General features: G+C 37.3%; 2 protein-coding genes and 1 long non-coding RNA gene across 9 annotated transcripts in view; 2 read left to right on the forward strand and 1 right to left on the reverse strand.

The window, feature by feature from the left end:
- Positions 1–40,607, forward strand: part of PREX2 (phosphatidylinositol-3,4,5-trisphosphate dependent Rac exchange factor 2) — a 173,764-nt gene extending 133,157 nt beyond the window's left edge. For both annotated transcript variants that reach the window (XM_042036246.1, XM_042036247.1), the window contains exons 37-41: positions 11,449–11,515; positions 13,539–13,729; positions 25,492–25,594; positions 32,307–32,374; positions 35,194–40,607. In XM_042036246.1, the coding sequence (XP_041892180.1) occupies positions 11,449–11,515; positions 13,539–13,729; positions 25,492–25,594; positions 32,307–32,374; positions 35,194–35,239 (475 nt within the window). In that variant the 3' untranslated portion in view covers positions 35,240–40,607. The remainder of the gene's footprint in view (positions 1–11,448; positions 11,516–13,538; positions 13,730–25,491; positions 25,595–32,306; positions 32,375–35,193) is intronic.
- On the reverse strand, positions 13,867–35,197 carry LOC121668424. 2 transcript variants are annotated; one of them, XR_006017368.1, is made up of 3 exons: positions 35,085–35,197; positions 25,474–25,722; positions 13,867–23,869 (listed from the first exon to the last, which is right to left on the reverse strand). It is a non-coding gene; the product is annotated as an uncharacterized LOC121668424 (long non-coding RNA). The 2 variants fall into 2 exon arrangements; XR_006017369.1 differs by lacking the exon at positions 25,474–25,722.
- Positions 40,608–68,818: 28,211 nt separating the features above from the next.
- CUNH8orf34 (chromosome unknown C8orf34 homolog) lies at positions 68,819–230,195 on the forward strand. Of its 5 annotated transcripts, XM_042036249.1 has the most exons (14): positions 68,820–69,351; positions 92,883–93,030; positions 93,974–94,105; positions 102,740–102,868; positions 119,276–119,304; positions 125,481–125,650; positions 129,466–129,632; positions 170,580–170,715; positions 188,485–188,570; positions 193,512–193,585; positions 202,392–202,512; positions 207,869–208,362; positions 213,496–213,589; positions 222,334–230,195. In XM_042036249.1, exons 1-14 carry the CDS (start codon positions 69,283–69,285, stop codon positions 222,339–222,341), a joined length of 1,857 nt encoding a protein of 618 aa, XP_041892183.1. In that variant the 5' UTR covers positions 68,820–69,282; the 3' UTR covers positions 222,342–230,195. The 5 variants fall into 5 exon arrangements, with proteins under 5 accessions (XP_041892184.1, XP_041892186.1, XP_041892183.1 ...); XM_042036250.1 differs by having other exon boundaries at positions 68,819–69,351; positions 207,869–208,308; positions 213,496–230,195; XM_042036248.1 differs by having other exon boundaries at positions 213,496–230,195.
- Positions 230,196–288,358: the final 58,163 nt, after the last annotated feature.

Consider the following 288,358-nt stretch of genomic DNA (forward strand, 5'->3'; position numbering starts at 1 on the left):
TGAGACTGATTTCAGCATCATAAGATCTTCTGTCATTCATGGTTCTTGCTTTGGGGCTTTTGCAAATACTATCTCAGCTATGAAATAGTCATTGATAAAATTATCATTTTTATGAGAATGCATGAAAGTTGAAAATTGGTTATAGAATTTCATGCTTATGTGGAATGGAGGAAATGTCCCTCCATCCTCTGTAATGGACTTAACCCTAGCTATTTGAATCTTATTAGTAATGTAAGGGAACTTTTATTCTAAGATCAGCTCAAGTTGAGTTCTACAATTCCTGAGGCAACATCATTTACAACAGCAGTATGTAGGAAGTGAATTATTGAAATAAAGATGTTATTTAAAGAAAACCAACAAAAAAACCAATACGTAGTTTATGAAATTTCTGAATCTGCTGAGAAATTTTCAGCATCTAACCCACAAATATTCTTAATCATGCTGGATTTTTTTTTGAATTGCACTTACATTTATAGTTCACCAATTCTGTTTCTGTGATGCTGATAAGGAAAATAAAGTTATGTTCAAATTCTGTTTGAGAACTGAGCTGGTGCTAGTAGTTGCTAGCAATGTAAATTGAACCTGATCAAATTGTTTGCTAATGAGAAACATTCAGTACATCCAAGTGAAAGTAATTAGGTCAGCAGAGATTTTCAAAATCTTTATTACTATGTGTTTGATAGCTCAGCAGTTGTCTTCTAATTTAGAAGTGGACTAAAAAGAACCTATGTATTTGACCTCTATGGAGGTTAGTGTTAAGTGAGCCCTTTCTGCATTCTCATTCCTCCTCCCACTTGTCCTTATCTTCCTCCTTTGGTACTCCTTGACTTTCAACCAGGCTTTTTTCATCCTGAACCAGTGCTTTTGCTGTTACAGATACCAGACATTATTTTGTTTCAACAGTGCAGGGCACAATGGTGTTCAAATCCATAACTACTACAAATGATGATAGTAATAACAAAATCTCACAAATGCCCTGTATTTACTCAGACTGCTTGGGTGATTTAAGTACTATCTTCAAAGTCTTGAGTCATGTAATTGTAAAAACATGAGGGTAAACTTAAAGCAGTAATGCTTGGAAATTGCAATTTAAGAATTGTTTATTTAAAATACATTCTGTCCTTTGAATATGGTCTTTATAGGTGGTAAAGGTCTATTTCCTGCAGTAAGGTTCAATATGCTAGCTATTACTCTATTGCATAGAAATAAATCTTATGGTCCTTGCTGTGATGGTCAGATTGGTTGTGATGCAAGCCTGCTGGAAGCTGGGACAGACCCTGACAGACAGGTTAGCTGCATGGCCACAACTCAGCCAATCTTTGGACTGAACAGTGACTTCAAAGTAAAATATTTAGTTGGATACAAGAACAGTTTTTATCCTTACAGAAGTAGGGTTCGGGGTTAGCTTCCTGCAAAAAGTAAGCCATTCTTAAAAATGGGCTTTTAGCGTAGGAATGAAAATTTCTGTAATGTTTGTCCAAGTCATCAGAGGTTTGGACTTGCTGGCCCAGGATGGGACTTGGAGTGTGCAATAGGAAGCTTTCTCTTTCAGGCTTCCTGTTATTTAACACTTTATCAGATTAACTTTTTTTTTTTTTCTTTTTTTTTTCTTTTTTTTTTTTTTTCCCGGTGCTGGTGGGGGTGTTTTTTTTTTTTTGTAGTGTGAATTCTCGTTCTGGGTAAAAGCTGTGTCCCTCCTATGACATTCTGTTAAAATGCAGTTTTCTACAGGTGCTTCTGGGTAGCTGCTTAATCAGAAAAGTTCAGGCACATCTGTGCTTTAAGAGGTTTTTTCCTGGATGTGTCTGGGCATATAAGGGATGTATCACAAAGGCAGAGAGGATGTTCAGGGCACAGGTCATTCAGCAGGGTGCAGGGCTGCGGCTGTACCAAGCCTGCTTCCAGCTTCTGTGTCTCTGCAGTGTGCTTTGCTTTCATTGTTGACTGCAAGAGCAAACTGTGGTGGTCTATAGGTGCTGAAAACTGCACATCAATATATGTGCTTGGATTCCAAAACTGTCTGAGCAGATAATATTTAGCTAATAAGAAATTAGAGAAATCAATGGCTTTTAGATACGTGAGCATTTTTAATGCTTCTGCAGGAAGCTGTGCTTGCATTTAGACATCTAAACACCTTTAAAATTTGTTTTCTGATGTTATGGTGTCTAGGACTGGGAATGTACAGAGGAAATGAGAAAAATAATAGATGAAGATGAGGTCAGGAGAGCTCTGCTTTTCCATTAATTTTCTCTTATCCTCAGCATGGCACTTTCTTGTGACACCCCTGATTACGTGATGACCCAGTTCTTTCCTCCAAAGATAGGATCATGCTGTGGGAAAGACAGCTGAGGGTTGCTGTACGTCCCCATAACTGGTGTGGGTGCTAATTACCACTGTGTAGTAATTAACTTGCCTGTACATCAATAGAGAATGAAAGTCTGGAAAAAATGTTCCTTCCTTCCTGCCTACCATTCTGTGTGATTTGGAACTATTCTTTGAAGTCAGCTGTGTCCAGGGTTATTGGCAGCTACTTCTGTAGCCTGTTGTACAGCTATAATAGAAGAAAAATTAAAGCAAGCAGTAAAGGGGGAAAAAATTGTGGATTTTTTTGAGTTTTCTTGGGTTTTTGTTGGGTTTTTCTCCCTATGTTGTTGCTTTCTTGGATATCATTTTAGGAGGTAAATGCAAGTCTGTTATGCTAAGGAAGCAATTACAATCAGTGAATCTAATGACAAATGATTTAGCTAACTACCCTCATTATATTGAACATCTGATTACACTGAACGTAATATTTGTCATTTTAAAGAGTTTCATTTACAATGTAACTTCAAACAATTTCTCTGTCTGAAGCCTCCTGTATTTATTTTATGTCATAAGTAGTTCTCCACAGAGCAATGGCATATTTAATTAAATTCTTTATTCAGGGATGTTACAATTCATGAGGTTTTCGTGTTGTTGGGTTTTCTTGTTTCTTTTAATTTTCAGAAAGATAAGAAAACTATTTCTGCCCCTAGAACATGCAAACATGTAAGAAAATCTGTCTGAGGAATGTAACATCTTTTTTATTTATACACGCACATATACACGCACAACAGCCTCTCAAGCTGCAGGCTTCTTGGCAGGATGAGGTTTGCTGTATCCTGTATAATTTAGTCAAGGCAGAAAATAGATGTGATGGCACTCATGGCTTCAGGCTGAACTAAAATTCTCTTATAGTTACTTTGCTATAAATGAGTTACAATGACATAAAGGACCTATCCACTTAAAGGTAGTTAATTACTATGAAAGAAAGAACTGGTTTGTCTCGGAAACAACATGATAAAGCCTCAAGGCAATACCTGCATTAGCAAAAAGACCAGGTTGTATATCAATTCCTGTAGTAAATACATTAAAATCCACCTTAAATCTGACAGATTCCTTGCCCCACTGTTTCCAGTGGAAAGCTTTTCCAAAGCAAATGCTCATGTGGTCAAGAAGTTTATTTTGTTTGTCCATGTGCCACTCTTGTCCTGTGATGAGTCTTTCCTTCATGTCTGCTCACTTCAGTGAGCATTAATGAGCAACTAACAGTTTTTGTCATTGCCATCAAATTCAGAAAAGTGATGTGAGGAGAGTTATGGGTTTCAGGGAGTGATTCTGTGATAAGATTTTCTTATTGTTACAGTGAGATATTTCTAAATCAGGTGGAAAAACTGTTCTCCTGTATTCGGTACTGCCTATTTGATACACAGCTTTGTGTTCAAAACAGCAGCACTAAAGCTGGACTGCAATACTACATAGACAGATTTATCATGTATTTTGTATGACTATAAACATTGGAAACCTAATGACTCTTAGATTTTTAAGATGTGGTTCCAAATGTCTAGAAATTTGTGGCATAACTCTCTCTAAATGCAGAGCTTTTATGAAGGAGAAATTGAAAATCAGGCATTCACTCTGAAGGATATCACAAGGAAATAATAGCTAAGTTTTTTTCCTGATGAACTTAGTGAAAATTATTTTAGATAGAACAGAAATTAAGATTCATTGCATCTAAGTGAAGCAAGACCAGAGAGAGAATAGAGAGATCCTGGGAAAGGTAAATTAAATTTGTCTGGTTGGTCTAAAAGATATTACCAGATGGCTGAAATTTAGCTTTGGGATTTTTTTCCTTTTTCAGTGCTGCACTCATTCTGCAAATGTAAATTAATTGTTTCTTTAGACTTGTTGACAGAGTGTGATCAGTATTTGTTATCGGTAGTGTTCTGTAATTTAAAATCATGTGTCTTGGTAGATTATATGTACTGACTCTTTGCTCACTGAGGTGGACATCAGGTCCATCCTGCTTTCTTTATCCTCTGCAAGCACAGAGAATGTGTATCTGCAGTTATCAAAGGTGGAGCCTTTTCTTTCACTCCTGGTCCCTGATAGGAATCCAGCCCAAGCCTGCAGTAGTCAAAAGCCTAACCACATGATTAGTATTTGGCATGTTGTCCCTTTCAAAGTGTATTCCATGTCTGGAATATCAGGAGCTAAAAAGGAGACATCCACTGTATGAAAGAGAAATGTAGAAGAGATGACATAGCATCATTTGGTTCAGTATGGATTTGGCTGTTTGGATAATGATGGAAGAAGCAGAAGGGGCTGCTGTAACTGGTCTGCGGTCAAAGAACTTCCTTTTCACATCACAAATAGGATGGTTTCAAGCACTCTTGGACATAGGTAGAGATGCTAGAGACTAAATTCTGGATAACAGGTTGCATGTGAAAAGTGGGCAGTGTTACATAGAGCAAATTGGATCTTTTTTTCCTGTTTTTTTTTGTCATCCATGACATTCTGTCTTCACATTTCTATTCTCACATTTATTTAATCCCCTCCTTTGATGTTTATAAAGGTTTAGGAGTAGGGCTGTGAAAGGCCTGCTTTGATAGCAGGACTGTTGCTTTGCAAGCATCCTCCTCTGCACCTCAGATACTTGTACTCATTCTAGTGCCAATTGCTCAGCATATCTCTGTAGGCTGAAGAGACTTTAAATTGATGGGAGACCAGTAATTTAGCCAGATGCTGCAGTCTTGCAAGAAAATGAGGAGCAGTATGAAGACTTCTCCCCTTAGTTCAAGAGTCTAGTTTCTTGGGGATTTGGTTTTCAAGAGCTGAAAATCTGTGTCCCTGCTATACTTCGTCTACTCCACTAAAGCAGGCAGTTGCCAAGGAAGTCCTTAAGTTTCATTTCTTGAAGTTTTCTTAACACCACTCCCCACTTGTAAGTATTTAAAAGCATTATTAAACCTGATAATTTTTCTCTCTACGTATTTTTCTTGTCTCACCATATAGTCACATCCTCTTTACCAAAAGGGGCACTATTTCCCATAGTAGAGGGGAATAATAGTTGTCCTGGTTCTGGCCAGGACATGATTAATTTTTGCAGTAGCCAGGAGGGACATGGCTCATAGAAGGAGATTATTCTATACCACCTCACATCATTACTGGGGGCAGGGGAAAGGAATCTCTTCCAAGGAGAAGTGGTGGAGTAAATGTGGTGCTGGTCCTGAGCCAGAGGGAGCAGTCAGGGGGCATGGCTGCAGTCAGATTGTGGACTCCACAGAGAGCATTTTTGTGTGGGAATCACTTTCTCTTTTGTACACTTTTACCATTAATATTGTTGCTCTTACTGTTTGTTTTCTTGTCCCATTGCTGTTTCTAGTAAATTGTTCTTATTTCAACCTGTGATCTTTACCTTTTGTGCCTCCAATTCTCCTCTCCAGCCTGCTGCAGGGGAAGGGGGAGCAAGCAATGGTACATAGCTTGGACTGGTTTCAGAGGGAAGACTAAATTGGAGAATACCATTCCTAAACCATAACTTCAGTAGAGACTGACAAAAGCTGGTTTGTCACTTTGTGCTGTGGGTAAGCCAGGAGTCATATGATTATTTAGGTTTGGAAAAGACCTCTAAGATTGAGTTCAACTGTTAACCCAGCACTGCCAAGTCCACCACTAAATCATGCCCTGAGTCCCATATCTACACATGACCTGAATACCTCAGGGATAGTGACTCAACCATATCTCTGGGCAACCTTTTGCAGTGCTTGACAACCCTTTCAGTACAGCAGCTTCTCCTAATAGCCAGTCTAATCCTCTCCTGGCACAGCTTGAGGCCATCTCCTCTTGTTCTTTCATTTGTTACGTGGGAGAAGAGGCCAACCCCCACCTCATTACAACAACAAGAATGATAAGGTCTCCCCTGAGCCTCCTTTTCTTAAGGCTAAGCACCCCAGCTCCCTCAGCTGCTCCTTCTAAGACTTGTGCTCTAGGCCTTTCTCCATCTTCATTGCCCTTCTCTGGACACACTGCAGCACCTCAGGGTCTTCCTTGTAGTGAGGGGCCCAAAACTGAGCATAGGATTTGAGGTGTGGCCTCATGAGTGCTGAGTACAAGGGTGTTAAGACAAAGGGTAGGGCTTACTGAGTTGCTTAGACATGAAATGTAAGTTACACATGAGTAGAGTCACATGGTATTAAAGTTTTCCATTCTCCATTTCAGTTTGCATAATAGTTGTGAAAGGTGAAAATATTACTGAATGTGCTCTTTGAGAATTTAAAATCATGGTACTGTCAGGAAGCTTTTCAGTTGTTATAATTAAACGTTTCTGTAACTACTAAGGATGCTGGTGACACTGTACACAGGATGGTATTACTGACAGATGCTAGGAGACATGATTGAAAATTGCTGAGTCTCAGCATGGGTTGAGAAGGTAATTATACTTGGTGATTTATCATTTATTGAGGTTTGCCATTTAGCAGAAAGAATGCATGAAACAATTTGTTATAACAGAAAATGGATACATTTACTACAGAAAAAATTGAATTTTTACATATGTTATGTGTACATAAATGCATTTACAAATGTATGTGTATAAATATATATACACACACATATGTGTAACAAGAATGTTATACACACTCTGACCTGTATAGTTAAAAACTAGAGGGCAGAACACAGAATTGTTATTAAAGAAATACAAAAATATGCATGCACATAGATGCAAAACCAGAGAGATACTGTTTATCTGTGTCATAAATATGTACCGTTTGGTTAGAGCTGAAGAAAATAATTAGGGACTCCAACACCTCCCTACTCCACTCCTCTGTTCTGATGTGAACAGGTTCTCAGGTTGCTGACTGTACTTTTCTACAAGGTCATGAATATCTTGTAACTGAGGGATAAAAAATCTACTAGAATTAAGATCCATTTCCATCCTTCTGTTGAGGACAGTATGAATTAATTTATGTTTGCCACAGTGATGTGGAAATAAAATACTAAATTCTTCTGTTCTACAACACTAAAGCAAAACCTTTATAGAGAAGAACCATCAACTTGGTGGTATTTAATGCCACAACCCAGTTACCTCCGCCTCTTCAATTATTTCTTTACTACCCTTGTATTTTGAAGAAAAGATTCACACTACCTAGGATAACCCTACGTGCTTACTGGCACAAGAAATTGAGAATAAGACTAAACATTTGGATTTGCTTGAATCATCTATCTCTTCAAAGTTACTCAGGAATGTGTGTCTGAAACCTTCTTAGGGCTCTATTTACAAAATTTCAACTTTTCAGGACTTTATACATGTCTGTGTCAGTTTTGGAGGGTACCCTGTAAAATGCTTCACTAAGAAAACATAAGTACTTCTGCATATCTTTTGGACTTAAGTTCTGGGAAGACATCTTGGGAAAGCATTTATCCTGTGAGAGACTTTTCTTTTTGAACTCTTAAGATGTTTGTTACCTTATCCCAGCATTAGTTTTCCCTGAGATACTTGTCCCCATTATTTGGCATTGCTGCATAGGGGATATCTTACAAAAGTCGAACACAGCAATAATCCCCAGTAGATTCATTGTGTATTGGATTATCTACCTTTTTTTTTCTTTTAAAGAAAGGCTTTTCTGCTAGATCTTAGAGAAATTGCAAAGCTTTAAAAGCTAAACTAACATCACATTTGGAGACAAAGAACTATGATTTCATTTCTGGTTCATTTCAAATGGATTAGAAATTTTTTTCCAAATTGGGCACCATGCCAAGATTGCCATTAACTTTTCCCATAAAATATGATTAAGGACCTTAACAAGCATTTAGTAATTAAGTGAAGTGCTTTGGAAATTTATATGCTGTCCACAGGTTGTCATGTACTGTAAAACACTGAAGACAGTTTTTATGAAAAGCAATAAAAATAAAGCACTTGAGAAACATCTGGGAGTGTTATCTGATGGGGAAGGAATAGTTTCACTTGTAACAGGATATTTTGATACTTAAAACGAATGTTATATATAGTTGATTTTCTGTTTGTTTTTTTTAGGTTAATGAATAATTGGCTGAATTGATGGAGTAATTTGTATAATCGTATATCCCATTGTAGTGTCCATATTGCTTCATTTTATACCCTGAGTTAATTATTTTCCATGTACTCCATTAATTAGTGTACTGTTCTATATTTGGATTCTGGTTTCATTTAATGCATCTGAATTTTCTGGAATAACAGTCCAAAGAGATGGGATTGCTGAACAGTCTCTGAATGAAGGAGATTTTCCTATTGTATGGCAGGAAAAAGCAGTATAGGCTTTCAGTCTGATAATGTTCAGTGGAAAGCAGGGTGAGGCTGTTTTTTAGCTTTGCTAACAAAGAGAAAAGGTTGGTCTGTTGCTGCTGAGGTAGCTTTTATGTGCTGTGGCCACTCAAAGTGATTTATGAGTAATTTTCTCTACAAACCTCTTTTCCTTTCAATAGTGTCCAGCTTCCTTTGACACAGAGTACAATGTGGATCATGCAACAGGTTTAATGGAATAACAGAACTAGATTAACTTTGCTGTGCTTTCTGAGGGAGTTAATTCAAACCTTAAATTTGGAAGTTGTTTTTCAAAACTACAAACTACTGGAAGCAAAGTCTACTAGCATAAAAGGTGGATGGATTTTTTAATCAACTCAATTATTCCAGATTATTGAAGAGTAACAGGTATTCAGATCTGCAGTCTGCACTCCTGTCCACCAAATGTACAACAATGTAACTTCTCTCCTAGATAAAACCATAAAATAAGAGGGGGAGTGATTTTTAACCTTGTGTGCTACATGAATCAGTGCCTTAATGACTGGAGGATCCAGCTGATCCTCTTGTTTGAGAGTTAGGATGCAAGGATGCAATTTTTTTGAGTGTTTTTTTTTTTTCCATATTTTAAAGCAACTGAAATTTGGTTACCAAACTCCATAGTTCCAGCCTGAGTTGTGGCTCAGTTTTGACCTTTAGTCAGGTCTATGCCTTGAGCACACACAGTGGAGCTAGATCACAGTGATACCTTGAGGTTGTCACTGGTGAATCTCTCTCTTTTTCCTATATATGTTCCATAATTCAGTGGGGTTTCTCTTGTTTTGTTTCATTTAAATGTTGCCCAGAGTTGCTGCCGTGGTAGCTGTTGCCTGGTTCTGACTGGTAGGTAGGGAGGCCTGTCAAATGTTTCTATTTTCAGCTGCCACAGGAAGTTTTAGGAGCTTTACAACCAGCAGAATGAGTTTTGTGATCAGAGAAATATGGAATGGTTTGGGTTAGACAGGACCTTTACAGATCATCTGGTCCAACTTCACTGCTGTGGGCCGGGACAGGCTTCTTTAAAGTGTTGCTGCAGAGGCAATAAAACCTGTGATCTTATCACAAAGATATATGTAGGATATTTCCTCTGCCTATGAGATGTTTATGCTCCTCTGCAGTGAGCAGTTAAGTTACTTATAAGTTGAAAAGTTAAAACAAAAATTCCTCTAGGGTTCCTGAGTTGAAGAGGACAGGAGAGAAGAGCCCCATGCTTCCTGTGTGCTCTTTGCTGAAGCTCTTCCTTTTTTGGTGTAGAGGAAGTAGAAGGGTGTTTTGTTATAGGGTAGAAAAATATCAGCCTCCTTCGTGCCACACAGAAATTCATCAACTTTGCATTTGAAGACAGCATATGTTGCACTTGTCCATTTTATATAAACTTTTTCTGGGACTGTTCATTGTTAAGTGAAAGGTTGTAGCAGGAACTGTGAGAATATGGGTTGATACACAGTAGATAAACCTCATACAGTTAAGTATGCTTTCTCCATCACTTTTGTGTTCTGCAGGTAAATGAGTTTTCTTTGGTTTTTCCTTTCATGCGCTAATTCATTTTCAAAGTATCTTGGGGTGACCTTATGATGTGTATCCCATATCGCTGCCTATGCCCAGAAATTAATTTTTGTGCCTTTCTATGCCTCTAAACTGAGCCTGAGAGGGGGAAGGAAAAAACTGAGCAAAACTTTTTCAAAGCAGTTTGCAGCTTGTTCAAGGTCACACAGAGATAGCAACTTTTTTTTTTTCCATCTGCAGCAGGGGAGGGAGGAGGCACCCGGCTTGCTGGGTTTTTTTCAGTCAGCTTTTGGCCAGTAGTTCTGTTTCTTTTTCTCCAGAGAGAGACTGAGAGTTGAATTTTTTTCTTCCCTGGAATTTCGGATTTTCTCCTTTTTCCACTGGACTGCTACAATATTAGAACACATCAGGAGGACTTTCCACCAGGCACAGAGGGCCTGGCCCTGGGCCAAGCCCCAGCTCCGAGGAGACCAAAGGGAGGGCTCTGACATTTTCCCAGGTTTTTTCTCCACAGCGAGAGATTTTATTATTCAGCTTTATTTTCCTTTTCCCGTGTGTTTGTTAAATAAATAGTTTTATCTCCTTAACTTTCCTTCGAGGAAAATTTATTTTTTCCCAAACCTGGTGGGGGAGGGGTGCCTTCCCTCAGAGGATATATTTCTAAATTTGGCCAAACCAGAACACAAAGAAGTATGGAAATTGGAAAGAAAGGCAGGGGTTTTTTTATTTGTACATGTGTGCATGTCTGCACACATTGCAAGTGCCATTTTGCTGGTATGATGTATATGTGTCCCTTGTAAGGTTTTTGGTTTTTTGTTTCTTTTTATATTGTGAACATGTACATGTTTCCTCTTTCAGTACTGTGTTTCATGTTGAGGATTGTGTTCTTATGTTACTGCACTTCTATACAGCAAATATAAAAAAACTTGCAGTGTGTGAAGCTCAGGCACTGTTTGTGCCAGTTTTCCCAAAGTCATTCTTAAAATCTATACAGTTGCCACAGATGTTTTCATGGGTATCTTTGCTGAAAATCACTTTCAGATCCCATTTTTTTCTGATAACTAGACTTTCAAATTTTGCACTGGGGCAAAATTTTGTCAAAGGGCAGAGGGACAGTTTTTGTCTCCAGAACAAAAAATTTTCCCTATTACTTTAAAAGAAGGAGTGACAGTGCCTGTTTATTATTGTATTACTCCTTGACCCTCTCTTACCATAAGGTAAAGAAAACTCCAACCTTCAGATGGTGTCTAAGAATAGTCACTTGTAGAAATTTTTTTCAGGAGTTGAAACAATTAGTTTTTGCCTTACTTATCTGTTTGTTCTTTCAGGGCATTCTACCTGGACAAGTCAAACTTGCCTCCAAATTCAACATCTAAAGCAGCTTATATAGATAAGGTAAATAAAAATGTTAAGTGCCTAATTAAATTCTGCGTGTTACACACTGTGTTACTGAGCCTTTCTTTATTCTATCAAAAATTGAATTATTTAAATCCAGGGGGTGAGGGGCAGGAAAAGGAGAAGCTCTCTTGCAGCATTTTGTCCTGCCTGTGTTTTTGGGGTAGGTGGTGCCATGTGGTTCTGTATTAAAAGGTGTGGCAGGAGGGTATCTGTGTTTGAGAAGAGGAATCATTACTTTCCTTTTTCAGTGTACTTTCAGAGCAATGCAACTGCTCTAGGAGCATGTGGGGTAGGATGGGGGAGGACAGGTGCAGGCAGAAATTCTTTGTTCTGAAAGCTGGAAGCGCTTTTCCAAATTAAATACTCCTTCAGCATCCTGCTCAGAAGGCTTTCTTCTGAATCTTCTCATTTAGCCTTTCTTCAAATGCTTTCATCTGTCTTTAAACCTCTGTGGCTGAAAGATCCCAGGGGCTATGAAAATTCATTTAATGCTCTCTTCTCCTGTTGGAGAGTTAATTCCTATATTGCAGCCTAGTAGGGGGAATAAAGAAGTTCCTGGGGTCTTGCCTACAAAAGTGATTGAGCTACTGTGGCTTGAGAAATAACAGTGCTCATCAGCTGAGCCCAATGACAGACTAAAATTTTACATCAGTATCATCCAGCACTGGTGTTAACAGACTGATTAGTTCCTGTTTCTTGGATCCATGCAGGACTGCACAGGAAGGAAGAAGGACGTTTGCCACTCCTTCCCTAGGGTGTCAGCAACCTGCCTAGCAGTCACAGGTGCAGCAGGGGATGTTTAGCTGTGAGGGAAGTGCTTGTTATCCCTAAACCTGTTCTCTATTTATTTAAGCAAAAAGTTCAAGGGCAAGAGAAAAGCATCTCCTAATCCACATCTGACCAAGGGATGCTAGGTTAAGCCAATGCATTTATTTTGCAACTGGAGCAAGCCAAGAGTGAGTGCATCATCCATTTTTGGCTGCACCTTTCACTTTATTGTCCATAGCTCTGCATTAGTAGATGACACCAGCTAAAATCAATTTAGACGGATGCAAGTTAAACCAGTAGGACTTAAACCAAGTTAAATCTGTTTGTACCCCAGTTTAGATATGCTGGTTTTTATAGCTGATTTACTTGATCTCTATGCTTTTCAAGTGAAGTAACTATCACAGGAACAAGTGAGGCTGCTATTTCTCTAACTAGTTAAAATTGTCTTTAGGGAATTAATCTGTCTTTCAAAAGATTAATTCTTTGAGTAGCATGGGGGTTTGTTGGAATCTTTAAGTGTTTCTGGAATAAAGAGAAGTGGGAATTCGGAGTTATGTGATCTGCAAGTTTGGATTGTGAACACCTCATTTACGCAAAGCACCCTGATATACTGGTTTTCATTGCTAGACCACTTTTGAAGGCTCCTCTTCTGACTCAAGCTTTGCACTTGAAAGCTGCCTTCTTTACTTCATTCATTCTTAGTACAGTAATGCTGGGGTTCTTTTAAGTCTTGCTACAAAGTTAACTGTTCTTGCTTTGTAGTATGGTTTTGTCATATCTGTTAATTTTTATTTTTTGATGTTGTTAGTGAGTATTAGGAACTAGACATTTGCTAAATAAAGGACAGTGTTGTCATAACTGTAAGCTGATTTTCTCAGCAAGTCAATTAATGAGTCTTGGTATCTTCCTGTATATGTGTACGGTTGTAGGTTGCCTATTTATGGCTTCCCTTCTTTTCCCAGTCCATTAACGGATACAGCACTCATGGGTCAATCGAGTCTATTGAAGTGAAAAACACTGCTGTAGGCAGGACTGGGAATGGAACCGTCAGTGATGGGAGGAACTGAAAAGCAATGTGGTCATAGGTTGTGTAACAGAAGACTCCGTGTTTTGTATTTATGTCATGGAGTTTGGCTTTGGCTTTCTCAGCTAGACCCAGTGTTCTACCTGTATCTGTGATGACCTTCTCTGTTAGAGTATCTCATGTGCTTTCAGGAGCAAATATTTAAATCTCTCTCTCCCTCTTTTGCAGCTGATGAGGCCTCTCAATTGCTTGGATGAACTTTACCGACTCATAGGGTCCTTTATCCGATCCAAGCGCACGGCTGCCTGTGCGTACACCGCATGCAGCGCTTCCGGAGTGGGATTGCTCTCGGTGTCATCTGAACTCTGTAGCAGGCTTGGAGCTTGTCACATCATTATGTGCAACAGCGGAGTTCACCGGTAGGACCATTTTTTTTCCTCCTTTTGTTGCAGTCAGTCATTCCATCATTGCAGGTTGGAGACTGCCGCTCTTTTAGAGATGGAGCTTATACTAAATATCTAATATCTTACACAAAATAGCAAACACACTTAGAAGATTTGTGAAATTCTAGAATTGTATTTGCAGCGACTGACAGAAATGAGCAGTACAATTTTTTTGGTTTGTGCAGTTGTAGTGAGATTGTTCCTCATTCAGGTCAGTCAGTAAAAGGCAGAAATCTTAATTGCTAAAGTAGAAAGAGGAATGTTACCTAGATGAATAATACGTACTATATTGAACTCTTAACACAGGCAAGAAATGCTGAAATTTGTATTTGCTTTGTATGGTACGGGGAGTAATAGTAGAGCTTGTTTCAAGGAAAAAAGATGAAACATAGGACATATGCATTTTTGCAGGTATACTTTATCATAATGAGAGGTTCAGCCTGTAGAGCAGTTGATGTGTTTAATACAATACCAAAATATAGACTGACCTATAGTGAACTGAACTTGATCATCAACCCTAAGAGATTTTAATAGACAAACATATTTATGACAATAGCGCCATCACAGAGCTTTCTAGCACTTAATATATTTGTCACAGGCAGCAATACATTTATGCTCCAACTGGGCAGATTACAATTTTTTGGTACATTGTATCAAAAAAGCAAAGACTACAATTGGAGAGGGGGAAAAACCCTGACAAACAAAAGAACTAACATAACAAATAGTCTGAGCTAAAAATATGCTCTTTTCATAAGAATTCCAAGCTGTAGATCAGGGGTAGCAGTATGTTAAAAATGCTGCTTAGTTTCTGATCTGTGCAAGTCCTTACTTTGGCAGACTTTGTTACCAATACCTTGTGTTAGAATGAACATTACTTTCTCCTCCTTTTAAGTAATATGCTTTCTTCAAAGGAGCTTTGAGGAGAGGAGAAGAAAAAAGGCCATTGCAGTACAAGCTGCAACACAGATTATCAGGCATGAAAAAAGGAAAAGCTTCATATACAGCCAAAACAATTCAGTTGTGTAGAGACAGTGTATGCCATTTGAGAGTTGGCAACAGACTATTTGTATTACTCTCTGTCAATGATAGAAGTGTGTATAACATACTGTGTACTGTACTTAACTTTAGGGAAAAGTAGGAAAAAGCTTTGTTATGTAACACTAGTCAATATATCAGATGAAGATGGAAATACTGTATAGCATGGGCTGTCATGACACTGTTGTTTCAGAAGACCATGAATCTAGACAGCTTTTCTCTTTGTCTTGCTTTCAGTTTCATGTCTTACGTGATCAGAAGAGACTTCGGACATAATTCTGACAGGTTTTTTTTAAGCTGAAAAAGACTGCCTCTGGGTTTCATCACCATTTCATGAATTTGTCAGTACATTTGTGCCAGAAATTCTGATTGTTTAAGACTATAGTCAGAATAACTTTAACAGCCCAAATAAATTACTACCCTCCGGTGTGTGGGTCACAAATTATTCAGAATAATTTGGTGACTGAGTAAGATATGGTTTGCTTAAATCTGAGCATAAGTTTTTCTAAGATAAAAATAAATTAGTCATCAAATTTCTGCTCAAAACTGGGGCTAATTCAAAGGTATAAACTCTTAAATGTCTATTTAAGTGTATTTTAAACACACAAAAAATTAGAAAACCAATATATTGGTTTTAAAGACTATATTATGAGCATGAGAATGGGATTTAAAAGTGTTATGTGTGGGTTTCCTTCTGGATGTTAAAGGATTCATCATCATCTATTTACATAAAGTAAAGGTGCAAGATGCTTTTCTCTAAAGCATGAGTAGTTCTACTTTACAGTGAGTCCATTTGAGTTTTGGTACAAGATACTGCTACTTCATTTGTGCATTAATACTGCCTTTGTGACTACCATCTGTTCAGAGAAAAAAACATCAACTCTTGGCATTATCAGAGATATTCCAAGATAGGCCCTCCAGGAAAAGGAATGGACTAGTTAAAAATTTTATAGGTACTCAGGGGTTTGTACCTGGAAGTTCAGAAGAAAACTCATGTATTTAGAGACTAGAAGGGAATAATTTGCTCTTCTAAGGGAAAATAAGTCCCTTTAAGTGGTAAAAGCTGAGAAAGTTTTATAATAACAGTTTCCTGAAATTACTGTTGCACATGCAAACTGGATGGATGAAGAAGCTTTTCCTTAGCATTTGGAGTCATATAAAGTCACTTCATGTACTGTTTTCTCTTTCTGGTCTCCCTAGGCCAAATCTCTACAGTCCAGTACTACGTGAGCTTTGCTTTGTGGCATTCTGAAATTGCCTTTGCCCAGACAGAAAGCTTGCTTTGTTTCCAGCTAGTAGGTTTGCTCAATGATTTTTGTGCCCAGGATTTCTAGTGGTAAATTCTGCAGTGTTTTTGTGAACCTACTCCCCTTGTTGCTCTCAAGAGTGAAACAGTCTTGCAGCAACATGAAATCCTGTGAGGAGGACAGAAGAGGAAAGAATAAGATGCTGGATATGATCAAGTCCCATAGACCCAGAAGATTTTGCTTTATGCCTGCAATCTTGAAGGCTAAATTTTTCTGTTTGTTGGAGTAGTATTTAATCAGGGCAGATCATTTTGCAAAATAGTGCTTCTTAGCTTGTAAGGTAGTTCTTTAGAGTTCAAGCTACTAATTTTCAGTTAGAGGGGATATTTATCTCTGGTTGTATTCAGCAGTGTATCTGGCTTTCTGTGTTCTTAGAAGCAAAACACTGTGAAGTCCGTGATTGCAATCAGTTGCAGAACTTCACATTTTGTAGGCCAAAATCAGTGGCTCATGACTGGTTTTTAAAACTAGGCCATGGATAATAAATGAGTTGAAAACTGGTATTATCTACAGATGCTACTAGATAAAGATGTGAATTGTTCTTGCATATTAAATTTTGAAAATCTACTCATTTGTCAGTCTTTACAGCTTAAAAATGAAGCTCAACTTGGAGCAAGAGTCCCCCATACTTTCTTTTTAAAAGCCTTCATTTTAGCCCAGTTTCTATGATTGGTCTTTAAGGGAGCAAATGTCTGAGAGTCTGTGGAAGAGTACAGGGTGCTCTATTCATAAATGTCTTTTGTTAATGGGGAGTGGGAGCTGAGCAAGGCATTAATCTGTCAAAAGTTTAAATATATTTAATAGATTTTAAAATATAGATATATACATAAATATATATACACATACATATACACATATATGTATATATATACCTTCCCTCACTCAATTTATCCATCTCTTACTGAACTGACTGGAGAGCCCTTTCTGTGTTCTCTCACTTTTGGTGTCATGGGTTGACAGGGGGCAGGGGGAGGTTCTGCCACCGCTCCAACTCACCAGAAGCAAGTCCCAGATAGCTTGTGAGGGAGGCCCTGGGTGACAGTCCAATGCAGAAGAGGCCAAGAACTAGGAAACAGCAGCTTTGTCTGCTTTGACAGTGATTGCTGATCTCTGGATCAGCAGTGTCTTGGTTTCTGACTTCTCTGTGATCCATGTTAAATTGCTTTTTACGCTGCACTAGGCTAAAACAGCTTGACAGAGTTCATACTTTCATCCCTGTATCCAAGATAATGCTGGGGATTTTGAGTTGCTGGTGATTGCTTTGCTTTGATTTTTATTACGACAATATGTTTACCAATTTACATTACAGCCTGCAATCCTATATCTATTTCAGACAGCAGTTCTTTTCAAATACATTTTGAGCACCAGAAAACCAAGGACAGGGTAAAATAAGTCTCTTTAACCTTCACTGTCCTAAGTGATGTGTGAGTGCTACAAACCCCTCTTGGATTATCATAAGCGAACATGCCTTGTTGATCAACAAGAGGAGCAGAGATCCAAATTAGTTCAAGAAATCAATAGTTTGCATTTTTATTTTACCTTTTTTAACATTCATAATTATATTTCTGCCTGCCAGCCAGCTGTCACCCTGTAAACAACGCTCTGCTTTCTTTACTTTTGTTCATTCTGTTTGAAGTTGAAATCAATCGGTACAAATGCAGGTGATGAAAGGCACTTTTAAATTTTATTGAATCATGATTCTAGTTCCTGCTTGAGGGAGAAGAGCAAGACTGCACTGCACAGACAGGTCCTAGCCTCTGTTTGCCAAAACGAAATTAGGTGCAGTAGCTGCAGAAATCTGTTCAGGGACCATAGGTCTTACAGGCTCAAAGGAATCATTTAAAGCATCCAAATGAAACAAATCCCAAGTTTATTTAAATTTTGCATTTCCTGGAGGAGCAAGAGAAAAATCTTCTATAATCTTGATCAACCCCAGAAAAATCACTGTCTTATTTTCTTTTCTGAATTTTAATTTCCCCTCCAGAAATACTCTCCTTAGTGTTACCATCCTTCAAGCAGTGGGGTTCTGGCTGGCAGACACTTGGCTGAACGATGAGGCAGGTTTTGCCAAGGGTTGATTATGCTGTCTCCTGTAGCTGGCAGTGGTCCTGCAATCCAGCTAAACCTGCTTCATCTTCCACATTGCAAAGCAGAGTAGCACCATAAGCTGTCCATCATGGCCAGCTGCCTTTCTGTGAATCAAATGAAACAAGGTGAAAAATAGGTGTTCTGGATTTGTATTTTTGACATTCTATGATAAGAATCCTTCCTTTTAGATTCAGAAGTTTTCCTGTAAGAATTTAGTTCTGAGCTCAGTGAGTGCATGCTACAAGGAAAATCCTTGGAGTTTTGCAGCTGTATTTAGGCTATCAACTCCACAGTAAGAAAGCTTTCGGAGATCGATGGGACTACTTTCAGGAGACAGGTTAGCACAGACTGAAAAACTAATCCATACCCTTCTCCAGCCATCTGGCCTCAGCTCGGCTTTTAGTCCTGCTACCTTCCCATTTAGTCAAGATGCTCTTCTATTTTTTAAATGTTATGTCTATGTTATGTAGTTCTGTTATGTCTGCCTACAATTAGTGTATTTTTATGATACCATACCCACTGAGCCATAAACAAACTTCTTTGTGTAAAATTATTTAGGATAATAGAGTATTACATTCTGCACTGGTTACTACCTAAAAACAGTTAAATAATTTTTAAATATGTGAGAATTTGTCTTAAAACAAATAGTGTCTTAGCACAAATAGTACTATACTGTTTCTACAGTAGTAATTGTTTTAATTTTGATCTATATTTGCCTTTCATGGGCAAGCTGGTACATTTTTGCTTTGTCATCTTTATAATATCTAATACATATACTGGATGGATTATAGTCTTACTGTTCTCATGCATGTTTTAAATTCTGAGACACTGTCTTGTTTAAAATGCAATCTGAAAATGAAGAGAAGTGCATAAAATGCAGTAAGATAAGATGGATAGAAGTCATTACTAGTATGGATTTCAAGGTGTGCTTTTTCTTGACTTGGTCTTCTTTTAACATTATGGATGTTTAGTAGCAGGGCTGCCACACAACACTATTACTGTGCTCTGTAGAACCATCCTTCTACGCTTCAGTTCCTGCACTATTGCCTAATTGGCAGTCCAGGTCTTTGAAACTGGTGTTTTTCTGCAAAGTCTTCCATGTTACAATAAAAGTAAAACAGGACCTCTTGAACAATCGGAAATTAAAAAATTTAACCAGGTCTTCTTTAATTTTGGCATGAAGAGAGGTAAGTGAATAGCTTGAATTATTACAAGACAGGAAGTAAATTGCAATTTCCTACCAGATTTACTTGCCTGTTTACAGAGGAAGAAACCTTTAATGGAAAGACTTGCTGCACAGAATGAGAGACAATGGCCAAAGCTGGGGTTTCAGATGCCTTTAGATTTTGTTCATTTTTGCAAGTATAACTGAAAATGAGTAAATAAAAGGCATGGAATACTTCTAATTTTTGGAAATGCTGTTCGTTCATCAAGCAAAGAGTATTTAGTAGTGAAAATGCTTCCTTGCAACATTTCCAGCTGATTAGAGGTGGTAAGATCTTACAGGAAAAATGATTGTGAAAAGATGCTCCCTGCTGTTTTTTAACACTGACAGATGATGTGTAGTGAAAAGAAGTGCCGTTTTTTACTTCTTAATTTTTCTTTGAAAATCTCTCTGTTTTAAAGAGTTAGAATAGTTACATTTATTTCTGGAAATAGATTGGATGACAATAATCGTTCAATCTACAGGAAAAAAATCAACATTACCTCCTTCATGTTTCATACTTCATTATTAAAAATTACTAATATTGAACCAAATACTCCTGATAAAAATATGTTTGTAACCTACAAAGGAATTCATTAACCAAGGTTAAGTCTGATATATGACTAATAGATACTTACCTCCCAAGACTGATTGTCTGTCTTGATAAATTTATGCCATCTACTTCAGCAAGTCAGAAATCTGTTGGTAGTTTGTGTCTTAAGAAAGGTGGTAGAGCTGGGTTTGATTATCCTGTCACAGGATGGTGGATGTATGCCTGATAAAGTGAGTTGGGATACCTTTATTCTGAGGTTCGCACAACTATGTAATCACAATGGTGCCTTTTGTGAACGAAACCCCTGCATGCTGATGCTTAATGGATAAAAGGCAGAAAATCCCTTTAACATGGACTGCACATGCCCATTCTGTTCGGTGATGATGTATGTTCCACAGTTACTTTTGAAGTGTTGTTTTTGATTCAGTGTGGAATAAATACACTTGATGGGCATAATAATGATGGCTTTCTGTATGTTGGACTAGTCTTCAGTGGATGGGTTCCGTCCAACACTGATTTTAAAGTGGTGGCCTTTCCACACTGGCAACATCTCAGCTTCACAAAGATGCATAAAAGGACTAAACCTAACTAGTTAGGTAACCTAGGACTAACCTAGTCCTGAACTCCAGCAGAGTTCACTGTAATTGTGAAATACAGGATTGTAGTTTAGTAATGTATGAACTTCATGCTCATTTTCTCTCTAATACTTAATGGCTGGCCAAATTTACCTCTACTGAAAAGAAATTCTGTTCAGCAAAGTTTCAGGGTATGGGCACAGAGAATGCAAGCTTCAGCTTTACTTGCATGAAGACATTCTCACAAGGAGAACAGCTTAGAACTTATGGGAGAATCTTGAAGTAGGCCTGCCTATACTTCGTATGCCTATTTCTTATAGTCCAGAAAAACATTTGTCCTCCTTTTTAGTTTTATTGTGTCTATTTTCTTCCTTGGGTTGCCCATCAGAATCAGTGCATATTACCCAACCATCGCTATTAATTATAGACAAATGTCCCGAAAAATGTTTACCCCAAAGTGATTTACTTTAACACTAAGTTTTTAATTGCTGCATGCCTTGACTTAAATAATATTTGGTCTATACACATTAATTTAAATGACAGCAGAAAATAAAAAGAATTCTTACCGTGTAATTGGTCTAAAAGGTGGTCAAACCATACCATCATAGATATGATTAGCTTATGATGTACAGGAAGAAAAGTAATTAAGATAATAATAATGGCATTAAATTACATGTTGAATATAAGCCTTAGATTTTGATTAGACTAAGCATACATACACCCTTTTAGTATTTTTTCCTATTCACGTAGTTGGAACATAATTCATTTTGACATCTCTGATTGTAGTAACTACTAAACCAATTTGTTTCACCTCATCTTTTCTACTCAGGGCATTTTTCTAAGGGATGCTTTGGTGCATTTTTGGATGTAGAATGGCTGAAAGCCTAATTGAGACCTGAGAATGAATTGTATGGTTTAGATTCTTTTTACTCTGGTAACATTGATACACACTTTGCTGCGTGGCACGTCTGTTGGTAGTGAACATAAACTCAAATTGTTTTTCCTTTCAAGTGACATTAGACAAGCTGTTGTGAAATAATCAGTTTCCCAGAAAATTTCAGTCTGTATTCATATTTTACAACTCCATTTTTCAGTACAGATGTGCATCTGTCCAGCTGATTTGCAGCCCTTAAGTGAAAATCACATCCAGTCAGAAACAAATGGACTATTGGTGATAGAAAATTATTACTTTTTCAGTCATATTCAGAATGGTTTGATCCAGAAGTTGTTTGAAAGTTTGTGTTTAATCTTCACATCAATACTGTCATGACTGATGGGAGACTGGGGATAGCAGGCAGGAGCTGGGAGCAGCTGCAGCCCCTTCTGTTTCTTGGAAACCAAATGGATGAAATGAGGAATTCTCAGCCCAGTTGTCCTGGGAAATCCAAATGTCTCTGCCTTGCTGTTGTAATCTGTCAAGGCAGGGAATTTATCATTCTAACTGACATAAATTCTGAGATGATGAATTTGGGTCTTTTGTTTTTCTTGCATAAAAAAAAGGGGTGAGAGGAAAAGAGAGGGAGTCAGAACAGATTTTGATTTGTTTACACTTTATAATCTATGGACTTGGGCTTTATGCTTCCCATAACAGAATGTTATGAGGGTTTTTCCCCAAATAATTTCCTTGTTTGGCTTGTCTGGGCTGATTGCATCCAAATGACCAGATACTTTCAGAGGTCAGAACTGCTTCCAAATTGCTTTGTAAACTTTAATACCATCTGTTTATCAGATCTCAAAATGCGAGAGAAAACTGGATTATTACACACTGCACACATTTGCTAACAGTCCTTGATATTGAACTTTGCTCAGGCCACCAGAAGAATCTTACAAGATGGAGAATAACCAGATTTCATATTGTTTAATAAAATTTTAGAAGTTACATTGGTTTAAATTTGCATTTGCTTGATCTCTCCATGCTTGGCAGCCCTATTGCTGAGGTACTTCCAGTTATGACTTTTCCATGTTACCATGTGATGTTTTGTGTGTGCATTTTTTTCTTTCACAGCTGGTGTCCAGGGCAGTTTGATATGTGAAAAGGGATATGTACTAATTAAAAAACTATTTGAAGAGCTGGGAGAAAGCCCCAGTATGTAGATAAGTGTGAGTCACTTCAGTATAGTCTCATGGAAGGTTAATATGATCAGCTTTATTAGAAGATTCTATCTCACTGGTCTGGTGTTCAGCTAAACTGACACTTTTTGAGTGTTGTTGTTGGGTTTTTTTAATTTAGAAAATAGTAACCTTATTTCATAATCACAGGACAAAAGCCATAATCTATAATTTATATTTAACTCTGCCATTCATCAGACCTTTTATGCCACATGAAAGGTCTGATGAATGGCAGAGTAAAATACAAACTATATACATTTATATTAAAAAAAAAATATATATATATAAATAAATATAAATAGGAGGAACACGAATGCTGGTGATACTAAATTGCACCTCAGTGAAACAGTATATGCAAATGCAATCATGTCTCTGATGCTATTTTAACAATTTTTAACATCTGTTAATGAATAAGGTTTTTTAAAAGAGAAAACAGATGTATCTAACAAGCATTACTCTAGGACTACACCTCAAACATAAAATGTTCTATTGAAGAGGTTTTATAATAATTAACCTCATCACTGCTGTCATCATAAGTGTCTTTGCTACTAATTTCATAGGATATGTTAAAAATCTTACCCATAGAATCACTATTCTTACTTGCCATGAAGTGAGATCTTTAATTTTACTGTATGTGTTTCAGAATTGTACTGTAGTTGTTGCCTACCTCCAAAGCAGCCTCTTGAAGTAATCTTTATTATGCTGTTTTGCTCTGTCTCTGCTTTTCCCACTCTGGTTGTCTTTATCTACACACTTGGCAGCCTTATTTCTGAATCATGGTTGGTATTGTCCAAATGGAGAGGCCTCATAATATCCATGATCGCCAAGCATTTCATCAGGTTTTGGATAGGGAGCAGCCTGGCAGTCTTTTTCAATCACAAAATTGCACTTAATTCTTCAAGATGACCTTCATTTAGAAGGTTCTTTTGTTAGTTTTGATTCATGTGTGCAGAATCTAATTTTTTGGTCACTCTTAAGGGTTCCAGAAGATGGGATTTATGGGAAACTTGGCTCAGGAATTGCTTGCTTGAGAGCTGTGCGTTGAGCCCATATGACACCTACTGAGAAACTTTTTGCTGTTTTTGTTTGGTTTAGATTATACCTGTCAAAGACATTTCAGATACTTTTGCTTGTCTCCATTGTCAGTAGAACAAAGACTCCTTTGCAGTCTGCTCTTGAAGGTTGCATGTTTAAATTTTGGTGCTGGCAAATATTATGAGCATGTACTTTGTACAGTATTTCACTCTGGAAAGACAAGAAAAAAACACATTTAGACTCATGTTTAGAATTTCTAATCTAATATTTAGCTATCTTACACCTTAATCAAACACATAATAGAAAAGATCAATACACTCTTGCCTCAAGTTAATTCTGAGGTCAGTGTATACAAGAAACTGAATGAAAACTATCTCATTACCAAGGAAAATCACTTAGCTTGTAAATTTTTAATGAAAGGCCATTAATAAAGCTACAGATCAAATTTAGTATCTTCTACACTCACTTCTGTGAAACTTTTTGCTGTCCAGAAATTAACTTAAGCAGTATTTAAAATGTGTCGGGGTTTTGGATTTTTTCAGTACGAAAATAAGTAGACACATTTTTCCTCCTACAGATCTTCTGCTCAGCAAGATGAGTGTTTGATTGAAACATATTGTCTGTTCCGCGTGCATATTATAAACTATGCAGAATACTTTGGTCAGGATTTTGCCAAAAGCATGCTCAAAATTATATATTAATACTGTGTCTTAGTTTTATTATTTGAACTTGAAAATTATAGCTTTTGTCAGGTTCTGCTGAGGTTGAAGCCTTTTCTGTACAACCTGTCTTTCTGGTTGAAGAGATTTGATGATTGCAGTACTTTGATTGTGAAGAGAAAATCATCAAGCAGGTTTCTGGTGCAGAATAGAGCCACTCTCACCTCTTGGGTGATAGCAGCCCTCAAACATGTTCTTTCTAAAAAGTACCTGTTTTACTCAGGTTTTTTATTTTTATCCATGAGTTTTCTATGGCTTTGGTCTTGGTTTCATGAGAAGCCAAGCATTTGTTCTTGTCCTCACCATGACAAGGAAAATCAAATGGCATGTCCAAAATGACTTTCCCTACTACTTCTTGCCTGGTGTGCTGGCAGGTTGTCTGTCCTACAACACGATCTTCAGCTCTGAAACTTTTCTGGTTGCTCTGACACAACAGTGACAGCCTTTCTATTAGATGAGCTATCACAATCAGTTTTTGTCCTCAAGTGTTTATTTGAAAAAGATTGGCAAAGTGGCACAGGACAGTTCATTTGAAGGAATGCAGTTTTCATCTATTTTCTTTTTTGAAAAGGGTAAATGTCTCTTAATTTTGCACTGCACTGATGTGCCAAGGGAAAAACCAAGCTAAATTAATTGTAAGAGATTGGGATCCTGGTACCAAAGCCTTGGTCAGCTTTAAGAGGGGAGGGTGAGATGTAACATGCAGAAACCACCTAAAAAGGGATTTATTCAATTACAAAAAATTTTTTTCTTGGGTTGTTACTCTCCAAGTTGTGCACTTGCCAAGCCATAGTTTTTAGTGTGGGGTTTGTGTGTTGGTTTTGGGTTTTTTTGGTAGGTTGGGCTTGGTTGTTCGGGGCTTTTTTCTTAACAACAAAACAAGACAAATGCATTTGATTGTAAGTCAGCAGGAACACTTGTTACACTCAAAATCTTAAAAACGTTATACTGTTCAGGCTAATGCCTGCACGGGTGAGGGAGGCATACAGGGCAGGTTTACTATGTAATCTTTTTATTTTATTTATAACTTTTTTTTAAGGATAATTGATTTAAAAACAGTTATTTTAAGGAGATCTCCTCTAGCAGATAGCTGACCTCTGTCCCCCATTGCAGCTGCACTCTGAGTGTCACCCTGGAGCAGGCGATCACGCTGGCCCGGAGCCATGGGCTGCCCCCTCGCTACATCATGCAAGCGACGGACGTCATGCGCAAACAGGTGAGGTGCTCACTGCGGGGACGAGCTGCACGCTTCCAAACAAGACGTGCAGTCATCAAACAGGAATGACTTGACCAAGCGTTTTTTAGCCTCCATCCTGCCTTGGTTTCACCTTACATCAGAATAGCCTGTTGAGTAAGACAATCTTTATTTTAATACATATGATCCACAAAAACAACTTCAGATTATTAACTGTTGTCAATAGAAAGTGACTCATGCTGAATTAAGGGGATGTGTGGAAGGGAAGGAGAGAAAGAAATACTATTGTTTTTAATTTTCCAGGCAAGATTCCTGAGGACAATGTCCTTATGACAAAATAGTGTTTTTCACTCTTTGGTCATAATAGGATATTAGAATTTTGAGGCTAGATTTAGATATTAGGATTTAGAGGCTGTTTTGTTGATAGATTACCACCTCAACATGAACTCTTGGTGCTAAGGTATGCCAAAAATACTAGATTAAAAAGTAATATCAACTGAAAATGGGGGATACACGTTACTGTATTGGCACAACATTTTCTAGAATATCTTGTTATCAGAAAATACTTTCAAAAGGATGTATCTTGGAAGGAATTCAGAGGAGGAACATGAATGGTCCAGTGGTTGTTAGACAAAGCTTACAAACTGAAGATTAAAGAGCTCAGCCTGTTCAGTTGATGAAAGAGAGGTTGAGGGGGGACTTAATCATTCTGCGTGCGTATGGAACATATATCCCAGCCTGTGGTAGCTTTCAACCCCACAACAAAATCATAAGCAAGATACAGGATACACTCAATCTTGAAGTGAAAAAAACCCATAATTAAGTATTGTAACAATTAATCACAGATAAGACAAGGTTCATATTTTCTGCGTTTTAGATGACATCTAATTTATTATTTTCATTAATTTTGCTACATATTTTGTGCAACAATCACAGTTATCAGAATGATTAAGCAGCTGTGCTTTATTTCTAACTTGCTATAGAGAAAAATATGCATATGCTAGGTGTGACCTTTAGTCTGTTAAAGCAGTTTTGTGGATAGTCTCAAACCACAGATTCGCATCAGTTGTATGTAAGTGTTGCTGCTGAGCATGGGTACGTCAGAGTATTTAGTTTCATTCCTTTTTATATTGGGCTTTCACTTCTTTTGGTGCATAAATTAAGTTTCTGTGATGAATAAACACCCTTGAGGTTCTTGAATCAGGTCATGTACATCTGCTCAGGAATTACAGCTTTAAGTTGACTTGAAAGCTACTGCTTTATATGGATAAACTTGCATGTATAGGTTGGTATGTCTGCTCCTGAAGTTCTAGACAAAAGACAGATCTGCATATTTTGCAATCAAAAAACATGGTTGTAGGGGTTTGCATAAATCTACTTGTAGGATGCGTTCTGTCAAAGTGTACATTTTCAAAATACAGGTCCAGGCCATTTTAAAAAAATGCTGATTCATTTTTGGATCTTCTGCAGTTTATTTAATGAAAATGAAAGACAAAATGAAAGAACCTCACATGGTTTTCAGCAGTTGTAGCTGTACTCGCTCAAATACAGATGTAAAAAAAGGCCTTTCGGTTAGGCCACATTCTTTGAAGTAAAACAGCAGGTCATCAATAGCTGTTAAAGATGCCAAAATCTCAATACCACACACAGACACCGCAGAAAAGTGTGCTAGTCTATCTAGACTTTTTTCACACATTCTTTCTCTTGCAGGAAACCACTATGGCATTTAATGGAGTAATAATCTTTTGTTGTAATTTTAAATTAGTCTTGGAGTTGTGTAGTAGAAATATAACCCTCCATTAAATTCTAAATGCTTTGGAGTAATTTCGACAATACACTATGGCATTTTCTAGAAACCTGTTCGGATTTAATGTTTAAATTATCTGTAGGATTTAACTGTCAGAATCATAATGCAGGCCATAAAACTTGGAAGAAAAAAGAATAAAAAGTCTTCTCGGGGCTTAATGCAGATCATTTAGTTAAGGGCAATACATGTGCCTTTTTCACATCAAACAAACAAACAAATTTGTTATCCCATTTACACACTAAACCTTTTGTGGAATAAAGATATTAGCCACAGGGAGGTGCAAGTCAAAGGACATCTATTCCATCTGTTCCTCAGCAGCATTAACTCCTATCAGTATCAGCTTTCCACAAGAGGAAATTATCTCTATTCAAAGCTGATATGTTTTCTAACTTGGTGCATCAGTACTGAATAACTGGCGCACCTGATTGAATGGATGACATCAGGAATAATTTTTGTTTTCTTAATTGAATGAGGTCAGGATCATGTTGAACAAGACTAATAATAGCTCCAACTGTATTGTTGGAACAATGTTCAAAGTAATTGTCCTGTCAGTTATAATAAGAGAACAAGCACCTGGTCTGTGAGAACTGAAGAAGAGAGACCAACTTGTGAGGATGGGTATGACCTTGGGTCTGTGGGATGGCTTTAGTTAAGTGGTTTTGATTTATTTATAAAATAAAAAATTAGTCAAAACATCCCAACTATCTTTTGGTAACTTCTTATCTTGTGTATATACTCCTGTAAGCATCTGCACAGATAAAATACTGTGTAAAGCATCCTGACAGTGTGACTTAGGGATGCAGCAAGGAGTGGAGAGGACAGAGGCCTAGGAAAGGAGCTGCAGGAGGGCAAAGAGGTCTGAGGAAAAAATATGACTAAAAGGCTGATAAATAGAAAAGGCCAGAAGAGAATTTATGTTGTCTTTTAAGTGAGTAATCATGTTTTCATGCCTTTTTAAAAGTAAAATAACAGCACAATATTTTGAATAATTCTTATAAGTACTGTACTGATTTAGAGCTTTTTGAACAGGTCATAAAGAGAATCTGTGTTTTTTATGTGACTGGGTCTTGCTATCCTTAAATTAATGTGTAGCTTGAAATCAAACCTATAATTTTTAAACGTGGCAATGAGAATACTAATTCATATAGAAGAGTGCAGATTGATGGTGTTTAAACCTGCCATCATCTTTCACCATTGTTCTGGCAGTACTGGTATGCAGAGGGTAGCAGTCTAGAGTCATGTAGCACAGCTCTCCCTTATGAGACAAACCCATGAGACAAACAGTGATAATTAAGAATAGAGTTGAAGAAGTATAAATCAGCAGTATATTGAAAGAGAAATGGTATAATGATGCTCAATGGTGACAAGCAAGTTGCTAGTAATTCTTGGAGGCTTTTCCTTAAAAGAAATAAGAATGTGGTTGTTTCAAGTAAGGTTTAATTTGTGCCCCAACTAAACAATAAATTACATGATTATATAAAGCTAGACTCCTTTTTAAATCAATGCATTTGATTTATTATGTGAGCAAGATACTAAAATTAGTTTGTCTAGCGAGTGATGCAAGTAAAAATAGGCTTGTTTTGTTCTCAGAGGTAGTCACAGCACTGACGTCCAGGATCAGCCTGTGATTAATTTAGATAGTTTTTGCAAGTATATGTATATTCTGGCTCTCACTGCTGTTAATCGTGTGCCAGTCTCAGAAGTCTGTCATGGTGAGATTTCTTTATTATGATAAAATTTTAGAAAATGGCACCAAGAAAAGGCCACTGGAGGTGCTGAAGGTCTGGACTCAACGTGTCTGAGTGTAACCAACAGCTATCCCTATGTCATTCCTGGCAGACATTTGCTGTATCTGTTCTTAAACCTCCAGTAGTGGGGACTCCTGCGCAGTGCTTCCCATGTGGTCTGTTCCATAATTTTCTAAACCTTTTCATTGGGATGCTTTACTTTGTGCCTCATTTAAGTGGCTTTTTTCTTCTATTTTTTTCCACTACAATTCCCATTTTCTGTCCAATATACCATAGACTTAGTGACCGGATTTTCTTCCCTATTTAGCAGTAGACTTTTAGCATTTCAATTGTTTCCAGAAATGGGGCATCTGGCATACTATGGCCAACCTGTTCCTGTGTTACCACCCTCATCATAAAATATTTCTTCCTTATATCTATTCTGAATCTACCTTCATTTAGTTTAAAACCATTACCCCTTGTCCTATTGCTACAGCTCCTGCTAAAAAGTCTGTCCCAAACTTGATTATCATTTCCCCGATAAGCCATCACTTGTGTACATGGAAGAAATCAGTTCATCTCATCTGTCATTTTTCTGTTGTGTTTCCTCAACTAATCATTCTCCCTATTCTCCACTGAACTCTTTTCAATTATTTTATTAAAGATGAGAAGTAACTCTGAAGAATTACAAATAATCTTGCAGGAGTTTGTGATTGAGCAATAACATACTAGATGAAAATCAATGTAAATTACTCTTAAGTGAAGGACACTGGGGAAAAAACAAACCCTAAATTCACATTCAAAATAATTGACTGTGAGCTTGCCATTCCATTTCATGTTCAAGACCTCAGGATACGAGGAGAAAACATCAGCTCAATTTGCAGTAGTTATCAGTAAAGCAGAAGTTATAATGGTTTAGGCAGGGATAGATGCCAAAGTAGAAATCATGCTGTCATGACCCTGAATTTTGAATTATCTGATGTTCTTATCCCTTCCATAAGGATATAGCATAATGGAAAAGATTCAGAGAAGGTCAGAAAAAAACTTAGCAATGGTTGGGAAAGCTTTATAGACAGAACAGACAGAAAGACAAAATAATGTAGGACTGTTAAGCTTCATGAAGGGGGAAACAGACTTTTAAAGAACATGTGTCACAGGTAGGGACTGACCATTGTTCTCACCAGTGAAGGACTAGAGGCATCAAATGAAATTGTCAGATTAAAACAAAATTAAAAGAGCGGAAAGCTGTAGAGGGACTTTTTACATAGGCAAGGGGTAATGGCTTTAAAATGAGAGTGGGCTTAGACTGATTCTTCATTTTAGAATAAATTTTAGACATTAGGTTTAGAAAAAAGCCTTTACTGTGAGGGTGGTAAGGCACTGGAACAGGTTGCCCAGAGAAACTGTAGATGCCCCATCCCTGGAAATATTTGGGGACAGGATTAATGGGGCTTTGAGCAGCCTGGTCTAGTGCAAGGTGTCCTTGCCTATGGTGGGAGGTTGAAACTAGATGATCTCTGAGATTTTAGGAACCCAAACCATTCTCTGATTCTTGATGTAACAAGCCAAGATTGTACCAAAGATGTGGATCTTTGACAAGAAGGTTAGTGATGTGAATTTATTACTGGGTACAAGATGAGATGGGAAAGAAAAGAGAATCACTAAAGTTGATTAAATACATACTTGTTGAAGAAGAGAGGAAGTATTCAATGACTAATGACTGAATTCTGGAGGAGTTTCTGGAGAAAGATGTATGTTTGTCATGGTTGGTAGTTATGTGCCTTTGCAATTTTTGGAGACAATCTTCCTGAGATAGACGCAGCTCTAGTAAAATAACTTTATATTCTGCCTTAAGTTTTATAGGTACTCTAGTTATTTTTTCTATCTTTATCACCATTTTTTTTTTTTCCTTAAAGAAATGTAAAGACACAGTATTTTTTTGTGGCGCATGTTGATTTACATACAATCTGAGAGCCTATCTGAGTGTAAACAGCCAGCCTTTTTCATATTTTGTTTGAGCCCATGACAGTGAATTAATACCTTCTCAATTACCTGTGCACCTGATTTCAGTCAAATGAAAGATCTAGTCTTCCTCAGTCTTGAAACAATTATTATACCTCCTTTACATCATGTGCATCTGGCACTGCAGCTCTGTTAGAAATGTAAATTATCTTTAATGCTTCACATCAACCTAAATTACACTGTAAGAATTCTGAGGTTATACAGAATTCTGTTATTTTGTCCTGAATTTAGGTAGCACAGAAGGAGAAACAAGAGTCAGTTTATTTATTATTGACAGAACAAGTAGTTTCCATCTCCTTTAAAACGATAGAAAACCTAGTAAGTCTAATGGATATTTCTTTATTATGACTACTTTACATCAATAAAACTGCACTTTAAAAGCCAGACCTCATATTTCAAAAACTTTACTAAGTTCTTTGGTATGTGTAAGCTGGTATGTTTGCAGAAGAGGGTGTTTTTCACAACAGTTCATGGTATATGAACATTGTGCATGTTTTATCCACTTCCTACTTACTGGATGAGTCAGTGAGACAAAAGTACTTTCATTATTGTTTTTGAAAGGATCAACTGAAGTAGAGAGAGACCAACTTTTCTTTTGACCCTGCTTTAAGCAGGGATGTTAGACTAAACAATCTCAGGAGGTTCTTGCCTATTTGTTTTGGGGTTTTTTGTGATTCTGTGATTATAAAGGAAGTTCAGGACCTCCATTTGTCTAATCCTTATTTATTTCCTCAATTTAGGCCATTTTTGTAGTTTTATTAGTATTTTCATGGGAAATTACCTGTAATATTTGTTTGTTCAAAAGTTCATAGGAAATAGGTGACATTTCAGAAACCAGCTTTATCCATGACTTCTACGCGGAATGGTGACAAAAATCAAACAAATTGAAATGAGATGTGTTTGGATTGTTTTAAACCTTAAATGTTAATATTTTAATGAATCTCTTTTATATTAGCAAGATGTATACGTATGCATTTATTTAGTGACAAAGTGGCAAGATTTTTGTTCCTTTATTTCTTTAACTTGTTCCTCACCTTAGAAGACAGTAGTTGTTTTGGGAGATTAAACATATGTGTTAATTAATTATAATCAATAGTTATGTTCATCTACAAAGCTCAGAAAATTTCCTAATTTGTTGTGGGATAAATGAAGCAAAATTGTTGTATTTCTTCCACAGGGTGCGAGAGTACAAAACACCGCCAAGAATTTAGGAGTGAGGGATCGAACACCACAGTCTGTGCCACGGTAACTTGATTCTTTGTGTCCTAGACCATGATTTTTTCTACTTTGTGCCAAATTCAGTCCCAGCTGCTCAAAAGCTAACAGTAACCACTGACTATATTATGCTCTAGTTGGTAAGATTTGGCTCTTAATGTACATAAAATCAGTTGCATTCGTAGCCATACAGTTTTACTTCAAGTGATTAGTTGCAGAAGTCCAGGCTATGTAGCACTTCAAAACATGCCCATTTTTGAAAAATGAAACCTAGTTCATGTTAATTATGAAAACACTGGGGTAAGTACTTAATCACTTGTACTATTTAGTGGGTTTAACTAGATCCATAACCCCATTTTAATGAAATATCGTACCGCAGTATCTCAGCAAAATCATGTTCTAGTTGTGTTTGGGGATGATGTAGTCTTTCTTTGTCTCTTTCTGAAACATGCATTACAATGAAAAATGACTTGTTCTATATTTATCCAGCTTTTTAATGTTGTGATGGATTTCAGGTACCTGAAATGTTTCTTTAAAAGCACAATACTTATAAATAAAAATAACCAAACAACCATGTTCTTAATATGATCTTAAAATGGTTTTAGTAATCCAGAACTAATTTAAACTGGGTTTTACCAATTTAAACGTAATGTTTTTGTTGACAAATGAGAACACATTGAATGAGCTAGACACATAAGTGAAACACGTAACATATCCACTGTGGTGTTTAAATTTCAGTAAGGAAACATAGAATTAGTAAAACCTGATAGAGATGACCATGTGAATGTGATTAGCTTAGGCAGTCCGGGACCAAAGATCCCTGATCAGCTGTCTTGCCTTGTGGGAGCCCATGGCAATAAAGTAGCATTTTGTTACATTAAAAGCAATTAAAGCATTACTGGGAGAAGAATTTTCATATTTTGAACAGTATGATTTGTGCCTTAAATGAACTCCTTCATGACATAATTCTGGAGACAGCCAAAGAATTCTTGCAACCCAAACTTTTCCCATTCCAACATGACAGCGCATTTATCTAGATTCAGAGCTTTTGTGATAAAGGAAAAATCTAAGTTCTCAAAAATAGAAACTTAGCAATGAGATTTTTTGGCTTTGCATATGTGGAAAAAAGACTGCCTCTTTCCAGATGAAACTCCTACAATGTAGCACTGAAAAGCTGAAGAAGAATTATGAGAACATAGAATAGGCAGATGTACCCAGTATGCTTGCCAGTCAGCATCAATAGCAATATCCCAGAATATCCCAGACCTCAGTGGTCGAGGCATTAGATGCCCAAGTCAGAATAGTAATCAGCAGGATACTTTTGATGTATAGCTAAACAATACTATGGGTTCTCAGTTCTCTACTTTGAAAACAATTTTATATTTGGTTTCATTTAACATCACTTGACAGGGTTCTCTTGTTCTCTGCAGCTGCCACTATCTCTGTGTTTTCTTAGCTGATCTGTTTGTACCAACTCAAATAGTTGCTCCATATATATTGACCCAGAACAGGCTATTTCTGCTCTATAGCATCTTCATCAACTTTAGATCCTTAGGGGTTTGTGCAGCCTTATTATTAGTTTGCTTCAGAATTCCTTTATACCACTTGCTCTGAAGACAATCTTACTGATTACTGCTTTAACCTGAAGAATACACAGACCTTGGTACTTGGGGCTGAGGTTTTCTGCACTTTGCTCCACAGAAATTAGACATTGCTAAAACATCATCAAGTATTAACCCCACTGCAATTGTTTGGATGAGATTTAATGAGATGTAATTTTATCTGTCTTTCAGCTTCGAATATTACTGCTTTATTATGCCAGCAGAATCAAATAATTTAACCCGTTTATTCTTCTCTGCCTCCTTGTCTGTATAAAGATCAGACCTTCTATTGCCTTATATATGGCTCCTAAGAGATGTTTTGGTGTCTGCACAATGTGATCTTAAAAGACTGTGTTTCTGAATCTGCCATATGACTGTGTTGAAGAGCCCAGTGATCTTCAGAACACATTATGGTGGAGATTTCTCTTTGCTATTCCTTCAGTGATACATTTTCCCAGAGAAGTATGTGTAATCTCCAAATGAGATCATGTCTTGCTAGTTCTAATTTCTGTGGTTTCAGAGGAAATACCGTATGCTGGACAGGAATACAGAACAAGGGGTGTGAGGTCAGAATGATTGCCTTTTATTTTCAGTATTTCTATCACTAGGCTAAAGTTTCAAACACCTGTTAATGACCAAGTCCCTGCAAAAGGGGTTAATCGAAGTCCAAAAGCCTTAATAAAAGCAGTGGCTATTTCAGTCTGTACTGAGGTAGTCATTTGAACCGAATCTTACTGCTGTTGACTTCATCCATGAAGAAACAGAGGGGAGAGAGTTTAAAATCTGCATGCTATTGTCACTTATCTGACACCTGTCTTAGGTGCTTCAAACAGCATCTGTTTTTCAGGGAGCTGTTTTTAGAGTGAGGTTTGACTTGGCCAAGACAAAACAGAATTGGAGGCAATGACGTTCACCAAGCAGCTTTTCCAACTGAGAAATCCAGGGCAACAACTGATAATTGGATTAATGAAGGGATCTTCAGTGCAGAAAAATGAAATATTTTCTATATTGAAATGTGTTTGTAAGACTGCTTATATCTATCTATGTGTTTTAATGATTCCACTTTCAATGTAAACAATAATGTTCACAAAGAAGATTTTATTAATTTTACTTTGATAGTATTAAACTGAATTCAGTACCTTTTGTTTTGCAGTGCAGAAAGATGTAGATTTAGTTTGTGTTCCTTAAATTTACTCATCATAGTAATAACCAAGCTCTCAGAATAATTGCTTTGTTTGTCATTGTCAGATTGTACAAGCTGTGCCAGCCACCACCACCTGTTGGAGAAGAATGAGGAGAACTGCTTCAGAAAACAATCCAGTAATGGCCTTTAGGATACTGGGACTGTATGACGAAAATCCTACTGCACTATAGCAATATGTCCCTGCAGCTTTGATAAATAAGAAAAAAAAAAAATCTTTTGCTCAGGACAAAGAAAGAAATATCCTAAATATTACCTACTGGCATTGAAAAATGTCTTCCCAAAAGCATTTCTGAAATCTGTGCACTCCAGCCTTACACTTCCTTGGGAATTTTACACTGGAATCAGATTAATTTGTTGTGTCTTGTTCAGCCACATGATAGGTATAGCCAGCAGCTTGAAAACAAATGTCTTGTTCAGAGGCAATGTCTTCACTTGTACACTATGCAGAATGTGTTCTTGTGGAAGCCTAGATAAACTTGGCTTGATAATTAACATGCACTTCATATGGGGCCCTTTGCATTTGATAAAGCTTTTTTTCCTGTCACCATCATAATTTCTCAGAATTTTGACATTACTGTTTCAAGGATATAATGTAAGTGAGGTTTAAAGATGGAAAACTCATCTCAGAATTGTGTTTAATGGCTGCAGGCAGGTGCTTTGAACAGTGTGTTTATAATCGGTAAACTCAGACATGTCTGAAGCAGTGCTTGTCACACTGCTTTGGAAGGAGGACCTACCTGGCATTAGGAGTACCTAATGGTGTGGCATAGAAGGTGAAGTTTTGCCCTTTTGCAGCTGCCATTATAACGAAGGAGAAGGATGAGTCTGATCTTCATCCACTGGTCTGCTGAATTTCAGACTCCAGTGGATGTTTTACATTATTCCATCTCCGCATTTCAGAGTTTTCCAGAGCGGTGTATATTCATCTATAGCACTACACTAACAAATCTACATAAGGCAGAGATGAGTCAGTATTGTTAAACTGGAAATGACTGGTTTGAGTTAAAGCATAGTTTGGGGTTTTGATGTTTTATGCTACCATTTTCCACATTTTGTCAGAATTGTTTTGTATAGCATCTCAGTTCTTTGAAATGGTAATTGTTATAGATTTATGTTGAAATTGTACTAACTATTTAGAGAGCCCAGGGAGAATTTATCTGCATTTGGCTGTTCTTTTGGCCAAAGAATTTTCAGAGAAAATGCCCCCAAATGAGGATTTATATATGAACCCATTAAAACAAAAACTGTATTCTGAAATAGTACTACTTGTAGCAGTAGCGATGTATTCCATTAGGGCAAGACACATACTGTTTGAATAAAATTTATTTTTTTGTACAACAGCGGCCTGTAGTTATGCTGTAGCAATCAAACCTCACAACATAATTTTTGCAATGATCTCAGTATTTATGAGTCTATCAATCTACAGTGAAATAAGTGAGAATTCGAAAGGATCTATACTCTTGAAGAGAGTGGGGGTTTTTTTTATAGAGGATATTTAGGGAACTTGTTACTTTTCTCCAAAGGAGGAATTAGAGCTCCTACCTTTTTCAGTATTCTAAATGTTTTTACACAGACTTTAACTTTGCTAAGAAAATAAATATTTTTATATATCCACAGATACATATGTCTGTGCATATACGTACATTTCAATACGTGTATATTTATGTTGTCATATCAATTACTGGTCCTACCATAAAAAAAGAATGTTTGCCTTAAACTATGACAAGACATGTGGTAATGAATCCAGTAACAACTTAACCTTTGTGCTTTTAAGTTTACTCTCTTTTGTAGTTACTGGAAGCTATTGAACTATGCTATTTTTGATTAAAAAAACTTAATACCCAAAACCAAAATCCAAATCAGAAAAGAAAATTTTACTTTTAAAGACTTTTGTCTAGCATGACCTAATGCTTATACGTAAGAAAGAGTTATGTTTTCTATAATTGCTGTTCTAGTCAGGATCTCATACTTTCAGACGTGTTTCATTCGGAGCAGCAGAATTGGCTACAGTAATTCCTGCTCCAGGCAAAAGCACCAGTATTTTCAGTTTCTGCTTGTTCAGACACCCGAAGTACAGAGAAGCCATAAGCACCTCAAGCCAAGGGCGTGCCGGTGTCAGCCCGGCTCTGAGCTCACATCTTCCTGTGAGGTTTCTCCACATGAGGTTTGATTTACTATGAGGGAAGTCAGCTGTTGGCTGCATGGAGCTGCTGAGCCTGTATACAATAAAATAACATAGAGGAAAATGTCTGTTGCATGCACATGCATTATTGTAACTAGTCATTGCTTTTTTTATATAGCATGGAAAATGGTAGGAGTGCAAATACTCCAAAATAGTCTCCCTGTATAGTAAGATAATTTCCTGTTTCATTTTGTTGTTGAAAGCATGGGATAATAGACATTGTAAGAGACAATAGTTATATGCCAGTCACTGGACAAAATTCTTTAGCTATTGTTTTATGAATGTGCATCAGAAATCTTTACCTCTTCTTTTGGTATCTAACTTCTGGTTCTGTATTCCTTTTTGCCCCCTCTTTGAGACAGTTTTCAAAAACCTATTCAGCAATATGAGCTTATTGGTGTCCCATACTGCAAAGTGTCTATTCAGCCTGGTGTCAAAGGAGCTGAGAAACTTAAGATCTGGTTTTCTGGGTTTACAGATAGAGCATAAAAATAGGATTCCACAGTAACACACAGAATCACAGAATCAATTAGGTTGGAAAAGATCTCTGAGATTGTTGACTCCAACTTATAGATCATCGAGTCCAACCTATTTTCAGAGGAAATTGGGCAAAAATGTCCCACTCACTCTCTTTTAAAAGGGGGGGACTTGATTTCTCAAAATGTTCTTCAAAGCCTGGAACACTGTGTCATTTTCACACTGCTTTTCTTGTCCCTCTGCTTTCAGAGCACACTGCACATTCTAACACATTGACTTCTAATAACACTAGATGGACCTTTAATAAGTCCATTCTTAAAATATAAATTTACATAGGTTCATTATTAAAGCTGTTTATCTTGTTCAGTATATATATAGCATGTATTTATTCCTTATACAAGGTGCACTTGCAGCGTAAAAAAAAATCCATTCTCATCACAGTATGTTTATCCTCTTATAAATTTTTAAACTCACAGGTGAGAAGAAGAGATGACCAAGAGTGATGATTTATAAGAATTGTATCACCTATAGCTTCTTAAATCTTTGCTTTGACAGAAACAGGTTATGTAGCCTTTTTTTTAACAACAGTGTGTTGTACTGGTTTAGGGAAAGCATTTTGTATGTAATTTTTACTTTTTCACCCAAGACAAGTATAATTCTTCTGGGAATAAATTCAAGGATCTAGAGGCATACATTACCAAATACTACCATGATTCAATGCTAGTCTGTGGGTGATATATAGGGGATTTAACAACTGGGAAGGGAGGGTTACAGGCCAAGGAACAGCTGAGTTGCCATGAGTTGCCATAGCATTCATGCTTGGAGAAAACATAGATTTAAGTAGAGCTGAGGATATTTGGCCTATCTTTGTAACCATTATCTATGAATAATAGGATGTTAAACAGTCCTTAGTCTATTAAATGGCCATTAATTCAGTCTAGTTCCCCAAATTAGCTATTTTTTAATACCTATATTCCTTGTAGATTGTAAATGTAAATTAATATAAAAATGTATATAGTTCAGTTTTTCAATGTCAAACTTTGTGTTTAGAGATCCATTTTAAAGTAAATATTCCTGCTGTCAGATGAAGAAACCAACCAATTTCATGTCCACTGAGAGAGTTGGAATCTTTAGTAGCTTTTTGGGTAGATTTCACTGGGTTTTAGCAAATCATCAGGCTTTTGGATTGGTTTGCATCTGTTTATTTTAATGCAGTCAGTAGTGGTCAGAACTGCTCTTCTACTGGTTTAGAGCCAAAAAAATTAAACTTCAGTCAACAATGATTTATGGTAGTCATACTTAATTTCATTTGTTAGAATCCTTTAATGGAAAAAAATGAACCACTTTTATAGATCTGGTTTTAGCCAGAGAAATTCACTAGCAAACATGTTTTATTAATTCATTGTCAGATGTAGTGTATGTGTGTGTATATATATATATATATGTATGTATGTATGTATTTAAGACAATTGCCTGAATGTGAGTATACACATCATGGTTAAGCATGATGCTCAAAAAAGGAAAGTGTCTTTCATTTATTTTCATTTAAATGAGAAAATCAGTAAATGCAGTATATATCTACATACTGTTCCGTACTCTTTACTTTACAGCTCCTTCATGGATATGTCTGCCAGCATTTTATGCATATTTTGCACCATTTTTGTTTAACATTATGAAAAGAGCTAATGCATTGACTTATGTATTTTATCTCTGTACTTGTTGATAAATGCAGGTAGTGCTTTTCTAACTGTACTCCAATAGTACTCTGGTAGTGGTAAATTAGATGTGCAGTACATACCTGACTCAGGATATCTGGATTTTTCATCATTAGGTTTTGAAGTATAAAAATATACTGAACTCATATTTTTGTATGCTGACAATTGTGTAGGGATTTTTATATACTGTATATGTCAACCAAGTTTTCCTAAAGAAAATTTATTATTATGAACGTTTCCCTTTTCCTGCTAGAAGATGTGGGTTTATGTTTTATTGTTATGTATGTATAAATGAATATACAGCATGCACAGTCATGCAGATGTTAACACCGGTGAGAAATTTCAGATTGTCTAGAGGCTAATTGAGTTTTTCTTAATGTTCTTCTCTAAAAAGAGTATCTCCATACTAGAAACCTACTTTAGAAATAACTTCAGTTTGAAAGTCCAATAGTGTGTTCAAAGTAGTTGGGACATTTCTGCAAGTACTTAGATTTGGACTTTTGTGGGAATATCCATGACATCATCTGTGTGTGTATGTGTGTCCTATCTGCAGTACCATATGCCAGATTTAAAAGACTAAGCAGCCTTATTAACTTCTTTACACCCTGTACATAGTGTATGTATTTGGTTATACTTGTGTTACACTTTAAAAATGAACCTAATTTCTGCATTGAGTATTGCACACATTTTTCAAATTAAGAATATATTTTGTAACATCTCATTAAGCACAAGAGACCATTACTGCTTTGAAATATTATGTGTAAGTACAGCCATATACAGAATTTCTCAGTCAGCTTTTGTTTGAAAACGATCAAACTAGCAGTTCTGTAGGTAGTTGAGTTTATTGGAAGTAACCTTTGGAATTAAAGATCCTTGGAACATGGATTTAAATTACTTTTTCCTTTATTTTGTAAAGTGCCTCTGTAGCATACTTTGAATCAATTACTATATTGATTATGGGTAAAACTAATACTGTGTACTTTTAGATCTCTGGTTTATTTTTTTAGTTACATAGTAAAGACTGGAATCATAACAATGTATTACAAAATGTCACACAGCAATAAAACCATTCATAATATGGCCACTGCAAACCTCTTTATTTGTAAGCAAGAAATAAGTTGGGAGGGAGGGGGTTGGGGATCTTTAGCCCTTTCAGTGTGCCTGCCTAGGAATTCCACTGCAGGAGAACAGAAATTAAACTTCTAGAAATAAATGTTTACAGTAAGAATCTCTTCTGCAAACCCAGGCCCAACCTAGACTCATTGCTGGTAATTGAAATATATCTTTACCACCACTGGAAAACTGAGCCCTGCATAAGCAGTAGCCTCTGGCTTTCAGCAGCTGTACTTTGTGAAGGCTGGAAGAGACACACGCATGAAAATAACTTTCTGGCCCCATGGTGCCATCACTATTCCATGAAGCTCTGAAATATCCACCATTTCTGCACTTCTTTGTCTGAAGACTTTTTGCTTACTGCTGTGCACAAGGGTAAGCCGACAAGCATAGTGTGGAGTGTTGTACTCCTTGTACTAAAAAACCACCTATAAATGACTGATCCTTTAGAGGGATCTTTTGGGATGCCAGGGGGTTGAGGAATTGCACTGTTTCTTTTGTAGGACCAAAAGCTGATGAACTACTAGACCTTGCAGAGCATTTGTCTCTATATGAAGTAAATTCTGATTTCTACAAGGTTGTTGTGATCAACAGATGTTCAAGACTGAAAGGAACTGTGGAGACATGACCAAAAGCAACTACAATTACTTTGTAAAATCCCTTTTGTTTTCCATCTTATGTAATCAAGGAGGAGGATGTAAGTATTTCTGGATAACTAGACTTGAAAGATAGATTTATTTTTTTTCTTCTATCTATGTATTCCTCTCCCTAATTTTGTGAAGGAAGGCAACATGACATTTTAAAGTATTCAGCAGCAGAAGTGACCACAGTATTTCAAATATGATCTTGTTTTCTACCATTACAAGTGAGGTTTCTTTTTCACTGCTCCTCATTTCTGTGGGGAGCCATGAATACCTCAGAAATGAAGTCCAAAGAATTCTTTTCTTGATCAGTGTACACAATGGAAATAAATAGTGCTTTGAAACAACTGCTGAGAAAGACAATCAATTACACCATGGTAGCACTTGAGTGTTCAGTGATTTTGCATCTTTCATGAGAAAGTGTTGCTATCATCATGATTTGAAAGTCAAAAAGTCTGCAAAGGCACTTGATACACTTCCATGTCAAATGAGCACGGTGTGAGTCCATGATTCAAAAAAGATAATATATCTTTGCCTTCCATCAAAGTATGTGTCTGCTAAGTTTTGACAGTAAAGACACTTCCTTTTAAATGCTACTCATAGACTGACTTTTACTATGTATTTGATTGCTTTGGAGGTTTTTTTAATAGCTCATTATGTCATGCAGAAACAGGATAGATAAAGCTGATACTTAGCTTATACTAATGAAGTGGAATTGGTAACAGTTACTTCATTCTTGCTTGCAGAACCTTAATTCTCTGAAACTACTTTCCCAGACAGTACTTGATTCCCTACCCCCTCCCTCCCCTCCCCTTCATTATTTCCATATACATTTTGCTCTGTGGAGCTGACAGGGTTCTGAGGACACTAAAATGCCCTAATTGCCTGAAACAGCCTCATCCCCTCACCCACTGGCCATGGATTCAAGGTGGCATTTCAGCTCAGGCCCAGGCAGCTTCTGTCAGCAGCCTCACATCATGGGTGAACCTTGAAACCTGGAGTGTGGGTAGCTTTGGCCCTTGTCCCATCTTCTGTTTGTGATTGGAGTTTCTGGATGGACCCTGAACCAGCTTTGATATTTTGCCCTGACCATCCCTGGACTGTCAGCAGAGTCTTTTGTTCTCCTTGTCCTTTCAGGGGAAAGCCACTGAACTGTGTTCACCCACAAGTCCCAGCTTGTCCTCCTTCAGGGAGTGGACCTGCACTTGCTGCTTCCCAGGAGGAATATCCAGTGCTGGTACAGGTTTGTCCATGTGTAACATACTCCTGGCTTGTGTATTCTTGAAGTAGACCAGTGAGTTAGATTAATGGGGGAGGTTGGAGGGGAAGGGGGAAATGCCCACTTCCAGTCACAACATGGAAGAGGCTTCTTCCATTGATTTTAATCTTGGGACTAAGGGTAGCATACAAAAATGTCTACATCCCTAATTTGGCAAAAAGATGTGAAAATGGATCTCCAGAATGTAATCAAGTTTGGAGAGGGGGAAAAAGACACTGGGCAGTGAGGAGGAGTGTAAGATAAGGCAAGTGCTGAGCAGTGTAAACACAGCAATGGAATGTCCTGAAGATTTGGCTTCAGTTTTTCCAAGTATTTAACACAGTCGAGGTGTTATAAACAACTGCATCCTTTATAGAAGACTCAGTATAAATTGTTAGAATTTTAACATGTATCTAGAACTTTTTTTTAAGCTCTAGGTTTTATCTAGTCATTAGTTATTTATAGTTCTTTATCAGGGCAGGAGGGATTTTAACATCTGGAATCAGTGTCTTTCCTTGTGAAGTATAACAGCCTCTAAAACTAGGAAGAAATTGTACTGGATATATTCTGGGAGCATAATCAAATGAAAGGAACACCATTAGGTTTTGATTCTGCTTTCATTTAAATGAATAACCAAATTTTCATTGACTGCAGAGAATGAATCTATAATACTAGCACTATTATGCCAGATCCAGACTGGCTTGAATGGTTGTCAACATGTTTAGTTCACCTAATTAATGAAACTATTCATGTCTCAAGACAGAAAGCTTGACTGGAAATGAGAAGCAGACCACATGTAATCAATGAGGTTTTGTCATCAACCAACCATAGAGTAGGTCTAATCAAACCCATCCAGGACATGACTGCAAGCAAATGAACATCAGCACTGTATTATCTACAGCCAGTGCATCATCACAAAACTTAATGACAAAGTATCACCCAGATTAAGACGGAAATAATGTCTGATGCTAATCAGTGCCACTCATATTGTGATACATTTCAAAATATGTTGAGTGGCAGCTGAATTCAAAGTCAAGACAAAGTGAAGCTTGATTGAATGCTTAGCAGTATATTAGATGCTGTTCCAAAATAGGAAAATACATAAAGCTTTTATACATTAAGAAGTTGAGTAGGTGTTTGGAATTTTGATAGCACGCCCTGGAAAATTAGTAGTTTGGGAAACAGGGAAATAATTACAATCATGTGCCAATTTTAAAGGACATTTGTGGTCCTGATACAGACAGAACAGACAGTGGGCTTTCATTTCTGGACTAATTCCCATGACTTTGACAAAAGGCATTAATATTTGAAACTGTAGCATAGGACTAAATTACGTTACCTGGGTATTCAGCACACAGCAGTCATGAGGAGAAAGAGAATCTCATTTAGTCTTAGGCCTTATCTTTAAAGAAACACAAATCCGCTACCTAATCATAACTCCTATTTTTATTTCTAATGTGAGAAATAATCAATGTCTCTCTACTCTGTTCAGTAACAAAACAACATATTAAATGGGATTTTAAGAAATTTTCCTTCTTTTTTTTTTCATTTAATAAACTCATTTATTCTGCCAGGTGAGGTGCCTTTTAGAATATTAGCTTAGTAGAAGCTAATATTCCAGTCACACTGATCATATGGGCTTGTTGTGCCTTCAACACCTCTCTCGAAGGCCACAGTATGTTTGGAGCTCCCTGCATGAGAACTTTTCCTAGTGGTGAGCAGTCAGGCAAAGAGAGGACTCTGAAGATGGAGGCATGACTGAAGTGCTTCCTGTTGAGACTGTGGTAAAAATGCACTCCGTGCATATTAGTGTTTTAAGTTCTATGACCTAAATGACCTTATAACAAAAAACTCAGTTCAGTGTAGTGAAAGTAGAATATGAGCCTTCCTGATAGTCTTTCATATATCTGACTGCTAGAAGAACAGGAAACAGATATTCTGTACCAGCTAGAATACAAGTGGGACAACTCCTTATACTGTGTTTTAGAAATGAGAAGGGCAGAAAAAACAGTGGAAATTCCTACCTTCTCCCCAGGTATCTTCAACATTTATATTTGCCTTAGGCCACTTTTTATCAAAATAATGGGGACATACCCCTCATGATAATCAGGATTTCAGAATATTTCAAAGCAGTTCAAAATTTTCTCCAAAGAAGTAGAAAATCTGATATAAAATGGGGAAGTCCTTCTACTGTTCTTCTACTGAGTTCTATTTCCGTGTTTCAAAATGTTAATAATCCCTGTGAACCTTCATTAAAACAGACTCAGTGGGGAGGACAAAGAATAAACCAGCATGGAAAATGGACTCTGCTCATGTTCAAAGGAAAGAAAATCACAGATGCTGAGGGCTTTTCAAATATGCTGAACCACAACCATTCTCTGTTTCATTCAGAGTTGGTCTGAAGCATGTTACAGAGCAGGGCTGTCAGTGCAGGGCGGAAATACAAAGCTCTGCCAGGTTTTTTAAAGTTGTGATACATGAAAGCCAGGTCTGCTTTGAATAAGATGGGGTGAAATGGAAGAAATGTGCTTCCCTTTTACCCTTCTTGTGAAATTTGCTGTTTGCCTCCCATACAGGACTGTTTAACTATGCTTCTATGGGAAATGAGAATTTTTCTCAATCCAGATTTTAAGTCTGTCTGCTGAAAAATAATTTGCTTTCTGCATCCTGCAGTGACAGCTGTGTAGTGTTTCAGCTACTGCAGAGTAGCATGGAGGTGTGGTAGGACAGACCAGAGGAGATGCTGAGGTGGTTCTGCCTTGCATTCTTGTTAGTCCACTGCTGTAGATATGTATATATCCTGTATAGCTACAGCAGGAGAGATAAAGAATTGCTCCTTTTTCTAGAGCACCATCAGGCCACTGGGATGCAGTGATGGGATAACCACGTTCACAGGAGGGCCTGTTGTTTAGTTTGGACTATAAAATTTCAATTGCTAGGCCAGAAACTCTAAGAAGATTTTTATACCCTCATTTGTGTTAGATGTTACAAATGTATGTGCTTAGGATCAAGGCCTGTGTTTCAGATTCCACAAGCAATTCAGATGAGAGTTAGACTGCAATCTATTTGTCTATCAGCCCTAGGTGTACCTGGAGCAGAGCTACAGTCACTCACGATTTTTTTTTCAGTCAGAAGGGAGGCATCTGGAGATTTTAGGACAGACTCACAAGCCATTTTGAGCAATATTCACATTATGGTATAGGTACTGAATTTGTAGTTATCTAAAAGTAAAATCAGGAATTGTGTCATATTTTTCAGAGGTGACTCAGGCCTGGGTTATCAGAGTTTATACATATATATATATACATATATATTTAACTGGTGTTAAGATACGAATCAAAACTCTGGACTCGGATTCTAATTTGCAACCTGTCTTTTCCTCATTTAGGTATTGGTGTCAACAAATGCTAAGTGTCCAGATATATCAGGCACTATGAGAACAAAGCTAATACTCCTGTCCATTAGCCCACTCCAATAATTTTACAGTGAACACTGAAGTTCTTCTGATTTATTGCAAGAATAGTCTTAAATCCTTTTTATGAGGCCTTTGTATTTTGTTACGTAATCATAAACACAAACACTTGTTAAAATTTCTGAAGCCTATTCCAAAATATTTCCATGGTAATTAGGCATTAAAATGCTTTTAAAAAATCCTACCAGGCTATCTGTACCATTTCTAAAGAAGTAGCTTAAAGAACCTCATCTAGATGACTAAAAAATGTAAGATGAATGAGATAATATTCATGGTTCATTAACTACCTTCAGAATAGAAGTGAAATACCAGTTCTTATAAACAAGCTTGATCTTTTACTTATTGATCTTTCACTTACATTTTTTATGTATGCACATTTTTCATACTCACATGAAATTCCAGTATTTAATATTGTCAAAGCAACAGCCTTTCATTCGTCACTCCATTCACTATGTATTTGTCTAATTTGGCTTGAGTCATTGTTGAGAGACCTTTCCCCTTAGCTGCCAATCCCAGTGTAAGGCAAGTTATATTTAAATGCTTACTGGCAAAATCATCAGTTATTCAGAGATTCTGGTTTATATTCAGAGCTTCCTCTCTCTTTCTTTTAAAAATGTCCTTGAATACATAAATGTCTCAGCTAAACACCTAATGACAGGCTCTCTGACCAGCTCCCACTCACTGTGAACCTTATTATTCATGCTGCATTTGTACTACCACAGCTTTCCAGACTCATCAACTATCCAAAGATTTTTAAAAACTGTGCATAATCTGGAAGATCAGAACTCAAGTCAGTTATTTGCTGAAACATTAGAGCTAGAACAAATCCCCAATTAGTTTTCCTTGAGGATAATGAAATGCACCATAATAATCTGAAAGTATTGCTAGACGGTTGTCATATTTATGTTCTTCAGTCCTTTAAGTACCACATCATTCTTAGATCCACCTGAAAATACCACATATATTCTCCTTATCCTGTTGCAGGGTTGTACCTAAGTTAGGAAAGTAGTATAGTTCATTACTATAAAGGAATTAAGAGGCCTTTTTGGACCAGTTTCTAGTCACTAACATGCACTTAAGTATTTACTTAGGGTAAATCCCTAATCCATGGAATCTGTTCTGCTTCAACATCTGTAAAACATGAATAATACTATTCCTTTAACCTTTAAGGTTTTCTCTTTTTCTAAATAAAAGCATTCAAATGCAGCTTACAAGCATCTCTAGCCAAGTTTTTGATGCTCTTTATGCCAACCAACATTTGAATTAATGATATTTACACTAGTAAACTTCTGTAGTCAACTGCCTGCCTGCTTTGGGGCATGTCCAAGACTATGCAAGTCTCTACCATAATCTAGTGATCTATTTAACCTCTTTAAAAACACGAAGTAGACATTCTCCTGCATATTTCATTAGCAGGAGCTTTGTCAGAATACAAATGTCAGATCAGAGCTCACACACAACCTTGAGATTGAGGTAGTATAGCCAGATCCCTCCAGGGAATCCAGCCCACATGTGTGTGTTGATTTTACTAGAGTAAAGCACTATATACAGTTCCATGAAAGTGCAAGAGGAAGATCTCTGGACTTTCTGGAGAATCAATAACTTTTCAAAAGCACCAGCTGAGAGGGGGGATGCAGTAATGAATCACTCAGTTCTTTAGGCAGAGGAACTGGTTCTTTTTCTAGGAACAGCCGAGCCCCAATTATTTCACCACATAACTATAGATTATTCTTATAATAAGGGCTTTAATGAACCAGACCTGCCAAGTCAGGCATTTGTCAATACTCTTCAGGCTACTAGGTTAGTATTTATTGTGAAGCTATCAAAGGAGAAGCTATGCAATTTGCTGAGTCTATAATTCTGCTGGTGATAATTGGCTCTGCTTTGCCCTAAATGTTCTAACAAATGGGTCAGGTGCAAAAAAAGAAAATAATGTTCAGCAATATTTCTGTATTCTGTCTACATAGTGAGTAAGAGAAGTAAAGTTTTACATCATTGTACTAATTATTTAGCATGGTCTCATTCTCTAAGCATACAAAATCTTTATTTTTCTCAAGGACCTCCAAACTACCTAACTTGATAAGGAAGAAGAGAGCAGCTGAGGAGGAGGGGGGAGGGGAGAGGTAAGTAAGCTGGTAAGATGAGTAAGGTCTTTAGACAGAGGCCATGCTCAAAACTCAGCTCCAATGGCAAAACCTCTTTTGGCTTCTGGTGCCTCTAAATGAGCCTTCACTTGAATGAGAAGATGACAAATGAAACAAGAATGATCAGAATGGCAGTATAAAACATTTCCAAGTTGAGTTCTTACATTTCATGGGGGTTGGAGCCTGAGCAAGTACACAGAGCATTGCATATTCAGGAAAAAATTTATTCTAATAGGGTTTGGATTGCATTTAGGGTGATTTTTTCTTCAACAAATTTGTTCAGACAATAGCTTTGTATTATGACTTGGGCTGTGTAAATTTTATAAACTGTAGTTTTCTAATTCTGCAAACCCAACCAAAACTTAGATAGAAATTTCAGTATGGTCAGATTACAAATGCAAAAGCTAATGACGGAACAAAGAAATGTGAAGAAGAGGACGTTTTGTGTACTAAGTAAAACTTTAATTCGGGGGGGTGGGTCTGCTTTGCTTATGTGTTGGTTTTTTTCCCCAATAAATTTGTTTAACATCAAATAACTTTATCTGCTGGAAAAATAAATGCAACAACTTTTTTATTTTCCGTGATAAAGAAGATATTGAGAATCTCCTTATGAGACAAGGATTATTGACTACTGAAACATTTGAGTGACTAACTATCTGGGATTGAAATTACCAAAACTGTACATATGACTGGCATTGTTCATTTGAAGTGCATTCCTATATTTTTAGTGAAGCACTTAAAATATCAAGGGTCACCCCTTCTAGAAAAAAACATAAAGATACTTCTTCATTATTGCACAGTATTTTCAAAATTCTCAGACATGTCTTCTCCTACAGATTCTACTCCCTGAATGAAGTTTCCTGGCTCAAACCTCAAGCTTAAATGAAAAGAAACACATGAATAAAAATCTACTTCTTACCTTTGTTTTTATTTCAATAGTTGCAAAAGGAAGTAATACTAATGGAAGCAGCTGAGCTGTCACATCTTGTTATCCCTAGAGGAATTTGAAGGCATCTATATTCAAATAAGTGGTATTAGTTTAAGTTTCTTGCTACCTATCTCAGAAAAAAACTCAAGACTGACATCTTAGACACTGTGAACAGGTTGAAAAATCATTGTAACTTGTCATTTGAGCATACTTGCTAAGCATTTGAATAAAGCTGTATGATGGAAACTGCATCAATCATTTCAGTTTTTCAGACTCTATTCAGGAGTGACTCCTTGAGCTTAACACTGGCTAATGAATACCAGAGCTTTGTTCTTTAGAGACAGCTACACACATCTGAATTAGATTGCTGTTACTGCCTCTGGAAAGGAAAGAGCCTCAATAAACCAGGGAGTTTGCTGTCCCAGAGGTTCCAGAGGCATACACACCATCCTTCTATGGATTTGCCTTTTGTGCAGTGTAAGTGTTAGCAAGGCTATTTCTACTTGGCTGTATTGAAACACTGGAGGAAGGGGTAGTTAGTTTAAAGAGTAGGTGTGCTTGGCTCTGACTCATTAATGTCTCAAGTAACTCCAATTTTATTACACCTTGTTTAAATACTAGTCATGGCACTTATCCAGAATGTCAAGGTGTTTGTTTTGGATGGAATTTATAACAGAACTGAATCTGGATTTCAGTATGGTCCATGGCCTCTTACTGGATGCAGAAGTACTTTGCATATCTAAATGGAGCACTCAATCAAAAGCTGCTTAAGCCTTGGGTGAAAAGGAATAAGATTTAGGTCCCTGAATGCTTTTATTTCTGAAAACAGACCATATCAGCTGAGTTCGTGGGTCTCTGCAGGGCTGAGTTTTAAGGAGCCCAGAGTATTTTACCATAAGCTTTCATATTTAGGCCTATAGCAAAAAAGCTTCTTGAGGAAAGGCTTTTTGTAGCATCATGGCTGTGAACATAAAACCAAGCTACAACTATGTCTGCCAGGTTTTTCTGGTAAAATGAGTCACCGTCAATATCACATCTTGTATTTGTGTTCTGATATGCATAAAGTAACAACATTTTGAATGCTCTTACTGTAAAAGCTTTTTTGCAGACAGAAGGTAGCATTTTCTTTGATACTCTAGTATTTTTTTAGATTTGTCACATCGAGAAGAAGGAGGTTTATATTTTGTATTTGAGAAAAAGCTTCATTTTCTAGAAAATACACATAGTAATAGAACAGAAAAGTGCTTATGCAGGTTTTTTTATGGGTGATACTCTTTTATGGAGCAATTCCATATACTCCAGAAATCTTACATGACAGCAGCATATGCTCAGGATAAAATTTTGAGGAGTACTGATAAAGAGAATTTCCACTGATTTCATCAGTATCCCTACAGCAGACAGTTCCATCCTGGTGAAAAACTGAACATGAAGATATAAGGCATATAGAGACTTCCAAATTCAATTGGTACAAGAAATAATGTAATTAAACAGTTTAAAATGTAAAGAATTGCAACGGAAGAATAAACTCAAATAATAAAGTTTTTTATCAAGAAATAACAGAAATGCATCCTTTCCTCCAAAATAAGATTTTTCTAGAACAAGCCTCATTAGGTTGTTATTGTTTTGATTTCTGTAAAGGACAGTTCTATAGAGAACAGTGCATTGTGCAAAATATCAGCCCTAACATTTTTCTCTTATATATTGCGAAACTGAGTCCAAAGCCTTTCATGAAGAAAGGTGCCACCTTATACATTTGAAGTCAACAATGGGACAGAATCAAACTAGGATGAAAGTTGTCTCTGTCAAACTTTAAAACAATTAAAATACTTTTGTAATGTGTTTTGCTGTACTTGGGATTTTCTTTTTAAATATTTTAGCATTTTCAAGCTTTGCCTGACTTCAGATCATTGCTAAGTGATGGGAGTCAAGGCAAGTCTACAAACTGTAGAAAGTACAGCAGAGGAAGACAGGGCTGGAGCACATGGCAGACAAGGTGAGGCTGAAGGATGGGCACTTAGCCATGTGAGGAGGAGATTGCAGAAAAAAAGCCAGATTATTCTGCTAAGTTCAGAGTTGAAGCTAAAATATGGGAACAAGATAAAATACGGGAAACGCAGCATGAGTAGTGTTATGGGAAAAAACATGCATCACCTTAACCCCAGCACATTTTGCCCCATACAGGCTGTAAAAACCTGGAGATTCTCAACACTCAGCTGGAAAACCCTAAGCAATCTGATCTAACTTTGAAGGCAGCATGGCTTTTATGTCCCCTCTGACCTAAATTACTCTGGCTGCTGAATCAATTGCCACTAGATGAAGCCCTCAGCCACCAGCATGTTCCTTCCAGTCACACTGACCCCACACTGGTGTCCAGCTGATCAGTGTAAGCTGTGGCTTGTAGACTCCACAAGCTTCCTGCAGGTGCTGGATGTAGTGAGCCACAGTCTCAAATATGTCTGCCTCTGAAAACTCTTGCTAGGAGCATTGCACCAGGAGTATTCAACAATCCTCTGGATTCCAACTTCATCTTTGTAATGGGAAGCCTGGCTAGAATGGTGTCAGACTGTCCAGTGGTTGGATACCTGGGTTTGAAACACCAGTTCTTGCAGAAAGTTTACTGTCTACAAAGCAGTGGCTCATCCTCTGCAATGGTGGAGGCTCAGGAAAGCCAGATAGACTTCGAATGGCACAGACTCTTGAGCAGGAGGAGGAAGAGGGGCAGGAGCAGGCAGCAGTTCACTTTACTGCTGCACTTCAGCTGGCAGCTCTGGATACCTCTTGGCTGTGCTGATTACCGGATGCTTTACAGGTGTCACATGAGCGGCCTCTGTGCAGGTGTGAAGAGATGCAAGGTAAGGGGTGTGCCAAGCTGCACTGCAGCTGCTTGGCAGAGTGCATGAAGCCAGGGTGCTCAACAAAGATCTGGTCTTGAACTTGACCTCCCCGTAAGTAGTTGGGCTCTTTGCCCTTTTTTGCTTAGAGATAATGGAGACACATATTTATGGTTTTTTCCATGCCAAGAATGTGAATACATGCCACCTATCCAATTATTACTATTGACTTCAAATGTGTGGTGAATGTGTCAGCAATTTCATTTAACTGTCAGACGAAAGGCAAAAAAAAAAAAATATTAATATCATCATTTCTGGATAAAACTAGATTTTTCATTATTTATTACATGACAAATAAAGTAGAAAGGTGAATGTCATTTTGAAACAAATACCACATTTTCAGGCCTTCCCAAATATCCTTGACACCTACATGGGAGTTGACAGATTTCATTTTCTGTAGTACATGCACTTAGAAAAAGCATAAAAAAGAGCAAAAATAGGAGGAACAGGGCATTCCAGACTATTAACTATAGTCAAGGACCAACAAATAGTTCCCCACCTGAATGATGAATATAGCATGTTTTTTTGACTAAGAAGTCAGAAGATCTTTACTATAAAAAAAGTTTCAATCCAAGAACATACAAAGAAAAAGGCTGTAACAAATCTTCTAAGTTTTAGGTCTCAATAAGAGAGGGAGAACAGAATTCTAAAAAAGAGCTTTGAAACAAGATAAGGTATGCATATAAATATAAAAAGTATTTGAAAACTTTTTTTCTTTTTCTTTGCTACCAGTAAAAATAGTTAACAGGATTCCTCAAGGGAATCCAGAGATGGAAATCTGGCTAAAACATAGCCTTCTCATGAGGACTGGAAGATTCTGCTTCCTCCCTTTTTGGAAGGGTCTTTGTATTCTATTATTAATTTTTCAATAGGTGACTGAGATAGTGATGATAAAGTATACATGGTTTCATCCAAACAATATAGCAACCAGTGACAACACAATGATTCAATGAAACTTAGAGAGCCAAGAATAAGCATTGTTTTCTTAACTGTCTAAATATTCTAAAGAAAAAAGTACTTAAAAAAAAAAAAAAAGTTGGTTTACTCTACAATTTTCTGTTAAATCTTTTTTTCAACCACAAACCAAGTAACTTCTTTTTTGTTTGCTTGTTTGTTTGGGGTTTTTTTGGTGTGTGTTTTTAGGGGTTTTTTTTTGTGCAGCCTTTCACACTGCAAATCTTAAGGAATATATTTCATATGTTACAGATATGGCTGAGTTTGCCTTTGGACCACAGAATGGCTTAAAGGACGTCTCAAAACCCTTTTTAGCCCTAATTTTCAAAGTTTTTATGACATTCTAGCATGAACCTGAGCTTGCCCTGACCCACAGCCTAATGATGAAATACTGTCAATGTTAACGTTGTATCATTTGGAGGTTTGCACATCTGCTGGCATCAACAGAAAAGAAAAGCTCATTCTTTACTTTGAATGTTCAAAGTTCTATTTTGGAACTGACAGTATCTGGTCATTTAGAACAAACACAAAGTTACTTCAAAAGCAACCATTACCACAGAATGTTATTTTAGACTTGAGTGTAGTTATTTTGTTTCATTTTAGTGTGTCTTAAAGTTATGCAAAATACAAGTTAAGCATGAAGATAGAAACTTTTATCTGCTATATGTAAGAATGGTATTATCGGAATCAATTAAACCATTTCTGTCTGCTCCAAAATGTTCTCTCATCTTAAGCGCTTTGCTACACAATCATGTGTGCATTGCAGGAGTAAAAATTATCTGCCATGGCTTTTGGGAAGATTCTTGCTGTCTTGCCTACCAGGATTTTGCATAAATTGTGTAGTATATAAGGTCTAAATACAAACAAATATAGATTAGGGGGAAAAAAGGTATGGAAGGTTTACCTTGTATGAAAGCTGTAATTGGAAACAAAAGGAACCAGAAAGGTCTTACTCACACTCTCTTGTAAATATTAATAATAGTTGGCCTAGCCTGTGAAATATGGAGACTTCTCAAATTAACCGTGCTTTGCTGTTATTTATACTTATAATCAGACATGGAATCTTGTATTTTTTTTTTAATCTTCTTTTTCATTCCTCAGGCATCATAAAGACAGCCATATATATAGACACATATAGACATATTTGTACATATATACACACATGTACATAAATATATGTGTTTATATGTGTGTATGTATATATGCACATATTTAAATACGATCTTTTGTTTTGAATTTGGCTTTTTTTTCTTTTCCATTTGTCCTGTTTGTCTCTGTAGTCTGGCTTCACGTTTCTGGAGATGCAGACCACTCAGCTCCTGATGACTCTGTGCTCATGAAGCTGTAAGTTCTGTAAAGTTTAGCACATATATAAATACTTCCAAGGAACAAGGACTTGGTTGTCTCTAGGTACCTAAATGTAAACATCTGGATATTACTTCTATTTAATTTTCCAGTTTCTAGGACTTCTATTACTACAAGGCTAACCTAATTGCCTATGTGATCCTACTGGCCCTGGCTCCCTTATTAGATATTGGAAATACTATGCATTACATGTAATTTGATTGCCACTGAATTTTGGCAGGCAATTTCTATCTCTGTGCCTTGTGTGTCTTTATCTAGGAGCTTCTAACCATTCTGAATTATGCAGTGAATCTTTTCCTGACCACGAAAATTTGTTCCATTTGTCATCACTTTCTAATTGCTGAGTTTTCCTTCTCAGTTGTATAAATGTTTAGGATGTTTCATATATTATGTGATGTCAGATGGTTTTTTCCAAAGTATTACTTGTTCTCCAAACACAGAATTTGTTTGGGTTTGCTATATAACAGACAAAGCAAAATCTAACTGCCACTAAAAGCATTAGTTCTGTTGAAACATGATATATATGTACATTTATATGTCTTTAATAATGCGTTTTCCTTTCATAGTAAGCACTTGCCTTAAAAGATTTTAGAGATTTTTAAATTAACTTGTAGGCACATTAGAGGAAATGTATACATGACCAATGAAGTTGAAGGTATAAGTAGTTACAAATTTTGTCCATGTTATCTCTTGAAATAGTTACCCAGATGAGACACTGAAACTTCTTCATAGGTATTGTGCTAGAAGTTTTAATTCCACTTGACAGGAAAATCTTTTTTTTAAGATTTGTCTTATGATTCACCTTTCCAGTTCTGATCTTTTATCAATAATCTTCATAAAAACTCCATAAGCTAGTCACTGTTTTGCTGTTAGGTGTACACTGTATTCTCTGTCATACTCCTCAAATTCCTACCTTTATTCACCTCAGATAGCATCTTTGTCCACAGGAATCCTTAATATATGTGTGAGTGTAAATTTTTATTATATGTGTGAGTGATAATAATATTACTTAGATAAAACCCTTCTGAGGAAGGAAGCTGAATTTGGTCAGGTGCTGGAATCCACTCTTCACCTCACAAAGACTTTGTGCAGCAATCTAGTACCTTCTAGATGATTTGGCATTAAATCATGGCAGATTATTTCTTAAGATGCAAATCTTCTGAAGTCCCTTTAAGGATTTTGGATGAGCATCCAAACCTGGTGCAGCCTGATCTAAATTAGAGATGATGAGATTACAAAGCAATGAGAACTACGGTTCATTTCTGCCATCATGTAAAAAATACAGAGACTATATACAAAGGAAAGCCATAAGGACTTGCTAATTACATTAAATAATTAAATATTAACATATGCATAATACCATCTCAGTAGCTAAAAGTTGCAAAATGAAATACTTATTTGTAGTAGAAAACTATGATAGTAGATGTTCACTGTGAATCTGAAAGTTCATGCTGACAGCCAGAGGGAAGAAAGAGAAGAGGGAGACATAGGGTGGAGAAATTTTTTTTTTGCAGTGACAGTTACACCCGTGAAAGCCAAACACTTTCTTCCCTCCTGGCTAGCTTCTGCCACACTCTGGGGAATGAGAAGATAAATGCCCTCATGCATAGACAAGAAGAGTTATTGCTAAAGGTGCTGACTGAATACTCTTAGATTTTAGGTCTTCTTTAATTGAAACTTTAAGGGGTTTTGCATATTCCTATTGCAAATATAAATGTGTGTCTCCATCGCAGATCTGGGTAAGACAAGGCCAATCCAAGCAATCTGTATCTTTCCCAAGTCTACATAGTTGTTGTAGTTTTAGTAGTTGTTTACTCTATATTAACTTATAAAAAGGGATAAAACATTGGGGTGAGTGGAAAGTTCACAACACTCCTTTGTAATGTATTAAGCTGTACCACTCTACATTTTTGTTTCACAAAGATCTTTACTACCCCTCAACACATTGTAACTTATTGGAAGATTTCTACTTTGCACGTTAGAAATTCCTAACTGGAAAAGGTAATGCCTTTTTCCAATGCTGCTAGAAAGTAACACTTTTATACAGAAAAGTCAGGCCTGGCAGTCTTATGGCCTAGTCTAACACAGAACAGGAAAATTGTTCTTTCTAAAATCCTGACTCAAGAAATTTGAAATTTCTGAAAAACTGAAAAGCTCTCCTGTATTATCTAGGAGTGAAGTTCAGGTGAACATATGCAAAGTGCTGATAGAAAAAACAGCACCATAGAAATGTCTTTGTTACAAGTAGCAATTTTTTTTCAGCAGGATCACACTTTTGAAAGGTTTCACAAATGTTTTAAATGTGATTATGCTGTGGCTGTCACTTCGCCAAAGTGTTGGGTAGCATTTTAAGAATCTTTTGGGTGGCACATTAATATCAGACTGCAAATTATAATCACAGTTCATTGTATAGAATGTATATGAAACCTATTTGATTCCTAGTCTGCCACTAGAGAATTTTGTATCTATATGTCCCAATTTTTCATTTTTATTTTGTCCAAATTGACATTACTTTTGTCATTAGGATAGCTCAACCACTGCAATTTATATCTTCCCAAACCCCAGTTCCACTCCACTTATTAAAAGCATACTAGCTCTTCTTGCAGCATGCATTTTGCACACATTTAATATCTGACTTTATTGTAATCACTCATTTCTTAATGTTCCTTCAGCTCGTAATCTTTTTGCTCTGCTTGGCATGCACCTTGGACTATATCCAAAATAGTCTCTGATCTTATTTTCCAGTAGCTCATCTGAGAAAGCACAACTGATCTTATCCCTCAGCTCATTGCTACAATTGTATTCCACATAAGTTTTTTTAGTCATAATTTTTATTTCACTTACTCTACACATTTAATTTAAGTTCTGTAGGACTTATGAACTAATTCCTTTACAGGTCACTTTTATGTCCAAGCAATCTACAAGCACTGCTTCTCCTGCCCTCAGTGATCAGTGCTAATGGCAAATCTGATTTTCTGCAATTGTTGAGCACTAAGAAAAAACCCTTATTTTTCCATCTCCAAATCAGTTGGGAGATCATTTTGTCCATTGGGAACTTTATCCTCCAGTCTAGGCTGGACACTGAAGGCTGCATGCGTCCTCATACTCTTGACTTTCTTTCTGTGTGGGCATAGGGCAAGGCTAATTTCAAGCCTGTAAAAAGAAAGGGTGTGTTTTAGGGTCCAAGTAGTTTCTTCATCCCATGTTCTCCTGTCAATTCATTTTCAAATGATACTCTGATTCCTTCCTTGCACCCCTGCTGAGCACTGCTGGCAGTATGGCTTTCTTTAATGCTCTGTGGGGCTCTTAACTCTGTTACCACACTCTACCACTTTATCCTTTGCCTCAGAGACTGAGGGCAGAATTTCACATAAGAACATTATGTCTTAATCCAGTAATTTTGATGTATATAAGCTTCTCTTTCAACAGTCTTGTAATTATATTATGTTCTCATAAAATAAATTACAATTACAGTCAATTTCCTTATTTAGTTACTACACAGACCAATTGCATTATATTTGTCTTTAAACATATTGTATACATTTGCATTTTTGATACGTTGTTTTTCAAGCTTCTTGAATGTGAACTGAAATTAAATTACAGTCTGTTTTGTATTTGTAAGGAAAATGTCTTCTAGTATTTCCATTTCCTTCCTTTTCAATGCACTGCTTTCAGTGAACATTTAAAATTACTTTACAAATACTTCAAGATACATTAAAAATGTTTTAAAAAAAATTCCCAGGTGGCAGTTTCTCTCCTGCTCTCTTTAGATATTATCCTCACAGGAGGTAGAAGTGATTCCAATGTCTTTCAGGAATGGGAACCAGATAATTTTGAAACATTATGTTGTGGTTTTTTGTTTGTTTGTTTGTTTTGATATATTGAAAGAAAATCTGGAGAAGATGTCCATATGCTATCCAGCTTTTGACTGGAATGTATAAAATAGGGGTTATAGAGGAAAGGGGATATTTGAAACAGCAGTTTATTCAGATAGCAAGAAACATTAACTAGAAGGTTAATATTTCTTATTGCTAATTTACTTTTAAACTAAGAAGAAAATTTTGTTTACATGAGATTTAGTTTCGTCATGAAATGGATTGTAACTTGTTAACTCGTGCTGGTGTATGTAAGATTGGAATCCCTGTTAAAATGCACTGCAGTAGAAAACAACTCATCAATTTGGACCAATCAGTCATAACTCTATCAAGAAAATATATGTTTACATAATGTCATTATGGTCGTGCATAATGAAACAACTGGGCATTCATTTGTAAACTAAAAATAAGTAAACATTTTGTTGTGATGCTAGCAAATAAATGATTTGGAGAAATACCCCAAATATTAATATTCCAATAAATGAGGCAGAATATAAACTTTTCATCATTGCAGACTAGGGAACAGGTAAAAGAGGACACAAAGAGGGAATAAGTGCAATGACTGAGACTGAAAAGTTGTAGTCAAGAAGGGTGGAGAAAAGGACAGTTGAAGGATTTGAACATCAGTGCAACTTCAATATTAGTGCAGAAGTGAATGGAACTTCATGATGGAGGTGGACACTTAAAATACATTAATTCTTTCTATAGAGCTGCTATTGGACAAATAATTATTTTTCTGACTTAAGGACCTTAAGTAGAAAGGCAGAAATGGTGATTCCCTGAAACTTTACCAGTGGTGGAGACAGAAGACTAAATCCTGAGGAAATATCTCCTAATGTCATTGGAACAAAGTTGTACTGAAGTTCATTAACTTCTTTATAATTGAACTGAGAAATCACATTTGCAGAAAGTGCTAAACAGAACAGAAGTATCTTTAAAGATACTTCTTTAAAGATAGCAGAAGTATCTTTACTACAAATGTTTCAGCATAAAGCCGATGAGAAGGACATAACAAAAGCCTAAAGTAACTAAAACTGAGATTCCTATCCTTGGAACCCATGTTAGTGTATGAATTGAGAGTAATTAGGGTAGATCCTGGGATACAGAACTTTTTCAGTGGCAGGAATGCTTCATATATGCAAAAAAAAAAAAAGGGGGTAGAAGAGATAGTTGGTTATGTAAGAAGTCTTTACTGACTAGACAGAAAACTCAGTGGAAAGTAGGAAAAGAGCAAGAGATGCTGATTTTACTGTAGGAAAATGCATTGTCAGTGAACATCTGGATTGTTTTGTATGATGTGCTTAGGTTCCAAAAATGAGTGAGCTTTGTTTCTTTTTTGCCCCCACATTCAGATAGAATTTGAACAGCATCCTTACTAATAAACAATAAAGAAGTATATAATGCACACATCTACTCTGATAGAAAATGTACTCATCTATTCTGAGTAGCTCTTGATAGCAGCCATAAATTCTAAATAGGAAGTGAACAAGGGGAAAAGAAATACAAAAAACATAAGTAAGATGGGTACTGCATTCCTGAATGGGCTTGTGGATAAATTGTTTAGCAGAATGTTCACCACCACCTCCATCTCTGTAACAGTTCAGATAACTATCTGAATTGATTCTCCAAACCTTTTGAAATGTTCCAAATATCATTTTCTAAAGTTGAGTAATAGCAACTTGTGTACATGATCACAATATGTTGGTGATACTGACTATACTGTTTCTTTCTTACGTTTTCTCTGGTTTGAACAGACTGTTCATTCATGCCTTTTTTTATTTCCCCCCTCAAGTGCAGCATATTGCTACTTAAAAAAAAAGGCTGTGCAAACAAATCTGGCAGAAACATAACTTTAAAAATTCCTTTCGAAGCTTCATGTTTTCTGTTCTTTTTACCCTTTATCTTTACTGTGGACCTGACACTAGATTTAGATGCCTAGTCTCTGTCTTGCAGGTGTGATTCCAAATCTCTTGGAACGTTTTCTTCTCTTCTTAGGTACAAGTAGATAAATGTGTTGTTCACTTTGTCATTTTGACTAAACTGTCATTAACAGCATAGTACAACAAGCTTGACAGGTATCTTTTTCTAATGAACCATCATACCTGGTGTACAAACCTTTCCACATCCTCCAGCGAATTAATGTGGTAGAATGCATGATTCTAGTACTTTTCTCATGCACTCTGTTTATGGTAGTTCTGTAGATACTCACACAATTACTTCCCTTAGTGGTTTCCCTATCCATTAGTCTTTTTGCTTCTCTCTACGTCTTTTCGGCTTCCATGCCATCATTTAGACATCATCAAAAAGTCATTATGTAAATTCACAGTTGGGAGTATCCCTGTTTCTTTTTTAAAAATCCCTCCTCTACACAATTTGCTGAAAAGCCTTGAAAGCCAGAAAAATTGTGACAAATTTCTTACGCTTATCCTTGATAATGTATTGAAGTTCCTAAACTACAGTTTTGTAAATCATGTACAAATGCTTACCTAATAATTATGAAATAGTTTTTGTTGTAAAGAAAGCCACTATGCTAAATTTCTATAGCATATTATGAAAACCCCACATTAATTCTACATTGGTCAGTCGGCATGAATATTTGAAACAAAACATTCAAGACTGACTTCACAAATCCAACCAGAATAGAACTGTGGTCCAATTCATGTTAACCCTCTAGTAAGAAGATTTAAAGCAGATCTACCAATGATTACCAAAAAAATAAAATCTTGACTCACACTTAAAAAATACAGTTAATAGTTAATTGTAGCATTGCCTATAAGCATTGAATTAGTATCTCTATATGTGATCTATATTTCCATGCTTTATTCTTTCGAGGGAAAGTTGGTACCAACCCACATAGTATTTTTTATACATACAGTCTGGAATTTAAGTTGCCTGATAAGAACATGACTCAAGCTAAAATATTTCTGTGAAATAGAAAATACATCCCTCTATTTGCATGAAAAAAGTTTCCAGCAAAATAACTGTCTACAGATTTTCATAAAAAAGCTTAGGCACGTCAGTAATATAGTCTCCAAATGAGTCTTTCAATTTTGCTGCAGATAATCCTTTATTTCAAAAATGTTTAGGACAATGAAGCTTATGAAATTTAAATTGCTTAATCAAGTGCTGGAAAATTAATCCTAGATTAAAAATACATTTTAAAATGTTATTAGGGATGTCATGTTACTAATAACAAGCCAACCTTTTCCCTCTATTTTCAGACAGGAGACAAATTCAATTACATTTCTGCTAATTGTCTGATTTATGTTCTTATTGTAATGCATATTATTTCAAACGTTTCAAGTTCATAATTGCTCGTGGGAGACAGTTGTATTGCTAAGATTTCATGTATCAGGTGGAAATACAACTCATTATCAGGGCATCAGCCTGTGAAGACCTGTGCACAAACTGCTTTAGGAAAATCAGTTGAAACTTTCTGAGAGCAGTTAGATGCAAAAATGTTAAACACCAATTACTTTCACAGCAGAAATATCACTCTCTTTCCAATTAAGCAAATCAGCCATGATGAAGTAACCCCATGTCCAGTATTTTCCATGAGAAACAACCCAAGGGGATGGGTCCCAAGCCAAGAATTCTTCCACTTTAGAAAGAATCAGATGTGTGTGTGATGGTTGAAACACTGCCAAGGGCAAGCATTCAATGGCACATTCAGTCCAATGTCCTTGTCTTCCTCTCCAAGGACTGTAATGGGCATTGGCATTAATATTTCAAGGACTTCCTCTAATTTTACATCCCTCCAAGTATAAGGAGTAGTCACCTAAGGAGACATTATTACTAAATAGTTGCTAAGCTTCCTACTACAGGAAATTAAATGGGATCATTGCTAGCCTCCCTCTTACTAAAAAGCAATACATACATCTTTGCTTGGAGTTTTGTGCAAAGATAAGACTTTAGGTTAGCAAATTTTCCATTTTTAAGCCCTTGTCCCTGGATATTGTCTTCAAATCCAGCTCTATTAAACCTGGAAAAGAAGATACAGTGGCATTGCCAACTCATATATTTTTTACCACTGCTCTTTTTTGTGTTGTTTTTTTTTCTGACTCTACTTCCTGCAATCAAATGGCTACTGCAGAATCTTCTTTGTTATTAAAAAAAAGAGTTACTAGAGATCACAACTTTGTTTCAGGAGAGCAGGCAAGAGAGGAGGGGTGCTCAGAGGCCTTGAAACTGTGAAATTTAAAGGTTTAAAATACATTTCAAGGTATCTCTTGCTGATTTTGGATTAGAACTGCTTTTTTTTGGTTTGTTTTTAAATGTTGGAAGATGACATTACTGGTATGCTCATTTACCATAATCCTGTTCATTCTTAGGTAGGTTCTGGTAATAAAAACCAACCTGCAAAACAGCCTCCTGTACATTTTGGGGATTCCTGATGGGTAAGGAGAATCCTTGACTAGTCTTAACTTGCATTGTTAAGAGCAGAGAAGTCAAAGCTGTGTAAACAAAAGCTAACTCAACCATCTGAAAATCAATTGTCCTAAACTTCAACTATCTAGATTGGCTTGTGCACTGGTTCACTCACTCTTCAGCTGCTTTAGTACCATTACTTGCTTTTAGTAGCCTCCTAAATGAGGGTCTTACGGGCATCTAAGGCTTGACAGCCCTCCTAGGCTAGTTAGCTGCGACTGATCTCTGTTGGCCACACCTCCCTGCCCTTGAAAATGTCATCATCTGGCAAAACACTTTGGATATGTTTATCTTTAGCACCTGAAAAACCTAACTTGGATGTATGCTTTTAGCTAAAAAAACATGGTGAAATGCTTGGTGGTTCAGAGCCTACATAACTTTACCAGTGCAAGTAATTAGGATACAGGAAGCAGTACAAACATTTATAATAATTATGCAGTGAGTGTACAAACATATTATAGGTTTAAAGACCCTTAAGTAAACTTGCTGTCTGAATGCAAATGTAATGGCTGCAGCACGAAGCACCATTGCCAGCTGAGTCAGATACAGCACTTGTTCATGGCCGTGCTTGAGGCGTCCCTGCAAAGCAGTTCGCGATGCAGTAACCTATGTTAGAACAGTATGACTCTTTATTCCCCTCTAGCGGCTGGTCTGCGTAGTATTAGTGACTAGGCGAGGGCTAGAACTAGACCAGACTCTCGGGACAGCAGGACATGCCAAAGGTTTTGGTTCAGTCCCCGCTGCCATTCCCACTACCAGAATGCCAACAGTGCACAGAAAAATGGTCTGTGCTCTGGCAGTGATACTGAAGGAGGGGAAAGGAACAGTTTTTGAAGAGTTGAAGTTTTATGTTCTTAGTCACTACCAAGTAATTAATTTATTAGTTTTATCCCTCAGAAAGGAAGAGGAATGTAACTGTCACTTAGGGTTGCAAGTCTTTTATTTAATTACTTTAGTCCCTGGGTGTCAGTGAAGCTGAATATGAACCTGGCCGAACCACCTCCAGGAGCGTACTAAGAGTTCTGCTTTGCAGCTGGCTTCTGAATAAAGCCTGTCTGCAGTCTTCCATACTGCACATAAAAGCAGTAAATTCTAAGAGCGTATTTGTCATTGAAATGTATTTAATATATACAGCCAACTCTATTCCCAATGTTCTCGTAAGTACTGCTACTTTTACTAATGTACTATGTTAATGTGTAGCCAAACAGAAAGAAAACAACTATAAAAGTGCTAAAAATGGATATAAGCTGCACTAAAGTCTTGAAAGAGTAACGATTTCTATTAATGGTTGGATTGGTAATATGATATGAGCTAAGTTTTTCAAGTTCAGATGGAAATTTTTTTTTCTGAATAGGATGAGAGTATTCCCAAACAAATGACTGGAAGCAGGAAAGTGAACATGGTGCATGAAAACAAATTACAGAATACATCTGAGAATAAGAGGAGTCAAAGAGGTAGACACTCATCCTCCTTAAGCACAGTGGGGGTTTATGAATCTTGGATTTTCCAGTGATTTGTTCTTGTCCTTATTGAGAGCCTGAGGATAATGCAAGCTTTTAAGTTCCCAAGGGCTCCTGCCCTGCAGAGAATATGAAATTTTTTACCACAGAGGCTAAGTGTTTGTGGTCAAGATCACAATGTATAAAGGACAAAGCATCCAAAACACAGACTGAATTCTCAATGAAAATGAAGATGCAAAGAAATCCTTGCTCTTTAAAACAAGTTTCGGTCTAGTCCAGATTTTGAAGTTGCATGGCTCTTATCTTGGTGCGAATAGAAAACCATACAAAGGATATTTGAGGTTGCTTAAGCTAAAGCTTGTGGATATATTATCCTTTATTGAGTACATTTAAAAAAAACCCATCAAATAAAATTAAGTGTACTAAATCAGCCCTCCAGTGATGTTATTCTCAGTTCTGTCAGTTAACTTGATATGGGATAAAAGGTAAATTGGATATTTCAGTATAATACAGTAAGATGCTTCCATTTCTTTTGAGAACATGTCATCTGAACAGATCCATTTTTAGGAAAATACTAAATAAAAAGCAAGATGGCAGCTTTCTAGGTCATGAACTGCTAGACCTTCATTATTTTAAACAGCTTGGAGCACTGCAATATTTAGCCAGTGTGTGTGTGCATGTGTGCTTTTTTAGAAAATTTTACAACAGGGGTTTGTAATGTTCCAAGGCTGTGCTTTGGCAATAAAAAATAATGCCTCATTTGTAAAGTGCAGGAACTCAGGGATTTTGTTCTCCTGCATGTAACTTCAATTCCATTTTTTTTAAAGTACAAGCACACTTTAAGACTGTTGACTAATGGCTCTTAGCTCTTCATGAAATAGATAATGACTTTGCATAGAATATCAAACTCAACAAAAACATTCACAGTAATGGAAGAAGAATTCTTTGTTATAGAGTTATTACATTAAAGGAAACAGTGACAAAACTGAAAGCTTTGTAAGGAAAACATCACCAGGTTTTGATGAATTTTGATGTGCCTGCTAGTTTTTCTTTTTTCTGTAATTGTTTTAGAAAGGTTTGTTAAAGAATTTCTGATGATTTTTGATAGCTGAAATACAAAGCACTTAATGGGAGCTAGAAAGCCATTTAAAGGTCTGTAATAAATTCATATATATTGCTGCTGTATTTCTCTTCGATCGTAATGTCTCTTTTGTACTCCAGATGCCATCTCAAAAAATGAACTTCCTACAGAGCATATGGATCAAATTTCAGCCAGAAGGGAAAAGATTGTTGACTTGGCACTTAGTATTCGTGACCCACAGAATACCTTTACAGCCAGCCAAGTCATCAGTTTCCCTATCTGCTAGGCAGTGGCAGCTCTGACTCCTGAAGAACACTTTTGCATATGAAGCCTGGGTAACTTAACTCTGGCAATGATGAATGGGTACTGCAACTGACTGTAACTTCAAAAATTCAGTGCTCAGCACTGGAACTGCAGCTAACTTATTCCTGAAAAATGGATGACAGGACTGAAATGATGTAGAATACTATGGAATTATTTAATGGGTCCCTACTCTAGTGAAGCCCTTGAACTAAGTCAAACCATAAACAACCTATCAAAACATGCACACTGCTCTCTTGAAGAAAAGAGTGAAGGGTGTGAAACCCACCAACATACGATGGTAAGAAGCACAGAGCTCAGATATCGCAGGCACAGACACAAGATAAGAACTGAATTGAGTGTGGTCACAAGCATCTTAAAATTAGCTTTTGTTCTTTTGATTCATCCTCCTTGTTTTTTGGGAACCTTATTGTTTTGTGAGGTGAATATATCTTTAAATTGGGATACTTTTCATTTTTTTATGCCCGTGTGCAAATTCTTTCAGTCATTTCTGTTCTTGCAGTTCACTGCTGAGTGTTATGTAGATGCCCATGCTGTATACTACTCTTGAAAGAAAAATATCCGTGAAATGAAACCAGGACCATAGCAAAGAACAATACAGAGACCATCTTTTATTACTTAGGTTGTTAAGTAATTTAGTGTTCATTTGCTCATACAAAAAGAGTGCTGAAAGTAATAAAAATTCAGCCATGCCTAAACCAGTAATTTTAATCCAAGAGATTTTTTCCTTTGGTATTAAGATGAAAGTTAACTTTAACAGACTGTATTAATACTGGCTTAAAAACTTAGAATATATTAATTAAATTTTGAAAATGTTTTTCTCCTAACAACTAAGAGGACAGTAGGGACATGTCCAGTTTTCTGTGCTTATTTGCAAATCATATGTATTTATTGACTGCTATTTTGGTGTGGCTTGTTTTAGATCTAGCAACAGTTTTTGTGCTTTCCTGGAAAAAAAGAGAAAAGAGTGCTATCAATGAAGTTCCTTTCCTATTATACCATGCCACTCAGCCTATGCTCTCTGCGGGAGATACCTGAATTCCCATATTTTAGCACTCAGAAGGCTTTACTGTCAGGGAACTGCTGAAGACCTTCAACCAGGAAACTGTAGCAAAATCTCTTGGTAAGGAACTGTCTGTGTTCATGTCTCCCTAAAGTGCCTAATCCATATCAAAGATAACCTGTCACTTAAGTCTCATGGGAGCTGTGGGGGTTACAAGACATGTCTGTTCAGAAAGCTCATTCTGCATTTGGCCTTGGAAACTTTCCCAGCCACAGCAGGACTGCTACTGTGTCTCCCAAGCCAACAGTAAAACCTAGATTATATGTCTGGGTGAGAATTAAGACAAGGAAAAATTGTCTAGGGAAAAAGGAAGCAAAAACAACAATGGATACCAAAAAAATCCAGCATCCATGGTAGATTCTCAAAAGTTATCTGGACATAGTGCTGGGCAACGAGTTCTAAGTGAGTCTGCTGTATCAGGGGGCTTGGACCAGTCCCTTCCAACCTCAACCATTCTGCGATTCAGGGGGAGGAAAGAAAAACCAAACAAACCAAAGCACAAAACTCCTCAAAACTCTGAGGTTTTAACAGTGACATCTTGGGATCTAGCTATTTGCACAATATGCAACTGTAGACAGTTATGCTATCTTTAAAACCTCCTTTAATAAGTTCTCTTTTGTATTCGTATTGCTGATAGTCTTGTTTCTTTTCTTCAGTCCTCCTCCTGGTTTACATGGAGCAGTGGCAGTTTGCAGGTCCTAATGTGGTCAGGTCCCAGCAGGTCTGGAAGTGCTGCTAACTTTGAGAAGTCAGGCTGTGTAGGGCTATAGAAACATATGTTCTCATTTTTGCATCATGGGAGGTGGCATCATTTTACAAAGTGGGAAACTTTTATTTATTGGAGCAGTATGGGTTCTGGTGAGATTTACGAAATTTTACAAACATCCTCATCTGATGGGAATCATTAGAGCAACTGTAGAGAACCTGCATCACTGGCAATTACCCTTATGATTGTATGATCCTCATTAGGCTAATTAGCTTAGTACCTTATTATTTAAGTGGCACCAGACAGTACTTTGCTGAAGAAGATACGTTAAAATGCTGAGCTGATATGAATTTTAGAAGAGTACCAACACACTAAGAATCCAAATAAAAAAATGTGCCATTTTTAAGTGACTACTATGGAAACAAACACTGCCTCAGCAAGACTGGGATGAGCTCATTCCAGCAAAACCATTAAAGAATTCTAGAGGCTATTTCTTACACTACAGGGTGCACTGCAAGCTCTTTATAATACACTTACACCTGACCTCCTTCTAGGTAGAAGCTTGAGGTTTAGGTCAGTAAGGAGGACTTTTGAAGTCAAACAGTGAGTGGCTATGGGAGTGGAACTCTGGATCTCTTGACTCCTGACAAAATTCATCCTTTTCTTTAGTGGTTTCTGCATCAGGAGACGCTTGTACTCTTGCATTTGCAGAACACTGCTTGATTGGGAACAGGCAGCCTGATTCAGCAGATGTGCTGAATGTTCCCAATAGTCTTCAAAGCTGTTTTGTGTCTTTAAAAAAATTCTTATTAAAAGAAAAAAATTATTTTTTTAACCAAACAGGTTAATGTTAGTACAGCAGAATCAGTTATTGCGGAAGTGTCAAACCCCAAGAAGCATGTTTGGGTTTGTTCTTCTCTAAACAGAGAAAGAAAGAAAAAAAAAAAGAAGCTGGTTATGATCCTGCTTCCAGAAATGGTGAGATACTAATTACTTGAAGACAGAATAAATACTGATTCTTTAATGTACTCATTAACTCACTACTCTCTGAAGCCAGCTGAATATTTCTCATTTACTCCATCGCATTTTGGCCGAGCGCCCTTGGCTGCTTGCTGGAACTCAACCTGCGACCAGGATGCACCTGCATAGCTACTCCAATTATTCCATTAAAATGTTCATTGTCGCTAATAGGGAATTTCACTGGCATCATAAGAAACGTAGCATTTTAAGATTTAAAGATAATTTAAACAGAAATTAAGGAAAAGCGCTGGCTCTGGTCCTTACATTCCCCTTCCCTGCTGGCAGCGCGACTCTTTTAACTCCTCCGCGACCCTCCCCCAGCTGAAGTTTTCGCGTGCCGCTCAGGTGCCTCACGCCGGGCGGCCTGCGGCGCTCACTCCCGCCCGGGGGACCGGAGGCAGGCGGGAGGTCCGCAAACACCGGCGGGGAGGTGGTGTGGGGGGACCGCGGCTCCCCCGGGGGCAAGCCCGTCACCGGGCGGGCAGGGGAGCGGCGTAGGCAGAGCAGCCCCCGCCTCCCGCCTGCTCTCCTCCCCCTTCTCCCGCTCCCGCCTTTTGTGCGCCGAGCCCGGGCGTCAACGGGCGCCGGCGGCCGTGGAGCTGACAGGAGCCCGCGGCTATCGGCCTCGGCAGCGGCGCTGTGGCGAGCACGGCAGCGCCCGTCACCACGGCGCTGCCTGGCACAGAAACACAGACAGAGACGGACTGACAGACACACGCAGCGCGGAGCGGCGCGGGCTCGGGGGCCGCCTTTGCAGCTCCTCTCCTCCCTGCACCATGCTCCGCTCTAGGCAGCGCCCGCCCGCTGCTCCCTGAGGGCAGCCAGCCCCGCGCCCAGCTAAGCGGGCGACTGGCACCCGGCTCTCTCCCCCCCGCCCCCAGTTACCTGAGTTAGCTCCGTCCCGGGGACTTTCGCAGCGCCTCCGCCCTCTCCCGCTGTGGCAGCCCTTGTGCGGCGGGGGAGTGAGCCGCCCGCAGCCGGAGGGACTGCAGCCGCCGCCGGGGGAGACGAGCTCAAGCCCCCGCCCCCGGAGCTCTTCATGGCGTCTCACCAGCAGACAAGGATCCAAGCCTACCTGGAGAAGAATAAGATCGGTCCCCTCTTCGAGGTAAGGTGCGCTCTTGCCACCCGGCTCCTCCGCGGCGGGCAGCGGTGGGGGCGGGGGTGTCCCCACGATGGCCGCGGCCCCCCGCGCAGCCCAGGTGAACGCAGGGGCGAGGATGAGTTTGAGGCGCTGCTTTGGCAGTGCCGGCACCCCTCGCCCTGCCCTGCCGTCCCGTACCACGCGTGTGCCCTTGTGTCCCTCCTCCACGCCCCTCCGAGTGCTGGAGCTCCGCGCAGCCCTCTCTTCCCGGCTATCCCGAGGATATGCCCCGCTTCTTCGCCCCGCCACGGACGTGCCGCCCTCTGCTTCGCACGATCCCGCGCGGGTCGTCAAACAGGTGCCCCTCCGCCCTCCCGCCCGCGGCCCGAGTCCCCGGGGCCGCCCCCGCGGCGCTGCCGCCTCGCCCCGGCGGCCGCGGGACAGCGGCCCGGCCCCGCCGTCCGGCCCCGGGGAGCCGCGGACCGACCGCGCACCCGCCGCGGGCTGCGAGGGGAGGCGGCGCTTCCAAACCCCCCCGTCTCCAGGGCGGCAGCGCTGAGCACCGAGCAGCGGGCACCGGGCGCCGCACGGCTCGCGGCGAGCCCCGAGGCGCTGCCCCTCCGCGACCGGCCAGTGGTGAGGGACAGGTGGATGCCTCCCACCGGGAAACACACCCTCTGGACCGGGTACTCGGAAAGAAGTCTGTCCTGCTAAAAGTCCGTCTCGATGGTGTTTTCTGAAATTTTTATCTGCAGTCACACACCGTGTTTTTGCTTTAGATTTTCTGTTTTCTTACGACGACGCACTTGCAGGGATTTGTAGATGCACAGATGTGCATATTTTACTATTTCAGTACATAAGCTGTGAATACTTAGAATTTGAAAGGGTACTAGAGCAATCCTGGTCATTACCATTTTATCATCCTGTTTCTCATGCAGTTTTAAACATCTAAATGCACATATATTATGCACTGCACTCTGTATTATCACAAGGCACAAGTCTCCCTTTTTCAGTATTTAACTTGTTCTCAATCAAGCTTACTATGTATGAAATCGTTTTAATTCTGTAGTGGTGGATGCCTTGTCTTCAGTGTATCTTTTGGGTAGCATTTGCCACCCCCCATAAGAAAGGTTCAAATTTTGTTCGAAAATCGTTCACGAATGGTCTGTTTTTATATTTTTTGTGTGCTTAGGCTGTGCTGGTTCAGTGCTAGCGGTGTTAGATCTTTTTATTTTGCAATAAATAAAGCCTCATTTGATGGAACAGTAACTGGGTACTAGGGAACAGCAGGTGATTTTTCTAGTTAAGGAATTCATAAAAATGGAAACATTTGTGTGGTTCAATTCCTGAATAAAATTCTGTTCAATTGGCAGTGTTGCTAGGTCTATGTATGTAACTGACTCTTGTTTATTTCAATGGGAATTCAGTGCTTTGGGGTTGCTCAAGAGTTAGGCCCTTGACAGCTCTCATTTTCTTCTAAATTTCCTTAACCCACTGGTTTACACATTAAAATTCAAGCAAACTACTGGACATCACTGTTCTGAGTCACCGTGTTTTAACTTAGTTTCTCTGTAGTATAAGATGCTTGTCTCTATTGTTTGGATTCTTGTAGGGCGTTTTAGTTATCAATAGTGGAGAAAAAGATTAGGAAGTTGTATTTGTTTCAGCATTTCATATATCACTACATATTTCACTAATCATTGTAATGTAGGAATTTCATTGCGATAGAAAGAATCTGTGAAAGACTCTTTGCATAACCGTGCAGGCTGTCTACAGGTTCTTAGTGCACTCTTGTATACCAGGAAGACTTTTTGGTGTGAAATCCACTTACACTGAAATACTAGCAACTGGTTTTAAGATCTAGAGGTATAGCATTCCCGCAGCTGTTTACATTACACTGGGAGGAAGAAGATCATAATTCTTATCTCCTCTACTTCCTGATTAGCCATTTAAAATCTACTTGCATATTTAATTTTTTAATTTACTTTTTGTTCTCAACAGTTTATTGAAGATCTGCAACCTGTGCTTGATCTTGCCGTCCTTAGAAAAAGGAAGACATGTATTTGAAGTTGATGGGAATTGATCAGACTATGCATGGGATGAATCTTGTACTCTATGCTAGTATTCCTATAATATGTGCTTTGTGGTGTTTCAAGAATACCATGTGTTCACAGTCAGATATAGTCACTAACGTGTCAGTTTTTCATGTGTCTAAAAGTTCTGACACATTGCAAAAGGATACCTGTGCTTCATCTTTCATCCAGGAACAGCTAGCATTTTCTTATACCACCTCTGGTTTGGATGCTAATTAATCATCCCTTGTCATGGATGACAGCCATCTTTTTTTCACTGAGTACTAATTTTCTAATATCAATTCAGAACAGAGTGGACTTGGATTCAGTTTTCTCCAGTGTTATTTGCTGAGCAGGTTGTGACTGTAATTGCTCAATATATACTTCAAGTCAACATTTTAGGGAGTGCATAAAGTAATACTGGGTAACTGAGGTCAGTCACAGGAAAGAAGAACATGGAGAGAGGACCTGCAAGCTTTCTGACATGAAGTCAGGGATAGTGATGCATAAACAGATTGTATTTCATACTTGAGTAATGAATAGTCAGTGATCAGGAGGACTTTACACCATAGATTTTAGACAATTACACAAGCACAGAATGCTGATGGATGTAACAGTTGGAGGTGTACTGAAAGTGAAGTACAATTCCCCTGCATTACAGTTAGGAGCAGTATTTGCTGTTGCTAGTTGGTCATTGTGTTCCAGTTGCTTGCAGTTATCCTGGTCCTGTCTCTTTTCTCCGTTCTGTCCTGTATTTGTGGCCTTCTGTTACAGTGGTTAGGGATTTTTGTACTTCATTAACCAGCAGTATCTACTTAAGAACATCTTTGCTAAAGTTTTGTGTGGTTTGACACTTGAATTATCTTCGATTTAATTTGTGTGAAAGGGAAGCGTTTAAGAGAAGTACTGACACACGAGATGCAGGAAGACCTTAGGCTCTCCCTCGGTTAGAAAGTTGTTTCCTTCTCTATAAAGAAACATGAGGGGTAACCTCCTGGAGAAAGAATTAATGAGCTTAAGCTGACTGAGCAGGCAGTAGTCTTCTACCTACTACCAGTATCTGTTAATGCATAGTAGGAAGCCCTATCCACTCAGCTATGAATGCTTAGTCAGCACAGATTCACTTGCTCCCAAACGTTTTTACAAGGTAAATTCTTATTTATGGGTTAGAGGTGGGAAGGAAGGTGGGCAGGAATTACTTTGTACATCTGAGACTGTGTCAATTTTGAGACTTAAGACAGGTTGCAAACCAACTTTGATACTGCAGCCTTATTTTCCCTTTTGAATGTAGGTCCCCAAGTCATGGCTTTTCAAAACCGTTACTTCTCTGCCATTTCATCTTTCAGGTGCCCAGGATTTTTGCAGGTGAGATCCCTGTGAATCTATAAGTCAGCTTCTAAATGCCTCAGGGCATGCAGGTGGTGTTAGTGGTGACAGTAAGGTCTTAAGTTAACCCTTTATATCCTGTCACATTTCATAAGCATCCTTATCCTGTTCTGTGTAGGTTTTGTGTGTTGTGGTTTTCTTTTCTTTTGCTTTTGAAAGCTTAGACATCTTCCTGTAAGAGACTGTTGCTATCTGAGAATACTGTGGTTAGACAACGAGTTTAGATTTGAGGAATGCCCTTTAGAAATGCCTCTTTTCTGGGATTTTCGTGGTAACACATACCATGGCACTACCTGATTTTTTTAGATTCTTTCTTTTTCACATTAACTTGGAATGTAACAAGAAGTCTAAATATGAATTATTTCTGTGATGAAGCTTCACTGTTGGTTTTTTTTTTTCCATCTTTCTAAAATGTGAACAGGAGGTATGTGCCTAAAATTGGCTGGGACAGAATATTCAGAATCAGCTCCCACTCATTTCTGTCTGAGTGAAGTATTGACCCACTTTGCATTTCAAGCATCCAATCCAACAAGTTCTTTTTGTGTGCTAATAATCTCAATGAATAATCCTGCTGCCTGTGTCCATACGTCTATTCTTCTGTACGACTGTATCTCTTTAGCATCCAGTTGTGTTTTCATTTGGACAACCTGACAGTTAGTTTCTGTGAATTTGAAAGCTAGATCAGCACTCTTAAGAACAGATTGCAATAAATCTTCAAGAGCTCTGAGATAAATTTAGTGTTTTGGAATTTTTTTATTTCTAGAACTGCAGCTAAAAAGCACCCAGCAGGTACACTGTTGTTATGCAAACCCAAGAACTGTAATTTCTTTGAGTTATAAAAAGCCAAAATAACTCTTCTCAAAATAAACATGCCAAACCCCTGGTTACCTAAGATTTTTTTTCTACAAGTAATGTGGAGTTAGAACTGTAATTTGTATTTCAAACAACATAAAGGCTTCATAATACCACCCTTAGCTTTTTTTTTTTTTGTTTGTTTTTGTTTAGTAGACATAGTTACTGAAGCAAATACAATGGGAAACTTTATTTTTTTTTTTAATCTATGATAGTTTTTCTTTCCCTAAATGAAATAACATTATTGGTGTATATTAAGTAGTGATGTCCATTATTTAAATAAAATAACTGTGCTTTTTACTTAAACCGTAGGCTATTTGGTGATGAACACTATCTATAGTGCATCTTATGACTGACTTAGTCAAAGTTTGGGGATGAATTTTGGAGTTTGGAATGTCTTTTGAAGCAATGTTTACCCTTGGTTCTTAAATACACAAAGGTAGACACTGTCAACTTGAATGTCTAATTAACCAGTGTACCATTTCTCACAGTATAAAATTTTGTTTTAAGCTGCAACATCTGCAATTTGAACGATAGAGATGTCCTCAAAGAATTGTTTTCTTTTGAGGTTGCTCAGATAATATTTTATTTTATATTGCTATTGTACTTAATGGGTTAGATTCTTAGTGAAACATTTAATTTCAAGCAGCTAGATGGAGCCTTTGAAAAGCCGGGATTTTCAATACTTAGACATCACAAGGATCATTTTAGGCACCAACTGATTACCCAGTGACATCGTTTCAGCCTGGCAGTTCCTGTTGCAGGGGAGCCAGTATTTGCTGTTTTTCAAAGGATGTGTGGAAACCAGCAGTGATCAAGAAAGGCTGCAGTCTTACACAGTAGGGGGTTGAGAGTCATAGTTGAGTTCTAATTTTTATTTTTGTTGTTACAGTAGGACGTTATCGTAGCCTTAATGTGCACGCAAGTAAAGACCTATTTAAGGGGAATGTAAGTCAGAGGGAAAAATGGTGTAGAGATGTCCTTTGCTTTTTGGAGAGTTCATCATATATTCTCATAGTTGCCTTAGATAACTTTATCTTTAAGGGAAAACAATTGAAAGACCCTAATTAAAACTACAGACACACCCTTTTTCATTAACAAACAGTTCCATGAGCAGTGACTTTATCCTTATTACTTGGCTTTTGTGGTGACCAGCAAGATGCAACTGTCAGAAATTTCCTTGTAGTTGAGACGCTCATAATTCTACTCTCCTGTGTAATCTGAGATTAAGAAAAAATATGTTCCTGAGTGAGGAAAATCACATTGTCTTGCTACCTAGTTAATCTCTGAACATTTGAAAGGAGTTGCATTTTTCTGGTGTTTACTCCTCTGGGAATTTGTCTGAAGTTAGTCTAAGACTTTAAAAGCATATTGGAAAAAGACAGTGGAAGAGATCATAGATACAGGTATGCACTTGTGTGGTTACAAACATAGTAATCACATAAACCTTGTTTCCATAATAGCAAAAACATTAGTTGCTTGAAATGGAAATGTGGGCTCTCTTAATTGCTTTAAAAAAAAAAAAAAATCCGTGGCAAAAGACACAGAAATAAATACAAATCAAAGTAGTAGTTAAATTGGAAGAATTGCATCTAAAATACGGAATGATAAGGTGAAAGTATCATAATAAAATCCTTTTGTTACATGAACTTTTAATGTTTTTAAACTCTCAAAATGACAATTACTTTGTTTCTTGAGAGGGGGAGCAGAAGGCATAACTGTCTTGCATCAAAAAATACCTGGAAAAATGAAATGTGGTTCTCAATTGAGTTGCTCTCACCATCATGTACCAGCAAAGCCTGGCTGCTCAATGGTAAGGCATAAAGCTAACAGGTATGATACTAAATTTTTGTCTGGCAACCCCTCTTATAATTAATCAGTCTGGATCAAAATAAGCCCATTATTACTGGTCTTATTTCTTTGTCTTTTATCACATTATGAAGTATCTTCAAACTTTTGGATTATATTAACAGTGTTAATTATCTGAAGTAATTTCTTCAATTGCTTTGTTTGTTTTGATTAATCCCATCTTTTGGTACAACAGATCAATGTTAAGTGGCAAATATAAAGTAAAATACTTTGATAGTTTTAACTCAGCCTATAATTTTTTCTAACATGTTCTTTGCTGTTACTGATCTATGCTTTTCCAAGTGGGCTAGATACTATCCACACTCCAGAGTCAGCGCAGTTTCAGCCTTCTGTTTGTTTAGGAGTGTCTGGGAGGGAAGCAGCTAGTACCTTAACCAGCATTTCTGCCACATGTGATGTGCTATTTTACTGTTCTGGAACAAATGGGTTTCATAATTAGCTTCTTTATTGTTGTATTGACTAAAAAGTAACACCTAGACAGACACCTGTTATTAGTGTTCTTTCTTTTAAAAGTGTTACTTAGTAAATGAAAGCTAGAAACATAATATTTGAGTTAGAAACATAATATTTAAGAGCATTTTAACATCAGCTTCTTTTACAATTGGCCTCTAATTTTGAATATTCTTTTTTTCCCCAACGTCTTTTATTCTTTCCATTTGTCTTGATGCAAATGAAGATGTGGGGACTAATGATTTCTCATTTTCAATTGTCTAGTGATTATTTGGGATTTTTGGTACAGTGATTTTAATACATTTTTAAATATCTTGTGATATTTTATTTTTCTGGGAAAGCATATGTACTTTTGTATGAGTGAGGGGGGGGATGGAGATAGTTTTTAACCTCTGGACTATAAGATATGGCTTGAAGCATTTTTATGTTCACCAGCTTTTGGAACAAAGACTACCCAAACACTTTAATGTCTGTAATAACTCAGATAAAAATGAGGTGTTATTTCCTGTATTGGGTATTATCCCCCTTGCACGGATGCACACTTATTCTCTTAAGAAATGTCATACTAGCTGTGAAGGATGACAGAAGGATATGTTCTGTGTTAAGAATTTTCCGTGCATGAAGCCATAAGACATGGTTAAAAACCAGTGAAAGCAAGAACATTTTCAGACACAATTGTTAGGAAACCCTTGGCCTCCTGACTAAGGCAGTGGACTGTTTCACACATTGCTAAAGGCAATGAAAAGCAGCACACAGCTCGTAGGAGAAACAAGGATTACAGAGTTTAATCCTCAACACAGGTAAAGAGCATGATCACTTGAAATGCACCCCTATGCCATGGCTAAGACAACCCAACTTCTAAATCTGCACTTAGTATGGAGGTTAAGATCCTTTTAAAAGCTTGCAACAGACATGGTTTTGATGGCCTTAACTTTTATGTCAGGTCCCATATGCTGTGCTGCATCAATTCTCCTTTGGCTACTCAGTTTCACTGAATACGTATTTTCAGTTCCATCTATAAATATTCAGATAGAGTCGTTTGGCTGTAGTTATGATGCCCCTCTGGTTTTGCTCTTCTGTTGATTTGAGCAGTTTTTTCCCTTATTGACATAAACTTCAAGTACTATTTTTGCCTTAAACATGGCTTTTCCAGTGAAACGCCTCAGATTTTGGCATATGTATAGTATACGTAGCACTATGAGGAGATGTGTTACAGTTATGAGGAATGCCCATACAAAATGAAGAATGCATGTTCATTACCCTTGATAAGTAGAAGGCTATTTTACATTAGCCACCTCTTACACAATTTCTGTTCATACAGAGAGTGAAAACTGTTATTTGTGTATTTACGTGAAACACCCTTTCTCCTTCTTCATTTTCCAACTCCCTGCAATATTCAATAAATGAAATAATTCTATCCATAAACCATATTTCTCTATAGTGTCTGGTACAATATACTTACTATATAATAGCTCTTTTGTTGGCTTTTGGAGGAGCTGCTTTCAGGGGCAGGAATCATGAGAGTTTGGGTCTTTCAACTGTGTTGGAGCCTTTTGAATTGAATCTTTCCTCCTCTCATAGTTTATTTTACTCCAGACACTCTGATGGTTTAGTATTCGGGACTATGGGCTGTGAGGCTGATTTAATAGCCAGTTGCTGCAGGTCCTGTTCATCTTCATTTCTGGCTGCACATTCCTGCTGTCCTTGTTCCAGAACTGGTCTTTGTGTCATGTTACAGTTACCCAGTTTGGGAATATGAAATAGAAGAAAATGAAGTCTACAAAGAAGTGAAAATTGTTCAGTAGGCTGAGCTCAGTGTATCACCATGTAGTCTAATGAGGAATGTGGCATTAACTGGGAGAGAAAATGTAGCTGGCCTGAGGATGAAGGGAGCAACAGCTTTGCTCTAGTAGCAAGCTACTAGGTGGGCATAAGAGATCTGCAAGGCTTGTGTGCTTAAGTTAGCTTCATATGGATCTTACCTTTTAAAGGTCCAGTTCCCCATGTGTTGGGAGAATGTCGTGGAGCCCAGTTGATTCTGTGAAGGAGCAGAAGAGGGAATTGAATAATTCAGGAGGATGGCTGAATGAATTAGGAAGAAACAGACCATATGAATACACTGAGTGTGAAAGTGAGAAAGGATAGGAAATGGGAGGGGGTGAGATGACAAATATTAATGCTACATTGCCAGCATGTTCTTTTCCTTTTCTATTATTTTTTTTTTTATAATCTTAGTCCCTACAGTCAAATGGTTACCTGGAATCTTTTTTAAAGAAAGGTTCTAGTGCTGGTGGTTGCTAAGAGTATAACCAAAGAATGAGAAAGGGCAAATACAAGAAAATATAACTTATTATGTAAAGAGTATGTATGTTTTGCAGTGTCTTCTAGTACTTGATCTTGGATATATTACTTAGGCATGGATTTGCCAGAGAATTAAAGGTGTCCTTAGCACCACTATTAACACTGGCTGCTGTGCCATGAACTCCTTCATTAAGAAGGAGTTGCACTCCAATTTGACAGGCATTGTGCCCTTGCTGACATTTGTATGAGTGGAGAGGTAAACAGATTGTGAAATATTACTCTGTGAAATAATACTCAGGTATCTATATCAAAGAAAGGAATTCTGAATGATCATAAGTTCCATGTTTCTTTCGGTGCACTAGTGCAGAAAAGCTGCTTTTTATTGTTGATAACAGAATTCATCCTAGAAGCCTAAATAGGTGGAAGCGGTCTCTTCTGAAAACATGAGAGATGGCTCATAGAATTGAAGAGGAAGGGTAGCTTCAGCTGTAGGTGACCTTTGAAGAGAACCTGTGGAAGCAATTATGTATAGTGCAGTTAGGAAGAGAAAAGGTTTATGATGCAGATTCTGTGATAGTTTTGTCGAGATGGAATTGGGGGGTTTTGTGTGAATAAGGATATTGTTTCTTTTGAAGGAGAAGAAAAGAGAGATGGGATAATTTCCATGACTGGGGGTACTGGGATTTCTCAGACTGAAACATGTGAGTGTGCATGTGCATGTTCTATAAAATGCATACAGACGCTCTGAAACATTGGGACAGGCCTGAGACTCCCGTGTGTGCTGGACAGAGAACCCATATAAATGCGGCAGGTGTTGTGTGTTCCTGTTCAGACACATTGTATTAATTGCACGTGTCCATTGCAGTTGGGCATGACACGCTCAGTACACCCAATGTGACCTGGGTGTTCATCCTCCTAAGCATTCTGAAGAGTCTTGTCCTTCCTACATAATGAGGGATGAGATAAAGAAGAGATGTCCAGGGAAATGCAAGCTGAGAAGAAAACCGAGGTTTGCAGATGCAGAAATTCTTCTGCTGTGCCATATGAACCACCACCCATAATTGTGCTGAGGAAATACTTTTGCATGATGTAGAAACCCCAGTTAAAAAATTAAAAAAGATGTTTCAGAGCTACTCCTAAGTATGTCATGGTTCTGAATAATGCCATTAGATAGTAATACCTGTAGTCAACTAAAAAGTGTAAAACTGTGAAGCTATTTGGAGACAAAGGCTGGATGAAGACTTAGCAATAAGGAACAATGAAGAGATAAACAAAAAAAGAAGACTAAATTACTAGAGTAACAGATTTAATCTTGATTTCTTATTCCCTGGAGGAGGAATACCTGAAAGAGAAAGACAGCAGAGGAGAAAAAAATCTCAAGAAAATTAATTTTGTTCTCTGTTTCCCTGTGATAATAGAAAAAAGATTAGAAAAATATAGTTGGCCAAAATGAAGAGCCACTTAACATTTACTTAAACACTGAAAAAAAAGTTGACTAGTAAGGAGAGGAAATAAAATACGTAGTAGTTAGGATACTAAAATGATAGTCAGTTATCTGGCTACAGTTCCTACTTTGGCTGATGCTGTCCTGCTGCATTATCATGTATTATTCTGTGTTTGTGTTTTGCCCTCCTTTGTCTTGTTTGTCTGCATAGAGCCTGCAAACCCCTCTGGCTCCTATCGTCTTCACATGGTTTAGGAGTTTTCACAGCAAGGCCCGGAGCTCATTATGGGCCTTCTGCTTTCTCTTCTTTCTTTGTGTTGCTTCAGTGTCTGGTAGTGCTATTAATCCCATTAATTGGTGCCACACAATCAAAAAAAAATTGATTACTCCCTCCTTCTCCCCTGCTTAGTGTGGCGATTCAGAGGACTGACAAGTCTGAAGGCTGCAGTGTAGTCCATGTGAGCATGCTGTATTCCCACAGGGAGCCCTGCTGCAGCTGGTGAGACCCTGTTTACAAGAGGAAGGCCTTCATTCATAACCAATCAGATTTAGTCTAATATTAAATAAATAGCAATCAAATCATCAGGAAGCTTTAATTGGGCAATTGCTTTCAGGGTTGGGAAGTTACTTTGCAGTCTCAGAAACAAACAAAAACATACACCAGTGACTCACAGACATTGTTTTCTAAATAAAAAAGTGTTAGAATATCAGATTAATAATGCTTTGGCTGTTATTAAAAATAGCTCTACAGCCCCCAAACCCTATAATCTTGTAAAATAACCCAGATTTCAGCTTCTAGAAATAGTGTTTTTTAGTTGCTTAAGCCATTGCAGTCTTGATGGTAGAAGTGTCTGATGAAAAATGATGGGCCTAACTCCAGTTCTAGGTATAATTCAATTATCTGTCCTTATGAATTACTGTTGCTACCCATAGAAAGTCTTCAATTGTTGCTACAGCAGTATCTCTTTAAATATCCATTTAAGGCTCAAGCTTTCTTGTAGAATATAGATCTTTAGACCTTTGTTTGAAAACCTGAGCCAGAGGACAGCTCCTGGATGTTGCAGGTCATGTCCCTGGTAGGCTAGTGAGGACATGGTGACTAAATCCATAGTGATAGTTTATTTGGAGGAGATAGTCAAAGTGCAAATGACAGTTCCAAGAAACATACGAATTCTATGTATGTGTTAAAGTTACCTTCTTTGGACTCAAAAGTGATTTTAGTAAGTTGATCCATATGATATAATTATTAGTACTCATATTTTGGTGTCTTTATAATATTTTTTCTTTCTACTTTTTCTTTCAGGAAGAATGTATTCATTAGCTTGTACTTTTTGGTATGCAGAGACTGATAATTTTTTTTCTTATTTCATAATTATGCTTTGGTTTATATAAAAATGGCTTTAATATTGCCATCATATGTGTAGTTTAGCTAATCTATAATTTACAGAGTGGAAAGTGTATCCTGCTTATGTAAGCTAATATTTATTTAGCTGTCCCTGTTATCTCAGACCTACTTTATTTGTGGGCATGATAAAAGTGTCAGCCTTAAGCCTGTGCAACCAATGCACTTGGCCTCAGAGGTCAGACAGTGGTGCACAACATCCTCTCATTTCAGAGCCTTTTTTGCAGCTCTGTATTGACTCAGTTCTCCATTTTCAACTGCTCTTTAGGGCTTCTGTGAGTTCTTTCACATTACTTCCTTAGGTGAGGATTTTTTTAGGACTTGGGCATGCAAGTAAGTTGTAATGAAGCAAATAATGGCATTACACCATCTCTTCTGTTAAACATGTGCCTGGATGTAATCCATGATATATCTACTGTATGTGGTCCACAAAGTTCGGTAATCTTCCTCATACAGTTCAACAGACTCTCTGTTCACTTCTGCTCATCAGTTGTCTTTTGCTGAAGAATTGTTTTTTGGGCCTGATTATAGAACATCCGTCCTCTAAGGAGGAAGTGTCTTGTCTGAAGGAAATTTTCCAGTGACTCTTTCTGTGCAGAAGTTGTATGGGGGTGTGTTCATCCTCACGGTGCTTCTCGACATGCTAACTGTGGAAAGCAGAGAAGTAGAGTGAGAGGTTTTTGTCTCTTCTGATGGTGATCAGATCTCTCTCTTTGAGTTGTGTCATCTAAATGCACTTGTGCACTGGTTAAGACTAATTTTTTTTTTTTTTTTTTTTTTTTTTTTTTTTGCTCTGTGACTCTAGTAGCCAAACCTGGGTGTAAGCAAGAGCATTCAAGTAACAGTTCCACACAAGATGATGTAGTTGTGTCTAGGCACAGGGAATTGATTCTTGGTTGTGTAAATAAGTTAATGCAGGACCGATACAATCCTGATACAAGTGTTTAGATTGAATTTTTGACATTACATACTGCAGGATTAAAATAAAATATAGTATTTCTTAAATGAACAGAGCTAAATATTATTTTGGAATCTGTGCTCTTCTGAATATGACTACATGTTTGTATGCCTGACATTTTATGTCTTTCCATGCTTTCTGGGGAATACGGTTGTGTTGTTTTTTCAGGGTACGTTTGAAGATGTTCAAACAGAATGTAAAATATTGTCCTTCCTATATGTAGTTAAATCAATTGTCTGCTGCAAATCTCTATTATCTTCATATTATAATTTCATCTGCTGGCTGTAGCAAGGAAAAGGAGCCCTATTGTGGCAGAAATTGTCCAGGCATGTTGCAAAAGAGAGCTGCTTGATGAGTTTTGAGTCTTTATTCCAAGGCAGCACACAGCCAGTAAATGAGGTGAAGTAAGTCTGTGGAGAGGATGTTGGACCATGCATTTTCAGCGGGGTAATCTTGGAGCCCGCTTTGCAAGCACAGGTTGTCTGTCATAGGAGCAGCCAGCTGGGCAGTGTGGTGTTCATCTTCAGAAGGCAGTATCACCTGCTGGGCTCAGACCTCAAGGGCCTGCTTTTTGGGAGAATCCCAGATGGCAGCCTGGGAGTGCTTCCCCAAGCCACAGCCGTTTTTAGATGGAGACAGGCAGTGACTATAACTTCTCAGGGCTGAGAGCAATGAACCTGGTAGTGCCAGTGGGAAGCAGTTTGGGAACTCTGGAAAGTGGCTGGAGATATGTAGAACATGGGTACCTCTGCACTCAGTGGTAACATTTCCTTTCCCTTGTATTTTTGCCACTGTGTCTCTCCTACCTGATTCTTCACAGTTCGTATTGCATTCTAAACCTGAATACTTCAAGCCTGCTGCCCTGTTTAGACCAAAATGGACACCTGCATATCTTTTTCCCTATGTGTTTCTAATCTTCAATTTTTTTTTTTTTTTAAAGTCTGACTATGATGGGATCATCACTCTCAGAAGTTTTTTTGCCTTAAGCAGCAGAAATATCTATTTTAATTTGACTTGAAATAAGGAGATAATCCATGAAGGCAGAGAAAGCTAGAAATCTGCCAGAACTTTGCAAAAAATGTTAAGAGAAAAAAAAAATTAAAGCATTTTCTTTGTAATTTTGTTTGCTGATGAGGAAAATCATAGAAGTAATTTTGCCTTAACTGATGGATGATAAAAATCCATATAGAAGCTATCAGAGGTGGATTTTGCTTTCAATTGAACTGGAATTATTAAGGTGTCTTCCCAGTTGGGGCTGAAGATAGATTCAGGTACACTGTTATCTACTAGAAATAAAATAGTTGCCAGTATTATGTGGTAGTATTTAATAGATGATAGTACACAAAATGGAGGAAGATTTCTAGAGTATAAAAACAAATTAGTCAATATTTCTTTTTTATTAGTTAACATGGTTATTTAGATATTTCCTAGAATATTATTAATATAAATTAATATTATTCCTAGAATATCATTAATATTATTATAATCAAATTTTGTTATGTCTGTGGACTGATGGCTTCTGCATGGCAAAAGAATCCTGTGTTCTTGCGTTTAAAGAGACCAATTCTTCCTTTCAAATTTCATTGTGGGTTTTGCTTTTTTCTCAAACAGCAAAGTTCAAGTGTATGCCTAATTAAGCAAAAGCTGCATCTATACTTAAATGGACACAGGTTGAAATAGCTGTTAATATAAAAGTGTTACTTGTAATAGTAAAAAGATTTTTATCGTTTCCAGTTGCAATTAGGGAAGCACTGAGAATAAGCAGTGTTGAACAAAACTGAGCATGACTAAGTTTTCTCAAAAGTATTTGAGATCTTGCAGAGAGTCTGCAGTGGTGGTTATTCTGACAAGGTACTGCACATCTTGTGTTACCTGTGACAGGCAAATCAGTGTGACATGTCCTGTGGGGAAAATAGGATACAAGTAGCTTTAGGTCAATCAAGCAACTGCTTACATGTGAAATAACCTCTTTGTCTTCTTAAAATGCTATATAAAAACCACTTGTTAGTAATATTTAAGGAGTTCCAGGCACAATTGCAGTATATAAATTCTACAAATATAAAAAACCTCTTTGCATTTTGCTGTGGTAAAAATTAATTTTCAGATTTTTCTATGGCAATAAATTCTGACCTTTCCAGTTCAGAAATCTCTGTTGTATTGTTGCATATTAAACATTAGGTCTATTTAAAAAGCTGATTACAACATTGGTATGAAGTCTTATGAGACCAAGTCAATCTCTCACAGGTAAATAACAGGAAATTAAGATGTGTATCTGAATAGATATTAATATATTCAAAGTGTATGAATAAAACTTGTAATTAGACTGCATATTGCCCACAGTTGTTTAGTTGCTATACTAAAGGAACACTTCCAGATGACAGGATTTAAGTAAATTCTAATGATCAGGGAGCATATGTTAACTTCTTTGACATTTGTTCAGTGATCATTACTGGAGCAAACTTAGGGTTAATTTATGTAGGCAACTAAAGTCATGTGTTAGAACTTCCTCACCCTGGACTCTGGTAACTCACATTCTCCATTTTGTGTCACTGTAATTCCGGGTTATTATTTGAAGTTCCATGTGAACAGTTAAAAAATTATTGGTCAAGATTAAAAAATATGAAAGCAATTTTTATAATAATTTTAATGCATAGAACTTACACAGAATATTTAATAACTTTGGCTATACACACTTGGCAGTAGAATTTCTTAAAACATCATTTCTCATTTATCTTTCTGAGTAAAGTATAACTTGAGTAAATCTAATGGTGTAGTAATGCAAAATTACTTGGGGGAGTGTTTTGGGAGGAGAAAGAAAAACACCTAGAAAGTGTAATGGTTGCTGCACACATTTTTCACACTTAAAATGTGTATTCTTCAAGTTTTCCATGGGATGCAATTGAAATGATTTCCATCAATCTTCAAAACATTCGTTTACCTTTTCTTTTTCCTTTGGTAGGCTTCCAGAAAGAAGGAAGGAAGTGTTTGTAATTCTGCAGTCACAGGGCAGTGATCTAATTCATCAAGGCATTTTAAGCATGTCCATGGCTTTGTAATTATTTACGTCTCAGGCATAAAGGATATCTAAGCCTAAGTGCCTTGCTGAGTCAACTCCTTAATATACCAATTGTTTTTTTCATATATGGCCTTCTCCTGACCAGCACTCATAAACCCTTAATAACTATTTCTATAGTGGTACTGTACTGGGACTGGATTTTCTTCAGAGCAAGCCTGTATGTTGGTGTATTTCAAATTTGTCACTGAAACAGTGTTAGTACACCAGTCTTTTAGCTATTGCTGGGCAGTGATTGCACAGGCTCAAGGCTTTCTCTGTTCTTCTCTCTGTCTACCAGAAAGCAGGCCTGGGGTGGGGACGGCTGGGAGGGGACACAACTGGAACAACTGACCCAACCTGGGCAAAGAGGTATTCCTTGCCATATAATGTCATGCTCAGCAATTAAACCTGGGAAGTAAATTTTCTGAAGTAACTGTTGCTTGGGGACTGGCAAGGCAGTGGGAAATGGTGAGTGATTGCCTTGGTACTCGTTCTTTGATTTTGGTTGGGTTTTTTTCTCTCTTTCCTGTGGTTATTAAGCTGTCTTTATCTTGACCCATGAAGTTTTCTTGGTTTTGCTCTTTTGATTTTCTTCCCCATCCCACTCTGGGGGTGGAAATGAATAAGTGGCTGGTGTGTGCTTAGCTGCTGGTTGGGGTCAGCCTACCAGAGGTAGCCACAAAAATGCCTGCTACTTTAGTTCCTAGCGTTACCCTTCCTCAAAAAAAATCGTGTCAGACAGGTTGAAGCTAAGTCACTGAAGCTTAAACTGGAAATATGATGAGATTTTTTTTTAACAGTTGCAGTAATGAATCACTGCACATGGTGGAACAAGTGATTTCAACTTAGACCTTGAAATTGAAATAAGATTACTTCAGCTGATCAGAGAAAGATCAGCTGCAGCCTGTTGAGTTAGCTTTTAGGTAAGGCAGTGATGTGCAGTCAGTGTTGTTTTATGGCTGTAATTTAAGTCCAGGTTGTAATAGTCTTTCCTAGTCTTTATCTATGAGTATTCCTTTTGATGTAAATCCTACAGACCTTTCAGAAAACCAGCAGTTTTCATTTACTTTGGCTGAACTGTGAAGTGCATGCCTTGAGGGCAGAATTTCCAGGGGTTGATAGAATGGATGGAAACTGAGGAAGGCTTCTGAATTACGCTTCAGGGAAACCTTACAGTGTTTCTGCAATAGCACGAACTACCCTTATTTGATAAATACTTGGTGAGTTCAGATAGTGATATGGTAGGCATAATTCCACAAGTGTAAGTGTTGTGCAGAGATACAGGATTGCAGAAATTATATCATAGGAAATCTTTGTGATTTGAAAACTAACCTATGAGACAAAATTTGATAACTCTTCCCATGATTGGCATATCTGAGAGCATGTTAATCTTTTCTTCTTCTACTGAGAATTAGTGAATATTTTAGAGTAACCTAGTAGCAGTGACTTCTCTTTTGACAGCATTCTTGGAATGCTTGAATGGGAGAAAGGAAATATTTCAGTAAAGCCACAGATTAAAGGATTGAAGCTATTTTGTGAACTTGGGAGTGGTAAAATAGATTTGGGACAATGATATTTGAAATGCTAAGATTAAGAGAGGAAAAAACCTCAAAGGATTAATAAGTGAAAAAATGCAGCAAGAGGTTCAGATAGATATTGCATATAGATATGTGTGTAGTGGAGTTTGATAGAATGTCATGAACTTGCTAAGTGAAACTTTGGAATTGTCCACCAGACCCCATCCATTCCCAAATAAGATCAGTGATGCATATTTTATTAAGTATTATATACATGAGTTCGATTTCAGATAGGCCTAGTTCATCCGAGTCAGGAAACTGATATTATGATCTGCAACGGGTTTGTAGTGGGACGAGTCTGCTGTTTCCGTTCTGCTCTCCAGAGTCCCCCTAAAAAATGGTTAGTAACATAGCCCCCAAAATTGGTCTTCTCTTATTGAATTGGTACAGATGTTTAGTAGATGAACACTTAAAAGACAGCTATTCAATGATGTTTGTTTTCAGAATTCCTCCTGTTATTCTCGTTCTGTGAAATGTTACCTGTGCCACTAGTCCCATACCTTAGATTCCCCCGGCAGTGCCGCCTTTAGGGGAATTTTGTTTGCCCCAAAGCATCAGAGCTACCATATCAGCTTTGCATTTTCATTTTATTCCTACGTCCAAAGTAATTTCTCTGGGTTGTGTTCCCATGCTGTGTACTACAGTCATGTGATATTAGATTTAGCTGATCAGCTGTCTGAAATGGCATCAGTGAGGTTTTGAAGAAAAGAAAGTGTAGGTTGAAGATTTTTTAGTCAATTCCAGGTAAAAGTCTGAATATTTTGACAAGCAAGCTGAATAGGACTACTATTTGTTCTCAACTGTTACTCTACCATGGTTAGTTTAAAGCAAATAGTATGGTACAGGCATGTCGCTTGTATTTATGTGGAAATTTGCTTAGGGTTGAGTAATTTATTTTATAGGGAGATGTGGTGATCATATCATGAACATTTAAAATATGTTGAAGTCCATTTTGTTCATAGTTTATAATGTGATTTTACTACTTTCAATTAAAAATTGCTCAAGAATATTTAAATCCTGGCTATTTTCCAGAAGAGGGATGCTGGTATTTTTGGTAGAAGCAGTGATATTTACCTTTCTGCTCTCATTTAAGAATTACAGACTCTTAATTTAGGCAGTAAGAATAATGTTAAAATACACTTTAAAAAATTTATTTCTTTTTGTTTCCTTGCTTTGTTACTGCAGTAATCAGAAAGGAATTCTAACAGAAAAGTGTCAGTCATTAAAAAGTTTCTTAAACCTACTGTCCTTCCACAAGTCTATATCTTCTTTGTCCACTTACAGCCTGTATGAAGGGGTTAGCCAGTTTAAATTTAGATGTCTGTCTGTAAGTGTCCAGGCTTCATTGTAGTCAATGCATATATCTCCAATAAGTCAGTGGAGCCAGGAGAGCAATTCTTCTTATTTTAAGTGGGCATACTCTGGCTGCTCAGCTGTGAGACCTCTTGCCCCTCATGACTTCTTTATTGACAAAGTCACCACTGACATCACTGTGATGACTTGCTGTATTTAATTGTATTTAAACTTCTAATTTAAACCCTGGAAAAAAGAGTGTAACACAGCCAGAATCTGTGCACACTGTGCCATAGTCTATAAAAGTCTGTACAGTTAAAACGTGATTGTTGTGTAGTTACCATTACCAATTACAGGGCAAGATAGAATGTCTCTTAATTAACTTAATAACCTGATAGGTACATTTAGACAGGGCTAATTAGGACTTTCTTGTAATTGGGCCTATGATTAATAGACTGTGAAGACTGTTTCATTTGTATTAAATGCATGGACAGTTAGTTACAAGGAAATTAAAATTTGAGCCTTCACTGAATAACTAATAGAGGACCTCAGGATAGCACAGTAGTGAAAGAGATAAAGAGTTATTTATAAATTATTATTTATAGATTCTGTATATTCTTTATAAATAATTCATATATTAAACCACTCCTTTAAACCTGGTGTTTTTTCCCAAGATCTTTTGCAGCCTCATTAACATGTGCATGGATCTCTCTTGGAAATATCTGCAAATCAACTTTTACATGTTTTTTTTTTTAAACACTCTATGTAACATAGTTCAATAAAACTAGTGAATGTAGGAGCATATGAAGATACCTTTACAGAAGAAAGAAGAACTGGTTTGCACAGTGCAAGGTAAAATCCTTGAAGCAGTTAGCTGAAAGAGCTTGTATCACCTTGCTGTTCTTTCTCATTCTGCCTTCAGACAATGCAGAGCCTAATTTGGGGCAATATAATTGGGAAGCAGCAGAAACTGATGTATTCACTCGAGTGCTCTAGTCTGGAGTAACCATGGAAGTTTCCTTTGGCCCCTTTTCTGTGCTCCACTGTGTCTCGAGGGTGCACAGGGAATTCATAATTACTGACTTCTGAACAGCTTCTTCACTTGGTACACAGCTGGGAGGAAGAGACTGCGTGGAGTCCAGTGATAGAAAAGATAAAAGGATGTAGAGTGAAAGGAAGACATAACAGTGGAAAGAAGATAGGAGGAGAGAGATTATGGGTAGTGAACAGTTCATTTGGCAGCATGGAGACCCAATCTGCAATGGCTTTTTATTTGTTTTTATAAGGCACCTTGTGCACAGAACAACAAACTTTCCTTATTTGAATTGTAGAAAAATTAGAATTTTGAGCTAGAAATATGAAAAGTATAATTAATATTTTTAAGAGATTTGTTTTTAAGTGTCTTGCATTTCTGTTTTCCTGAAGAGTTGAAACTTATCTGATGATTTGTTAATGAAAAAATGAATCTCAGTTTCAGTGATCTTATGCCATTTTTGTTCTGCTGTTAATGCAGAGGCGTCTTCAGTGAGACTAGTTGGTCTTTTCCCTTTTCTTTTTCTTGTGAAACCTTGCCTACTTAGCACATTGTGAGTCAGATCAGACTGCTGCTAACCAAAAAGGAGTTTTATTTTTGTACCTTGTACACTTTAGTTTTTCTTATTTAATGCATTCACTTTTGTCATCTTTTTTTGAAACATTTCAAATGTGTGAAAGTTTATTTAGAGTGCCATGTAGTATGTTATTCCTACTAAGATGTCACCCGAGCAACAGATGAGATCATCAAATAAGCTTTCAATGATTTAATCAGAAGTTTGTTAGTTTTGCTAGAGAATGGTGCTAGAATGAGAATACCCTTTAGTTGACATTCCTAATCTGTAACATCTTTTCACCTTCAGAAAAATATAGGTTTTTACTTTAAAAATTAGGTGAGTGCTCACTATGTACAGTTAAGGTTGGCATGAAGCTTTTTGGTTTTTTTTTTTCATTGCGTGACTTGGGTTTGGCTTTATTTTTGTTTTTCTTGCCCCTCCAACCCTTCCACCTCATGGCATAGCCAAGCAACTGAATGCAGGCAGCTAACGTATTTCCATGTAATTGCCAATTTGCTGGGGATGACAAAACTCTCAAAGGAAATGTGAGCTTGAAGAGCACAGGTTGAGAGCTGAGCAGATGGAGTTGGGTCCCTTGATGAACTGGGTGGCAGAAACTGGTGGTAGAAGGGCAAAGGCAGTGAGGTTTATGGAGCTGTGATCCCATTTCTGGGATGTCTGACAGTGTGTAAGGCAGAAGGATATGGAAGAGAGATAACACCTCCAGTATGTGAGTGTGAATTTACCCATTGTCTGAAGCTATTGTTATTGGAGTGGAGGTGTTCTCTGCACATTGTCCGGAGTTCAGGAACTCCATGGAAAATGGTAAATTGGAAACTGCTTCCAAACCTTGCTTGAAGCAGCTTGAGAAGCAGATTCCTCAGAGTTTCTTTTCCCCCCTTTTGCAGTAGAATATTTGTAGTAAAGACCCATGTCTTCCTTAAATGGCAGATTTTGTAACCTGAGTTGTCTTTGTGTCTATTTTAAGTTGCATTTACTTTTAATACATTTTTGAGAGTGCTTGAGGCAAAGTAGTTTGAGGCTTATTACACAAATAAGTAGATTTATTCCTGAACTTCATACTCTTCAGTTTCTGAGGATTTCAGCAATGTTACATTTTTTTTCTTTTTTTTTTTACTTTAGGTGTACAGGATTGGTACAATGCATTTTTTATTCCAGATAAAAATAGCCTCTATCTACAGTTCTTTAAAATTTTCTAACTGCTGTCACTGAATAAAACTGATTATTCTCTGGGACAGCACAGATCTTTGTATCACTCTGGTTTTATCGGTATAACAGTAGGTACAAAAAGTGGTCCTTTTTAATGGGATCTAATTTCACATCACCTTGATCTTTAGGTTTTTGATACATCTCAAAAGAGATTAAGAATCCTTTAATCAGTTTTATTTTATTAGATGTGTTTCTGTTACCTAAAAACCATTCTTCCTGTTGCAAGCAAGTCAGTGATGGCAACAATCAAGTAACATTTGTCTTACATTGATATGTAGGCATTTTAAAATCTTTGATTTTCCTGTATTACCTTTTTTAATACTATGTTAATTTTGCAATGTATTATTAATCTAAGACAAAAATAATTTTCAAACCATGATTCTGAGAAATTATTTAAATTACAAGTCAGCTGTTACAGATTGGTGCTTTTCCTTTGGTAATAGAATCCTCTGCAGTGGAATTACTACAGCAATTGTGGTCCATTACAAGCACTAGATTACATCCTTCCATTGTCACTAATTCTGCATTTTGGCAGGGAAAAGAAGAAAGGTTTGCTGTTAGGGTTGCCAAGCAACTAAAATATGAATTACTCCAATTTCTGAATTTTTTCTTGTGTTGTGTATTGGAGGGTTTCTCCTACCTTGGTGAGAGGCAGTCTAGATGAAGTTACACTTCATAGCTTCAAAAATTCTAAGATTAGTAAGTAGATTAATTTCTCCCTGTGGATTTCCAGTTCAAAAGCAAAGACACCCGGGGTTTTTCGTTTCACTGTGGGTAAGTATCAAAAATCATATCACAGCAGATTGTGTATTCACAAGACATGAGATTGGGCATATTTTTTCCTTTGTGTGGACAAAGATAACCTGCTGTGCCTTAGTAATTCTGTGTGCAGTTATTAATGTTTACTGCTATTTGGTATACTTCCTCTGAAGTATCTTTTCCCAACACACTTTACTGATGGTAATGCTAAGTAACTACTGGCATTTGAAAAATTTTTTGTTAAATGAAAATGTGTGGAAAAGATGAAGAGCAGGTAGACTTAAGTGTGTGTAAGTTATGTTAATATTTATGCTTGGCTATAGGTGAAGAGAAAATATATGCTCTGAGTAACTTAGCTTAGTTGTTTTGGTTTTGTTTTTTGTGTGTGTATGTTTTTTGCTTGTTTGTTTTGGTTTTGTTCTCATTTTGTTGTACATTCCTGTAATTTTTTGCTTCTGTGGAGCTTTTTCATTTTGCAGCAGCAGCAGCCACAGATTTCTTGTAGAACTACATGGGTTTCAGGGTCACCTCACCTGCCCTGAGTCATTCATTTCCTCTCAGAGCACATGTGCAAAGCAGAGCCACAGCTTCTTTCTGGATTCCTAATGTGTTTTATGCTTAGGAAGCCAGGAAGAATCCCAGCAGCAATAATGGAGAGTGGTTTTTTTTCTGCAGTCCTGCACAGCCAAGGTGTAGAACAGCAGTTGGATAGTATCAATGCATGGCATAGAAGATGCTTTGCTGTTGACATTGGCTTTGTATCTGTGTCTCCAAAAGTGTAATAAAATATTTGCTTATTTCTATACTATAGTATTTTTGAGGACTTGGTTTAAAAACTGTCTACCTGTTTGATCAGACCTTGGAGTTCTCAGATATGAATGCATATTCTAACCAGACAATTGTTCCATGTCTGGATGAGATGAAAAAATTCACAAACTTTCCTGATACACCAGTTTCCAATGAGAAGAAACTTGGACGTATTGGTCAGAGAAGAGCTACTTGCCGCTCTGAAGACATGCTGGTTCTGAATGGTTAAATGGATAGTATTCTTATTGTTTGGGGTAAATTCAAACAGGTAGCACGGATTGGGTTTTTTAAGCTATGTTCCAGTGGATAAGAGACTGTATAGGCTGGGAACACTTCAGATACGAGCATTTAATGGGGCAAAGCTAGCAGTAGTTCGAGGATGTTCCAGCTGTTTTCTTCAAATTTGAAAACAGACCTTTCCTTTATAAATGCTCATTTAGTTTTGGTAAATACAAGATTAGTTTAGGTGCAATATCTCACTAATTTTATGTTTTGGTTTAATTTTCTAAAGGAGTTGATGACCAAGCTGATAACAGAGACACCTGACCAGCCAATCCCATTTCTAATTGATCATCTTCAGTCCAAGCAGGGGAACCGCAGTCAGCTTCAGAGAACATTGTCTGGCTCTGCTGCCCTGTGGGCAGAGAGTGAAACATCAGGTATGTTCTGTGTGCTGGAAAGGGCTGGTCTCCAGTATGATCTTCCCACACTTACGTCCATGATTTCCTGGATGCGCATGTACCTACTGAACAGGTACTGCTCTGTGGTTTTGAGCATGCAGAATATATCCTGTTTGTCCAGCAGATACTGAATTTAATATAGATTGCTGTCTGTCAGCTTGATCTATGTGCATATCATGTAAGTATGGAGCAGAGTTACAGAATGGAAACACTTCCAGTCTCAATGAGAGAGGTTCCCTTGCTGTCCTCTTTCTTTGTTTTCCTTTTCCCTCCCATGGTGTATTTGTGCCGGAGATTAACCTCTATTGAGGTATTCTCTTTAATAATACACATTTTTATATACTTATCATCCCAACCTTTAATAGGAGATGCTATGCTACTTCATGAATTCCAGTGTGAATAATTTATGATTGTAAATCTTCAGAAGCATTAAAATAATATTCTGAAATAGTATCTGCTCTGATTGTAAAGTAGAAGTCTTGGTTTTCATATTCTGGTACAAGCTGCTATTACAATATTAGTTTTGTGTTTAAAAGTTGACTAATGATCTGTCTCAGACTATAGTAGATCTTAAATAGTTGCTGACAGTCAAAATATTAATTTACTGACAAATCAACCATTTATATCAAATACTCAGTTTTAACATAGGCAGTAAAACATGTACATAACATTGGCATTAAAGACTTTTTCATAACAAAAAATAGACTTGTTTTTGATGAAAAACCTATTAATTTATAAGTTTTAATATTTAAGAAGTGGAATAAATATATTAAATATAAAAGAAATCAGAAATAGGAGAAAAAAAAGTGCTGTCTTCAATTTGGATTGATATACCTTGGGGTTTTTTTGATTAATTATTTGTTAAGTCTTTGAAAAATGACTCTACAAATGTTATAATTATCTAATTTGATTCTTTTAACAGAAAATAAAGGAACAAGAAGAGATTTTAGAAGTTATGATAAGCCTTGGCAGGTAAATGCAAAAAAGCCTAAAAAGTCAAAGAGCGACCTTGCTGTGTCCAACATTTCTCCACCATCACCGGAGTCCAAGTCATGTAAGAAAGCTTCACTACATTAATAATTTGTGCATGCTTTCCAACCTATAGCATGTTTTTCTTTTGAATTAGGTTTAAAATGGAAAGCAAACTGTGAGCAGATGAAATGCCTATATATATATATGTTAGAAGAGTTTGATTCTTGCCTTAATCTCACTTGAATTATGAGTATTTTATAATGCCCTATGTTGTCATCTGTAGATAGAAAAGAATTCTGGATAGATGGATTAAAAACCAGACTTATATCTGAGTGTCATGCACTGTTTTATGTTCGGATACTGATCATGGTTTGATGTGTTAGTTTGCATTGCCATTTTGTAAAATCTGTTCTGTTGATATTGGTCCTAATAGTTTTTTTTCTGTGGGTCAGGCAATGCAAAACTCTGAATTATGAACAGATACTGTTCCAGGTATGGGAGTAGTGTCAGAAGAACAGGTATACTGTTCTGAGAGTTGCTGAAGGAATCTAAATGTACACTGAAAGAAAAGGCAGAATAGAAACAGAGCAGCTGAAGAGAATATTGTCTGTAAAAAATTAGTGAAAATGGAGACAACAAGCCTTAATGAAATATAGTGCTTCCCGTGTACTGGCTATTGAAGAAATCTAATTTTTAAGATTGATTCTTAATGTTGGTTTTTTCCCAAATAAATATATCTACAATATGTATACATATAAAAATATAGTTACACACAGATTGGTTTGTACAAGATTTTTCTCCAAAATAAATTGAAAAACGATATTTTCTTCTGTTGACTCTTGTAGCTTTTTGAAATTTTTCTAATAGCCAAGTCTTTGTAATAACTCTGAGTGTACCAGATGAGAACAGAGATATAGTATGCTGCAATACAAAGTTTGTTTTCTTTCCTCTAAAAGCAAGATGGGAAAGCCTAGACTTCAAAGAAGTCAAAGGAAAATTACCCAGTGACCTCACTAAGTCAAAGTACCACACAGCAATGGGTAAAATAAATCATGATAAATTTATGCAATAGAAAAACTGTGCTTTTGGGTGATTAACAGTCTTGTGTGGTTATGAAACATTTTTTACTGAAAATAAATAACTGCAACAAAAATAGCTGTTACAGGTAGCTGTGTCCCATTGTACAGGATTTTCTCAGGATTTTTTTTTCTAGAAATGGAGCATTGGTCTCTGTTTCTTCTTCATGAATCACATTCCCTGCTTCAAAAAACCTGAAATTTTATCATCAATTCCACTGTACCTCTCAAAATGGCACATGAATTTTTAAGTCTGTTCAAAAGAAGCATGTGGATTTTAATTTCTTTTCAATAATAAATAGCAACATTCAAATAAATGCTTGTAGTCACCCATAATGTGTGTCTAATCGAACAGATTTGCTGGATAACAGGAATTTATGGAGATCCACTGTCAGAAACAGTGGCCAAAGGTATTGTGAGCTGTCCCTCTCATCATACTGTGTTCCTTTCTTCTGCCCTGTGCTTGCTCTTCATACTTGGTGGTATGCATCAAATAACTTTCATGCCATCTCTCAAAGATCTAGAGTTCTGTGTCGTTATCCCAGATAAGGGGGTGACATCACGTCACTCCCCTCACTTGTGTGCCTGCTACAAGTTTCGTGCTTGTTGGTCCTTAGCTTGTCCCATTAGAGGGACAAAGAGGAGGCTGGGCATTCGAAGCTACCAGGTCTCATGTCAAACAAGGAAATATTTTATACATCCATAGTAAGACTGGGGTCAAGGATCTGTCCTTGTAGACTGAAGGACACTTAATAATACTCTTCAGCTGGTAAGACTATTCTTAAGCTACCCAAGTTCCCAGGTCTAGAAGCAGTGTGTGGGAGTGCAGCTTTGCCTACAAAGGAGGTAGAATTAGGATATGCTTAATGCAACTGGACATTCATAAATACATGGCACTACATGGGATTGATTCTAAGTGTTCTAAAAGAGGAGACTAATATCATTGCAAGGCCATTCTGTCATCATTGAAAGGTCATAAGGATTGTGGGATGTTCCTGATGATTAGAAAAATGCAAATATCTCATTGATTTTGAGGAAGGGCAATCTGATCAGCCTAATCTCATCCTCTGCACAGACTATTGAGCAAACGTTCCTGGAAGGTGTTCCTAGTCACAAGGAGGAAAACGTGATTTGGAACATCAAACATGGATTTATGAGATCATATATGTCTGATCAGATCAACACAGTTGCCCTCTTAGGTGAAATAACTGGCTCTGTAACTAGAGAAACAACAATGAAGGTTTCATACCATGACTTCAGCAAAGATACCTTGCTCAGCTTCTCATAGTATCCTTATAACTGAGTTGATAAGATATGGACTGAATAAGTGGACAAGAAGATGTATGGAAAGTTAACTCAGCTGGTGGATTCAAGGGATTGTGACTAGCAATGCAAATCCAGTTGAAAAGTCTATCTTTAATGGCATGCTCAAGGGACTGGTACTGACATCAGTGCCGTTTAAAAGAATTTCCTAATGCCCTGGATGATGGGATAGAATTTCTCTTAGGTTTGTAGGTGAGACCAAATTGTGGGAAGTGGTTGGTATTCTGGGTAGCAGGACTGCTATTCAGAGGGAGAGGACCGAGAAATGGGCTGAGGAACCTCTTGAAGTTCAACACGGGCAAATTCAAAATCCTGCATCTTGGATGGAATAACCCTGAGCAATAGTGTAAACAGGGTGTCCCAGTTTTTTTTTTTTTCTCCCTTTCTCTTGGACCCAGCTTAAAGACACAGAAAGGCACAGGATTGATGTTTGGCATAGGCAGATGATAGGGAATACAGTATCATACAGTCATCCCAGGACAATGGGATATGTGTGTCTGGAAAGTAGCTTTGCAGAAAGAGATGTGAGATGCTGATGGACAAGGACTCGGAATATGAAGCAGCTGTGGCTGTGTGCTCATGTGGTGCTGAAGGGGACCTGCATACCAGGCTGCAGTAGCAAGAGTAGAGCCAGCAGTGTTTGTTTTTGAGATTGCATCTGGAGCACATCATGAGACATAGTGATGTACTGGAGCAAGTCCTGTGGAGGTCCACCAAGATGATGACAGGGTTGGAGCATGTGATGGACAAGGAAAAGCTGAAGGAAATTGGTTTGGTCATACTGAAGAAATGAAAGCTCAGGGGAGATTTCATTGTTACCATCAATAGTATGCTGGAGGATGGTAGAGAAGACATAGATTCTTCTCAAGAGTGTTTTGTGAAAGGGCAAGAGGAAACAAAAATGATACTGCAAGGGTAGTCAAACACTGGAACAGGTTGTCCATAGAGGCTGTGAAATTGCCATCATTGGGTATACACAAAACTGAACTGAATAGTCTGAGCAACCTGCCTTGAATGGACCAGTCTAGGGCAGCAGACTGGGCTAGAAGACTTCTAGAAGTCCTTTCTGGCCTAATTATCCTCTGCTCCCATGCTTTGCAGTTTATGCACTTCCATTTTTTTTTTCCATGACACTGATTTAAACCTTAATTAATCTTATTGTTTTCATTACGTACACCTGCAATTAGTTGTGTCTGCAACTTTTTGAAAATACTTTGTGTATTTGAACTACATTTTGTTTTAGTTACTATCACAGAGGTTGGTTTCAGACATGTGCCTTTTTGCCGTATCTTGCTTCCCTTATTTTCTGCCAAATAGATTAATATCAATGCTCTTTTGACATTTCTTTCTTTCTTGTTTATGGCAAAATCAGCAGGTACCATGTGCTCCTTCAGCTACACAGATCAGCAAGCAAGCATGTTTAAAGGCATTTATTATTCTATCCAAATGTGCACACCATATTCCATCTGTTTTGTGTCTTCAGCTTCTACGTCATTGTACTTTTTTTTTCCAAAGCATCTCCAAAGAGGTAGCAAGGACTCATCTGAGAAACAGAAAGTTTTGGACCTGCTGAGGCCTAAAGATTTATTCTCAGATTTGTGTTTAAAAGGAAAGAGCAAACCCACACCCAAGAATCTAAAAAGCTCCCTGCCCCCCGACTGCCAAAACAACCCAAAACTTAATGGAGTCTATCAGCTGTATGATCTGTTTCAGAGTTTTTGTCTTGTGACTGTCTTGTTCAAATGATCCTGAACTTGTCATTTCATAGGAATCTTTGGAAGTATGAGGGTATTCGATTTATTTAATTAGGGAATGTTTTTTTCCTTCAGTAGAGTGACGTTGACTACAGTGTGCATGTTATTCCTGCACAAATTTCTCTTCCTTAAGCTTTCAACTTTTTTACTGGAAAGATACCTCCACTCCCTTCTCCTTCCTGTTATGATCTCAGGTGCACCTGAAACACACAAACAAGAAGTGTTAATATCTAAGCCATCTAACCACCTGTTTGGTGTGTGCAAAACCAGAATTAAGCAGAAGCTGCTGCTGTTGTCTGGCAAGGAAGAAGCTTGGAGCCAGGGGTGGCTGTGTGTATGTAAATGAAATGTTTAAATGATCACATTCTGTATTTGAAGAAAAAAAAATTTGAAAGTTTCAAAATTGTTTGTAAAACAGACTTCTTGCTTCCCAGCTAGCTACTTCTAGGCAAAATAGGTTGATCTCTTCACCACCTCTATGTTAAACCAGATCACAGATTATCATTCCATGCTGCTTCAGTTCAGCATTCTCACCACATCCCATTTCCAAGTACGATGTTGTGTACTTCTAGCTACTCTCGGTCAGTCTTGGGCTGTAAGCCAACATTCTCTTAGCTTTTTAGTATCCAGATACTGTGTAATCCAGTTTGGATTTATTATGAAAGAACTTTAATCTGAATGCTATTACAAGATGTAAATGCATGAGTAATGTTATGCTCGATTAAATGATACATATTTTTGTTCTTTGATATGTAAGATGGTCATACAATGTATTAATGAAATGTAGGATTTAATGAGCAACTGGTCTGATTCTGTGTGTGGATCATGCATTGGGTAGATGAAACCAGTACTGATCTTGTACCATCATCCAGCAGAAAATAAAGGTGTGCTGATTTGTGGCAGAATTCATAACACAATTGTGAATTAATCTAATGGGCATTTGTGGCCAGAGCACACCACCAGCAAATCAGAAATACTGGCAAGTGTGTCTGTCCAGTCTCCTAAGATGAGATGGTGAAATCTCAGCTCCATAAAGAGTAACTACCTCTTTCCATACAAATGCTACAATGTAGATGTAATAAATCTTCTGAATTGTAGCCAAATAATATCAAGAGGAAGTGTTATATAAATCTCTCAAATAACAAAGATGAGGTTGAGGTAGGTAATGTGATGAGGGATTTGAAATTACTGATATGATTTTGTGGAATGAGTGAGTGTAATAAAGAAAGGTGAAGGTCAGAGTATAATGAAAGGATTTTGCTAAGTGTGTAGTGACACGTACACGTAAACGATTTATGAGACTTCATGCATACTGAGGAGGATCATGTATTTGAGGAGATTCTAAAGAAGGGTCATATGGTATTTGTACAGTTCTGAATGCTTCCAACAAAGCCATTCGTTTGAAAATTACCAGTGCTTATTGATCCTACAGCTGAGAAGATACAAGCTTATATTTTGAAAAAATCTGTAAGCGAGCAGAAAATGAACTTGAAAGGACAAACACATGGCACATGATGCAAGTAAATAGATGTTGTTTTAATATCCATTAATTGTTCGAAAGACTAGGTAAGCAGGAAGAGCTGTGTCTACTCTAGAAGTAGTAAAAATTTCAGTCAGTTCTAATTCTGTTTAACTTCCCCCTCTGTTTTGATTCCTCAGAATGAGCCAAATCATTGTTGAAACAATTTGTATTGAAACTTAGAAATATTTCATGACAGCATACCTATTTTGGTACCTTTTCACTGAAGTACAAAATGGTTCAGTAAAACACAGCTGATTGTACACTAGCATGCAAAGCAAATTTCCGCCATGGTTTTGACTGATTTCCCACTATCTATCTAGGGAGATGCAGTCTAAGATTCCTGTGTTTGTGAGACATTTCTCTGAAATTAGTAACCAGGTCACTGTCTTGAGCAAGTGTCCCTACTTTTCAAGAGCAAGAGTCTTGATACTCTTTTTTCCTGATGCGAGTTGTTCCACGTACTTGGCAGTTGCTGATCCTGGAAGCTCCACAGCTGTAAAGTAGAACTTACATTTATTTCATCCAGTTTCTCTCCCGTGACAAATTTTGCTTCAAAATCATTTGGTTTCTCAAAAATTCTGTTGTTTTTTATTTTGAAAAATGTGTTTTGTTTCAAACTGACATGGTATCAGATTATAGCTTGTGGAAATTTTCTGCAACCTGGAAGTTCCAAGGTTTGGTCCTCTTTTTATATGGTTTTACTATATTAAATTGTTGCCTGTTTTTATTTTGGTGGTACTTTGACTTTTTTTTTGGTATGGTAAGTTCAGTGTATGGAAAGAAAAAGTCTGTTGTACTGCTAGTGGGTGATGCTGTATAGTGTTGGCACATGGTAAGATGACTGCAGAAGACTCCCAAAGGAGCATGTGATCTCAATGTAAAACAAAGGTGGGTGAAAACAGAGAGAACTCTTTATAGAATTCTTTTTCTAGTTTATTAAAAATTTCTGTTTACAGTTAGTAAGAGTTTTGAAAAAATACTAAGTTTTCTGTAAATAAGAAAAAAAGGATTAGAAATGCTGAAGTTGTCCTGTTTAATTTGTATATGATAAGGTCTGTGAATAGAGTCAGTTTTTGTCACACAAGAATTTCTGTAACTTTTAATTGACTTAGCAGTTCTTAAGCCAGGGAATTCTAAAATAGTGATTGAAATTTATAACTATCAACAAAAATTACAAACGGCTCATCTGAGTAGAGACTACTCATACCCTAATACCTTAAAGCCTTTATGTATTTACTGGGAATCACTACAGCTCATTATTTCCATTGTCCTGAGAAGGAAATACGTTACTTGTCTTTTTTGAACACAGAGCAGAACAAGACTCTGACACTCCAACTTGCTCCTCTCTTCCCTTCTTCTTATTGAGGGTTCTTGTGTCCCTTTCCTTCTATTCTTACCTCTGTAGGTCTTTTTTAGTGTCTCTTTTGTCTTCTGTCTTTGCGAATGTCTGTAATTGCAGTATAATATATTAACGTCCCTAATAGCCAGGTTCCTAAGTGGGTGTTACAGATCAGGATATACTCTGGGTTGTCAGTTTCTTTGGATGTCTGTTTTGAAGATGACTTGGTTTATGTCTACAGAAGGTAGAATCATGTTCTTTGTGAAAGAAGGACTTCAACATAACTTTGTCCCATTTCTTTACCTGGAAAAGTGACTATTGACTTAACTCCACAAGGGAAAGTTGAAGTTGATCCAAAGTGGAGCAGATTCCATATTCACACAGAGTCAGCGATAAGGCAAATTTCAATACCAAGTTATTTAACACGTTTTGTAATAGCGACCAGACCTGATGTCTGAGCATAATTTCCCCATACCATCATAAAAGCACTCTGAAGTTCCAAATTACCATGAAACCTTTTTAGCACAATCTGTAGGAGTCTGTAAGTTGCCTTCGTAGCATGTAGTGAAAATGAAGTTTATAAGCATAAATTAGTTGGCAGCTGTCAAAATAGTAAACAAAAATTTTGAAGCTGGCCAGGATATATTGGACATTTTAGGCTTTTCTTTGGAATTATTTTTAAGTGAGTGGTCAGCAACTGGTAAATGACGGTTGGTAAAAGTGCAGCTGGTCCTTTCTGGTGGAAAGGTGGACTAGTCATCATCATCTTCACACCAGCATGTGCAGTTCTCAGCATGGTAATGCTGTGTTTGGAGACAACCTAACAATTGCATTTCATGGCAAAAGCAGCAGCTCGCTTCTGAACACTGGCAAAAAAACCATGTTAAACTGCAGTTTCAGAAACAGCATTGTTTTTGTTGTTATTTCTACAAATTGTTCAAGATGTTCACATTGTTCAACGAAGCTCTGTTCGTTGTGCGTCCTACATATCTCAGACACTCCTCTTTGTTGTAGGTAAACTTAGCTCAGCAGATGAGATTCTGTTCTTTTAAAATTAAAGGCTTTGGTAATAGATAATGAACATCAGACTATAAGCTCAGGTCTGTGCTTCCCAAAGGTTGAGTTTGTTTAAGTAGCAAAATGAAGATTAGGGGCTGTACAGCATGAATGATAGAGACTTACTTTGTTTCACTGTTTTTAATGACCTGTGTTATCTACACTTTATGATTTTTGAAAAAAAAAATTGTTTTAAAAGCTGTATCTAAAATATTTTTTTTCTTCTTTATAAAATAACTAGTAAAGCCAAAAGTACCAGTTACTCATTTTTGTTTTGACATATTTTCTTACTGACCCCTAGGCCACACAATTCTATTTTGTTGTAAGTGAAGTACCATCATGTGCAATAGTTTCAATATATTTTTTGTTGTTGCATTAGTTTTTTTATTATTTGCAATTATTAGTGTTATTTATCCTGTTTACCAATTAATTCAGTTGCAAGAATCATTTAGGTATGCATTTGTTCATAGATGTTTTTATTTCACATTGACCAAAAAAAATATTTCCAGCTGTTAAAATAAAAGGATAGTTAAGTAATTTCCACTCAAGATACTTGAGCTTGTAAACTCACTGTGCAGATTTTTTTCTACTGTAGGAGTCTGAAGTACCAAATCTAAACTTCATCTATATATCTGTGTATATTTAGTGCCAAGGTCAATAGAGCATCCTAAATGGGATTGGAAGACAAAACCGGAGAACCATGATTTTGATGAACTAAATCATATTCTTCAAGAGAGCAAAAAGCTTGGAAAAGCCCTTGAGAATCTGTCTCGCAGTAAGTTGATTGATTTTAGTTTTTTAATGTAACCATGCAGCCTGAATTGTAATTTGGAAGTATATAACAGGAAGGTGGTCTTCTATTAAATGAAGACCAAGGTCATTGACATCAGCAGTTACATTCCTGTTGATAAGGTTTACAGAATGTCTGAGATAATTCAGGAGCTCTCCTGGAGACTGAAACTACTACCCCTGCACCACGCTGGGTTTTTTCTTTAACATTAGTTTTCTACCAGCTTAGTGAGCTGGATTAACTCATAAAGTGTTACAGCGGGGATACTGCAACATGCGTATCAAACAACAAGGCCCGTGGAAAAGAAATATATATGGACTGATTCTTGATAGATGTTTCAGAGAGATGTTTATTTCTCCAGCCGCGTAGCCGGGGCTCTGCCGAGGAACTGAGGCAATCACGGGACCCGAGGGTCCTTCTGCCCGCGCAGGGAACACAAAACAACCGATGGGGAACGAGGCTGAGCAGGGGCAGGGAAACCCCGTGTGTCCCCTCAGGGCCCCTCTCCCAGGGCTACATGGCAGGGGGACGGCCCCAACATTTCACCAGTTTATTTTTAACAAATAGAGATTTAAAACTGAACATTGGAAACAACTGGATAAACATGAGATAACAAGGACAGTTTCAAAACAAAACAAGCCACCCTCCTGAGTCTTCAAATGTCTAAACAGATTCTCTGGAACATCTTAAGGCTGGCAGAAGGGAGACAGGACTCTCTGGGCATGCTTTGTGGGGAAATGGAGGCAGGAGAGGGTTTCTTCCATTTGTACCTGTTGGAACTCTAAACAACACTAGTTAATTTCTTCCCTCCCCCTCTTCATCCCCCACTCGGCACTGGAAAGGGATTTTTGGGGAAACAATTGGTAAAGGCATGGTTTTGTGAGGGAAACCATGGGGTGTAAAACTGATTAGGGATAAATTGGGGATGGGGTAAACTTAAGAAAGGGTTCATATTGCGTATAGGGTAAAAGGGGAAAGTAGGCTGTGGGTAGGGAAGCTGCTGAGATGGATATTGTTTATAACTTTTTGCATAACAGCTGCCTTTGACTGGAATACCCCCAGGCCCAGTAACATTTGCTGCTTGTAAACCCTTCTTTCCTTGCACTATATCAAATTGTACAACTTCCCCATCTCCTACACTTTGCAGGTGGTTTTTAGGGTTATTCTTTTTAATAGCAGTTCTGTGAACAAATATGTCTTCCTGGTTGTCACATCTTGTTATAAAATCATAATTTTGTTTAACATTATACCATTTTACTCTTCCTAAAACCTTAGTTACGATGATTTTTTCCTTTTTCCGAGTGGCTGCTGTTTTCTGTCTCACTGTTTTTGCTTTCGCTTTCGCTCGCTCCGACGTTGGAGCTGCCAGGGCTGCTGGGGCCGTCGGGGTTGCTTGTGCCTGTGCGCTCTTTGCAGGGTTGCATTCAGGGCAGTGCCGGCCGGGCCGGGCTGGGTTGTGCCGTTCCACTCCCTGCACGCTGCCGCCTCTGCTCTCAGCTGCACTGCTGCTGCCTGGGGCCGCACCCACGTCTTGGCCAGGCCCCTGCTCCAGGGTGTGTCTCGGCTAGGTGCGGCTCCGCTCCACCGCTGCGAGCTGCCGCCTGCGCGCCGCCCCTCTCAGTCGGGCGTTCACGGGGCTCGCTCCACCACGCACTGTGCAGGGCCGGGCAGGCTCCCGCTGCGCCTCGCTCCACTGCCAACACCGCAGCTCACGCCGCTCCACCCGCGTGTGGGAACTGCTTCGCTGCTGCTCGGAGAGCGCTCGGTCCACATGGCCTGGGTCGCACGGACTCTGAGGCAGGCTTCCCTCCACCAAGACACAGCTGACATTGCTCAACAGTCTAAGTAATTAAATAATATTCATGAAAATATTCTCCCATCGGCATATATTTTGACTCAGAAATTAACTGTGTCCAAACGGTCTTCCAAAAGTCTTTGGTAGGAATTAAATCCCAAGAAACGTAGAAAAAGTTCTTAAACAACCATGCCAGGAAGTGTTTCCGTTCCTTTTGAGCTTGAATTAAGTTAAAATTTACAAATCGTTGTTCAAGAATCTTTTCAAGTTTTAAGATAAATGTCCATATGCGGCTCTGAGAGCCAAGAGTCTTTCCATGGTTCCTCCATAATTTAGAGATGGAATAGCAAAACAAAAACAAGAGAAATCCAGAGTTTACTCACAAATCAGTTGCTGTCCTTAGGGATCGGGGATCGCTCTGCTCGCAATTCTCTACCATTTTTTACAGAACAGGGGGTACTGCAACACGCGTATCAGACAACAATGCCTGTGGAAAAGAAATATATATGGACCGATTCTTGATAGATGTTTCAGAGAGATGTTTATTTCCCCAGCCGCATGGCCGGGGCTCTGCCGAGGAACTGAGGCAGTCACGGGACCCGAGGGTCCCTGCCCGTGTAGGGGAACACAAAACAACCAATGGGAACGAGGCTGAGCAGGGGCAGGGAAACCCCGTGTGTCTCCCCCCCAGGGCCCCTCTCCCAGGACTACATGGCAGGGGGAGGGCCCCAACAATAAAGAGATCAACAGAGGAGGCTGGTTTAATGAAAATGGTGGAAACATGCAGCAGGGAGGTTTCTCCTTCGTGTGGTAGCAGTTAAACAGGATAAACCTTTGTGAAACCTTAACCTCATTGATGGAGTTCAGACCTGTTATTGAAAAATATTTAGGTATTTTGTATCCATCATTTCCTTGACCTCCTAGTTTTCAAAAAAAATTAAAATATTTTAAAGCATCTCAAATAAATACTCAGAAACATGAAATCCAGTTATTTCATAATAAACCTCATGTATTATCCCTTAAACACTCATGTAACGAGTAGCTCTGAGGTTTACTGGATATGATCAGAAATAGCTGCTCTGTTTTAGTTTTTTTTTTCCTTTTGCTGTCTTTCCTGTAGAAGAGAATTCTGAAATACATTTCTGGGAGCAAGTACTGCTAACAGTTTTTAAAGTATGAAATGATGACAAGTACTCTTTGCCGTGCTAGATGAAAACTAGGTGTGGCATGATCTGGGAGATATTTGTGTGAGAAATGCTTATTTCTTCTCTCTTAAAATTTTATACCTGGCAGTTCTTGATTTACTGGTGAATTTTAAGATAGGGGCATCAGAGACAGAGCTGAATGAGGAATGGAAGATTTGTTTTGTGAAGAATTTTGAGGTTCAGCATTTTTCCAAATTGCACCAAATACCCAAAACTAGTTTGCCCAAATCACACTCTCCCAAATGTTTTAGGTTGATCACCACAATTATATTCTGAGAAATTTTCCTACTTGTATTATAGTAGTATAGTTACAGAGCTTTTTTGAAATACTTTTCTAGTAAATTGATCTATCTGCATGTAAGGAGCTAAACCAACTCTGGTCAGAGTCTCTGATTTGCAGCCTTACTATTGCCTGACCGTGATGGATGTGAGTGTAGTTTTCAAGCTTTTCTCCTTTAGAGACTTGTAGCAAAGTTATGCACAGATACAATTGTTTTGAATTTCAGAAGGGGTTATTTATTCACTCTCTGGAGATATAAACCAATCAGATGTGAGAGTTCAATAATTAATGCCTAAATCCACTCTTCAAACCTACATCTTTGTCTTTCCTTCAGAATATTGTGAAGGTTCTACTTTTACCTAGATCTATAACTGTACATCCTTAAACCTAAAATAGATTTTGCAGCATTCTGTGCCTCTCTTTTCCTCACAGTTTTATAACTGGAGTGTAAAACTCTGCAGCTCTTCTGGGTCCTACACTTGGACTGGGTGAATGTACCTGGTCAGCATTGTTGGAGTCTGTTTTTCATAGTTATTTCACAAATGAAACATTCTTCACTGTTTCTTGCTAGTACTTGATGCTTTCTGGTCGTTTGTCAAGATAATACAGAATTTGAATCCCATCCCCCCAAGTGATTTAAATCACTTGCAGCCTGATAATAAGTTCACTTCCATGAATGTGCTCTCTATTTCTTCATCCAGATCATTAATGGAATTATTGTCAGACCTCTTCATGATCCCATTTCAGATCTGACAACCAGCTATTGAAAGCTACTCAGTAAGTCTGTTTTTTCCCACCAGATGTTTATCTTCCTTGCAGTGTTTTCACATAGATTGTAATTCACTAATTTTTTTTCACTGAAGTGTCATCTAGGACAGTAAACAGTCTTATAGCTGAAGTATTTTGCATCTGCTTCTTCCTCTTATCCACTAAGCAAGTTTCCCAGTTGAGAATACAATTAGACTAATTTGACGCGATTCATTCTTGATGAACTCGTGTCCGTTTGTTCTTACCGCCTTTCTATTCCATTAGATGTCGATACATTATTTATTTAGCAGTTTTGTGTATGATTCTTGATGTTGTCTGATTTAGGCTTGGTGGTTAGTAGTTCCCCCCATCTTCTCTTTTTCTTTTTCAAAGAAAGATACATATTTGCCCTTTTCTGTCCTCTCTATTCTTGAAAGACAGTTGCTAATGGATTAGAGGTTTCTTCAGTTAGTTAGTTAAATGCTCTGGAGTGAATTTCACAAGAGTCTGCCAACTTGACTGTATCTAAATCACCAGCATATCTTTCAGCTTCCCTTGTGTGTCTTGTAGTTTTTCCTCTTAAAACCACTACTGTTAAGCATCTGGCTGCAATTGATTTTTTTTTTGTAAAGACTGAAGTGGTGAAAGTATTTAACACTGGGAATTCTTTGTATCATCTCTTACTTGCTTTCCTTCTCTTTGAAGTAGTAGTTCTGTATTTTAATTTGTTCTCCTTTTCTAGTGTATTTATAGGATCTTTTCTTACGGCTTTTTATGTTCTTTTATAGTTGTTAGTTACTCTGCACTTTAACCTTTCTTTTTTTTTTTTTGTATCATTTAAACACTTGCATCAGATTAATTCTAAGTTATATGTCCTTGTTTCTATTCTAAGCTATATGTCCAAGGTTTTGTACTTCTGATATTCATTTAATTTCAAGGAATAAAAAAATTCTTTGCTATTATTTCTTACATGTCAGCATGATATAAAAAAATCAAAATGAAAAATGTGAAATTTTTCTAAAAATAGAAAAGGTATAATTTTGAAAATAAATGAGGGGTTTTTTTGTTCTCCCAGAGATAGAATGTAGATTGCACATAGGAAATAGGGGGCTTAAATGAATAGAAGGTCTAGGACTTTATAAGGTGCATGAAGCTCATTCTGTGCTGTAGCCAAATAAACATCCCATGTGGTGAATTTTAAGAAAGCCATCACAAGCTCCCATGTCTACCTCTGTGATGCTTGTTTTGGGCTGTCTAGTTAGTGCTTTTGGTTCTACAAGTGTGCCATTACTCTAATGCTGCATTTGATAATAATCTTATTTTGAAGTGTTGTGGGACAGACACTGGGCTCAACAGAGGGCTGAGTACACAAATGATCAAAATATATTATCAATGGCTTTATACAGCACTCTCTCTTTTGTTCTTCAGTATTTTAACAGGGAAGAGTGACACATGAAATGAAATGTTTGAAGTTAAATGAATTTTCCATCAAGTCCTGGATCCAATTTCTTTACATTTTAAAGATAAGCTTTGGATCTTTTAGTGAGTTTCCATGAGTTTTGAGTCTTGAGTTGCCTGTTAGGCAGTTGACACAGCCTGTGAATTAAATTCTAGTTTCTATTGCTTCATTTACTTTTCAGTCTAAATACCTGCTTTGAGACAAACTTGTGCACTTCATGCAAAATTCAAACTGCCTGTAAGCTTTGGAAGGTGAGACTTGGGCACTTAGATGTCTGGTCTCTTCTGTATTCAGTCCTAGTCATTAAAACTGAACTTGCTTATATTTGGAGCCTTTCTCCCAACTGCCATCAAGAGTGTGTGCGTCTGTGCTGCAGTAGGTCCGAGAAACTGATAGTGACTTCATACTCAGAGTTAAAAGTATCTTAGGAGTTTTGAGAGTCTGGAGAAGGTTACTGTTGTAATTATGGTCTAAGCGTGGTGGAGCTTGCTGATTTAAGTATACCGTTTTTCAGAGGCTTACCCACATGGGAGAGCTGGGTTTTGTTTGCTTCTTCAATCAGCTGTATGTCATGGAAGTGGATTTGGAACTATCAAATCATCTATTTAGGGAAGATTTTGGTTTATAAAGCAACTTACAGGAATATACTTCATTTCCCTTGTGCATGTTTAATTTTCTTTTATTGCAAGGTCTCTTACCTTTATTGCTGTCATTCTTCTTCCTCTGCTAATCATAAGGAAGAAAAGTTCCATCCTGTTTCAAATGTATGCTCTTGTATTTCACCTTCTGGCCTGTTTGCCTTTAAACAGAATTAAAATCTGTATAGCTAAGGATCTTGCTAATGAATATGACTTTGTCCTTCCCCCATTTTCTGAGGATGGAAAAATAGATAACAAGATATGGAAACCAGTGAATTATGAGAGTTTTGAGCAGGGGAAAATTGAGGACTAAATCAGTGAGATCTTGCTGCAATTAGGGGGGAACTCTGCATACTTAATGAAAACTTTGCATCTTTTATATGAATAGTTAAGGATTAGGGTGCATATTGAAAATGTGTGCATATTGAAGGTTTCAGTTTATACACGGTAACTGCATTTGATGAAAAAATGTCTTCTGCTGTGAGATAGGTACTCTTTCATAATCACACATAGCCTTTCAGTGAAAATAACTGACATTTCTTTAGTAGTGTTTGAATACTTGTTCAGGCCAGGTGTGCTCTTCAGATCAGAGGGGAAGAAACAAATTTATCATGCTTTGAATTCAATTGAAATTCTAAGGTAAAAAAATGGTAATTAGTTAACATTAACCAAAAGTATTTGATAATGAATCCAAGTCAGTTTCGGGGAATCCCAGAAAAAATGATATCTATGTACAACCAACAGGAGAAAAATCCTCTTTTGTTTCTTAATTTCAAAGGGGAGTAATCAATAAACAATCAGTAAATAAGGAAACCATGGGTTTCCATCTAGTAGGAAATATTGCTGGAAATCATAATGAATTATAGAATCACAGAATGGTTGAAGTTGGAAGGGACCTCTGGAAGGTGTCTGGTCCATCCCTGCTGCTCAAGCAGGCTCACCTAGAGCCACGTGTCAAGGCTCTTCAATACCTTCAAGAATAAAAGACCTCCAAGTCCCTCCAGAGTATCTCAAACAGTTATTTATCATAATGTTAGAATCAGTTTATGTTGTTTATGCTTATGTTAAGAAAGGCAAGCACGATCTTACCTCTTTAAGAAAAATATAAAATAGTAAAACGTAAAAGCATATGTTCTGTTTATCTTTTACAGGGAAGAAGATAAGCAACAAGAGTAAAAATCTCATAACTACAAGGGTAGAACTAGTTCTAAACAAAATCACAATATGTTAACAAACCGCTAAAATCATGTCCTCAGTTTTGTGGATGAACTTGCGGGTATGTGGGATGTGAGAAGCTTTATATATACATCATGAACTACTTGAATGTATTTAGCAGTCTGTGAAAAACACATTAGAATGGGGTTTCATTTAGAAGCTTCTACACTGTAGGAAACCATTAATGATTTACATTACAGTTATGGAAGATGAACTTGAGTTGAATGCCACTTACATTTATTGAAGCCAGACATTTCTGTTGGTGAAGATGATTTAACTGTAAAAGCACATCTTCAGGACACGTAACTAGACTTTTGTCAATTGCCTTATGAGGGGCATTGTTTTAAGACATAACATGTTAGTATTTTTTTTTCAATTGTATACAGTTGATCTGAAATGGACTTGAGTCTATAAAGATGACTTCCCTGTTATCAGTTGATCATCTAGTCTTAAATGTGTTCTGCTAACTGAACCACAGGACTAGTCATCATGTAGAGGATTTTTCCCTTCTTCTCTACAATCTGAACTTTAAAATTATGTTATTCTTGCATGAGATCAATGCTTGTGATTTATTTTGAGATCAACATTTTTAGATAAGCTCAATCAAACCTTTAGGGAAGATAAATTTATCTCAGTATGGCAGCTGTTATCTGATACTGCCTTTGCTCATAAAACCCACTTATTTTTAATATGATGTAGAAGTAATAATACAAAATAATGATATTTCTGAGATTGAAACAGGATGAATATGAGCATAATTATTCCTATTCAATTATAAACCGGGGCTTGTATGGTCAGGAAATCACTGCTACTTTAGTTTTAAGTATCTTTTTCCTACAGACGTTAAAATTTTAATCACCTTTGTGAAGGTATTTGCCATTCTGATCCAACCTACCCTAACTTTCAGGACTAGAGTCTTGTTTTGAGTAACCTTGCCCTTTTCTGGAACATTATTTGGCTTGCTAAAAGTTTCTCTAATACTATCGCAGAACTGGGGTTTGTGTGACTGTCATCTTGGATATGGAACTTTCTAGTTCTTAGTACAAGGGGCATTCGTGGGGCAGCAGAATGTGAGCTATGACTCTATCCTTGGCTACTGGATGCTGTGGGCTACCCATCTTAACCCACCTGCTGCAGTGTACACCTTCCCCTAAAGAGTTCTGTAGTTTTGATTATTCTCTTCTGAAATGACCTTGGCCTAGGAGAGTTTCTGGGATATAATATTTGTTGGGTTCTTTGCCTTTTATTTCTCTGTGTTTGCATAATTCATTAGTCACTAAACCTAATCCTGAAACCTGTATTCTTCATTGGAGCCACTCAGAAATTTGGATATAGAAATTCTGCAAGTCTAAAGCAGAGATTATTTTGCTAGGGATTAATTTTTTTTAATCTTTTTAAAAGCCAGTATGAGGAGGAGGGATTAAATCCATGTTTTCTAGATAGTAACTATAAGATGTATAGTGTGCTCCGGTGTTGATGTGTGGTGCCTTGTAGATGACAGTTTCTCTTGTTCTAATATGGCCAAGTGTTGGGAGGAATATTGTCCTCCTTCAAGATGAATACCACTACAAAAAGTTTAAAGTTGCTTAATAATACGCGGGCATACAACCCTCATTGGTAAAAACTCTGAGGTTTCATTTCACTATGCCTTCACAGAAAATCTCTGAGTTACTATTGGAGGAAATATGTCTAATGTTGAAAGTGGTAAAATGACTCACTGTAGGTAAAGGCTATTATGACAGTCAATGACAAATGTATTTTAAAGTTCCTACACAGAAATGAGTGAGATTTTTTGGGTTTTGTGTTCTTTTTCTGGGGGAGGAATGCTTTGTTTGGTGTAACCAGAGCAACCACTTTATGTCCTTTATAATCCAGGGATGGTGTGAAATAAATAATTTCAATTTTCCTTGTGTTCAATACACAGTTCAAACAGGTACAGCCACTAGAACATACAATGCTGCCTGCTGCAGTATGGCACAAGGTTTTGCCATGGGAAATGCAAGTATATTTAAGATGGCCTGTCCCACCAATAAGAAGAACGTAAACTTTCTGTGAGAATTTAGAATTGGAGAATGCATTGGGGCAGTGAACTGCTGGACAGTTGATACGTGATATGATATTCCTGTGTTTGTGCTCAAAGCTGCAGGATTAACAATGGTAGAATAAGAATGCTGTTTCTGTCCTGGAGTTTGTTGCAGAACCTGTGATATGCACTATGAGGTTGACAGTCCAACCATCCAGAAGTTCCCTGGCCTAGACTGATCCTGAGAATGAATTCTGTCAAGTTAGTCAGAGTTGCGTTGAGGTTGTCGTAGTATGTCTAAACTTTGTATGTCAAAACCCATGTGCCAAATCTAGAAAGCTTTGTTTGGCAGGTAGGAAAACTGGCTATTGGGAGCTCTGTGGCCATCTTCTGGATGTTTAGGAAAATGCATATATATTTCCTTGAATATTGAGTTAAGTAATGGTAGTCTGGCATACATTAAAGCAGTAGTATTTTATTTTCTTAAGACTGGGTGCACATTAGACTTCTCAGATGTACATTGTGCCTTTAGAAACATGTAAGTCTTTAAAAATCTCCTCCACAAATTTTTATTTTGTTTCATTTTGTTTTATTTCTTCCTGTAATTATTTAAGGACCACACATAAAAGCAAAAATGGTAGATATCCCTGAAGTTCCAAAACTTTCATTCTTACCAGAACACCAGGTGTATTTAGCATATGAAAGTATTGCTGAATTTTAAGCTACTGTAAAGCTGATCAGGAATAATGCAGCAGTTAGGCTTTTTATGACTTGCCATTTCATAAATTATGAATGGTTTGAATTGGAAGGGACCTTAAAGATCATCTAGTTCCAGCCCTTTCTGTGAGCTGGGGATCTAGTAACTAGATCTAGTTACTCCAGGCCCCACCTAACCTGGGAACACTTCCAGGCACGGGATATCCACAGTTTCTCTGGGCAACCTGTTCCAGTGTTTTGCCACCCTCACAGTAAAGAATTTCTTCCTAATATCTAATCTAAACATACCCTCTTTCAGTTTGAAGCCATTGTTCCTTGTTCTATCACTACATGCCCTTGTAAAAAGTCCCTCTACAGCTTTCTGTAGCCCGTTTTTAGGTACTGGAAGGTGCTATAAGGTCTCCCTGGAGTTGTCTCTTCTCCAGGCTGAACAACCCCAACTCTCTCAGTCTGTCTTTATAGGGGAGGTGCTCCAGCCCTCTGAGCAGCTTCATGACCCTCCTCTGGACTTGCTCCAGCAGGTCCATGCGCTTCTTTTTTTGGAGGCCCTAGAGCTGGACAAAAGTACTCCAGGTGGAGTCTCACAAAAGCAGAGCAGAGACAGAGATCACCTCCCTCAGCCGGCTTGCTACACTGTTTTTGATGCAGCCCAGGGTGAGGTTGGGCATTCTGGGCTGCAGGTGCACATTGCTGGGTAACATCAAGCTTCTCATCCACCAGCACTCAGAAGTCCTTCTACCCAGGACTGTGCTCAGTCCATTCTCTGCCCAGCCCATACTTGCGCTTGGGAGTGCTCCAGTGCAGGTGTAGGACCTTGCACTTGGCCTTGTTGAACTTCCATGAGGTTTGCACAGCCCCCCACCTCTCAAGCCTGTCAAGGTTCCACTGGATGGCATCCCTTCTCTCCAGAGTGTCAACTGCACCACACAGCTTGGTGTCATCAGCAGACTTGCTGAGGGTGCACTCGACCCCACTATCCATGTTACTAATAAAGACAGTAAACAGCACCCATCCCAATAACATCCCCCGAGGAATGCCATTCACCACTGGTTTCCACTTTGAGCCGTTGACCAAAGTTCTTTGAAGTGTAGCCATCCAGCAATTATCCACTGAATGATCCACCCATTAAATCTGTATCTCCCCAGATTAGAGACAAGGATGTCATACAGGACAGCGTCAAGTGCCCTGCACAAGTCCATGTAGATGATGTCAGTTGGTCTTTTTCAAAAAGACCTGAACTTGTGTGGTGCCTTTTGTTTCGAAAATTAATTTTATGCTGTTGAATTGAAAACATCAAAGTCTAAAAATCGTTTTTGAAAGAGAAATATTATCACTGAGTGTAGACACATTAGGTATTGGATAAATAAAAGTCTTCTGCTAAGAAGTGCGTATGCAAAAGATAGGCATTTTTAAGACTCATGGAATTGTTATTAACAATGTTCAGTTTTCTTTAAAACGAAAGTTCATTTCTTGGTAATCTAGAATTGAAGCTGAATGTCCTAAGCAGAAAGCCTGTATGTGGAAGATACTCGTTCTAGACTCAGAAGGGAATTTATTTTATTAAGATATGTTGCAAAGGTTTTGAGAGGTGGCTTTTACATCAAAGAAGATGCTGTAGTGCTGTATTGATCATCGTCTTTATTTCTCCATACTTACTATTGTGCTTCTGCAGATTGTCATAGGGATAGAAGACTGGGAAGAGAAATCTAAGATAGTCAGGAAAAGAATGGTTTTAATAATCCATGCTAATTTTAAAAGAGGCGTGACAAACTACTGATTTAGTATTTTAAATATAGAAATCTAAGTTAAATGGCTAATACAGCGTGAGATACACTTTTTAGGGAATCTGCTTAAATTAGACATGATAATAGTAATTAAAGTATAATAAGTACTAATAAATTACATTGTTTTTACATTGTTTGTTAGATATATTTCATTGAATCATAGCATGCCAAACCTTTCTTGCAATCAGACAGTACATTGTTCTTCCAGTCCTCTTCAAAAACCAAGCTAGTGAGAGAATGAGTGTTCCGGTAGAAAGAGGCTGTGCTAGCATCAACAGCCCCTCTCCAGATTTGTTGCTGATCAGAGATGGCAGTAGTTGTGGCTGTGGAGCATTTCTGAAGGACTGTGGAAGCATGTTCATGCCAATTATTTCGTTGTTCAGCACCCTTACAGCACAGAGGGTTGTTACATTCTAAAGTGGAAACAAGGAATTTGTCTTCCTAATTCACCAGACGACTGAGTGGGCTGGATATTTGTGATACCTGATCAAATTTTAGCACCTGTAATTACTTGTAAAAGGGAGGATTTTTTAAAGACATGAAATTGGCAGCTAGCTACCTAAATAATTACCACGATAAACCTTGTCCATGAGCCTTAGCTGATGGAAGCAAACTTCTCACCCCTTTAGTTGGAATGGTTAGTAAGAGTGGTTGGTCTGTTGTACAGTTGTCAATCGCATTATGATATAAAACTGTGGCAAACATTGTCTGTGAGAAACAGCTGCTATACGAGAGAAGGTAAAGCATACTCCTTTATTGCTAGAGGATTTACCTTTGACATCAGAAGACCTCTCCCAACAAAGGCAGGTGAGCAGTTCTAACCGTTCCCTTCTTTTCTGCTACTCAGTGTCTTGCAGCAGGGCAAGGATGATGCAGCTTTAGAACTTCCATTATCTATGTTCATCATCATGCGGAATCAGGCTTTAAATGCGCTAAGCTGAGGGAAGTCAAAAATAGTTGTTCATAGTAACTTTTATTCTGACAAAGCCATAGGATTTAAGGTTGAATAAACTAGATGTGTCAGTTTTTCTGGTGTTAGAGTTTTTTTGTGATTAGGATTAAGTTTTGATGGAAAAGGCTACCGTTTGAAGAAGCGACTAAATTGTCAGGTTAAAATTTTTTAGTGTATGGACATTTTGGCTATACCTCTGAATATTTTGCCTAAAACTGAAGCGTTGTTGCCATTTAGTAGTTTCATGGAATGGGCTTTCCCTTTGCCTCTAGTATTCTGTGATTTTATAATGCTGTTTTCCTATTTAGAAGATATAAAAAGTAAATGAAAATGATTACAGAAAATACAGAGAGCATAATCAATTACTTGCTGTCACCTATGCAAAGAAGTGAGAAAAGGGTTTTCTTTTTGAAAAATTCTGATGTCTGGATACTAGTAATTACATGAACTGGAGATAGCAACCATTGTTACCATTTCTTCACAGAAATTCAACTATTTTAAATTGTCAGTGTATTACTTGAAAATAAAGTAACTGAGTAACCTATTTGATTACTGAAAAGTCATGAATCTGCTAAGGGTGAAGAAATTAACAGAAATCCTAAATACTCCTGTACAATAACGGTGACTATCTCTAGTTGTGTTCTCAGGACTCGGGATTAAGGTTTCTTTGGTTGGGTTGTTTTTTTAATGTTATGGTAAATAGGCAAGAGTTTTAATTTTTTTGAGAAGTTGTTTTGTGAAAACCGGAGTCCATATTGCTCCACCTGACATCTGTGCCCAAAAATTGATGTTGCTGTTATGATTTTTTGTCTACTGCACACAGGGTGCAAATCCCCCTCCTCTCAAATTCAGCCAAGATATTCTGCGAGTTTGGCAACTGCAAAGAAAATTGTTAAGAGTTGGGCACACACTAACTATAGTGCAGTAGTGTCTTGGAAGGAAGTAAGTGTTTTTACAATCCAAGGTTTTTTGGGGTTATTTGTCCTAGCCTCTGCTAATGGAGTTGTGTTATCAGTAACTGAAAGAATGCTGTTAATATTAATGAGGCTCAAGACGTAACAAAAAGATCTGTGTGACTGACATGGTAAATACCACCTCCACAAGAATCACTGTGCTAAGATTGCTGTAACAAGCTCCTTATAAAGTTTCTTCCCCAGAATCCTTTTTCTTTTCTCTTGATGCCACATTAGAGAGAGAGAGAGCTAAAAAGAGTTTGCAGGTTTAATTCTATGATTGCAAAGATCAAAGATTTCTAAATTTGCAAAATTTTATTTTGGCAACATGTCCTCAGAAGCTGCTAATTCTCTACATGCTTGTCTAAAAAATACAGTTTGTTTTAGTGTCTTGATACTGTTTCCAATTTAGTAAAGAAGAAATCTGAGGCATTCTGGTCAATTCAATTATTCAGTTCAGTCTCTTCTCTAAATTCAGAGTAAGTTCTGGAGAGCAATAGGACTTAGACAAAGAATTTTACTAAAAGCACACTCATTTAGACTATAGATGTTTTAAAATTTTATGTCTTATGTAATTTAATCAGAGAAGTTAGTAAAGCTTTTTGAGTGAGGCATATAGTAGTATGTACTGCTTTTTCCATTTGCTACTTTGTACTTTTAGTACTGATCTTTGATAGGCAACGTAGGCGATTGGGTAGTAAAAATTATTTGGCATTTTTTTGGAACAGAGTTTTGGAAATGACAGGATTACCTTTTGCATTTTCTTTTACCATACTTGAAAATTTGTATTTTTGAGGGGTAAGTCAACACAAGATAAAATTGCCCTTCCATCCACTCCCAAGTTACAAAGACCTATTCATAGAGATATGTGAAAGCAGAAGAAAAGGGTACCAACCTTTAATATAAGGGAATCAACCTGTATCAGAACAAAATAAACTATATTAACATTATGGGAAATGGCTGAGAAAAAGTAGTTTGACTGGTTAGAGAGAGAGTATATGTGGTTTTAGAATGGATTGACCTTGGTTATGCAAAATGCATTCATGTGATGGTTGATGGTAATCAGGTTTTCAAAGATGAGGTGAAAAGAAGCTTGAATTAGGTTTTTACTACCTTCAAGAGTGCACTTATATTCTCTCTAGAAGATGTCCATTTGGAACTGGAGAAATTCATAGCACCTTATAGTCTGGTTGATGCAACCTGGTTATTATGCTCTTTGGGCATTAGTGTTGTGTCTGGGCTAAATAATAGTCTGAAGTTATTAAAAACTGGTTAATTGCAGTGAGGGATAGAAGGATCAGTCAAAACAGATCTTTTTCAATTTAATCTACTTTAGTACTATTGAATTACTGTGAATATTTTGTTAACTCATGCCATATTTCTTATATGTTGATGAGGTCTTTAAATTATAATTGCAGTTCTCGTAGCACTTTGTTCTTTTAAAAACAGAAATTGCTGTAAGGAATTCCTCTAAACTGAGAATTAGCCAAATCGAGTTAATCATGAAAAGCACAGTAAAAAACCCCAAAGAATTCATGTAGTTGTGCTATACCAAATCATATAGACTTATATATATGTATATGCTTATATATTAGCTTATACGGCTACACTCTTTAGTGTGATTTTAGAAAGAGTAACTATCTACTCAGTTGGTACTGCATATTTTGCAATGTCAACTCTTGCATTCCGTCAAAGAAGGTGTCTTGATAACATGATAAAAATTAGAAAATAATTTTCAAATGTGTGTTCTCCCTATTTATGGGTACTTCTCCACTTACTTTCTTCCACCAGGAGAAGCTTTTCTTTGGTTTTTGAAGTTCTAATCTGGAAATGTTTCTCATTAAACCTCATAAGAATCTAGGAGATGCTTGCTTCCAATGTATCAGAATTTTCAACATGGTAGCATTATATATATGATGACTTGATTACGCCTTGTGATATACTGATGTGTGTAAAAAATTAAAAATTCTGAGACCAACTCTGTGTACTTAATGTGCTACAAAATAGAAATAATTGAAACATGACATGATGGAAGCAGGCATAGGGAAGCCTTGGGCAGGCATCTGCAGAAAAGATGAACAAATACACAAGTTCTTTTTCAGAGCATTTAGAAAAAGTTTTGTATTCTATTGTGAAATTTTCTTTATTCTCTGAAGTTCCACCTATTTTTATAGGATCATTTCTACATTTCATTGTGAAGAAAGAGAGAAGAGAAATGTCCATATTGCCCTTAATTGCAGCATAATGTGTTATGCATGCTGGTCAGGGTGAGATTTGCATAATAATGTGTCCATTGGTAAATCTGATATTGCTGATTTAATTTTAGAAAGAAGATAGAAGTATGCTTAAATTTGTTGTCACTTTATTGGCACATCTGCTATTTTCATTTCCATAGTTTTTTGAAAAGTCATTTTGATAATATTGGAGCTGAGAAAAATGAAGAGTGTATTGTTTCCAGGCAATTTCACTAACGGAAAAAAATATGATACATTGTATGGTACAGCAGCATGCAGAGAACAGGATGTACAGTTTTCAGATTTAACCTTACTTTTACTTGCCGTAGTAAAAGACATTTATAGAAAGCGTTTTTCTAAATACTTTTTTATAATCTGCTTTGTTTTCAGGCATTGCTATTTCTGATGAACTTGATAAGGTAAGATTGATAAAAGATGCCTAATGAACAGTACAAACAGACACGATTGTGATAAGGCACATGCCACTCTCCTGGCATACACGCTTCAGTTCTGTTGGGCTCAGAGGAAGTTGGGGTATGGAAAGCTATATGGGTAAGTACGGTGTATGTGGATATACAAAGAGCTTGACCCAGGATGGGCTGTCTAGTATGGAAAAAAAACTCAGTGATTTTAAGAGACTCTTAATGAGACCGTGGAAATATGTTTGATCTTGACGCCATCTTTGCTTAATATAGTCTGTTGGATTACTTTGTGTACTTTTGGAAACATTTAGCCTTGAATACCTTTTATTCATGATATTGAATTCTGCGTTCCCAGATATGATTTGTGAGAATATTTAGAAATTATTTTTACTTCCCAGGTTTACTGAGGAATGCACAAGGCATAAAGATCAGTCTTTACCTCCTTGCTGAATGCAAAAATGGTCTCTTCTGTTCTGGCCATTTTTGATACTGTACACAGTTAACATGCATTTTAGTTCTAGCTGTAATAAATTCTACGTTGAAAGAGTAATCAAGCTAGGTTTTTTTAATTACTTAAGGAAACAGAACCAATTTTTCTTACCAATTCTCAGCAGTGAACAGCAGTGTGCTTCTAGTGCCAAGAAACTTGCATTGTGTTCTTGGTGTCAGAAACCATTGCTGTCAGGAAAATAAGATCAAAAGGTATATAAGACAGAGGAATAATGCTTAATACAGAACACTTCTGTTTTTAAATAACTTTTATTTCTGCTGGTAAAATGAGGACACAAATCTTTCTGACACAAGTGCATATAAAATACCTTCACTGCGTTCTCCAAGGAAGGCCGGTTAGGTAAGACTGATCAATGTTACCATGCAGTAGTGCACCTGTGGCTGCCATTTCCAAACTATGGCCTAAGTCTTCCTACTGTTTCCATAACTGGGCTCAGAAGTGATGTAAAACGCAATTAGAAAGTCCTTCCATTAGAACCCTCACCTTTAAGAATACTTATGAAGAACTCCATTTGTTTTTGGTTTTTTTGTTGAAAAAAACTCTGTAAGATACTGTTTGAGAGAGGAAAAAGACAATTTAGGCTAGATCCTGGTATCACATACTTTTAGCAAACAATTTCTGGTTGGTTTGGGTTTTTTTAAACTATGATCTCTTATTGTTCAAAAAAATTAATGTTTTTTGAATGTAATTATTTGGTGTGAAACTGAGACGGAGAACATAATTGGGGAATTTCCACAGGATCCAGCTTGAGTGAAGAGTTAGGGTTTTTTTGTTACTATCTACTCTATTTTTTATAATTTGAAATAGGAAGGTAGTAGGTTTTTTTTAAATAAAACTTGGAATTAAGTTATATACATTCGGTTCTTATATTGAATGTTCTTGAAGTCAAAAGCTGTTTGTACAATAAATAAAACCGCAAACAATTAAACTCTTTAGAGTACATCGTTTGTGCAGTATTTCTTAGCAGGCTTTAGCACAGATTTAGAGATGAAGAGTTGTGGGGTATGCCCCACAAAGAGTGATTTTTTTATCTCCATGGTGAGACTTTCTTAGTGAACTTAGTGAACTGTCTATTTCTTGTTTGACCCTTTAAGAATTTTAATGAATGTAAAGTCTAGTCTGTGTTAAGAATTTAAGCATGCCCAGGACTATTTCATGGAATCCTGCCTCCTAGGAATGATCTCTTACACAAGCTAATTCCTGAAATGTTCCTGTGTCTTGTTTCTACATGTATTATTTGTCTTGGGCCAAAAGCAGCCAAAGACTACCTGATAATAGTTGTTTTAACATTCAGAAGAGTTTGGTTCTATTTCATCTGAATGTGTTCACAGGTGATGTTTATTTTTCAGGTACAAATGTAGTCAAGTTGTAATTCTTTCTTCAGAAATACATGCTCTTACTAAAGCTTCCTTATCTAAACTGTGTCAGCCCTGAATAATTTTTGAAACCACGTTATCTTTGGTTTGGATTAACAGTTTAACTCATCAGATGCATGTCTTGGGTCTAGAACAGCATGGCCAAATTTGGCATTGGATTCTGTTAAAACATCGGCATCGCGTAGATGTTATGAGAGACATATAAAACTCTTCTGTATGCTCTTCCTTGCTTTATTTTCCTGATGATCATGAATATTTTGGGGAACTAAGACTATGACAGAGCCCATAATTATGCTCTTTTATCTGGGATTTAAATTATGAACCTTAAAAAACCAGAGAATGCATGTATATGTTTCTTTATTTTTGTTTCTGATTGTCTGTTTTTAAAAAATTATTTCTCTCTGGCTTCGGTAACCTCTAGTTTCCTTTGTCAGGGGAGTACTTAATCAGTATTGTTGGTTGATGCAACTCCTCTTCTAAGTAATCCAGTTAATAAGTTAGTTGCTTAGTTACTCGAGCATTTGGATTTGGAAAACCAGTTTTCTCTGAATCACTTTTGTGAAAGAGTGTTTCATTTAAATGGATTCTTGTCAAATATCTGCTCATATTAGCTTTTTGTCAGTACTTAGAGCTTTTTTGCAAGACAGGGATAGAGAAAATATGGCACACAAGATCGGTCTTTCAGTCAAAATTGAATCTTTCAGTTTGACCTATCTTCTAAAATTTCTGAGTTCACTGGTAGCCTTGCAAAAAAAGCAAAAAAAATTCCTAAAATTAATGCAATTAAAACAGATTTATTATAAGAGATTCCCTTCTTTTTCATTTACGTCAGGCTTGCAGAGCTTGGTGTTCTGTCTCTTGTGATGATTCAGCCTCCGTCTCTAGGCCACGGAAGCTATGTAAAGTCAGAAACTGGCACTGCAAGTACACTGTGTAAGGAAAGAAAATAAGGGATGCCTTGTCAGTCACATATTTTAAAACTAAAATGCAGAGTTAATATAATACAGATTTCTGAACTGACTCACCCTCCGTGCCACTGAACAGAAACTATTGAAGGGTTTTAGGAAACTGCGCACTTCCATGCATAATGTGAAGGGTTTAAGGTAAACAAAGAAGAGCTAGGATGTTAGCCATTCTTTGATATTCATAGAGTTCTAGGCTGAAAAAAACTCTAGAGAAAAACATTGAAGAGTGAGACCTGTCATAGCACTGTGAAATTTGTCTGGAATTCCCAATGATATCTTTCAGTCACTTCAAACATATTAATGTGAGACACCTAAGTATTAGAGATCCAGAGTAAGATCCAAGCAAAGACCTAAAAATTAATAGTAGATTTGGACCCTCAATGTCAATATTAAAATTTTTTTTCTATGCTGTCTAGGACATACTTTCTTCTTATATGTAGTGTACTACAACGGAAACAGGTTACAGTTAATAAAATAGAAGAAATAGCTATTCTTAAGTCATAAAACCCCCCAAATTTCTTCTCACCCCGAAGTATTTCTCACTATGGAGATTCCCTCAAAATCCATATCAGAAAATAGGAATACTGAGCTTTTTAAGTGATGCGTAAATAAATGGATATACAAATGTTGTGCTCCCGGGTAGAGGTTGCATCCAGCAACCACATCTCAGTGCAACGTGAAGAGGAGAATCAGCTGTCCTTCAGTCTTTCCCTTCTTTTCCTAGTCTCCACATAAAGGAAGCTTGAGTGTGTCAAATTGGTAGCCACTGATGTGGATAAGTGGATGACGTTCAGGCTGCACCATGAAATAGTCCTCTTCATTTTAATGCAAATTTAAATGCCTACCTGTACTGAAAATATTTCACTGCACACTGATGTCACTGTCAATCTCTTCTGCTATTTGTGGGGGAATGTAAATTGGAAATCAATTAAGATTCTAAAGTTTATATGAAAAAACCCAACCAAAACTATAAAATGTTGTTTGAGAACAGAATACTTCATCTCAATTTATTGCAGCTTTGAAATACAGTGCCAAATAAACATCCTGGTTCTGAATAGAGCTGTCTCTGATTCTCCATTTAGTGTTTTCACTGAGTGCTTATATAGTTAAAAGGAGGACAATAAATTAGGTCACTGAAACTGTGGTGTACTAATCTAACATGAGTCAAAAAGGAAAGCAAGGTGGTAAAGTGAGGCAAAGTATTTACATTACATTACATTACAACTATGTAATGTAAATTACATCTTTGTTAGTAGAGTATATGAAAGTGCTACTTTAATCTCTAAAATGCCTGTGAAAGAAATAAGCATAGCGAGGACAGTCATAGCATTCATTTTTTACTTATTCGTACATTGATTTTGCAGTTCATAGTGTCACGAAAAACCTACAGTACAGAAAAAAGGGCAAATTTTTAGGTGCTTTGCATTTTCACTTAAGGGACTGAAATCTTTTAGCAAGATTGATATTGCAAGTTATTCTAACTAACTAGTTCCAGGAAAAATTTTTATTAATTATTAGAAAGTATTCTAGGGAGAAAGAGAAGGGTAAAATAGCTAGAATAATAGTAATAAACCTCGTAAGGGGCCAGGTGGTTCATATTTAAACTAATAAAAGCACCTTGTGTAATGAAGGCATTGTGGGTAGTGAAATAATCTTTTTTCTAAGCTGACAAGCATATGATGGTAGTCACACCTGTGACAAGTTACACTTGTCAAGTACCCAGAGGTGACTCTCATCTAGTATACATTACCAGGCTATGACACAGCTCCAAGTAGATGCACAAAACATGTATTTGTAAGTACATTAAAAAATGGACACCAGTGGTTAAGTATCCTAAAGCATCTGAAGCCACAGATTCAATTTTCAGTGGTCCTTGCAGAAAACAAACATTGTATGAAAGTGAATTAGTCAAGTGGTGGACAACTCTGGGCAGAGGTGTGGAGAGTGTGGTAAAGCACTGCTGGCACATTGCAGAAAGCAGAAAAAAAGACCAAGGATGAGTGAGTCAGATCCAGGGCCTGGGTTACATTTGACTCTCAAAATAAAAGGTTCTTGTGCTGAGCAAAATCGCAGCATCTAGCCACAGGAGGGTAAATATATTCATACTGAAAGCACTTTGCAGCCTTATTTTTGTTTTTTTTTCTTTCTTTCTTTCATTTCAGTAGAGGCCTCTACTTCAAACAGTGCTTTTAACCATATCTGTTTCAATTAGGAGGAGATTTCAAAAGTGGTTTGTTTTTAGGAAAGAGAGAAAATATGGTTTCTAGGCTACGTAGTCAATGTGCTGTACTTTTTCCAGATGCTTTTTGTTTGGAAAGCATTCTTTTATGGCAGGAATATTTATTGAGGCACTAAGTTAGGTAACAGCCAAGGATTTGCTTTCCTATAATTTTCACTCGTTAAATGTTAGGAATATATCTCTCCTAATTAGGCACACTGTGTTTGAAATGTCTTTACTAGCCTACGAAGAGTTTAATTAAAGAAAAATAATTCTTCCTATCCCATAATTTCATATCTTTTTTTTTTTTTCTGGTATGCAGGTGTGTTTTTTTAGTTTGACTGTACTGTTGTACATGACCCTTTATCTACAACCATTCTAGTAAAATTGAAAACAGAGATACTCACTACATCAGAATGCTTTTTCATATAATTTTAAGGACAACTTGTTTCTTTAATCTAAATTCCTGATATGATGGTGCAAGGTATTGCTATTGTTTTGAATATGTCAGTTACATTTTGCTTGCTTCTTGTAATCCTGTCCAGCTTATTGTCCTCCAGTAAGTGGTTAAAAATAGTTTCAGAAATGCATTTTATTCAAATGTTAATACCATTTTCAAAATAGGAAGATACGTTATGTAAAGCCCAGCAGGGTTATTTTTAAAATGCAAAATGCAGATGTATTTATTAGTTTTGCATAAATTCATAATGCAAATAAGAGTGATGCTATTAATCTACAACAGTCTTTTGGTTGGGTTTTTTTTATACCAATTAATGTATAATGTTGCTTAGCAGAACAGATACACTGAAGGTTTTAAGAGCTGTGCATTTATTAAAAAAAAAAGTGATTTTTCTACAGTTGCAATTAAAAAAAAAGAGGCATTTGAGGCATCAGGGTACACAAATATCTCTTGGAATTTTGTTAATGGGAAACTTTTCATTAGTCCATTATTGTTTCTGGGTATTTTGTAGCCTTCTGAAATGATAATGTAATGTATTGGTTTTGTACTTTTAAATTTTTTTTTCTTTTCTTTCTCTATTTACATCTATGTTTGAGACCAAACAGTGCATTGTTTCTTTTTAAAAATTTTTATTTCTCTTCAGGACACAGCAGGTTTCAACACCCCCCTTCTCAGACCTCGTGTGATTGGAGAATGGATTGGCCGTGAAGAGAATGATGCAGATCCTCTGGCTGCTGAGATGTTGCAGCCACCAATACCAAGAAATAAAAATGAGCAGTGGGACAGTGAGGATAGCAGCAGTCCTGGAGGAAGGTGGGTGTTTGATCTGGCCTATAAAATTTATATTTTGTGAAACAGAGCTGTCTTTGCTACAAAAATTCTATTTCTGAGGGCAGAGTGCAGGGCTTTTTAATACCCATGCCATAGTGTGAGCACATGTAGAATAAATAGAAGTCATTAATATGTGACTTTTTTCTTCTCATGCTTTTATAGATGATTAACTTAATACCCATTTGCAATCCTATGGATTTATTCCCATGTGTAAAGCTAGGTATTTTGACATGGTTGGGGTCCATTGTGTAATAATGTTGTGATGTGTAGCTTCATTCAGATACTTCATACCCTTCCCTCTTTCCAGGATTGGTAGTAGCTATTTATTACTCTTCTTGACACTTTAGTGATAAATCTGATTTTCTCATTTAAAGGAGAGATAGACAAGGGAAGCAATATCTTTGTTATTTTTAACAGGACTTCCTAAATTCATTTTCATTTCACATCTCAGCTTTTTGATGTTAATAACAAGTCTTTCTCGAAGAGAAAATTTTGTTCTTTGCAGTAAATAACTTCTGAAGATTTATTGTGCTTGACTGAAAGAGTTTGTGCTTCAGCTACATGAATGAGATTATAATACAAGGAGTCCATTTTCCATGATTTAAAGATATGTTTATCACAGTAGGTTAAGTACTCACAGCCTTGCTTTAAAAGGGATTCATGTCTTTCTTTTTAAGTGTAAATCTTCTGCACTGCCTCTGTTAATTGGCTTAAACACCTACGTTTCTCCCTTAGCCTTGTAGCATTTCTCCTTGGTTATAACAAGTACTTTAACTGCAGCAGACACCTTTTTCTTCCTTTTTTTAGAAGGCAAAAACTCTCTGCTTTCCCTTTGAAAAGGTCTAAGGTATTCCTTCACTTCACATTCTTCCAGGTGCTTTCTATGTTGGAATTCAACTCCCTGTCACACTGAAACTAATGTGTGACTAGATGTGCTCTTACAGACTGCATTCATTAACTTTCCTCACATCTTGGGAATATTTGTTATCCATGAGTAGTTCATTTAATTAAATTATCGTGGGGGTACCTGTGAGTACTACTATTTCAAAGAAGCAGCAGCGTGCAGTTAACAATCCCTCAGCCAGACCTTTGACAGGGACCAACACAACTCGGACTCTGGGTCTCTCCAGTGCAGTTCCTGGGAAAATAATGGAGTCAGCAACTGGCACTACAGCTTGATTGTGCAGACCTGGGTTCTTTTTCCTTATTCAGCAGTCCAGTAAAGGCACTGAATAAAGATCTGTTCCATGTTGCAGAGCAAATTGAGGATATTGTATCCCCTCTGTCAATAGAAAGGAGCAGAAATGAGCATCTCTAATTTCCAGAAGGAAGCAAAGAGGTCTAGTTCTGAGCAACAGATGATTCAAAGCAGCACATTCTTCTCTTTGTAGAGGGTGGTGCAAGCTGTGAGAAACCTCACAGCTAATGCTATAATTAAAAAATGTGATGAATGGCTTTGAGAGTAGTATTTGAGGAATCTTGTTGAGTAACATGACAAAATCAGGTTGCCTGGTGTGTGAATAAGGAGAATATAGGGAACTTTATGCCAGGAAAGACTCATGGGATACTGATATCTCTGTTTTTAGGTGCAGTAAGTGCTGAAGGCCTATTGAAAAATATGCATCGTTAAGTGGGAGTACTGATTTTCAGTAGAAATCAGTAACTACTAAATTACATGCAGCACATGGATTTACATTTGGTTGACTGATTTTATGTCTGGGATAATTCTTTGCTTCATTAGCACTTCATCAGCTTTTGTAAGGCATGTATAAAAATCATGTTTGCAGTCTTGCAAAGGAATCATAAAGTTGCAGAACTTCAAGATAGTGGTGATACTAAAATTGATGCCAACTATATATGGAAGTTTAGAAGTTGATCAAGATTAATCTGAATATTTAATAGCAGTTTACTAATAACTGGTGGTTGCTTCAAGGTCTGATTCAGTGTTCCTGTGAATTAAAGTGCTATTAGCAGAATTTGGAATTGACCGCCCACCAAATGCATGAGACAAGTACTGGGTAATGATAACTTGGTTTTAATGTAGCAAATGCCTCGTAAATCTAAAAACAGTGGGAAGAGTATAAGTTTTGCTATCAAAAGAGTGAAGTTATCAGTTGTAAAGAATTTTTATGTATTTCATAGTTAATGTAGCCTTAAATAATTAAATTACGTTTTTACCTGGCAAATGAAAGGGGGGCAGTTTGAAAAATTCCCATTCAATGTTTCCAATTTTATCTTGTTAAATTTTATTTAGCAACATTTCTAATAAAAATTGATAGGTTATTGATCACTATTTATCAGGATTTATGGGATAAGCCGGCAAACTCTTAGAACTAATCTTAATATGCAGTAAAAGTATAAGAACAGGAAAGTCAAAACTGTAATTGTTCCATTATTCCCAGGTAGTATCTTTTGTTCTACCTGTCACTAAACATAAGGAAATGCTACATATATGAAACACTATACAAATATCCAGGGGATTAGGCATTGACAAATCATTGGTAGAGTAAGTGCCATTGGTGTCATGTGACAGAATCACCATTTCCTCCTGAAAAACATGCATTCCTGCGATGATGAACAACGGAAGCAGACATGTCGTTTATTTGAAAGCGTGGCCCAGTAACTCAAAAAAAGGAAAAAAAAGAGAGCAGCTGAAAGGACAGGTGTCACTACTATGACTGGGAAAGACAATGTGGCCAGTCTGAGGTAGCTGTATTAGTGATGTCTTTTCAAATGGATGAAGGGTCACCTTTTTGCCCTTGATGTTCTGGATTGCTACAGTGGAAAGATTGTGTTTGTCACTGGTTTTGCACTGTTCTCTGTTGCTGCTGTAAGGAAGGAAGGCAAGGTATTAATAAGTGATAAGAGACCATAGAAAAGTGCTGATGGCAATCCTGCTGGTACTGAGCTCATCTTTCAGAAATTTGAACACCGTGAAAATAGGATTAAACTCATTTCCAAGTCACTGTTAGTAGTTTTCTACATGAAGAATTTCTTGGAGGAATTTTGAGAAGATGCAAGGCTCTTGGGAATCTTCCTCCAGGGATAATGTATGTACATAATGAGGAATTTGAGTGTTTTTTATTATGATACTCTTGTCTCTTCGAGCGTGAAATGAACTAGAGCTTGCAGAGGCCCCATCCATAACCTGATGTCCGAAACTCAAAGCCCGTTCTTCATCTCCAAGGTGCACTTTGTTTATCTTTGCTGGAGAAATGAACGATTGTTGATTATACTACAAATCATATATTTGCAACAATTCTGCCTTCCTGCAACACTGTAAGGACAGTCTGAGGTGTCACTCATGAGGTGCCCCTCAAGTGGGGCACCAAATTTCTGTCTGTTTTATGTTGATATTTTAAGGAATCAGAAATGGCAAACTGTAGCAAGTCCTACTTTAGACCCTTCTAACTTCTGTGCAATTCCAGTTCTCTGTTATTTAGGTCAGAGACAAAACTCAGCAAATCAGAAAAATTGTTATAAATGTAAGGCCCTTAATGCTGTGGGGTAATGGTATCAAAACCACTCAAGGGAGCAGTTCTTTGTTGTCAGCTTTTTGCTATGCATCAATGCCTTAGCAATACTGATTAGTAATTGACATCCTGTTTTCTATATGTGTAGCTTATTTAAACTTGATTAGTGCACATAAAGTCAATGGGAAATTTCCCAAATTCAATCAAATTTTTAGGTAGAAACTGAAAACACAAAATATTTTAGAACATCCAATGATCAGGGAATGAGTGACATACTTTGAAGAGAGCACCAGTAAGAGAAAGTTGTGCTTTCCTCCCTCACAGCTTAAAAATGGAGCCAAAGACCAAAGGATTAAAACATCAACAGCAGCAACATAAGAAACTGCTGGCTGCCATGCTTTCTCAGGACTCCTTTGATTCTGCTCAAAGCACAGCTCCATCTGTAACCGAAGAAGACATTGACAATGAAGATGATGCAATGGAACTACTGGGTAACTGCAAAAAATTATGTGTATTTTCTGAAATTTTCTATTATAAAAAATCAAACAGAGATTAGTCAGAAACTGCTCCCTATGTTTGAAGCTAAAGTATTCAGCAGCTGTGTCAAGGTTCATAGGGTTTAATGTGAAACTTTCAGGAGAAGTGTAAGGAAGACATAAATGTGTGTGAACAAACTCCCAGCTGCATCAAAATCCCATTAAATCAAATGCTTCAGGTGCTTAAAGTAATTAATTTGGTTTCCTACATAAATCCCTTCCAAGTTCTACTTGCAGAATGTATTTCTGTACAAGGAACAAAATCAGCTTCCCCATCTTTCATCTGGTTCTTCTTTTTCTTAGCAGTATCACAGTTTTAACTTCAGTAGATTTTATTTTGACTTACTAGCTACACAAAGATTATGTAATGTGAATTTGTAACCTCTTCAGAGGATTTGATTGTAATTTTCCTCTAGACTGTATTGTATCTTAAATTGCACTCTAGAAGGCTCGATGCTCGCTGCTGCCATCCTTTCCTAGAATTACTAATTGTATTTAATTAATAATAGTTCTGATTTTACTTAATAATCTCTTTTCTGCTATTTTTCAAAGTTTCAGTGTATGATGCTTAAAAGGTAGTAATGGATTTCAATGTTTTTTCACAGTTTCTGCTCTATGGAAATTTATGTGGGATCAAAGCATGGAAAATTCACAGTATCAGAATAACTCAGCATTCTGAGTTTATGAATTCTGGCGTAATTTTTTTTTTCAGGTTAGACCTTAATCTAAAAATCAGGAAAACACATGGTGCTCTTTTCGCTTTCTATATTTCTGTTGTCCTTGCTGTAGTCTTCAGAGAAACATAGAGTATTTGAGTTTGGAGGGGACTGCTGGAGGTATCAAGCCCAACCTTTTCCTCAAAAAAATAAGCCATAGCGGGTTCTTCTGAGTGGATTTTGGCTTTCTCCAAAATGGAGATTCTAGAACATCTCCGAGCAGCCTGTTCCAGTGCTTAACTGTGCTCATGGTAAAAAAAAAAAAATTTATTCTGCATAATTGTGAATTAATAAATAATTTCCTTTTCTTTTCCAGTAGTTTTACGTTTGATACATACATTGTTTTTACAAGAAAGAAGAGAATGGACTGGATCACTCACTATTTATCTTATAAGATAGGATCTTACATTAATATCTGTGGAGACAGTGAGAAAAATGTATCCAATAGATGTATAGGTCGTTTCTTCCAGACACTTGACTCCCTAAAGGTGTCTGGAACCAGGAAGGCAGCAGAAAGGAATTACCTAGTGTCTTGACATTTGGGTAGAATATGATCTATGTACAGACTAGTGTTTTGGGGGTTTTTTAATAAGTACTTGATTGTAAGCATGCATTCTAGTTTCGTGCCATGCAAAACCTCCAATATCTTTCTATCATGCAGTTCATCAAAACTGGCTAAGTTTGTACAAAATCAGCTTAAAACTAAAGAAGTTCACGAACAGGACCTCCATTTTGGGTGGGGTGTTTATAAATGATTGTGAGATTCTGAGGCAAAATCCTGACATATTGGAGGAGTAGCCATGCTTGTAGTGATTATAATATCGCCATGTTATAGTAACGACCACTGAGAGAAAGTTCAGTATGCACATCTTGGTGTTGAAAGTGCTGTGCTTTGGAGAAACTGGCTTTTATTTTAATTCTCACTTTGCAATTTGCTGACAGTATGTGTGTTATATTCGATGTAATGGTTAGGCTCTATTCTGCAGAACTGTTCAAAATTTAAGGATGTGACTGTGTTGCATAGGGCAGGTGTTCTAGTTTTCCTTTGAAGATAACATAAAGAACTTGAGTTTCTATCAGCGAATGTAGGTATTTTTCACTGCTATATTTTCCAGGTCAGTGACTGTTTGATACTGCGATTTAATTATTTTTTATTATGTACCACATTAATCCATTAACTGCTTTGATGCTTTTTACACAATTTATATGCAGTATAACTATATTCAAATCATGGCTTTCTGCTGTCACTGAATTCCAGGGCATTGTACCATATAGCTCTTTGATTTGTTCTCTGTAGAGTTTAGTATTCTTTGTTTATTCAGCCCTTTCTTAAAAAATTACAAAACTTCATGCTTCTAAGTCAGGATTGTGGGAAAAAAAAATTCTACTATTTAGAGCAGATGATTTAAAATGTGCACTACTTTAAATGGAGACCACAAACGTCTATCTTTTTGTGTCTTCAAGAGAGTCTTTTTCAGAATTTGGTTGATTTATTTAGATATTAAAAGAATGAAGCTGACTTTTCACATATTTTCTTTAAAAAAACCCCATCTGTCTAGGTGGGCCAATGAAGGTTTTAGCTGGAATTCTTTTATATTCCGAATAAAAGAAACAATTATATTGTTATCCATTTCAAAAGAAATGTATGTGCAAAGAAGGAAAAGAATGTTACAGGGCTATATTCCGATTTTAGTTATCACTCTTTTTGTGTAAGATAAGATGCGTAGGAGGGCTGTTCCCATGCTGGTGACTTTCTGAGTGTGTTCAGTTGAGCAGGTGTCTGAAATAGATTAGTGACAGATAACATCATAGTGGAAAGGATCTTCCTGACTTTAAAAAGCTGAGAACTGTAAATTTGCATGTGTTTGTAAATGTTAAAGGATCATGCAGTTGAGGTCTGGGACTGAAAATTATAGCAAGGGGCTCATTTTTTATACATCATAATGCCAAATATTGTGTTTTGTAAATCTAACCAGGAGCTGAAGTAGTTCTATGAGAAACTCTGCAGCCCTTTTGGAATTCTATGATGTTTGTGCTTAAGCTGTCTTTCACATTTGGCTGAAGTCTATTGAGACTTTGAAATTATGTTATTCCCTCAGTATCTCACTGATGTACATTGGAGAGGACTGAACTGTTATTTTCCCTGAAAATGCTGTGAATATTGATTGTACGGTCACCAAAGCATGACTCGTTTGGTTTTAAAAAATCAATTATTTAAGTCTAAGAATATAATTGTTTAAGTGTATTGCTGTTCATAAGCATACACAGAGTAAAAGTATAAGGATTTTTGTAGCACACTTAGATATACATTCTTAAAGTTTTTACAAGTAAGGAAGATAAGAAAGACATTCTGTATTGTTTTACACAATAATGGTATAGAAAACAAATCCTGTGAGGAGCAGCTGAGGGAACAAAGGTTGTTTAACCTGGAGAAAAGGAGGATCAGAGGAAACTTATTGCACTCTCCACCTTTCTGAAACTAGGTGGAGTTTTCTGTCTTCTTGCATGTGATAGGACAAGGCCACAAGTCATGCCAGGGGAGTTTTAGGTTAGATATTAGGAAAAATTTCTTCATGGAAAGGTTTGTCAAGCATTGGAACAGGCTGCTCAAGGAAGTGTCTGAGTCACCAGCCCTGGAGGTATTTGAAAGATGTGTAGATGGTGTCACTTAAGGACATGGTTTAGTGGTAGACTTGGCAGTGCTAGGGCACTGGTTGAACTTCATAATCTTAATGGTCTTTTCCAGCTTAAATGATTCTATGATTCCATGATATTTGGTCATAATGCTCAAGCAGCAATTTCTTGGTTTTGTCCAATCTTTATGTGTGCTTATGGTACTAAAAACGTTACCATATGTTAACAGATGCTATGGAATAGCTAACTCTGTAGCACCACTCCAAAGGGTACCCAGGAAGTTGACTCACAAAACCATGGTTGAAGTGAAAGGTGGTGATAATTGAAGCCAATTTCCTTCAATTGATGCATATGCCAGTCTGTATGATTCTGAAAAGCCTCTCTGATTTCAATGCAAATAATCTTATATCTGAGCTGAACTTAAGTGTTTGGAGCATCAGGGCTTGTAAAACCATCTCTTCTTTTCTTTGGAGCTTGTTTCACAAAAATAATGCTTTTTTTCCCATGATGTATAAATCTTAAGTGAAAGTTCAGTGATTGTTTGCCTCATGTTTATTATCTGTAAATTCCTTCTATACAGTAACAAACCAGAATCTTTAAAGATAGAAATGTACTTCAAGTAGTAATAAACTTTTCAATTATTGCTATGGGAGGTACCTGATGTGTTCTGTTTGCTTTAATAACTCTTCTTCTAATCTTTAGAATTTCTTTTTTCTTCAAGAGCTTTTTAAATGTTAATTTTTTAATCATTATACCACCCTTGAAAGGTTATCTGGTAATATGTTTACATTTTATAACAAGAGGAGATAAATAGCATATAGTGGAGATTGCATTTGCCTGAAGCTCATTTGATTGTAACTCAAGTGTCTGGTAGTCTACCCCTTAAATATCTATACTGTTTTTCTAAAGAGTCTTTGAGTCTTTAATGAAAGGGTATGCAATCTGCAGTGCTTTCAGTACATTTCCTCTGGCTTGACAGACGTTCCTGATTTCCTTGGTTCCTGAAGGTCTTTGACAACATGCAGGAAACTGACTCTAGGCATGATAAATTATACTAATACTAGCAACAAGTTGTTCCTTTTTATTGACTTCCCAGATGAACAAAACCTCCTCCATTATGTGACTAGAATACATCATTTTTCAGAAAAGAGGCCACAAAGCCCTGGGAAAGATGATGTGAGTTGTACTACATCTTCAGAACAGTTTTCTGGCCTGTAACCTATTTTGTTGTGATTTAAGTAGAATGATTGTGTGGGAGAAAGATGTGTGAATTGCTCCTCATGTTCCCTTTTGCTGGTCTTCTGTTTTTGGAAGCTACTGAGAAATCAGCAAAACTACCAGTGGGCATGTGCCATGTAGGGCACTCACAGACAATGACACCCCTGGGAGACAGGAGGCCTCCTCTGCCCGCAGAGACTGGCTGTGCTATACACTGAAAAGTTTTCGGTGGCAGATGTAGTGCACTGGTGCCAGTGTGTGTAACAGATGTCCACTAGAAGAGCACTCGGACTCCATCCAGTGTGGGTTTAGGTATCTTTCTGAGGTAAAAGTTCAGCAAATACCATATTCAGTTTTTCTTTTTTTTCTGCAAATATATAAAGTCACTGAGCAAGAGAGATGCGCAGGTCTGTTTAATGTAATTCATGGAGTTCATTGATTTCAGTTCATCTTGTGGCCCTTTGCTAAGAGACAGAAATATCTGTGAGAATATTTTAGTTGATCTGAGAATAGGCAAAGCTCTAACTTGTTATTCGAAGAAGAGGAATTTGGTGCTTAAAGTCCTAATAGACTCCTGCTCTTGCATTTTACTGTGCTTAATAATAGAGGTATTTGATGTTTAAATAAAATTTTGAGACTGATAATAAATAAGCTAAGTTCTATTGCTTGGTTAATAGTGTGTTTGTAATATTAGAAAAAAATATTAAATTAATTTGTCACATATTGCAACACTCGTTGCAACTGCTGGTTAGATAAGCATAAAATGGGTTGAAAGTGAGGTTGAATGTGCTTCATACTGCTAAAGGGAAAGTGGAGAGAGAAAACTTAATTATAGCTAGAGATACTAGCCTCTCTTGAGTTGAAATAAGTTACATCAGCTAATAAAAAGGTTCAAAAGAATGATTAATTATGAAGGAATAGAAGTGTACTAAATATAATGATGTGCAGAGGCCTAAAATGTCATTCATTTATAGTTTGTAAAAGAAACCAAAGTTTTTTTTAAACCTGTATCTAAACAAGAGTGGAGAAGGTGTATGTGCACTACTAAACCATGTCCTCATGCATCAGATCTACACATCTCAGCCACTTCCCCGGACATCCCGTTCCAATGCTTGACAAACCTTTCATGAAGAAATTTTTCCTAATATCCAATCTAAACCTTCCCTAGCATGACTTGGATCCTTGTCCTGTCATTAGTTACATGGGAGAAGAGCCTGACCCCCACCTGGCTACAACCATTCAGGGAGTTGTAGAAGTGATAAGGTCACCCCTGAGCCTCCTTTTCTCCAGGCTACACAACCACATTTCCCTCAGCTGCTCCTCATCAGACTTGTGCTCCAGACCATTCACCAGTTGCCCTTTTCTGGACATGTTCTAGCACCTTAATGTCTTTCTTTTAGTGAGGGGTCCTAAACTGAACACAGGATTTGAGGCTGGCCTCACCAGTGCTGAGTACAGAGGGACAATCCCTGCTCTGGTCCTGCTGGCCACTCTATTCTTGATCCAAGACAGGATGCCATTGGCCTTCTTGGGCACACAGCTGTTTCATGTTCAGTCATGTATCAACCAGCACCCCCAATCCCTTTTTCACTGGGCAACTTTCCAGCCACTCTGACCCAGCCTGTAGCACTAGGTGGGGCTGTTGTGACCCCAGGGCAGCACCTGGCACTTTGCCTTGTTGAACCTCATACATACCACTGGCCTTGGCCTATCGATCCAGCCTGTCCAGATCCCTCTGCAGAGCCTTCCTTTGGCAGATCAACACTCCTGCCCAATTTGGTGTCATCTGCAAACTGACTGAGGATGCCCCTGATCCCCTCATCAGATTATTGATAAAGATATTAAACAGGGCTGGCACCAATACTGAGCCCTGGGGAACACAACTGGTGACCAGCTGCCAGCTGGATGTAACTCCATTCCCCATCTTTCTCTGGCCCAGTCATCCAGTCAGTTTTTCATTTAATGAACAAGTGCACTTATCCAAGCTGTGAGCAGCCAGTTTTTCCAGGAGAATACTGGGGTAATGGTGTCAATTACTGTAGTCCAGGGGACAACATCCACAACATTTCTCTTGTTCAGTAGGTAGGTCACCTTGTTATAGAAGGACATCATGTTGGTCGAGCAGACACTATGCCTTTCATAAACCCATACTGGCTGAATCTGATCCCCATGGGCTTGAGGTTTTCATTCATGTGCTGTATGATGACACTCAAGATGATCTGCTCCATGACCTTCCCTGGCACTGAGGTCAGGCTGACAAATCTATAGTTCACCAGATGCTTCTGGCTGTTCTTGTAGATGGGTGTCACATTTGCTAACCTCTCGCATTTGCATATTGATAAAGTATCTTTATGTACCTGCCCTGATCTTGTATCATCCCTAGGAACGAGATATCCCTAGGATGCTAGATAAATTGATGTCCAAACTACTTTGTACTTCTTTAGGACACTCAGGTTAGTTTAGACATACTGGACAAATCATTCTGTGGCAATATATCTAAGGAAATCCAGCAATGGATGTAACTGCTTTTGTGCCTGGATCTGTTTTAGTCAGGATGCTGACTCTCCAGTATTAGTAATCTGCAATTGCATCCTCATATACTCTGCATATATTCTTTAGCTTACACTGAAGCTCATAATATGAATGTTGGAGTTCACAAGCTGGTTGGGGAGTTCTGGCCCGCTTGATTGACTGGTCTGTGTGCTACACTGCTGGCAGTTCCTGAGCAATCACATTCTCTTTTTGGAGCATGCAGGGAAAGCAAGTAGGAAAAACGTCAGTTACAACCATCAAACTTGTAATTTAGTAAAAAATGACAGGATTTCTTCACTTGGAGGTTCAGAAGAGAGCATGGGAACACTGTGAACTCTGGTGAGGGATCTTTACTATTCAGTTAAACACATTTGAAATCACTGTCTTTGTGCTGGGAGAACAGGATTGATCTAGACCTATCCAGAAAATTCAGGGAGGTGACAACAGAGTGAGAGTTATTATGATTACTGGATTTTGGGTATCCCCATACAGCTGGTGTTTGAACTGCTTCAGTGAATTCCTTGGCTTTGGGGCTCTTTTCAGCTACTGAGGGGAGATTGTTCATCCGAGTAATAGATAGGGAGAGGGCTTATTCAAAGAGACATTTGTGAATTTAATTTGTATTGTAAGGCAAGGATGTGAAGGCAAGAAATTATATCCAAACACAGCAGAGCTTAAAGGTATTTTTCTTGTTAACATGTGGCTGATTAGTGTCATGTTTTTCTGAATTGCTAGAGTATCCATTTCTCTGAATAAATTGTCCTTTATTTTATATACAGATAATTTGCTCACGATAATTACTGCCAGTAAGAACATTCAGTGAAGTAAAAATTTAGCAGGCTTTTGATGGTTGGCCAGAGAGATTTATTTATATCTATAAAATCACACATGTAAATTCTAAAAAAACCCAAATAAAATATATTTGTTGCAGGAGTATTTCTTAGGTTTTGCACCCTGAATCATAGTGCTGTTTATAATATTGGACAGAATTTGATATATATAACAACACAAAATATGACTTGTAACAAAATGAACCAAGCCAAAACTATGAATGAAATACTTAAAAATGTGCTTTTCTGTCTGTCTTTCTAAACCAGAATTTATTGAGAGGAAGGTATTGGAAATCCATGTAGGAAAACAGATTCTGTTGCCATGTGCTGCAGAACACCCCAGCATATTTTTCATATTTAGTTTTTCTGATGCATTAATCAGGTTGGTGAAGCCTTTCCAATTGTTGAAACTGTAATTTAATGCCGTTTACAGAAAATAGGGGTTTATTTACATTTCATAGTGCATATAGATGTTTTACATTCTGGTACAGTTAGTGAAAGTGTATGAAACTTCTGAAAAAAAATATTTGATGCATCTGATGGACCCAAAACTAAGACAGTTCTATTGTAATATTATGAATATCTTGTCTACTTATGTAAGTATTACGATTCAAAACTTGTTATGTATTGTTTCTCGATATTTTATACTGTATTTGCTTCTTTTTCTGTTTTATTTGGTTTTGGTAGTTGAGTTTGGCACTCCAAATGTGTTTGAGACATAGGTTATTTGTGGTTTATTCCTAACTAGTATATTAAAGTATATTTTAATTACTGCTTTTCTGCTGATGTTCATTTATAATAGTGGCTTCTATTAAGAGTTAGATTTGAAACTATTTATTTCTATTTCCAGAATTCATAATGTATGCCGTGCAAAATGATCACCAGAAAGCATTCATAATCAAAATATATAATTTTGTTACTTCCTAATATTAGAAGCTTAATTTCACTTGATTTAGTGTAATTGTATTGGCACTTGTCAAGACATGAGCTTACAGGCTTCTCATGGTGTGCACAATGACTCTTTAAAGAACAATTTTGGGAGAAACTAAAAACTTAGGCATTAAACTGAGGGCTCATACTACTCCTTCCTCTGCTGTTAAAGAAAAGTAGAAATGTGGAGGAGAAGGTGTGTTGATCTTCCATCTCAATGTAGATAGATATCACTTACATGAGAACGTCAGCTACCACATGTGAATAGATTCTGGAAGGGAACAAAGAGTATTTTGAGAAATACTATCCTCAAGTTGTTACAGAAATTGAGAATCACACAACTGTGTCCTAGTCTCAAAGAAAGAGTCAGTGTTTAGGTGACAAGCCCTGAAAAGGCTCAGTCTGCTTGAACCTCTTACTTAAAAGTGAAAGCTAAATTATGAAAGCTAAACGTGTGGTTCAAATACATACCTGTACTCAAAACAGTGCAAGGCCCAAGCAGCTCAGAAGACTCAGTGACAGTAGAAAGAGTCAATTTTTTATGCTTTGCTTTGACTGTTTTCTACATCTTTCTGTGTCTCGGTGGGTCAGTTAAATTTGTTTCAGTTTCAGGTGGAGTATGTAATGGAGCTGATCCCAAGTCTGGTAGTGCTGGAATGGGGCTGTGTGTAGGATTTCATGCATGCCATCATAGTAATGAGAAATCAGGTATCTAATACATTGCTGTCATCTCATTCTCCTCCTCTCAAACAAATGTCTTTTGATGTGGAATGTAGCATTTGGTTGCTAGGTACTAGTTACATTTTAGGGACTTCATACAGAGTAGTTTTAGGTACTTTCCCTTGAAACAGTAAGTATTTCTCCTGTTGTTTGAAGTTAGGTAAAGTGTTTTATATATTTACAGTTTAGGTGATACTCTTTAACATACCTGTTTGCCACTAAATCACTCATGAGTTCATTCTTGTATTAATTATACCTGTTCTGCCAATAGTATGGGAAAATCACACAGAGCTAAATTAAAATATATTCCCTGAGGGCTGATTCCTTGTCTCCTTTCATTAAACGAATACACCAAATATTTTTGGCTTTTCTCTGGGCAGGAAAGGTATTGCTTCTTGCTCATTCCAACAGTCTGTGTATTGGGATTTCAGGATTTCCTACCTCATCTACCCCAAATACTTCCAGTTAAAGGTAAGGTGATGTAAAAATTGTGTGCTACTCCGTTTTCCTTTTGATGGGGTTTTCCATTGTTACAAGGCAAGGCTTTGTGATATTCAAATTAACTTGCCTCTACAGGGTAGTTGTTTGCCATGTGGCAGGATAACATGGTGGCTGATGTTACATCTTCCAAGATGTTTAGGCAGCAAATCATATGATAAAGTAACACAGTCACCATCAAAGCCTATACTGAAAATCAGTGCCCAATAAATATTAGTGGATTACCAGGGAGAAAAAAACCAAACTCAAGTAGTATCTATACAACCAGTTACTAAAAGCCTTTTAATTTTGACTTGTAAGGTTAGCTTGTGCTGAGACTTGACATCCAGTTGAGCAATTGGTATAATTCACAATTGTCACTATGGTTTATTGATGCAGAATTAGTAGAAGGACTATTCAAGAGATACTGATAAACTCTAACAAGTTTCTGAATGGCAGAAGATAAGTGGGGAATGCTGAATGTGAGTTAATTACTTTGGAAATCAGACTGAAATGTCTATGTTACTTTGGACACTACCAATGTTAGTTACTCCAGAAGACTGATCACTTAGTTGTTAATATATAGTTAATTATTTGGGTTTAGATTCACAGATTCGCCATGTGGATTTGTAAGTATGAGAAAGAGACTGAGAATTAGGTGTATGATTTTATTGAGAGGAAGGAACTGGATTGTAAAGTCTTTTCTCAGACTGTAAAACTGCCATTTTTTAGTATGAAACTTAACAAAATGAAATTGGAGTTGACAAGTACTGTAACAGGGTGGGGGAATAATATTATAGCTTTAGTAACTCATTCTTCTGCACAAGTGGGATATTTCAAAATAACTAGTATTCCCAGCAGAAACAATAATAAACTAGTACATCTGATACCTTGTGTATGTGTAATATTGTCTACTAAGAGTAAAATAATGAAATATGAGAAAGTGATTTCGAGAAGAAGTGATAGTACAGCTAGGAGAATGAATAGAAAAATAGAGCCTTATCCTACTTTTTCCTTGAGGCTATTTCAAAAAAAATTCTTTAAAAATGGCAAAACCTCATGGACAGAAATGTGGATTAAATGGTAAGTTCAGGTTTCCTGAAGCTTCAGCTGCTGGAGCAGATCTGTTTACTTTGATATGATGGGATAGAGCAGTTTTGAGATAAGCAGATAGTAAAGAAGTAGAGGTGCTGCCTTTTCCATGCCTTTCACATTTCTTACACTGTTCTTACACTGTTTGTGTTTTCTTACAATCCTTTGTGAGAAAAAAAAAAAAAGAAAAAAATTAAATGCATGGAGTAGTATACAGGATATAAGTTGTGATAGTAAAGAGATTGACTAAGTTATGCTGCAGCAAGTCTAGCAGCTAGGAGCAGGGGACATCCCTTTTAAGGCTGTCCAGTATTTATAAACGAGTCCTGCCTATGGGTTGCAGCTGAAGGAACTCAGCCTTCCAGTGCTGAAGTGGGGGCTCCTGAGAGGAGCCACACCCTATTACTACGAGGTGCAGAGCAGGAGAGTGAGTGATGCTGGGCAGAAACTGATACAGGCTAAATTCTGATAAAATATAGAAGAGAAAAATGTCAGTATATGGATACTTAACTGCTGAAACAGGTTGCCCAGGGAGATTGTGGACTCACTGACCTTGGATGATTTCAAGACTCAGTTGGGTAAAGCCCTAAGCATCTTGGATGACCCTACTTAGAGCAGAACAGACCTCGACATCCTGAGGTCCCTCTGAGCCTTAATGATTCAATGAATTGCCAGTGTAGAGAGGGCCATGACATTTAATTTTGTTGTACTCTGCTTGCGATATACTCAAAATGAGATAATTAGAAACTTAATGTTGATCTATATCTGAGTAAGCTGCTGTGCCAGTAAATGTTTTACCAAACAAAACATAGAGGCTGAGGCAAAGGGATTAGATCTAGACTTCAGAAGGAGAGTAAAATAGGTAATGAAATAGGATATTTTCTGTGTGATTAAAAGACATGCAGAGGGGTTTAAAATATTAGATGGTTTAGATAACTGTGTAAGAATTATATCTGTCATGCAAACATGCATGAATGATTGCTGTATTTCCTTATTCCTCTCACATCTGTATTACTTAACATAAGAAGGCAGTTTCAAATATGGTAACAACTATTAGAGGTACAAGCTGCACTTCTAACTAACCAGAAGCTGATTACCAGTTCAGTCATCTAAAAGGGACATTCATTTACTGATGAGAATTGTATGAGCCCTCTAGTATTGCTAAAATTTTGTCAAACCTCATGGTTATCTCCAGAACCATGGGGGTAAAAAAGAAGCTGTAGGCTGATTCAAAACCAAAATGTTGATTTTGCTTAGGAAAAAAACCAGGTGGGAGGTTTGAAGGGTATTGTCCAGTTAAACACTCAGAAGTAAATATATTTTTGTGCCATGTTTTAGAAGTTGGTACACCAAAGTAGTTAATATTAAAATTACACAGATAGAAAGTTAATATAAAATGACCTAGACAAGTAATTACAGCCCATTACAGTTGTTTACCTTTCCTGAGCCTTTGAAGTGGACTGAAATGCCTGCCTGAAATTATCTAAATAAGTGGTAGTGAATGGCTTCCAATTTTTGCTTTCTCTTCAGAACAAGTAATTTTAGAAAAATGGTAGCAGGCTTTAAAGGTGGATAAGTAGCTTAGCAGCTGTGAGGGCAGTAACAGGAAGTTAAAATGAGGAGGTGAAATGCTATGAGTAAAAGTTAGTAGAAGTAATAAATGTGGCCCATTTCGCTCTGAAAACACACTTAAATGACACTTCTTTTGTGGAACAGGAGAATGACAAGATAGATGGAAAAATGAGTCCTCCGAGTACAAAGCTGGAGGCATCCCAGGCTGTGTGATAGAGACCCGTATTTAGATAGAAGAAAGAAACAGTTCCTACAGGTTAGGTGAAAGTTTAGTATTAACCAGTGGGCTCCAGATAGAACAATCCTAATGGAAAATTAAGAAGAAAAAAAAAAAGTGAATAGTCAATAGAGAGTATCTGAATTTATTTAGGTACAACTTATCTGGTAGAATATGAGGTGACAAAATATGGGTATATTCAATGCAAGGAAGCATCAGAAAATTGCACATGAAGGCAGATAGATAGAATCTCTACAGGCAATCAGCAACACCCTCATGTCTCCAAAATCCCTGACAGAGACTATGGATACTGCATTTAACTATGACACAGGTGAGGAGGCAGTGTTATTTAAAATGCAATGAATATAATAATTTAAAGTGAGGTATTGTTGTGACCCAAACAAAGCAGTCCTGGTTATTGACCAGGTGAGAGATGGTGTCTTAGTAGTATCTTACAGAGAGATGCAGAGTCACACTGCTCACTGCTGCAGTCTGCAGAGAAACTACAGCATTGACATCTTGGGAAGTGAGGAGAGGAAGCTACAGAACTGGGTAAGCCTAGTGCTAGGAAGAGCATGTGGGAGCCTGAGGCAAAAACATCCAGTCCCTTTCCACTGCTGCACAGCCTAGTCAGGATACTTTGAAGCCTCTGCCTCAGTTTATGTTGTCTTCAAAATTCATGTATGTTGTTGCAATATTGCTAGGGCTTATTTTCATTTATTTAGATTCTTTTAAAAAAATGGAAAGATACTTTGCAAACATTTATTTTTTTCTTTCAATTTGATGAGATTAATAGTGTTTAAGAAAATAATCCAAAGGCAAAAGAAACTTTTGATGGATAAGCAATATTTTCCTTTAAATCAATGATGAACAAGCAGGGGACAATAAAGGAATCTGCTATTTCAGTATTGACCTAATTATAAGATTTTTGATTGCTTTATACTGATTTCTTACAAAAACAGGTCCCCATTCATTTCATACAGTACCATGAATTCAGTGGAACCTTGTTTAAAGGTTTTTGTTTGGACGTAAAGTTACCTCATATCTTGATGTCGCGGGTTCGGTTTGTAACCGGGCAGAAACACCAATTTAGTGTAGTGGTTTGGTCCAAAATACTCATTACTGTTTATCTACTGTGAGATAAGAATTAGGAGAAATGCAAAACAGGCACCAAACTTGAAAGAATATAAAGAAGTTTATTAACAGACCTAAAAGAGGAAAAAAAAAAATTATACCACCTTCAGAACTCTCCTCCTCCCCCCACCTTCCTCCCTTCTCCCACTGACAATGTTCAAAGACAACCCTTAAGATGTTCAGTCTGTTTACCACTTCCATAATAACCTTGTTCAGTCCATTTAGAAAGAGAAGTCTCTTCTTGCTCATGCTATGAAAACATTATCACAACGAGACAGCCGCCCACTTCCAAATATTGTTCAGTCCATTTAGGAAGAGGAGTCTCTCTGCTCGCATGTGAGTCCTTTCCCCCGACTTGCAGCTTTTCCCGCAACTGCTTTCGAGGGTCCACTCTTGAAGTTTTTTGGGGTACAATTTTAAGGTTGAGCCGTTCAGAAACAAAAACAGAGGCCCTTCTCCTTCCCTGGGAGCAAAGGGTCTTCATCATCTTCATCGTTAGGACTATCTCTGGGAGCATCTCTAGGGACTGAGGTTTTCTCCTTTCCCATTTGGAGCAAAAGTCCTCATCTGGTTCATCTCTCCCTGTCCAAACTTCCCATGAAATTACAGCTGCGTCAGCATCTGCCTATCTCAGCGCAGGTGCTTTTGCTCACGAGTTGAACACTCCACCCCCCATATCTTCATGAAATTACAACAGGATACTCTGATATATCATAGCTTCACAACAGACTTTCAGCTTTAAGCATCTCCTCTCTCTCTTCCCTCAGGTTTTCAGCTCTTCACAGCAATAAAAGGGTTACTCTCACCTCGGCCTTGCAGCTTTGCAGCTGGAATGTTGAATTTTTCTTATCGCAGTGGAGAGGGGGGAGAGCCGAGCTGCTCCGGCTGCCCACGGCAAGGCAGTGGGGGGCGTTCCACAGGTGGAACAGGTCCATCGGCTCCAGGATGGCCGTGGCCCGGCCCGGCCTGGCCCAGGCAGGGCCTGGCCGGGCCCGCTGGCCCCCACACGGGGCCCGCAGCCACCTGTCCCAGCGCCGGAAACGAGAGAGAGCTTGGAGGGGGAGTTTGCCTATTCTTAAATGTGGATCACAGAGGTGATCACAACTTTAAGTGGCTTAGAGAATTGTCCATATCCAAACTGGCCAGCTGATAGGTTCTATCAGTTCCCAGAGGAAACTGTAAGCACCCCTTAGCAAGGACGTCCCTTCCGGGACTGTGCTTGCTAACCTATGACACTTGAGTATCACCCTACCACAAGTATTTGGACATAGACAAAATAGTTGCTCAAAAAGTCACGGTTTTCTATGAGAATGACTGGTATAGGCTTCATCTTCTGCAGTGCTCCTCAGCACTGACTCAGTCTAATGCCTCTGTCGCTTGTGACAGCCTGGAAGAGTTTATTTCCATTTCCAGAAAGGAAATGTTTCCTGTAATACACTGGAAATAGTAGGTACAATGACCTGGCATATGCCTCAGTGAAAACCCTGAGATGGGACCTCAGACGCTTTCTGCCTACAGAGATGAACACAATTCCAGAAGTGGACTGAGAGGCTCCTGAGTTTACTGCTTTTGGCACACTGGTTCCAGATTTGGGAACTCTGCATTTGGGACTCTGTTTCTCATTGGTGCTGCACTGTCTTTATTCTACACCAAATATTTATACTCTGAAGACTTTATAAGTGGGGTACTGTGATTGCTCTTTACCCTGAAATTCCAATTATATAATGGGAATTATGTTCAGGTGGGACTTCTGTCTGGTAACTTTAGACTTTATAGGAATCTGCAATGTTAAACATTGTGCAAAACTATGAATGGCGCTGGGAGCAAACTTAGACTTTGCCCTGCAAGCAGCTTCACTAAAAGAGACTTCCTCCGTGCATTTTTACTCACGTACATTTTATCACCTATTATGTCCATTTGCACTAGGATTGGACCATTCAGGTTCAGCCTGCCATTCTTTGTCCTCTGTTTTATTTTGAGTTTACAACAGCTTTCAATTTATTTTAAGATAACAAGCCAACATAATAAATGTGATTTACTAGTACTAATTACTTCGCGAAAGAAGCAGCTGAAGTAAAGAGCTTAGAGGTTCTATTCCTCATAAACCTGTTTCCATCTATTTTATAGTAAAAATAAGATCCAAAAGTGAGTGTTTTGAGCAAACAAGAGAGTGCTTCTCCAGTTTGCAGGCCTAGTTCCGCAGCCTAGTGGATGATTAGAAAGCGTGAACGTGTAGGAAGGCGATGAAATGTCGCTCCTCTGAGGTGAGGTTTTGGAGTGACGCCGGTGTTATCAGAGGGCAGCCGTGCCCACCAGGGGGCGCTGGCGCTTTTCCTTAAGCGTTGATTAATCTAAAACTAGATGAGATTTAATCTGTGGAAAAGGCGAACAAAGTGCTTCAGGTTGCAGGAGAGGAATACCGTATGGGCATGAAAATGGGGGAATAAAAGGAACAGCTTAGTGTTATTTTTCCATTCAAAGGTTATCAAAACAAAATAGGTGCTTTATTTTACTAAGAGTTGTATGGAAATTTATATTGAAGACTGCATATGACTGCAAGAACTGATAAACAATTTTTAATTAATGTTATGTGGTCCACAGAAACTTTTTTGGCTTTTTATTTTTTTTTTTCCACGATGAACATGGATTTTAAGACTATCATAGAAATATGCATCAAATAAAAGTAACACACAGAAGAAATGAGAATCAGATTTAATTTTTACTCCTTGAATTAAAAAGTAACATTTTTGTAGAAGAAAGCAAACATCTTATTCTGTATAATCAAGAAATTCTGAAATGTGCAGCAAAAAATTAGGCTTTACAGGCCTCCATTTAGCCTGCATTATAGTGGCTATCTGAAACTGCACAAATATGTCCTTTTTAACAAAATGTGGGGGGTTTTGCCCAATTTTTCAGTCTAGGTTAGTGGTCCTATAAGCCTGTTGCATCATTCATTTAATTGTACAAATTGTGAATATCTGGTTTGTGTCGTCTTGATTAATGTAGAAGCAAGTGAACTCAGAGAGCAACACTTGTCAAATGTGGCAGAATCATATCAAAAATTGTTGCTCATAAAGACTGCCACTGCAGTTCTCTTGTATACGTATTTTTATCCCAATTTTTGTAGGTCTGCTGGCAAAGCAGTTATTTAGGTATGGGGAGGGAATAAATGTGTAAGAAGGAGAAGAACTGCTGATGTTCAGCTAAGCCAGCTGCTGAGTTATATTTTTGTAAGAATAAAGGTTGTTGTTGTGATGAATTTGAACTTCATTTAGTTTTATTACATTTGTAATTAACTTAGCATGTAGTTAATGCTAGACTTACCAATGCTGACATTTAAATAGTGCTGGAAAATGATTTACAGATCAAGAGCATGACATAGTATATGATATAACATGTGCTTAATCGAACATATGCACAAAACTACAGTCACTTGTATCAGGCTAAAACAACTAATTAGTGTGGAACAAAATGTATGTGAAACCCATAGTAGTCATCAAAATGGTCATCTTTCATTCATCCTCCTGCCTCAAAATTAATAGAATTATTCCTTGTTTTGTTGCAGTAATTATGATATCCTTTTCCTCAGTATAACATTGATATTATTTCTATAAAATGTTTATCATAAATAAGGTTAAAAAATAGCTTGTATGTACTGACCAGAAAAATAAACTCTAAATAAATGTATAGAACTTAAAATAAACTTTAAATAAATGTATAGAACTTAAAAAATGGGCTCAGCATCTCCAGCTTCAGTTGTTTAGAATTTTAACCAATTTGATACTTTCGCTTTAAGATAAAATGAGTTTTGCTTTTAACATAACTTCTTCTCAGCTGGTGTGTTCAAAAGACTTTGCATTGGGATAATAGGGACTATTTGATTGTTTTAAATTTTGATTAAAAGTACATGAAGGTTTTGCAATTAATTTATGAAGTATATGTTGATTACTCTAGAAAATAAGAAGTTAGTGATACAGCTCCTGTCAAACCCCTCCTACTGAACTTAATTTAGAATTTGTTTTTTTCTAAGACGTTGTAGGTTAAATGGGTTTAAAAGGTTTCCTTCTCGCCAGCAAAGAATATTTTTCATTGTGTATGTATTGCTTTCTATTTTCAAACTTTAATTCATACTTTTAGTTTGTAGCACACCTGTTACTTTTTTAGAATTGTGTGGAAAAGTTGAATTTTAAATGGTTCTAATCCTGACACTATTTTTCTGGCAAGTTGTTTAATGTCTGACTATTATAGTGATTTGGATTTTTTATTATTTGATTTGTTTATACAAAAACCTATCTCAAGTAATTGACTGAGTTAAGTCTGTTGAAAGAAGGGAGAACTTGTGGTTTAAATAAAGAAAACCCCTAATACTTTTCTTTATCTTATAAGGGAAAAAACGATTGTTTTGGAAATTGTTTTGTAAAAGGAAACAGGGCATTGAGATATAATCACCTACTTTTTAAGGGGTTCTTGCTATAAAATATTAATAGAAGTCCTTGCTCTGTGAAAATGAAAGGCTCAAAAGTCTATAAGGCAAAAGACAGTGCTGATAGATTCTTGTGTGTGTGTGTGTGAGTGATCACTTCCACACAGAAGATTAGGGGAAAAAACAAGCTAATACTATTCAAAAGATGCTTCTAAATAATATCTATTTCTAGAGCATCGGTATTGTTCATATTCCCTTCAGAGAGATCATATCTAATAGGTTATGATGATCATTATAAACAGATGTAGGCTTGCACAGATACTGTTACTGAAAACCATCACTAGCTCAACTTAAACTTTACTCTAGAGAGTATTTACCTGAATCTGTGATGCAGTTCAACTGTAATTCCTGGGAGATAAGAATGCAGAATGGAGAATAGTGTGAATTATTTTGTTGGGGTATGTCATGCATTAACTGAAGTGAGTTACAACGAGCAGGAAAAGAGTGCAAGATAAAAGAATGGCATAATTGTAACTTAGCTGGCAAAAAAATAAAGTGAATTTATAGGGATTTACTTTGTGACAAAACTAAAACTCCAGAAGAGTTTCAAGGAGCAGTCCCTTCGTAAGCTCTATCTACACTAAGTGGGTTATCAAACATAGGACTAATTTTTTTTTTTTAAGTGTGAACAGACCTAAAATGGCAGGATGTTTAATCACAGCTTGAGAAATACTAGACTTAGGGTTCTATTGCGTATGTCATTTGAACTCCTTGTTAGAATATATGCTTAGAATGTCATTTTTCAATATATGATTACATTTTCGCTTGTTCTCTGTGCTTGTTTCCAACCAAGTCCATCCTTCACTTTTCTCTCCATTTGCAATGCATTCCATCATTTCTGCTGCTTGGTGAAACAACGCTGGCAAGTGTCCAGCAGAGCAAACAATGAGCAGCTATCCAATACTGGAGCCTTTGAAAGGAATGTATGATGTCGAGGTAGGATATTCACCAGGTAGGATACACCTGTCAGTATCCCTATATGGTAGGCAGAATAAGCTCCTAGCCCTAAAAGCTTTTACTAAATTTGGATAAATTTGAAGTTTTAAGACTTTTAAAAGGAGGCTGCATTGACCAGGTTTTCCACAGAAGTGTCAATAAGATGTTTGATAGTTATGAAGTTCTCATGAGTTTTGGATTCCTGCCTCAGTGTCTGAAGTCTAAGAACTCCTTGGTAAAATAGATACTTAATTGTCTTAACATGGGCAGACGTTCTTCTGTGTTCCTTACGCTTAGAAATGATAAAAGCAATGAACTAAGTAATATTTTCTTGTAAATCTTTTGAGATGTACAAGAAGTTAGGAAAAAAACAAGATGAAATTGCAAATATTTATCATTATTCTAAGAAACTGAAAAACAGTTGTACTGTTGTTCAAGAGTTGAAGGTTTACTTCTCAAAAGCATCTTTGTCTTAAGTAACTTTTTCAGGGTGATGGGTGAGGTAAATCTACAGAATCAGATTAAGTAATCTGCAGAATCATGTTCTTTATTTTTCAGAAAATAAATGTCAGTTTTTCCAGCTGAAGTTCAGTACATATGTGAATGACCTCAAGTAATCTCCAGCAAAAGTCTGTGATGCACAAATATATGTATGTATATATAATCATAGAATCATAGAATGATTTGAGTTGGAAGGGAACTTAAATATAATCTAGTTCCAATCCCCATGCCATGGGCAGGGACACCTTCCACTAGATCAGGTTGCTCAGAGCTCCATCCAACCTGGCCTTGAACACTGCCAGGAATGGGGCAGCCACACCTTCTTCGGGCAACCTGTTCCAGTGCATCACCACCCTTACAGTTAAGAATTTCTTCCTAATACCCAATCTAAATATACACTCTTTCATTTTGAATGTATTTCCCCTCATCCTGTCACTACATGTTCTTGTAAACAGTCCCTCTCCATCTTTCTTGTAGGCTCCCTTCACGTATTGGAACAATTAGGTCACCCCGAAGCCTTCTCTTTTTCAGACTGAACAATCACAATTTTTTTAGCCTAATATTTGGGTTTTTTCTGTGACTACTGGATTTTGCTTCTTTTTGTTACAAATAATAGGGTATTATTAATTCATTGCCATGAACATGAATATTGTCATGATATTACAGATTTGAAGTCAAGAATTGCAGTCTAAGTATGGATGTTGCAGCATTCCCATAGTTTGTTGCCAATAAAAGGGTAGGGCATTTCCTGTGAGAAGCACTGACATCTTTCTTCTATGTTTTCCTGTACCATGGGGATCACTGAAACTGGCAGAGTATTTTTAAATTGCAGTTAAGGTTTGAAATTTTGACATTTTTGAATCATATGCCTATTTAGACACACCTCAAAGAAAAAGTGTGAATATTAAGGTGGACTGAAAAGCAAACATTGTTTTTAGTATTTTCTTTAAATGTTCTGTTCCAAGTAAGGAATTTGTAAATCTCTTTGTGTGAAGATGCCTGATTCCGCTGCTGCAGGCTGCTGAAAATGGCATTCGTAACACTTTCTCAGCTACTGTTAGTGGTGGACAAACAAGAATGTCATTTTCACAGAGGAGCTGCTGGGACCTGCAAGATCTGTGGCTCAGGGGCAGCCCCTCTGTGAGTTGTGCAATTACAGGCCGGGGCTATAATGGCTCAGAATTTACAAGCATGGTGTATGTCCAAATCTACAGTTAAGGGACAGGGTTATTATGCCATGTTGACTTCAACGTGCAGCATGTAAACCTGATCTTTGGTTAGAACTCTAGCTTCTTTAAACTGCAGGCTTCCAACTCCTTCGAAATTCCCAGCCCTTGTACTCTGAGAGCAGATGCTGACTGCTGCCCACTAGGCTTTCTCAGGCTGGTGTGATAGCAACAGTGTAGGTTCCAGCAACACCATCTCTGAGGATTTCCTGCCAAAATCTTTGCTGCTGGGTAAAAAAGCTGGTATAAACCTGTGCTGTACTGGGTAGAAATATAGAAAACCTGGTACTGTTTTGAATTAAATATGCTTCAACTTAATGACGTAGTACTTTTGAGTATAGCTGAGACACGGACATCTGAACATCAGTCTTCCACTGTTAGTGTGAAGACAGTTGTTGCTGAAATATATTTGGTGATGTTCAGCTAGAAAAGATACTAGCATGAATCATGCTTGAAATACAGAGCAGGTAACACCAAAGTTATCTTTGTCAGCTCAGAGTTGTTTTTCCTAAAAGAGGAAATGAGCATCTGAAATACTGTTGATGATCATCAAAGTACATTTCTGTTTTCAGTGGTCCAGAACAGTTGTGCAGTTCTGAAAAAGCTTGTGCTCTTTTTACCTCTAGAGAGGCATTGCTTAACTAACAGTATGGTAAATACTTCTGTCTCTGGTGTTACATATTTTAACAGGATGGGCTCTGAGCTATTGTCCTTTTGCATGCTTGGCTAACAAAATGAGCTGAAATTTAGGGAATAAATAGTGCTTCTACCCCCTAGGCATTGTATAATTTCTTAAAAGCCGTCAGCCCAATACCAAATGAACGGCTCTTGGCTGTGAAATAGATAATGTTTTCTTGGTGTAACCAGGCTGCGTGAAAGGGGAAATTGCCAGCATTTACAAAACCATTTAATACATGGAATGGTTCTGACACAATTGCAAAGGCAAGGCAAACCCACATTTCTTTACTATAATTTTTGCCACAGTACAAAATTTGTGAGAGCTTGGAAGTTACACTTTGACCCTTATTGGTGTAATGTTGCATTTATGCAGCATTTCAAGTAACTTCTATATCAAGATTAGTTATGATCATGATTAGCAGAATTCAAGAACATATAATCATGTTCAGTGTTTCATAGTGAATAGTTGAATTCTATTTTGTTGGCTGATTGAGCTCCCCTGATTAAAAAAATTTGTCACTGTGTATCAGAACCATTATTTTACACCCTGCCATTCAAAGAATAGTAATGAAAAGTGTTTTCTTTAGTGTTACTGGCATCACTTTGGTGATAGGTAAAATAACAGTTTTGTGTCAGCTGGTATGTAATGTCCCAGTGTCATTAATTCACACTGAATATCTTTGAACAAATATCTTTATTTGGAAAATTGTGGAGCCCAGTACTCGTTTATTAACCAGCATCCTGTGTAGTGAAAATAGAAAATAACCTTTTCTAAAGTAAGTGCTTATTTTGCATTAAAACTAAAACCAATTGAATTTATTACAAAATTTGTTTCAGAGTATGACCAACTTTAAAAAATTGTATTTAAGTTTTTGTATGAATTTACCTTTGCAGTCTGGTTAATTTTTAGTTAGCTGCTTAATAGGTTCAGTTCTGAGAAAGAAGACATCAGAGGAGTTTCCATATAAATATTTCACAACTTCTCATAAGAAATATGTTGTTAGGATGTGAGCTGTAACATTGCTTCTGAGGCTAATGTTGGTCTCAAATACTAAACATTTACTTATTGCTTCTCTTTCTCTCAATATTTGGTAAACCAACCATTTGAGTATAAGAGATTTTTCTCTGCTTTTGAAAGGTGTGTGTTCATAGTAATGTCAATTTTTTCTCCTTAGAAAGCCACCAAAAGGGGATGTTTCTAGTGACTAGGCTTGAGTGCAACGATCTTTCCTTTTTGAGTGTGTGTATTTATGATTCATGAAGGTGTTGGCAAAATATTGGCTACTACGTACTAGTAGGGATGACTTGGACTTTCATAACAAACTTTTGCCATAACCTCAAACAAAAGGATACTAAGGAGATAAAGTAGTCATAAAGCAAAAAATGAAGTGCTGTCATGGATTAATATCTGCCCATGTGGCAAAATAATAATAATTAATAAATACATGATGCATTTTAATATTTATTATTTTAGCAATCCAGCAGCAGTAAGTTAAATATTCTAATATATTAGAATGTTACAGTTTAATGGGAGGTACATGATAAGTGAGGTGATATTTATTACATTACACTAAAATATCCAAGATGATCAGGGCCAAAAACAAGTGAAGAATTTTCTAAAAATTAACAATATTATATTAGGTGTCTTTTGTGGTTGAGAAATGTCCATGAACAGATTAGAAAGAATGATTTGTCCTACTGCTACAGTCTTCAGACAACTAAATTAAAATGAATGGTTGTGATGATATGTTTGCAGGCCCAGAACAGCTGTGAACATAAAAGGAGCCAGATACCTTTGACCCATCCTGTTAGGTCAAAATAATAACACTGTCTACACTGGATATCCTGCTTTCCTGTGTCTTTCAGTTGTTCCTGTGTGTATCCAGTGAGCTATCCTCATCCCAGTTTGGTATAAAGCCTCTCTGTTCTAGGCAACCTCACCTCAGAGCAGATACAGCAGAAGGGAAGGACATTGGAAGATGTGAGAGGGAAATGACTGAAGACAGACAGAAGTTGGAGAGTTTTATAGATAGCAGTTTAGAGGAGGAATGAAAAAGGGCATGCAAAATCATTAGTGAGTATAAATTGATTCTTACTTGGCTTCTGACAGACTTGCCGCAGGAGATTGTTGGCTGGAGTTGTTGCCACCCTCAGCCATCTGCCTTGCCCTGCACGTTTAATAGATATGGAAGCCCTCAAGGCAGAGACATCTGATCTGCTTGTAAATCAACTTGTGAATCACTGTTGTTTTCAGCCCAGTGCATTAAGGAGAGCTCTTTCTGCCTAGGAGAGTAGCACTGTCTGGCAGAGGAGGGAAAGATGCTTTCTCCTGGTAGCAACTTCAGGCAGGGTGAGTCTGCCAGAGACCTTACGTATTCAGTATTTCAAGGACTAAAGCTTACTACTAACTACTGAAAGCTGATAAAAAAGGAAATGTTTGTTTTACCCGGGGTTTATTTCAGTGAGGAAAATGTTCACAGAAACACAAGTGATTTTAGCGTGATGTAACTCAATAGTGATATCGCCTGTATATTGTTTTTCACCCTGTAAGTTTTCAGCCCCTGTTTTCCAGTGAGGTTGGTTTTGTGTGGACTTAGATGATTTTGTAAGGCATGCCCCTCAGTCTTTGAGTTCTAGCCCTTTTAAATCTACTGTCAATTTTCAACTGAAACTGACAGTTTTCTAATCCAGGAAATTTCCTCCAATTCCCTGGAAGTTGGTATCTGCCTAGAAGACAATCTCATTAGTACCATCCTGAAGCTTCAGTACAATGTAAAGAGTTACTACTGCAGATTGATCACTATTATGGCTCTGAGACAAACAAAGCGTCTGCTGGCTTGCTGAAGCATTTTGGGACAAGCTGTTTGAGTTAATGTAGAAGAGGAAAAGAAGAAAGGTGGGTAGAATTACTAGAGAGGGGATACTCTAAGAAATATGGAGAGAAACAGCTGATATTAGCGTGAAGGAATTATTGAGATGTAACACAAATCCCTGAGAATTCAGGATGCATTAGGTTTGCGGCTTACAGAGTAACTAACTCTACCTTTCTTGTGTGTTTTAATTTCCTTACCAGGATGAATTTTAATTTTATTGTATGTTGCAAGATGTGTGCTTTTACCATTATACATGATACCAAATGCAATCCTGAATTAAAAATTTAGAAGATAAATGTAATTGTAAATGCTGCAATCAGCAAATAATATGTAAAGCAGTGAATAACATGGGAGAATGCAAACTTGTTAGATTACCTGTTCTTACTTGGAAACAGGATATTAAACTTATACTAAAAGGCTGTTGCTTGGCCAGACATTCTTTTTATAGTGTATTGCATGTGAAGAGCTTCTGAGAGTGTTCTATTTTGTAAAATTAAATGGGAGTGGAATACTGGTTGTAATTGCTGAAATCAAAAAAAGAGGACAGAGGAAGAATAAACATGGAGAGGAAAGAACAGAGTGAAGTAAGAGGTTATTTATAGCTAAGTACAAAAGGAGCAAATGTGGGTTTTCCACATGGGAGCTCCTCTGATATTTTCAGAGCTCAAAATGCAATTTGAAGAGCCTTGATAAAGATTAGCAGAGAGTGAGATTGAAAACAAAGAAGTGAATAACAGCATTTCAACACAGGTCTTCAGCCCACCTAAAATTTCAAGTATTCCATTTATCTTCTTTGACTGCTGCCTTAAGAAATTACATGATTGAACTTCCATCAGGTAAAATTATGAGTACTGCAGTAAAAGCCCTGCAAGAAAAGCATAGTTTCAAACACTCCAAGTCAGATACCACTACCAGTGCCACCTTTGTAAGTGTAGGCCTTTCTGAGCAGACCAAGAATCTCATTAGCCTTTGCTGCGTTTCACAGGGTCGCTGTGGTACACAATACTTTGGGTTTGCAAGTTCACTGTAGTAACTGCACTGCACCTGCTAACATCAAAGGTAGTGCTGTTACCATTTTCTTTAATGACCCAGCATTCATGAAGCCGTCGTTCTTTGTATGTGAATATACTGGCAGTAGGTGTTATTATATCTAGGACATTTTGACAATTATGAAGAAAGGGCAAAATGTAGTGAAGGCTATACTTCAAGAGAGGTGGTGGACTGGAAGTCTGTGGAGACAAAAAGAATTCAGGAGATGAGAAATTCACAAACAGAACAATTACTGAAAAGATAAATCAGGGGTAATCATCACTTTATAAAATCACAAAATAGGAATGCTGAAAATAAGTAAAAAATAACCTAAAGAAGCATTTCAGCTGAAGGCTGGGCTGTCATCAGTTATCATAAATAGCTACTGGACCCTGTGCATAATTAGTGAGGACTGGAAGGGTGAGGGAGAGACAAGTACAATAAGAATATGCACTAAGTAACAAGTCTATTAAAAGAAAGCATGGCCATGGGCAAAGATTAGGAAAGAAAGAGGAAATATGCTAGATTTAAATATAAGGATCCAAGTTATCTTTGATATTAAGTAATTTGAAGTTAATGGAGTTGTAAAAAGTAAAAGTAGACACCAGAGGCTGTTGTACATAACTCTATTTGGAGTCCTTTCCTTATTTCACTTTTTTTTTTTTCCCCCTGAAGTTGGGAGTGTTGATTTAATCTAAATATCAATTTTTGAAGCAAATTTATGTTCTAACCTTTTGCTTTGGAGTTGTGAAAGTTTTGACAGTTTCTGTATGTTTCTCTGTACTTAACTACTACTGCAGTGATCTCAAGATAATACATACAATATTTGTGCATAAACTAAATGCAAAGCAAGAGTTGTTAAAGTAAAATTTAAAAATTAAATTAAAATCCTAAATTAAAATTAAATCCTAAAATTAATTTCTAATATCTAAAAAATACTTAGTCTAATTGTAGGCTATAGGATTTCAGTCCTATTCCAAGGAAAATAGAAATGATATTTTAGATGATTTAGTATTGCTATTTTCTATGAAGATGCTTCCTGGTGGTATCTTCTATTTTAACTTAAATAACAAACCGTTGCCCTGTTTTAATGTAGCTGGTTTTATACCATAGACACTGAGTTGAAAACAAATATTAGGCTGTATTTTAAATTCAGCTTTTTTCATTGCCTGTTTAAGAGGGTCCATGCCTGAGCAAAAACCATCAGAGAAGATACTGATGAGTGAGTCACAGCTGAGCGCAAAATCAACGCGGCAAGAAAGAGAGAACCTTCCGAGAGATGAGCTCCTTGGCCCTGCTCGCTGTGGGTCACACAAGCAAGGCTGCTGGCATAAGGATGGGACAAGTTACTCAGCTGACATGGGGGACATGGGGTCTGACTCTTCCAGTGGCAGCACAGATTTAGTTTAGCTTAAACTGATTGTGAAGCTGCTCCTTGAACAATAAGCAGCACAGGGAGCACACTTAGAAGAGTTAAGTCCTGCTCCACTGCAGTAAAATATGAGTTTGGCCAGCGATGCATATAAAGCCAAGGTTTTGCTGTGAGGGAGTGAGATCATGGCAAGAAAGATGGTGAGTGACCTTTGGAAGAATATCTAGAGGTGAGGATGGAAATGGTTAGCAAAACATTGAGATATTGAGCATCTGAAAAAGAAATTAAAATTTAATAGGTTTTGTGTGTATGTATGTGATGTTAAATGCATAAAGTTTGTACATTCCTGGACTAAACAGCAGAGCTTACAGTGTGCCTTTGTGACAGAAGGAGTTTTAAACATGAAGGTTTCATTTATTGGCTTACTGTTTTCTAGGTTATATTGAGGTAGCCCAAATTTCTTCTCTGTAAAGAAATGGTATATCTTTGAAGTATCCAATAATGAAGGAATAAAATAGAAATGAAAAGAATTATAGTCGTTCCATTGTTTTTAATTCTCTTCATGGAAACTTTACAGTCCTGGGAATAATTAAATATAAATAAATATGCAAATAATAGGTTTTGTCAGTTTTGATTTTTAACCAGATGCAAAGAGAGACAAATCCAGTTGTCTTCAAAAAGGTTGTTTCCTTTATTTTATTAAAACCAGAAGTTACAAGGAGATTGTTTTATGTTCAATATGATGAGAATAAAAACTTGAAAAGGTAGTGTAAATGAAACTATAAAAGTACAAAATTGTTCTTAAAAGCATAGTTCATAATAAAATGATAGTCACATATTTGTCCTTTTCAACAAAAGCAAAGAGCATACTTTCTTTTTGTCCAAAACATTCCTACGTTATTGCAGAATTTAAAAATATTATTGACTTTAGTATTTTCCTGTTTTTGAAGCTATAAATGCTGCCATTGAAGTATGAAAGTAATATTGCATGTAATCCTTTCTTAGTCTTCCTTCAGGTTTCTTCTGATGAGTAATTTCAGCTTCAAGATTGTTCAGACAATTAAAGTACTGTCCAGCAGGCTAGAAAAAGTAATTTGTATTATATAAAAAATGCATTTATTGTTTCTAAATAATTATTAAAAATCATTATGGTTTATGTGAAGTGCAAATGAAGGCTAACTAATTTTATTCTGATATGTAATCTTTTGCCTAGCTAAACTGAAATCATGAAGCTTTGAGATTGAGAAGATAAGCCATGCTTGCCATGGTCATATTTTACAGTTTTCATGTAGAAATAGTCCTCTTGTTGCATGTAGATATCAGAGCACCTGAAGGAAAATCAGCTGGTTTCATGAACACAAGAGAATTGCGTTCATGTCCTGCACATACCTTACACAGAATTGCCATTCACTCTGGTAGTTCCCTGTTATCATACAAAGAAGTAACTGAACATTTACATCCTTCTTGAGACATTGAACTGTGAACCAAAGTCCTCATTTCTCTCCTACACATAGAGAATACAGTCATTCCTAATTAATGCTTGCTTTAATGGAATTGTTTCCTCTTGCTCTCTAAAAAATTACTTTGGCACATCACAGGCAAATGCTTTTTCTTGACATATGGATTACTCTAATTTTTATTTAGGGTATTCAGAAGCTGAGTGAATCATTGTCATTTTTACATATACAGAGGAACTTTATGTATAATTTAATCCCTGTTTCTGACTCTCAGTCAGTTGCTTAGTGTATAAATGACTAAAGGCAAATGTGAGTTAATGTCTGTGGAAAGACAATTCCTCAGAACGTCACAAGATTTAATTATTCAATCGCTATCACCTAACTGCAGAAGTACTCTAAGTAATGTTTGGGGTAGAGGAGACTTGTCAAGGTGTCTGACAATAGTTTCCAGACCTGTTTCTCCATTTAGCTGTATGGGGAGATGTAACCATGCAGGGGATTTTATGGAATGGTTTTCATGCTTACTTGGATGTCCTTAGAGACACAGAAAAATCTTTTGACGTATTTGAATATTTCTGAGAGGAACTGATTTTCCTGATGTTTTTCAGGAAATGGGTAGCAACTGGGTTATGTCCTCACAAATAATTAGATTGAATTTATCATTGTGGGGTTTTTTTATGAATATTCACACAATGATTTGATAGAAACAATACTTTTTTTGGTGAAATTTGTTCTAAATGTATGTCTGGTTACCAGGGACAAAATGCTGTTAAGGTCTGACCAGAGCAATAGTTATTTTTTTTGTCTTTGAATATTAATTTTCTATTGATGTGTTCAAAAGCATTGGTGAAACTTGAATAATATATTTGCTTAGGGAACCTAAACTCTTCAGTTAAAACTTCCAAATTCTATAAATATTGTAATTATACCACCAGTGACTTGGGAATTGTCTTTCTGATAGTTGGTTCTTTAGAATTTGTTTGGATTATATGGGTTTGATTTCTTTATATAAGACATAATTTAGAATTTGTAAATGAGCAACAGTTTGGCAATAATTCACATCATATTGAATCTTCACATAGAGAAATTCTCCATAAAAATAGAACATTAATCATGTGGGGTACTTTCTCTGGTGTGTTGGGAAGTTGTGTCAGCCTTTTGAAATGGTTCTGAGCTTCTTAAACTTCTTAACCAGACTGTTTTGAAGTGTTCATCGGAGAAGGAACTTTGATGTTATATAGATAATTAGAAAGGTCATTTGGGAGCTGAAGAAAGGGTTTCTGTGGATATGTTGAAGCACTGTCAGATATTACAAACTGTTTCTTGTGTTTTGGGAAACTTAAAGGCTGTTAAATTTGAAGGAGTGCAATTTAATTGAGACGACATAATTTTATGAATGTCAATACATTGTATCAAATTTATGTGTAGGCTAGTTTCAGAATAATATTTGTATCTGTAATATGGAAATCGATAAATTGTTAAGTTTCAAAAATTTCTTTGATCACCTTTCTAATTTGTATTAATTTTCAAAGTAGCAAGACTTATCTATTAAGTCTGCGTTCACTTAAAAAAATCTTTATACAGCTGTATCATAATATCAGAAATAATTTAATTCATGCACATTACCGTGGTTCAAGAATTTTAAAACAGATGAGGAAAAGGTGGTGAGAAGGTAAGACACTGAGTTGGTAATAAGCCTAGCAATCTTAGCCTGCTTCTCATGTTCAAGCTTATTTCCAAGTTCAGTTGTATTAGATTTTATCAGCTTGGCATTGCTCAGTTAAATACAAAAAAAAAAGGCTATGTTTACTTGGCATATGTAATACTTTAAAAAAAAAAAATTGAAAATCATATCTTTAATATGGTAACACGTAGTATTAAGAATCGTATGTTGATAATATATTAGGAATGCTTTTCCGAAGACATGTGAATATTCTGATAGAATCATAGTTTTGAAAAACTTTTATTCTGTGTCTTGAGAGAAGCAAGAAGCAAAATTACACTAATTTTAGTTAAAGCAGCAGTGGTGAGTTGCAGATGGGGTATCATTCTGTTAATGTAAAAATGATACCTGGTTTGCTTTTATTTCTGAAACTTCAATAAACACGTTCATATTCTGACTTGTTAGTGTTACTTAAATACCAGATGCTTTTACCCCTTAGGGTTATGGCTCTGGGAAAAGGGCTGAGCCTAACTGATTATGAAACTCGTTTTCATTGAAGAAGGTGGACCTACCTCCTCCTCTGTTCCTTCAGGCAGAGCCATAGGGCTCCTGTTGTTTCCTTTACATGGATCTTAATGCTTGTATTGAACCCTCAGTGTGCAGCTCTACAACTCAGTGCAGCTCTACAACCTCAGTGCAGCTCTACAGCTCTACCAACCCGCATACAGAAAATTCCACCAAAAATACAGTATTTTTCATATGCGTTCGTACCAGAGTCAGAAAAGAATCAAGCACTGATATCACTGGGAATGACAGAAAGGGGTAAGAGCATAGTAATAAGTGGGACTTTATCACTGGAAGCAAGCTGTTGGAATACAGAACTGAATCCTTAGTGACTACAGGTTCGCACCTTGGAGTGTGACCTCATTTATCCACCATTTGAGCTAGCAGTATTTCAGGGCCTGTGAGGTTTGCCAGTGTGCCTGAAGATTGAAAACCAAGAATTACTTGGCATTTTTGTGTTGAGCTAACTTTCTTCTTGGTGCAGTGCTACCTGTTTCCTTTTTGCTTGAAATAGATCTTTACTGCTGTATATTATTGAAGATGCTTTCAATTTAGACTTCTTAGTTTTTTTGGGTTTTGGGGGGTTTTTGGTTTTTTTTTGTTCTTCATTTTCTCTGTTCTTCCTGTTGATGTGGTTTGTACTGTGACTTTGTCTTTATTTCATTTTTAGGTTTTCTGTCAGTCAAACTGCCTGCAGTCTAGGAAATTAGTACAGATGGTTCTTTTTGAGAAGGAAAATATACTGAATTAGAACTTAACTCCTGTGATACGATGTACTCTTTTCTGCTGTCTCCATCCAGGATATGATGATTGTGCTTCCTACTGTTTTGTGTTTCCTTTACCCTTGTTTTTTCACAGCTCTTAGAGGAACATTTGATATCTGATGTTGAATTGGCATTCCATTCTAGAGTGTCTGACTCCCTCTTAGTCAGTGATAGAGTAGATAGAGTGGTTAGACTGTGGTTTTTATCCTCCACAAGAGAAGGACATACAGTGACTGCCAGGGGATGTGGTTCACATTCTATTCCACTGCTGTGGACTCGAAAGTTAGACATCTCAAGATCTACCTGAGATTCACAGCTCTCATATTAAGGAGCTAAAACCAAAGGGGAGAAACTTGCAACATTTTAGATAAATGTTCAGTCTATGGAGTCATGGAAAATTCCACTGGAGTTCAATGGAGTCATGATTAACCTTCATATGTCTTGAGAAGCAGAATTGTCAAGTAAAATTTTCTGATTCATTTACAAGATGATTCTAATCTTGTGAAATGAGATATTCTGGAGAAATATGTCGTTCATATCCAGAAGATAAAGTAGTGTTGAGTAAAAGCAAACATATCTCTATGATGTTTAAGATAGTAGGCTTGAGCTAACATTGCATGACCTAACATGCTGTAATGCCTGACTTATTTTTAGGCAATAATCTTGGCTTGGAATATTCAATGAAGGTGTAGCAACAAATTGTATTATATGTACCACTAGACTATTTTCCATTTCAGCCAGGTCTCTGTCTTGCATTGCAGAATGCTTGTGCAAGCATTGCAGCAAAACCAAAAACCTTATTTTCTCTTTTCCAAACCAAAAGCATGAGCAAACATAACCCAGTAGTGCACTGAAGTCATAGGTTACACAAAGCAATCTAACAGAACAAACAGCACCTATACAACATCTCCAACTGCACGTTTTTCAGTAACCTAAACTTTCTTTAAAAAGCATTTAGTCTTTAGTACTCTTCAGTAAAAAAGAAAAATTATTGGAAAACTGTGTGGTGTATTTGAAACTTTATTATGGATGTGTGGAATGGTTTTGACATACCTGCTAGTTTATCTGCTTGACCCAGCTGGGGAGGTAAAATTAAATTCTTTTTCTACCATCTTTGGAAAGATGTCAGTGTCAGAATTTAATCAATGATTGAGGAAGAGCATGTACTGTCAGCAGTGATGGCATTGGTATGCTGATGGTATCCAGCTCAGTGTCTGCTTCTTGGAGTGTAGACAGTGCAGTCTTCCAGATGTCCCAGTGTCTGGCCATAATAGGGATAGTGATACAAAACAGATGGTCTTGTCTCAGGACAAAGCAGAGTTGATGCAAGCTGATAGAGGGATGGGGCTGGAAGAAATGGCAGAGCCTCGGTCGTTTGATGCCATGCTACACTCATCCTGGATTCACACTTAGCAGAGGTAGCAAGGAGGGCAGCTGTCCCTTTGCAGGTAGGCAGAAGTTGAAGAACAATAGAAAAGATCCACAGTATGTTTCTTCTAGTGTTTTATCTAAGGGTTTTGGTAATTATCGTAGAATTACTGACGTTACTGTCTCAGTCAGGACTTGCACCTAGAGCTCACTAGGAACGTTCACATACAACGTACGAAGTAACCATTGCTAAATGTGCCTATGCACACGGAGAGTTTAGAGATTTCTTTGCTGTCTCCCTGCCTGCCCAAACTGTCTGGTCTGAGATCACTCATATATGAGTTCCTAAATTAAATGGAACTTTTCTAGCACAATAGATGCAATAGTGCCTGATTGAAAGGCACTTTTTCTAAAATGGGAGATGTGCTAGTTTGTCAGTAGAAAATTTAAGTTGTATAAGCATCTTGCTTCTTACTTAGTGTGTTTCTCTTTTCATGAAGAAAATTCTCTGAAGGACAAGTAAAATGTTTGACACTTTAGAGATATTTGGAATTAGAGATATTTGGAATTCAACCATTTTAATTTCAAAAAAAAAAGAAATTGGAGAAATAAGATACTTGCACTGTAGGTATTCTTATGTGTGTAGGTTTATGAAAGAGAGCATACATACTGACACTCCAGAAATCCTTGGACTAACAGTTTTTTTTAAAAAAAACCCTCTTGGAAGGTTCAGTGTTACTGGAAATGTTTGGCATAAGACTATTTGTAATTTTTATGCTTTCCCTCAACTTTCATTTTAATAAAAGGTGTATGAATTTCCACTGGCCTCTCAACAGCTAGGATTAATCCAGCCAAGGAGCTGGTAGAGTAACTTATGACACTGCAAAGAAATATGAATGTGGCCCTCAGTGCAAAAATTGATCAATAAAATGCTAAACAGGTTAATATTTTCTCTGATTGGCTGAAAATGCATTGTAGTTGCTCTATGTTTGGTAAGGTATATTGAACTAATGAATTATTATTCATTTTAGCTCATATTTGTAAAACTTCATATAAACAGCATGCAAATTATCAATTTAATTCAAAATAGACTTAGTAAAGAAAAATGTAAGCAATAATGTAATGTGAAATTCAATATTACAGATATATATTGTAAGGCACATCTGTACTATGTTAACCAAATACACTTCAAAAATATTATGGCTGTCTCCTCTTTGTTAAAGAATAAAAAACCCAAACTGAAACCTTTTAAATATACATTCTTTTCTAATGCTTTGATATTTTCATTATGATAGAAGAAAAACTTAGGGATTTAAACATGGCTTTTTCTATTATTCTGAAAAAGCTTTTTTTGGTGGTTTTCTTTAAGAATGCAGAGTTGAACTGTGGCCTAAATTGCACATAAATATAGTGGTTGCAGGAATGAGTGACTTAAGCATTGAAACTGATTAGAAATATTGATCAAAATTTGCTTTAAATGTTAAAAGTTGCTTTACTTAAAGCTAAGGTGCAAAAAAAAAAAAAAAGGAAAATGTTTACCAAGGGAAAACATTAAAAAAACATTCCTTTAGATGCCTTCTCAAGTCCAGAATTTCCGGTGGTTTTGTGTATTATCTCATTATGACCTTTTTGAGGTTCTGTATTATTACTGTGCAAGCACTGATGTACAATTATGGCAATTGCAGTAATGCATTGCAGAATGTGATACAGCAAGTGAAATATTCTAAATTTTATTTCATTGGAAATGTAGAAGTAATTCAAGTGTTCCAAACAATAATAGATTCCCATTATTGTAAAAATAAAGTTTTTGAAATAATTCATTAGCACTGAATGAAACTGCCTGGTTGATAGCTTAGACCAATGAGTTTGAAATCCCTACTGGTAAGGAGCAGCCATAGTTGTTTAGTCAGTTATAGTGGCTGAACTGGTGGGTGAGTGTTGCAGTGGGGATCCTGCAACATGCATATATCAAACCAGGCGTCCCGTGGAAAGGAAATGTATATGGACAGACAGATTCTTGATAGCTGTTTCAGAGATGTTTATTTCCCCAGCCGCATGGCCGGGGCTCTGCCGAGGAACTGAGGCAATCACGGGACCCGAGGGTCCTTGCCCGCGCAGGGAACACAAACCAACCAATGGGGAACGAGGCTGAGCAGGGGCAGGGAAACCCCGTGTGTCCCCTCAGGGCCCCTCTCCCAGGGCTACATGGCAGGGGGAGGGACCCCAACAGGTGAGCAGTGGTTATTAGGTGATGTTAGATCCCTGGCTTACCAGTAGGGGAATGATAAGAGGACATGATGCCAATTCTTTTCAGCTGTGGTTGTGGACTTTCTCATGTAAATAAAATGAGGCCATAATTTTGCATTCAGTGGTTTGGGAAGTTGAGATATCCAAGATTTGTGTTTTAAACTTCATCTGCCTAATTTGGAGCAAGGCTCTGAAGCCCCTGCACTGCATCTTATCCTCTAATCTGCATCTCATCCTCTAATTCAGTGTTCCATCAGTCTTGACTGCAAGTCATTTGTTTTCAGTTATAAACAAATATCATGCCTAGTAGAAAAAGGGAGAATAAGCAGGAGCCCTGTGGGCCAGTGCTTCATGTAGTTTTTCTAAGATACTGAAGCATGCTTTAATGAAACTAGAACATCTTCATCAGAAAAGGCTACCTCCAATGTTAATTCCAGTCCCAGCTGGGGGAAAATAGAAAGAGGGAGAAACTGAAGAAAGATTCCACTCACTCTTGTGGTTAGAAGTGAGAACTCGAATCAATGATTCATTGTATATTTCGGTACCTGCAAACAATGCTGCTTTCCCTACTCCCATGTTGGTTTTGTGGTTTTTAGACTGTGGCGTGAATTTCTGCTAGATTGGCTCTGACAACTGATACAGGTAGAGGTAGATGTGCAAACTCAAGAACTCAGCAGCATCATGTTTCAGCTGGGTTTGTGTGCATCCATCAGTGAAAGCACAAACGTTTAGGGAATTTATTGTCAACTTGAGATGCTTCTTAAGTAAGATATCTTCAGAACATTGTGTTCAAAAATCTAAGGAGTAAAAGTCTCTTGATGTATTTAGAATATTTGTGTCAAAAGTCTATGGCATGGGTCTGAACTAGGCAAAATTCTGATATTTGAAGATGTTTTTGGAAAATCGTATTAGAACATATGCACCAGACTAACAACGTTGTCTGCTCCATGACATTAAAGAAACAAAAGATGTCATGTAGTTAGTGTACTGCAGAAGATAACTCCAGTTTTCCATCTGTTGAAGCAAATATTTAAAATACCCTATTCAGGAGTGGAGCATCAGATATTCTAAGTTAATGATTCTTCTGTGTCTGGAAGCCTAAGTCGCATTATTTCTTTAGGAATTAATGTGGTCTTTTTTACTGGAATCTCTTGATATTTGGCAAGATAATTTATCCAAACCAAAGAGGATTGGTTTACATAGTAAGACACATAAAAGTATGACATATAAAGCAGCTTAGATTCCAAAAGCAGAACTTCTATCAGCAGTAGGATTTTGTTGATTTGCGTTTTTGGGTTTTTTCTTTGTTTGGTTTGTTGTTGTTTGTATTCTGGGGTTTCTTTGGTTGGTTGGGGGTTTTTTTTGTTTATTTGTTTGTTTTCAAATGAGATTAGTAGAGCCTATTAAGAGTCTGCGCATCAGCCAACAGGCCTTGACAAATCAATGCTATATACAAGGAATACGTCAATGTCTGCCACAATGTAAGAACACTACCTTGAGAAATTCATTGTTTCAAAGAAAGAGGCATTATTTTACTGGTTTACCAGAATTGCCTGGTGGCATGCAAGAACATAAATCAGAATTCATTATCTGAATTTTTACTCTTACATGAAAACATTTAGTGCTTTTCTTAGTATTAGACTGAACAGACAAACTGAGCTGTCATAGACTTCTTCCAGCTTTGAACCTTATACTACTTGAAGTACTCCTGGGAAATTACTACATGTTTTATAATAGAGGAAGGAGACAGAAGGATCATATAAAATAGTACAACACATGAGCTGATGTACACATGACTGGATCATATAAAACAGTACAGCACATGATCCTTCTGTGCAACTAAGCTTTCACTGTGTTTTATAGGAGTTTTGCATAAGAAGAGCTCTGTCCTTAAAGTGAATGGTGTGCAAGTCTTATATGTGTTTGTAAAATGATTCCCAAGACAATAAGCAATCTTGCACAGTTTCTAGAATACTTGGCACTAGTGAGTGCCCCTTTCCCTCTCCCCATCGCTTCCTCCCAAAAAAGAGAGGAAGTAAATAATTGTAAACAATGTCCTATTTAAAAACATGACCTTGTTATTGGGCTATATTCTTGTAGAGTTGAAATAGATAACTTTTTTCCCCCTTCCCTTTTTGGTGAAAGTTTTCTATTTAAAAAAATCACAAAGAATTAAGCTTAGTGCAGCATTATTATTAATCTAGAAAACATCTGGTTCTGTGCTGTGCTATATTACACTTGTGGTCTTTATCTCACTTTCAAGTATTTTTGTCTGTGGTTGTTTGGCAAAGCATGATGATTGCAGCTGTGTGAATTGATTTTGGTAAATTGCTGATTTGATAAAAATGTAAGGTTCTTTTTGCTTGATTCACAGGTACTTTTTTTAACCACATGGAACATATTTAATGGAAATTGCTATAGGACCGGGGCTGGGTTTTCACATACCCTATTCATTTAGAGAATAGCAGAGAGTGAACATTAAAGAAATACAGTGAACAGTCATGCATTAAAACAACAAACTTTTATTAGCATAAATGAGATTGCTTCATTTATGTGAACTTCCAGCCTATCACTATACAAAGATAAATAACCATTTTCTAAGGATTTGAGAAGTTTCACCGTATTCTTGTCTTTTGTGACACAAGCAGTCACCAGCTTGGCTTTTCTCTCTCTTTTTTCTCAGTGAATTACCTCATTGCTGCTCAATAACATCACGGAGCCACTCAGCTATATCATTGCTAGTTGGTCTAGCAAAGAATACAAAGAAAGAGAAAAGATTCTGTGTCCAGACCCTGTAACTGCATTGACTTCTCAATGAAATCCTATTTTGCTAAGACTGGTTCTTTCCGATGGTACATAGAAACATCTGAACCTTTGAAGTTCTCTTTTTTTTTCACTCTTAAAATGCTGTATTGCATTCATTGATTGTATTTATATTAATAACTTTCCTATTTGTGATCAAATATTTTTCTGCAAAGCATACATGAATTATTATGAACAATATATACACATACATACAGAGTTTAGTACTCAAACTTCTGTGTGATTTATTGTTTTATTGCTGCCGGGTTTTGTCGTTTTGTTGGGGTTTTTTTTAATTAAAGGCCTTCGACAATGAATGTGGTTGATCTGGAAGATGGCATATAAACTTGCTTACAAACTCAAAAATCCCCATCCAATCCCATTTGGGTATTGCAAACCAGGCAGCTTCTCAAAGCCGTGTTGCTTTAGTGAGAAAAAAGTTCAATATCTGCACTGTAAATCTGAGGTATCCAGAAGAAACTGAAATCATTCCATGCTGATGCGGAGGTGCAGTAATCAAATTAAATCAAATGCTACAGTTAATCTTTGGATTTGGTAGATGGAGTTATACTTCTCTGCTTAGCTGTATTATTAACAGCTTTTTGTGCCTTGCCATGGACGAATTCCATCCCATGTTGAATTAGATCAATGAAAATTCCGTGAGAAAAATTAACAATTGTATATGATGTAAGGTTTTGGTATTTTAAATCTGCATTTTGTGTGCACATTACTGCTGTTGGTCTAACACCATGTGACAATAAATCAATACTGCATACTATTCTGCCTACTTGTCTATTGGCTACAACTACAGGCAGCTCTTGAATCCACATTTCTTGGACAAACTTTCACTTAATTTTCTCTTGAGAGAAAAAGGCTGGTAGTTGACTAAAAATGACAAAAAGGCATGGGTTTGATATACAAATTCAAACATAAAAGTTATCATGGAGGGCAGCCTATATCATTGCTTTGTTGAAACACTTACTCGTCTGAGAGCCAAAAGTTAATCAAGCAGAGAGCAGTAGAAAACCTTATTTAAAGAAATCACATCTGTTTAGTGGGAGAAAAGCCTGAGGCATATGCTTCAATTTCTTTTAAGCTGTAATTCATCCAGTGGTTTGCATCTGTTAAAAAATATGGAGATTTTCGCACCTCTTTAAAGCACAATTTAACTGTATTTATTTTAATATATAATGTGTTCCAAATACAGAATACCTTTTCTGAAATGACTCATAGATGATTGATTTCATAGCTCTCTTATCATACAACCTTCCAGGTCCTTTGAATTAGTTTGTGTATTAACCATACATGAAATTTAACAGAAAATATGTTGAAATGGTGTAAAATGATGACAGAAACTTCAGTACAGTTGTCAATTTACATCAAGGCAACAAATTGGCTGGTGGGGGGGTGGTGGGGAGGAGAGTTTTCTTAAGCAGTGAAATAAAACATTACAGAGAAGAAAATGTAGTTTAAGGACTTTGGTCACAAAATTTTCATTTGAGTTTAGCCTAGCTGTTATTGAATGTTGCATATTAAAATGCGTGTCTGCCCAAAAGAGTGTTGTTAACATGACATAATCCTGACAATCTTACCACACTTCACTGAGTTTGAAGCACAGCGGTAAGAGTAGGGTCTATGAATTATAGAGGACAACGAGAAGTATTTCAGGAAAAGATTTGGGGGATTGTATCTCATTCTTTTGTGTCTGAAAAGCACCTTGGTTCTCCATTGTGTGTCTATAATGATTACTTGTGTATTTTAAATTCTAATTGAATTTAATTGGATATTAATTCTAATATGCCTCCTCTGATTTTAAGGTTCTCTGTGATTTTTCTCCATCTGATATTGGGATTTAAAATCTTATTGTACTTCCTGCTTCATTTAGATCCTTTAACATTAGGTTTCTTTTGTAAATGTAAACATATGAAATATGTTTACATTTACAAAATGAACATATGTATGGAAGACATTTTAAGTAGATGATGACATACTGTGTACTGTAAACCATATGCATCAGTCAGTACATGGAATGGTTACATGGTCAGTATATGGTCATTTCATAGAAGCTAACCAGTGCTTTGCTAGTTTACATTTCAGTTAAAGTCTAATCAATTTATAAACAACTGAAAATTGGTATTTATAGATACATGAGGCATAGAGAACTTGCCTGTTTTGTGTTAGGAAAAATATAGAGATTAATATCTAAAGAATGGCCTGACTGTAAACCAAGAGAATACATTTACAATCTGACTGAGCTACACTATTCCAATGTGATCTTGGGAAAAAAATTCCCTGAGAACCTCTGCAGTCTCCCTTTAAAATGTGAATGATTTTACAATAGCTGAAAATTCAGTTACTATTATGAGTTGCCCATATTACAGGAATATGGTAGATTTAAGTATGGATGTTATGGTCCCTTTCAATGTGATATATTTGTCCATTTCACATTTTCTGGGTTTAGCAGAACACTTTTATTTTAGCAATATTTTTTCATTGCTAAGTGAATAGATGATGAAAAAACCACAGAGGAGTAGCATACACTCAAAAAATTTATTTTTGTCTTGCTATTGGACAGCATCTCTTGATGACAAGTTTTTTAGAAATGAACCAGATAAAGATTTTAAAAATATGCAGCATGGTTTGATGTGGAAATGATTCTGAATATTTTTAAAGGAATCCCTTATAAGAGGATGATAATATAAAAAAATAAAAATGCTCTCAAATGTCTTTTCCCATTAGTATGCAAGTAATTGTGTTTTCTTCCTGATTTTTGAGCAGTTCCATTTTTTAGTGATTCTACAGGTGAGGCTCCTTTATTGCTACAAAATTTAACCATGTGTTCATCCCATCGTTCTGTCTTGTTGCAGAGGATCTTGATGATCTCAGAATGGAAGGAGTAACAAGTGTGGTATCTTCTGGGAGCAAATTCAATCAAACTCGAAGTGCTCATATGGCTGAGCCTCAAGCAAAGGTCACATTGAATATATGTGCAAGATGTGCCAGGTAAAATCAAAACAAAACCAGATCATGCTAACTAATGCATTTTTTCCCCAGGTATTTGGCTGTGTATTGTGCTTATGGGCCAGGTGATGACCTCTCCTGTGCTAGAAAAAAAAAATTACTTAGCTACTGACTACCCTATCACCTCTGGCATTTGAATGGTGCAACTTATGTTTATGCTTGATATGTCGCATCAACAATGCATCAAAGAACATAGTCTGAGGCCTTACTTCACAGCTTGAAACTATTTTAAGCCCTTCTGTCTCTGAATTTCATTAGTTATTTGAGCTTCTGTGGTTTTTCAGGGGATGAATCAGGGAATTTAAAGGTTCAAATCCAATTTGAAAAGCACCTGTATAAATGGAGATTTAGTTGCACAGGTGCAGTTCAGGATTTCAAATAGTTGCTTCTTAGTACTTTATAATCTCATCCTGTTTCATCTCTGAGAAATAATTTAATCAGGTTGAACCTCTTTTGGTTTTGACAGCTGGAAATAATTTTTGCATTTACAGTATGAAGGCCAAATAAACAGGTTGGTATTCCTGTAGCTTAGTCAACTCGAGAATGCAACACTAACAGAAACCCCTTAAATTTCCTGGATGAATTCTTCTATGTAGACAAAAGCTCATTTGGAGAAAGGATTTAAGCCTGTTTAAATGACAAAACTAGCCTTCTCACCCTTCTGTTAATGGTTCAGATTAACAAGAACAATACAGAGGCATGCCAATTTTATCTGCCTGCCTTTGCCAATGGCTGCTCTATTGTGTAGTTTGAGAGCGGATTAGCCGCTTGTAAATAAAAAGCAACCTGTGGTGAAATTAAGTCAAAAGTTTGGCCATATGCCACCCTACTTTTTTCTACTTTTTTCCCCCATTTTTCTCATAAATTACTAGTTTTCTAAAGCACTTATGTAGACAGAGGGGCTTCAAGACATTTTCTGATGCTCTGGAAGCATAACTACAGGCATAATGAATCACTCGTGCAATAGCATCTCTTTAGCAGGGTTGTGGAGCCTCAGGGAACTTCGGCTCACAGCACTGTCAGAGTAGCAGTGACTGGATGGCCTTGTAATTCTAGAGTTTTGCTTGTCAGCAGTGTGGCCTTATGCTTTAAGAAAAGAGCAAAAAGAGCAAACAAGCGAGTCATGGGATTCTTCCCAATTCATACAAACAAATTGCTTATGTTGTAAAATGTTTCCAAACAACTACCTACATGAATGTGTGGCACATTTTTTCATCTGCCATCCGTTGTCCATGGATTAACAAGTAGAAAGGTAAGGAATACAGAAACCTTAAATTTTCTAAATGGTCGTTCTGAACTTACATAACATCTTTTATGGATTACTATGGAGGTTAATTAAATTTTGAATTCCCTAAAGTAGCTGCTAACAGCAGGGTGCCGAGATACTATATATTCTCTCAATCCTGCACACCAGGGAACAAACAGCTCAGATCTTGAGCCAAACCTAGCAACCTCGGCTATTGCTATTGTTCTTTAACTGCCTGTAATAAACGATTCTGCCCTCTAAAATATGAGCTGGGAGAGAAAGATCTCACAAAATTCCTTTTGTCACTTCACTTATCAGAGAACGCAAAACAGTGTTTTATTTTGCCTATACACCTTCATTAATTTTCCTACCATGTTTAAGGAAGTTGGTGAAGAACTAGATGATGCCTACCATGACTGATTCTTTTCACTCTAGTTGCAGTTTAGCAGTTTCTTTAAGCTTTGAAGGAATTAAAAAAATACACAATCTCATCAGGAGCAAGGGAAGTCAAAAGAGAAAAATGGGTATTTCTATTGTATTCAGTAGTGAGGAAGCTCATTTTTTCTTCAAGGTGATAAAGTCTACCCATTCTTTTGGAGCATTCCTTCCTTCTTACTGAGGACACCTTTCCTCTCTTCAAGACAGTTATTAGTACAGTTAGCTCTCCCTTCAGTACCTTCACAGGGTTTTTGTTGGGAGCAGCTGAAGTAGTGGGTACAGACAGTGCATAGAACAAGTGGCTTGTAAGACATGAAGACAGTTTTCTTCCTGTTTGGTTTCAAGACCAATTAGATTTTCTGTTAGTCAGTAATATGGCCATTGAAAATACTGCTCTATAAAATTAGTCTGAGTGTTTGGATCATCTCACTGACTCAGTTTCTCAGTGTTGGCATTTGTTTCCATTGTAATGACAAAGGCTAGTATTTGATGTAAGGTCATACAGAACCTAGTAGTGTATTAATTTGTTTTAGAAATTATATTTTTGTGTTTTCATATTCGATTTTCTAAGTAGTATTGTGTGCTGTACAGTGTATATATAAATACTATGTGATTTGATTGTAGACATGTTTGACTACAATTGAAAAAGAAGTCAATATAAGTTGTTATGCATGCTTTTTCTTACAATTAAACAGATATATTTCCTCTTAATGTTACTCATTTTTCAGTTGTACAAAGTGATTTGAAATTAATTGAGCTATTAATGGCAGTAGTGTTCTGTAGATAATAGGGTTTGTCAAGTCAGATTAGCAAATTAGGGTTGCTGAAGGTATTTTGGCTGTCATTAGGAGAAATAACGACTTTTTACTTGAAATTTAATTGGCAAAGTTCCAAATGTTAGAAAACGTGCTTCATGGCTCAGACAAAAAGTTGAATTTTACTCATGCATTTGCATAATTGATTTCTTTCACCTTGCTGTATTTTTTTAAATGCTTTGCTCTGATTACTCTCCAGTCAATTTACCTTCTATGACACCTCCTTCAGACATTCCCCCACTTTCTTGGGTATATTGGAGCTTTTCTGAGAGAGGTTTATTTAAACAATCAAAGGAGTTTTTCAGTACTAGCTTTAATTAATTTGGCTTAATATTTTGTTTCCCACTTGGAAAGGACAAATATTCTTATCAAAGTTCCACCCTACTTTGTCATTAAAATAGTGTGTAAGTTTTGGACACTTCTGCTTCTAGGATTACATTTTCTTGCCATAGATCGTTAGCCTCCTCATTATTTGAGAATTAGAGTGAGCAGGTCTATGGCTATGTGTAGGTTACCTTAGCCTGAGAAGAGTGCTGGTTTCATTTTGTATACCAAATAAAACCACCTGCAGTAGGGTGCAGCTATATGTCTTATATTTCTGTGGCTTCTGGAGCTTCCTACAATGAGAGCACAGTGACTTGTGAGAAGAATGGACTGAACCAATGGTTTACTCCATGCTGAGATACTTGTGATCAGACTTCATTTTGCTCCAGTTTAGCTCCTTCCCTTTGTACCACAAAAAAGGAATGCCAAATGGAAGTGACTATAGTTAGAGATAAAAACCAACTTTGTTACAAGGCCAACTAAATCCAGTTTATATTGTGGAGGAAACCTGCAATGGTGTTGGGGCACTGTATTTGGGAAAATATTCTCACTTGCCCTAAGTCTCTTAGACAAAAGTACAAATTTGTTTGTGAATCATAAGAAATGAGACTCAGAACTGACATAATTGAACTAGAATAAAACTCCCAAACTTGTAAGTTTTTTTAGAAACTGATTTTTAACCTTCAATCATGATAATTTCACCAATCATCTTCAAATAATAAATAGGTAGATAGTTATCACAGACCAGGTCAGTTATTTTTAAAGAAGATAAAGTTCTCCACCCAGACATCTAGGAAATAAAAATGGGGAATTCTTTGAGGCTGTCACACCAAATCAGTTTTTACAGCTTATGATTTAAAAAACTGAAACAATCTTCCCAAAACCACCAGAACCCCAAAAAACCAACACCGCCTGCAAAAAAATTCCCAGAGGGAGATGAGAAATTAAAGGAAGGGTTAATTCTACTGGAGTATAAATTGGTTTGTAGTCTGGCATATAACTGTAAGAAACAGAGAGCTTACTGTTTTCTGTATAGATGTTTCACACACGATGAGCGAAATGCAGATGGATAACAGCTTTAAGAGGTTTTTCAAAAGGGGAAGTAACTCCCAGAACAATGTTATTCCCATAGCTGCTCTTGGACTACAGGGGAAGTTAAGTAGCATATTAAGTCATCTAAATAAAGGGGTGACATCATTCACAAGGTGGAACAAAACAAGGTTTATAGGTACAGAAAAAAGGCTACAAAAAACCCCCACCCTGTATTTAGAAGGTTTGCTTTTTTCTATTTAGCCTGAAAAATTAGCAAGGACACTTCTAGTAAAACAGATCTGTATTTAGATTATTTGAGCAAAATTGTTGTAATAATTCCTTCTTTTTCTAAGGGCACAGTTGGTCTGACTGACTTAAAAAATAGACTGACTCATTCTGTAACATGTTTTTGTGAATCCTTTCTCACATACAGGCAAAACAAATGAATTTCAGGTTTGGCCAATGAATCATAAGACATCCTCACACATTAGCAAAACTTGTATGGGTTAAATAGAGATTTAAATGACAATTTGTGAAAGCCAAACAACACTTCCATATTTCTCATCTGTATTGTTATTTGCACATTGAGCGTTTTGCAAGAATTTAATCAACCATAAGGTAACAGATAATATTAATGTACTATTGAATGAATTACAGGGGGTTTTCTTTTTCTTTTTTCTTTTTTTTAAGGACCACCCATTAGCCTTGTATGCCCACTGCCATGCTCAAAAGTTAAATCTTGTTCTTGTGGAGTCTTGCCAATGCATTCCTGAAAGTAAGAAGCTTTTTGTTTTTAATAGCGCAAGGGCTGCATTCATTCTTTTTAACATCAATAGAATACAAAAAAGGGGTTGCATGTGATTAAAAAAGAAATGGGATTATAGAAAACATACTGTGCCACAAGCTTGAAGGCTTCTGAACAAGAATGTTGGGAAGGAGCACTAGTCGCATACAAATGTGGGTTTGAGATGCAATGTTTTAGTTAATATTTTAAGATTAGCTAAAGCAAAAGGACAGTGTAGTAAGGCCTTTTAACATATTAGAGGAATCAAAAATATAGGTATAAACAAACAAATTACATCTATACATTAAAAAAAAATAAATTAGGCTTTTCTTACTGTCACCATGGGATGTAGAGTACAGTTCAAGTGTAGTAACTTGTATCCTTGAGCTGTTAATGTAGAATTAATGAGGTGCTCTGTGTATGCTGCCATTATAGATATTTTTGGAAAACTTAGTTTGAAGAAAGTACTCAAAAATTCTCATGCCAGTCTGCCTTGCCTGTGAAGCCTTCATTGTTACCCTGCGCATCATCTGTGAGTTTTACTCCTTTAGGATGTCTTGTCCTCCAAACAGTCTTCAAGTTAGCTTGTTTATTTACCAGTTACCTTTTCTTTAACAATTTGGATCTTTTTAAGTCTGGTTTTCTCCAGTAGTCTCCACTATGTCCCTGCATACCTGGGATATAATCATATAAACTGTGTGGTACTATATGAAATTTAAGAATCACATATTAGTTCACTGCCATACACCACTGGACTTTGAGCAGATCTTCATGACACACAGCCCAGGAACCTACAGGGGAGGAGACAGAAGAATTGAAGGAGCCAGCTATAATTTGTCATAAACTTCAGATTAATGGTGGAAACTATGGAACTGTTGTTTGAATTGGCCATCATATATCTCTAGAAAAGAACAGGAATTAATTGGTTGGCTGGGGAACTCTATGGTGTTAATCTAGCTTCAACCATTTTATAATCTTAGAGTTTGTATGGACGTGCTTTATCTCAGTATCACAAAGCTCTAGCAATACTAATGAGACTTGAGGTCATAAAGAAGCATTTGGTGGAAAACTTGATAATGAGCTGTGAAGAAAATAGTCTGAAGCTGGACAAGTGAATCTAGTTTAACTATCAAAAGCAGAAAAGCAGATGTCTGTAAATAGGGAAAAACTGCTGTTAAAAAGCCATTTTACTGTATGCACTGTAATCAGACAACGCTCTTGAAACTTCAGACAACAAAGAGAAAAATTAATGAAATTAATAACCCCTATGAGTAAGATCATAAATACTGATTAAAAACTACATTTAAAAAATGGACAACGATAATGGAGTCCTGGAAGATTTCCTCAAGTAAAGGAAGGAAGCCTGCTGATCTTCCTCAACTTCCACTCTGCACAAGATCCCTTCCTTATTGTCTATGAATAGTCTGCTCTGTTTGTCATTGTGTTCCCTGAACAGAAACCATTTTCATGGCTGACTTGTGTTTTGAAATGAGATGGGTTCTCCTACCTTGTCCAGGCATGTAATCCCAAAATAACTCTAGAACTGGGGATGGAAGGGTGTCAGGGAATGGATACTGCACCATGCAACATCGGGATAGAGGCTGATTAGGTAGGGTGAGAAAGGGGCAACCTCCGGCATCCCCTGTAGATGGCATAGGTCCTGGAAGAAGGAAGGGTGTAACTTTTGTTTCTGGTGCATTTTTTTGGCAGGTGGTCTAGGTTTATGTTCTGCCAGATTAGACTAAGCCATCACAGTAGATGCTTCTGCTCTGTTTTCAGCAGACTGCTGCTGTTCAAGTCAGACTGTAAGATTTCTTTCCCAAACAGAGCCATTCTGGCATCAGTCACCTCAAAGGGAGTAATACCTTGAAAATGCATGCAGGACTAAATGACATTGAAACTCCATGGACTGTTTTCCCCTTATCCTGACCGTATGTAACAGTATGTGCTGCCTGGGTGACATCATAAAAGGCTATGTCTGCATTGAATTCTAGCAGGAAAAGTTCTGCATGTGCAAATATTCCTCAGCTGCTACATGAATTGTCAAAACTGCTCTGTGAAGGAAATCTGCAGATGCTAATTTAAAGGTGGTTCAGGTATGTTTACATGAACTATAATCATCTCTTTAACTGCAGTGTTAAGGGGTGATGGAATTAGGAGAAAACCTGATTACAGTGAATATAAAATAACTGCCTGTTTTTCTTAATAGACTCTAATATTATTATTATTATTAATCAATAATATACAGATGTGTCAGAAAGAATAACCTCTCAAGTTCTCCATATAATCCCTTGCTTGGCTCTGTACACTGTGATGTAATACTGGGGAATGGGCACAGGTAAATGTGTGGTTTTGTACATATATTTGCATAAAAAATAGTCTTTGTATGTCTGCCCAGTAGTGGTAAGGCCAGTGTAGTGACTCAGTTTCTGGCAGAAATTTCTGGTTTGTTAATTTTCCTGAAATCTGGGAACAAATTACTTCAAAGTACCAAGGGAAAAAAACTGTTTCCAAAGTGAAGTGGTTGGTACAGAATGAATGTTGGTGGAAAAATTCTGTGATTAGTGTTCATGTACAGACTTTGAGGAGGTTTATGTCTTCAAATCGTATCAAAACTTTTGATTATATACACATTTTTTTTTTCTTTCCTGTCAGGCATTTCATATTATCTGACTGTGTATTATTTCTAAGTGGCTATTATTATAGTGAAGAAAGTACTAAACATTCCAGATGAATCAGGTCACTATTTTACGTTCTTTTTTCTTTATCTATTTTTTTGTAACCTTAGTTTTATTGGACCCCTTGTTTAAAAGAGTTGAATTTTCCTCATGTATGTTTGTGCCAGCTTCACAGACTTTGTCCTAAACAAAATATTTTATTTGCATATTTTTCCTTTTAATAGTGGCAAACAAGTAAATTAAACTCCATATGGTAGTGCTTTATAAATTTTAAAAATCTCCTTTCACTTTGGAAAATTGAGAACAAACCCCATATTTTTCCTTTGGCTAGTTGGAACTTCTTATAAAGTAGAAAAACAAAAATAATTACAGAGAAAAAAAAGCTATGTTAAAAAAAAGGTATATTTTCATTTCGCTTTTTTGATGAGCTGAGTTTGGGCAGTGTACTAGTTTGAAAACAAACCAGTGGGAGGCACTAAGTCAGAATAACAATTTAATGGAAATTAAAGAAAAGGGGAAAAAAAGGTAAAAGAAAACACTGACAAACTGACAGAGTCAAGGTACAACCTGACACCCTGTTAGGCAGGGTGGTGGTAGCAGTCTGGTAGAATGGTGGCTGCAGTCCTCTGAAGCAGTGATCCTGTAGTAAAACAGTCTGCTCTTCCTCAGGAAGTCCAATGGTGGCTGTGTAGCTCCTGTCCTCTGGAAATCCAGTGGGAAGCCGGTGTCTCTGGTGTTCAGCCTCAGATTATATCCACGATGGGATGCTTGGTTCCTCCCTCTGGGTGGAGCATCTCACAATGGGGTAATGAGTCATGAGGCCAAGTGTTGATTAGGCTCATTAACAGAAGATAGTCCGGAGGGAGTTATCTCTGAGCCAGGCGGCAGGACAATGATGGGCAATTAACAGAAAGATAGTCTGGGGGGAGGAGGCAAGGAAACACTGCCCCACCTGATTTCAACAGCTGATGGGGATGGTAATAGAATACACTGCAACCCAGGACAGGCAGCGATTAATTTGCCCAATTTTGATGCATAAATAACGATGATAATGTGTTCATTGTCTTTGGATTTTCTAAGTGCTAAGTACAGCTAAAATCACTTTATCTTTCCCTTCCTGGAGTGGTGTACCACTTTAGTATCCTATTCTTTCAAAACAAGAGAAAAAACACTGAAGAAGAAAGTCATTCAGAAAATATTTTTACTAGCCTTAGTGGTTATCAGAGACAGAGACCATAAATAAATTTTCAAGATTTGGTAGGCTGACTTGCTAAGTTGTCAGAGTAACACACTGGCTTGCCGTTTCTTTCACTGTCTTCTGTTTCTTTAGAACATCTTACTGTATGCAAAATGGAGAATATCTGTGTGATTTCAAATTACTTTTTGGGTTCATGGATGACCTCTGAAATGCACAAGATAGTATAATTTTAGTCCTAGACCTTAATTAGTTTCATGGCAAACTCACAATGAATGTGTGTTTTGGAAGAATGGCCAAAGTCTCTCTATTTTCAAAATCTTAACAGTGTCTTGGGAAGGGAACAATGTAAGACAGGAGATTTACATGAAGTGATTAGACAGAAATCTTGGAAAGATCAGACTTCTTTCCTCCCTCTTTTTTTTTGCATGAATTTCCCACTTGGTAAATTCAACAAGCAATAATTTCAGTCCTATTGGAAGTTCCACAAAATATTGTGAAAATAAAAATATCATCTGTTATCAAAAATTATGTAAGCTGTGAAGTGACCAGTGTTTTCAGATGATGTATTTCCCTCTGTGTTAGATTTAACAGCTATTTTATTTCCTTATAGTCTGCACATATGGGGTAGACTTGTTGTTTTTGACCTAAATAGCTGTCAATCAGCATAAAAATAATGGAAGACTTCCATTTGTTTGGAGAAAGAGAAGTGTTTACATGTTAGTGAAAATAGGCTTAGACTTGAAACTTGAGCACTAGGTACATAAAATTTGCATGTGAATTACATCTTATACATACATCTTCTCATGATAAGTCTGGTTTTGGAGATGTGGCAGTGCACCAGTTTTATCTGGAGATAGCCCTGCTGTAACTTAACTGACAGGGTATTAATATCTGGTTTTGGTTATGCAGGAAGAGTGCAGCATAAGATGCTGTGAATTGATGAGGTGTCACTAGAATATCTTTTGTAAGAACTATTGTTCAACAGTACCTAAGGGGTTTTTTTTATTTCAGGCTGGCTGTTGAAAGAGAGAACTGGTTTGAGCAGGTTGGTGCACTTGTGAACATTTAAAAGTGCCATGGAGAAATTCTAACAGCAGATATAAAGGATTTTTTAGATCTTTTGAATGTATTAGTCTTGATTAGTAAAAACGAAAGCAGTAAGAGCATATTTGAATATGAAATTAATATTATTTTGCTGCTCCTGAAAATTATTCTGCTGTCTCTCAATTTAGTGGAGGGAAGCATCCTCTTCATTCCGTCCTTCATTTGTAGGTCTTGTCAAGACATCTCTTTCTCTTTTCCTCTACAAAACCCATTTAACCCCCTCAATAATTTAAAGAGACAAGTGCTTTACCAAGCTTTTCTCCCTTCTTTTCCTTTGCTCTCTTTGATGTGTGCTTTGCAAGCTAATTCTCTATGGCAATGTTTATAGATTCTTTCTGTTTTGTGCAACACTGTGATGTGTATTTGCCACAGCAGTTTCTTCTGGGTGAAAAAGATATAGGAAGGAAGCCAGGAGATCGTGAGCTTGGGGAAGCCTGTTGGTCATAATTTGAGGCTCTGGATAGCGGTTTAATATAGCTCTTAAAGACACAAATGCACACTCACACACAAAACTCTTTCATAAGTCCTAGAAAAAATGGTTCACAGGAGAAGAAAGAGTGTTAAGTCTGAAAAGACTGACAAAGACTGTAATTTTTCTCCTGTGAGATAATGGTTTGAAGCCAGCAGCAGATAAAAGATTGCCATAAGAATGGCTTAATTCCCCATCTTGTAAAAGGATTAGATAATTCAGTCTCTTTATGGATTCCTTACTCTGGGAAATATATTTCCACTTTTGGTTCTCCTCAGAAATAGCTGCAGAGTGTACTTATTTAAAGGCACAAAGACCTGCATTCAGACATTTTGAAAAGGCAAACAGCACACAAAAAAGATTATTTTGTAGGCTGTGTCAATGTGTAAGTTTTGCTCAGCAAGTGCATATTCTAGTATTACCAGCTGAAAACATTATGCTGTGCATTATCTATTGGTGACATGGAAACTCTCCACAAAAATCTCCAAGAGTGACTGCAAAATAGTGTGTTTAATTTGCAGAAGGAGAATGGATGTCAACCAAAATCCATTTTTAGCTACTGGTTTAGGAATTTTCAAGTAATTTGCTGTGTTCTAGTGTGTAAGCACTGAGAAATAGTGTCCTTAAGGAAGTGAGTCCAAAAGCAAGAAACAGAGTGTGGTTTGAATGGTATTGGTGAAAATGAAGTTATTTTAGATTAACTTTGTCTTAGATCAGGGTTAAATTCAAATAATACAAATGCTTTATATCTCGCATGAATAGAATTGCAGGTAGTAACAACATACTCCTGCCTGATAGCCTTGCATCACCCCTTTAAAGTGGATTTAAAGGAATTATAAATCTGTGTTGGGAAGCATGCTGATTGTGTCATTAAGCTTATATTCCTACGTTTTATTCAGAAATTGTATTAAATATCTGTATTTATTAATGTAGTCTTATAGTGTACTTTTGGAAATGTCTGCCTTCCTAGATAATGTTCTGCAGGATAATCCAATAGTCCTCATGCTTCATTTCTCTTCAATGCAGATGCTTCCTGTGTTTTAGTGTATGGAGAAAACAGAAACTATGACACTGATTTCTTAATATAACCAGGTGGCATGCTGCAGAGCTTTTCTATTGTTGCTTCAGAGGTGGCAGCCACTCTCACTGCTCACCAAATTCACAATCCTCTGTTAGAGGATCCTCCTCCGATAGAGCTAAGACATTTTTCTTCTAGAGTTCATTGATCTAAAAGTCATATAAACTTCTTTTAAAATCTGATCTTCATTAGGAAGGTAGTGTGTGTAGCTAAGGCTGATGAATTTTTCCAGATAAAGAGTACTTTTGCCAGTATATTTTTTAATAATATTTATTTCATATAATTTTATCATTATATTAACCAGTACAGTTTGTACTGGAAAACTGGCATCTTTTTGTCTCTGTACTTGTGAATACACTAGGAGTTTTTCTGGCACAGTTTTAATATTTTTATATTTGTAAAAGACATTAGTACGACAAATGGAATAAGTAAAAAATTCCTGGCTTTATATTTAGGTGCTGAAAAAGCGTTGGATTTTACAGCAGTACAAAGGAGTGCAGAACTTGTGGAGTCAGTAAGTCAAGGTGCATGAGATCAGAATTTGGATCAGTATGTTTGGGAACAAAGAATGAAGTAAACTCACCATATTATAGGCAAGTCAGGACAGATGATTATGAAGCTTGAAATACTCTTACTGGTGTTGGGGTTGCTAGGGAAAGGTGCAAGAAAACATTCAATGTAACCTAAAAGCGTGTGGGGCCTTTCAGGTCTTTTGTTGTCTGATCTCTGTTGCTATAACTTCCCTGGAGTTATGTATTTGTCCTAGGGAAATTATAACTCAGTATTACAGTGCTATCAGAGAGAGATGTAAGACGTAGATGTGAAGTTTTAAATTACAGAAAGGAAGAAAATTATTTGAAAGCAGAAAAAAAAAGGAAGTACAATAAGTCAAATTTATCCTTCTTCTCATCTCTGACTAAAATTCCCTTTGGCTGCCAAAGGAACATCACCATGTTGTGTGTATAATAAGTTTCTTTTGTTAATAAGTTCATGATACTCATTAATCTTACAAAATCTATATTAGAGGTTTTGATCCAAATTAATAACTGCTTCATGAAGAAACTAACTATAAATCATGGAAGTATTTGTTAGGATTTTTTCAAGAGAATAGGTAACCTACTTTGAAGTAATTTAAGGAAAATAAGTGATTCAACAAGTCAAAATCTCCTTAAGCAAGATTCTAATACAAACATGATACTACTTCTGTGTTTCAGAGAACTTTGTTGCTGTGGCCTTAAAAATATACACCTGTTCTGGCTGATCATGAAAACAACTTTACTGCTCTTTTTGCCGAAAGATTTAAGGATTCTTTACCAAAATTTCCCCTACTTCTCACCATATTCAGCTAAAAGAAGTCAGCTGAGTCTTTAGCAATGCAGATCAAGAATTTTCCAATTAAATACGTGTTTTCAGGAATAATGTTTCACAGAAACCAAAATGTTTTTCAGTGTTTATTCAGATTCAACAAAATTTAGCTGACACAGGGCAGAGCAGAGAGAATGGCTGGAGCTGCAGTGCTCAGACTTGTAATTTCCCCCCTCCTCCTTGGAGAGTGCCCTTTACTGTCCTGGAGCCTGGAGGAATTTTTCTTCACTACTAAAAAGTCAGCAGAAGGATTTGTATTTTCTTGAAATAACAGGTTTTCAGGATTTCTTCTCAAGTTGAGTTTGAGTTTCTGTTGGTGTTCGCCTCTAGAATTTGAGCACAGTTATCCAGCTCTGGTTTGCTATGTTTAAAATTAAAATTAAGTCCTTAGTTGTGCACCAGAACTTGAAGGCCAGCCACATGCACAGTAAGTATATAACTCTCGCCTGTAGTTGTTTATTTGGGATTAAAGAAGATTTTGTCTAAAAATGATAACCCTTCTTCTGGTTCATTTTAGGAAGGAATAGAATGGGATTTTGATTATTTAAGTGACATTTCTGGAAGACTAGGTCAAAATAGCATTAACCTAAATATAATCTAAATTTCTCTGTCTGTAAGTGACAATCACCCTCTGAATTTTATTTGGCTCTATAAGTACAACCTGTATTATACACTAGTACAAGACAATTAATAATGCACATACTTTGGATCAGTAGTCTATACAAAGAACAAATACTAGAGAGCATATATCTCACTATGAGATATCCAAAGCATTTCCATTGCTTGAATTTCAGAATACTTTATGCCTTCTCCTTAGGCTCTGATGTTAGAAAGTACCTAGGCTTGTAATTAAGTGTTTATAATTATTTTTATTAATCCCATATAGTCCTTGGAAGTATTACGTGAACTGTATTGGGGTTTTTTAAATTGTAGTATTCTGCTATAACATCAAATTTACTTTAGTTTCTCTAACTACTGATTTTAAGAATGTCATAGAACAACAGTGTTGACAGAGAGGACAATAATTGTGTATATCTACATTTAGTGCACAGGAGGAGTTCCCAGGTAGGAATTTGTCCTGCATCCAACCTTGATAGGTTGGAGAGATGGGCAGAGAAGAACCATCTGAAATTCAACACAGGCAAACGCAGAGTCCTGCACCTGGGAAGGAATAACCCCCCTGCACCAGCACAGGCTGGGGGCTGACCTGCTGGAAAGCAGCTGTGCAGAGAAGGACCTGGGGGTTTTGGTGGACAAGCCTGTCCATGAGCCAGCAGTGTGTTCTGGTGGTCAAGTAGGCCAGTGGCGTCCTGGGGTGGATTAGGAAGAGCCCTGCCAGTGGGTTGAAGGAGGTGATTCTAACCCTACTCAGTCCTGATGAAGCCACATCTGGAGTGCTGTGTCCAGTTCTGGGCTCCTCAGGACAAGAGAGACTGGAGGTCCTGGAGCTGGTCCAGTGGAGGGCTACAAAAATGGTTAAGGGACTGTAATATCTCTCTAACAAGGAAAGGCTGAGGGAGCTGGGCCTGTTCATCCTTGAGAAGAGTGAGAGGGGGCCTCATCCACGTACACAAGTGCTGAAGGAAGGGTTTCAAGAGGCTGGATCCAGCCTCTTCTGGGTGATGCCAAGTAATGGAACAAGGGGCAATAGACAGAAACTGATGCACAGGAAGTTCCACCTGACATGAGAAAGAACTTCTTTACTGTGCAGGTGACTGTGCACTGGAAGAGGTTTCCCAGAGAGATTGTGGAGTCTCTCTCACTGGAAATATTCAAGAACCATCTGGACACAACCCTGTGCTATGTGCTCTGGGATGACCCTGCTCAAGCAGGGAGGTTGGACCAGATGGCCCACTGTGGTCCTTTCCAGCCTGACCCATTCTGTGAATCTGTGAATCATATTTTCTAAATCATACCGGCAGTAGGACTGTGATTCCCACACCCACAAGCTTGTTTGTAGTGATAAACCCTGTATAATGCTTCTGCACTGGATCTGTAGAATTTATTCAGAATATCTTTGGTCCTGAAGTCCTTGACAGTTTTCTTGGAAGAAGCGCTACAGAATGCATTTTGGGGTCAAAGAAAATTGAAATGTTTACCTGTAGGCTGTTTGCTTTTGTAGCTCTTGCAGCTCCAACATGCAGCTGGTTAATATAACTTAAACAATGTCCTCTGAGAGATCACACTAGAAACAGATATGGGAAAAAATTTTGGCTATCAGGTATAAAATTTAGACATTTAGACAATTTAGACATCAGCTATAAAAATTAGACATTAAAATAATTAATAGCTGAAATAATATTTTGGTTAAAAACTGAAGTAGTCCATCAAGTGTTAGTAAGATAGTAGTTTTTAGGTAACTCTTCTAAACCTATGTGTCTTTCTAAACTATACTTCTTTCTGCTTAAGACTTTTTAAGTGTTTTTCACTGTGGAGATGTCTTATGAATAATATTACTTTTGAAGAAGAAATTGTAATAGTCCAAGTAACAGAATTATTTTGGCACGAAATAGCGTTTGTGACTTGTTGCTTGAGTTTCATGAGAATCTATTCTAATATTAATCTATATGTAAGAAATACATGAATAAGTTTGAAAACTGGATGTGAAAATAAGGTCCGGATATGTCAAACATCCTATTAATCCATCCACCCAGTACCCCAGCCATTTCTTCCTACAAAGCAAAATCATATGAAATGGATTTTCTGATTAGATACATTGAAAAGAATTTTTTTTGTGTGTTCTTCATGCGGCAACAGACCACTTAAATATATCTAAATTCTAGAATAAGATGAGAATAATTTCAGTTACTCATGTCTGGTTTGGATTTATTGAAGCTCAGAATGGGAACATGTTATAAAATCTTGAAAATTCTGATGGGATAAAATAAGCAGCTCCTAGAGATTGTTCTTGTATGACTATAATGTAAGCAGAAAAGGTTGGAGTAATTTTCCTTTTAGTTAAATATAAATGAACTACCAACATGGCTGGAGAGAAGAGTATCTCACTTCTGGTTCCTGCAATTTTGTGCATATCCTTGTAAGATTGAATATGTGGTTGCAGTAAACATGCATATGTATGTAATGAAGGAGGATGGGTTTTATTCCAGAAGAAAATGATGTGATTTTTGAGATCTTCCTTTTTTTGCACAGTTTTTTCATTTGCAATTTGTTTTCTCCTATTTGAATATCTTTAGAATAATGGTACAAAATTATTTGCTTCTGTTTTACAAGCTAGGTTTTTAAAGAATTGGCAATTAGAGCATTAGAAGCCAGGTACAGAACTATAAAGGATACCTAGAAGTAATTTTCAAAATTAGGTTTACAGCTTCTAGTTTTACATTTTGTTGTCTTGAGGAGTTTTGTGTTCTTCTATGGAACTGCTTCCTTAGGTAAGAAACACTATGAATTTACATTGAGCTTTCCATCAAAAAGAAATCATTCTAGGAGCAATAAAAGGAGATCAAGTAATTGGGGGAGGAGGGTGCTGAGAAAACAGTTTTGAGGTGTACAAACAAATAGATGACTTAAGATCCATGTCTATTAGATAACTGTGGGAGTCATAAAATGTGAAATTTAGGTAGGGCAGATAAGGGGGTTGTACTTGGTTTCAAAGGTTAATTTCAAGCTTAGTGTAAAACAGCTGCAGAGGGTAAGAATACAGAGTGAAAAGAAACATTTTTTCTTCCAAGAGATAAGTTATTTCTTTCCCCAAGGTTTTACTTCAATGCATTTTTATGATTCCTGGGCTTTGCAAAATTGAATTGCATTTTTCTTATTCTTTTCATGTCTGAATAAATCCAAAGTAAGATAACCTTTATGTAAATGGCAGTTATATTGCATTTAGAGCTACAAAGCATTTCTTCAGAGCCGAATTTGTACTCAGGATTCATAAGAGCCTGGAGAAGGATGGTGGGACTCCTGGGATGCTCATTTGAAAGAACAGATACAAGCATTATTTGTATAAATTGCTGTCAAGGCGTTGCAGTCAGCTGGTGCAGTGGGAAAGCCTGAAGACAAAGTCTGCCATCATTACTGTATTTTCCTTTTAACAAGTAACGAAGGAGGAGGAAGTACTCTTGCATATGTTTCCTTGTGGTGGGTTTGCTTTGGCTAAGGGCCGGTTCCCTACGCAGCCAGTAGGGTGACAGGAGAAAATCGGAAGTAAAAGCTTGTGGGTTAAGATGAAGACAGTGAAATTGTTTACCAGTTACTGTATTGGGCAAAGCAGACTTGACTTGGGGAAAATGAGTTTAATTTATTGCAAATTAAAATAGGTTTAAGTAATGAGTAAAACGAAAAGACAGACATTAAAACCACATTTTTCCTTCTTCCTTTCGTGGGCCCAACTTCACTCCTTCACTTCAGACTCCTCTGTGCACCCCCTGAGTGGTGCAGGGGAGACAGGGAATGGGGCGTTGTGGCCAGTCCATTACAACTCCTCTCCGCCCTTCCTTCCTCACCACACTTTTCACCTGCTCCAGTGTGGGTTCTCCATTGGCTACAGTCCATCCTGGACATACTCACCTGCCCTGGTGTTGGTCCTCCATGGGCTGCATGGGATATTGGCTCTGGCATTTCATCGTGGGCTGTAGGGAAGTAGGGGAGTATATGCCCAGAGTGTGGCGCACCTCCTCCTTCGACCTTGGTGTGTCCTCTGCTGTTTCCCAGTCTTTCTGTTCTGTTCCCTGTGGGGCATTGTGGCTGGCTCTTCCTTAACTGTGTTTCCTTCAAGGTGCCACCATTTTGACTGAAGAGCTCATTTTGACTGAAGAGCTCAGCCATGCCCTGCCATGGTTCTTTTTGGAGCCAGATGAAACCACCTGTGTCTGGCTCAGGGCAGCCCCAGCCACTCCTCACCAAGGCCACCCCACTGCCAACACATTGGCATGGACATCCAGTACAGTCCTATTCAATTAAAATATTTTTGAAGGTGGTGAAGCAAGCTTGCAGTTTCACATGCACACCAAATGCCAACTTTTAAAAAATATGACAAGTATGCATAAGCTAGGATTCAGTTGGCTGTTCCTTGGAGGCTAGTTTTGGTTACTGGACAAGTCAGGGAAGTTATGACTGAACCACGGGTGTGGGCTTTTGAGCAAAGCTGCTCTTTTAATTAGGTCAATGTTGTGAGCAGGGTATGTAGTCAGGGATAATGTTCTTCTGTGTCTTATCCATGAAATATGATTGCAAATGTTTTCATTGCATTTTTCCACAATTTAGATTGCAAGGGGATAATTTGGCAGAAAGGCCAGAAGATGTCTCCATGGTATCTCAGACATCTGAGCCAGCAGTGTCAGACTCTGATGGTAAGTTATATAAATATTTGCTGCTCATAAAAAACCCCAAACATCAACATTTTGAGTTTGAGAGTGGGGGTTATGTCTGTAAAAGATTAAACACTTCCAGGAGAGTGTTCCTGGGCATTTGAACTCAATAATTTACACTTCAAATCTGTTCAAAGAGCTGCTAACATGTTTTTTGTCAGAGCCATTAACACTCCAGAACAATTCCTAGGCATATATTGAAAAGCGCATTGGGCCAGAATTTGTTCTTAGTAGAGACATTTTATGTTAGCACACTAACATTTAAAACAGCTCAATAGCATAGGCATGGGCTGTTCATTGCTGGTTGGCTTTTATGCCAAAGAATGGTCTTTGAAATATTTAATTTATTACTACACATGCACCCAGATGATTCAAACAATTTACAGGAAAAATATAGAGTTTATAAAATGACTCTGGAAAACACTTTTTCTCCTCATATAAACATGTTCATATGTTGGATTAATCTGCAGTCAGGACACTCAGACTTATTTCAATTTCTTCTCAGGTTTTTGAACAGAGTAACACCTGAAATGTTGAAAAAGGCACTTCATAAGGGATATTTTTCCAGAGAATGCCCAGCTTTCCTATGAAAGATGAAGTTGATGAAGGCTAACTTTATCTTAGCTGCCACTGTAGTGGAGAGAGAAAGAAATAGAGGTTTTGACAGAGAATCTGCAAAGATAAATCTTTCAGTCCATTCCCTTACTGTTGGGCAGAACCTGTCGAGTCTGCAAATTGTATGTTTTGATTTGCAGTATAGTCTTCAGCAGCTATGGACCAGTCAGCTATGGTGATCAATTAACACAAAAAAGTCAGAATTAACTTTCTTTTAGATTATTCTACTCTCTGTCTACTAACTAATTATTATATGTGCTATTACGTATCACAGCAACCTGAACTTTCACTCATTTCTCTTGCCTCATTTGTAAACCAACCATTAGTAACTAATATGTCTTTAAAGATAAATTTTTCAAGCTGGTTTTGTGAGAATGCATGGTTTCGGGCAGTCAAGACATTGGCTTTTCCTTTTACCTGCCATTGATCACTTAATTGAACAATGTAATAGGGGATTAAGAATCTCACAACATGATGTCGTTGCGATCTTCATGAAGATTGTCAGGAAGAGATGCTCAGACTGGTGACTTCAATCAAGCCCTTTGAAAGGAACACAAAATTCTATTGTTGTGAGAATGATTCCCAGAAAGGGAGGTGGTGGCTTGCTTGTGATAGGTAAGGGAATATGCAAGCACAAGATTATTGCAGCAAAAGCAAATAGATGGGTAAAACAGACGTGTGGGGAAAAGTTCTACAGTTCACAGAATAGTTTTTGAGCAGATCTCATTCTTCCACTTTCTTTCTTTCTTGTGTACCTTTGTTCTTGAAGTGAAAATCTGCCCATTTTGCCATGCCATCTTCTGAAACTGCAGGCTTCAATTAAATAGTTAGGTTTTGCTAAGTGGCAGAGACATCAGGATTAAAGAAGGTGAAACTATCCAAAAGTACTGTGTGCTGTGTAATATTGGAGCTGAATCTTTCATGGTCAGAGGGTATGGAGCACAAAAGTGCTGTAGCTGTTCTACCTTCGGCCACTTCCTATGCATCTGAATACTCTGCAGTCAATATGGGTACACAGCAGATGGAAAACACTTTCTTTGGAAAAACACTACATTCAGTGAGATACAGGGAGTATAAGTTAGATGGGTAGGTGGGGCAATGACATCCATGTTGTTATAAACACATTGATCTCATGTCTGTGAATATACATGGACCTGTTACTCGTATAGCAAGAAAATAGCAAGGCCTCTTGGGCAGAAAGACTGAGGTCAATAGTAAGGAAATGCCAAATTTCTGTCAGGAGGTGCCCTCAGAAATGCTCAGTGTTTCAAAACATATGGTTGGGGCTTTTTTTCCTAAAAGGTTGGCTAGTGCTACATTTTGATTTGAAGAAAAACACAGCTGGATTTCACAAATAAGTGCAGACTATAAACAGACACAGAACTCAGGCAACTGCCCATTCTATCAACCTTTCCTATAAATGCAGCACATTATTTGCTCTCTGTCCATCTGATACTTATTTCCAATAAATGTTATGTATGAGAGCATGATAAAAGAAACTCATAAAGATATTGTTAAAAAACCCTAGGCATTGTTGTACTGAATTTTTAGTTATGTCCTCTTACAGATTTTTTATATCATGAAATAGTGGCTAGCAGGCTTCACTTACCAGGTTTATTTGCATTTATTTTCTGCTGTTACTTCTCAGTACCAGTGACCTTACTGAGGGAAAACTGTGCATTGGGAAGTGCTGATGTAAACCATTCATTCAAGAATAAGCAAGCAAGATGCTGATGCACAGCAAAGTTGAGAGTAACTTTCTTCAGATAATGATCTGTTGCTGTTGTTAGATCTGGAACATCTCTCCTGTGGATTTCAGATGAACTAAGCTCAGAAGTAATTGGCAGAACATCTGATCTAAGAGCCCTTATAAATAAGCCTCATTTTAAGAAATTCCACTTAATAAAGTCAATGTGGTAGCTTATGTGAAAAGATCATGTGCAGCATCAGACACTTTACTGACTACACTGGCAATCTGGATCTGGTTCTAATTAACCACTACACTGATTTTCCTCTAGTATAATCCTACTACTGAATTGGACAGGCTTGTGTTTGATCTAAGTGGTAAAAATGAAAGGTAGGAATCAGGTCTCAAGATTGAATAACCCAAGACTCTTTAAAGCTGCAGTTTCTTTTCACTGTCCTAAACTATACCTCTCAGAAATGTTTCTCTTTTCCATCAGACCACTTCACAGGAAAGAACTAAGGGAAGAATTTAATAGGTTCTTGATTTTGATTGGAAGCAGCAGCATTGATGACTGCACAGCAAACTTCCCCTGTAGATGCCAAGCCTGTCTGGTTTGTCTCTTGGATCAGTTCTCCACTGAGCCTTGCTCTTGTTCTGTAAAGGTTGATGGGGAGAATGGCTGCGGCTTCGAAAGATACACACTATGACAGAATTGATCCAGAAAAATCTACATCTGTCAGCCCCCAATGTGTTTTTCAGGTTGGGGGGATTTTAGAAGCAATCTACTTATGTGGGTTTTTTTTCGGGGGGGTGGGGGGGGCATTAGATACTTAGAAATAGTATCACTAAAGGATAATTACTCATTTACTCCCAATTTCCTATAAGTACCATACAACCTTGTTTCACTTGTTTCATTCTCTTCTGAAATGTACCTTACCCTTTGAGTGAAGCCATGATATAAGGCAGGAAAAGAAGACATTATTGGAAATAAAGCTTTTGCAGTCTATGCATTCTTGTAGAAGGAAGTTTAAAATGCAGTAACTTATTAGGGAGTAATCTCTTAATATAGGATAAATGAAAAGTGTAACACTTCTAAACCACTCCTCAATTAGTCTGAGAAAAGCTGCTTGTTATGTGAGTTTCTTTGCAGTGTATTATGCAACTCCACATATTTCTGAGGTGTGGGCAAAGACTTGTTTCTTTTGTGACTCTTCTGGAATAATATAATTGGACTAAAAATTATAGATTCTATGCCACTGTGTAAATGTGGTACTTCCTATTTAATTGTGCTATTACATCTACAGATGTAAAGGTTATATTGTGATATATAATACTTAGTTTGCTAAATAAATTTTACTAGAGCAAATGCCACATCAGTAGTTCATTCCCTATCAAACAGAACTCACTGGTTCTTTTTATTTGCAGTTAGCTAGTAGAAACGAGAAAAAACTAAATGTATAGTTTCTACATAGTTGAGTGTTTTGGTTCTGGTTTGTTTGTTTGTTTGTTTGTTTATTTTTTGTTTGGGGTTTTTTTTGCCTTTAAAGTGTCAATATAGTAGAAAGTTCAAAAGAGGCATTAGGATGTAGGGGAAAAGTTTGAAATTGGGGATGTTCAATAAAAATATGAACGTATGAAACATATAATGTTGTTCTAGGTGGAACTGCATGATCAAGGTAAAAAATTAAGGATGTAAATATGTGGGAATTAGTATTGAGAACAAGATAAGGCAATGGCAAAAGTGCGGGATCTCTGAATTCCCACACAATTCCCTGACCATCACTTTGTGTCATCATCACCCCTTCCTTCTCCACTTACATTTGTGTTTGTAGTGAATTGGTAGCCACCATTGCCACACTTCAGTATAGTTCTGCTTTCATAGTAAATATAGTCTGAGATGTTTAACAAATTGCGTTCTGGAAACATAAGGACCTCCCTGCTAAGTGTCTGAGTAACAGCAGAACGTAGGGAAGATCAGGACATCTTGTTTTGTTAGGCTGCTGATGCAGCACCTAAGTGCATTAGCAGAGTGTTAGGCAAAGGGTGAAACTGCATAGAATGTTACTTGGAAATTCTTTCTCTGACATGGGTGCATAAAATCTGTTTTAAGTTATTACACATGCATCAAAGAGGCATCCTCACAAAATTCTGTCGCTTTACAAATCTGGCAATATGGGCAAAAATTATACTTGCAAACTTTTAAATGTTGTCTAAATTGACCAAATCCTTTTGCTTCAAGGATTTTAACTGAATTAATTTGATATAATTTTATTCATTTTATTAAAGCTGGAGGTACACTACTCACTTGTGTAAAGGGTAAACTATTTTAAATAGTAAAGGTAATAAAGAACCTACAAGATACCTTGGCAGCGGAGGGAAGCTTACTTATCACTCTAGTCATGTTAGAGACACTGTTCCATGTTGCATTAAGCTTATAAATTAAAATCAGACATAAAATCAGATTTAAATTATAATCCATTGAAGTGTAACTGAAAAGTAGTACATTTACAGTAGCCATATTCACCTTCCCAGCAGTAAATTTTTAGCCATTAAATTTTCAAAATGACTAATGCTTACTTAATTAGAGTGATTTACCTTTCTCTTGTACCTCTTTGGAACAGCTCAAGTACCTGGGGTTGAAACACTCACAGAAGATATTGATGAATTTCAGAGTGCCTCTCAAGTGGCAGCATCTGTAAGTACCTTCCCTTACGGCTAATCCTGTAATTTTTAAAAGTAGTTTCATAAAAAATAGATTGTGCATAAAGATAAAAGTTGTGTTTACCAGCACTGTCATCTTAGAGAGAAGAAAACTAAATTTACATAATACCTATAATAATAACCCTTCTGAATTTTCAGTTCTCTCTCTCTGTTAATTTTTTCATTCTAGAAGAGGTGGTATCTTGAAATACATTATTATAAAAAGCACGTGTTGTTGGACTTGTTCATATAGCTCCCATTGAAAGTGCAGTAGTTTTATACCTATTCTGTATGTTTTTAAATGCTCGTCAAATACTAGTTTTACCAGATAATATTCAATTTTACAAATTGAAGACAACAAAATAATTCAAACTCTAAAGTACAGTTTATGTACTTTTGTCTCTTTATAATGGCTTGGTGTTCAGAATAAGATTCAGCTATCCAACACTTTGTAACTGTATCTCCTCAAAAAGAAACAAATGATCCAACTGTTCTCCTTGCCTTTTGGGGCTCTGAAGGAGAGATCTATTCCATGCTCCCCTAATAATTTTCAGTGAGATTTATTCTTTGACAATCTTGACATACAAAATACAGAGATAAAACTGAGATGTCTCATAGGAAGGCTGTGTAGATAAATGCAATCCTGCAATGGATTTTCATAAATCCTTCAAAGCAGTAAGAAATATGCCTGTAAAATAACTTCAGAATTGATACCAAAATGCATTCTCGTGACTTGAATTATTTTTAGATCATATATGAGATACAAGATGAGAGAAAAATAGAATAAGATGTTGATCGGACATTTCTCATAAATTGGACAAACTGATTCATGGCATTCACTCAAATGTGCATATTACATGTAAAAATTCCTGACGTGGTTCAAGGTGTGCAATGTTTAATATTGGTACTGCATTCCAATAGAGTAATTTGAGTTTGTTGCTAGTTAAATGGATGATTATATAAGATTTTTCTCTGCTAGTGTATATTTGACAAAGATGCCTTGGCCTTCAGAGGGTAAGTGTTCTGAGAAAAATTGTAGGATAAAGTAGCAAGAATTATACAGAAGTATCTTCAGAGAAGAACTTTGGGTTCTTTTTTCATGTCCCATGTATGAATCCACATGTAAGATCTTTAATGTGGATACACTGGTACTCAAAAGAGATAGGCAACATCTATGTCTATAACATGGTTCATGTAATTTTCACTGTGGTTATATTATGATTTTCTTGCAGCTTTGTATATGTTTACTGTTCTATTTCTGAAAAACCTGGAGGTTTTTGTAGTTAGGCCTTTTTCTTTAAGCTTTTTAAAATAGAATATTTTGCTATGCTGTATTTTTTATAAAAAGAGTTACTGTTTGAAAAATTGAGAACTTGGACTTTCAGTGCTGCACAATCTCAAACAAGGCGTTCTGGATGAATAAGTGAGCAAAGCTGGCAAAAAGCTGGTTGAAGTATTTACAGGAATCAGCACTTTCCCCAAGTGTTTTGTAAGAATTCAAAGTGGAAGCAAGTATTCAAAACATCCTTAGAGATCCTAGTTTACTGCCTGTAAAGTATTTTGTGTAATGAAAAGTGCCAGGCAAAATGCAAAAGCTTTTCCTTGAGATTTTTTCACTGTGGTGAGCTCAAAGTTTGCTAGCCAAATATTTAGAACATTTCCAGAAACATAAAGTAAAATAAAACTCTAAGAAAATATGGAAGTGATACTAGGAAAAATTTAAGTTGCCTGTAATTCTAGTGGAAGTGGAAAAGCAGGGTGTCAGAGGAAGCTGCTGACTTTACAGTGACTAACAGATAGAGACAGGGCACATGCACTGAGCAGATCATATCGAGTAGCCTTTGCCTTCTCTTTGACTTGTTTCTTTTACCACCTGGATCTAACAGGACTTATGGTTAGCTTTTGGGGGTTTTTATGTGAATCTTGCCTTGCACATGCACATAAAAAGGTGTATTTTTCTTTGTAAATTATCCATGTAAGGCAAACCTATACAAATGCAGCAGAAACTGGAAGAAAAAAGTTATCCAACTGCAAAAAGTGTTTCTGCATGAATATGCCTTGGGTTTTTACTCCTTATTACTGTGGGGAAAATACTGTAATAAAGTATTTTATAGAAGTGTTTTGTTTTAAATAAATTTTTTCCTGTATTCCCTACTGCTTTGGAACTTTTCATTTGCTTTCATAGGAGAAACACAGACATGGATTTTCTGTGATAAATGCATAAATTTCTTAATTCAGCTTGTGAAATTACTTGAAGCTTCATGCATGAAGCTTCAAGTAATTAAAAAAAATTAATCTTTTATTCTTGCTGTCAGTATATGTGGAATACAATAATATTTCAATCATACATTATTTCAGTTCTATTTGTTAGAAATTTCCCACTATTCTCCCCTAGAACAATACTATGAAGTAACTTAATTACTTGTAGAAGTTTGGGTATAATCACCCGAGCTTCCACATTTAACTAAATCTACAAATTATTTTTGTGTTGGGGTCACTGTTTAGCATTTAGCAGGTTAGTCATTAAAATAATTATTTTAAGATTCCACTGCCACATTAGAAACAACAGCAGTGCACCTTTGAGGTAGTATGAATTATGAAGGTCATATTTATGCTCAAGTTGATGTGTTCTGATACAAAATTTTTCAAATCCAAGCTGAATTTTGTAATTATGTGGAAATTCAGGCACTTGAAGGTAAAATTTCAAATTTTAACTTCAAATATTAAATCTTCTGTAAAAATCGTAACAGATAGTATTAGATTACTGCAACTCTCCCACAGGAAGTTAAAAAAACCTCATTGAAATATGTAAGTTTTGCCTCTGTTAGGTAAATTAACAATACAAGATGGTTAGAAAAACATAATATAAGGGTCTTGGGAAATAAGTGATAATTCCTGCAAGTAGTTCAGAAAGTAGTTTGAATTGCATACCTTGAACCTCTTTGATTGAGACCTCCCTTATGTCAAACAAAGTCCATGAAATAGACACAGATTTTGTATATACAGCTGCAAAAAAAAAGATTTCTTCTTGGATGAAAATATTCTTGTTAGAAAATACTTTAATCCTCTAAAATATAATTCTAAATTGAAAGAATATTCTGAACTTTAGAAAAATTTATGTAAAAAAAAGAAATCAATGAATGCCTTGTTTTTACCAGTCTAAAATTTTGTGTTCTTGGGCATGCCAGATTCAGAAATATTAGTCCAGATAACAGTAAATAAAACAGAACTGAGGTTTAGAAAACAATTATTCTGGTTGCATTTCAAAAACTGAAACAAATGTGATTCCCAGGTGCTGCTTCCCATTTTCCTGTATACAGAAAAACTATGTGTAAATTAACTCTAACTACCATTTTTTTAGTGTAAGGTTCAGCGTAAAATGTGCTGCTGGCTGACTGCCACGGGAAGCCCAAAGCTTGTAATTTCAATTACATGGCACTTCAAGTAGAACAGGCCCTAATGTGGAAGGGGGGATTAGAGGTGGCAGCCGATATTGTAAGAGAGCTCCGAGAAGCCTTGTTATTTTTACGGTATCAAATGGCTTGCTCACCTTTATGTCCTTGAACAGATTGTGGAAGCTGAAAGAGTAAATATTAGGTGACCTCTTTACAGAAAGTACATGTTGAGTGAAGAATCCTTAAACAAAATATTGCACAAAAAAATTCCACTGCATGCATAACATCTGTACTTGCCACCTGCTTGGCCAGAGTGGGAAGGACGCTTGTAAACAAATTGTTCAATAAAGAGGTTTGGGTTTGGGTTTTTTTGGGGTTTGGTTTTTTTTTTATTTAGAGTGATGTCTGTCAAATGTGTCTATTTAAGATACTTAAGTTATTCAGCAAAGAAATGCTATATTATACATGGAAAGCTAAGCACAGTTGTATTCCTTACACTTCTATCTCCTGAAGCTAATAAAATTTCCACTTGATTAGAAAAACTGTGTAGTATGAAAAATACAATACAACCACTTTTCATACACTTACAGCTTAGCAGTAACTAACTAATCTGGCTTCATCTCCTTTTCCTCATTTCACTGTGATCATTCAATTCACATCCAAAAACTAGGTGTATGTCTGGGCATTTCCATGAATCCCTGGGTTTTACTCTGAAACAGGCCACAATGACATAGAAATACATGCTGAATAGTTTGTTAACGCTTTTTATGGCCAGTAAAGAAGAGTAATATATTTTCTAACAAGTACTTGATTTCCAGGTGATGTTGTAAGTAAGCTGGAGCCCTAACTCTTGTTCTTAGCTGTTCTGAAAAGTTATACCTTTGTAGAACTCTCCAGGTGTCAGTGGGTATTACTATATAGCCCATGTCAATTCAGCTCAACAATGAGATTGAGACATTCACATCTGCACTGGTGTTTTTTTAAGGACAAAAGCTCTACTGATTCATGCTGTGTAGCATTGTGCTACAGATTGAAGCACAGAGAGTGAGCTTGAAAAAGCTTTCTTACTCTTATTCATGACCTCCTTAATTTTATTTTTGTTCCACTGTGGCATTCCTGGTAAGTTACGGTATTTTCCAGAAGTTTGGGGAATCAGTGATGAGAGGGATTATCTCTGGCCTTATTGTTTGTAATTTTTTATTTTAGCAGTAATTTGGCTAAGTGATAAAAGGAAGAAAAATGCAATAATGAATGTATTTTATGTGAAGAAATTTGATTATGATATATAAAGAAAACCACTTAAGAAATGGACACATAGTTGACCTTCAAAGTTGACAAGTTCTCGTTCTTTCTTTGAACATATTTCTGGTGCAGAGAGATGCTGCCTCACCTCCAAAGTTTGAAGGTGATGAACAGGACACAGAGTTGTTTCTACACGTTAGAAAGAATGTCTTTCAGGAACATCCTTATACTTAGATCTCATTAATGTTGTTAATGCAAATAGGCCATTTATAAGTTTTGTGCTAATATTTATAAAGCTTAATGAATGAGCAAGGGCAATGGTAGTTTGGAAGATGCTGAAATATTTGGGAGGATTCTATGCACATACTTCACACATACATGCATTCTGTATTTTTCAACTGCTTTCAGTCTACTGTCATTATCATTAAAGTCTAAGGTAACTGACATTAGTTTTATCTCTGCAGTTCCTGGCCAGGAGACAAATGCAGTAAGAATGTTTAAATAAATGGCTTGCAAGCCTGAATCTCTTTCTTAAGTGACATATCTGAACTGCTGCTATGTATCCAGTGGAGAGAAGGGGCACCAGGGAATTCTGCTAGAGCTGTACAAATTCATTTATCCCTGCATTTGAATTGACATGCTTCCAAAGCCATCTTGATAACATCCCCTGCTTTCAGCTTGTGTTTATCTTTTAGGAATAAGGCTGTTGCATAAATTGTTTACTGGAGACACTGAGGACCTCTGTCTGTGTTTATGCATTATTCCCCTAGATGAACTCATAGTTTCAAAATGTTAAAAAATATTTTTCAATGCTCAGTGTTATTTAGAAATAGATAAAAAATTACCTGGGCCTGCCTCCAAAAATGTTAGTTATAGACCTGGAATATTTAGCTTCAGAGAAAGAACAAAATTAAAAGTACAATTTTAATGTCTTAATAAACTCTTATGCCCTTTTTTCCCCCAGATAATTGTGATTCTTTATCAAGTAAACATTTAATTGGAAGGTACTATTATAAACACATAATTTGTTATGAAATGAAATTGCTAATATTAAATATTTATCTCATCTTCCGTAGCTACTATAGCAATACTGTTCTGATCTTTTGTGAAGCTATTGCCTGAAAAAAATGTCATAAGGTTACAATATTACATAAAACAGAAAATGCACAGAAGAGTTACAAAATTTGGGGAAAAATTCATCCAAAGTTATCTTGGTTTCACAGGGTGCTGAAACTCTGTATCTGAAAGCGAGTTTGAACATATAATAGTATGTAATGATAGAGACTGAATATATGTAAGTGTATTTATTTTAAATCATATGCAAAATTAATATTTATTCTTTGAAAGAATGGATATAGCTGTGTATGTCCAGAACTGAAAACAGATTTGTATGGAATCTGTAGATGTGCTGTTGTGTGCCTGTATGGGTTTATACTCAGGTGTATCTGTATGTCTTACATCAACTTACATGAGATTTAAGAGATTTAAAAACTTGTGTTGAAACATGCAAAGATATTGCAGACATTTGATGTCCTTTGTGATTTGGAGTCTCCTAGTTTGAAGTCACTTGATTTAAATATTACTCATGTTTTTATAAATGTCTAAAGCACTGTCATGATAACAACCTTTAGGGAATCATTTTTCTTCATTTATCTTAGATTCTACTAAGACACTAGAGAGCTTCCTTTATTCAGTCACCTTTGTTTTGTATGAGTCTTACATGACTAAGGTGCATAAGGGGATGAAGTACAGTAAAGACAAAATGTACAAAAATCCAGCAGAGGTTTGTAGAAGAGAAAGATAACTCCATTTCATTTCCAGAAGCATTTCCAGGACATGGAAAGTGAGATCTTTTCATCAGGCTAACCTTTGGAAGTATGTTTTAAGGAGGTTAAGGAGTTACTGAAAGCTGATAATAATTTGCTGTAAAAAACTTGAATAATCCAATGTAAGAATATTAGAAGAGCAGTTTGGTTTTCAAGTACTGCCACAGACCACTGACTAGTTTTTATTCCGTTTTTAATCAGAGTTGTATTTATGAATGAAATTGTATATTCAAAAAAGGATTAATCCTTATAACCCTGGGGTTTTTTTCCCTGATGCTTTTTCCCAGATATGAAAATATACCCTATAAAATGCAAATAAAAATGTCCTTTTCCACCATAAAAATCTGGGGACAGAGAATATCTAAAAACAAGTTGAAAATTAAAATATTGGAGTTCTCTTACATACATTTTCCCCCTTCCCATCTCTTATTTAGTTTCATTTATTTCAGAGGAAGTGATCACAGAATAATATATTCTTCCATTTAGAGATCGGTATTGGGTAATTAATATCCATTTGAAATAAGCATTTAGAAATGTGAGTAATTTAATAGAGATTAATATTCTGTAGTGAGCTCAACAATCCCGATTATTTTTTGGATGGAGAATTCACAGTGAGGAACAAAGTGACAAGTGCTCAAAATCTCTTAGGGGAACAAGTGAACCAGGTCTAGTGATATGTCTGAAATAAAAGTGTTTGAAGATGAGTTCACTTCTGAATAATTTACTGTGTTCTTCATCTATTCCTCTGTATTTACATGGGATTAAATACAGGTGACTTTAACCAGAGGAGAACTAGCATAAAAAAACATTTGGCCAAAAAAAAAAAAATGTTGTTAGTGTTCTAAAAATGCATTAATAAGGACAGAGTTATCGGCAGCTTCAAACTATTTTGTATGCTGGTAAATGTGACTGGGCTTTTTTGCATATGCATGAGCAGCATTGCAATATAGCTGTTGATTGATAAGGATAAATCTGTGTTATATTTTAAAGAGGCATGGTTCACAATGATCACTTGCATTCAAGGCAGTGTTTATTTGGAACAGATTAGGAATGATGTAAAATATATCCCATATAACATTTTACTTCTGTAGAATTATGCCTGCTTTTCTAAAAGAGAAGGCAGCTACACTGTTCAAAGCAATTTTTTTGTGAGTAGAGATGATATCAAACCTGTACTTTCATCGTTTGTTAATCGTTTGAACTGTGCTACACCTTTCCTGGTGGGATGAGAGCCTGGCCAGGGAAGTGCCATCACTCACTGCAGTGATCCGCAGCAGCCGCTTGTCAGCTGTGATGCAGCTCCAGCCTGACGGACTGTGGAGCCCTGTGTGCCCTCTGTGAATGAGGCCACCAGTTTGGGTCTCCCTCCTCTTATCAATCATTCTTCTCCCTGAAATTACTTCTGTTTAATGTCTTTAAACAGTGGTCTCTCTCTGAATTTGCTTGGCATTTAATGAAAGATTTAAAAATTAGTAAGAGGTGAATGACAATGACAATTGCATAAGCCTGGTTTCTTTAGGAAACCAACAAAACTTCCTAGACTACAGATTAAAATTTTTGGTGAGGTAATAATTTCAAATTAATTTCAGATAGGCTGTCAAGAATTATTTAATTAATGCTTTTGTTTGTTGTTTTTATTTGGTCATTATGACCAAGTCTTGCACACTTGGCCATATGTTTTTATTGTGCATTTTAAATACATATCTATCAAGTTACCTCATAGTATATTTTACAAAAAATTTCCTGAAACTGTGTTGAGTGGGTTCCAGAAAATGCAAATAATTTTGAGTACCACAGTGTTCAATAAAGAAGAGACTGGGGAGATGGTCTGTTTGTTGACAACCCTTTCAAACTGCTATGCTGCCCTGATGATTTAGTTGCCATTTCTGAAAAGAATACTTCTTGCAGTGATAAAACAGTACTGGCAATGTTGATTAGGAAATTCTCTGATATTCCCAGAAGTGCTGCTTTGCAGAGATACAGTGCCAAATGTTATGGTAATTTAAACTAAGTGCAACCCTTACTAAGTAGTTGGAACTGAAGAGAATTTAAATCATTGAGGAATTTGTCCTGTTATGATGTGTCAGCATAGAGCAAGAGCTTCTGTGAAGGTGTATATTTGAGTTATTTTGGAATTGCTTCTTTTAGCTAATTCCTACTATTTATTTTATTTATGTTAAGAAATGATGTTTTGTAGTCTTTTGCATAAAATTTTAGATATTCTACATAATAAGCACCAGATTCCTGATCCTAAATGGGGACACCAATATTTTTATTGTATAATATATAAATATGAAACGAGATTAAAAGTATTCCATTTTCTTTTTATCTGTGTAAGTCTCAGACAGTTTGGACCTTGGATGCCATGACTGTCAGACCTGGAGGTTCCCCAAGGCAGAAACTCCTAAAGGACTCCTTAGCAGCAAAAGAACTTCAGACCATGGAAAAACACCTAGCTGGTATGTATGGGATCAAGGAACCATAAAATGCCTAGAAGTACTCACCCAGCTTGCTTTGCCAATATTTCAGATGAAGGAAGGAATTATCTAACTCACCTGCCAATGAAAACAGATGAAAACCTTAATTTCCCCTTTATTTTAATTGAAGAAAACACAACTAGTGTTTTATTTGTAGATTTAATGAACTTCACTGTAAGTACAGTACTTGAACATTAATAAAACTGTATTAAATATTCTGTGGTCTGAAAGCAGAATAATGCACTTATTTTTTTGTTTCCATGTTTCACCCAGACTTATGCAATCAGCAGGTGCCAATGTTTTACTTACTGTTACACAGTCTTTAAAAGCAGGCTGCAATGGGTCTTTAGCTGGTGAATAGATTGCTTTGCAGGAAAAACTCACCTTGTTTATGAGACTTCTGGTTGAGTGAAGCCTTTTAATTTGTGTGCCTTGGAACACCTGCAGTATTTTTGATGGGATAACCATTTCTGAAAAGTCAAACAAAAAAAGTGTGTTTTTTTGGTAAATAGATGTTTCAGAGCTCTGTAAAGATTAACAGCAAATATTCTAAAATTTAGCTTGCAATTTGTTCTTCTTTGTAACCAATGTTTTCTATCTTCAGCTTTCATTATAAGGTATGACATAGACCTATAGTGTGGTAGTCCTATGTTATGTATGCTATTTATTATATGGTGAAAGCTTCAAAGGGTAAATCTATGAAAAGTAATGTTGCACTGGAACATAAAGACAGTATATGTAAAATGAAGGTAGAAATGAAATTTATCTGATCCTTTTTTCAAGTCATTTAGAGGGTGAGGCAGAGAACACTTTCGGGATGATTTTCTAAAAGACTTTGGATATTTATCTTGCCAGTTACACTGGTGTGAAAGACTTGGGAGCTGTATCCTCTTTAGAAAGGGGATGTTGCAGCTGAGGCAGAAGACAAAGCTATGAGCACAGTGAGGGAGGCTTTTTAGGAAAAGATTTTGCTCATAATGGAGCAAGAACTAAAAATTATGATATATACAAATGAAGCCTTTCTGGGTGGGTTTTGTGTCTGACAATAGAGATGCTGTCATTGAAGGGGTTTTTTTGATAGGTTCATATACCTTACCGCTATTAGAGCTTCAGCCACCGCCAAACAGGACTGAAAAATCCATGAGCTCTCTCTCTAAACTGAAACTCCCAGGAGTGTCTAGTGGGAATCAGGAGAGCAGCAAACCAGTATGTGGTTTCTGTAGCATAGCAAGGACCTGTGTACCCCAGGGGCCTGTGCTACCAAGGCAGCACTTGTTTTCCCTTATGTTGCTGCAGTTGTCACTCAGGAGGGGTCTGGTGAAGATCTCCCTACTTTGATTTATGTCCTAACTGTTCTCAATTCCGTGGTCATACAAGCTGTTCTTGTATGCATTATGCTATGAAAAATGCAGTCCCTTGGCAAAGATGACAGTAATAACTACAATATTCAATAGAATATGGAATTTTAAATACTTAATTGACTATAAACTAACTAGCTATATTCACTTAATCTCTGAGATTCCTTCTGCAGCTGTGTGACCCACAAGGTTTTCTCTCTCTCATCAGTGTTGTTCCTGTCATTTGACTTTGGGCCTGTTTTTTCAGTAAAGTTGTAACATGACGTTCAGTCATTCTACCATCCAGTAATTTTTTTCTGGCTGAGAACTTCACATGAAAACAGCCCAATTATTAGACATTAGACTATTGTATTCCTAATAACTCATGTCTTATTATTGACACCAGTGGTGCTTGAGACAATTATTCCCCTCAAAGACAAGAATAACATAATTTCCATGAATAATCCGTTTTCAGAGTACCTCAGATAATAATGCTGTGGTTTTGCTTAGCCTCATTTGTCTTACACATTTGCAAAAGTTCAAGTGTCTGTGATATCAGCAAGTCTCTTGTTTCAGTTCTCTCAGCAAGCGCGATGGAACCTATTAATTCTTCGAAATGGCTGCCTATCTAGGCAGTAATTTAGATGCCTGGGTTATGACTTGGATTACCTGTGTAATGATGAAGAATGGTTCCCTGTCTCAGATACACCTTCTTAAGAGGCCTCGCCTTCCCTTATGGACTATGTGCTGGATAAAACTCACTCCTAACATAAGGCATAATTTGGTGCCTGTGCCTAAATTAGGGACTAGCAGCAACTGCCAGCAACTACCTCAGCACCTTGATATTTGAAAGAAGCAGTTTTACAAAATCAGATACTGGAGCAATCAGTTTTCTTTTCCTTCTGTACATATGACTCATATATTTTTTTGTCTAAAATCCAGGCTCTTGTGTTACTCAGTTGTATTGTATTGCTTTGTATTGCCTGCAAATAGAGAATATTTTTTTGGTAGTTGATTCCAGTATCTTGCCGATTTGGTTTGTTACACTGATTTTGTGGTCTTTGTATACTTCTGGAAAATATTTTATCACAAAAAGAACTGTTAAAAAATAAACAGTTTGTAAGTGCTTGTGAATCATATCCTTATTCTGCTATTTTTTATATGAAAGCAAAATGCCTTTGAGTAGCTCTTTGCTTTTTATTTTCCTTTAAATGACATCAACAAAGATTTTTAAAAATCCTAAGTCATAATTCGATTGTATTATTTAATATGGATCAGATAATACTGCAAAGCTGGGAATGCATGATTACTTTTTCTTTCTGGTTGAAAAGCTTATATTTAAGCAAAATCAAACAGAGGATGTATAAATAAAACTGAATAATTATGCTATGGAAACATGTTAATTATATGTAGAGAAATGATTATAATAATTGGTTTATCTGCAGGCTTGATTGCTATATGAAATTAAGGAAACATGAGCCAGCATATAATGTTTATTTAACTCTTACTAAATCATTCAATATTCATGCTATTTCTTAGCATGCTGAATTCACTACAGGCAAGTTGGAGATGTGTAATTTTGCAAAGAGATAGACGAAGCTGGATCTTTACAAGACCATATTCTTCATTTGTTTTAAATCAAGTAGCCCACAGTATTGTTTATTGGCCCCTGAATTTTTGCCAGGCATGTCACAAGTTCCGCACCAAAAAAGGAGTGGGCAGCAGGTTAAGGGAGCTGGTTCTCCCCCTCTAAGATCAGTTCAGTTGATCAGAGCCTGGTGCTAATAATGCCAAGGTCATGGGTCCGGTCCCACTATGGCCCAAACTGAAGAGTTTGACTCGATGATCCTTATGGCTCCCTTCCAATTCAGACTATCCTGTGATTCTGTGATTCACTGCTCCACATTCATGAGACCCCACCTGAATGCTAGATTCAGCTCTGGGACCCCCAGCATAAGAAGGATGTGGACCTGTTTGAGCGGGTCTAGAGGAGGCCACAAAGATGCTCACAGGGCTGGAGCACCTCTCCTATGAAGACAGCCTGAGAGATTTGGGGTTGTTTGGTCTGGAGAAGGGAAGGCTGCAGGGGAGAGCTAATTGTGGCCTTCCAGTCCCTAAAGGGACTGTCAAGAGAGCAGAAGAGGCACTTTTTACATGGATATGTAGTGATAGGACAAGGAATAATGGCTTTAAACTAGAAGATGAGAGATTTAGATTAGATGTTGTGAAGAAATTCTTACTGTGTGGGCGGTGAGGCACTGGAACAGGCTGCCCAGAGAAGTTGTGGATCCCCTGTCCCTGACAGTGTTCAAGGCCAGGTGGGACGGGGCTCTAAGCGACATGAGGAAGGCATCCCTGCTCATAACCAGGGGGTTTGGAAGCAGGTTACCTTTAAGGTTTCTTCCAGCCCAAACCATCCTCTGATTCTATGAAGTTCCAAAGTGAAAGCATAGTGGAAGAGTAGTTCCAAAGATGTAATAATTTCAAAATGGAAATCATTAATTTTAAGAGGTCAGCAAGGAATCAATTAGAAATATTCTTAACTGTGTGCTAGAAATATTGACTATGTTTTGAAATTTGTTAACAGCAAAATACTAATTTTTTAGAAGTTGAGAGACACTTTTTTAGATGCTTTCACAACTATTTCAGTTTTACTAGCTTTTCGAGTAATAGCATTTGAATTGTGTGCAATATGTTGTATTAGACTAGTAACATGAAATTGACATGGTTTATTTTCCTGTTTTCAAGATGTTATAAATTATGTTGATGTTAAGGCAGCACATCTTTAATTATTTAACATACAACATTCCTTTTATACCTAATGGTAAACAAAAGTGAAAGAAAATCTCATTTTCCAATATGCGGTTTAGAATCTGTTTCTTTTAGGACTTTTGGAACCTTAAATAATTGTTATCAAAATAAAAAAATTAAATGCCTATTTTAGACAAGTTGACTTAATAGGTGTCAACTAAATCAGTAGAGCCTTGCTGATTTAAAGCTTCTGGGACTGTGACTTGTGCCGTTTAAGTGGGAAATGGTATTCCTTTTTTAAAGATAATCAGCTGTCTCTATAAAAATCAAGTACAGTAGAGTACATGCTAGGGAAAATGAAAATTCGTAACAGTAGTGTAAGACAAAATAAACTTGATTAAACTGTTTGTTAAGCTCTACATTTGTACTTGCAAGGACTTTCAATATGTTATCAATGCCAACCTAAATTCCAGCTAGCCTTGCCTGACTTTGGATATATTCTGATTTAATTCCTTAGAAGCATTAATATGATTTAAATTATCTCAGGAGACACTTTTCATTCACTTTCCTTAATCTGTTGTGTTTCTAAAACAGATCTTATTTCTTGTGGCTGTGTGAGAGGTAGGGATTGGGCCACCAAATGGCTGTAACCTTTTCTCCTTGGACTCTGGATGCCGGTAATGCCATCACCTGCTGTGGCACTGATGGCAGGCCAGAACACGAAATTCAGGTTCAAACAGGATCACAAATCTAGATGTGCTAGAGTTCAATGGTTATTTCCCTCAGAGTTTTTGTTGGGCAGTAGACAGCAAGACCAGAAGCAAAATTTTTGCCTCGAGCCAGTTTTGGATTGCTCTTTGGTGCAGCTGAGTATAGCAAGTTTAAATCGCTGCTCCATCTTGGTTTGATACAATCTTATTTTGCAGTAGCTGTGCAAAAGCCATAATTATGTCCAGAGACATAATTTTGATGAAACAAGAGGGATTTTTATAGGTTGTGTTGACAAAGTGGTAATATTTGATTTCTGTGGGATAGTTGTGTTTGCAGTGAATCAAATGTAAATAAACTAGGGAAATGCTTGCCAAACATTTGGACTGTTAATTCAGATGCCTTTTATTTTAAGCATGAATATATTTTCTCTGCACAGCTTCCGGTTTTCACTTACATTGCAGAAAACCATTTAGAGTTTTAAACCAGAGAGAAACAGTGAGTTTCTTTCTTTTCTGTTTTGTTCGTGTGTGTGTGCACAGACATTGAGAAGGACCTTGCACTGTGGGAAGAAGCAAGGCTTTCAAGAAGCCCTGGTGTCCAGCATCCCAGTGTAGTTACCTCTGACCATCCAGGCACTCTTCAAGCTGCACAGGGCCAAACCCCCAGGCCTCAGGTGCCAACTCCGACGGGGAAGAACATTCAGCTCCAAAGAAGCAAATCACCGCCGCTGCCCACCAACAGCAGAACACAGGTCTCCAGTGTCACAAGCAGTAGACCTTCAACGCCTGCTGCACAAACCAACAGGCCATCAACTCCAGGGAGCAGACCTATGACCCCAAATAGCTTGTTGTCACGGCCTCTTACCCCTAGCAGCCAAGGAAATAGGGAAGGCATTATTAGTATTCAAAGAAGCAGATCTTTGTCATCTAAGAGCCAAATGGGGAGGACCCTCAGTGCCGCTTCAGGGCTTTCTGTGCAAGTGAGTGGAGATGTTGTTGGAACTGTCACTACTCAGAGAAACAGTTTATCAGAAGTAAGATTTTCAATTTAATGTTTTTGCTATGTTTAATAATGTGAAGACTTGATTGCATTTTATGTTCAAGTAACATCAGTATACCTAATGTCACCTACTGTGCTGAAAAGAGCTTGAAATATAATGATGAGAAAATTAGCAAGGAAATACTGCTCAGCTTTGAGAGGTACTCATTAGAGAATGTCAGTATTATTACAGAAATACTGAAACACTCGTGCCCCCCAAATTTACCATGAGCTTGGTAGGGCTTGCCTGTATGATGCATAGCAATTTTATTAGCCTTACAGTTTCTCACAGGTGAAATGGTAAGCACAACTTTATCTAATCTTTATGTTCCAGGGTACTTTTTTTCCTGCCACACTGGCAGTGCATGATATTTTATTGGTCTACTTTTTATTTCATTTTTTTGGGCACATTGGAATGATTAGTTAGGCATCACTGAAAGGACAGGTTTTTCTAAAGCACCAAACTGAATTGCAAGAGAAAATGTCCAACATTGTTGAATCACTATCTAATACTATGTGCATGTTAACTAGGCTGATTTACAGCATAAGAATTTTCTGTCCCGTATTAATGGGTTTTACAGGACTAGTCTTTGTTTAAAACAAAGCAGAACAAACAGTTAAAGTACCTTGTAAATTCTGAGTAGGATTCTCCTCTGCTAACCTTAGCTGCCTTAAAGATAACTTCAGTGTGTAGGCAGTGGAAATAAAAGCACCTGTGGAAGAAAAGCCCTGCTGTCTATCTCTATACATGCCTTACAAAGGTGAGTCTTTTCTCAGGATATGCCAGTCCTTCTATACTGACTTGGGAAGGAACTATATGTCTAGACTGCTAATTTTTCAACGGTGGAGTATGTTTGTTCCCACCATTATTAGCAATCTCTTTGTAATCCATTTGTCAAAGCCTGGAGACCTTTTTTCCAAGACTGAAAATAATATCATACCTTTAGATTGTTTCTGAGAAGTATCATCTGTTTTAATAATCTGTTGGGTGTGAGACTTGACACAATGTATTATCAGTCTAATGACTTCTAAAGAAAATTTAAAATGTTGTTTATGATAGTGTTGTTTAGGGTTGCTTGTAGGAAAATTAGAGATTTAATACTTAGTATAACCCTGCAATTAATTATATGACATCCATTATTTGTTGTGAAGGAAAGGAAATGAGGCACAGATTACTCTAAAACTAAAGAATTTGGGGAGGAATTCTTAGTTAAATTTGGAGGTAAAATAAATTCTCATTATTTTGGTGTTTGAATGGCAGTGCACTAATCCTATCACTCGAGCTGCTTCTTCACTTACAGTTGAATATCCAGATTAAAGACGTGAGGACTGAAGGTGACTACAATTCTCCTATAAGTGTCTTCACTGCCAGTTGTTATATTTTCAAAGCACAAGTTTTCCATGGAAAAAAAATCAGTAATTTTAACACTTTTTTTTTACCAAAAAAAAATCACTTTGTGATTCTTGTGAAGTATGGGATGTGTTTGTGTGTTACAATTTTCTCACGTATCAGAAAATGAGAATTGAAATTAGTATTTAACTAAAGGATGTTCAGAAGAAATGAAGGGTTTAATTATCTCCCACTAAATTCTTCACCCCTCTTTTTCTTCCTTTTTAGGCAGTCTTGTTCTTAACTGATGCATAGTCATGTGATGCCAAGTAAATTACTGTATATACTCCTGAAAGTACGTGTATGTAATGAGCACTGCGTCTCCACCAAGGGATATCCAGTCTGCCCATCACTTATGATCTTTCCTGTAAAAAGGCAGGCAATTAAAAATGCTTTCTTCCACAGCCTTTCTGTAGTTATAGTAATAATAACCAAGAGTCCCTTTTAATTTGCTGTGTCTTGTTACCTCTGTTTGCTGACAGCTCTCACAGTAAGTGTCCTGTTACACTTTTAATATATGTATATATTTGTCTCAAGAATTTTAGGAAGTTAGCAATATTATTATTCTATTTTCCAGTTAGAATAGCATGTCCAGATTCAGCCAGAAATCCACTGTAAAGCTGATGTTAAATGTCAGCATTTCTATGCAGGATCTTATCCTCTGTTAAAATCCCTTCTAGAAGTGACAAATTCTTTTCCTTCTCATTGCTCACTGGGTACAATAGTACCTTGGCTGCTAGTGACCCAGCTCAGACCCTGTTTATCCTTTCTGACATGCACAAGTGACCTTTGATATAATGGAAACTCAACTGGGGACTAGCTCTGCTTCCAGAGGGAAAGCTGCTAGTATGACACGTTCATATGGAAGACCTGCCTCTGCCAGGCTGTAAAGGCCCATGGATATCAGAAAGTAGCTGATGGAGGTACGGCCAACCTACAGCCCTTTTAAGCTGTCTTTGCCCACTAAAGTTCCTGGTCACTTAGAGAAGTGGATTTAGACAGAACATACCCAGGAAATATGTCTGTTCTTTGACATTTTTGCCATGTTAGATGTTTCCTCCTATTTGTGGCCATATGATCTTATTTTCTTGTGTCACAGCTTCTCTCTGACCATGGAGACATATTTTAAAAAGGCAGAGGTGGTTTGGGGTAGGAGAACAACAAGAGTTCTGTCTTTGTACTTTTACAGATCACAAACATAAAACTCAAGGCTGATAATGTAATTTATTTTGCGACTTTCATTGTAGGTTTTGTATCCTCTTCCTGTATAAAACCAGTAAAATTAAAGGAGGGAAATTGCTTTTATTCTTATTAGCCTTATGGTCTCAACTGGGAATTTCTACTAGATGTAAATACACTGTGGTTATATTGCCAATCCTATACAAGATACTATGATAAGATTTTGGAAATAATTCTGCTTCTTGACTCGTAGGTGATGTTAATGGAATTAATCAGTACAGCGTTGATATATACTTGGTGAAAATAATTCAGTTGAAAAGAATGTGACTACTGGGTACCAGGAACATGTTTTACCATAAGGAGCTTTATTTGTTTATTTACTTGTTTATTTGTTGGGAATTTTAGCATATCTCTCAATGCCTTATGTATGCATCCTAGATTGTAACGTGTTTCAGAGTAACATAACAAGTCTAAATAGAAAAATATTACTAATAAATACAATTCAAAGTTCTTAAGCTTTAGTAAAGTTCATGCTTCAGCATGGGTGGTTTAATCCTGTTATAGCAAAAATCTTAAATAATTTGGCAGGTACTTAACATATCAGCTGTTAAGAATGTTTTGGGGTTTTTTAATGCTCAAGACTTATAATGATCTGAGATTTTGTGGACAAGTTTCTGCCTTCTGGCACACATAATATTACTATGTTCTAACAGGTGTGTTTTATTATCAGCTCTGTTCAAGGCTGAATTGAATTATAGCAAAGAAATGCTACCTAGAGAAATAGTTTTATTATCTCTATAAAGCTAATAAATCTGGGTTCCAAATCCTTTGGCAGAGATACATTTATGCACGTACCTAATCCTTTGGTGTTTTGTATAAATTGGCAAAGGAATGTTGAACCCTGCTTATCTCTTTAGGATGGATTCCATTAAAGTGACACAATTCTGTGATACTTGTCAATAGCTGTAGAGATGAAAATACTACTGACTCCCTTTTTTCCCATATCATTTTCTGAACACATGAAATTTTACAATAATTTTATTTATTGAGATAGTTTCAAGTGATATTCAGCAATCCTTATTAGTCTGTCATTCTTAAGAGCAGGAAACTTCATCTTACTTGAATGTGGCCTTGATTAATAAACCTTTTATTCCTATTTACTGGAGTACAGAGCATAGCTTGTGATGAGGACCCTCTTTTTGGTCAGATACTTTCATTCTGTTCCACTGCCTGGCTCAAGTCTTTGCTGTGTGTTTTTGGAAGATTAAAAAGTATGTGGATCAGTGTGAGAGTCACTCATCCCTAATGCAAGAATCCTGTTACATGAACCAAAACATGTTCAGTGTTGTCGTCAGCAACCTTCTCAAACACATTGGAAATGGCAATTCATGAGTGAGGCCTGGAGCTCCTGCCTGAGTTTACTGCTGGGCCATGGCAGCAATCTTTGTGGAGTTTTTTAACACATTACTAACAGAATTAATAATTTACTCCCAGCGAGAGAGATCTTGATTGAGCAGCCTTCAGTCTCTCAAAACTGATTTCAAAAAGCCTGAATTCTGTGTTTAAATCAGATAGGCTAAGAATAAAATTTATGTTGTAGTACAATTTACCTTTAAATATGTAGATTCTGGTTTCAGCTGATGTAAGACAACAAAGGGTTATTACCCACTTTTTTTTTTCAAGAACTTATAAAAATCTGGCCACTAATTTTATGGTATCTGGGCAATGTTAAAGTTTTCTTTTAGAGACTAAACTTGCATGTTTGAACTGCTTTTGAAAATAAAACTGTGCATTCCAGGCTTATCTCTCCCCTTGAATATTGCAAAGGAATGTGTCAAAGTATTTTATATGTCTGTGTGTGTACATGTTCATACATATGTGTGTGTCTGCATGGAAAAATATTTTTATACACATACATATATATAATATATAAAAAAGTAGGTAATTTTAAAACATTTTCAAAAGTATATATTCAGCTGCATATGGATTTTTAACCATGTAAAACATTTGTATTTTGATGTTTTATGGTATCTTGGAGACAAAAGTTTCCCTAACGTTTTTCCTTCCTAAGCCTTCTCCTTCTGCAATAAAACCATAGGTTCTAAATCAGGTTTCAGATTCTTGTTCTTATTAGACTAGAAACAGTGAAAATTTTGACAAATCAAAGCCTCACTTAAGCAAAATGCATTTGAAATGTCTATGCAGTCCAAAACCTGCAGGGTCAGATGTAATATCTGCAGTTTTGTTCTGTCACTGCATTTCCAAGATGAGTACATATGTGCCTGTTATATCTGTGCTTATAGCAGATAGACAGCTAAATAGACCCCTTCATTTTGGTGGTTTTGGGTTCATTTTTTTGTTTGTTTGTTTTACTGAATAGATAAATAATTTCTAAGGAGCCTGCATATCCTCTACATTCTGGTTTTATTTCACAGCAAAGTTTTTTTATTCTTGAAGTCTTTCTCCTGTCTAGTTAATTGAGGCTACTGTTTGCTGCAGTCTTCATTTATACAGAACAATTGTCTGTCATTTAATCTAAAATAGATCTGTTTGTGGCAGGATGAATTCTTACAACAGTTTCAACTTGCTCATCAACCTTGGATATTGCCAAGTGACACAGAAAGTGAAGGAGTGGAAGCTGACCAAGACAAATGTAAGTATATATGTAAGGACCAGATAATACATCAAAAACCGTCAACTTAACTTCTATTTTCCATATATTCAAATACTGTGGAGATGTCATGCCTGGTCACAGGAGCTTTTCTCACAAGTACCAATTACTTATTTGTCTGAGGGCTAGACCTTACAGGATTGATTTGCAGAAGCTTTCCTGCAGTCACTGAGCAATGACAAAATGATCACAGACCAGACTTTACTTAATCTAAGTGAAACAATTTGTCCTGATGTGTTAAAGTAGCTATTCCAGAGAAGTAACCTGAACTTGAAATAGGCAGTCTGTTTAATAAATCTGTATTCACCAGCAAAAAAAAAAAACAAACCCTAAAAAACTTCAGATCTGAAAAGTAGAGCCTCCCTTCTTAGGCCTGTCACTCTATTGTCTCTGTTTTGCTTGCATTCTTTTTAATTCATCTGTATTAATAAAAAAGTTCTTAATCATACAAGTAATCCTTAGTATCCTACACTCTTTGAAGTATTTTTGTAATCATGGAAGTGAAGGTCAGCAGGATCAGAGCCTAAATGACAGAACAAGTAACTACAAGTAACAGGCTATAAATTGCAATTCTTTCAAACGGTAGCAAGTTCCCCCTGCCTACAACGTACCTGTAAATGATCTTACTGTTTCACATTTTCTTTAATTCACAGTAATTTTGTGATCTGCAAGGGTGAATATGCAAACTGTTTCCTAACAGATTTTAGGTGATACACTTGAAAAGAACAGATTATTTAATCAGCATGTTTAGAATATTCAATACTGGTTTAAACATGAAAAGTTAACATATGAAAAACACATTTTCTTTGCAGAAGGGAACAATTCTATAAGGGATTAAGGATTCATAATAAACATTCCAGATAAACAGAATGTATTTTTCCATTATGCTAGTTAAAAGAATTGTTTTCTACTCATACATCAGTTTCACAAATTCATACATAGCCCAGAGTTTGACTGAAATTTAAATTTATGCAGTGAGGTTCTGAAGAGCATGTGCCAGGTCTTTTTGAGCACTAGTAAAATGTTAAAATGAGATTGTGTGCATCCAGCTGATTTTAGTCCAAAGCCAGTAATATGACTTCCACCAGAGCCTTTCAGTTATCTTTGGACTGAAGCTCCCCTTAGGAGGCTCAAGAGATACCCTGGCACCTGCCTTTTATGTGCATGCAATTTTTCCTCTGTATTTTCTGTAATGAATTTACAGTCCTACAAACATTGGTTGGATTGGCTGTGCACACACAGGCTGATGCCAATTATGTGACCAGGGAGACTGATGCTCCGGGACATATCAGGTACACAGCATGGTTTCTTATAGCTGCTGTACTTGAACTGTGTGGGTGTGAGGACTTGTGAGCACCTAAAATCCTGTACTATAGTATTCCAAGAATCCTGGTAAGTCACTGTCACTGCCCAAAAAACAAAGTGTTAAGTTAAAAAAGTATGTTGTTAAGGTCAATGTCCAAATCCGTCTTGAACAGTGACAGACTTGAGGTAGTGACCATCTCCCTCAGATGCCTGTTCCAGTCTTTCATCCTCTCAGTAAAGGAATGCTCCCTAATGTCTAGTCTGAATCTCCCCTGGCACAGCTTTGAGCCATTGCCATATGTTCTGTCACTGAATACCAGGGAGAAGATATCAGTGCCTCTCTCTCCACATGCCCTCCTCTGGAAGCTGTGGACAGCAAGGTTGCTCCTCAGCTTCATTTTCTGCAAACTAGACAAGCCCGAAGTCCTTAGCTGCCCCTCACAGGTCATTCCTTCCAGCCCTCTCGCCAGCTTTGTTGCCCTTATCTGGACACATTCAAGGACCTTCACATCTTTCTTAAATTATGGTGCCCAGAAGTGCACACAGTGCTCCAGGTGAGGCTGCACCAATGCTGAATACAGTGGGATAATCACCTTCTTGAGGAGCTGGTGGTGCTGCGTTTGATGTACCCCAGCATGGGGTTTGCCCTGTTGGCTTCCAGGACACGCTGCTGACTCTTGCTGTGCCTGCTGCCAGCCAGCACCCCCAGATCCCTTTCTGCAGAGAGGCTCTCCAGCCACTCCTCTCCCAGTTTATACTTGTGCCTGATATTAGTCCATCCCAGCTGCAGAATCTGGTATTTTAACTTGTTAAACTTCATGCCATTAATCACTGTCCAGCATTCCGGTCTGCGTAGATCCCTCTGCAAGGCCTCTTGTCCCTCCAGAGAGTCAGCAGCACCTCCCAGTTTGGGATCATCAGCAAATGTGCTGATGGTGGATTCAACTCCTGCCTGCAGGTTATTGGTAAATGTGTTGAACAGAACTGGCCCTAGAACTGACCCCTGGGGAACACCACTGGTGACCAGTTGCCAGCCACATGTAGCCCCATTCACTGGAACCCTTTGAGCTCTGCCCTTCAGCCAGTTCTTCACCCAGCACAGCCTGCAGCCACTCATCCCCCACAGCTGGACAAGTTGTCCTGAAGGATGCTATGAGGGACAGTATCAAAAGCCTTGCTAAAATCCTGAAAAAACACATCCATCACCTTTTCTTCATCCACTGGGTGGGTGCCCTTACCATAGAAGGCTATCAAAGTAGTTAAACAGGACTTTCCTTTTGTGAACCCATGTTGACTGCAGTGTAGTTAGCTGGTGCACCCTCTATAATAGATCACTGTTTCTACTCATATAACTAAAGTGATGGAACAAAAAATGTTTTATTCAAGTAGTACTTCCTGTAATTGAAATCTAAGAGTGAAAAATTTTATTAAAAATGACTAATGGTGGTAACGTTCCTGTCTCAGTTTTTATGCTAGTGACATTGTCAAGAAAGTGCACAACTGCCACTGCTGACAAAGAGAAGCTGCCAATTCCTGGTTGTAAAGTGGAGTCAGCAAGGGGCTTTGGCACACTTGCTAATGCCAGTGATTGTAGGTAGAGCAGCTGGCAAGGTTACACATCATTTTTCACGCCAAAGTAATAAATCCGTGTGGATATTTTGTGTGTGATTTAGTGTTGAGAAGGCCCAGGAGTTCATAATTTGTGAGTTTGAGCAGAAGAGCTGCAAAATTAATCTTTACAATAGCAACACCTGTTCTTTAACTCAGCTTTTAATAAATTACATGTGGATAATGTTTACCACATTCTTTGACTACTTTGAGATAATAGCAGCCAGGTGTAAAGCTAGTTTTTGGTAGTGGGAAAACAATGCAAAAAGAGAAACTGTGTGAGTCACCTTGAATTCTTTAAAATTAATACCTTCTGGTTAGAGTTTTACAAGAAAAAGAATGAAAAAGTAAGGGGGGAGCAGTTTCAAATGTATTCAGATGTAAGAGTTTAGAGAGGCTATTTTCAAAGGAAGTGATAACAGAACTGGCTCACTTCGGAATCTCAACATCTCTTGACAAACATCATTTGCAAAACAGCGCGTATCTTGTCTTATGGAAATGAGATCTTGGTTCTCAGTTCTTGTAAATCAGACTTTACATTTTAAATTCTCCAGGCTCTCTGACAGCATTTAAAAAATTTATCCTTAGCAGCAAGTTTCAATGATAACTGGAAGTCAATAATTTTTAAACCTGCCTACTAATTATAACAACATTTTAAATCAAATAGTTACTCATATAAAAGGGTATAAATTATTCTCGCTTAAATGATTTGTTATGTTAAAGAAGGAAAGAAAAATATTTTTAAGAAGCTTTGTTGATTTTTTTAGCATACCCTTTCCTTTTCTTCTTTGTGCACTTAATCGAATTTGTGGCCATAGCTCAGAGAAAGAGATAGTATATAATTATTTGCTCTTGTAATGTACATTTTATTATTAAAAATAGGAATTAACACAGGCATTTTAAGAGCTATTATACTTTAGTAACTAAATCTCTTCTGCTTGCTAAGTGTATTCTCCTTTGAAACTCTCTACACAATGAGAGATTAAAGTTGTCAAGGGAGTATGATACAAAATCAAGGACCTGTGGTGTTCTTTTAGAGTCACTAAAAATGTCTCTAGACAGAGCCTCATGAGTGTTCTTCCTCAGCTGTCATTCTGGAGACAGTTCCCCATTATTTTCTACAGTAGATTGCTTCTGTGCTGATTCTCTGCAAAGAGCTTTCAGAGAATGCACAGAGATCATTCTTGGAAAAAGGAGGGCTGTGGGGAAAATATTTACCACTTGCATAATCCTTTACTTTGATGAAAGTTCTTTGAGCTGGCAAGAATAGATTTTCTTCTTTATGGGGTACTGACACAGAAACAGAAGAACTGCACCTACTACCACCAGAACATTTTTTAGCCAGCTTTTGTGAGAAGAAAGTCCTTTCAGGGGACTCACAGGAGTCTGCTTGAATTTTCACTTGAGAACAAGTTCTACAAATACTACAGGTTGGAAATTTCTTAAGTATCTCTAGCTTCCAAGAACCTTGAAAAGACAAAGACAGGCTTTTGGTGTAATTTAATCTACCATCTGTAGTCTTGGCAAGGATTTGCTGCCCAAAAGCCTAAGTCTGCTTTCTTGGGTGCCAGACTCAAGAAGTAACCCACACAGCAGATTTCCCCAGGTCACACAGCCTTGGACGTAAAGGATCCCTACCTCCAGTCGGTCCACCTAGCAGATGTACATGATAGGTGAATAAAGCAGGCTCTTGAAAGCTTGCTACTTGGTTTATCCAAATTAAATACACCCACAGAACATTAAGGGTTGGAAGGCACCTTAAGGATCATCTGTGTAAAAATATTCCTTTGTGCTAATCTGCTTAAGGCATGCCAGTTCCTGTAGTCAGTGGCACACGAAGTTGTGTGTCTACTATCACTTCATTTCAACTTGCCAAAAGGAGCACTAGATGCTCATTTCTAGCTCAGTTGATCTGGGGCAAGTGTTGAACTCTCACCCCATGACCTGTGGCAAGAAATGTAAATGTTTTGCCACTCTTCATCTGCAAAAGTCTTTGCTAAGGTTGACAGTGAAAGGTCTGCTGATAAATCAATGATGGTTGGGAAGAAGTGGGATTTCTACTCCATTCATTCTTGCACTGGTCTTGAAACTCTGCGGTCAAAGACACTCTGCTGATGACTTCAAGAGGTGTTGGAGATAACCTTCATTTTCCCATTTGCACACATCTGCCTAGGAAGAAACCCAAAAGAATGAAAGATGGGGGCTTTTTTGTAGACTTGAGAAATTCAGACTGTGTTCTAGTAAAATTCCAAATACAGTATTTGTCCGTGGGTAAATTTCCTTACACTGAGCAAATTCACATCCCAAAACAGTGAGTTTTTCCTAAATATGAAAATAAGTGTTCCTAAGATTTGGAAAATTGCTTGGTCAGAGTTAACAATAAGGAGGAGTCTACTGCAGGAATATGTTTTTGCTGTGAAAGTTTGCTTTTGCTAGAGCCAGGTGCTCTGCTCAGCCAGTATGAGTAAGAATGACAGAATTGGATTTAGAGCAGCAAGTGTTCATTGCAAACTTTATGACATTTACACAAACACATTCCATTTCTGTCATTAAAATTCAGCTGTTTGTATTTGTGTTCTGCTCTGATGGAGCATAGCTGTGTTGGAAACATCTCTTTCAGTGGGTATGAGTTGAGGGCAAGGCTAGATGTGGTTTCTCTAGAGAGTAAGGTGCTTATGAGGCATCAGTCAAACATTAAGTCAATTATATGTCTGGTTAGTAAGGACATAATTGTTGTAGTTGGTGTTATTTTCTCAGTGGATAATAAATTCACTATAAATACACCTTTTTTTTTTTTTTTTTTTTTTTAACTCACAAGTGAATCTGTCCCAAAAGGGAACTTCTGGGAGACTTTTATCCCAATTCATGAATCTTCTGGAGAAACTTATTGGTGTCTTTCTTTCATTTAATATTTCAAGAGTGGTAATACAAACTGCAGTAAAAAAGTCATATCTTCCCATTCCATGTAACCTCTGCAGAGGGTGTCATAAAGCTTTTGTCTGCTTGAGGTATGAGTTATTTTGTAAATTTCTCCAGTATGCACTTATGTATATTAAAGAAAATCGGTTGTCTCTCATTCTGCCTGCCATTGGCTTGGCTATGTATTTAGCTTGAGACAGTTCTTGTCCACTTCAGAAATGGGATACCAGAAAGCACTGTGCTCCTGTAAACAGAATTTCTCCAGGCCTATTGGATGGTCTTGGCTGGATGTCTCGTGACACTCATAGCTGAAGCTGCACCACTTCATGTAACTGCTTTTTGAGTCTCAAAGTAGATAAAAACAATTTTCTAGCATGGACACTTGCCCACTTGGATTTAATTATTTATAGATGATGAAACAAAAGTAGGGATTTAAATTTTTTCTACCAGAAGTCAGATGTCTGTTGGGCAGTGAGTGGTGAGTTCAAATGCAGTTAGGGAAAGTTGGAGTTAGACTCAAGTTTCCTATTTTTTGAATGGATGTGCTTAAATCCAAAGCTGCTCTTATCTTTTTATATTATTAAGGCTTTAATTCACATTACTTTATTTATACTGACTAATATTTGGTTTCATTTTGGAAAAGTTCACATTGGACTAAATATTTAGTATGAAAAGGGAATTTTCCATTGCAGTGAGTAAAAAAAAAAATTCTTAAAATCTGTTTTAGTGCAGAAAGCTGTTTTCAGTACAGCTTCCAAACCTACAGATATCTTTTTCTACAGCTTGCCTTATTATGCTAAACTTGGATTTCCAAAGACATTTAATAGAATAAAAAATGACACTGTAATTTTAAAAATGGCATAGAGAATTATCAGGACACACATTAGGTAAATTAAAAGCTGGCTCAACTAGGAATCAAAAAATACAGTTTCTAATGGGAAGATGTAGATGAATGGGGCTCATTAGGGTCTGATAGGTTTGGATAATGGGTGGGAAGGACAAGTTGAAGTTATTAAATGATATGAATCCCCTGGTATAATGGCCACATTCCAGTAAAGTGCACTTTATTATAACCAGATGAAGTATATTTGAAGCAAATGAAATATATCTGGCACCAGAGAAGCATATCTGTCTCTGCTGAAGAATAATGAGGCTTTGTCCTGGAAATCAGTGACCTAATGGATTTAGGATGGTCATAGAAGATCATCTCAGTGTGAGCTCTCAGCATAAGGCTGTCACAAAGAAGGGTGGACCATTTCTTGAATGCCTTAAGTAGCAAAGTAATTATTCCACATCATATCGATAAAAAAAAACCTGTGGGTTAGGTGTTTTGCCATTAAAATAGATTGGGATTACTTGAGGGATTTCAGAGGAAGATTAAAAATGACCCAGGGTTTGGGAATTCCTGTTAGGAATTTACCTCACTCACATAAAGGGATTCAACCAGGAACTTCAGAGATAACCTGATATATGTAGGTAGACGTTTAAGTAAAAAAGATTTGGCTCATCCAACTGGACAAGGGAAATTAAATGCTCTGTTCTAGCAACCAGGAGCTTCAGGTGTTATAAGCAAAAATTATGGGAGGAAACTAACTCAAAGCCATTAACATGTGGTCAACTTCTTAACTTCTTCTTAACTTCTACAGTTAAGAAGACCAGTCCCTGTGTTTTCTGTGGGTAACAGTCATGAGAGGAATCTGCAAATGAAACAGGTTTACTCATATTTGCTCTTCTTTATCCCACCGTAAGACAAGTTTGTTACTTAAAGATCAAACTTCAAACTGTGACAGAGCTTGAGTATCTGCTAAATGGAGCACCTCCAAGGAAAGCAGTTGAACATTAGGTATAAATAACAAAAAGCCCCCAACCATATAAAGGTAATAAAGGATAAGAACTGTTGCTAAGGTTTCCTAGGCTTTATGTCTTGTTTTTTGTTTGTTTTGTTGGTTGGTTGGTTTTTGTTGTTGTTGTTGTTGCAGAGGTTTTCATGGTATGTACCTTGCTCTGTTGATTATCAATACAGAATCACATAAAAAGTCCAGGCTTATCACCTGACAAAGTGAAATTTATTCCTATTGTATTTAATTAATTAGCTGGAGATAATGGGGAGAGTTTATTCCTACCAGGTTTCTTTTATCTCCCAGAAAGGGCTTGCATATTTATATGTTCAAAAGGAGTGAATAAATGTGAAGCTGCTGTGCCTGATTTCCTTCAGTGTTTAAAAATGGCAAGGTGGAGGCTCCTCAGGTAACATAGAGACCTTTATGCATTCACCTGTGCAATTAAATGTGGTTGTGGTGTTTATTTCCAGCTTATAACTTTGGTTCTCTAAATGGATCTGTGTGATAGGTCCAGTTACAGAATTACATCTTATACAAACACTGGAGGGTGCAGGTTGTGTTGCAGTCAGCAACATTTGCAAAACAGTCCACTGCAATATGCATATGTAAATATTTGTAAAAGCTGGATTTCCATTTGCTTTGGGGAAAGTTTTCAGCCTGAACACAACCAGAAATTAAAACATTGCTATCTCAGCTTATCTGATTCATCACAGTTGCATATTATGTTCAATGTTTTTTGAAACACAGGCTATTTTTTGCAATCTATTACCACTATGGAAAAAGAAGCAGCAGAAAAAAACCACCAAAACACTGAATAATTGGAAAAAATAGTGTAACTAAAGACACTGTTATTTGCTTCTGAATATTTTAAGATGAAAAAGAATTGAGATTCACCAACATACTGATCCATGTTGCTTATTTAACTGCGAATTCAGCATAATTGAAAACTTACAAAATGCAAACACGGTGAAGGATTAATTTTTCCTTTTCTCCTATTTTTGAGTACATTACATTTTAGCCCTAATTTCTGTGTTTTTCTGTTTGATTTCACAGGTTTGTGAAATCAGTGGGATTATTGAAGAACAATTTATTTTAAAAATTATGGTGATCAAAACTACACCTGAAAATTTGCTTTAGTTTATACATAAAAATTTTAAATAAAGTTATTTTTCTAGTATCAGCAGCACCTGAGTGGAACTGCTCTGATGTGTGGATGTTGTAATGCACTGAATCAGAGTATTTACTGTGGTACAGTGGCCTTAGGAAAGAAGGGTAACTGTCACCTTTTAGTATAAATTTACTATAATATTTTGTTTAGTTTATACCCCTGTTGTTTTGGATTGACATTTGATAAACTAAATTCTGGCTGACCAAAACAAACTTTGCCTAAAGACTGTATGTATTTTAACTTGTCTAAGCTTTTCTACTCCTTATATTTTTGTAATCTTTGCCCTTTTTTAGATTAATAAACATTGAAGTATTTGCTGCATCTGCCCATGTGTATGTCCCATTCAGGTCTCACAGAGAGCTAGCTGTTCACTCATAGTCACCTGCAGAGAGAGGTCAGATGGGGGAATGAGGGAAAGAGTGTGTGTGGGTAGCAGAAACAGGTGCTGCTTGTGCTGCATAGCTTTGTATTGAATTTATCTTCTTTGATCCTTAAAACAAATAAAGACTCTGTTAAAAAGGGAAGCATAATAAAGAGTGGTGCATGCATGTAAAAATAAAGCACCTAAAGGAATTTCACATATTATGATAAAGTGTTAGTTACCCATATGGATTACTGAAACAAACTTGCTGTTTAAAATATGCTATCTGGTATGTGCTGTGTGCTTGGAACTTTAGAAGATGTTTTAGCACAGACATCAAATGAAGGGATGTGGCAGTTGCATTTACTGATTTCATTTACCTGTTAATTCTGTCAAGTGTGTTCTCAGTTTCCTTTGTCCTCAATTATGTATGCTCGGGTCCTGTATCTTAGACAGAATTATATAATGAAATTGCTTGCAACTGTTAGAAAATACAGTATTACAAAGCATCTATTTGTTTAAGAAATAAAAACAAGTTGTCTGTCATAAGTGTTTCATAGTGTGAACTTTCTTCTGCTGTCTCACAAATGCACAGTGCTAAATACACAGAAATTGTATGGTCTGTGTTAGTCATGAGCGAGCTAAATGGAAGTTAACATTGTGATGAGCAAGTACTTGCTATCTGTGTCATCATAGTGTACAGTTCCTATCTGTAAAATGTTTAGCATACTGAAACCCACAGGGACAGTGCCTTTAAGTTCATTTCAGGAAGGTACTTTGTTAATTTGTTGTCAGGAAAGGAAATCTGTTATGCTGTGTGCATTTCCAATATATTTGAAGACTCGTTTGCATATTATCATCGATATACTGTATTTAGTCAGTCGTGCTCAGAAAAGCATTCTTGTGAAACTAATATCTCTTTTTGATGAGTTTTATTCTTCCTTAGTGGCCCTCATTTCATATTTTACCTTGATATTACTGAAAAATATAAAGTAGGATTGCCTTTTCTTCTTTCAGTTGCTTCACTAAACATCTTCTAAGTTGCATTCTTTCTGCTTCATGTCATTACTGGTTGAAATTATGAATATATTTAATCCTTGGGAAAAATCTCATTGAAATCAGGAGAACCAAGATTGCTCACAACAACTTGAGAAAGAAATTGCAATTTGGCAGCATCTTCATTCTAGAAGTTCTTGCATATATGAGAACTTCAAGTCAGTTTTGGCCCAGTAGGGCAGAGATATTTGGTCAGGGACGGGTCTGGTTTTAAATTTTGGTTACATGTGAAGAAATACAAGACAGGCTTTATTCAGAAAGGCAGAATATCAATCCTGTCTCTGGTATTCGCAGGGAAAAAAGGTTTTTCAGTTACAGATATGGTGAGTACATCACAACTTGCTAGAGTGATAAAGAATTTAGCAAGTACTAATTGTACACAAGTATCTCAAAGTGTGGTAGGATGTCTTGGGTGGTCTCTGTTGTAAAAGCTGTGAAGCCTTGAGCTCCTGAGATATGACTGTTCTTGGGACTGGCCAGAACAATGGTATTTTTCTGGGACACTTTCTAAGCTGAAGAGTAGAGGATAAAACCACATAAAATATGACTTTATTTTCACACTAAAACATAACAAAATCCCATGTGATTTTTTTTTTGTTTTAGTTCTCATAATTTTGACATGATCTCTTGATTTTTTAACACTCATGGTTGGCACTACTCCCTCTAAAAGCATATGGCAAACAATTTTGGCTGATATTAGTGCTCAGCCCAGCAACCAGTGTTGGCACTGCAGAGGAGAAGCAGCCACCTGGTGCCCTGACTGCAAACAAGCTGGCAGTGAAGCGTAGCAAGTTAGGAGAACTCCAAGGAGGAACTGAGATGCGCTTAATAAGCAACAAGCAGCTGGGCTTAGGGGGGGCCCGGGTGCATAAACAGCAGCTGGGCAGAGCATGCAGAAGGCATGTGGGACAAACTTATTTTCACCTCTGGGCTGCAGGAAGCCTTACTCATTTTCTGTTTGACCTTTTTGGCTTCAGGAAGCAGTTTCTCAATTGCTTATGGAAAAAACTGTGCCTACATGGTGCCTAATTGAATTCAGTGTCAGCTGTGGATGCTCTTGATGTTGCTCTAGTTAGTTTGGGAAGAATGTCAAGGTAGAGGGGGATTTTTTTGTTTGTTTTTGACTCTGCACAAGGCACTTCAAAGTCATCCAAAAAGCTATTGTAAAGCTGCATAGAAATGTGCTACTGTCTAGTTGCATGGAACAGAACAGATTTAGCACTTTTCAGAAAGATACTTTATGGGTCATTTCTGGTGCTATTCAGTTACTGCATTTTGATGGAAAAAGACTCATGAGAAACAGATAAATTTTTCCTAGCCATATGTTTGCATCTTGGTTTTTTTAAGCCTTTATGAATGCAGTGATGTAGGGATGCAGGATTCTAAATAGTACTTGTTAATGAAAAAAACCAAACGTCTCAGTATATAAAAATGCATGTAGCTTGTCCAAAAAGCAGTGTTTTTTCTTACAAAGGCCAATTTATAATAAAATAGGGTTTATTGCCATACGAGTTACTGCTGCTTCTTTCTAAGACATTCATACCCTTAATACTTTATCTGGCTAATCTTAAAAACAATGTATCCGTATTCATTTCAATAACATGATAATACTAATAGGTTTCCTTCTGTATCGCTCACATCAAGTAACTTCATCATTAGTCAGATTTTTGAAAGTGCCTTCTTGCTACCCCAGTGTCTAGCTCTAGGATTTGTAGGTGTGACTGAGGGAGAAATGGGAAAGAACTCTTACTTGCATAAAGCTATTATAATTAAACTATATATTTTGAAATATCCACTGGAAGATTTCTCTGAGCAAATCCTTATCTTGAAAACTTCAGCAGTAGTTTAAAACCCCACAACAATCAGTTAATTTTGTATTAACAAAACCTTCTGGCCCTGTGGGATTATGTTTCCTAAAAATATGACCTTATTCACAGTTAAGGTGTCTTTCCGCTGAGTCAATACTTACAAAAGAGGGAGGAAATACATTTCATTCTTCCTAGAGTATTGCTTCAGGTATGTCTACATTTCACTTGCAGAGGTAGCTAGATAAGTGCAGGGGAAGTCCTATAATCCAACAACTAAATTCAGAGAAATACACTAACTCGGTGAAAGCCAACTCACATGCATGAATGTGATGCTCTCAATTGCTCTGGCTATACATGGACATGCTTCACATTTAATCCAATGAACTATTAGTGTAAAATACAGAAAAGTTCCCCTGGATTAGATTACAGCAGCCTGGACTGCTCTGCAGTTAAGCATGCTAACCATAAAGTTACTATGCTGTTACAAACTTTAGATTACTAGCTCCAGGCAGCTTCGTGAGAAAAAAAGATGTACAAAAATACATGTTCAGAGAATTTTGCGCCCATTCAGTCTTTGCCCTGGTTTCTACTTTGTTTGGATGAGACAACAGAGAGTTAAGCAATGCAATTAGTTTTGTAGATATTTTTGTCCTTTACAGTTTTAGCTGAGAGTGCAAAAATTTGGGATAAATCCAAAAAACCACTGGTTTGACAGCATTAGCTTACTTACTGCTATATTGTTGAAGTATTAGTCAAATGAGTTTTAATTACTTTTAATTATCAAGTTGCTGGTTAAAAGAAGGTATATTTTTAAGTCAGATTTCTGACACAACTGTTCCTTGTGACTTTGGTTGCTGTTTTGTTTCATGGCAATGCTATATAAAACTAAAGCATAATCAAACAGGATCTAGTTTGGTGACACTTTTTTTTTTCCCTTTGGATAGTACAGTCAGCTACTATTTTTTATGGCTTGCCTGCCCTAGATATGCAGCAAATCTAATATGTACTGTCTGTAGAAGATTCTTCTACATCAGCTTTAAACCTATCAGGGTGCATCATCTAGTGAAAACACTGCTCTGGACCATAAGTTCAGATCAACCAGCAAAGCAGTCTGGTGGTGTTTTCACTTACACAAACACAGTACAAAGGTAGAAATTTCACTTTATCAAGAACTGGAATTTAATCTATGAAGATCTAAATCTCCATGTAGATCTTTGTTGTTGGAAGATGGCAGTGGTTTAGTGACTAATATTATGCCAGCTGATATTCCAGAAATTCTGCTGTAAACTCTCAGATAGTCTTCATATAATAAAGATGCATGACTCTCCAACTCATCTTTATTGTATGAAGAGTATCTGTGTTTGAACCTCACATTGTTTTTGTTTAATTATTATTAGCCAGTCCTGGAGAATGCTTCTGGTTCTAAAATGTTTAGGTAGAATCACTGAACCAATGTCTTCTCTAGATTCCTGGGCCTTCTTTTGAGAGCTTAATGATGCAATACTGTTCTGAACTGTGAGAGAGACAGAAGAAACCTTTTTGCCCACTAAAGCTAGTTACAGCACAGCTCTGAAGAGACCCCACAGGAGAGTGAACATAAATCGTTCCTCTTGTGACTTACTTAAATGCTAAATTACTGATGCTCACCAGGGACCTCCCCTTCCAGAAATGTACATGTGTTTGCCTAGAGAAGGAGTGTAATAGGAAATGGGGCTGGGAAACATCTCCAGATATCCGTTAGCTGCTAACCCTGATGCAGCGTAACTGCAGTTAAACCATTTCTGACAGATGTTTGTCTAATGTGTTCTGAGAATGTCTGGAGATGGAGAGCCCCTCTCCTTCTCTAGAAAATCATGTACCCAAGTGCTTGTATCTTGCATGACAGCTCTTTCCCAGAACAAGATCTTTTCTCCTTGAAGACATTCTTTATGTCTTAATTGTCTGCATCTTGTTTCAGCTCAGATAACAATGAATTGAGATGCCACCCAAAGCAACAAAATTAATTATTGGTCCTGCAAACCCTTTTGAATTTTTGCAGTGACGCAAATGTGCCCAGGATTTCATTCCAAGTTACAGACAGTGGTGAAGAAGCATTGTTACAGCCCCACAGATTTGTCAGCAGCACACAGCAAGAACTTGTGCTCTATGGGGTGAACATGCTGCTGCTCTGAGAAGCCCTGCTTTTGCACTAAAAGTGACATGGAATGAAACAGCAAAGAGTCCTTTGAGCATCCATTCTTCAGTCGTTGTAGCTGCCTCCAAAAGTGCAGGAGGAATTCATGAGTACATTTCAAAAACTTGCCAAAATGCTCCCTGGGGCCTGATAAGTACCATCATTCAAAATCTCTCCTAAGTGTCCCTAGAAATCATTCTCTTCCAATTGATGTGTGTAATCCAACACCTACACACTCGCAACTCCAGGTTTAATAAAGTCTGGGGCCCTTCCACTGAGATTCCAAAGCAACTTATACTTCCTATCCTCCAAGGTGAAACTATATTTCTGTGTCCAGAATACATTATCTGTTATTGACTTTTCATCTGGACACAGATCTTGCAGAATTTAAAATATTTTCCTATGAGGATGTGTTGAAAACATCTGATGGGCTTGCCTGGGGTATTGTGATGCATAGGCCTTCTGGGAGACTAGTATGAACCTCATCTGTAATTCTGTGTCTGCTCTGTGCAAAGACAGGAAGGTATTTCAAAGACAGAGCCAAAGTTCCTGATTTAACAATAGCCAAAACTCCAGGGAGAGATGTACACTCACTATCTCTCTTTAAAGCAATTAATTCAAAGTATGAATTAATGTTATCTTCTATCACTTTTTCTGCACGCAAAATATTTGTAGAGAGTAATACTTTGTTCAAATGGTGGAACACCGATTTTTCAGCATTTGGGCATGTCAGGAGAAGGTTGACTTATTTGGGAAAATAAATGTTGTACCCTGTATATTTTAAAAGGGTAAGAGAGTGAATCCAAGAGTGTGGGAATGTTTAGTCCAGTATTGAGATTAAGTATGAGTAATCGGAATACTTTATTTATCTAGCTTGAGGTAAAAAACGTACAGTATCTCCTTCTCTGCTCCATTCCACTGGAACAACATTCAAGTACATAAGATAAACTTCAACAACCCTTCATAATATTTTTTATATTACTTCTGTCTTCACTGGTGATTCAGAAACCTGAGAACATTGGCAAGTGTCAGGCATAGGGGTCCTAATCTCTTCAGAGTGATGCAATGAGACATTACCAATTCTGAGAAATAACATCTACAGAGAATGTTGACATGGTTTTTTGCTTGACTTTGACCTGTGATGGTCATGTGGTATCATGCTTTTGTCTCAGCTGCTCACCTGACCCATGATACTTTTCAGTTCTATGCCTAATGTAGTTATGAAGTGCTAAACACTGATGTGTAGTAACAGAGACACTGAGATAAAGTTTTATCCTGTACTTACTAATACAGAGGAAAAACTGCTATTAGCCTTTGTGTATAAGGTTATAACACCTGTGACATGGTGCATCCATTAGAATGGTCTTCTGTTATTCGCAGCATTAATAAATTCTGTGTTCAGGAACCTACACTCATTTCTGAATGGTGAAAAGCATCATATCCAAATTGCCCTGTTGTCTTTTTAACCTGGTGTATTCTATTCTTTGCTGGGCAAAGTTGCCCTAGCAGAGAGCAGTCTCCCAGCAGCTGCATCTTCTTGGCACCCTGAAGGATCCTTTGCATCCTTGATGGTGTTTCCAGCAGGTTCTGTACTATACAGGGAAGATCCAGCACTCATACTCCTCATGTTTTATGATCTTGGAAGTCATCCAATTTTATTACTGGACATTTTTAAAACATCATCTGAAGGTTTTAATCATTCTTTCTAAAATATTTGAGTATAGGCGAACTTTGACATAGATTAATTACAGGGCTACAATTTTTCCATTAGGAATATCTTTTCTCCTTCCCATTGCCTCCATATTAAATATTTTTTTAAGTTCTTAATTGAGGTGGCTACTCTAATCCAAATATAGCATTTTTGAGTGATTTTGAGAAGCAATGATAGCTTTTCCTCCTATTAATTGTAATTTACCACTACCATGGGGTTTTGGGGAGAGGGGGTGATAACTGAGAGAGACTTGAATAAAAAACTGCATCTTTTAGCATGTTGGACTGTGTAGCATCTTTGAATTTTAAATTCTTTGTTATGTTGTATTGCTTGTAAAAGCTGCATTTTTCTATGTGAAACATGGTCGTAAGATCTGCCAGTAAAAAGTCTCACTTCTCTATTTAGTGTGCCAGTAATTGGGCTACATTTTGATTTCATACCCTATGATGTCACAGGGATACTGTAGTGTTCTGGTTTATGGTCTTCATGCTTCTTCACTATTGAAGAAGTTTGGTCATAGTTCAATTTAGAAAACTAACTAGCCTCATTGCAAACTAGCATTTATGGTTCTCACAGGCTCATATGAATTTCTAGAGACTGTTCTCCATTCTTCAATAAAAATTGGTAGTTTTGGCTTACATTTAGCTTGCGTTCATTTGTATTTTCTCAGTAGAAAAAGACATGCCACCAGACAAGAGGAATTTTCTGGATTTTGTTTGTATGATTTCTTTGCCTTTTTTAATTAGTTGGGCGAACAGAAGGGCATTTAGCTACCCGGAATATGTAGCTGAGTGTCAGGTAACATTTTGACCATCTTAGCGTCTTCAGGTAGAGGCAAAGAGGCGTTTGCCAAGTGTACTGAAATGCAGTGAAATGTGCCCTGAGCTCCACAAGGTTCCACTTTCTCCCAGTGCTTCAAGCTCTTTGAATTCCTCTCCTTTAAAGCTGCTCTAAGAGCATTTATGCTGCGCTTTTTTTGTCCTCTTCATGGTCTGTCCTCAGTACGTGGCTTTCCACATGAAGCTCTTCCTTTTGCTTATAGGCTGGACTGCTCTGTTGCCATTGTAGCTCTCCTTGGTGGAGTGTTGGAATGGCCTCAGATGTGTCTTCACAGGTGGAGAAAATTTTATGTGTTGGGAAGTGAAGGGAGTTTGCACACAGGTGTTTCTGTGCTGGTGTTTGTGCTGTGTGCGTATGTGGACATTTCTGTACATCTCTGCTGTTGCCTGTTTGAACAAGGGAACTGGGTGGGCATCTCTGCTCCAAGCTGCTCTTTCTCAAGTGCTTGCAAGATCAGTTTGGGAAACAGAGATCCTTGTTGACAACCTTTGGTGCACCCCAAATCCTCTGTCCTCTCATAGTTCCCGTGCCCTGCTGACAGCACCTTGACACTTCTGCACTCATCTGACACTGATGTTCTAGGAAGGTGTCCAGCTGCTGTCCTGAGATTAACGGTCCTATCTCAGGTTTGAGAATAAGATCAGCTCCACAAGTGCAGGGTGCAGTTCTTATCCTTAAAATGATACAATTTAGTGTTCCCTGTTCTTCTGCCAAGCAACTTTCTGGCTCTGGACAGGGCTTTAAGAGAACATTTAAAAATGCTTTCTGCAAACCCTCTATTTGATGCTGATGTACTGAAACACTCCAGAAAGTGCTTCTCTCAGTCCCAGAACTTGACTTACAGACAATATTTACTGCAATCCAGTTTTGACCTACAGAGCTTTCAAATCTGCCCTTTGCTTTGTACATTCTGTACAGAGAGATACCAATTTCCTCTTTCATGAGGGAAGGAACAGTTATTCATATGGTGATAGATCCCATAACTTTACAGAATGAGAGAATCATTTTATTGATGGCAATGGAAAGCAATATTTATGTCACAGAGAGGAGGAACACTCTCCAATATATTATACAGGATTCTAAATTTATTATACACATTCAATTTTTGCATTCAAAAAAATTCCTTTTTGATAAGATTTAAGGTTCCTATGGTGAAATATTTGGAAATTGAGACTTTTTTATTGCTTATATTGCCTCATGTAATAAATTGCTCATGTAATAAAATATACCTGTTCTTTACATACCATTATGAAGTTTTTTCCTCTACAGAATAATTTCGAGTGACTATTCTACTGGCATATTTCAAAGGAATGAGATTTAGGGCAAACTTATAGGAGACAGGTAGAATAAGCAGGTAGATACAAAGTTTAATCTACCAGTATACAATTAAGTATATTTTTTGTGTGAGGGTCAGGAAATTATTTTTTTGAGCTTTAGCCCAGTGCAAACTCAAAACAAACAGGGTTTGACCCTTTTGGAAAGTGATTGTGTATTTCCAGTGATGACAGGCAGCACCACTCTTTGATTTATAGCAGAACAACTTTCACTTAATATTGACCATATGGCAATTTTCACCATCTACATTGTGCAGGAGCATTTTGTCAGTAGCACAAAAAGCAATGAACCTTATTCCCAGGAAATTCGACTAAGACAGAGGATGCTGCATTGCAGCATATTGATTGATAGCACAAACCAGTCATAATTAGATATCTCTTAATCCTTTGTAAACATGTTGCGGGCTGTTGAACCTTATTGCATTATTTTGACACTATTGAATTATCAAGTGTGCCAGCTTGTTTTCAAATTGTAGATTTGAAGCAGATTATGACAAAAAAGTGTCTTGGAACTAGTTTATTTAATATAACCCACAGTCCTATTTTATACATAGTCTGTGATAATACCCAGTTTAAATGCAAGAAATGGGGAGGGAGGGATATCATTGGGAGTACTTGACTCAGTAGCTTGCATCTTCATAGAATCATAGAATTATTTGGGTTGGAAGGGACCTTAAAGATCATCTAGTTTCAATCCCCCTGCCATGGGCAGGGACACCTTTTTCTAGAGACCAGGTTGCTCAGAGCCCCATCCAACCTAGACTTGAATATTTCCAGGGTCTGGGCAGCCACAGCTTCTGTGGGCAACCTGTTCCAGTGCCTCAACACCCTCACAGTAAAGAATTTCTTCCTATTTCTAGTCTAAACCTAAAGTCTTTCAGTTTGAATCCGTTTCCCCTTCTCCTGTCACTACACACTCTTGTAAATAGTCCTCTCCATTTTTCCTGTCGGTTCCCTTCATTTACTGGAAGGATGAAAACGTCACAGATCTTTCACAATGAAATTTTTCCTCCCATCAATTTATTTTTACAGTTCGAATTGTTGCTTTGCATATTGGAACAAAACTGGAAGCAGGAACACTTAACCTATATTTGGAGAGGAAAACATTTTTTGTTATTACTTATGGAAATGTCCATTATTGGAACTCTCTGATGGCACTGACTTGGCTGACATGCAGGACTGTAGGAAGGTGTTGGTACACGTGACGTGAACTCAGCTCGGTACCTCACTGTAGCCACATTATTTATACGCTGGTTGTGTGGCTAGTTGGAAAGGGAACTTCTTTGGTCCATCTAGTGACAGTGCCACCAGACATGCCAAATGTCATTATGTAGGGCATGCTACTTAAGATATTTGTTCCCATTTGACAACTTTTTTTTTGCCAAAGGTGTTTGTAGAGCTCTGCCCTTCAGTTAACTGATACTGGATGATTTATTACCATACCTAATACCTGAATACCTAAAGCTTTGTGAGCTAGACATGACAATTTTGCTGAGGCTGGATAACATCTGGCTCTGTAGCTGGACTGCCTAATGGCCAGTACATGCCTCCTCAGGCCATCAGAGCCTGTTCTGTTCATACTGGGTCTACACCAGTTACTGCTGAGAAGCTTCCCCTTCCCTTGTGCCAGGGCTTATGTGTTGCTGGCTGTGTCATGACTCAAAAATGAACCACTTACTTTTGTCAATCACCTTCAGCCAGATTGTTTCCCAAAGCACTAAAGTACTTATCTTGATGACTAAAATTGTATCTTGGGTCAAAGATGGAGCTGAGGTTTACAGAAACCTATAGCTAGTTGAAAAATAAATAGCAGTAGATCCAGGAGACAATATGATTGTACTATAGGCGTATGGAGGTGGGATTGGAGAATGTGAGGTGAGAGCTGGGAGGGAGAAATGCTGATCCAATATGAACAGACAGTGCATATAAATAAACAATAAAACCACAAGTGGAAGAGCATGGTCAGTATGCATTATCTATGATTACAACCTCTCATCTGGTCCCAGATCCTTTTGCAATCAATAATGAACCATTTACTCTACTGGAGTCCTTTTAGGTGCCTTCTGATATCATAATTGCTTTTATAATGGAAAATGGAATTAAGTGATAAGAGAGAGAGAGCTCAAAACACATTTACTGTATCTGTGGTGAGAATGAACTGCTGTCATTATAGAGTTAAAGTAAGTTCTGGGAAAGGCAAGAGTGATAATTTTTGTAGTCAAGGAGAAGAAAAATAACTAGATAGAAAAAAATTATTATGTCCAACTCCTTCTGCCTCAAGAATGCTAATAAATATTGGCTGGACACCACTTAGCTCACAGTGACACTCACTCTATGCTTTCAGACATTGAGTTGTTTGCAGGTCCTGCACACCGAGTTGCCTATCAATGTATGCACAAGGAGCCAGCATTTGGGTTTGGCTAACTATCCTTCAAGATGGGTCTCACCAAAACCTGCTGAATGTTCCTGCCAGCACTCACAGAGGGAATACACTTGTGACTGCTTAGCAATCGGTCATGTAAGGAACATGTCCCTGGTCTCCTTCTCTGTAAGTCTCCAGAACACTTGTGTGTCTAACTTCCATAAATTAATCTTCTTGATGGCGTTTTTTCTTCTTTTTTTCCTTTTTTTTTATCATAATGAGGTACTTTCTTTAGACACACCCCACCCCATGGTTTGTATACTCATTTTAACCACATAAAATCACAAAGATTTGCTGTAGTATTATCTGCAGTTGTAAACATTTAGTAAATTTATAAGAATGGAGCACTTTCATTAAAAGTACCTCAGTCCTGTCATGGACCTGTCAATATCCTTAGGCCCTAAGTATATGGCTTGTAAATGTGTAGTGTTTAAAGTGTTACTCATGTTTTGTTTCATATTAATATATGTGATAACAGACTTCTAAGGAATTCTGCCCACATTTTGGGAGGTTGGATTATACGTGCATTTCTTCTGTCTTTACATAAAAAATAAGAGCCACGTTTGGTAGAAGTCAGTGTCGCTACAACAATTTTATCACTGGCAAGCCCTTAGCTCTTACAGGTTTCTCAATCTGATTTGTCATGAAGAAAAAAATGCTGCTCCTGCTGCTAATGATGATAATACTGACTATAAAGTTTCTTTAGCAGAATTCTAATGGGAATTCATTGTTCTTGCCTGACACATGCTTTTTCAGGAAAAAAAAAATTATTGTTGGAAAAAAAGCTTAAATTCTACCCAAATATGCCAAATATGTCTATATAAATGTAATATATACTGACTTTCTCTATATTAAACATCAGTGTTTACTGGCTGCCAAAATAAACAATACTGCAATAAAAATGAACAAATAGAGGAACTTGGTTTTTATTTCTAGTTTTTTGCCATCCAATCAGGTAGGGCCAGTTTTTACTGCCTTTGATGAAAGTAGAGTACAAAGAGAACTTGAGTGATTAGAGAAGTACAGTTCTTAGACTGAAATGATTAGAAACTTCAAACTATAGGCTGTAGACCAATACCAATAAAACTTTAAGAGCTTTGATATTGATTTTCCAGCAGTGGGATTTCACACCTTTTCCTTTCAGATTTCATTAGTGGTCTGGGACTAAATTAAAAGGGAGAGGCTTCTCTTAGATGCCAGGAGAGTTGATCATTCCTCAAACTTAATAATTACGCTGTGGCAATTAAAATGATACCAGCAACATTCTGGTGTCTCTTTTTAGAAGATCAAGAAACCTGGCTCTTCTTTACTTAAAAAACACCTTTAAACTGAACATCAGAAGTCAGATAGATTGCATGTTTCCCTGAACATTTACAAACTTCCCAAAATTGTTTGACCCTTTATCCAGAAAGGAAGAGAGGAGTTATTTTACCTACTGCCAATGAGCTGAGTAACCTAGCCCTCTCAGCTGTAAAGCTGCTCAGTGCATTGGAAGATTAACTAAAAGGGTCTCTGGAAAATTGCCAGGCTTTTTTTAAACTAATGCCATCTATTTTTAATAAATGTTGACATGGCACTATCTTCTATACAATTAACAAGCAGGGTAATTGTCCTTCTCTCATGTGATGCAGTTCATGATCCCTTTCAGCCACCAGTTTGCTATTACTTGAGGAGGTTGTAAATAAGAACTTTTCTGAGTGACTTGATAGAGGGATATCTCATGTTACATGAAATGGGCTTCCCCATACTTTATGAGTTGTGATGGTAGAATAGGAATTCACTGTTGCCCAAATTAATTCCTAATATGCTGTCTATAGTGGAAAGGATGCCAAAAATAAGGCAAAGAAGAAGTCACTTTGAGTTATTTCCTTTCTTCTTAAAGAATGCATTATGATTACATTCACTGTCATACTTTTTGGTGAGAGTTGTCTTCCATTGCTGTGACCTGTAATTCTGCATGCAAGCTTTTGTTTTATTTCAGCTACTCTTCCTTATTAGTTTGCCAAGTCCCGTTTAATGTCCCTGTTCAAGGAGATACTTTCCTTGTTCATGTCCATAGTCAGATTGAAATCAAGGAGAATTCAGAATTTGGCGTGATAAATGGGCTCTGCCCTACTGTTACCAGATACACTTAGAACATACTTTTCTCGTATGTAAAAGCATTAAGTTGCTAAGTGCACTGTGTCCCATGTTTTGAAGTAATCCCTCAGGCCTTGTGAACTGATGTCCCAGAATGAGTCTTAAAAATATTCAGATGCATCACACATCTAAGAGGTATTGTACCTTAACATAAAGTCCTTAGAGTAACATTTTTGCTCATTCTCCACTCATAATTGACAAGTCTGCCTTTCAAATATTCTGCCTCAGAACTCTGCCAGATAAACAGGCTGTACACTTCTGCTTGAGAGGATTTCCACTGGTGCCCGTGGGAGCTCAGCCTGAGGTCCGAGGACTTGAAGTGTCAGTGTTGACTGTATGCTTGGGAAGAAGAGAGATAGAAATTAGGCAGAAGATTAGTCTGGTTATTCTGTTCAGAGCTGACTGCAGTTAGTGTAGCTTCCCTTTACGTGGAGCAAGGAACCCTGTCATATAAAGATAATGTGGGCTGGACACAGTTTCAGCCACAAGTTTTCTGTAGGACACTGCTGCTATCACAATAATCAAATGTGATTTTTCTTGACAGTCATTTTAGTTTGAGATTGAAGATTGCTTATAGCAATCCTGGTTGAAGCATTAGTGCCCTTCATTCCCTCCTGACAGGTTTGCCATTAATGATGTGTGCTGCCCTCCCAGTTTTGCTGGCAAAGCTGTCTGTGGTTGCAATATGAGCTGGATTAGAACCAAAGGAATTTTTTCCAAGATGGAGAGAAACACAACAAAAAGTAGTGCGTGTTTTCACACTGCTCTGGTTCATGGTGCAGTTCCAGTAATAGCCTAATGAGTGCATTTGGGTATTGAAGGACACACATCCAAGTTCCACACCAGAGTGCTCAGGTGCTGGGCTGGATAGCAATGCGTGAAGGGATAACAAAATGTGCGTGAAGAGATGAATAACTACACACTGTTGGGAACCTCACAAGGCTGGTTCGACTTTGGTTACTGGCAGCACCTGTACATGAACATGCTGTTACGCAGGCACGACATGATACTGTAATGAATTATGTTGTGGAAAGCTGGATATTAATCAAGGACATCCAGATAAAATAAGCCATGATCTGATAAGATTACTTTTTATTGGGGACCCAGTATTAGCATTATTTACCCCGATGGATGTTTTCCTTTATTTTGTTGTGTATATGCTGATTGATTGACACTGCAAATGAGCAGAACTCAACATTGAATAGAGATTATCTAAGATATACAATATCAATAGCAGTTTCTTGTCACAAGCATGTTTGCAGAATGTCTCTATCAAATTTAATTTACCCTTTTCCTCAGTAACTGAGACGGTAACTGTACTTCATGACATGGCCTTTTTGTTCCACATGAGTACAGCACTCAGCTGATCTGCTCTGATTTTAGGGTACAGCACTGGAAGGTCACGTTCTATTGAAATCTGGTTTTAGCAGCTCTGATAGGTACCCCTTGTAGTGTCTCCCTCATATTTATATTAGAAACTCTTTGTCTTTGGTCGACTGAACCCAGAAAAGTAGAATCAAATCAAATATGGAATGTGGCATGGCTTCAGTAATAATTAAGGTGGGATCTCAGCTGGATGTACGGTTGCAATTCATAGTAGCTTCATCCATTGGCTTCTTCCCCTATCAATTGTGAAAATCTCTTTTGCATTTGTATGTTGTTAAACAACACACACAAATGCATGCTTGAATGTAAATTTTTATAAACATTTTAAAAATATAAATTGAAATTAACATTTTAAAAACATTTCCAAGCTAAGAGTAATAATATTTCAAAAAGCCTTATCTTACTATCTTGCTCCAGTTAAGTATGAATGTGAAAATGCTGAATTAAGTTCTCTTAGAGATGCTGATTAGATTTTAATATATTTTTTGTATAAATTTCAAAATTTTTGTCAAATCAGCCAATATGATAAGTGCTGTTGGCTCAGGAGACACTATCTTGTTCCAAGAGGATAACCACTAGCTGCTATCTTATTCCAAGAAGATAACCTCTATATGAATGCCATGAGATTTAAAGAATGCTGAATAGCTCCTAGTTTTAGCCTGCCTCATTTTATAGCTCCCTCCATTTGATTACAGTCTCCTTGGCGCATGCAGGATAACCCCAAATGAAACTAGAGTGTATTTTTGTAACCTATCCAAAAGACGACACTTGCAATTAGTTTGCTGTATGCTTGTGGTTACATTAAATCAGCATCGTAGTAGTGACAAATCAGTCCATTCAAATGTCAAAATCCTAAAATATTTGTGACCTAAACGAGATCTGTTTTCAAATATATGTTTGTATTCAGTGTAAACATAAAATATGCAAACGATGGCAACCAGCTTCACAGCAAGACATTTGTGCATTCCTGCTTGTTTTTAAAGAGGCTACATAGACTATATATAGCATGCCTCGCATTGTTAATGTTAAACTATTTAGTGATTTAACCTTTTATTAAATAACAGTGTTTGAATAACAGACAATAGAGTTGGAAAAACTGTTATTCTTTAGCTAAGCAAACATAGTTAGAGTTTGTGGCCTCTCTGTTATTGTTCATCTAGAAGATATGGAAAATAGCTATATTGTGATTCATTCTATGAAATACTTTTGGAATACCATGTTATTGAATTCCCCATGAAACCTGGCTGGATTACAACACTATGTCTTTTCCTACCCATTATCAGTAAAATCCCTCAGAGATCGTAGTAGACTTTTAATGACCTTTGCTTATCAAAACTGTGTCTACACTAACTTGACAGCTAATTAAAAAAGGTTTGTCTCAAGTTGGATGTGGACATTGGTTAAAGCCTCTTCAAGCACCCTCATTCATAGTTATACCGTATCATGAAATAGAAAAGTTTAATAGTTCAGACACTTTTCCTGTATGGAAGACAGGCATTTTATCAAAACTAAAACATTAGAAACACAAACCAGCATTGAAACTGCTATTTCTCAATTTTGACATGAATACTAGCTTTTGCCAAGTGAAATTGTAGTGATCACAGCAAAATTATTGCCCTTATTTAAGCTAAGCTAATATCAAGTTTCTTCTTCTGTCTTTTAAATCTCTACAGTAATATTCCTACATCCACTGAGAACAATAAGAGACCTGGATGTGGGATCAAACTTTTTACAAGAAGATTTTTGTGTACTGTTTCCCATAACCCCACAGTTTAGAGAAACCCACTCAGCCTTATCTTCTGGTTTGGATGCCATTTTTTTCATTCCTGTCTTTCCAGGCAAAATGGAATAAAAAACTGCTAGGTGAGTTTCTGGCTACACATGGACACTGAAGCAATGAAATTCACAGAATGCATGATTCCTTTACTGGAGATGTCACTAAATGCATGCGTAGATTATCTCAGAACTAACAAAGTCTCATTTTCATATCCAAAACATACTGAGTTAATCAAACAGACTCTGCACATAAATCTCAAATTTTAACAGGTCTAGTTATCAACTAACCCTCAATGTCCTGAATCTTTTCAGGCAGAAAACCAATGAATGGATTTTAGCACAGATAGGTTTCTAAATACAGCAAGATCCTCAGCAGAAAAGCAACTATCCTGTCTTTAAAAAGGCTGCAAATTCAGAAATTGTGCTAGTCCTCACTAAGAGCGTGAGTGAAGTGGCCTTCACTCTGTAGCGCACTCTGGTGTTTAGGGTCCTGCCCACAGAAGCCAGCAGCATGGGTTTGCTCTTCTGGAATCAGAACAAGGTTTTGGATATGATTTCCCAACATTTTGAGTGCTCTAGGCAGCAAGATACAGAACCCAGAATCCCTCTTTTCTTTGTTTGGGGTTTTTTTGTTTGCTTGGGGTTTTTTTTGGGTTTTTTTTGGTTTTTTTTGTTTGTTTGTTTGTTTTTGTTTGTTTGTTTGTTTTGTTTGTTTGTTTGTTTGTTTTACTCCAGCCTTTTGAATACTGACATGTGGAACTTCTCTACCAGACAAAAGATCCAGGTCGGAATAATTACTACTCTAGGTGTGATGACACATGTGTGAATGAGTTCATGGCCTCTCACTTTTGCATCTGACCTTTTGGAAAAGATTGTGCATATGCAGGAAGATTCTGCAAATATTTCCAACAATTAAATTTCTCACTGGAAGCTCTTGGCCCTTCTTTCTTTCTCTGTGCCTCCATGAAAATTTGTTTGGAACATTTTGTTTTCTGTTTAAAAATAAGGAACTAGCTATGGTAGAAAAAATAGATGCTTGAATGGTCATCTTTCTGTTTAATTCTGTACCACTAACTTCCTGCCATGTGTTTTCACTGAGCAAGAAAAGTCTGTTTGGTAGTGCCTGCAAACTTTAGAAATTATTAGTGTAGACATTTCTAAATGACATCTCTGTATCGCACTATTTTCTTTATTGGTCGAGACTACTGATAATCATTTGGTGATGTAATCAATCATTTAGATTTCTTGATCTTGCATTAATTCAAGGAAGTACCATGGTGACCCATTTAATCCACTGTAAAACCAGTAACTAGAGTAAGGATATGTATAATATCTGTGAGGTGTTCTTTGGAAAGGCAATTTAGCTCTTCTGGAAAGGACTACAGAGCTTTTATTTAGTCCAGTGCAGTATTGCACATCCTGTGCCTTGTGTCACGTAGCATTGCACAGGTACATGTGCATGCACAAGCTTACCTGGGAACAAATCTAATACTGATTTGAAGACCCTTGTAGTAAGTGGATGGAATGCCAGCTTTTGAAATCCTGCTTCTGTATCCAGAGAATGGAGCGAGCTTCGCACCGTCTCCAGAGAGGGCAGAAAGACACATGACACATGGTAAGATCCATCACATCTAGAAAATTATGCAGAAAGCTACCAAAAGTGGATAGACAGTTAGGAAAAATGCAATAAGCTTGGCTCTGCACTCACTGTTTGGACTGGGAAAGATTGGGATGGATTGGGAGAGGAAATCATTGAGAGCAACCTGGGTGTTCTGGTGGATGAAAAGCTGGACATGAGCTAACAGGTGAGCTGCATCCTGGGCTGCAACAGAAGAGGACTGGTCAGCAAGCTGGGGAAGGTGATTCTGCTCCTCTACTCTGCCCTCATGAGACCCCACATGGAGTTCTGTGTCCAGGCCTCAAATCCTCAGCACAAGAAAGATGTGGACCTTTCTGAACAGTTCTAGACATGGGCCACGAGGATGATCAGAGGGCTTGAGCACCTCTCCTATGAAGACAGGCTAAAAGAGTTGGGATTGTTCAGTCTGGAGAAGAGAATGATCCAAGGACACCTCATTGTAGCCTTCCAGTCACTAAAGGGTGTTTATTAAAATAGGAGGGTGACATGTTACGAGACCATGTAGTGATAAGATAAGGGGAAAGGATTTTAAAACTAAAAGAGGATAAATTAAGATTCTATGCTAGGAAAAAATTCTTTTCTGTGAGAGTGGTGAGGCATTGGAGCAGGTTGCCCAAAGAAGTTTTAAATGCCCCTCCCTGGCAGTGCTCAAGTCAAGGTTTGATGGGGCTTTGGTCAACCTGGTCTAGTAGAAGGTGTTGGAGGGGATTAGAAAGAGATGAACTTTATGGGCCCTTCCAATCCAAGCCAATCTATGATTGGCTTGTAAAGAGCTGCTTCAAACCATCAAGATATTAAGCTTGAAAGCAGCTTTTGAAGGGGCTTACTAGTGCTGTCCTGAAGAGTTGAACAGGTGTCTTTCTTTCTTTGGTTTCTTTTCTTTGGCTTGGTTTTGTTTGGTGTTTTAAGTTAAATTAGCCATTTTGTGCTGGTTGGTCCTGCTTGTATTTGCTCCATACCATATTGCGACTATTAAATAATCAATGAGTTACTGATTACAATCAGTGATTGTCTCTTAAGTCTGCCCCAAAACCTATGGCAAAACTTCAGACACAGCAGAGGTTAAGTGTGTCTGTTCATACTATAATTTAATCACAGGCCACTGGCTTTGTAGACATGCAGAGTTTGGTTTGGTGAGCAGGCTCAGTAGTTGCCAGTGCTGTGAAGGTTGAGTTATGCTGAAAACATCCTTCTGGTTATTGCACTTGGGTAGGTCAGAGGTCCAGTTACCAGGATGGATCTTTTTCTGGGTTCAATGCCCTGATCTCCCTGTTGAATCAGTTTCAAGGGAAGGCCTTTATTTTGCTATAAAATGTGATTGCTATCACACAGAAGTAAAAGATATTGCACCGAATTATTCAGTAATGATCAATTTCTTTATATAGTGAAGTCAGCTTCTCGTGAACATATGGTTGCTGCAAGCCAGGTATTGTAGTCCCAGTAGCTGCAGAATAGATTTTCCTTCTTTCCGCCCACTCCCTAACAAAGAATTACCAAAGAAATATCCCATCATGTTTTCTGTTTAAAATTCATTGCCAAGACCAGGTACTCCAAAAAGAGGAAATTAGTGGAGTTGTCTTAATTTGTCCTCCTACATAAATACACAGTGCTTTTATAAACAGGAAGAACTAAGCATCATTAGGAAGCACATTTGGCCTAAGTGCATTTTCTGGAAATATTTATGCTCTGCTCCTTGTTTTTTGATATTCAGCCTACATAGTTCGAAGGAAAGCAGTCTTGGGTCCTTTGCTTTATTACAGGGTGCAGGCTGATCTGTTCCAACCCCAAATTTGTTCCTTAAAACTGTTTTAATATTTCTGGGGGCAGAAGTAATCTCCAATTGTATGATGGTTGATTCCCTTAGTTCTTATATACCTCCAAGGCATCCATTCAGTTTCAGGGGGATTCCACACTATGCAACAATCTGGGTGACTTTTATGGATTACTTACTGTATTTAGCATTGTGTATATGGGAAGTCTGTCACAAATCACGTGTCAGAAAGGGGATGTTAATGGAGCTAATTGCTTTGATGTAACTGTATTACATGTTGGATATAACTGAGCTAATAAAGTTAGCCTTTTATAACAATTAGACACGTCAGATCTAATTTGCTACTTTTAGAGTAATATCCTTTAATTTAGTAATGTGCTGGAAAGGGCTGTAGTCATTGTAGATCTATGAAAAGACTGTGATATCTTGTGGTGATACTACGAGCATAAACTTCTAAAAGATAGGTTTAATTTGATATTGAAGACATATACATTTAAAAGCAGTTTTACTAAAAAAACTGAGCTATCTTCAGGTAGAAAAGGCATCATTCAGCTATTCTATTTTAAACTTCTTTCCACTCAATGTCCTCCAGAGTACCTGCCAGTTATGATGGACTGCTCTAGTATTTGCAAGACTCAGTGTCTGCTGGACTCATGTATAATCCCTTCCTATACGATGCTGGAACCAAGCTCATTTCTACTTGAGCCTCAAAGCTGTACCCGTCACAGCAGTACAAGCCCTTCAAACTTTGCATGAATGGCAGTGACTTAGATCTTTTTCTTTGTAAACTTTTCATATAGTTTTGTAAGTAGTGAACAGTACTTATTGGTTTATTCTGAGTTTTGTTTTTCCTTTTCTATCCTATACTCTGCGTTCTTTGCCATACTTTCTAAATGTTTTCTTATATCTCTGCTCATTTAGTCTGTGGCTGAGCATCCTGAAGACTTTTGTGCACGATAAGGATGCATTCATAAACTAAAACCAAATGAGATCTTGAACAAAATGTCAGGGTCCTGCAAAATACCTGCCCTGGCCATCAAAGCAATCACCCCTTTGGCTGCAAAGCCCAAACCTCAGAAATTCCTTTTTCCCTCCCCATTTCTCTCCTTTGCCCTCTTTCCTCTTCACTTCTTAGTACCTTTTATTAGGGAAACAGCCTTTCTTTTTCTAAAAAACCTGAAGACTCCAGTCTTGCTCTCCTTAGCCCTGTTGTTGTCCATTACACTGAAACATGCTGACAGGGAGAGCATCCATCTTCCAGACTCAGGAGCCAGGACAGGAAGGAGACCAAAAAGTAGTTGTGAAGTTTTCTTGCTCCTCACAACAAAGACTGGACCAGGCAGTGTCCACTCAAAGGAGAGGAGTAAATAAGAGTAAACCTGGTGCTCTGACAGCAGTTATTTAAGATATGTTACTATACAGCATTTGCAACTACTAACTGGGTCTTTACCTTGATCTGTCACTATATAAAACTGTCATTATTTGCACTTACAGGAGGTTAAACATCTCCAAACAAAAATGAGTTAAATAATATCTCATCTCTTTTTAATGGTTTTGCAATTTTAGTTTTAAGAGGGTAATAGTTATTTCATGTTTGTTGGAGTCTGCTGGTCATGATGATACGGGTCACAAAGTTTTCTTGGGCTAGTAGAGAGGCTTTTGGATATCTTTTACTCTTTTGTCAAGTCCCTGCCCTTTGAATTGCTTAATGGAGGCTAACACACAGGTAGGAGCTATTGGTTAAACCTTTGTCAGCTCTTTCAGTTCCCAGCTAATCTGGAATCTGAATGCTAGCCCCAACTCCGTTAACACTGAAATCCCCAAAGGTGTGTTATTTTGGACCACCTTAATTTACATTAGTTCTGTTATCTAGTCTCCTTGAAGCACATGACCATTAAACTCAGACATATAATGGATAATGTAATAATGTTTGCACAGTTTATGTCTTATTACAATTGATTATGTACTTGGACAATTGGTACTGTACCACCAGTCCCAAGAGAGGACTATAATCCAGCAGTTCCTCTGAACGCCCTATGAACAAAGACGTGCCCTCATGCGTTCTACATCTATACCCTGTCAACATGCCAGCACTGAAGGAATCAAAATTTGCTGCAGCTTGACTGCATTTTTCTGCTTTTTTTGGACTCTGAGATGAACAGTCTGAAAACCTTATTTTTTTGTTATTTTCTGAGTTTTCTCAGGATGTGATTTGGATCAATCAGCTCTTTGTTCTTTCAATGTAATTTGATTTCAAACCTCTCTTTTTCCATTATATTGCTGAGCTCGCTTTTTGCTTTCACTAAGAAGGATTGGAATAACTTCATATTGTCTCTCTGAACGTGACAGTTGACATCCTGAAATTATATATTTATATATGTTAAACCACAATTAAAACACACTATGTTGCACTTTAAAAGCTGATCTCATCATCTGCAGTTTAGCTCATTTTTCTCTTCCTTCACCCATGCCCCCATTCCAATGGTGGATTGAAACCAGGCTTTTTGGCCGCAGCCTTTGAAATCTGAATTTCATCAGTGATAGAGCACTGGAATGTCTGGTTTGAAGCAGAAAAGATTTATTGCAATCAATGTTAGCATATAAAAAGTCACACCATCCTGTTTTAAAAGTTACCTACTGCCTCTCTCTTCCCTCCAACCACTCCACCTGACTTACACCTTACTATAGAACAGTGTATTTGCAATCCCATCTCAGACAAGGGTGGGGTTTTCTAATGATTCATTCAAATATGTAATAATTATGATCAAAGCATATTTCACAAATTGAAATTAATCACATTTTTAGTGTTGGCCCATGAACAATAAACAATTTCTTGTAGGGGGCCCTATTATAGATGAGTGAAAGTTCAGAACTTAATTTGTCTTTAGTGCATTTTTGGGGGTACTAAATGATTTCATACAGACTTTCTGGCTCTATGTAAGCTTTCCTTTTGGCACAAGTTTACTTAAAAATAAAAATGTAAAACAGACAGTAGCTGCATTTCATAAACCATTCTATTATTTCAAGTTGATTTTTAATACTATATCAAAATTGACAGAAAGAAAAAGTTTGGCAAGTGCGTTGGATCAATTATCTGTGATGCTTTTAATTTATAAGTGAGATTGTGATTTGCTACTAAGCACGAAATCATATTAGCAATTGGCAACTAAAACCCACCTTTTCCTATAAACTGGATATATATTCACAGGAGTGAATAAAAAGCATACAATCAGTCAGTAAGAAAACTTGTGGGAGTTTTCTTTTTCTTTCTGTAACATTACACAAGTACAGGTAAAATTTAGACAACTGGGAGCAGTTTGTTTAGGTAGATATCTGTTCAAAGGGCTTTTAAACATAGGGTTTATCTCACATACCGTGAGTCTATCTGGTTTTGCTTTCACAAGGATTCTTATGGCATTCTCATGTTGTAAAGATGAAATTAGGTTCCTTTCCTGAAATATGGGAAAGATTCCACAAAATGTCTGTTGCTCAAAATCAATACAGGAAGTATATCAATTTACTGAGTAATAGACCTCTTCAGAAAGTGCCAAAAAAGCTATGAATCATTTGAGGGATATGACCTTGCTGTCCTCTTACTGTCTCAGAGGAGGACAAAAGGAGAGAGAGTTAATTTCATGTGTGTCTCTCATGCAGATATTTATCATCAGCACTGATATTATCTTACATTTTCCTTAAACACCTCCAAGATGAGTTTCTAGTGCTGGCCAAACATCCCAGATTGGTTTCCACAAAAGAGAAAACTTTTAAAAGTTTGAGAAAGAACATGCATGACAGCTGTGAGGGAGCATGTTAGTTATTTCACAGGGTAAAGACATGACAGGACAGAGCAAAATATAGGGCACACTGGAGCACAAAGTAGAACAATTTTTTTTTAAAAAATGTCTTTTCGATGTCTCTTCAGAAATTTTTTTGGGTAGGAAAATCAATAAGATAGGTCCAGCACAGCTCTTTGTGTGGCTGGATTTATGGTTTAGTGAGGCTGTTAGTACAGTGAAGTCCTGGTAATTCCAGGTGTTTTCAGGGTATGCTCACAAACTAAATAGAAATGTGGTTATAGGCCACATGGGTAGTCCAGAATCTCAGGTTTATTATAATTAAACTTTGCCAAGATTTTTCACAGAGTATCCTGAAAACTAGATAAAGGCAGAAATCTGAATGCTAGTTTCATACCAGTAGTGTGGGTCCACATTTACAGGAACTTCTGCTATGAACAGGCCTTTGCCAGTGAATTTTTATGCCTGTTTAGTAGAAGTCCTGTTTTTTGGAGGAATCCTGAGAATCTCTTCCCTGTGCAGAACTAGCAGTCCTGCCACTTCGTGTCGCAGAGACCCTGTAAAAGGAAAGGCTAAAGACTCAGATTTTTACTGGGAGACTTTGGAACTAGAGTACATAGACTTAACATTGCTCTCCAGAACACTGAGCCATGAAGGTTAGGAGCAGATTATTTAACTGACTATTTGGCAATTTCAATACATGCAGAGCTGAAACCAAGCTAAGCTTGAGAGCTAAAAGCCTAATCAGCTCCTACCAGTTTGCAAATTTTCTGTTTAATTTACATGTTACAGAGTTTTCCCACTGCTGACACTGGAAGAAGTTTGCATAAGTTGACACCCTTAAGATGTTGATACTGTATTTGACTCTAGGATTTATGAGTGAATTTTCAGACCCTTTAATGAATGTTTTGCACTTTAGTGTATGTGTGATCTGCCAAGGCAAGATCTACAGAATTAAAGAGTAGAACACTTCTGAGAAGATTTTAAATTGTATTCAGAAATCAAATTAGGAGATCTTTAGATGACCACTCTTGTGGTGGAATAAAATTGTATCCCTTTTGTGAAGACACTACTGTAATTCTTCTGTTAGTTTTGACTTAATGATTGTAGTGAAATGCTCAAGAGTGAATTACTGGTTACCAAGCTTTAGTTATTTTATCTGAATGTTAGCTGTGTTTTAACAGAATGGAAGGGCTCTTGCTGTAAGAGCTAATGCCACTACTAGTTCACAACATGAAATTATTTCTGTTTATTTTCCTTTCAATTGATTTGAATGATGTAATCTGTGCTATTGCCTTTTGGTCTGTGTTTACTAACCTCAGCGCATTTCCTCCTACTGTTTTAAATCATCGTGATTTTAATAGTACATGCAATTCAAAACCATGTCTGGATGGTTTTACCTGTTGTAGCTGCAAATCATACCTGCTTAGGTCACAGAAGACAGTCTGTTTAATCTGTTTCAGGTGGTTAATCTCAAAACACCACCTCTAGGATCCTCTTTTTAGGTTTTCAATCTCCACTCCTTCCACTTTTTGTTGATAAGTCTATTGACTCCCATGGTGGGCAAAACTTCCTCCCTGCACAGCTTATCCTCTCCTGAGTTGTCCTGTGTCTGACCTTTGTCTTGGATAAGCCAGCCTTGCTGCCAGCCTCAGTGGCCATCATCTGTTGTCTTTTACATGCTTTTAAGCATTCAAAGGAAAACTCCAGCTAGGCATCCATCTCTTCTGTTTAAATCCCTGCTGCTCTGCTGCAGTGGTCTTTACTAAGCAAGACATCAGTCAAAAATTGACTGTTCTTCTAAACTCATCAGCTAAACAAGCTTTCAATTCATATTTGTGGTCCATCTCTGTTTATTCTGGCTAAGGAGCTGCCTTACCTTATTTCACTAGCTGAAGTAGCCCATTGTACCCCTTACTTATTGATATTTATTTGGACAGCAGAAGGGAAGCTGACTGGGTGGTGCTTGCATAGCCTGACCCACTGGAAGGTACTAGTGAGTGGCTGGGGCACAAGGAAGGCCTACAAGTCTCTCCAGGGGAGAAGTCTGAGACTATGTGCAGAGCCTTAGTCTTGTTTGAAAGACTTACATGCTTCTCTAATAGAGAAATAGTACAAATAATAACACCTTCATCTTAGCTCTTGTGCTCTTCTCAGCTTTGTGTTTATAATATATGAACACAGGCAGGCATTGATGAGTACTTTTTTGCATGTTTTTTGCTGTGAAAATTAATCTGCAAAGGTTAAAAATTGATACTACATATTTCTGAAGTATCTAGTCAAGTAACAGAAATGCTTAATTATTTCTGCAGGGAGTAACTGGCAAAATGAAGGACAAAGACTTTGACTGAGGTAGTTGTGCATATGAGGTATAAAGCTGCTTGGGTCATTCCATGAAGACAAAGACGTGCACAGCTCAACTCACTGACACACAAGCCCAGGTGGATTTATTCTCCCAGTATGTATGGCCCTTATTAATGCTGTTAAAAATTATTGCTCCAAACAAGATGAAAATACGCCCTTAAGCAAACAGTTTAACATTTATTTCCAATCTTATTTTTGTTTTTTTGGAAACATAGAAGAGAAATATCCCTCCTTTCCCAGGTGGAGTAAAGGGGAACAATATAAACTCTGTATTTTAGTGTGAAAAATGTAAATACAGATGAAATGTACTTCCGAACTCATTTTGCCAAAGCTTTTCTTGGATGATTTCCATCAACGTAGTTATTGTAATTATTTTCCAAATGTTACCCATGTGATTCTCATTTGCTGCATGTTTAATTCCCTACCTTAAACGAGGGCACTCAGGTATGACTAAAGATGGCAGGCATCTAAAGATTTGTAGGTTCAGCCTGCATAATGGCCCCACAGTGGTCAAAGAGTGCTCATGTGCTCTTACATGAACTACAACAAGAACTGGTTGAAATTCTAGGTTTGGAGTCAGTCTTGTGCCTTTTGAATCTAAAAAAAGTAGATGTTATCCATGGCATGATACTTCAGGTATAAAATTAATATTTAAAATTATTTCTTTTTAGTTTATTTCTGCTATTTGACATGTAAAAGCCTAAGGGTTCCCATCAAAAGTAGCTAAACTAAATAATTGAAGGTCAAAGCAGCTGCAGTAAAATTAGGGCTATTATTGAACTACATTATTCTCATAATTTACTTCTCTTATTCCTTCTACTCTAGACACCAGCCACAGCTAAACATTGTGTCTCAAATACAGGTTAAGAGTCAAAACTTGTCAGCTTAGACACTAGTTAATCAGTCATAAAGGTATAGCCAACAATAAAAATTTTGGAATTAAGGCTCCTTTCTCTTACGTTTGTTCTATGGCTACGTCACTTCAATGGATTTAATACTCCCAGCAATAAAATGCAGACTCTGTCCAGTAAAATTTTTCATCCTACCTGAATGTGGCCTTTCTCCTCCTCTTTCACGTCGTCTCTTAATTTAGAAATGTCTGGTTGGATCACAATGGTGTTGCCAGATTATCTGGGAGTTGGGGAAGCTGCAATGCTAACACCAAGGTGACTTTCTTCCAATCCTGAAAGAACATTAAAAAAACCTAGAAAAAGTCCAGCCCCAGGAAAAATGTTAAATGCAAACCAACTCTGTCAATTCTAGGCTAAATCTCAAGATAGAGGACTATTTCCTTCTGCAGTATTTGAACATGCTGGCATACTGGTGGAGAAAATGTAATTCCCTGAAAAATGTTCTGCACAGTACTTTTTTGTTTAATGAACCTTGAATTTGTGTGAGAATATCTTTTTAGTTTTATGTAATACAGCACAGTGCTCCATTTACTGAAGCAGAGGGTAGAAAACAGAAAAGCCAGTGGATCCCGACTGTCAAAAAGCGACTGCTTCCATAACTATCCCTACATCCCTTCCAGTGCAAGAGGCAGAGGGCAGCCTTGCATTTCTGTTTTTTCTATCCTTCTTAGCTTTGCTTTATGTTTTGATTCCAAATGTTATGAGACACAAGGTGAGTTATTCAAAACTATTTATTAGCTTGTTAAACTGAAATGCCTTTGCTCCTTGGCCAAGTTTTATAGAAACCCACAAAACACTGAAGTACCTCACAGGCAGTGCCCCACCTTTGCAGATGACATCAGTGCAAAGGGACTTGATTTTTCAATATATCTTAAAAAATATATTTCTAACAAGTACACATTCTTACATGTATTTTCTTTCACTTGAATCAGCCAGCTTATATGAAAACATGATTTATGTCTCCCAAAGGATCTTAAGAATTTAGAATCTATAAGGCTGATCCTAATGTCTTTACTCAGGCAAAATGCCTGGAATAAACCAGAGGATATATAAGGCTTCATACAGCATTTGGCCATGAGTTGAAAAACACCATTAAAAAAAGCATTTGTAGGTATCAAAGGTGATCTTTGCCTCATATCTAAAAGTGAAGGAGTATTAAGATACACTAAAGTTTATTCCACACATACAACTTTCAGCAGTTTGCTTGATGGCCTCTATGACTTTTTTGGCAATGTCCATCTAGTCCATCCCAGCAAGCACTGGTACACATACCTGGGTGTATTTTTGTGAGCCTTTCAGCTTGGACCAGGTGAGTGAGCACTCCTGAGGAGACTCATCCTGTTCTCTATCACTCCATGTCACAGAGCATTCTCCTTGCACACAGGCAGCTTTTTGAGCTAAGCCAAGGCAGAAGATGTGCTTCAGGAGATGAATTAATGCAGTTGCACAGCTCATGGGCATTTGTTCTGTGTGGCCAGACTACAGCTCATATGAACCAGCAGCCTGTCCTCCCAAACGCAGATAGTTTGGAAGTCAGGTCCTTGGCTCCGGCTGTTTCGCTTTCCAGATCTGCTCGTGTTGGGATGCACAACTCATTGGGGTAGATGCAGTCACATATCATGTTCCTCATGATCCTAGTACAAAGCAGACTGTAACTGCTGCCTCAGCAACTAACCCACGTCTGCTGCACATCTGTACAGTGAAGAAATCTGTGATAGGGGTTTTTGGGAGGGGGTTGTTGTTTTCTTTCTTTTTTTTAAATTTCTATCAGGGAGTCTTAAATCTGGAGTTGTTGTTTTCTGTTATTGAATGTAATTTCAGTGAAGAGATCTGTTGCATCTATCTTCCCTGCTCAGTCTGAGCCCAGCTCAAACTATCACAATCTCAGTGTTTTATAGACGAATAATTTGTTATTTGAAAATCTCCTACTTGGAAAACTGTTCCATTCTTACTGTGGCAAGATTTATTTCACTAAAACCAACACAGTTTAGCCTTGTCAGGCAGTAAGTTTCAGTGACATATGTCAAAGATCTCACAGTGGCTTGAGCTGATTGAAATCCAGGCTGCCCTGCTAAGTTGGTCCCTCTGCCTTAGGCCACACTGAGTTGCCCAAATGCCTGAACTCGAGTAGTTCAGGAAGCTCCCCCACCAAAGGTTTGTGGTGGAGTTGTTTTCAGCCAGTCAGCCACCTAGGGTGGGTTGCTCTGGCATTTCTCAGCCACACAGCTATGGCAAGGATGAGCAGGACAGGGGAAGGACTGAGGCTGATGCCTCGACCATGATAATTCAGACTTAAATAGTTTTATACTGAAGTGGAATTGTAGGCTTATGCAAATGGAATTACATTGATTTGTTGTTATTGAACATGGCTTGTAAAATTTAAGTAAAAAATCTGATCTGGTAACTGTTTCAGAAAGCATTCATTCCATATTCAGTGTGAACCACTACGGAACTGGTATTGTTCAAATTAATGGAAAGAATTGTTATACAGGTCCTAAAAAACACCATCCATTTAATCCAATCTGTTCCCAAATTCATCTCTGAGTTGCCCCTTTTTCCTCTGAATATAAAGTTCACATGACACCATTAGAAGTGAGCACTCCAAAAGGCAGAGAGAGGCCACTTCATGGACTGTTTTGGAAGTTCCCTAAAGTGAAAAATGATATTCTTGAGGATGAAGATTCCACAATGCCTTAAGGTACAGTACATTCTCTAAAAATGATGCCTAAGCATATTTTTTACTATCTGTAATACTTCCAGCATAGTAAGATTGCAGACATGCTCGTAAGAATTTGCTGGGAGCTATAACAGTCAAATCTTTCCATAAATTATCAGCACAAGAAAGCAGCCTTTTACTAGAAATTGATTTAACACTAACAAAATTGTGCTTATCTTAATGAGTTAATTTGGTGTTTAACTGCATATCATATACATTTCCTTGGGGCTTTAAATATAATCTAAAAATACTTGTAATGGATATTTAAAGTTAATTGTCTCTCTCTCATGTATGGAAATAATAAGTCTATGTCTGAATTAATGCAATAGATATATAAATAGGTGAAATGGAAATTTCAATGGAAATTCAAAATGGACTTTTCAATATAGAAGCATTGATTGATGGCTTGTTTCATTAATGTACTTCAAATAAAAGGCTATAAAATTAGAAGGTCATGAAGAAATGCTGACATCACTTATTATGATTATTTGCTGTCCTGGACACTTTTATTAATGTCTTAATGTTCAGTAGCTTAAAGCAACCTATCATTTTGCAAAATAAAAGACAATTGATCAGGTTATTTTTAATGGCTGTATATTCCTTAGCTGCATAATGGTGGCAGCTTTTTTTTTTACAGCAGAAAAGGATCTTCCTTTAAAACTATTCAATATTTTTGATGAATTAAGATTTTAAAAGTAATTGAATACTTACTTAAGAATTAATCTAAAATTCTTAAAATTAATTAAAAGGTCAGCTTGGAGAAGGTGAAACAGGCCTGTTTTGCTTTGTTTTGTTTTGGTTTTGTAATTGGGAATGACTTCTGGGTGTGAAGTTTGCTCAAGTGATTATGGCAATACCTGAGTAATCAAAGGCAGCAATAGGCCCTTCAGTCATGAAGAAGGAAAAGTTCCATTTTTTGAAGGTGTAGCATTCAGGTGAATATCAAAATCCTCAGTGTAAATGTGGGATACATTTAGCAAAAGTATACCTCAGATATTTCAAAAAAATTCTGGTTAGAGATTACATTTACAATCTGACATACATTTACAGTCTGGTGACAGATTACATTTAATTCTTAGTCTCATCACAACTCTTCCCATTTCCTCTAAAAAGATTAACGTTACTGTAACTACATCTGTCAAACAGAGACATTGCTGTTGTGAGCAAATGCACACTGGTGACAATAAAGTCTCAATATTGCAGAGAATTCACAAAGAATCGTAATAGTTGAGAGGAGCTTTTTTCCCCTAAAAATAGAGATGCTCTACAAGTGAACATGGGCAGCATACACAGGGAATGCAGATGATAGCCACTGCTGAAGGACAGTGCTGGTGTCTTTTTAATCCACTGTTCTGCAGAAAAAGTAAAATCATCTGACTTAACATGATAATCTGTTTTTAGCCAAATGTTTTACTAAGCACAGCCAAATCTCGTTAATCCGTGCTACATTTCTAGGAACACGCAAGCTACCTTGTACTTTGCACTGCTGCTTTATTCTGTAACATAGTATATCATGAATACAAAACTGTAAAGCAAATTAAACAGAATCCTGCTCAAAGCAAAATATAGCTAAACCCAAAATAACTCTCAAATTGAAACATGGGGGAACATAGACCAAAAAATTTTCACCCTATGCTGTCAAAATAAAAATGGAGTAGGGTTCCCCCATATATAACACCTCACCACATATTTCTGTTCCCCCTTCCACTCATTTGAACACTATGTTTTAGTATATTGGAATACTGGTTGGGCGTTTATTTTAAAAATTAAGAAATGTTTAGGAAATGACACAGTTTAGCCAGTGGCAAATAAGTGAAATTAAAAGTTGGCCTTCTGCCACTGAAAACAGAGACATGCTCCTAATGTGTTTACTCAAAGCTCATAACATTTCTGGCAAATGAAGCATGAAACATATTGTCAGATAAGTAAAGACTGTTACATCCAGAAAACTACTCTACAGGAATGCTAAGATTCCAAGTCAAGCACTGAGAAGTTAATAATTCCTGGGGTTAAACTGCCTGAGTAATATTAATTCAACCTACTTGTACATGTTATGATGTTCTTTAATTACATGATAATTGCAATACCTATTAAGTGCACAGAACATAGTGAGGGCAAGATCCAACTGCTAGACCATCTCTGCCTAGAATCTTTCCATCCAGTCATTTGCTGTTCTTCCATTTGGCCAGATGCTTGAGCCTTGCAGGGTTGCCTCGATGACATCCTTCTGGGAGGAGGTGGTGGGAGGCACACGTCTCTCCTTGCAGCTGGGCTCAGAGCCAGAAGTCATGGTGCCAACATAACCTGAAAAAAGAAATCCCAAGGGCAGGAGCTAGTCCTACATCTACAGAGCTTTGCTCACCTGATTTATTGCATGAGTCTGCTTGTGGGAACCCTTGATATGTTTTTACAGAAGCTGAAAGGTGTCAGTGAATAAAACAGAGGCTTTCAAGAAGAGAAAGGACAATATTAGTACTACAAGAAACTGAAAAACACTCCAATATTGAACCAGCCCTTATCTCTATTTCTGTCACAGAATTCTTCATGCAAAGATGATCAAATACTTCTAATTAACTTTCTCACAGCTGCCTACTACCCATCCCAGCACTAGCTGTAAGAAATGGAAAGAGAACTTCTTCAAGAAAATCATCCTTATTTGTTAAGCATTATGAGAGTATTAACAATAGGACTGAATTCAAAGATTGGGAATAAATACTTGTACAGTATTTAATACATTAATATGATAAAAAGTATAGAACAGCGAGCCTGTTTGATAATCCCACAAAGGAGGCTGTGCAAGAAATGGGCAACAGTGTCATTCAAGACTGCCATAATGATCATGTACAAAGAGTTGATTTGTAGCAACCTTAATTCTGACTATTTTCACTTTTGTGAGGGATTCTTTGTTTTCCTGTGTTCCATTATGCATGGTGTTCTTTAACATGGGAAGCTGAGGGAAGGAGCAGGGGAAAGAATGCCTCCCCACAACTGCAGGGCCAACAAGTAGACTGGAAACTTCAGAACTCAGAAAAGACCTCAGTCTTCCGGGCTGTCCATGCTTGCAGTGGTTGGCTATTACCTAGCGTTAAGCCACACATTTTAGCAGTGGTTTTCACAGCAGTGTTTCATTGCACTACAGAGGAACCCAGGACTGCTGCTTTTCTTCCCAGATTTCTAAAGGGAGCAATTTCACCACTTGTCTATAGACACACTTATTTCTTCTTCTCAGCCCTCTCCTGCTCCCTTCTGCTTTCACCCAGACCCCCAGTTTCTGACGTCTCTCAACACATGCTTTTTGTTTCCTTGTCTCTTTCCCCTTGGATCAGATTGTTTCCTTTACTGCCAGGACACCGATGGGAATGGCATGCCTGATGGATAGAAACAAGTTTTCTGTCTTAGCTCTGGACTAATGGCATGACAAAGCTACTCCATCCCTTGCAGCATTTCTCCCAGGGAAACATATGCCGATTTCCAGTATTCTCAGCCACAAGCATTTAAAATATCAGGATGCAGACCACAACAGATCATGAAACTGCCTTCACAGTCATAAGACTGTATTAAAAAAACCCCAAAATCCAGACTTCTGTTGTTCTTTTTATTAGACTTTTTGGGTTTTATTTATTCTCAATTTTTTTAAGATTTCAGCGTGTAGTTACACTGTGTTTTCAGGCTTTTCATTATAATAGTGAGTTTTGGAAGCTGTCACTTAAAAATATTGACAACTAAAATTTTCTTAAGCTCAGCAGGACTTCAGAAGTTGTCATTTTAAGAACATAAAGTGGTGCAGGATGTGGGCTAGAACGAGGAGCATTGTTAGCTCTGCCCCTTGTCCAGCACACAGGAGCTATGTGGGGACAAGGCATGCTCAAGGACAAGAGGATCCTTGGAAAATTTAGCTGCCAGGCTTCAGCTGACTGTCCAGAGCAGGTAGCAATGTGCTTTCCCAAGCTGTCTCCATCAATATTTTAATCGACATAGATTTTTCTAGCAAGAAACCTCCTGAGCAGATTCATGCCTCTGCTCCAAGCAGCCAGGATGACAGACTTCTTTCATGAGGCAGCTGGAAGGATTTTTACTTGGACAACACCATTTTAACCTTAATACTATTCCTGGAAATGGGTGAAGCATTTAAGATGACATTCTCTAGAAGAACTCAACCTGAAGTGAGCAAACAACATGACATACTTCAGGGTGAACAACTGAAATATGGCAAACTTCTGAGCAACTCAAGATAAAAGTTACTGGGGGAAAAAATTGGGCAATAAGGCATTGGTACCATTCGCGTTTAATATGAGGTGAACTTGGGGATTCTAATTAATTTGTTCCATATTCTCTTTAAAGTTTGTTTCAACACTTAGCTGTGTATTGATACTATGAGGCTGTTTATATACTACAGTTATATTACTGGATTTAAATACCTAATTTTAATTATATATCTGAAAGAATCTGTTTTTTCATATTAATGGATGTTCCTTTTATTTTAAACCCCATCTTTAAATGTAATTTCAGGACATTATCCTACTCTAAAATTCTGGATGATATGAAGATACCTGTCTGATTAACAGTACTACTCAAAATCTCATTTTGACTAGTGTCACTTTGGAAAATCTCCTTTACTTAATGGGAGTTGACAGCTTCAAGAATGGAGAAAAAGGGCAAAGATATATTTGATAAGCTTGAAATTTACACTTCTTGACTGTTTTCTACTTATTTGTATACAGATCTGAATTCAGTTGGTAATTAAATTTCTTCATACATTATGGGTATCACAGGTTCATTTACAATCCAGCATTTGAAAGTTTTGGAATCGCTGAAATGACGATGGGCCAAACCCTACCCTATCCCACTGGACTAAATCCAAAATAGTTCCATGAAGAAAACAAACACTTGAAGAAAAAGACCTGGAATTCAGACTTACCCCAATGAACTCACTTCCAGATTCACATTAAGGTAAGGCTGACAGCTCAGTAAAGCATCTAGCTGTGAATGCAATTTAATGAATAAAACCATGGTTCAAATTAGGCAGTAGGAGGACTTAACAGATGACTGTTGTAGTACTTGTGTCACACTAGTATTATATTCCAAACCTGACTTTCTTTTTCTGCTTCACCTCGGAATCTGTCCCAGATATAGAATACTTAAACCTTTGTATCCTATAAACCTACAGTTGGAGCTCTCATAAACTGTGAAGAATTACATCAGTCTTCTACACACAACTCTTAAAGCTATTGAATGCCTACAGTATGCTGCAAACAAGTGATAAAAGTGTGCATGTGTGACACTATGTCTGCTTGGTAGCGGAAAAGGAGAGAGAGATGCTGAAATACCCAATTCTACTATTAAATAATGACTTGCTTATGAGACTCACTGACCTATTAAATACAAACATCTGGTTTAGGTGTTCAGGATCCAAATGAATTACCCACCAAAGACTAACCAGGCATATCAGACCTCGACTCACTCCCAGCAACCAAATCACCCAATATTTCACTTGTGGAAAAAGTTAATGTTTTGTTAAAGTGGGTCTAGTCACATAAAAGTTTTTTCCAGTACTGACAATGAGGCTTTATGATTTGTGTTACTGTATTCATCAGCTGTATTCTGTTGCTATTCTACTAAACTTACCAAAAGCTTCAGATATCTCATGACTTTCCTCAATCACTCTGAGATCGCATCCAACAGGAAATGATAATTATCATAATTATCATAAATGATAATTTATGATAAGGTCTTGTTGGAACTGGGAAAGAACAAAACTCAGAACTATGGAGAAGGGTTTGTTTATCACTTGAATTTAAGATACATTTTTGCATGAGTCAGTATTAAACCAGAACTTGTGCATGGTGTTGAAGGAGTTGTGATAAATGGTAGTGCCAAAGACTTTCCTGATGCTAATCTGAGACCTGATTATTTGTAATTGTTTTATTTTTATTACTCTAATGGGAATGTGTCAGACTTGGTTCACCACTTACATGGCTTGTTGTGGCCATGCCACAGAAGGCTCAGTGTTGCTCTGTGACAGAACAGCTCAAATCTCCGTGCCTGCTGTTGGTTGAAGAGGAAGAACAATCAGTATGCCTCTCTTTGCTCTTACCTTGTCTGATATCTATTCTCAACACATTGTTTTGTTGCTGCTCTGTGGATCACCGAGAGACAATTAGCCTTGCCTTTGGGAAGGCAGAAATCAGACTGCTGGCTCTGTGTGGCAGAGAACAAAGAAGAAAGTGTGTGCCACTGCTGGGAGTTTGGCACTTGATGAAATGATGTTTTCTCAGAAGCCTGCGTTGAGCCTGCCTCCCTGGCAGGGGAAAAGCTGTGCCTGTGTGAAAACCAGGTGGCTGCAATTCCTGTCTAGCCATGCTTAGGTCTCAATTATCTGGCATCTGTGTCTCCTGCAGTCCTGGGTCCTTTAACCCAGGGGGAGAGACTGGATTGTTCAAGTCAGAGAACATGAACTGGCTGCAGTAGTCATAGCAAATCTCCTGCCTCCAGCAGGTGAGCTGAATGGCTTTTCCTAACAGGAGCAGCAGTTGGCTCCTGGCACTACCTGCAGAATAACATCTGCTAGGAGCCTGGCAGAGAGCAGTGGGAAGAGTTGACTCTGTGGATTATAAACCTTGGATGCCTTCTCACCCAAATTTTGTCACTTTCTCCTGCTAGTGAGCCAAGTGTTGCTTAAAGAGAAAGGAGTATGTTCTCTCTCAGAAAAATCATCAGTGGAAGGAAACTCTTTACCCTGATGTTAACGCAGTTAAACTCTCCTTTGTCCTGGTGAAGGAATGCAGAGCTGTGTGTGAGGATGTGAGGATGGGGAATAGAGAACAGGTGGAAATATACTTTAGCAAATGTATGACATCTGCCTTCTTACATGTTCTCTAAGTGGGACGTGCTTTGCTAATGACCGTACATAATTTTCTTTCCTCTTCTACCTCCACCCATCTTCCTCCTGACCTTCATAGCTTATTCCACTCCTCAATTTTTATCTTCTGACAATGCTTTGTAAAGATGGTCTACATGCTCACTAGTCTGTAGGGGAGAAACTTGGAGAAAAGTAGATGCAAAAGAACAATGTTTAATAAAAAGTCATTGATTGTTGGTACTGCCATATTAAGTAGTTCCAGCTTCCCTTTATACGTTTTATTCACTATATTTTATCCACTTATTTTAGATTGTTGGCATGCTGAAGCAGGAACTGCATTTTACTACGGCTTTTTAAAACTGCACTGAAATTGCAAAGAAACAGTTTACATCAATCAAGAGACATGAAAATTATTTCACAGAGAGGGATGTCACTGTACTTTTTGGGACCTCAAGTAAATTTTCCATTACAAAAACAATCAAATCTAGGCTGTAATACAAAATTAGCAATTCATTATGCAGTTTTCAACTAAAGTTATGCATGCAAGTAGAGCCATAGTTACAAAAGCTTTAAACTCCTCACAGTCAATTGTCATCAATGGCAGTGCAAAAATGACTATTTACAGACAGGAAAACTTCTCAGATAAACACATTAATAGCTGTTTAACATTTCCTGTTGTTGCTGTTCCTGTTTTCCAGTTACTCTTCAAACAGGTTAATTCGAAAATGCTGATAGGTGGCTTAGCATTGTGCCACAAAATGCTATACAAGGTCCCCAAACATAAATATGTAAGGCTAAGCTAGTTTAGTAACCTAATTTAATAACTTATATTTAAATATACTTATGGACAATGCAATAAACCTAAACAATTCACATACTAGAGCTGTTTATCCTCCATGAATCTGTTTTCAATAGCTGATTTGTTTAACCAACATAAACAACTCCCTTATTAAATCATGTATAATTTTGGAACTTGGGTTAAAACATTCCCACAATATTTGGTGCAGATGTTATAAAGTTGTAAAAATCTGCAGAATACCCTGTTTTAAAGCTGGTTATTTTAGGATTAGGAACAAGATGGGTAAACTGAATGAACGTAAAACACACTATAAATTATGAAAACATTAAGCAACTGCTTTTTACCTTATTTGCCTTTGTGGTGAGGGTAACGAGTACTGGTGCAACTGCAAATCTGCTTGCACACATCACCTGACACAGAATTTTGAAATATTATGGATTAAGGTCTAACACTGATGCATACAAAGTCATTCTACAAAATTGTTGTCCTATAGGCACCACCATTTGTTAGGTACCGTCAGAGTTTCTTCTTGTGTGATTGAGTTTCTTCAGTGTTTACATGCCCAGTCCCTGTATCTGCTTCTTCCCTTTATTGAGTGGAATTCAGGACCCAGGAGGACTAGAGGCTTCACCCTGCACTACCCTCCCAGCTCTCTTTCCTTCTCCCAGTTTTGCTGTGTGGCAAAGGGAAGGTTGTTCATAACTGCGCCAAAATCTTCAGGAGGAATTCACTGTTCCCCTCAAGTATGGTCAACCAGCCTTACACCTGTGAGGGCAGAAACAACTCTTTCTTAATTTTGTCCTGAGTGATTCTTGCTTACCTGAGATACCAGGTCTAACACTTTGGGCCACATTCACACTGAGTAAGACAGGTTGAAGGGCCATGCTCTTAATGCCACAAAGTGAGGTTCGAGGATTGTGATGTGATCATAAATTGAATAGAGCAGCCTCACATTTTGTATCATGTTCCTTTAGCTGGGCAAAGTAGAGGAGTCATGCAATTTGTCACTGATTCTGGGACACATCCTTGAACTGTGGTGTAGTTTCAATTATGTTTGGAATATGATCATTTGTAAAACTCCCTCTGAAAATATTGACTGAGTGAACAGTGAAAAATTGATTATGAACTGTGCACATCAGAGAGCACAAGATCTGAGACCTGGGCATGCCTCTAGGATGCTATTTAGGGCATTTCTGTGCCCAACCCAAAATTTCTTTACAAGCTTCCAATGGGAGCTACAATGCCATAGACTATGTACCAAGGGAGAAACTTATGGAGCTTCAATTGAAGTGGTAACCTGGTCAGGGACATTGGTGAATGAAAAGAATGCGAGGTACTGTGATAACAAAAAAATAAATAAATAGTAAATAAATAGTGATTTTGGTTTTCAATTTAAACGCTTCAGTATTTTGATAAATCATTAAGAAAACACAAAACCTACATCAGAATGTGTCCTTTTTCCCCCTGACCAGGTATGGGTGTATCACATATGGATTAAGTAAAAAGAAGAAAGCCTGTGAGCCATGTGAGCAATTTGCTTTACAAACTTTAAGTTACAAAAAGACTAAATTTGAACATCCACTTCTCCCTAATTTTGTCCCACACATGCCATACAGTAACAGATTAATTATGACTGTAAAAGTCCAGTGTCTGTGGGACAGTCTGTCAGTCTGTGTAAACTTATGGTAAGAGCACAAATGTACAAGGGTGCTGCCTCTGAGTTTGCGAGCTGGAGAACGAGTACAACACTCCTGCTACACGAGCCAGTGTTGGATGTCTCTTCGACGACTGAAATAGCTGAAGGTTCCAGAATGTTTCAGTCAAACACAAATTCTGGTAATTCTTGCCTTGGGCAGCCACTAGTTCTGTCTATATGTTACACCAGTATCTTCAAAGATCCCGCAGATGAATGAGTGGGAATAGCTGCTCATGGTAAAGCAACACCTATACTTTCTGTCGTCCCATCTGCCAGCCTTTGCCCAGTCTCCCCTAAATCCTCATCCCCTAGCACACATTCCTAAATTTTCCCTTCTGTCAGGCACACACTTAAAACAAGTTTCTTCCTCTTTCCTGCCTATACTATCAAGAGGATCTAGTATCCGTGAGGACTCCTGAGAAGTATTTAATAGATGTGGTCATATTTACTCCTGTCAGCTGTACTGAAAGTTATGAAATACCACCACCACGGTTCCCTCAATTCTTGTGCTTCAGAGAAACTTGCTGACAATTGCTTGCAGGGTGGCTATTTCCCATTGTGCTCCATGACAGTAAAGCCAAATGCCCCCAGGGAGAAGGATGACCTCGTAACTGGTGAGGAGATGGAGACAAGAGAATCCCATTAAGAACAAAGAGATAGAAATACCACTTGCAAAATCACAGCCCACTGAGGTCAGCTGGGAAAGAATAAGGGGAGATGGCAGCCATGTTGAAAGGCGTCTTCAACAAAGCTTTGTTGAACTTCTCTACTGATCAACTTTTTCATGTAGCTTGTTTGTTGGCGAAAATTAACACCAAAATATCAAAATCACAAAATTTTAGAGTTTTTTCAAAAACCAGCAATTCTACAGGGGTTAGAATACTTTTTTTTTAACAAATGTGGCACTCTGATGAGTCCCTGTCTGTGAATGAAATTATGCAGGGGTCCTCAAACGACTTCAAAAGTGTTTCTTGCAAATAATATGCACTATACATCAAAACCTAAAAAGTGTCTGTTATTCCAAGTAATGCATCAATCTCAAATAAAGCAAAAAACCCAAACCAAACCAAAAGACTGCATCCTGAGACACTCAGAGACAATGAATAAATTAAATTGTGGAGGAATAAAAAAAGAAAGAAAAAGATGCAAAGGCATGGACATATTGTTTATGTTATAACTTTAAGGAACTGATCAGAAAATAAAAATCAACAATTTTATTTGTTGAAGGGGTTTTTTCCTTTATAGTGGAAATGATGCTTTATTTATAGGCCTGCCATTAACTGCTGCTAGGACCTAGAGTTCCTTCTCAAAATTAATACCTATAAATAACTGACATGGAGGAGAATAAAACCCAGACTCTTGTACACATAGTATTTGTACATCTTCTTTACTTATTTTCTCTGTGTTTTGACCTATGTAATTTTCCTCTAGATGGATAGGCAAATTTAACTTTAGCAAATTAAAACTTGAGATGACATTTATTTCTGTTAAACAAATATGCAGCATTGAGAACATAACTAAATATGTTATGAATTATGACTGCAGTGCAATAAGTCACATACTTGCTTGACAGAAATAAATGTTGGCTAGAATCAAATTGTAGAACTCAAAGTGCACTGCCTTAAAAATAACTAATTTTAAACTAGATAATTTCTTTGAGATGGATTGAACCAGGATAAAAGGAAGTGCATTTTTCATATAATTGTATTAGCTTTCACACACTCATTTGCAATTTTCAGAGAGGGGAAAAAATCAGGAATACTGTTAAAAGCATCTGCTAAGCAGATACTTGTAAAGAACTATGAATCATTTTTGTGTACAGTACACAGCTTTATAGGAAGATTTTTGATGCATTAAATGTTGATCCTTGTAATCCTAGTTATCCTTCCTTGTCTCAGCTGTTTATTTCTAGTTACAAGGTCATTCAGCTCTTTCTGTATCTCATGTTGAATTTTACATTAGAACCATGAAACATTCATTTCCCTTTATTTTAGCTGCACAATCTATTAAAAAAAAAAATCCCTAAAAAATATAGATGCAAATTATTTTGAGCTTTAAGAAAAATCTTAGCAATTTTGGGGAAAAAAAATCTTTATAATTTTTCTGCCTGAACTCTTGCTTACCACAATATGGATTATAACTTGGCTTTCAGGACCATCCTTATTTAATCATGTTGTTTTAAGTCCAATATTGAGACAAATTTGGAGCTTTTCCCACTTATTTCACTGAGACATAATCTGTTCCTTGTTGAAATAATTTTTTTCAACCTGAAAATCTAACTTTCTCCTGTGATAATTTCAAAGTAAATCTTTTATGTTAAGTTAGATGATCAAGCTGATAACAAATCTGTGGTCTTACCCAAGCAATGAGCAAATATAGCAGTAATATTTTTTGGTTGCTCCTGAAAAAAAAAATGTTTTGCCAATATTGCAGGAAGTATGGGTTTTTTCCTATTACTTTATCTCCAGAAATTTAAACTGCAATCCTGAAAGCTGCATGTGCTCTACATCTGCATGATGCAATTACCTTAACTGGGGCCACTCACTTCTTTATCTAAACAGCTCCCTAAGTGTGTTTGCAAGATTGGAGTCTTAGAATATTTTGATTTTAAACAATATGATAACATCAATCTGTAATGGTGACTTGGTGCTGTCATTCATTTAGAGAAATGGAATCTAAATTGTTTCAGCCAGGACTAATCTTCCTCTTGAATGAAAACAATGGGTTTGGCTTTTTGTTGTTCACAGTGTTGTTTTAGAAGAGCGCTTGGTCACTTTTTGAGAGGGATTATATGTCATATTGCCTATGATAGCAGTGGAGTCAGTTTGATGGCTTTGAAAACCCCCTTCAATCTTGTGCTTATATATGAACCTGGTCAGTATAATTGCTGCTGTTTTCATGGATATTTTTTGTTATGTCCAAAATCTTAGTTGGTGTATTGCCCTGCACAGCAGCACGTGTTACACTTAAAGTGTAAGCTGACGAGAATTCTACAAAAGTAACCTGCTAGAAGAGACATTCTGTGATTAACAAGTTTACTGGTATATTCTTGCAATGACAAATAGAGAGCACAACTGTATCTACTGCTTTTTTCTCTTTTTTTTTCTAGGTTATCCTCTTTAAAAAGTGTACCCTGTAGGTGTTCATGTTAGCTGGTATTTCCTTTCAGTGTCTCCAGTAAGTTATCCTTTCATTGTGGGTAAGTAAGAGTTTGCAAAACTTTGCACCCTTATTCTTAAATTAAATACTGACAAGGAATGGAAGTGTAAAGCATGCTAATAAGCAAGACCTCCCTGTGGGAACCTGTGATAGAAGACTGTTTCACATTGAGAGGCAGACAGCGCTGTTGACACAGGCTGTCAAAAAGGCTTCATGTCTTTGAAAGAAAATCTTAATCTTCTTTATTCATGTGTGAACAGGTCCAGGCCTTCATCCCGTAGCTCATACGCATTGACTGTTTAAACTGTGGGTTGCTAGGCTTTGGGTAGGGTTTGTTTGCTTGTGTCTACATTGTACGAATGGATGAGGACTGAAAATTAAAATCTGTCTGACACAGAGCACTGCTTTTCTGTCTCTGTTTGAAGAGACATGGCAACCCAGGGCGAAATGAAAAGGAATTTTATTGAGCGCAAAAACCGCTCAGTGTTTAAATGTTGGACGCAGGAACTGAATGGTCAATTTGGGAGGTTTGTAGGTTGTTTATAGACATTGGGATGGCTGTCAATCACAGTACAATGGTGAAATTTGTGTTGGAAAAAAAGTGCTTTTTAGTGGCTGAACTCCTGTTTCCTGTTAAAATGCTCACATCAACAAACAAAAAGAGGTTTTGTCTGAAGTTTACAAGCAAGAAAATTTCAGAAGAACAGAGATGCTGCTACTGTTGTGGCATCTTTTGATCATTGCGGCACTGACTATTTAACATTTAAAACCAAATTTTACAGAGAAAGATCCTATTGCTCTGTGGGTCAGATTCTGATCTACTTCTGTGGCTTATAAATCAGGAATAAAATTTAGGAATATGTCAATTAAATGAATGGCATTATGCTACTGAAAAGCATTATGACAGTGGATTCTGTGACTTCATGTATGTCTGTGCTGTTAAACTTAGATATGTTTTACATGTTCTTTATATGCTTATAAATCAATAATGAGGAGAAGCAGAAGATAAATAGCACCTATAAAAAAGTAATCCCTTCCAGCGCTTGTTAGTAACAAGTAGAGAAAAGGGCCTTATTCCAGAAGCAACTTTCCCCTTTCCATTTGTTGTTAAAGCTAACTGGAAGCATTTTGCTACTTCATTTTACAGAAGCTTGTATTATCTCAGCTACAAAATTTCACCCTGAAACTTGGCCAAATGTCAAACTTGCCACTATAGGCTTTGGAATCATTTAAAAAAAAAAAAAAAGAAAAGAAGGAACTGAATGAAATAGAAATAAGCGTGTTTTGACAGAACCAAATTTAAAATGTTAATGCTGTTGGCTTTTTCTGGTTTTATAACATGAAAAAGCATGTTTTGCAGAACACTGGCTGAGAACTCAGCCCTCAAAATCAGATATAAAATGTGGTTTCTGGTCCCCTATGGGATTTGTAGGAGGAAAGAAAAAGAAGACAGTTTCTCCCATTGTAATTCTTTCACCTCCGAACATTGCAGCCCCCAACCCTAGATATTTTTCTTCAGTGGTAGGGGAAGCAGGGAGGCTGAAAAGGACCAAGGCATGGCAGACCTGTCATCCAAGTGATCGTTCATATTAAATCCTTCCTCGCCTTATGAGCATTCAGCCCTTATGTTTTCCATAATCACTGGGAGCTTGCAGAGCATGGTGGGAGATGTCATGCAGTTTTCTGGTTCTAAGCAACAGGGCTCTTCCTTTGTGTTCACCTTCATATTTTCACTAGCTTCCTCAATGTACATTTATGTGATTACAGTACTTTTCATGTCTTTCTGAGCAGGGTTTTCATTAGCATGTGCAGTAGTAATCTATTTGTCATTTTGTACAGCTTATGTGTGTATATAGCCCATCCTGAAATAGCTACCACCTTCAAATGTCTTGATTACTTGTTTCATTCTTCTCCTTAAATATATAGCTTTAAAAATCTATAATATAGATAGTGACTGAAGTGTTCCTCGTGAGGATCTCTCCTCTGTAATTTTTAAATGAGACAGTACATCTGAGAACAGTCTCAAAACTAAATTTCCTATCACTTTGCAGATTTCTGAAATTTGTTGTCTTTTTATCTTTTCTAATCTTTGCCTAATTCCTTCAGTAGCTTAAGTTACAGTGCTCATGCAAGACACCAAATGTTAATCATATCAGTGCTTTCCAAACATTCCAGTTTTTTGAGATCCATCTTTCCTTCTTTCAATTTAAATTTACCATAGTAAACCATGTACAGCCCTAATTAATTATTTAATAATTGGTTATTTACTGCAACTCCCTCTCTTTTCAGGTTTTGTTATCTTGACAACAAGACCTGAGATAAACCAATGTGAGTAACTGAATGGAAAAACAAAACTTGAGTTTACATTTGGAGGCAGAGTGAACTTTTGTTAGTCCATGTGTTATATACAGGAACTATATAGGCATTCAACCTGCTCAATGGAAAATCATAGAGGGATGTCTCACCTGGAAGTTCATTTTCTCTTCCCAAGTATCCCACAGCGCTTGTTGCAAAAGAGCTTTCCCTCTGCATTCCCTTCTGCCACGGCTGCATTTGGCTTCAGCAGGAATGCAGTGCATGAGCAAAATGCTGCGGGGTTTTCCAAGCACTGTGCTTCTGTCCTTGGCTGTACTGCAACACTCAGCAGCCTTAGGTGATTTGTATCACTTAGTTATATGTCATTTTTCCCTCTTCTGTTAAACGGGATCAGTGATAAGGGTTATGCATAAAAGCAGTGATGAAAACTGATTTTATGAAAAGCAAAGTTGCTGTTGCTTATTACTGCTCATAAGTCTCAACTGAGTAAAGCCTTTCAATTTCTTTAGTTTCCTTCACCAATACATCAACACAGCTTGTGTTGCTTTCTCTGTGCATGACTAAGAGGTAAATATGTCTTCTCTTGCAGAAAAGTAGAACACTATTTTTGCTTTCATTCATCATCTTCCATGTTAACTCTTGTAAGGTCCTACTACTTATTATTCTCCTTGTTTTAATCTCTTAGAAGCATATGGCAGTATATGCTGTTCTTGCATGATCAATACATTATTCTTGTTTATTACCAGTCCACCTCCCCTTAGCATGCTTGATAGATACAGCTGCCCCTGGAGACAGCTTCCTATAGCCTCTCCCAGGTTTATCTCCTTCTGTCCAAGGTCTACTCCCTTTGCCATCAGGAAGGTCAAATACAGAGCTTTCTTAATATGCTAACCCTTTTCCCATCCTATTGATTTCTTCCTCTCTGCTATGATCTGCTTTTGAAATCTTGATTTGCCAAGGTCTTCCCTTCTTAAAATGTCTCCTAAAGACTGACTTCTTCTATGAGTATTGTAAAAGGAAACCATTCTTCTTGCTCTTCTTTCCAGGTTTACTTTAGTCTTTCCTCTGCAATGTAGAGTCCTTGGGGGTAAGAGACTGGGTCAGATTCTCTGGATGTGGACAAGAACTTTATTTTTAAGGAATTTTATCCGGTATAGAGGAGCTGTTGCAAACTGGGCAGATAGCTAGGAACTGTATGCTGCATACAGTGGTCAAACAACAAACTACATCTTTCAGGCAGCAAGTGTTCCTCTCCCTCCCCCCTTCCTCCAGGCTTTATTCTGGAGGTCTAAGTTTATAACAAAAGAAACAAAAAGGTTTTTATATAAATGGAAAAGCAAATGGAGCCCAGCTCATGTTACAACTCAGCCTTCTGACAGCCTGGAATGGAGATCTGCCCTACTTAGAGGCCTCTCTTTGCTCTGAACTGCAAGGGAGCTTTTAATATTCCCTCACTTGCTCTGAGTGCTCTCTGATTAGACCTTCACCTCCAGCTCGGTCTTAACCCAAACTGTACATTTGGCAAAGGTTGCTGCAACAGTTTTGTCTGTACAGTAACTGCAACAGTGGAGCCATTATCCACTGCCTCAGCGCTATTGGGGTATAAATAAGAAGCAGGGCGTGTATGCACAGTGTTGTGATTGCTCAGAAAACTCCACTGTGTTGCAAATCCTTTAAAATAATACAGTGAAAAAATATTTCAGCTCTCCATTAGTCATAAAAGCCAACATTTTTAATATGCATGATTAAATTTAGTCAGGGAGATAAATGTGTGTTGTTTTTTCTTTTTTTTTTTTCTGAAAGAGATTAATGGAAACTGACCAACACTTTTGGTGTTTGTGTTTAAATATGCTTAAATTTAAGAGGGTGCTTTAAATTAATAAAGCAGGTGCCAGAATGCCTAAATTCAAGCTTCTTACTCAGGTGCCCAATTTTAGGCAAGGCAGTATTTGTAGGATTAAATATATTTTATTGGACTACTTAGAAAAAAACTCCAGACTCGGTAACACAAATCATTCTCTTGTTAGGCACTTAAAACTTTAGAGAAATCATTCACACTTTGAAAGATGTTCTGTGCTGAAAATAAACCACACTTGATCCTTTTTTCTTGCGGGCTTTCTGCAAGCCATGTAACAAAGGTGGAACACAATTTTGAAAACAAATGCCTGGATAAGCTGCAAGATGTAGTGATGCCTGAATTGAGAGCCACAGATAACTTCCAGACTTTGAGGTTGAATCATTGTAGTTTTATATTAAGCTGATTTGTAGATGACAATATTTTTGTCTATTTTTACCTATTTTTAAAATAATTTCTTCCTACAAAATGAGAACTTCTGCAAGTTTATGGTTGTAAAATAATAAAGATTTTGGAGGGTGTGGGAGAAGAACTAGATTACAGTATGGCTCCAAAACAAAATGGAAAGTGTGGTCACTGGCAAGAACAATTTGAATCTGGTACATTTTATGGAATAAATCACTATCTGGCTTCTTGTATGATTATCTCAGTACACAAAAATTACTAAAGAGTAGGAGAAGCTTGGGCAGGTCTATTCAAAGTAATGACATGGCATACAGAGCATCACACAATCCTTCCATGCGAGGTTCATCCAATGTCATCATATCTTCTCTTAACTTTTTTTGCCCTTTTTATGATTTCTGCCATTGCAGGAGAGAGAAGCATGAGGAGATTTCAGGGATATAATTTTCTCTAGTTTTATGAAGGGACCAGATAAAACAAAACCCAGATGACCTCTAGAGCTGCAGGTGACCCAGTTTGACGAACGCTGGGCACATCGCAGTATCATGATGTGTCCTTTCCACTTAGAGCCCATATATTCTAAGTTCCCAAAATGCATAGCTGAAATCTTACACTAGTGAAGAAACAGAAGGATGTGTCACTGATATTTGGAGCCAACTTCCATGCATTGTAAAAATGGCTAATTACTTTGCTTTCCTAGCTGCCTTTCGCTTGGTGGGACGCCGTTGGCCTTTATCTCTGTTTTTATATACCCGGCTATTTTGTTAGTGCTCTGCACTCTACACCCCTGCTTCTGTTTCTCAGGAGGTTAGACAGTGAGTTGTATATTCACTTCAGAGACAGCCCTCCCAACTTTGAGAATGAATGCAAAAGAGAAGTTGGATAAGCCCTTCCTTTCTCTTTTAATTTAAAATCTACAAAAAATTATGTGTGGGTTGATGTGTGTGCAGAAGAACCTTCCGTTTCTACCAACAGTACAAAGATTTATGGGGAGAAAGGCTTCTTTAGATGAATCTTGCTGTGTCATGAGAAATACTATATGTGGATTTTCAGATCTACCTAAATTTTATGCCTCTACACTCCTCCTTAAAAGGATTGCCAGCTTTGTCAAAGAGTGAGGTTTGGGTACAGTTAGCTTTTCCTTCTCCTGGAAAGAATACATTTTTTGCCCTCACAAAGGTTTGCCCTTTGTGAGCCTGCTCTTTAGGGCTCTGAATCTCATCCTAGAACACACTCTGTAGACAGCAAAGTAGAAAATGCGTGTTCATCGCCTGAGCACTGCAGTGCTTTAGCTAAAACTAAGGCTGCATTCTATATTGTAATAGGTCTCGCAAAAGGAAGCCAAGAGCCTCACAGGGGGCCAGCAGGTTTTTGGATCTCAGTCTGAGTTTGCTTCTGAGCTTTTTCTTAATATCACAATGGGCTCTTGCTGTGTGCTTCTAATGCCTCAGCAATGAAGTCAGGGTATATTATGCCATCTGTCCAGGAGTCAACACTACAGGTCAAGCCAATTTAAACTGGTACTTTTCATCTCCCTATGCTTGTATGCATTACATTTAACAGTTTAAGTGAGTGATTGTATCTCCTGACCCTGCAACAAAGACAAAGCACATGTTTGTATTTTTTCATTATCTCTAGTTGTCAGGAATAAGGACATTTGATCCTTTAATGAAAAATATGGTTTAATCAGGGACTGATACACAACTTTTGCTTTAGGAGTGGTTTTGTTCCTTTAAATTATTTTTCATGCCCATTTCTACTTTTTTATCTTGGAAAGGTAAGTAAGAAGGAAAACTTATATATGGTGGAACTTTGTAACTTGTAAATTTAATCCTGGATTGAAGAGTTTAAATGTAAAAATCATTCATCCTCACATTTAGAGTTAAAAATTTATCAGGGGAACTGTTTGCCCTGTGGCAAACAGAAGAGTTAAGTGATGATCCTGGAGCAAAATTCTCCCACAAATATTTTGAATGTTGTGAAAAGAGCAGCCTCTACACCATTATTTCTCAATTGAACTCTGCAATGAACTTAGAGAAGTTAGATGTATAGAGATGATGGGTGAATTGTTAGAATGGAAGTTTGACAAATAAAAAATGTGCACAACAGTATAAAAATACATCTTGTAAAATCCAGGGAAACCTTTCTCAAGATTAGTACTCAGTTTGCTTTATCTGTCATATTTTCCCTCCTTCTTTCTGCTATTTCTCTGACTTGCTATTTCTCCAGACCACCATGTTTCCAGCATTTTCCTTTTTCTGACCCTGGAGAAATAGAATCATTGCTGAGGAGGGAACAGAAAGAAAGACCACACACAAGTATTTATTTCTTAAACACATCCGAAGTTTGGAACAGGGATACTGTTCATATGATTAGATTGTCAATATGCTATTTTCCCTCATTTCAAAGAATGTTATACAACTATGATAACACAAATCTATCTCCTGCAGCCATATTAGCCCAGGGCACCAAAGTTATGACTGCCAAATTCAAGTTAATTTCAGAACCAATTGAGGTGTATCTATGTAAATTAACTCTGTAGACAGATATATGGGTTGTTTGTTTTTGTTACAATAAAGAATCTTCTTAGAGTAAGGTTCTATATGATGGCTGTGGCCAGCTATTGGTCTAATATCTTTTTGTGATGTGAACCTTTTGTCATTAATCAAAGACATAACACCATTCAACATACACACACAAACACACAAAGCTTAAATATTAGGAAATGAGAATAAATCCTCGGAGCTTCAAACACTACACTGGGGCAGAAATAAGAGACACATGGCCCTCCTTGTCATCCAAGGGACCCCAGAACAGAGAGAAACTAAAGGAGAAAATGTGACTGAGCCAGTAGCCAGTGTGCAGACATGAAGGTACAGCCTACCCAAGGCACAGCTTATAGCTGAAAGTATTTGAACTGCCAAAATTAATGTTTTTACAGAAAGGTATTAATTTCACACCTACTTTCTATACTAGTGATGTTAAACTTGGTACAAGGAGCACAAGCATATTAAATCACTCATTAAGGAAAAGAAAACACAATATGCAATAGGTATTTTTTTATATAATACTGAGTGTAATTTCATATTCATGTCCTTATACAAGGAAATATCTGTGCTATAAGTAGGTACAAACAGAACAGATAACAAGATTTTGAACCAGGATTTAAAAACTGGAAAGAAATGTATTTCTTTCAGAAACATGTGCAATATTTTCAATATTAACCATTATATTTTATACTTTCTCATCTCTATTGCATCTAAAATATACTAAAATTTGCTAATACTGATATATGGTTTATTAATCAAAGTGAAACTGTAAAGTATTTCTTATCATTATTGTGAGTTAAATATTGCATTTTAGGTAAAGTTTACATGTCCAGAATCTAGATTCGTAATTGAGAAGTAGGAATAATGGCATATTATACCACTGGTGAAAGAGGAAAATTATGAGAAGCTATGATGGTGACTTCATTGGCTGTTATAAATCTGGCAGGGCAATGATGTCACATAGAGCTGTATCTTTAAAAAGACATTAAATTAATCCAGTAAGGGAGGACAAAAGTGGCTTAGAATTACACATTAATTTTAATCCAGAGCAAAATGTATTATAAATTCAAAATCAATTCCTAAAGAAGGGACTTGAAAAATTTAATGAATAAGTACAGAAACTCCCATTATCAGTAGTAAAACTATTAAAAAAATTGAAGAATGAACATTTATTAGGTTGAATGTGTTGTACTTACACAGCATGATAAAAAAGTGAGGTACTTCTTATTCATGCTTGCAATTCTAATGTCTATAAATCACAGGAAAGACCATCACAAAAGAGAATTTAGAGAAGAGAGAAGGGACAGATAGTCATTAGCAGCAAAATAAGTGAGAAGTTTTTGTGGGAGAGGGAGTGCTGGAGAGTGATTTAGCCTCCTTTGCTTCCAGCAGACTAAATGATGTTATTCTACATTATAAAAATGGACTTAACAACTGGGCATTTCCCTTTAATTCAGGTTAATTCCTGCCTGTTGTTGTGTTCAGCCTTGCTGCCATGGCAGCACATTTCAACCCACGAAGCACCAGATCACTGATCACAAACACTGCCAGTGGTACGTATTGCAGCACCCCCCGTGCTTCCTGGAGCGCTGCTCCCCACAGGAGAAGGCATTCTCTGATTTTTGCCTCAATTGGCATGGCATAATGGGTCCTGCACAGGAAGGCACAACGTCCTACATAACTTTATGAGATCCATTCTGGCTTTGTTTTCCTATGGAAAGGCCTTCTTACTGGTTTGTAGTCCCAGCTGAACTTAGGTATGAGCTTACTCTTTGCAATTCCCAAGCGAATAGGTCTGTTAAGGGAGCTGCTCTCCAGGACCCCATGATTCATAGAGCTCGATTTCCAGATGACCTTTTTAGAGCACAAGAGCAGGAGCCATGCCCATGGCTCTTGCTCTGTTTGTCTGTGGAACTTCACCTGCCTGGTTTGTTTCAGACAGTCTTGGATTGATGAAATTTTACACTGTGTATATACATCAACCATTGATTTTTGAGTGGGTGAAGGCAAACTTGTTTATCTGTCATTTACACTATTTGTTTCCCCCCTGAAATGCTAATTTGAGACAGGGCAAACAGCATAATGGTACCTTACTTCTGTGAACTACTGGTTAGTAATACAGTACTATGTTCAGTTTTTGCAGCAGATAAAAATGCAGAACAAAAAATTCATGTGTTGTGGAGCCTGCAAATTCTTTTTGTTTGCACAAGCTTTTGGGAACGGAAGATTTTTTCTCCCTGCACATCTGACTTTACATGAATTTTGCTTTTTAGGAAGGAAGGACATACTGTGGTTTCATTTGCAGATGGCTAAAAGAATAATTGTCCCTGTAGGCTTTATAAACCAGGCTTTTGGCTTGTTTGGGAATTCTTTCTTAGGAGAATGTAGGAGAATGATGCCAGTTTTGCCTTGTTTTTGTTTTTTTTTTTCTTTTTCACTCTGCCGTGCTTGGTGTTCTGCTAATCTATCTTTGGAACAAGTCACATGCCAGTTGCTTGAGAAAGGAGATCTGTTGGTAACTGACATTACAAAGAGTCCACAGAAGATTAAAAGAATATTGTTCTTTCTTCTGTTCTTCTTTTATCTTACTCTCTTCTCTCAGAGCTCTTGTAAGCTTATTTTGTAGGCTGAGATATGCTGTGTAATAAATAAGGATATTATATAAGAAGTTTCTGACAAAAAATATATTGCATTTACTGAGACGATGAAATCTGAAAGAAAGTTACAAACATACAGTAATATTTGGCTAGGTATGGACATTAACAGACATTATTTGTTGAAATTATTTCTCAAAATCAGGAAATTATTGGAAATTAGCAGAAATCATTAGGATTTATGCTGCTGCAATATTAACATATTTCCTCTCTGTTAAAATTTTTTAACCCTTTCTCTCTATTATGTAGAAACTACAGAAAAGTAAAACTTTCTGTACATGATCAATAAACACATTAGCCAAAGGTAACTTTCAGTCTTAGCCCTTTTCTCTGAAAAAAATTAGGAATTTAATTTAGCTTTAATATGATATTAAAGGGGAGAAAGAAGAGTGAAAAAACCCAAAAATTATTATATAACTTTGGGACAAAATAGATTGAGCATTTTTTTCCCATACTGCCATGTAGTGGCACCTCACTTCAATAATTACCTCTGTTATGTTTAAGAAATGTGTGGGGTTTTTTTCCTTCAGTCAGTCATGCCTGGTAAGCAGATGTTGCTTTAAGTAGTATAATCAAAAATTAATTTGGTGCAGGAGGCTCAGAAACTGTTCTACTTTCAGAAACTGGAAAACCCCTTTCTGATTTGGGAGCATGTATACTCAATCCAAGTTCAGAGCTGGAGACAAGTTGTGTCCTGTGGTATTATTCTCTTCCTGACATACTCTGCTTCGTTCTGGTGTTGTAGGGCTTGTTCTGCACATCCCACTTTTGTCTGTGCTGTACAAGTGCTCAGGATGATGAGCTGAAGTTGTGGTTTACTGTGGCTTAGAGGGGTGGCAAAGTCCACTGCTGTCTTTGAGATATTTGTAAAAAGCAGGTTGCTGCTGTAGCACACTAACACACAGACATTTTACACAGAAACACCTTTTGAGAGGGTCCTTCCAAAAATGACTGCCTGCTCAGCTGGAAGTTTTCTTTATGTGCTCAGTCATTTTGAATTTTTTTTCTCTTGTTTGTTTTCTAACAAATGTACAGCTGACCTCACATGTTTACAAGCAATCGATAAAAATACTTGCATAATAATTAAGGACGTAATTTCTGTTCTATAAACTGGTTTAATTTTAATAAGAGCTGTACTTGATCCATCTGCAAGTGAGGGCTTAGTTCCTTCAAACAGATGAACACACTACAGACTTTGTACAGCTAAGATGTCTGCAATTTTTTGTAAGCTAGCAGAGAGGCTGTTTTATTTAACATAGTTCACATTGAAAATATGATTTGATTCTAAGTTTAAAGGAGAAGTGCAAATTCTAAACCACAGGCTTTGTTAAAGCATTCTAATTCCATTCCAAGTATTATGGAAGTCTGATGTTTGAATAAGGCCAAGTCATCTTTTAATTCCTAAACTGGCTCCCATAAAAGGCTGGAAAGTCTTTGATCTATGTAAAAGAGAAGATCACTAGGGAGAAGCCTCTGCTTCTGTTTGTCCAAATGTTGCAAGCAGAGTCTCTAGGCTATAGCTAACAACTCAAATTATATTTGTTTGTGTCTTAGACAGACTTTTTGATTTGCATATAAAAGGGATTTCAATGGCAATATCAGCTCTTTCATGGGATTTGCAGTGGAGGAAAAAGCGTAGTTAAAGTTTGATCTAATAGACTGGCCTGCAATGATGTCATGTAATTAGTGTGTAGTAGTATAAATGTTGCCTGATGTCATATTTCTATGTCTAAAGTTATCTGGTATATACATACCAAATCTGATAAACTCTATGTAAAACTGGGGAATAGAAACTTTTTCAAAATTGGACTAAAGCATGGAAATAAAACACACTCTATGGAATGGAATGAGGTAGAATAGAATAGAATAGAATAGAAAAGAAAAGTTTTCCTGAAAGAAAGAAGATATGGAAGGATCATTCTAGGAGGAATAAGGGAAATTCAGCTTCAATATATGTGTAAAGTTTGTAGAATGCAGTTTCTAGCAGGGCCTCCTGAATTTTTTCATCGGTTATTTCAGAGGAAAATAGAAAGTACAGAAATAGGCTGAAGAGCTGTTCTGACTATTTAAGAGGGAAAAATATGACGGAAGCACAGGAATTGTAAAGAAGGCTCCATGCTGCAGCTTATGTTGATGGCATCTAGTTTTATTTTGAGTGAAGTGGGAGGCACAGTACCATGCAGCAACACTGTCATCTGTCTTATGACTGAAGTTATACTTCTCATAAGCAGAAAGATTATTTATAATCACCTGTGAAAATTGCCTCCCAGTAATTTTTCTGCATAGCACACTCCTGTAATGACCTTTTTTTTCCCCAGAGAAAGTCAAAGACGGTTTAATGAATAAACCTTCCCAGTCTTTGTTTCTTCCCTTCCATGACAGTCGTACATGAGGGCTTAGATAGGAAGGAAGAATTGTTCTTGCAAGCCAGACTTTATTGTTCTCTTCTTGAGCATTTACCACAACAAAATGCAGATACGAGAGGTTGTCCTGCAGAAGAACCATTTTATATTAGGCTGGTGCTTATCTCTTCATGTCACTGGAGTCCTTGACCATATGCTAGAGATGATACTTGCTTTTTCCATTATCCCCATTTGGCCATCATTTTAATTCCCTTTTCATGATACAGGAAAAAAATCGTAATTCAGTTTACGTGAGCTAACTTTGTCCCTTGAAGCCTTACATCTTCCCTCTCAGTATGAAATACAGCAACTCTAGAGGTAAATGTACATTTTTAACAAAGAGTAAAGATGTTAACTAGATCAGAATTTTTTTCTAGTATTAGATATAGTGCTTCAGTATATTAGGTTTTATTGTTTCCGTGAGAATGATGTCATATCATGACCTCATATTAAGAGCTAATGCAAAGAACAGTTGCTCTTCTCCAATAGTCCTTTTAAACAATGCAAATGTGTTGCTTTCCTGTCTGCTCTACTCAGAAAGGCACATGTGCTCCAAATAGTATCTTTTTAGCCTGACGTAGTTGGAAAATAAAAGATGTCATCTCTTCCTGCAAATTTTGCCTTTGTTATCTCTGTAGTGAGTAATTGCTAGAATAAAGGGTCTGGACAATCTTAATGACATCCAAAGGGTTCAAAGGAGTCTGTAAAGTTTGTCATCACTGCTTAAGTTGTCAAATCATAGAAAATAGTCCTGGAAAAAACCTCAAGAGGTCATGAAGTCTCTAAACTAAGATCAGCTATACCTATCTTTTTTTTCCTGAAAGATGTTTGTCTAACCTTTTTCAGTGATGGAAATTCCATGACCTTCCCAGAAAAATCTATTCCAAAGCTCTTTCTTAATGTTTAACCTTTGATGGTGTCACTGCTTGTTCTTTCCACCATGAGCAAGTAGAACAGATGATTTTCTTCTTCTTGACAAGAGCTTTTCATGTAATTGAAGGATGCTATGATCTTTCCCCTCTTTCCCAGCAAACTATTTTTCTGTCTTTGTGTTTTCTAATCTTTAACCATTTTCCCTGCTCTTTTCTGGAGAGGTGATGAAGCAAGAAGATTTGATATCCTACTTCGAACCCTGTTACCTTCCTTTCAATCTTCCTGCTAGTTTAGCAAGGAGAATAGAGATAAGACTCTTTAGATAATCATGTTCTCTCCCAGGCTACCTGAAGAATTTGCTCTGGTATTGTTAGCTATTTTTACTTTTGTATAGTTAGCTCTTTGCTTTTGTCACTGTTTTTTTTTTACTTTTTTTAAATGCAAAAAAAAAATATTTGTCTGAATATAAAGAAATATAATCTGTGTTGAACATAAAATCATTGATGAGACTCCAAAAAAAATTATTCTTCAATTTTCACTTCTTGTATTGCTGAACATATTTCCATCTGCCTGTGCAGGACAGGCTAGACATGCTTGTTTGCCTTGAAAGCTTTGGTAACCTTGGTTTCCATATGATCTGCATCTGCAGTTAACTGTATTAGTTAACTTTGGTTAAAATATCATCACGAAGGGTCTGATTTAAACCATTTCCACAAACAAATGCATTATTTCTAAGGGACGTCATTAGGGACATCATATCCCTTTGGCTCCTGCACACAGTTTTCTTCTGAGACATTTTGCCTTCTTTAGAGCTTCAGAATCACTTTTGCATCGAAACTTTATGTTACTTAGCAGCAGGGTTTTCAGTTCATTTTGTGTCTGTACTTTGTCTATTGACTGAGCTCCACCCATCTCCACTATTAAGTGCAGGTCACAGCTTTTTTCTTTTTCCCTATGCAGCTGTCCTTCTGGCAGTCCTTGTGGTGAACTTCTTCCAGTTTTGTTTCAGTCCCCGAACTCTTCAGGTCTGAGCCAAAAACTCTGTCATGTAAGTACCATCAATAAATATCTGTTTCTTAAGCTCATGGGATCAGTCCTTCTTTTTTGTGCTCTGCCTGGAAATTCCAAAGTTAGGCCTGATGGGAGATCCCCTTGTAACATCTGTTCCGGGACTGTGCCCTTAAGTCATTATCAGTGGATGTGGCATTGCCTTGCTAATGCAACCTGTGGACAAGAGGGAAAAATGGAAGTTGAAATCAGACATTGAAATAAATTCTCCACTGCCATCACCCCAATAAAATTGTGTAACACTTAATACTTGCTTGACTTTGGGAGCATTTTGTTGCTCTGAATTATGAGCAGCACAATTGTGGCACCTATTGGAACACATTAGGGCTGGGGTGTTGGACTTCCGTATAAAAATGTAGCTATGTGACCTAAAACAGTTTTGTGTGTAAAAGAACATAAAATTAAAATTTTAAAAGACTTAAGACAGATAACAGTTTAGGATTTGACATTGCTTTAGCCTGGAAAATCAGTTTCTGGTCTTGAAACAACATTTAATATAGCTTTCTGTCTTTATGGATGTCTATATGACCTTTGTGGGGACCCTTTCTGATTTTCCATGAACCTTGTCTAGAAGTAAAGGCAATAAGTGCTTTCTCCTCCCCTTTTCCAATGCTTTTTGAGATGCAAATATTCATGCATGGGTCACAACAGTTCTGAAGTCCAAGAAAGCAAAACCATGAGATCAGGGACTTTGAGAATTGTCAGTAAAGCCATAAATACGTCTTGCTTTTATATATGGAAAAAAAAAATGGTTTCCTCTCATATTTGAATTTGAAGGAAAAAGAGAATTTTCAAAGGCATGAAAGAGTTCAGTCTTCTGAGCATGAATATCTAAGCAATATGTGATCCTAAAATGACAAGGAGTCAACATCTGGGTATGTTTTCTCACATTAGCAACTGCTGTCCTAAACTGCTGTTGTATGTGATATTAAACAGCTGCTCAGTTTCACCCCAGAGGTAAGACTATTCTGTATCCAACTTACATTTAAGTCTCCTACAGCTTTCAAGATAAAAAGATCTTAAATGTATAAAATAGAGGCACTGAATCTTCACTGTACTTGGTACCTAGAAACTTTTGCTTTAATTCAATAAAAATCTGCTGACATGTTTTAATGCCTATTCCTGGCACTACCATATTCCACTATCCAACCATTGTTTCTCATTATCTATATACTAAATTGTGCAAGTCAGGAATTGGAGTCTGTCCCCACTGTGCCCTAGTGAAATACCATACAAATAGCTGCTACAAATATTAACAGCTGGTCCATTTCAAGGTACTGTACTTTTGTCTACAATTTGCAGTAAGAATGATCTCTATCCTGCCAACAGCATCAAACCATCCTGCAGGCTGAAAAGCCTGGTGGCTTTTGAAGCTGAATGTGTAAGTAGGGTTTCTTACCATACTGCTTTTTAAAGGTCGTATAGGATCAGGGAGAGAATTATTTGGGACTTGTTTGTATTTAATAAAATTATGCTCAGGAAGTTCATAATGGGTAAAAAAGAGGAATGTTTTGTAAACGACACAGACATTCTTCCTGTGGTGATTATAGACAGGATACTGAAATGTAACACACCAATGCCTGTAGTTTTTGTCTGCATTTCTGTATCTTAAATGAGATTAATCATGCTACTAGAAAGAAAAGGCATGACTAAAACACACCTCACTGAACAGGACTGTAATTCCCCAAAACCTCCATGATGTTGTGAAAACATGTTCATAAAAAAGCAGAAATATGATTTTGTAGGCACTTGCACACAGAAATAAGATACAATTGTGATTTCTTACAAAAAAATTGCTGAAGTGAGAATGATGGATGTCACTTCTTCCAAAAGTTTCATGGTAAAAGGTTCTTTTGAAGGTGGCCTTGTTTTCTAAGTCCACCTGGAAACAGTCAACCATTTTCCAGATTTCTGAGACCAAACTGAGCTCCAAGTGCACTTGCAAAATCAGTGGCTCTGGAGTTAGCTTTCTGTTTACTAATGTAGTTCAAACATTTGCTCAATTATATAATATTTTTCCTTCAAAATGAGTTCATAACTTTTTTCCATAAGAGGATATGGTGAGATGTTGCTTTTCAGTTTGTCTGAATTACTGCAAAAGATCTGACTTGCAGTGTTAGAGCTACAAAGAATATTTAAAAAATGTTTTTAAGTATACATCTGGGGGTATCTCTCTCCTAAAAGCTATTGAAGAACATACCTGAAAATGGTATGGAGACATTTATGCTTTTTATTAACTATATTGTGTCTGAATCATTGCCATAAAAGAAAAATCAGAGGATGGATTCAAAATAAGATTAATGTGGTAGCTTGAACTATATTTTGAACTGGTGGAACCTTCTGAGTATACTAAGGCTGAAAAAGTCCTGTCGAGGCACTTTTCCCTCTTTTGCCCTAGCCTTATTGAGAAAAAGCATGTGAATGCTCTCATAGAGAATCAGACATGGCAAATGTTCACTTATTTACTACTTTAAAATTATCTGCAAACATACATAATTTACCTGACATGCATGTTAGTGAATTCTGCTCTACTGGGCTGTTTACCTTCCCGCATTGCAGGTTCTTTTGCACTTGCAATTCGGTGCTGCAAGCCTTACTCCACAGTAAGTGTTACTTTTAGAGTCACAAGAAAGTCTTATAAAGTGTTCTCTTCCCCTTGAGGAATATTACTCTGTATTCACCTCACATAACACAGCCTTTTTACAGATTACAAACGTCATTCAAGTCGAGCTAGTCTGGTAGTGAGTCTCCTCTAAATAAACTTTCTTTTATTTGCCTGGTCTTAAAGTCTGTTCTCTGTCTCTTTATTTTCTTTGCTCTTTTGTGTGGGGTTGAGATTTATAAGGACTGCTGTTACAAGCAGTATACATACTTACATCAGTCCTTTTGGTCTCAAGAATGTGGAACAGAGAATTTACAGTGGCCATAAAAAGGACCCCCCAAAAATATGATTCACCTTTGCAAATGTTCTGAATTTGGTGTAGAAAACCAGTGAGATGAAAGTTTGTTCCTATTATTCTCCATGAAGAAACCAGCTCCTGGCTACCATTAAAATTAGTGAGGAGCTTACATCAACTCTCTTTTTAGAAGCTAGAGGAAAGTCTCACAATTTTCAGAGTCTTCATCTGTACCTTTGCAGAGAGCCAAGCTGGCTTGAGATCTGAGAAACTTTCATCTTCAGGAAAATTCAAGCACAGCTCCCAAAGTTTTGCTTAGGTCTGTGTCTAAGGGAACTGTATTTCTTCATGGAACATAGTGGAATATTCTAAACAAAATATGAAAACCTGTTATAAATAAACCTAATTAAGCATTTTCAGATGAATAAACAGTAGTTTCATAACCCTTGCTATGAAATCTCATAATCTTATAATTAAGTCCATGTTTAATATCAAAATGACAGTTTGATGGAGTTGCTTTGAGGATTAAATAGGGCAATGTAACACACACAGTTTTTCTGCTCCATACACTACAGATTTTACATGGGGATGACATCACACTAAGTAAAAAGACCTATTACCTGGATAATGTGTGCTAAATTGTGTCAAACCTGGTACCTTTCATATGAGTTTCTTTTTTGGAATTGAGCTCCCTAAGGTTCTCTTTGTTCACATTTCCCCAGATTGGTCATCTTGCTCTGGAGCAGCATCTGTACAGTCTATGAAAGGTAAGAAAGTGAAAATCAGACTTGGTTTTCTTAGGATGTACTCCAAGATTCTATGACTTGTGTGAGGCATGTTTCCCACTGTTACTAGCACGCTGGACGAGATCTTAATTGATCTCTTGTTCTTTATTTTCTGGGCAGAATGGAGTCTTTGAAGATGAATACTGGCTCATAAACTAAATGCTTTCAGCTGTTGCTGCTGAACATAACAATTCCTAAGAAGATTTTTGTCAGTTGCTAAGATATTTCCTTGTTTTTGTGGAGAAGAAAAGGTTGTAGTTTAACCCTTAAACAACTTCTGGATCACATTACAAGTCACACAAAATGTGTACAGTAGAAATTTAACAGCTGGAGAAGGAAAGCATTCTTTAGTAAGGCAAAGAATTTAGAAATGGGAACAGTGTACCCGGATTAGATGCAGAATTAATATGATCTGCTAATCAGGAGGTCATATTCATTGAGTAAGTTGGCCCACTCTAAACTTAAAAAAACATGAATGGATAAACTTAAATAAACTTAACTATTATTACTGTGTGTACATGTAGTAGCTAGGTGAGAAAAGGTTGCAGGACAAGACCAACATGCAGCATGCTGACACAGCACAAGGTAGTATCAATCTTTCACAGAAATCCATTTCAAGCCTTTTTTTTTGCCTTTATTCCAGAAAGGAGTGACATGTTACATGGTGCAGCTGGCAGCTTGTCTTGGCCTGATAATGCATGATCAGAACCTCATGAAACAGTTTAGTTGGAACACCCTCCCAGTACATAAAATATTCTAAATGAAAAGCAGAAACACAGTGGGGTGAGAGGAGTGTTTTTGGGAGTCAGGAGTGTCTGAGTCCAAATTCTCCCATAGCAGAACTTCCCCTCCCTGCCTTTTTCTCTCCCCAGACAAGCAGGTCAAATTATTCTCTGTCTTGCTGGAGTAAATGTCGACAATCTTTTGAACGTCTCCAGCAAAACAAAAGATTGCTTCAGGAGCTTTCAATTCTACACACATCACATTAACCTTGCTGTCAGGCAGCAAGAGGCTGGGAAAGAGCTGATGGGAATAACTAGTATGGGGGCCTTGTGACTGCTGCCTAGAGTTATTGCAGGGTCCACAACCAGGGGGAAGGGAAAGGAAAAACTGGTATCTCCGTTATACTCCGGGTTGGACCCAAAACTCACGTGATTGTATAAACTGCTGTGGACAAAATAGTAGGATCCAGAGCTTCCATTTTATTGTGTGCTTGTGTGTTCTCTTTTGGGAAATCACCTGAGCTGCCACTGTAAGTCTTTGGTGAGATGGGAGAATGAATATCTGGTAGGAATAAAAGATAAATCCATATTCCATATAGCAGGAAAAAAAAGTCTTGTCTCCTCTAGGGAACTTGTTGAGGTGCTGGGAAGTACCTCACTCTCCCTGTTCCTCTGCTGAGAGCAAGACACCTCAGCTGTATCCCAACCAGCCATCAGGTTTTGTCCTCTCTTTCTGGTGTACATAACAAGTGACAACCCACTACACATATGAGCTGCAGCTCAGACAGTTCATGCTGTTGGCTGAGGGGTTCATACCTTGATAACACGCTTTTTAAGAATTCACAGGAAAGATTGTTTTTTCTTTTGTAGATTTAGCAGCCTCCCTCCCACCCAAAAAAGGTAAATCACATACATAAAACTGCCTTTGGGCGCAAACTCATGCGGCTGTAAGCTAGAAAATACCAGAATTAAGGGTGTTGCTTGTTTGTTTTCCAAAATTAATTTCATTTTCCAGTGATTAGCTTTTACAGTATCTGTAACTTCTGCTATCATGTGCTTCTCTCCTGCAAGATCACAGTCTCATTCAGTGCAGTGTACTTACTCATTGAGCAAGCTTAATCTTTTTTTCCTTTTGTGTTTCCAGTAGCATTGCTATGTATTACCTTTCTATAAAACACAGATTTCATCACTGAGGGTTTTCTTTTTAAAGCACTTAAAAATTTTTTTTTTACATTTTTGTGAGATGAAGAACTCATTTTATCAAGATTTTCTAGAAAATATGAATCCAAACTTTAAAATACTAAGGTGCATTCTTTTTAAAAAGTAGCACACTGATTTTGGGTTCCCAGTTTCAGACTTGAACATGAACTAATAAGCAGCTTTCAAGATGTGAGAAGCCAAAATAAACATAACACACTGTGTTGAACAGCACCTAGGATCTTTGGGACAGGTTGAATCCAATTGTTCACAGGAACACCATTTACCACTCCTTGAGTTTCTTTCAACTTCTGCAGCAAGTAGAGGTCTTGCAATCAATACGTACCTATTTTCAAATCAGTCCTAGGCAATGGCCTACTCTGCTTGGTCAACTGTACAGAAGCCTTTAATTGAAAATATTATGTTACAGTCTTTAATGTCACAGTTTCTTGAATGTACATGCAGAAGGATACCAGCTTACAGCTACGTGGTCAGTGTAATCATTGACTTCTCTTAATTACAGCAATCTTAAATTCTTTTGTCTTGTATTTTCTTTTATGAGTTGCTCTTATTTTTCAAGAGGTTAGTTAAATTATGTTTGACTTTGGAAGTCAAAAGAAATGTTCTAATTTCCCTATTTTATTTACGCATTTGTAAATACTTTCTTGTATAACATTATGAAACAAGCTCTTAGAACTGAGAACATCCCCACTATCTCTTGATTATATTTTATGCTTCAGTTCTCCTGCATAATGCTTTCATGAGAGTTGAGGTAGAAGGAGGAATTGTTTAGTAACCGTAACTTGTATAAAATGATATCTTAGTGTGCTTTTTTTGACAATTTGCTTGTTACAATTAACTTTAACACATGACATTACAATAATTTTGTGGATTGTCTGCCAGCATGTACTGTTCATATACTGAAGAATACACTGAAGATGTCAATTCTGTACTTACTTGTGAATCTTCCAGCAGTTCATAATTAGTGCTTTGCCTTAGATGTCACAAAATCAAATCCTTGTTATATCCCATGAGTTCCATATTAGGCTGGAATTCCAATGGAAATTCATGAGGGACTTTCTGTCTGCAGGGTTTTGTAATGTGGCTACGAATACCACTAAAAATTTTTTTCTTAAAAGCTGGATATCCACACATGCCCCATTGGTAAACCACTGGGTTGCTGAATTAAGGTTTTATTTACCACTGAAATAAATATACTACCCAGTATACACATAGTCAGGAACCACATATGGGAACCATTCCTAGGCTATATCAACATCAGTTAAGTTGTTTGCTGTATTTAATGCAGTATGTTAGCATTGGGAAGTATGATTTTAAATCATTAGCTTTGCTAGTTAATCTCTTCATCTCTTCCAGAGATTTGGAATCTGTGAGAATCTTGGTCTTTCCAAACTTGGAAGTGTTTTGCATGCTTTGAACCCAGTTTCAGAGAAAATTCCACCATCTTTCTTGGATGTCTTTTGTGTGATATTTGCTTCAACCTTCATGCTGTCAGAACAGATTTTGCAAACTTAAGGTTTTCATAAAAGGAAGACATACGCAAGACATAGGTGTGCTGTTTTTTACTGAACTCTCTTATTTGACAAAAAGTAATAGTGCTCTTAAATGGTTTTTTTTCCTCATTCTACAGAATTCTATTAGTATGCACTATATATTAGCTCTGGAAAAAAAGAAGTAAAATGTATTGACCTGACTTTGTGTTTTACTTCTAATTTGTTACCTGATGAGATGAGAAATGACTGTCTGAATAAAGCATTTTTGCTGAATATTTTAATAAACCATATACAGTTTTTCCAGCTTATTTATAGTTCTAGCCATTTGATACTATATATTTTTTAAAAGTTGATTGCTGGCACTAGCTGATACACCTGTCATAGTATCTATTTACAGTACATACATCCTCTCTGCCAAGTTAGGTCACAGTTTGCAATGTGGTTAGCACTGAATTCACAACATGGCATGATTCTGTATAACAATCCGAACTTGTGAAACCAACTAAATAGTGGTAATCTTATAGAGAGTTTTATTAAGCTGCAGCTACACATGGGGATATAGGAAATATGTTGCTGAAACTAAAACTTATATAATTAATCATTTTGAAATGAATTTTCTTCTGTGTGTATTTTTGTTCAGGATAATTAGCTAACCACAGTTTGTTTATACAAGGTGTGTGTAATCTGTTTATAGAGCATGGCAGCTGACATAATGTAGCTCTTGGAGAGCTGTGACATTCCCTTCCCACAAGTAACATTTGAAATGATAAAACAACATTCAGATGAATTACTCCCCACCAGGTAAAAATCATTACAGCCCACATTCTCCAATAATATTTTCAATCCACCTTGTTAAACCTTTCCACAGAAGCAACCCCACTTACTGTAACTGTAGAGCAATTCTTTGGCCAGTTTGGGGCCCAAAAAATGTGTCTAAAGTAAATTTACTGTTACTGAGAAGAGAGTGTTTTTGGTAGACCAAAATGTTACTATATGGCTCAGACAAAAATAATAAGATTTGATTAGGGGATTAGACCCATGTCATTTGGATGGAAATATGACATATTAGGCCATGAGGCATTTGAGCCCAAGTATTTGTCATCTTTGAGACTCACATTGTGCCTGGACTCTGAGAAAATTCTCTCCAAGATCACTCCATGCCGTAATGAGGAGAGCTTTCAGAAATGCCAGGATATCAAACTTCTCTATTTGATGGCCCCCAAAAGTATGCATAATTTTTGTACCAGGATCCATGTGAATGTCTTTTTTCTGGACTATCACTATCTCTCTGGCTCTGCAGCTTCTGTGCTGGAGTGCGAGGTGTAGCGATCTCTAGAAAGCGTCTCCAAAGCGAAGCCGCTCGGCAGGATCAGCCACACACACGCGTGCACGCACAAACGCACGGAGAGCTTCAGTAACGTGGGTCAGCGGCAGAGAGGCAGGAAGGGTCTTTGCATAGATTTCCACAGGAGCAGTTTATTGCTTCTACCCTGTGAAGGGTTTTAGAGGCAAAAGACTGAGAACAATGGAAAGCTCACGTTCAAGTACAGGCGTGGAGCGAGTGCCAGAAACCAACGGTGTGAGGGCACGGGGCCGGTACACAGGCGGGACTAGGGAACGGGGACCCATGGAGAGCTCTGGGGGCGTGGCGAGGGGCAAAGGCCAATGGGGTAAAGTGGAGAACTTTCTATGGCACGGAACATAAAAGGTAGCAAGGGGGTGGAGCGGCCAACAGCCAACAGGGGAAGCAGAACTGGAGTAGATTACCATAACAGAACAAAGCACTCTGGGAGAGGCTTCTTTTCTCACCGTGACCTAGACAGAGCTCTCTGGTACTAGAGATTGTTTTACCGAACCTGCAGTGTGTTCTTTGTACCACGGGCTAGCTGGTCACCAAACTGGAGTGGTGTATTTTTCCTTGTAGAGTGATAAAGCAGGAAGCATATAAATACAGTTGTGGGA

This window comes from Corvus kubaryi, unplaced genomic scaffold, assembly GCF_017639235.1.
Source record: "Corvus kubaryi isolate FWS band 111438036 unplaced genomic scaffold, C.kubaryi_AGA036_p1.0 37385, whole genome shotgun sequence".
NCBI classification, from domain to species: Eukaryota; Metazoa; Chordata; class Aves; order Passeriformes; family Corvidae; genus Corvus; species Corvus kubaryi.

What these genes read in the sequence shown, in the direction of transcription:
- CUNH8orf34 (XM_042036248.1), top strand. Translation starts at nt 69,283, where the DNA reads ATGGCGTCTCACCAGCAGACAAGGATCCAAGCCTACCTGGAGAAGAAT. An exon ending in AGATCGGTCCCCTCTTCGAG is followed by an intron (nt 69,352 to 92,882) that starts GTAAGGTGCGCT and finishes AATTTTCTAAAG; the next exon opens with GAGTTGATGACCAAGCTGAT. An exon ending in TTTCTGATGAACTTGATAAG is followed by an intron (nt 119,305 to 125,480) that starts GTAAGATTGATA and finishes ATTTCTCTTCAG; the next exon opens with GACACAGCAGGTTTCAACAC.